We start from the raw sequence: 288,358 nt of genomic DNA on the forward strand, positions 1-288,358 counted from the left end.
CTAATCAATGCTCCTCAGTTCCTTCAGGAGAAGACATCCCACAACAATATTCAGAAGTCTGGCGGACTGGCGGAGGACCCCCACAGCTCCGCATCCTCTCCCGGCACGAGCAGGAGACCTTGGAGCTCGAGAGGCGCCGTGCACCTCGGTCAGCCAGCCGCAGTGAGGCTGGGGTGACAGGCAAAGGTAAGAGTGCAGTGTACTGAGGTGAGAATTTCGGCTTTTTGTGCAACCATTCTAGTGTAGTCTCTTCATTGATGTGAACCTCGAACCTGGAGTCCTCATTGATCATTGAAAGGCAAGGGCACCATGATGCAGATCTCCATTGTCTTACCAAGGTGTCTGGCATGCACAGTGACAGTGTGATGACTTTAACTAATGACGTGTTTTTTCTCCCTTTTAGTTTCACCAGCAGGTGTTTGCTCTCCAGACCCTGAAGGTCCACCCCTGACACCGGAGGACCACCATGCTCCCCAAGCACCTAGGTCACACCTATTCTCTGAACCCGACAACAGCGCAGATACCAGCACCTCAGTGGGTATTAGTTCAGTGGCTAGTAACTTCACTTTGGTGAGGGCACTTCACACACGCTTGAGGTGCTGGTGGAGACAGAGAGTGCCCAGGGCGTCGACAGTCGGAGGTCTGCTGGAGACCAGGACGATGCTCAGTCGAAGGCTGATGATGAGCCTCTGGAGTCGCCCATTAGGCGGCAGAATCTGGACGTCCAGCGGGGTGTGCGGGAGGATCTGGCGTAGATCCAACAGGGTATGTGTGCCACGGTCTCCATTGTGGAGGAGTCCCTGCGGAGTGTGAGCACTGCGTTGACCCTCATGGCCGAGCACAATACATCCTCCATGGAGAAATTGGCGACTCTCATGGAGATGCTGCTCCAGGAACGGAATCAAGGGTTCCTGGGGTTGTCAGGAACCTGCAAGCCCTCACACAGGCATTGAACTCAGCCTGGTCAGTGTCCATGTGTGCGATGGATGGGGCACTCAGTATCTCAGCTAGGCGCCCGTCCATCAATGGCGAGCAGGGAAGTCCAGAGAGACCTCATGTTGGTGCACAAGCTGCCTGTCATCTCTGTGGGCTCCTCTCAGGACGTTATGAATGACAGCAGCAGCTCCTCCGTCCCTCTTCCAGTGACCGTCACATCTGATGAGACTGCGAGGGCTGGGGCGATGCCAGCCGTGGCACTGGCTGCTCCCTCCCAGGTGGGGCCAGCACAGGCTCCACTGGCCAGAGGACGACCTCCAAGGTCATCAAGGCCAACAGGACAGCACAGGCTGTCTCCAATGCCGGTGCTAGCAAGGGGGGAGCGCCTAGACGTAGCACCCATAAACGTAAGTTTAAAGCACCTTAAGCACAAGAGGGACTGCTCACGGATGATCTTTTGTTCTCCCATTTTGCTTTTCTTTTTTTAATGGTGTGACTACCAACACTGGATATTGTTCCGTTCAAAACTATGTGAGTTCCAACATAAAATTACATTTGCTTTTGTGATATTGGCCTGAATATGCTTCATTTGTTTCGTAGGTGCAGGGTGCACCAGTATGTAATGCTGGACATGGATGGCTCGAAACTTTATTGCACAGGCATTGAGTATATCTTGGGGGCCAAGGAAAGGGTCATTTCTGTGATCCACGATGGAGGTGGCAGCCTTGGCATAAGGTGATAGTTCCTATTTGGCAACCTAGCTGAAGGAGCATTGGATGAAGGCGTCCCTGGTGTCCCTGCCTCCCTGAAGCTTACAGAGGTCTGCCTCCATGCCCTCAGTGTTCTCCCCACTGTGCTCCTCTTCTTACTCACTACTGGACTCATCATCTATGCCTGTGCAGCTGTGTCAAGATCCTCTTCCTCCAATGGGTCCTCCCATGCCAGTGTCAGATTGTGGAGCGCGCAGCATGCAACCACTATCAGTGACACCCGCTCTGTGGAGTTTTGCAGTGCTCCCCCTGAATGATCCAGGCATCAGAAGCGCACCTTGAGAGGACCTATGGTTCTCTCTACCACTGCCTTTGAGGAGCCATGGCTCATCTTTTACTGCTGCTCTGCCTCTGTTCTTGGGTGGCGGAGAGGTGCCATGAGCTATCTTTTCAAGGGTTAGCCCTTGTCGCCCAGCAGTCATCCATCCAGTCAGGCTGGAGCACTGAAGAGCTTCAGCACCTGGGAGTGTCTCAGGATGTATGCGTCATGGGAGCTGCCTGGGTACCTTGCACAAATTTGCAGCACCTGCATCCTGTGATCACACACTATCTGCACGTTCATGGAGTGGAAGCCCTTCCTGCTGACGAAGGCATGCGGTTGACCCACTGGCGTCTTGATGGCCACATGTGTGCGATCAATGGCAACCTGGATATGGGGGAACCCAGCAATCGCTACAAAGCCTCTGGCTCGCTCAGCCTGTCTGGCGTCATCTGTACTGAAATAATGAAAGTCAATACCCACCTGAACAGACCTTCTGTCACCAGCTTGATGCAACTGTGGACAGCTGATTGGGAGACTCCACACAGATCTCCAACTGAACCCTGGAAAGAGCCAGAGGCATAGAAGTTGAGGGCCTCTGTAACCTTCAGAGCCACCGGCATGGGGTGTCCACCCACACAGTCGGAGCTGATCTGAGGCTTTATCATCTGAAAAATGGAGGTCATGGTCTCCCTGGAGAGGCGGAGCCTCCTTCAGCATTGCACCTCGGACATATTGAGGTAGCTGCAATGCCGCTTGGCAGCAGGATAGCAGTGTTTTCTGTGGCCCCTTCCGCCATGGGCTTACTGCTGGCCCTGCGCCCCTTGTACCTGCGCCTCTCCTCCTACATGTTCCTCCCCGGGAAGCTGCATTGGGACACCTGGCCTCCCCTTCCTTCTACCCCTCTGTTCCTCCTCAGAGGAAGTGCCTCCAGCAGAGACCACAATCCCCATTACCAGGGTAAGGGAAGGCTGTCTGATACCTGGTAGGGGCCACATGGTCCGAATCCTCAGCGGGCCTGGAAGACACCAATGAGTCTGTAAATTAAGCCTGGAAATGCTAAGAATGAAGCCCCGATCAGAGATTAAGCTGCCAAGTCTCAATAAGCCACCAGCAGTGAGCTATCTCCAAAGCTCCTCACTACTCACATCGACAATGCTGCAAACCCTTCTTTTCCCACCCTTGGATGAGGTTTTGCAAATTGTGGGCTGCCCGCCTTCCCGTTTTGCCCGTGTGATGAGCGAAAAATCGCACGGGCAACGTTAATTCGCCGTCAATTGGGTTGTCAAGGGCCTTAACTGGCCTATTAATTAATGGCGGGTGCGGCTCTGACTCCCACGCGTACCCGCCGAGCGAAATATTGTTGATTGCCCGATGTCATCGTGCGTCACTTTGTGCTTGAGTGGGTCGGGCGCACGCTCACCTGCTCAGGGCAAAATTCTGCCCATGGAATTGCTAAAATTACAGAAGCTCACAGCAGAAACACAATTTTCTATTCTTTATCTAGAATTGCCTCAGTGAAACTGAGTGAAGCAAGTAACTTAAAGCAACACAGTTGGATCATTCCACTAACCTCCCTTTTGTTAATATAAACTATATTGATGTTTGGGAATGGACTGTGGAAGGTCACCTACTTAAGACAACTTTAAATTGCAAGCTGTGGAGATTGACAAAAATAGATTGTTTCTAATTTTTTTGTGTCTTTTAATGCTTTCCATTTAATAGAAGATTGATTCTGTTGTGAAACTCCCTGAATGTTCAATTAAATTCTTTTCAGTACAGATTTTGAGCATTTTTTCCTATTGTATAACTACTATTTTTGCCCATAATAAAACTATTCAATCATAATAAATGCGAGGGGCTGGAAATTTATAGAACTCTGTTTTGGTTTTATGCTTATATTCTATTAAAATTCAAAATATGAGGAATAACATTGTCATATTTAGTAGTACAGTGCATAAATGTTGTAAAGGAGGATACTAGGTATCATCACAAAATTAAAGGTGAAGATGCAGAGGCTGGAGCTCTGAGAGAAGCAGCAGAAATGATATAGATAAGATTAGTGACATATGTAGGGGCAGAGATACCGTGTGACACAGTCTACCCAGTTGAACAAGCTGAAGCCACGAGTAATAGAAAGAACGTGTTTTACCTAATCCTCTCAGATAAGCTGTTCCATCCAGAATTATCACACCACAATCTTCAGGGTATGAGACTGAAAATGAAGTTTTCAAACAGCTTTGATTCCTTTCCCATAAATGAGAAAATGTCAGATGGAACTTTATTTATTTCCAGCTCCCTTTGAAACACCCTTCAAGGGTGCCAATATACCAGTAACTAATGCATAAAGCCTCCTGAGCTGATTGACAAAACATGATATAAAGCAACCCATATTTGACATATATAACACTTTTTCATTGAAAAGAAAAATGGTGCATGAATAAAAAATATTTTAAAAAATAACTATTTAATTCAATTTAGATATATATGAAATAGTAGTGCATCTCCTGTTTTATGACTCACAGTAAGCTGGGGGATACACATTTCTATAAAAAAAGAAAAAACTGAGAAATTGGGATTGTTTGTATCCATTTTTGAATGCTACAAATGCCTTTAGAGCTTCAAAATGGCATCCATGGTGGTCACATAAACTTATGAGGTGCATTGTGATGCATGCCATATTGGTGAGGATGTTAATATGTGCACACTGAGCAGGCAACAGAAGTATATAGAGTAGGCAGATCATAATGTCAATAAGCATAGAAAGTTGCTTTGCTGTCAGTAGTGTCATTTTGGAGCTCAACGCTCCAGCCCAAGTACTTCGCTAACTTCACATAGCTAAATACACAGTCAGCAACTGGAAGGAACTGCACACCAAGGCTATTGAAAGATCAACAATAGCCCCAGGTCAAGTAAGGCATTGATTTTAAAATTTTAACCCTATTTTCAATTCCTCCATGGCGTCACCCCCTCCCTATCTCCAGCCCCCACAGGGTTAAGCAGACTTAAAAGTGGATAAATCCACGGGCCCGGATGAGATGAATCCCAGGTTGTTGGGGGAGGCAAGAAAATAAATATCAGGGGCCCTGGCAGTAATTTTCAAATCCTCTCTAGCCACAGGTGAGGTGCCAAAGGGCTGGAGGGCTCCTAATGCTGTCCCATTATTAAAAAAGGGAAGAAGGGAAGACCAGGAAATTACAGGCCAGTCAGTCTAACCTCAGTGGTGGGAAAGTTACTCGGAAGAATTCTGAGGGACAGAATATATCTGCACTTGGAGAGACACGGATTAATCAGGGCTAGTCAGGGTAGATTTGTGAAGGGAAGGCTGTGTTTGACAAATTTGATTGAATTTTTTGAGGAGGTAACCAGGAGTGTTGATGAAGGTAATGCATTTGATGTGGTCTACATGGACTTTAGCAAGGCTTTTGATAAGGGCCCATATGGCAGACTGGCCAAGAAAGTAAGAGCCCATGGGATCGAAGGCAAAGTGGCACATTGGATCCAAAATTGGCTGAGAGGCAGGAAGCAGAGGGTGATGGTAGAGGGATGTTTCTGTGACTGGAAGTCTGTTTCCAGTGGGATTCCACAGGGCTTGGTGCTGGGGCCCTTGCTGTTTGTGGTGTACATAAATGTTTTGGACATAAATGTAGGGGGTATGATCAAGAAGTTCGCGGATAATACCAAAATTGGTAGGGTGGTAAATAGTGAGGAGGATAGCCGTAAACTGCAGGAGGATATCAATGGACTGGTCAGGTGGGCAGAGCAGTGGCAGATGGAATTAAACCCGAAAAAGTGTGAGGTAATGCACTTGGGGAGGGCTAACAAGGCAATGGATTACACTATGAATGGTACAACCCTGGAAAACACTGAAGATCAGAGGGACCTTGGTGTGCATATCCGTAGATCCCTGAAGGTAGCAGGGCAGGTAGATAAGGTGGTTAAGAAGGCATATGGGATACTTGCCTTTATTAGCTGAGGCATAGAATACAAGAGCAGTGGGGTTATGCTGGAACTGTATAAAACACTGCTAAGGCCACAACTGGAGTACTGTGTGCAGTTCTGGTCATCACATTATAGGAAGGATGTGATTGCACTGGAGAGGGTGCAGAGGAGATTCACCAGAATGATACCTGAGCTATGAGGAAAGATTGGATAGGCTGGGGTTATTTTCCTTGGAGCAGCAAAGGTTGAGAGGGGACCAGATAGATGTATGTAAGATTATGAGAGACATAGATAGGGTGGATAGGAAGGCACTTTTTCCATTAGTAGAGGGGTAAATAAGCAGGGGCATAGTTTTAAGGTAAGAGGTAGAAGTCTAAGAGGGGAATTGAGGAGAAATTTCTTCACTCAGAGGTTGGTGGGAATCTGGAACTCACTGTCTGAAAGGGTGGTTGAGTCAGAAACTCTCTTAACATTTAATAAGCATTTAGTTATTCACTTGTGTTGCCATATCCTCTAGGGTTATGGGCAAAGCGCTGAAAAATGGGATTAGTGTAGTCATATCTTTGTTGACCGGCGTGGACATGAAGGGCCAAATGGCCTTCTGTGCTGTAAACGTCTATGAGTCTATGAACACTCCAAGATGTTTGTGTTCACCTAATTCTGGCCTCTTGAGCATCCTCAATTTTAATTGATCCACCACTAGTGGCCATGTTTTCAGTTGTCTAGATCCCTGAGCTCTTAACTTCCTTCCCTACACCTCTCCGCCTCTCTACCTCGCATTCCTCCTGTAAGACACTCCTTTAAATCTACCTCTTCGATCAAGCTTTTGGTCATGTGACCTAATGTCATTGTGGGCAGAATTTCCTGGTCGACGTGCGGGGGCAGGACCCACACGCCAACGTGTAAAATGACGCGGAGTGACGTTGGGCGTGCGTCTCGACGTCACTCCGCGTCATTTAGATTTTCAGTTCGGCGGGCGCGTAGCTGATTAACTGTCAAAGGCCTATTAAGGCCTGTTAATTACCTAATTGAGGTCGTTGTCAGGGCTGCCCGTCCAGCCTTACAGTTGGAGGGCAGGCCGAGAGCCCAGGCGGGCTTCCGAAAAAACATGAAACCTCATCCATGGACAGGATGAGGTTTCATGAGGGTTTTAAAATGTTTATTAAGTTTTAACATTCAAGTAATTGACATGTCCCAGTGACAGTGTCACATGAGGGGGACATGCCAATCATTTTTTTCTTCTCCGTTCAGCGCAGTTTTTAAATTTGAAATGATCGCCCTGAGGCAGCACTTTGCCTCAGGGAGATCTGTGGGCTCTTCCCCGCGCACGCGCAAAAGAGCGCATAGACCTACTCACGGAATCCCCTCCGGCCGCACAGTGAATGCACAGCGCTTCAGGGTGGATGTCACACTGGGCAGGCTTTAATGGGCCTGCCCACGTAAAATGGCGGCACGCACACCACCCATCCCCCACCCCCACTGCCCCCGATTGGGGGCGCCGACTGGGAATCCGCCCGCAAACGTGTCCGCACAACCCCCCCCGACAGACAGAAAATTCTGCGCCGTGTGACTTGAGGTCACATTTTGGTTTATAACATTCCTGTGAAGCAGTCTGTCAAAACTGAAGGATAGGCCACGTAACCAACATTTTTAAAATGCCTTATCAGGAGTTTTAGAAAAATCACAAAGTGCCTCACATACAATTAATTACTTTGAGGTGCAGTCACTGTTGTTTTAGAGGGTAAATATAGCAGCCAATTTATACACCTCAAGATCCCACAATCACAATGATCAGTTAATCTGTTTTTGCCAGTTTTGTTTATGGGATGAATATGAGTCAGGATACCAGGAGACTGTCCTGTTTTTCTATTAACGCCAGCTGAGACATTTAATGCCCACCTGATTGTACGGTTGCAGCCTCAACAATTTGGGAAATCACAGCATGCTTTCTGTGATGGGAGTGGGCCCACAATTTCCTAATTTGTGCTCCCATTGGGAAAGGGGTAGCCTTAACAGTGCACATTTGGAAGATGTGCTGTAATTAGGTGAAATGTAAATCCAGCAGGTTCTATAACAGGTTGGTGATCTGCTTTGCCAGTTTACTGCCTAAGTGCTGAAGGTGAAAATTACCTCGATGATTATATGTTCCTTCCAAAATACAACAATTTTTTTTAATTCTTACTAATTTATAAAGGGCAGAATACACAGCAAATAGTAGGCAAGATATACCAGGTTGCAGATAGGTGCCTTGCATTTAAAAGCAGGTCAGAGGTAACTCACCTCCTGACTCACCAAAGCCTGTCCACTATCTACAAGGCACAAGTCAGGAGTGTGATGGAATACTCGCCACTTGCCTGGATGAGTGCAACTCCAACAACACTCAAAGCTTGACACCATCCAGGACAAAGCAGCCCGCTTGATTGGTACCCCATCCACAAACATTCACTCCCTCCACTGCACAGTGGCAGCAGTGGGTACCATCTACAAGATACACTGCAGGAATTCACCAAGGCTCCTTAGGCAGCACCTTCCAAACCCACGACTGCTACCATCTAGAAGTGCAAGGGCAGCAGATACACGGGAACACCGCCACGTGGAAGTTCCCCTCCAAGCCACTCACCATCCTGACTTGGAAATATATCACTGTTCCTTCGCTGTCGCTGGGTCAAAATCCTGGAACTCCCTTCCTAACAGCACTGTGGGTGTACCTACACCACATGGACTGCAGTGGTTCAAGAAGGCAGCTCACCACCAACTTCTCAAGGGCAATTGAGCCCTTGCCAGCAACACCCAAATCCCATGAATGAATGAAAATAAAAGCACAGAAGGGAGAGTCCTGGTCCAGAGTGGCATTAGGTAGGTGGTTTTCTTGTTTAGTAAAGCTATGGTTGAGGTCCTATGCTTATAAGACATTGAAGTAGGTCCTGAAGTTCAGCAACAAAGATAGGGTACATTATGGATGGTTGTTGACTTGAGCAGCATAGGTAGCAAGGGCTTCTAGGGTTTTGCAGTACATTATCAATGTTTCTGGGTTTTAAAACAGTACAGAGTTTGTTATTATGGTTTGTTATTATTGTGGAAATGTAAAAATTGCGGTATCTGGTAACACAGAGGTGACGTGATGGGGATAGAGGATTTTGGAAAGAAGTTTCCAAAGTAATTGATTTCAAACATATTGCATAAAAGATTCAAAGGTTTATGCTCAATGCAGTTTACCTGTTCTGCATGTGGAAGTTGGTTGGTGTGCTGATCTCTAGTCCAAGTATTTGGAGGGAACTGTATAAGACTTCTATCCAGAAGCTGTGAAGTGAGTCTTGTTTTGTGACAGGTAGGCCAGGAAATAAGCTGACACCTGAAAAAACAAAGTTTGGACTTGTCTGGGGTTTTCTCTTACCTTGTTTGAGAGATGAGGCTCTGTTCAATTCAAATGAGGCCATTGATGTGAAGGGGGTTAGGGCAAGGGTAGGAATTCTCAAAAGCAAGACATCCCACATCCTTAATTTGGAATGCATGACCTGGCAGATCATTGGCTGACTTGATGAGAAGAAAACAGTGTATCAGTTTCATTGGTTGAAGGAGTACGGCCCACACTTGGGTGGGGAATAAAGTGGCAATTCAAACCTGAGTCACGATTTAGAATCCTGAAGAGGCGATCAATTAATTCTAAACTTCCTCTCATTATGAGAGCTATGTTGGTAAAGATGGCACTGAGGGAAGTTTGATATTTTCATGCAGCCCTTCCCTTGCCCTACCAAGACTTACTTCACAACATCCTTCCCTTGCCCTACCAGCCTTGTGGCTTCCTGTGGTAGACAGACAGACACCTGAGATCACAGTGAGGTAAAATTTGGTAATACAATAGATTCTTCATATTTCACTATTATGAAAGTTGCCAAATAGAATATATGTATTACATAGAGAGGTAATGGGGGCTAATTCAATACTCCTGGAAATGGGTGCAGAGATTGTGATTCACAATTAACCCACACTTGTTCACTGCAACATGGGCAACTTTCTGCTACCTGCTGTTTTAAGTGATTTCAGCATGCAGTCAGTACTAAGTGCGCTATTGATTGTCTGGTTGCTTGAGTAGGGGGCCAAGATTGTGAACTGGCTAGCACCAATTAAAGCTAGCCTGCACCTCTTAAAAGGGAGGTGTATTGTGGCTGCAGCAAGTGCTGGCTGTCATGAAGGAAGTGACCATGGAAATATTGAAGAATGGGACAACATAGAGAGTGGGCTCCAAGTTTTCCGGGAGCTGCACTTGAGGCCTTGGTGGAAAAGATGGAAAGAAGGAGAGATGTCCTGTGTTCACAGTAGGTCAGGAGATCCTCCAGACACATACACAGAAGGCAGTGGAAGCAGATAGCCATGGATGTCAATGTCAGCAGTCAAGCCCCTAGGACCTAGATGCAATGCTGCATGAAGCTCACACCTTGTTAAAGTCAGTGAATATGGCATCTTCAAATGCCATGTCTGTGCAACTGTACCACTAGTCTCATCTATTGTTCAATGCACCACACTCCCATAACCCAGCTACCAATAATTTCTATCAGTCTGGTTTCATACCTGACATTCATATTCTCTACCACACTTCTCACTGTTGCAAGGCTCAGTCCCACATCTCTCAGCTTGCACACACTGCCAGCTATAGTCATGTCATCAAAAAAATGATACAACACTCCACAGACACACTTCCCTCTCTATTACTGTACAAGATGCTGCACAACTGGAGGCAGTAGGAGCTAACTAGAGGGGAAGAGACATGGCTGTATGTCCTGACCTCATGAAGGAGATGATGCTAGCCATTACTGGAACATCCATCGTTGAGGTTGTGGCCAAAGGAAAGGGTGAAACCGTCAACTTGATGGCATGCTCATACCTAATCTTTCTTCTTACACCTCATCTGCCCTTTATCTCAAACTTTCTAAAGATGATGCAAGCATGTAGCCTTTGCTTTACCCCCTCCCCACATGAAAACCTTACCCTTGAGCTTATCTTGTTTCAGATACACAAAAGGTGCAACCTGCCCAGGCTTTGGAGGAGCAGCGAGATGACAGTGACAATGAAGATGCACTCTTGCTTAGTTTTACACTTGCAGCCACCAGCTCAGAAACTGCTACTGCACTTAATTTAGAGGACAGCATAGCAGCAAGATCTGTGTGTGGCGAGACCCTGGACATGAGCAGGATGCAGCCAGAAAGGGGGCAATGATGGTACAGCGGATAGCTCACCAGTGGACAAGGATGTGCATGAGTTCAACTGCAGAAGTCTCAAGGAGCACTTCAGTGGGGCAGTCCATAGAAGAAGGCTGATGGGTATGCATAATGAAATGTTGACAGAAAGCCTATGGCCAGTATCAAGAAGCATGGAGGAGTCCAGTACCAACTTGGCAAAAACTTTGTGCAGAGTTTTCCAACATGGAAGTGGTGGCCAACTCCACCAGTGCAGTGTGAACCCAACCATGATGCAGCATCTGATGGCAGATGTCTTAGCTTCTATTTCAGCAAGAACAGCTTTCACCAAAAGTCTGATTGCTGCAGTGAAAGCCTAGACTGAAGTCATGCAAGGTCATCTTGCTGCAATACAAAATCGGACTGAAGTCAGCAAAAAACTCCTTCAGCACTTGTTTCACCACTTCCTGTAGGCCTTGACAGCTTTAAACAACTGTACAAAGCATGAAACACTAGTAGAGTTCAAGCAAGAACCAGCAGAAATCAACCAGCAACTAACCTATATGTATTTGATAATCCCTTTCATTAACAATGGTGGAGACGTGTCCTTCCTGGTGTTTAATGCATGTTCATCTGTGTGAGGTTAAAAGATCATATTAACTGGAGCATTAGGCTCCAAAATGGCACCACTGGTTTCACACTGATTGACGTCATGATCTGCTTCCTCTGCATACTTCTGGTGGATATTCACTGCATGTATGCTAACACTCTCACAAATATGGCATCTGGCATGACTTACCCCAAAAGTGTGTGTGTACACCACAAAGGCCATTTTGTTTCCTAAATGGCATCCATAGAGCTCAAAAAATTCAGTGCTTGGAAAGAGGCAAACACTAAGTACATAGGCAGTAGAGGAGCAACAAAAGCAAGTACGAAGAGATTAGGGAGAGAAGTCAGAAAAACAATTAGGAAGGCAAAGAGGAATTATGAAACTAAATTATCAAGTAACATGAACCAAAATTGTACATCAATAAAAATATGGAAGACTATGATGGGAAGAGGGTCATTAAGGGATAAACAGGATAATATCACAGGTAACGATAGAGAGATGGCAAAAGTATTAAACAATTCTTTTGCTTCAGTATTTACAAGGAAGGTAGAACAGGTAGACATGACATTGAATGATGATATGAGTAATGAGATAAGTGCATAAAAAAGTCAACATGGATTTCAAAAGGGAAAATCTTGCTTGGCCAACCTTAGTGAATTTTTTGAAGAGGTAACGACAATGGTAATGCAGTATATGTAATTTATCTGGATTTTCAAATGGCCTACAAAAAGATGCCCCACAATAGATTAATGAATAAGGTCATAGAATGTGGAATCAGGGGCAAGTGGCAGAATGGATTGCTAATTGACTTCAGGGCAGAAAACAGAGAGTGGGAATAAAAGGTAATCATTCAGAGTGGCAGATGGTAGGAAGTGATGTTCCACCAGGATCAGTGCCAGGACCACTACTATTCACAATTTACATTAACAATTTGGACCTTGGAATCAAAAATACATAAATCTCTAAATTTACAGATGACATCAAACTGGGGGGATAGTCAATATTGAGGAGGACTACAACAAATTAGGGGAGGACTTTAATAAACTTGCAAAATGGGCAAATAAATAGCAAATGAAGTTCAACGCAGATAAATGTGAGGTAGTACATGTTGATAGGAAGAATAGGGAGGTCACTTATTACATGGAAGTTATGAGTCTAGGTGGGGTAGACAAATAAAGGGAACTCAGAGTACAAATACATCAATCACTAAAAGTTGTGCCACACATTATAAAGGCCATGAAAAAAGCAAACCAAGCACTAGGCTTTGTTCCTAGATGGATAGAATTGAAAAGTAGGAAAATTATGCTAAGCCTGTATTGAACATTGGTTAAACCACTTTTAGAGTCCTGCATGCAGTTCTGGTCATATTATAAAAGGATATAGAGGCATTGGAAAAGGTACAGGGAAGATTTACAAGGGCGATAGCGGAAATGCGTGGGTATACATATCAGGAAAGGATTAACAGGCTGTGTCTCTCCTAAAAACGGTAGAGGTGTTTAAAATTATGAAAGGTCTTGATAGAGTGGATACAGAGAGAATGCTTTCTTGCATGGGGAAAAGCATAACTAGGGGCCATCAATATAAGACAGTCATCAAGAAATCCAATAGGGAATTCAGATGAGACTTCCTTACCCAAAGTGTGGTAAGAATGTAGAACTCGCTCCCACAGTGAGTGGTTGAAATGAATAGTGTAGATACATTTAAGGGGAAGCATATGAGGGAAAGGATGGTTACAATAGATAGACTTAGATGAGAAACGATGGGAGGAGATTTGAATGGAGCATAAACACCAGCATGGGCTGGTTTTGCTGAATGGCCTTTTTCTGTGTCGTATATCGTATGCATGTTTATTTCTAGATGGATAGAATTGAAAAATAGGAAAATTATGCTAACCCTGTATTGAACACTGGTTGACAGCACCCGCCGTCTTATTTATGATTTTTAAAAATTCATTCATGGGATGTGGGCTTCGCTGGCTGAGCCCAGCAGTTATTGCCCATCCCTAGTTGCCCTTTGGGGAACTTCCAGGTGGCGCTGTTCCCATCTGTCTGCTGCCCTTGTCCTTCTAAATGTTAGTGGACGTGGGTTTGGAAGGTGCTGTCTAAGGAACCTTGGTGAATTCCTGCAGTGCATCTTGTATATGGCGTACACTGCTGCTACTGTGTGTCGGTGGTGGAGGGAGTGAATGTTTGTGGATGTGGTGCCAATCAGGTGTGCTGCTTTGTCCTGGATGGTGTCAAGCTCCTTGAGTGTTGTGGAAGCTGCACTCATCCAGGCAAGTGGGGAGTATTCCATCACACTCCTGACTTGTGCCTTGTAGATGGTGGACAGGCTTTGGGGAGTCAGGAAGTGAGTTACCCATCACAGGATTCCTAGCCTCTGACCTGCTCTTGTAGCCATCGTATTTATATGACTAGTCCAGTTCAGTTTCTGGTCAATGGTAATCTCCAGGACATTGATATTGGGGGATTCAGTGATGGTAATGCCATTGAATGTCAAGGGAAGATGGTTAGATTCTGTCTTGTTGGAGATGACATTTGTGCTCGTTGCTCATTGCCCGGCATTTGTGTGGCACAAATGTTCTTGCCACTTTTCAGTCCAAGCCTGGATATTGTCTAAGTCTTGCTGCATTTTGATATGGACTGCTTTAATATGTGAGGAGTCGCAAATGGTGCTGAACATTGTGCAATCATCAGCGAACATCCACACTTCTGACCTTATGATGGATTGAAGGTCATTGATGAAGCAGCTGAAGATGGTTGGGCTGAGGACACTACCCTGAGGAACTCCTGCAATGATGTCCTGGAGCTGAGATGACTGACCTCCAACAACCACAATCATCTTCCTTTGTGCTAGGTATGACTCCAACCAGTGGAGTTTCCCCCCTGATTATTCCCACCATCTGCCGTGGCAGGATTCAAACCAGGGTCCCCAGAGCATTTTTAAAAATTCATTTGTGGGATGTGGGCTTCACTGGCTGGCCCAGCATTTATTTCCCACCCCGAGTTGCCCTTGAGAAGGCGGTGGTGAGCTGCCTTCTTGAACCGCTGCAGTCCCTGTGGCGTAGGTACACCCATAGTGCTGTTAGGAAGGGAGTTCCAGGATTTTGACCCAGTGACAGTGAAGGAATGGTGATATATTTCCAAGTCAGGATGGTGTGTGGCTTGGAGGGGTTCTTCCCGGTGGTGGTGTTCCCATCTATCAGCTGCCCTTATCCTTCTAGATGGTAGCAGTCGTGGGTTTGCAAGGTGCTGTCTAAAGAGCCTTGGTGAGTTTCTGTAGCACATCTTGTAGATGGTACACACTGCTGCTACTGTGTGCCGTTGGTGGAGGGAGTGAATGTTTGCGGATGTGGTGTTAATCAAGTGAGCTGCTTTGTCCTAGACGGTGTCAAGCTTCTTGAATGTTGTGAGAGCTGCAAGTGGGGAATATTCCATCACACTCCTGACTTGTGACTTGTAGATGGTGGACAGGCTTTGGGGAGTCAGGAGGTGAGTTACTCATCGCAGGATTCCTTGCCCCTGACCCGCTCTTGTAGCCACAGTATTTATATGGCTAGACCAGTTCAGTTTCTGGTCAATGGTAACACCCAGGGTGTTGATAGCAGGGGATTCAGTGATGGTAATGCCATTGAATGTCAAGGGGCAATGGTTAGGTTCTCTCTTGCTGGAGATGGTCATTGTCTGGCACTTGTGTGACATGAATGTTACTTGCTGCTTGTCAACCCAAGCCTGGATATTGTCCAGGTCTTGCTGCATTTGGACATTGACTGCTTCAGTATCTGAGGAGTCGCGAATGGTGCTGAACATGGTGCAATCATCAGTGAATATCCCCACTTTTGACCTTATTGTGGAAGGAAGGTCATTGATGATACAACTGAAGATGGTTGGGACACTACCCTGAGGAACTCCTGCAGTGATGTCCTGGAGTTGAGATGACTGACCTCCAATACCCACAACCATTTTCCTTTGTGCTAGGTATGACTCCAACCAGTGGAGAGTTCTCCCTCTGATTCCCATTGACTCCAGTTTTGCTCGGGCTCCTTAATGCCACACTCAAATGCGGCCTTGATGTCAAGGGCAGTCACTCTCACCTCACCTCGGGGGTGCAGCATCTACAGCAGGCAGGTTGGTGAGGATGAGGTCAAGTATGTTTTTCCCTCTTGTTGGTTCCCTCACCACCTGCCACAGACCCAGTCTAGCAGCTATATCCCTTAGGTCTCGGCCAGCTCAGTCAGTAGTGGGGCGACTGAGCCATTCTTGGTGAAAGACATTGAAATGCCCAACCCAGAGTACATTCGGTGTCCTTGCCACCCTCAATGCTTCCTCCAAGTGGTGTTGAACATGGAGGAATACTGATTCATCAGCTGAGGGAGGGCTGTATGTGGTAATCAGCAGGAGGTTACCTTGCCCATGTTTGACCTGATGCCATGAGACTTCATGAGGTCCGGAGTCGATGTTGAGGACTCCCAGGGAAACTCCCTCCCAACTGTATACCACTGTGCCGCCACCTCTGCTGGCTGTGTCCTGCCGGTGGGACAGGACATACCCAAGGATGGTGATTGTGGTGCCTGGGACACTATCTGTAAGATATGTTTCTGTGAGGATGACTATGTCAGACTGTTGCTTCACTAGTCTGTGAGATAGCTCCCCTAATTTTGACACTAGCCCCCAGGTGTTAGTAAGGAGGGCTTTGCAGAGTCGACAGGGCTGTTGTCATTTCTGGTGCCTTGCTCAATTCTGAGTAGTCTGTCTGGTTTCATTCCTTTTTTGAGACTTTGTAGTGGTTTGATACAACTGAGTGGCTTGCTGGGCCATTTCAGAGGGCAATTGAGAGTCAACCACATTGCTGTGGGTCTGGAGCACATGTAGGCCAGACCAGGTAAGGATGGAAGATTTCCTTCCCTAAAAGACATTAGTGAACCAGATGGGTTTTTACAACAATCAACAATGGTTTCATGATCATCACTAGACTTTTAATTCCAGATTTTTATCGAATTCAAATTCCACCATCTGCTGTGGTGGGATTCGAACCTGCGTTGCCAGAGCATTACCCTGGGTCTCTGGATTACTAGTCCTGCGACAATGGCCTTTCTTATTTTAGTAAGATTTTTATGATATTTAGAATTAATTCCAAGTATCTATTTGGATAAACAATTGGTGATGGATAGGTACAAAATAAACAAATATTTTATTGAAGTATTAATCAAATCTGAGACATGTATAATCTATAATTAGAAAACTAATAGGTTGAGGGTTGCCAAAGTAACTGAGATTGCTTTACAATAGCCAGAATTGAAGGCTGATTACATTATTGCACACTCAAGCAATAGGTTACTTCTGATAGCTCTAATATTACTGTCAATGTTTTGTTACTGTGCTGTTCAACTAAGTTTATTTATTTGCACAGGAAAAAATGTTTATATTGAACAATTTTCTGATAGAACATGGTCTTGGCTGTGCAGTGTTGATGTGCAAGCCACTGTTCTTGTTTTGCTGTTGTCACTCACTGAAAAAATATTCATCAATTAGTGAGCAATAATAAAAATAAATTGGAAACAAGTTTTTAGTAATCCTGTTCAACATTTGAATCAAAGACTACAATAGGGGAGTGAATTATCTTTTTTTTTGCTTCCTTTTTTGTTTGGAGCACAGAAAGTTAGCATGCAGGGTTTTTAAACTGTATTCATTCATGGGATGTGGGCGTCGCTGGCTAGCCTAGCATTTATTGCCAATCCCTAATTGTCCTTGAGAGGTGGTGGTGAGCCACCTGCTTGAACCGCTGCAGGCCATGAAGTGTAAGTACACCCGCAGTGCTGTTAGGAACAGATTTTGACCCAGCAAAGGAATGGCAATGTAGTTCAAATTCAAGGTGGTGTATGACCTGGAGGGGAACTGGCAGCTCATGGTGTTCCCTTGTATTTCTTGCCCTTGACCTTCCAGGTGGTAGAGGTCATGGATTTGTAAGGTGCTGTCTAAGGACCATTGGTGAATTCCTGCAATGCACCTTGTAGATAGTAAACACTGCTGCCACTGTACATCGGTGGTGGAGGGAGTGAATGTTGAAAGTGGTGGATGGGGTGCCAATCAAGCATACTGCTTTGATTTGAATGGTGTCAAGCTTCTTGAATGTTATTGGAACTGCACTCACCCAGGCAAGTGGAGTCTATTCCACCACATTCCTGACTTGTGCCTTGTGGATGGTGGGTAGGGTTTGGAGAGTCAGGAGGTGAGTTACTCCCCATTGCATTCCTAGCCTCTGACCTGCTATTGTCGCCAAAGTATTTATATAGCTAGTCCAATTCAGTTTCTGGTCAATGGTAACACTCCAGGATGTTGATAGTGGGGGATTCAGTGATGGTAATGCCATTGAATGTCAAGGGAAGATGGTTAGATTCTCTCTTGTTGGAGATGGTCATTGCCTGGCATTGGCGTGGCATTAATGTTAATTGCCCCTTCTCAGCCCAAGCCTGAATGTTGTCCAGGTCTTGTTGCGTATGCACAAGGGCTGCTTCAGTATCTGAGGAGTCGTGAATGGTGCTGAACATTGCGCAATCATCAGTGAACATCCCCATTTCTGACCTTACAATAGAGGGAAGGCCATTAATGAAGCAGTTGAAGATTGTTGAGCCGAGGACTCTACCCTGAGGAACTCCTGCGGCCATGTTCTGGGACTGAGATGATTTGCCTCCAACAACCACTACCATCCTCCTTTGTGCTAGGTATGACCACAATCAATGGAAAGTTTTCTGCCTGATTCCCATTAACTCCAGTTTTGCTAGGGTTCCTCGATGTCACACTAGTCAAAAGCTGCCTTGATGCCAAGGACAGTCACTCTCCCTTACCTCTTGAGTTCAGCTCTTTTGTCCATGTCTGGACCAATGCTGAAATGAAGTCAGGAACTGGAGGAACCCAAACTGAGTGTCAGTGGGTAGGTTAGTACTGAGTAACTGCTGCTTGATAGCACTGTCAGCGACACCTTCCATTACTTTGCGGATGATCAGGAGTAGACTGATGGGGTGGTAATAGGCTGGGTTGGATTTGTTGTGCTTTTTGTGGACAGGACATACCTGGGCAATTTTACACATTGCATGTAGACACCACTATTGTGGCCATATTGGAACAGCTTGGCTAGTGGCACGGCTAATTCTGGAGCACAAGTCTTCAGTACTATTGCCAGAATGTTGTTAGGGCCCATAGCCTTTGCAGTATCCAGTGCCTTCAGCTGTTTCTTGATATCATGTGGAGTGAATCAATTTGGCTGAAAACTAGTATCTGTAATGCTGGGGACTGTGGGAGGAGGCCGAGATAGATCATCCACTTGGCACTTCTGGCTGAAGATTGCAGCAAATGCTTCAGCCTTGACTTTTGCACTGATGTGCTGGGCTCTCCCATCATTCAGGATGGGGATATTTGTGGAGCCTCCTCCTCCAGTTTGTTTATTTGCTCACCACCATTCACGACTGGATGTGGCAGGACTGCAGAGCTTAGATCTGATCTGTTGGTTGTGGAATCGCTTAGCCCTGTCTATTACATACTGCTTATGCTGTTTGGCACGCAAGTAAATCCATGTCACAGCTTTACCACGTTGACACCTCATTTTTAGGTATCCTTGATGCTGCTTCTGACAACCCCTCTGCACCCTTACAACCAGCAGAGAAATGCCCACCCCATCTCTCTAGGTTACATTCAAATACAGGTACTTGAGGAGAAAAAACAAATCCACAGTAATAAAAACAAAAACTGCTGGAAAAACTCAGCAGGTCTGACAGCATCTGTGGAAAGGAAGACAAGAGTTAACGTTTCGAGTCCGTATAACTCTTCATCAGAACATAGTAATGTTCTTTTGAAGAACATCTGGAAGTTGGTTCATTATTATCTGGTGCCAAATGCTGGATTTTGATCACCTCAGGCAATATTAAAAGGGGGCCATACACTATAATCAATCCTGAGAAATATTACTAATGACAGAGTTCCGTGAGTGAAGATAGCCACTCAGGTTTACGTTGCCATTACATGTTGATTGAGTTAAAAGGTGGTCTGGCAGGTTGATTCTCTGAGACTTTGTGGTATAGTGGTTGAAATGTATGACTGGCTGGCGCTGTATATGTCTGCTTTTTGCACTGGTGCTGTTTTTGCTGATGGCTGAGGTGTTACAGCACCAATATCATATAGTGATTTCACATGCCATAAACAAGATGTTAAAGAGGCGGCTGTTTGGAGACAGCAACACAAAATGATCCGATAACGAATGGGTTGCCCCTTTCACACCATGGCTGACTTTCTTTTTCATTGACTTCAATGGTGTCAAACGGGCTGCTAATTTACTACAAATCCATTTTGTGCTTCTGGCATTGACTAATTTCACCCCCACAATCTTTCGCAGTTATCCCAACTTGACTTGTAAATCCCCGTTGAACTTTAAAATGTATTTACTCTCATCTTGTTATTCAGAATAGGAGAATGCTGGAAACTAGCTCACACCATATTATCAAGGTTTTAATTTCACCTTTATTTGCCAAGCTTTACAGCACAATTGAATCATACCTTACAAACTGAATTGTTCTTGCCTATACAGTAGAAGTGCGAGGATATTCAATTGGTTCAGAATACGCCTGGGCCCGTTTTCTAGTTCAGATTTGCCGATCATGTCCAGGCAGCATGCACCATAACAAGAGAGCCAGTCCTGGTCCTCCTGGCTCCATGTGAAGTAAAAGACCAAGGAACTTGCCTTTTGGTAGCGGCCTCAGCCACGCCTGAAAAACCTGAACGGAGCATTACCGTTGCCTCAGGGTAGTCCAGTATGTCGGAGGTGAATTAAAACAGGCATTTGGTTCCTCATAAGCAAGGATCTTCACGCCTGTTTTAGGCAATCGTATGGGGCGGCATTCCACCATCCTTCGAGCACAGGACACATTCCTGGAAAAAAAGTGCTCATTTTTGACCCATTTTCCGTGCGGAAAACGGGCACAAACAACTAATTTCTAACGAACTCAGATGTTTGTGTTTAGAATTAAGAGATATCCGTTACAAAAAAGACTTCAGTACATAACTCTGAACACATTATGCATAATGCCTGGAGCTATTTTAAAGCTATAATTTTAATTAGGGTTTCAGATGATGGTGATAAATCTCGTCAGTCTTGTCACCGTTTATGATGAAGGATTACAAGTTTAGATGAGATAGGTATAAGTTGTTGTTGAGATATGCACTTTTTGGCAATTATAAAATTAGACAAGGGTAGGGAAGGCATTGGGATTTCAGTAACAATTTATTTTATCATCATGAAAATTCATTACAAACCTTAATATCCTCAATCATTAATGCTTTGGTAGTTACATAGTGAAACACAGGAGTGAAAAACTCAATATTGTTGACAAACAAATTTATAGTTCTAAGTATTTCTTTTCCTATATTTTAGAATATTCTGGTTAGTTTACTTAAATACCAAACTGTCCTGCCAGTGTAAAACTTGAATGTGATATGATCATTGTGCTTTAGTCAGTTCTAAGTATCTATTGCTACCAATGTAATTGCCAACTCTTGATGGTATATCTTCTATGCCATTCATTCAGAAGAGACCTTAAACCATGTATGTCATGTTTCTTTTATGGAACATGGACAAGATAAGTTTTGTGGGTAACAGGGAACATGTATTTCACCTATGATGTTGGCAGAAAGTCAAGAAAACGTGTAAACCAAATAAGTGAAAATGGACACCAGCACAATGGCACTTTGTTTTAAACTAAGCTTCCTCCCAGAAACATTCAATCAAAAGACGGGCTGATAAGAATGTAAACAGAAACCGGCAAGAACAAAAGAAGCAATATCTTACAACATAATACAGGAGCACTTTGTTGTCAAGGGAAGACAATCATGTTTTGGAATCTCCTGCCGAAAGGAAAGCAGAGTATTATAATAAAAATTGTGCAAATGACGAGAACACCAATACAATAAGATAATATCTGACTGACCCCACTCCCTGGCTCCCCATCTTCCGACCAAAATTAATCTTTGGACGTACGTAACTGCAGGAAGTCTCAAACAGCTGTTAAACAATATTTCGCTGACAGTATCTTTTCGCCCTTTCTAGTTAAAACTTAGATCCCAGGGAACGATTTGGTCAGCGTCGTGTTATAATGGTTAAATATTCCTCATTTGTCCTTATTAACTGTGTTTTGACTTCTCGGCTGTCGTGATAGATCGAATCGGTAGAAATAACGTCTCCGTTTCCTCCTCCCATGCAACATTTGCATTAACAGCCGCACAACGATTCTAGACAGAAAGTAGCTAACGAAAAATCTCTGAAATGACCTGTTTAAAGCCAATCATTTTCTTTCTAGATTTGCTCTGAAAAAAAAAATGAATCAATCAAGAAGGCACTGCTGTAGTAAGGAAGGAGTGAAAGTGTTAATGTGATTAAATATAATATACGATGTGCTTGTGTTTGAATTGGGTTTTGTTACCTAAAGTTAAAACATGTCAAATACTGGAAGGTGCAGCGAAAGTGTTCCCCCCACCCACCTCTCCTTGCTCACCTTCATGGAGCTCTGTGGGTCCCCAACCCTCTCTGTAATGACAGATTGCGCGAGTATTTTGCAAAGAGACATTCGACCCTAATTAGCCAACATTGCAGACAGCATTCGCATGGAATAGAGCATGGGAGGAAAACATTCTCATTTCACCAAACGCCGGCAGAGCCCCACGTTACTTTGATTGACAGATGAACAAATGTTTCCTCTTTTTTTCCCAACTTTTCGCTTGTGCTGGAAGGAAAAAAAACCTACAGACCCAACGAACGACAGCGCGCTTTCCGCCGCGAGGCGTCAGCTTGGCACTTTTTAGCCACGCCAATTGGTCTCTTCGCCCGTATGGCGTCAAAGCCCCACGTGGGACCGCCGGCCATGGTCGCTCGCCATTGGCTGATCTGGCAGAATGGGCCGCGACTCACGCCAGACCCCGCCTTCCCTGTGCGGCGATTGGTGACTGAGTCGTGAGTGACGTCCGAATTGGAGAGCAGGCGAACGAAAGGCGCAGCTCGTCATTGGATGGACAGCAGTGCCAATCAATGGCGGTGGCCGGCTGGCTTTGTGTCGTGCAGCATTATGGGGGTTGTAGTTGTTAGCGGGGCGGACAATCAGCGGCTAGGAGCGGGATTAGAGGGCGGGAGGACTACAAGAGCCAGGGGGCCAACGGGCTGCTGCCCTCCCTCCCTCCCTCCGCTAGGGTGAAGTATCGCATCCCCTGTACCTCCTCTTTCCCTCGCTGAAGTGAAGTTGACCGGGGTGTGAATATGTAAGAATGTTAATGACACGGCGTTTCTAAATTTGGTAAACACAAGTCATTACTTTGGTGTGTTATCGGATGAAGGGCAGGGAAGAAGCTGCTGCCGCGGCACTCTGACTGCAGCCCAGCCGAGCCCTCCTCTCCCTCTGCCACTGCCGGACTCAGTGATGCTGTGAGGTTGCTCCGAGCCGCTGCCCGGCACAGCAGGATCCCGGATCGGAGGAAATCTCCCGGAGAATCTGCAATCCTCATCCCAATGCTCCACTTTGTTTGTTTTATCATTCGCTTTCTGGAAGGTCGGAGGGAGAGAGAGAGCTCGCTGCTTTTCTCCGGATCGCCTACAACTTGGTGACTTTTTAAATTAAGGAATTTAAATGACACTAATACTCACCTAAACGATCGAGAAGGGTTTTGGAAACAAAAATCCCAGAGAGATGTATCCTCAAGCCAGACATCCCGTAAGTGTGTTTGTGTGTTTTATGTGTATGTTTTTCTCTCCCTCCTGTTAAACATCACACACGGACAATTGCATGCGAGCTTTAGCTTTCTCTCAACACGCCTTTAATTATAGTCTTTCAGTAAATATTTGGAGACGTGCAAGGTGCAGTGTTTCCGTTCGCTTTGTCAATAATGTTAAGAAATAGCAATTTGATGAGATTGGCGGACGGGTTGTCTCGGTACTGATGCTGATTTGTTTCTGTATTTCCAGGCGCCTCACCAACCCGCACAGCCCTTTAAATTCACCATCTCTGAATCGTGTGATCGCATCAAAGAAGAATTTCAGTTTTTGCAGGCGCAGTATCACAGGTAGATAGAATAGCTTTGTATATAAACAAAACCTCGCAACATGAATCTGTCTGGAAGTACAAGCCAAGTACAGTTGTCTGAATGGGGAGTGGTATTTAAAACGTCTTTATTTCTCCTCGTCTTCCCTCTGCAGGAACAGGGTTATAGTCTGTACTGTCCACGCTTGGTGTATTGCATGTGGGCTTTCTTTCCTCTCCCATCTCCTCCCTTTTAATTGTCTGATGGAAAATGATCTCTCGGTTACTTCACTTTGGTCGAAGATGGTGTCCGAGTGCAAAGCTCGCACTCTTTGTAGTGTTAGAAATGTAGTGAAGGCGGGTTTTTAACATCAATGCCCTGGCCCTATGGAAGTGTTTTTTTTTAAACCAAGCTGTTAAATTCTATGCTGAATTTCTTCTGAAATGTTTCTTTTCTTTCTACCCGGGTTAAAAAGTGATTCTAGCAATTATGAGGGCGTCCAGACCCGGGTAATTCATGTCCTCTTAAATATAATGCACCCAAAGCATCAATGTTTAGATATTTTTAGAACTCAATTTTCCGCTGCTTCCCTTTATTTCGCGTTCACATTTCTCCTTCATTGATGTGACGATGAAGGAGCAATATCCTCAGTGTGAGACTGCTCTTCTTCGGCTGACATGACGAGGCTACAAAGTGTGAAACAATCATGTCTTTAATTATCGTAAAGCTCCAAAACTGGATTAAAATACACTGGTGTGTACGGTTTAGGAGATCAACAACTTCGATTTATTTTAAAAAAAACATTAAATCACTTTAAATAATCGCATGTAGAGAGTTAAGTAATAGGTATTTTTGATTTCTATCCTTTTTGAGATACTGTGTATTCTCATTTTTAATATTTACATATAACGGTCCTGTTTCAATTTCGTATGTACAGAAAGTGTAAACTTTAAAAAAATATATTAATTGGCATTCATGGAACAAGTCTAGCTCTCTTTTTAGAGCCCTGTATTTTTGTCTAGATTTGTACCAGTTGAGTTAGTATTTTTGATCGCTAAATAATGGTTTCCTTTTCTGTTCTAATGAATGTAGTCTATTGAAAGAAATAACGTTGACGCACTTGTCATGTTCGCATGTGTCAGATTTTGTATTCTACTTGTACTTATTAAAATCAATCTTTGAATACCTACTGTCATATTTTGGCATATACACAGAGTTGGCGTCATAAATCATTTCTAGAAGAACAAAATGCGGCACTGTACTAATTAAGTGCACCCTGCCTTGGTAAGACAACACTTCTAATGATCCGGGTAAGATCATTTACGCAGAGGAAAGCATTGCCTGCAGCGCAGTCTTAAAATGTCCATATAGCGCCTTGAACAATCTTTCTTTCTTTAAACAGTTTGAAATTGGAATGTGAAAAATTAGCCAGTGAAAAGACAGAAATGCAACGCCATTATGTCATGGTAAGTTTTTTAAATAATGACTTTTTTGTGATAATGGTTGATATTGACGCTGTATCTTTTATCAGCTTTTGTGATTGTGAATGCTAAAATAAATTTAAAAAACGATAACCCTTCTATTGCTTTACCTTTACAGTATTATGAAATGTCTTATGGTCTGAATATAGAAATGCACAAACAGGTAAGATTCTTACATTTTCAATAAATGTTTGATAGAAATGTTTGTTACTTGAAAATGTAGTGGTAATAGACTCTTGAAATAGATTTATGCAAATTTTATCATAAAATTTTGAACAGGAAGAATTGGGAATTCTGTGCCGACAATAGCAGAAATTTTACAGGGTCATTGAACTCCTTAAGAATAATGCAGATTATATAGAGCCATCTGAGTATGGTGTTAAAACAAAATTGAGATGGCTGAGCACGTCTTGTAACAAAAGTTTATTCCACATTATACGTGATGTGCTTGTATTGGCTGCTAAAATTACTTTTGGAAAAAGCCTTTAGTATGAAAATAACTTCTAACATTAAAAATATTAACAAACTAACATTTCCTCCCTGCTTGTTGAGATTCAAAGGGTTTAAAATGCAAATATTGTAGCAGAAATTTGTAATATTGTGATGGTATCAAAACTTTACAGTTCACAATAGATGGAAATTAATTTTCCATTAACACTGAGACTTTCCCTATATTTCAACAATGACAATTTACTATCCAAGATTCAAAATAGAGCAACCATGCCATAGAATGTTTTAGATGAAATTTACCCCCAAAAAATCTAAGTGGTGGTCATTGGATCATATCCTTTGACATGATTTTTAAAAGTCTCATTGATTGTCTGCCTGTATTTTGAGTAGTAAATCTTTCACTCTTGTGAAAGCCGGTGGCAGTGCACTGATGTAGTGCCCTTGTCACCATGATTGATAATTCTGTACTGAGTCACAGGAACAGGTGTGTAAATCAAACAAATAAGAAAGGTACCTCTGCAATGATACTCTCGTTGAGTAACTCCATTTGAGATATTTTTGTACAATAATGAGATGCCCTCTTTGCGGAATGCAGATTTTTACCATTCGTAAAATGATTACCATAACTCCCCATCATATGTGAGCTGTTGTGGATTATTGTTTAAAGTAGAAATGCTTTTCTGTGACTACATCCTTACATACGTTTGTAAATAAAACCAAATGTTACCTTGTGTTCTTTGGGAAGGCCTAAAATGTCCTAGAACATGATGCATTTGTTTTGTGATAAGAAGATAGTATCCATTTTGCAGGATTGTTGCTTTCCTTGATTTGTAATTAATGAAGTGGATAATAATATACTATCTCATGGTTGCAATAGCTGTCTTTTTTTTTGCCCCCTCCAAAACTTATTTAATAAGGACATTTTCTGAGAAGTGTGCATGCAAAATTGTCAGAATAATTTCCTGTAAAACTGGGTGATAATGAATTTAAATTGTTGTGTGGAATATGCTATTTGCGGCTTTTAAACACAGTATATGAAGGATGATTACGTAAACCAATAAGTAACACTTTATTTATTTAAAAATATGATTTGTAAATGGCCACACATTTATTCTTTGATATACTGTGAGCAGGAAATGGAAAATATAGATCAACGAAGGAGCAGTGTAATTTGATAGCTTTTCGGAACGCACTGTCAACTGGAAGAAGCCATCATTAGAATAAGACCCCCTCTACTGGTCCCTTGACACCACTTGGATATGGTCTAATCAGGAAATACTGGCGCTTAGTTTTGAAAATCGCACAGCAAATGAGCCTTGATAAGGGACAGTAATGAGGATCAAATTGGTGCTTCTTGCCTACTGGTCATTAGTTCAGGTTAAAAGACACCTTTTTAGCTTGGGTGAAATTGAGCAGTTTACAGCTTATGAATCCTCATGTGGGGAAGTAAATGAGTTTTGAGAAGTCCACCTTGCACTCCCTAGAGTATAATTTCTGAAATGACATCTGCTTTGATTGCCTGGAGGAGAGGGCTTTTATTCATGTGGAAGTAGGGTGGGGATGAGGGGGTTGTGAACTAAGCACTATCTTTTAAAAAAATACTTTGATTTTTAAACATTTTTACTTGGGAATTTACATTTGAAATCAATGTTGCTATTCCTATGTAGGAGATTAAGTTAGAATGTAGCTATTTTGTTTTATAATTGCTGTTGAGGTTGGTTTGAAGTACAGCTGTCAAGCACAGTGGCAAGGGTGTGCAGTTCCCTATCCAATTTAAATGTAGTTTTGACGCTGATTCATTAGATTGCATGCTTGTTTTTGTAAATTCAGTATACCTATATTTTATCAGAGAAATAGTGACAATGAGTGAAAAATGTTTGGAGATAAGCACATATTTTAATTTTGCAAATAACTCTCATGATTAAAGGAGTTATTTTAGAAAACAAATTTCTCCTGTTTTTGCTATACGTGGGAGTCGAGTATATTGGCTTAACTGTGGACCCTTTGAAGGGGAATAATATCTAGGTTTTAGGGCTTAACTACTAGAAGTACAGCTTTGTTTTTAGTGAGAGAGGATTTTAATAGTCATTGAATAAGAAGTAGATTGCAGTTTTTAAAAAATGTGCATAGTGAGGTTATAACAAAGCTTGTAAATCCAGAGAACCACTGTATCTGCAAATTGTACAAATTGCCTAGATATGTTTGCACAATAATATAATTTAGAAAGCATCCACTCTACTTCCATACAGCCATTGCTTTGAACATGAATTGCAGGTAGTTGAACAACAATGATATCACTGAATTAGTGTAGTATTATCCACTTACATAATTTAAAATAAATGCCTTCAGTGGTTCATGTGATCCTGTCCAACATGGATTATGGGAACTAATTGAAATATGCAGTAACAGGTTAGGGCTCAACTATCACAAGTATTTGGTATTCCAAAGCACTTGTATTTATAAAAAAAATGATTTGTGGGTCCTGTAATGCAATTCTAAATAAATAAATGTAAGTGAAATATTAATGTATTCTTAACTGCCCTTTTATCTATGCATTGTATAGTGGTCAGAAATGCAGATGGTTTCCAGTTCCTTAATATACTGCAACTTCAATTATTTTAAAATCCTACTTTTATGCATACATGACCTTTGGGAAGTGAGCAAAGCATATTTTTAAAAAAGTTTTTCTTACCAGGCATATTCTTTCAAAACAAGCAGCCTGTCAGAAAATTGTATCTGTATACACACATACATTCATACATACATACACACAGTGGAAATCTTATAATCCATTGCTTACCTTCTGATTTTGCTTTGGCCTTTCAGCTCAGTATTATGTATTATCTTCCAGATATTTTCAATGATTTCTCTTGTATTGGGAAATGAGCAATTATTCAGCTGTATTGATTTGTGGTGCAATTGTGCCTAGTTCTTGAAACCAGTATAGTACTAATTCACTTATTAGCTTTGTATCTCTAGAGTTCCAGGGTGACTCCAGAGTCCTAGATGTGACACAGTAATTGGTAGATCTGATATTTCAGATGTTCAGATTATTTTTCCCCACCATCTTCTTAAAGGTTCAGTTTCTCATGGCTGTTTATGGTCAGAACCAAATTGTAAAGAATCATATTATTGGTACAGGGCACGATGGCTACAATGATGTTGTGACTGAATTAGCAAATATCAGAAGGGTAATCACATTAGAGGCTGATATTGTTCTTACATTTTATTTTGTATTCTGTTTGTTTCTCATTCTTTTTACATCAATTTCAGTAGAAACAATTGAAGTGAGATATTTAAGAACTTGTTATTCCTTTGGAGAGAATTGTGATATTACTTGAGTTTTGCTTTGTTGTAACAACACATTTTTCAAGGATTTGCTTTTGCAGTTCATTTAATGAAAGCTTTGTGGGGAAAAATCATTGTGAAAACATTTTTCAATAATTTTTATTCATACAGTGTCAAATTTGGATGTAAAAGTCACATTGTCATATACTTGCTATTTTAAAAGTAATATAATTTTGTATTTAAAGGTAGTAAATTTACTGTGAACTGACAACACAATATCTCTACAAATTGTACCATTGTATCTAGATGTTGGGCTGTGATGATAATCTAAAGTCCTGTACCTATGCTATACTGATTGAATTAACATTAATTCTAAACCTAAATTAAGTATTTTAGTTGATTGTCAGAGTCTAGAAGGGTATTCTTGACAATAGTATATCATAGTTAAAAAATTGCTATGGCCATTAAAATGAAAATAAACTTGGCATTATACTTTAATATTTAAAGAGGCAAGAGATTAGAGTTGTTTTAAACCTTTTCATCTGTTAAACTGCTTTAAGATCTAAATAACTAAGATGTCAAATTGTTATATTATTAATTAAATAGAGGCCTATCTTCATTTTTTGAAGATGATCTAGACATATTGGTGCTATCATTGGAATTTCAAAACCAACAGTATTGCTTAGAAAACTTGCAGAGATAGTTAATACTTTAATGTAGATTTTCTTATGCTTAAATTATATGTTAACATCTATATTCTATATAACCAATATGTTGGTAATCTACTTCCAACACATTTTTTCAGCAGTTCAGTTGCTGTGTGATGAATTACACCTTCAGTATTAATGTTAGTGTTGCAGCACATGAACTGAAAATTCAAAATGCAACTGATCTAGGGAATTATTTCACCAAACCTATCAGTAGTCTAAGAGTTAGGTAGTCTCTGGTAAATTTCTGTACTTGTTTTTTATACAACAGGAATTGAAATAGGATTGCTTACAGTTGCACTTTAAAACATCTAGAATTACAATTCCATAAATCAATTATAATAAAGCTAATTTTAACAATCTTCAGCTTTTGTTAAGATTTAGAGCTTTTAACCTGTTTGTATCTTGATATTTTATGTATGACAGAGTACATAGAGAATAACACTAAAAATGATTATAGCTAATCTAATCTAAGGGTTCAGATGACATCATAAGCAGCAAGAGTGCTGATTAAGTGGTTTGTATCAGTTACCTGAGCCCCAATATTAGATTTCAACCTTGCAATTGCTCTTTTAATGTATCTAACAACTGATTAATGTTGAAAATTTGCATCGCTAGCAACTGTAAATGCTGATGCAACCATCCACTTCACGTTTGTGGATAATTATTTTCACTTTGTAAGATTAAAGATGACCCTATTTTGAATGTGGTTTCTTGATAAACTGATCAATTTTTTGGAAGGGTCTTTATATGTAGACTACTTCTAAATAGCTAAGGACATAGAGGAAACTCATTGCATAGATGCTGCCAGCTTGTTTTCTTTGTAGCACTTTATTGTTTCCACTTGATATCAATCAGAAGCTTTCTGTTGTAAGGATTTTTGCCAGAGTAAATCTTCAGAGTGAGAAATGTGCAATAAAAATGTGATTGTTGTTCAAAACAATTAAATACAAATTTAAGGGCTTGGCCCATTGATTGAATCTCAAAATCATAACTGCAGCAGTCGATCGGAAATGATGATAAATAGCATTAGAAACCTTTTAGTGAAGTACAGTGACTACAAGGAGGAGAGCAGTATAGATTTGCATTATATCCGATACCCTCCAGTACCAAGTGGATTGTCAATACTGCTTGTTTAGCATTTTCTAAGGGCAATAGGAGTATTGATTTCTGGCTTACAAGCGACGGCTCTATTTTCACTACTGAGAAGTATTGCAGGTTGTTAAGAAGAAATTGACTTGAAGAGGCTTGACTGCTGCCCATCATGAAGCAAATAAAGCAAAACTGCTGAAGCATGGTGGAGCAGCGAGACAGGGGCCCTCAGCAATTTGTTGCTATTAATTTACCATGGTCGACAGCAAATCAATTGGCGTCTACTTCATCTATTCGAGAATATGCTGTCCAGAGCAGATAAAAAGCCATATGTGGCAACAAGAATAGACTATTTGCTGGAAAGAGGATGAAGTTAATGTGCAAATAAGTGAATTCAAGGCTTCAGAGCACCTTTTAAGTGAGTAACTTTTTAATGGAATGTATTTTTAAGGACTCAATAAGGCATTTATTGACTTGCACCAAGTACTAAGTGGGTTCAACTTTATTTCTGATCAATCCTATACAGTGCAGAATTGAGTGAAAATGTTTTGCTAGTCTATATTTTAGTCTAATTGTCATTACATTTTCTATAAAACTGTTTTAGAGAATGTAGACAGGTATTGAAATGTACAATGGTTTGCAAATAACATAGAGATCAATTTGTTTTAGATAAGCCTGTTAAACAATTAAATGGTACTTTGTGAGATTGACCATGTAGATATAATTCTAAATGGGCAATATAGTAGCGTTGCTATATTTATATATATATATATATATATTTAATATGAATCAAATAAACCAGTTGTCTGAAAAAGTGGACATTAAATGGTAAACACTCCATCCTAAAATTAGCCTATTGAATCAAAAGGAGCACTAGCTAGAGATTTTTAATGGCCCTTTGCACTACTGTGTTCTGTCTACTAATGGTCGTAATGAATGTTGCAGTCTTTTCTATAGTCAAATAGGGGACTTGCGTTAATTTAAAGCACTCGGCTGTGTCTAATGTTTTAATCGACTCTCAGCCCCGTGTTCCAGCATGTTTTATGATAGATAGAAATGGTAACAGTTCTATCAGTGTTGAATATTAAAATTTAATGTGTAATATGATTTTTTTTCCTGATTTTGTATTCAGGATGGTGGGATTTAAGCATAATCAGTTAAGGTAGAAAATTGTCATAGAATGATACAACCCAGCAGGAGGCCATTTGGCCCATCATCCCCTGCTCTTTTTCCATAGCCCAGCAATTTTTCTCCTTTTCAAGTGTTTATTTAGTTTCCCTTTGAAAGTTATTATTTAACCTTCTTCCACAGCCCTTTCTAGCAGTTAATTCCAGATCATCTTAGCTGTATTTTCCCCCCATCATATTGCATTGGGTTCTTTTGCCAATTATTTTTAAATAATACCAGAAAAGTTCAGTTCTTTCTATAATTTTTCAACCTCTGTCAGCCCCCTCAACTTGCTTATAAATTCTGACTGATGCTGGGATCCTTCTTGATGCTTTTCTTGTCTTAGCCTACTCAGTATGTACTTTTAGGCTATTTGACCAGGAGGGTGAGGATCAAATATGATGTCTGTGTGCTTTCTGCAAGGCTCCTTGATTATAACTGTTTCTGTTTAACAACAGTGACTGCACTTTAAAAAGTTTTCATTGGCTTTAAGGGGATTTGGGGAGTCCTGAGATTGTGATGGGCATTGTATAAATGCAAGTCTTTCTTTTTGTGTGATATAAATTGATCTTGGGGCACTAGTCATTGTCACTCTTTTCCCTCAAACCAGGAGGACTTTGGGCAGGGTGTAATGTCCTTAAATGCCTTCCATTCTGGCTGCAAGGTCATTGTGTACATACATCCATGGTATAGTAGTGAGCCATTTTTTAACTTGTAAAAATGTATTCTTGTCTACTTAGTATAGGGTGCCATTTTTTGAACAACTGTAAAATAGAATTTTTAAAAAAGTAATCCTTTGGTTATAAAGTTCAGCATATTGGCCTCTGGTTCCTACTGTTATACATGTTGCTGGTTCAAAAAAGCTCATACATGCCACCATATAAAGTATTGTTTTAAAGTATGATAATGATTATGAAGCACACTGTTTGCTGTCATTTGAAGCCTTTGATGAGATTACTGTATTGTAAACATTGTAGGGTATCCAGGCTCCCAGTGCATTTAGCAACACTGTGAAAATGTTTTATTTTAGCTTCAAAATCAAAATTTACAGTAGTCCTCCTGTAATTTTATGTGGGATGGTAGGAGTGCACCAGGAAGTAGAACAGAACCCAAATGAAATATTAGAACTCATCATTACCCTTCACACTAAATGCAGTGGTTAAAGCATTGAAGTTCTAGACATTCATTACTGCTTTGGTTCTTACACTTATAGATGACAACAACAAATTGTTTTTAACATAATAAAATGTCATAAGGCACTTCACAGGGACACTATAAAACACTGAGCAACATAAGAGATATTAGTTTGAGTGACTGAAAGCTTGGTCAAAGATGTAGGTTTTTAAGCGTGTTTTAAAGGAGGAAAGTGAAGTAGAGAGGCAGAGTGGCCCAGGGAGGAAACTCCAGAGCTTAGGGCCTAGCCAACTGAAAGTGTGGCCATTAAAAGTGGAGAAATAAAAATTGGGCTTGCACAAGTGCCCAGAATTAGAAGAACACAGATATCTCGAAGGATTGGAATAGATTACAGATTTAGGGAGGGATGAAGCAATGGAGGGATTTGAAAACAAGGGTGAAAATTTTAAATCAAGATGTTGCTTAGAGGAGAGCCATTGTAAGTCAGTGAGCACAGGAGTGATAGGGGAATTGTACTTGCTGTGAGTTAAGACATGGGCAGCAGAGTTTTGGATGACCTCAAGTTTACAGAGCATAGACTGTGGGAGCGCAGCCAGGAATGCTTTTGAATAGTCAGGTTTAAAGGAACAAAGATATGAATGCAGGCTTCAGCTGCAAATGAGTTGACAGACAAAGTTGGGCAATGTTACAGCGGAGGAAATAGACAGTTTTAAGGGTGGCGCAAATATATGGTGGTAAGCTCACCTCAGGATGAAATATGACACAATGGTTGAGAAAAGACTAGCTTAATCTCGGTTTATTGCCAGGGAGAGGAATGGAGTCGGTAGCTTGGGAATGAAGTTTGGAGCATGGATCAAAAGCAATGGCTTCAACCTTCCCAATAGATTTTAGATGATTTTTCAGATGGAACATACCAAAGCCTCCAGCACTTCTTTCTAGCAGTGTGGCCCACTATCCCTGTACAGTTATTCTTGATAGGCAATAGGAAAACAGGATTATTTTCATTGGGGATGGAGTTTAAACTTTGGGTCACCATTTGTTGGCTGTAGCAGGAAATGCCTACTATACTATAAGACCAGGGGCAGAAGTTTTGGCTCATTGGGTGGGTGTGCGCCCGACCCGAACGAGCATAAAATGACGTGCGGTGATGCTGGGACGCTCGCCCGATGTCATCGCGCATTTGCGCGATAATTTGGCCACTGGGCACGTGCGGGAGTCGGCAGTGCGCCCGCTGACAATTAAGTGGCCTATTAAGGCACTTAATGAACTAATTAATTGAAATTTCTCGCTGCCCGCCCAACCATTCGGTTGGGGGGGGGGGAGGGGGGGTGGGTGCGAAAAGGCCAAGCGGCCTTTGCATTTTTGGTGAAACCTCATCCATGGGGGAGGTGAGGTTTCGACCAGTGTTTTTAAAAAAAATTAAGAACTTTTCAAACTCATCTCTGACATGTCCCTGCTCATGTGAGGGACAAAGTCACATGAGAGGACATGTTTTTAACATTTCTAATTTCTTTATTTTTTATTTTAAAAATCTTCAGCTCCCTGAGGCAGCTCTGCACCTCACGGAGCTTTTACCGCATGCATGTGCAAACCTCCATGCTCGCGCTCCTCCCGCCCCCACCCCAGCAGCCCCAATTAACGGCCAGCCAGTGTGAAATTGCAGTCGGGGCCCGATCGTGGGTGACGGTCCATTTCGCGGCTGCTCCAGCTTGCCCCTGTTGACTGGAAAATTCTGGCCCTGAAGTGGAAATTAATTCTATATTTTAACCTCTTAACAGCAAACAGGAAAAGTTAGTAAATGTCAGCAAAATTATTGTTTACCTTTCTTTTTTGACTGACCAGCCTTTTTTCCTTGCATTTAATTTATTTTCATATTCTTATTTGAAAGTAACATTTTAATATGAAAGAACAGGAAACTATTGAATGCACATACACAGCACTCAGCTGCCCACCTAGCAGAGGATAGCTGACAATAGTAATGAGTTGAGCATGATTTCCACCCATGTGTATATCTGGGAGTTGATTTGCTTACAAAATTAGCACCAGACAAATTTTATGGTTGTCTCCAATAAAGACAAGAAAAAAATTGCACATTGTTGGTTCAGTGAGTAAGTCAGGCTCCCAAACAGCATTTAACACAAGAATTAGGAACAGGAGTAGGCCATTCAGCCCCTTGAGCCTGCTCCATTAGAGTGTAAGTATAAGAGTGTAAACTGAATTTGACTACACACTTCATAGCAAGGGGCATACTATCTGAGGTCTATTGATGGAGTGCTTCAAGAGTGGAGAGCTCACAGCTGCAGAGGAAGAATAAGTATTTACTATGAGGCAAAATTCTGGGATGTTGAAACTCTGACTGGACATGAACCTATTTAAGGCCTAACTACATCCTTTACTTGCTCATGCGGCAGAATTCTCCCTCTTTACAGGTAGAGTATTGATCATTAAATATGCTGAAGCACAATCTTTTGTGAAACGCATTGTATTCTCGCATTGTAATGAATGAAATGTCAAATAGAAAATGAAAGAAATAATTTTTTTCTTTAATTTATTATCTTTAAATACTTGTTTTTTTCAATTTTTGTTTTGTGGTGATTACATTCTTTTGCATTCTCTGAAGAAGTGATCGAACCAGCAAATACTGTGTAGTATGTGGGATTTTGTATTAATCATTGAGAGCTAGAATCTGAAGCAAAAGTAACCGGAAAATGTTTAGCAGTATAGAGCAGGTCTTTTAGCATTTGTAAAGAAAAAGTGGTTTCATGGCCTGAACTTTACTTGCGATGGGCGCATGTGATCGGCGGGCCCAGGAGTGGTTGGGAAACAGACCAATTAACAGCCAGCATGAAACCTGCACTGAGATGCTCAGCGCTGCCAGGGTTGGGGCGGGAAGAGGGCGGGCGATGATGTCACCGTGGGCGTGGGTGAGTGCTACATGAAAGGTCCCTGAAGGCTGACGAGCTAAAAAAAAATGTCCATGCGTCACAATCAATCACCTGAAAATATAGCTGATAAAAATGCTGCCCACGGATATTTTTTATTTTATTTCATAACGGAAATTTCATCCCACCCTTGGATGAGGTTTGACGAAAAATGCAAAGGCCGCCTGGCTGATTTGCCCATCTGCCAACCGCAAGGTTGGACGGGCCACAAAAAAATCACAGACAGTTGTGCCGTTAAGGAGCTTAATTGGCCTCTTAACTGTCGGTGGGCGCGCTTCCAACTTTTGCACATGCCCGCCGAGCGAAATATTATATGAGTGCCTGATGATGTTGGGACGCTTGCCCGATGTTTTCTTGCATGATTTTATGCCCAATCGGGCCGGGTGCACGTCCACCCGCAGGACATAAAATTCTATCCCATGTTTCAGATGTAGACTGGATCTGATTTAATATCATGCTAATGTTGCCAGTCCAACCTGTGGTTCTTAAGCAGCTAGTGGCAGTGACAAGATACATGGCAGATTTTCTAAGGCTAATGGCTGGAAACATCTGATTTTTAAAAAAAAATTGGGTCTTTCTAGTCCCCGGGTTTAACAAATCTGGTAAGTTTGTCTTTGGCATTATCACCAATACTTGCACATTGGAAGGTAACAGCAGTAATGCAATATAAAAGTGAATTCAGAGTTTATACCTGAAACATATACCTTTTAAAAAATTTTAGATAATTCCCTGCATTTCTCTTTTTAAAAAAAATATTTAAAAACAAAATGCCTGGTAAAAATTTAATTACTCAATTTAATTTACTTTCTGAAATGTCTATTATGTAAAAAATAACTATGCTACACTTTTGTTATGATTCTAGCTGAAGTATATTTTTCAGCAGATGTTAATTAATAGGCTAGGGAGGTAAAATTCAAGCTTTAAAAAGAAAAAGAAAGTCATGCATTTCTACAGCGCTTTTCATGTCTACTGGACATCCCAGAGTGCTTTATAGTCAATGAAGTTCTTTGGAAGTGTAGCCACTGTTGTAATGTAGAAATCACAGCAGCCACTTTGCGCACAGCAAGCTCCCTAGCAGCAATGTGATCATGACCAAATATCTGTTTTGGTAATGTTGATAATGTGGACACTGGGATAACTCCTCTGCCCTTTTCAAAACAGTGCAATGGAATCTTTTACATCCACTTGAGAGAGCAGATGGATGACTATTTTCATTTTGGAGGCAGAAATTAGGAGTTGGGAGATTTCCTGATGTCATGGCTCGGCCTCTTGACTGGCAGTGCCTTCCCTCGCTATTTTCATTGTAGGGTGGCAGGGTCTGTCTGGAGTTCAGTCTGCCACCTCTGGTAGCTGGCCCAAGATGGAGATGGAGGACTAATGATGAGGCAACCCAGGTTAAAAGGCCCGTCTCCTTTTGCAGATTCATTGGCCCGTTTCTGAAGATAAGTGCAAGGCCACCCCATCCTTAACCCTTTATTCCCAGACCTCTCTCACCCCCCATAACCTCCTCACATCACTCGCTGGCATACCCCCTACCTCCACTGTACTCCCCAACCCAGTCACCCAGTATTATCTATAAATAGAACTCACAAGCCCCATAATAGCATTGGGATGTCTTTGAGAAACTCATATATTTGTCAAAATAAACAAGTAGTACTTGAAAATCCAACTAAAGATCATAATCTTCTTAACAGTTGATAATTCTGTCAAAATAACCATGCTCGCATCCCCCCTGACAGCTGTATCAACAATCCCTGCTGAGTAGAATCCATTATTGGATTTGGAAATCAGCCAAGCATTCACAATGAGATCCTGCTGAGTGACTGTATAAACAACTTCTGAGTGGAATCCATTAATGGGTTTGGAACTCAGCCAAGCATTCATAAAAAGATTCCATGAACAATTGCACCAGCAAAACCAAATAGCTGAATACATTAAAGCCTTTGAAGGCAGCCAGGAGCTCAGCCATCTGTTGAAGCTTTGAAACAACCATACCTTTCATATAGTTTTCGACTCCAAACCATGAGTTCCCCTGGGCCATGACACCTCTGAGCTGTGAAGAAACATGTTGACTTCCAAAACAGACCTGACTAGTTGAAAAATGGTCTAAAATGCCCATTTCCAGAGTGGAACTGACAAAGTTGGGACTGCTGGATGCAGGCTTGCAACTCGCCCCTTTCCCATGATAATAAAAATTCCCGGTGCCAGGAATAAGGGCAGGAATCTGGAATTGTGCTCCTCCCACTATTTTTAAAGCCCACCTGACGTTCTTCAGCCCTGTGTTAGGATGAGAAAATTCAGCCTGGGCCCTTAGTTTAATGTCCTATCTGAAAGGTGGCACCTTTGATAATGCAGCACACTCTCCATACTGCGCTTGGATTGTCAGCCTAGATTGTTGCACTCAAGTTCTGGACTGGGACTTGAGCCCACAACCTTGTGACACAGAGGCTAGACTACTAATAACTGAGCCACAGCTGACACATTTACTTTTGTAAATTTGCATTTCTTTCAGATGAGAAATGACCAGATTTCTCTTCTAACTGCGAGCATTTGTAGTGAAGTACTGTAATCTAATTTTTCAACAGACATCAATACAATATTTATTCAAATTTCAAGATTGTGAGTCTTCATCATTGATTGATACTGCACAACTGCTGAGGAACCAAGTACTGCAATATAAAGATCAAAAAGCAGAATGCTGCAGATGCTAGAAATCTGAAGTAAAAACAGAAAATGCTGGAAAAACTGATGAAAGGTCTCAGACCTGAAATGTTAACTGTTTCTGCCTTAGCACAGACGCTGCCTAACCTGCTGAGTTTTTTTCTCACATTTTCTGTTTTTATTTTTGTGATATAAAGGTCTGTTATAACCTGGAACAGTATAACAGAAATGCTGGTGGGTTATTGGGTCAGTTCAGGTCACATGAGGGATAAATCCTACAAAACCACACCCTGCCAATGATGTGTCTTCTATTTTTGCTTTTGTCATTTGAATGATCTGAGAAGCTTCTACGGTAGGGATGTAAAGAATCTGCTTAGATGTAATCTGGCTTCCATAAATCCAATTAGCTATGATTTTGAGACATTCGTCAGCCTTGGTCTTCTGTAGACATACATGCTGTAGATTTTACATTGTACTTTGACCAATTATGACAATAATTACACCTCCCCTGGAAGCATGTACCCAAGTGATGGGTCAATTAAATACTATTGTTTTCCTTTAGACTACAGGAAAAGTTTGAAAGATTATGGGTAGAAATGCAGATGAGAGAACAAGTATTTAGCTTTATTCTTTTGAAAACAATGGTTCTGAAAATCTACAGACTGTTGCCCCACTGAGACAAAACAGCAACCTTGCTAAACAGTGTTAACAAAACTGTGTTTATCTGTCTTGCTAGTTTGTTAGAACTGACAGTTTTTGGTGCACTGACTGGCATCTTCTGACTCATTTTCACTTACTCATGCTTTTTTTCCCACAGTGTCCTCTATCATTATTTTGTGTAACTTTAAAATATTTGTTAATTTTGTGGTACCAAATATAAATTTAAAATCAAGATTTATTGGCTCAGCACTTTGGCAGTTCAGAGAGTTTTTAAACTTCACAGAATATTATGTATATTCCATTTTGGATAGCATCAGGAGCTTTATGTTGATTGGGAATGGGGAAATATGTTCTACAGGAGTTCTTTTACAAATACAGAAGACTCATTAATCATCGGTGCCACAAGCCTGAGACAGTTAATGACAGTTATTTGCCTGAGTGAGAATAATTTCACATAACTGGTAATGCAATATGTTATTACACAGATATACTTCCAAGTGTAAGTTTAAAAAATAGTTACTACTCCAGGGTTGTAAAAATATTATCTATGACCAGATAACAAGGGCAAATAAGGTCTGATATGTGTCAGTCATCTCTGTACAGTAAGCATATGTGTCAAAAGCACTTCTAAACCTCTAAACTTTTTAAAGGCATGTCAGGACCAATACATTTTCATCACAGACTTTGTGTCTGCCGTGAGGGAAAGCTTGTGAAAGCATATTAGAGATAACATATTAAAATAGACTAGACTGCAATGTTTGCGTAAAAGGCTGATTTATAGCTGCTGAACAGCTGTGACTAGATGTTTAAACAGGAAGGGTCTGGAGGTGCTAATCAGGTGCTTGACACATTGGTATAACTTCTTTAACTATGTAAAAGAATGCTGTATAACCATAAAGCCTAGAAAGGGAGGGAGAGTCTCTTTTAAAAACAAACAACGCTTGTAGGGCTAGTAGTAATTTTTTCAGGATGAGTTGAGGTCCATGATGACATGTTGTGAAAATAAATTGTGGACTATTCAGTCCTACATGCAGCGCTGGTCTAGTCTAGCTTGTGGCTTTTAGTTTCCATGAACACCGTGTGCTGATCATGTATCTATAATTTGAGGGCATAAAATTGCATATGGCAACCCACAGAGCAGTAGGAATCTGTATTTTTTTTAATGTTGGGCCTATTTCTTACCAACTTTTGAATTGTAACATCTGAATATAGATTTATTTTGAGGGAATGATTGATTACTGTGTTAGTTACATTAAAGAGCTTTGGGTACTATGGTTATTTTCAGTCGCATTCAAATAATGGCACTAAGTTTTTTTTTTATATCATTTGTTCATGAGATGTGGGTGTCGCTGGCTAGGCCAGCATTTATTGGCTATGCCTAATTGCCCTAGAGAAAATGGTGGTGTGCTGCTGCCATGAACTGGTGGTGAAGGGAGTGAATGTTGAAGGTGGTGAATGAGGTACCAATCAAGCGAGCCGCTTTGTCCTGGATGGTGTCGAGCTTCTTGGGTTTTGTTGGAGCTGCACTCATCCAGGCAAGCGGAGTGTTCCATGACAATCCTGACTTGTGCCTTGTAGATGGTGAACAGGTTTTGGGGAATCAGGAGGTGAGTTACTCTTCGCAGAATTCACAGCCTCTTACCTTCTCTTGTAGCGACAGTATTTTATGGTGTTCCAGTTCAGTTTCTGATCAATGGTAAACCCCAGGATATTGATAATGGGGAATTCAGCGATGGTAATGCCATTGAACGTCAAGGAGAAATAATTAGATTTAATTTTGTTGGAGACGATCATTGCCTGGTACTTGTGTGGTGTGAATGTTACTTGCCACTTATCAGCCCAAGCCTGAATATTGTCGAGGTTGTTACATATGGATACGGACTGCTTAAGTATCTGAGGAGTAGCGAATGGTGCTGAACATTGTGCAATCATTAGTGAACATTTTCACTTCTGACCTTACGATGGAAAGAAGGTCATTGATGAGGAATCTGAAGATGGTTGGGCCTAGGACACTACCCTGAGGAACTCCCGCAGCATTGTTCTGGAACTCACATGATTGACTTTGAACAACAACGACCATTTTTCTTTGTGCTAGCTATGACTTCAACCAGTGGACAGTTTTCCTCTGATTCCCATTGACTTCAATTTTGCTAGGGCTCCTTGATTCCATACTTAGTCAAATGCTGCCTTGAGGTCAAGGGCAGTCACTCTCACCTCACGACTTTCGTAGCATTTTCCGCCTTCATAATATTTTCCAACTTCACCTTCACATCAGCCCATCCATGGATTTTTCAGCTCCAGACTTGACTTTTCCAATATTCTTCCTGCCATCCTCCCATCTTCTATCATCTTTAAACTTTAGCACCCCAATACTCTAATGCCTTTATTCAATCAAACATCAAGCCTGGCTCACCCGTTAGAGCTGTCAAAGGAGCTTTGGTGAGTTGCGGCAGTGGAACCTACATTGATTACGCACCCCCAATACTTCCAATTTAATTTCCTCATTCTCGTGTTTAAATTTCTCATTGCCCCTAACCATGTAATCTGCTCTAGCTGTCCCTGCCTGAAGTCTCCATTCCTGTAACTCTGGCCTTTTGTGCCTCTCTTAGGCACTTGTGCTTTCAATGGCTAGGCTCTAGAATTCCCTTATGGAACTTCGCTGCTTCTCCACCTATAACATTTACTGTTTGGAGCTGCTCTTTTATGCCTCATATTGTAACTTCACCTGATGTGCACTAGGGTGAGGATGCAACTCTCAAAACTTTTTCATTCAAAGCTGAAATGCCGTCCTTGTGTTGTCGTCAGCCATACTGTCTTACCAGATAAAAACCATAACTTGATTGAACAGGCATTCCTGCACACAGTGCAGAAGTGAAATGTAACATACTTCGAGACACCATCAACAGTCCTGCACTCTCGACATGTGGGAAGGAGGAGCGGAAAAATGCCGACTGGTTCGAGGCTAACATCACTGTAATAGAACCAGTCATTGAATCCAAGTGGTCTGCTCTCATTGATTACAAGAGAGATCCAAGTGAGAAGATTCTGAATGCACTAACAGCAGAGCCGCTTGAAGTAAAGTCCAACAGGCTGTTAGGCAGTCCGTCAATGACTACTTGTTACAGCTTTGCCACAATATCCAGATGTCCTTCAGCAGGAAGTGTCAGGGGCATGAATGAAGAGATCAAACAGGCAACGGGTCCATCAGCAAAGAAAACGGCTCCATTGAAAACAAAAGCAGGGGAGGTCATCACCAAGCGCAATAAAACTTTGAAGAGGTAGGTAGAACACTACCTTGAGTTGTACTGTAGGGAGAACACTATCACTGAGGAACCTCTAGGTACCATAGAAAGCTGGCCTGTCATGGTAGAGCTGGATATCAAACCCCAGTGGAGGAGCTTAGCAAAACTATTGACACGTTTGCCATGGGCAAAGCTCCAGGTGCTATTGCTATATTGCCTGAATTCAGCCAGCATGGAAACCAGCACTCTTATAGCATCTGCACAAACTTCTCTGTCTCTGCTAGAGGGAGGGGGCAGTGTCCCAGGAAAGATTGTGACCCTGTACAAGAATGAGGGTGGCCACAGCGATTGCAACAATTATTGAGGCATCGCCCTGCTAAGCATCATGGGAAAAGTGTTTTCCCATGTAGTCCTTGTCAGGATACATTTGGTTGAATCTATCGTGAATCCTTGTGGGGTTTCAGAATAGGATGACCCACAATTAACACAGTTTTCTCAGCCTGGCAGCTGTAAGATAAATTCTGTGAACAAAGGAAACCACGATATATTGCCTTCATCGATCTCACCAAGACCATGTGAGCAACGGTGCTCTATTTAAGTTGCTGGAGAAAATTCATTGCCCACTGAAGCTACTCAATGTGATCTTCTCTTTCCATGACAACATACTGAGTAAGTTATAACAGGGCCACATCTGAACCCTTTGAGACCCCAGTGGGCTCAAACAGAGTTGTATTCTGGCACTGAAACTCTTTGACATATTCTCCTCTTTGCTGATGTCATATGCTTTCAGATCATCTACAGAAGGTATCTACTAACTAACTGACAGAAAGCTGTTCATCCTGGCTTGTCTAAGATCCAAGACAAAGGTGCACCAAGTCCTCATCAGAGAGTTGTTCTGTGCTGATGATGCTGTGCTAACATTCATACAGAAGAACATCTTCAGTGGCAAATGGACAGACTCGTTCATGGCTGTCAAGAGTTTGATTTGACCATAAGCATCAGGAAGACGAGTATCGTGGTCCAGGATGTTGCCATACCACCATCTATCCCCATTGATAACATGACGTTGGAAGTTGTTGATAGCTTCACATATGTAGGTTCCACAATCACCAGCAATCTGCCACTTGATGCTGAAATCAACGCACGCATCGCAAAAACTGTCGCTGTTAAGTCAAACTTGTGTAAGAGAGTATGGAACAACAACAAGCTGACTGAAAATACCAAATTACTAAGCTTGCCACCTCAGTGCACTCTACTACATTGGTGAGACCTGGGCAACATATGCTAGGCAGGAGAATAAGCTGAACCATTTTCAACTTCATTGTCTCAGGTTTATCCTTGGCATTTCTTGGGAGGACAAGGTTACCACCCAGGGGTCTTGGAGCATCTAATTCAATCAGCATACACTCATCACTAAGCCAATGACATCTGTGCTGGCTTAGCCACGTTCATCAGATGGATGACAGCCTGTACTCAAGGACCTCCTGTATGGTGGATTGGTCACCGGGTCATGATCTCCTGAGCATCCATATCTCCACTATAGGGACACCTGCAAGTGAGATATGAATATGGCGGACATTGACAACTGGGAGACAGTCACTGAAGGCCATGACCCCTGGAGTCTGACAATTTGGAAGGGTATTGGAAGAGGCGAACAGAAACAAAAAGTTCAGCTGGCTGAGAAGAGGGTTCAGAGAAAACAGAGGCCAGTGAATCATGCACCTTCTCAGTCCACTATCTTCCCTTGCAGCAAATGCAGCAGATACTGCATTGCTAGAGTGGGCCTGCTGAGCCATATCAGGCCATGCTTAACACAGAGTTGAGCACCATGGTGCAAACTAGTCTTAACAGATGGAAGGCTGCCATTGTAACTTCACCTTGTAGCTATGCTGTTTACCAGGACCTCAGGTTCTAGCTGCTACTTCATGATTCCTGCATTATATGCTGTTCTACTTCATTTGTTCTTGTCTGTTACTACCTCATTGCATTGAATTTCCTACATTTTCATGTTGTCACTATCCCCTCCCCTTCCCAGCACACAGTACTTCATGGTTCCCCTTGTGCATATTGTTAGTCCCGTATCCTGCACTCCACCTTAATTCCTTTGTATCACTCACTGTCACAGCACCTGATCTGGACAGGACCCCTTCATTGCTTCCCTTATCTGTATGATGCCCTTAGATGCTTTGCGTCTTGCATTTTGCTGTACCCATGATCACCTTCTATGTGACTGATGGATTTTACATTGCCCTCTCTGCTGACTCTGCTGTGCTGCATTTTTTCTTTGAGTCTTCCATCTTCTGAAGTTGAATATATGTTTTGGTTTCCCCTCTCCCTTCTTCATTCTGGTTTCACCTTTTTGCAAATGCATCTCAAAGTAATACTCTAAATATTATGCCTATAGAAACACATCTGTACCTCAAAATAGTTCAGAAAATATCACACTCTCATAAAGATAAATAATATATTTTAGTTTATATATATATATATATATATATATACATATATATAAAAACTATGAAGGCAAGACAGATATGACTTTTGTATCACACCTTTTGTATCTTCAGCATGTGTCTCAAAACACTTTCAAACTAATGAATTATTTTTTAAAGCATTGTCACTATTGTAATTTAAGAAAGTGGAAACCAGTTTGTGGACTGCAAAGAACTGCAAATAAGATAAGTAACCATTGATATTGCTTTTTTTTTTGGTGGTGTTGGTTGAGGAATAAATGCCCTTGAGTGCCTCTGTTTTCTTTTAAAACTGCCATGGGACATTTTATGTTCATCTGAAAAGCATCTTCATATTTCATTTGACACACCTCTCTCTGTACTGCATCTTGTGCAACTTGTAAACACTGCCCATTTTATCAGTGTTCCATATAATACAATGTATGTATTAAACTTGTTAATCTGCCAAAATACAAAATCTGAAACTTGCTGTGTTTTTGGAGATTAAGCAGTCATAAAATTGAACTTCGTATTTAAAAACATCTGAATGAGCCTAAATAAATAGATCAAAATTAGGATCAAGTAACTAACATGGACATTTTGGCGAACTGTGGGACATGCAGTTTTAATGACCATTTTGTAACATGCAGATACTGTAAGTGCAATTTGGTGTAAGGCAATCTGTTACTCAACATTTTTGTTTACAGCTACATTCACAAAATCAAACAATGTGACCCTTTACAAGAAAGTAATTTGTTGGAGGAATTTTTGATCAACGACGTGAAGAATGCCCACGCCAGGAATGGGATTTTGTTTTGTAAATTGAGTAATCCTAAGTAAGGCACAGTGCAACCAGCTTCTGAAGTTTCTCCTTCTTCAGCCCCCTCACATTTCCCTTTGCCTCAACCTCAGTAGAGCACTCCCTACTGCACCAGTGTGAATCTTCCCTCATTTTTCACCCACCCTTAGGTGAGACCAGCAATATGTGTAGTTGTGGACCATTTCACGGTGTTGGCTAATGCCCACTTGTAATCAGGTTGAGAACTTTTTTTAAATTCATTCACGGGATGTGGGCTTCACTGGCTGGGCCAGCATTTATTGCCTGTCCCTAATTGCCCTTGAGAAGGTGGTGGTGAGCTGCCTTCTTGAACTGCTGCAGTCCATGTGGTGTACGTATGCCCACTGTACTGTTAGGAAAGGAGTTCCAGGATTTTGACCCAGCGACAGTGAAGGAATGGCAATATATTTCCAAGTCAGGATGGTGAGTGACTTGGAGGGGAATTTCCAGGTGGTGGTGTTCCCATCTATCTGCTGCCCTTGTCTTTCCAGATGGTAGTGATCGTAGGTTTGGAAGGTGCTGTCGAAGGAGCCTTGGTGAATTTCTGCAGTGCACCTTTAGATGGTACACACTGCTGCTACTATGCGTCATGGTGGAGGGAGTGAATGTTTGTGAATGTGGTGCCAATCAAGCGGACAGCTTTGTCTTGGACAGTGTCAAGCTTCTTGAGTGTTGTGGGAGCTGCACTCATCCAGGAAAATGGGGAGTATTCCATCACACTCCTGACTTGTGCTTTGCAGATGATGGACAGGCTTTGGGGAGTCAGGAGGTGGGTTACTCGTTGCGTGATTCCTAGCCTCTGACCTGCTCTTGTAGCCACAGTATTTGTTTGGCAAGTCCAATATGGTTTCTGATCAATGGTAACCCCCAGGATGTTGATAGTGGGAGATTCAGTGATTGTAATGCCATTGAACATCAAGGGGCGATGGTTGGATTCTCTCTTGTTGGAAATGGTCATTGCCTGCCACTTGTGTGGCGTGAATGTTACTTGCCACTTGTCAGCCCAAGCCTGGATATTGTCCAGGTCTTGCTGCATTTAGACATGGACTGTTTCAGTATCTGAGGAATCGCAAATGGTGCTGAACGTCGTGCAATCAGCGAACATCCCCACTTCTGACCTTATGATGGAAGGAAGATCATTGATGAAGCAGCTGAAGATGATTGGGCTGAGGACACTACCCTGAGGAACTCTCGCGACGACGTCCTGGAGCTGAGATGACTGTCCTCCAACAAACACAACCACATCTTCCTTTGTGCTAGGTATGACTCCAACCAGTGGAGATTTTTCCCCCTGATTCCCATTGACTCCAGTTTTGCCAGGGCTCCTGGATGTCACACTTTGTCAAATACGGCCTTGATTTCAAGGGCAGTCATTCTCACCTCACCTCAGGAGTTCAGCTCTTTTGTCCATGTGTGAACCAAGGCTGTAATGAGGTCAGGAGCTGAGTCGCCCTGGTGGAACCCAAACTGGGCATCAGTGAGCAGGTTATTGCTAAGCAAGTACCACTTGATAGCACTGTTGATGACCCCTTCTATTACTTTACTGATGATGGAGAGTAGACTGAGGGGGCGGTAATTGGCTGGGTTAGAATTGTTGTGCTTCTTGTGTACAGGCGATACCTGGGCAATTTTCCACATAGCCGGGTAGATGCCAGTGTTGTAGCTGTACATGAGGAGCTTGGCTAGGGGCATGGCAAGTTCTGGAGCACAAGTCTTCAGCACTATTGCTGGAATATTGTCAGCGCTCATATCCTTTGCAGTATCTGGTGCCTTCAGCCATTTCTTGATATCATAAGGAGTGAATTGAATTGGCTGAAGACTGGCATCTGTGATGCTGGGGACCTCCGGAGGAGGCCGAGGTGGATCATCCACTCGGCACTTCTAGCTGAAGATTGTTGCAAATGCTTCAGCCTTATCTTTTGCACTGCTGTGCTGGGCTCCTCCATCATTGAGGATGGGGATATTTGTGGAGCCACCTCCTCCAGTGAGCTGTTTAATTGTCCACAACCATTCACGACTGGATGTGGCAGGACTGCAGAGCTTAGACCTGACTCATTGGTTGTGGGATCGCTTAGCTCTGTCTATCATTTGCTGCTTATGCTGTTTGGCATGCAAGTAGTCCTGTGTTATAGCTTCACCAGGTTAACACCTCATTTTTAGGCATGCCTGGTGCTGCTCCTGGCATGCCCTCCTGCATTCTTCATTGAACCAGGGTTGATACCCTGGCTTGATGGTAATGGTAGAGTGGGGGATATACTGGGCCATGAGATTGTGTTCGAGTACAATTCTGCTGCTGCTGATGGCCCAAAGTGCCTTATGGATGCCCAGTCTTGAGTTGCTAGATCTGTTGGAAGTCTAGCACGGTGGTAGTGTCACACAACATGATGGAGGGTATCCTCAATGTGAAAGTGGGACTTTGTCTCCACAATGACAATGAGTGGTCACCCTTACCGATACTGTCATGGACAGATGCATCTGCGGCAGGCAGATTGGTGAGGATGAGGTCAAGTATGTTTTTCCCTCTTGTTGGTTCCCTCACCACCTGCCGCAGACCCAGTCTAGCAGCTATGTCATTTAGGACTTGGCCAGCTCGGTCAGTAGTGGTGCTACCAAGAATCCTCCAAGTCACTTCCAATTTGGCTTTTACAATTGCAGAAAAAGGTTGATAGTGTGCTAATAATACTAGTCAATCATCAAATCTTGCCTTTATCTGGGTGTTAAGGTTTTCTTTGGTAACTTAAATTGAAGCTTCCTGCTTGGTTTTGTTTACACCGGGAATGTCCAGTCTTCTGTTTTTGCAGAATCATAGATGTTTACAGCACAGACAGAAGCCTTTTGGCACGTTGTGTCCATGTCAACTCTCTGTAAGAGCTGTTAGTCCCATCCCTGTCGCCCTGCATTTTTTTCTTCAGGTGTTTATCCCTTTTGAAAGCCACAATTATATCAGCCTTCATAGCACACTCAGGCAGTGCATTCCAGAACCTGACCAGTTGCTGCATCTTTTTTGTTCTCATATCACCATCACTTCTTTTGCCAATCCCCTTAAATCAGTGTCCTTGATTCTAAAACCTTCTGCCAAGAGGAAAAGCTTCTCCCTATTTACAATGTTTGTTTAGGCCCATGATTTTGAACAATCTATCAAATCCCCTCTCAACCTTCTCCCCTCTGAGGAGAATAACCCCAGCTTCTTCAGTCTATTCATGGAACTGAAATTCCTCATCCCTAGAATCATTTTTAAAAATCTTTTCTGCACACTCTCTAATGCCTTCATTCTTAAATTGTAGTGCCAGAATTAGACAAAATACTACAGGGCCCGAAATTTTCACAGGGGTGGTGGTCCCCATCCCTGTTCTGAAAAGTTAGGGGTGAGTCTGCCTCTGCAGGGGCAGGAAGCCATGACTGGATTTTATGGCCATCAGGTTGTTAACTACATGAGGTTGTGGCTTTCGCTGCCTATTTGGGAATCATTCTGATGAAAGGTCACAGACTTGAAATGTTAACTCTGCTTCTCTATCCACAGGTGCTACCAGACCTACTGAGTGTTTGTATTAATTTCTGTTTTATTTCAGATGGATAACATTTGCGGTATTTTGCTATTGTTTCGCTGAAGAAGGCCCAATTTAGACTGCAGCAGTCTGGCCAGGCTGGCTGATGGGCAACATGATGTTGACATAGTAGCAATGTAGAGGGAGGATGAATGCTGTCACTCTGAGAGTGGACAGTTGATTCATGCTCTATGATGTCACTGTCACTCTCATGGAGTGGCGCCTTGCCAGTCCTGAGAATATATTGAAGGACAGGTAATTAGACTTCTGCAGTGCCTTGTGAGCTCCTTTGAACACTGGTATCTCAACTTTGATTGCAGCAGTTGTAGTTTGCATGGCAGCAAGCTGGGATTGCCTGACTTCAGTTTGAGCTTCCACTGTAGCACTTGGACGTCGGCTTGTGCTGCTATGGAAGCTGAGACAGATGCTGTAACATGGATGCATCTGCAAGTGTTCTCATGGAGTTGGTCATCTCTTCCATGCTGGAGAGGCCGGGCTGCAAGCTCTGTGCAAAGCCCTGTGTCACATGCATGTAGGACTGCTCCATGCTCCTTGACATTGGTCACAGGCTTTCAAGCAGGCCTGTCCATGCACCAAGCAATTTATTGTACATACCCATCATCCTTCTTCTGTAGGCCATACTAACGAGATCATGATCAGAGCCCCTCCTGCCCCCCCCACCTGAACAGCAACCTCGTGGTCCTCTGAACTGGCACCTGAACTTATTGTTGTCTCAAGCCTGGTATCTCACCATATGCCATTCCCGCCTCTAAACTATATTCTAAAGCACGTGCAGCATTAGTTTCTGAGCTAGTGTGAAAGTGACTAATTGTGTTTCTTCTCCATTACTTTCTTCCTTCTCTTCTATCGCTGCCTAGTCGGTTGCCATTCTTTGGTACCTGAAAGGAGAAAGGATTGTGGTGAGGGAAGGATGATGCAAAGCAAGAGGTGCATGCTTACACCATCTACAGCTTATAAGTCAAATGAGTGGAAAATCAGGAGTGAGAAGGAGGAATAGGCCGGAACATTCCAGCTTCTCCAATGGTTTTAGCATCACCTGCTTGTCATGACCTCTTTGATGGCTAATCTAATGATGGTGAGCTCCAACTCCTCCATTGTGTGTAAGGACATGCAGCCATGTTACATGATCCTGAAAGAGGAAATGGTGTTAGTGAACGTGGTGCAATGTATTTTGGTGCCTGTCATGGTTGAATGGCTGGAAGTGTGTGCAAGCTGTGAGATACGTATGTGAGATTTGCAGCAGTGCTAAGTGCATGAAGGTGCCTTGAACCTATAATTGAGCGGTGTGATTTGTGGTTGATGTAGATTGTTGGTAAGTGAGTGGTAGGGGCTTGGTGCATTGAGCAGTGTGTGAGGTTACTGGTGTAATGGATATGACATTTGAAGTTGCGTTCACTGACCTTGACCAATCGTTTGAGGACACTGACCTTTTGGCATTGCATTCTGGCTCTTGGGGCTTAACTCCATTGTTGTCTGCCACGATTATCTGGTTTCACTGCTTTTCAGAGTTTGTCTGCAGACCTCTTGCCCCCTTTGGATAGATGATATCTCTCATCCTGTCCACCTCCTCCACCAAGACCCTCTGAGTATAGCATCGGAAAATCTTGGAGCCCGCCGTCTGCCATATTGTGTCATTATTGAGTGTTCCCTCTGTCAAAATCATTTTTAGAATAACTTGCAGCACCTGCTGCCACCAGAATGCACCTCCCTTTTAAATAGTGTACGTTAACATGAATTCTTGCTAGCCACTCATAATTTTACTCAGTGCATGCTTAGGAATGCAGGCACTGAACCGCTCACTCAGTACTGGCTGTATGCAGCAATCCTTTAAATGAGCAGGTAGAATGAAGCTTGCCTGCTGCCTTCTTTAGCAGCAAAGGATACAGGTTAATCATGCATTGCCACACCCACATCCATTTTCAGTGTTTATCCAATTTTATAGTCCTGGTGTTTTGTTTAGGATTTATTCACCAATAGGGTAATGGAGCTCAGAATAGAATTTGAAAACCTCCACATCCACAAAATTTAAACAGATATTAATAAATACAAACACAAATACAACTTGGGTCTTCATGAACTGCGCAGCTTACATTGGTGAGCTGCATGTGGATAATTGATTTATAGGCTGATGTTTGTGGCTACTCATTCCATTTCTAATCAGATTGATGATTGTATATGCACTGAGAGCTCAAAGTTAATTTCTCTGATTCTAATTATTTGCATTGTTTATATTGTTGTGTTGAGAAGTGAGATATTGTAGTTTACAAAATATAATTTCAAGTTTGTTGCAAAGTTTGATATTAAAGCTGCGATTAAACATACTTCTTAATCTACAGTTTACTGACTTAACTAAAAGCAAACTTTTATGTTATTACATTTTTTTTGTAGTCACCAATATTTTACACCAACAGGTACAGGTGAGGTATTGTAACTTGTTATATTCCTGTTAATGTTGATTGATTTTTCAGTTATCTACTTGAAGACACAAATATCTACACACATAGATTAGACTAGTTGGAGCTATGACCTATCTTGATTAGGGAAGTGGATACGTCTTTAAATGGCATTGGGGCAGTGGTGTTGGAGGGATGGCAGGTGAAAGAAGAAATCTAAAATAGGAGAACGATTGCTTCCTTGGTCCTTTTCCTGCCTTTCTTTGGAAATTGATGATTTAAGTTTGACCTCTCAGCTGGGACATTGTGGCAAAATTTATTTCAAGCTGGAGTAAAATCAGTGCAAAAGACAAAGCTGAAGCATTTGCAACCATCTTCAGCCAGAAGTGCCGGGCGGATGATCCTTCTAGGCCTCCTCCTGAAGTCCCCAGCATCACAGATGCCAGTCTTCAGCCAATCTGATTCAATCTATGTGGTATCAAGAAATGGCTGAAGGTACTGGACACTGCAAAGGCAACAGGCCCTAACAACATTCCCGCAATAGTGCTGATGATTTGTGCTCCAGAACTAGCTGCACCCCTAGCCAAGCTTTTCCAGTGCAGCTACAACACTGGCATCTACCCGATAATGTGGAAAATTGCCCAAGTATGCCCTCCCCTCAAAAAACATAACAAATCCAACCCAGCCAATTATTGCCCCATCAGTCTACTCTTGATTATCTGCAAAGTGATTGAAGGTGTTTGTCGACAGTGCTATCAAGCAGCACTTGCTCACCAATAACCTGCTCACTGACACTCAGTTTGGTTCTGCCAGGGTCACTTAGCCCCTGACCTTGTTAGTCTTGGTCCAAACATGGACAAAAGAGCTGAACTCAAGGGGTGAGGTGATAGTGACTACCCTTGACATTAAGGCAGCATTTGACCAAGTGTGGCATCAAGGAGCCCTAGCAAAACTGGAGTCAATGGGAATCAGATGGAAAACTCTCCACTGGTTGGAGCCATACCTAGGAAAAAGGAAGATGGTTATGGTTGTTGGAGGTAAATTTTCTCAGTGCCAGGACATCACTGCAAGAGTTGGGTAATGTAAGGGTAATGTCCTAGGCCCAATCGTCTTCAGCTGCTTCGTCAATGACCTTCCTTCCACTATAAGGTCAGAAGTGGGGATGTTCGCTGATGATTGCACAATGTTCAGCACCATTCAACTCTTCCTCAGAAATGAAACAGCCCTTGTCCATATGCAGCGAGACCTGGACAATATTAAGGCTTGGGCTGATAGATGTCAAGTAACATTCATGCCACACAAGTGCCAGGCAATGACCATCTCCAACAAGAGAGAATCTAACTATTTGCCCATGACATTCAGTGGCATTACCATCGCTGAATCCCCCACTATCAACATCCTGGGGGTTACCATTAACCAGAAACTGAACTGGACTAGCCATATAAATACTGTGGCTACAAGACCAGGTCAGAGCTTGGGAATTCTGTGAAGAGTAACTCACCTCAGGACTCCCCAAAGTCTGTTCACCATCTACAAGGCACAAAACCACTTGCCTGGAGGAGTGCAGATCCAACAACACTCAAAAAACTCAACACCATCCAGGACAAAGCAGTCTGCTTGATTGCCACCCCATCCAACACAAGACACATTCACTCCCTTCACACCGACACACAGTGGCATCAGCATGTACTATCTACAAGTTGCACTGCAGCAACTCACCAAGGCCCCTTCAACAGCACCTTCCACCACATGCAAGTTCCTCTCCAAGTCACTCACTACCCTTACTTGGAACTATATTGCCATTCCCTCACTGTCACTGGGTCAAAATCCTGGAACTTCCTTCCCAACAGCACTGTGGGTGTACCTACTCCACATGGACTGCAGTGGTTCAAGAAGGCAGTTCACCACCACCTTCTGTAGGGCAATTAGGGATGGGCGATAAATGCTGGCCTAGCTAGTGATGCACACATCCAATGAACAAATAAGAAAAAGCAGCTTTTTTTCAAACCAGGCCTGTATTAATTGGTGATTTTTTTTTTGAATGAGTTATAATAGGTGCATCTGAAAATAGGTTTGCTTGAGATGTCTTATACCTGTGTTTTTGTATGTATACGTTCTCTTTAAAGTATTTGATACCCTCATTATGCTTCATATGGTGCACCTGCCTTGATTTGGAGGCTATGTGCATGATTAGCCTTCAGCTCTCTGTCATGTGTTCTGTGGATCCATTTACTGTATTAGGAATGAGAGAATGGCTCAGGGTAACTGCCTCTTTATGGAGATGTGCCTGGCCTCCGCTTTGGACATAATTGAGAAAGGGAACTCTGCTGGGAAGAGTATATTCCACCATTCAGTTCCTGGTGCAGTGTTGCGTATTTTAATTTCGTTTCATTTTTAAAAATATAAAACTTGTACTATGTATCTGATTCTTAGTAAAAAGACTGTTCTTGCAGCTGCTGGTACAGACTATTGGCTTTCTGGAAGATAAAGAGATATGACACAATTGTCCATATTGTGTGAAACTTAAAAAGTTTGTTGCTTATTGTATCTCTTTTGTGACCCGTGGGCATGAAGGATACTTTTCCAGCCTGAACAAAGTGGCATTTCACATGAGTAAATTGAAACAATAATTTAGATATGTGAAATAAAACTTTGCAGTGATTCCCATGTGTCTGAATTGAGCTTGTTGCATGTTTCTTTTCTTTCTAGAAAAGTCAAAGTATTCAACTGAGAGAGTTGTGTGAAGCATGAGCTGGTGTTTTTAATTTACATAAAAGATATAAATTTACTCCTGCATGCAGAATGCATAAATAGCCTATTTGAAAAGTAGGAGTCAGGGATCTTAAATCCCTGATTTAGGAATGATGTGGATAAAGATCCAAAGCTCAACTAGATCAGAGGATTATGTGAACTCGGTAACTCTGAATTGAGAGCCTTTATCTTAGAAAAAAGAAAGTTAATTAACTTTTAAAAAATTGTCTAGTTGAAAAAAACTAATTTGTACCCTTGACGTGGTTTACCACGCCATCTTTGTCCAATGCCTCTGCACCGTTGTCCAGCTCAGTTGGATTGTCGTCACCTGGACCCACTTTTATCTAGTTGAAACTAGAGAATCTCCTGTAATGCTTCCATTCCCACTCCCACGCCATTATTTCTGGCATTGCTCATCTATTTGCTGCCCCTCGGTAACAGAATCACAGAATCTTTACAGTGTAGAAGGAGGCCATTCGGCCCACTGAGTCACCACTGGCTCTCTGAAAGAGCATTCTACCTAGTCCCATCCCCTGCCTCATACCCATAATCTTGCACATTCTTTCTTTTCAGATAGCCATCCAATTACATTTTGAATACCTCGATCAAACCTACCACCCTCTCAGGAAGTTCGTTCGAGACTCCAACCACCCTCTGGGTGAACAATTTCCTCACATCACTTTTACCCTTTTTGCCAATTATTTTGAATCTATGCCCTCTATTTCTTGATGCTCCCTTGAGTGGGTACAGTTTCTCACTATTTACCCTGTCCATACCCCTCAGGATCTTGAATACCTGTATCAAGTCTCCCCTTAGCCTTCCGTCTTCTATGGAAAACAGTCCCAATCGCTCCAATCTATCCTCATAGCTGCAGATCTTCATCCCTGGAATCATTCCTGTGAATCTCCTCTGTACACTCTCCAATGATTTCACATCCTTCCTCAAGTATGGCATCCAGAACTGGACGCAGTAATCCAGTTGAGGCCCAACATGACCTCCTTGCTCTTGTACTCAATGCCCCTAAAGCCTAAGATACTATATGCTTTATTAACTGCTCCCTCAACATGCTCTGCTATCGTCAATGACTTATGAACATATACATTGAGGTCCCTCCGTTCCTTTTTTAAAGATTTGTTCATGGGATATGGGCATTGCTGGCTAGGCCAGCATTTATTGCTCACCCTGTACCACCTTTAGAGTTCCTCCCTTTTTTGTACTGTCCCTCCTTATTCTTCCTGCAAAAATGAATCACCTCACACTTCATTGCATTGAATTTCATCTGCCACCTGTCTATACAATCCACCAGCATGTCTATGTCCTTTTGAAGTTTAAGACTTTACTCATCACAGCTGACAATGTTTCCAATCTTCGTATCATCTGAAAATGTTGAACACCACAGTTTAGGTCATTAATATATATCAGGAAGGGCATGGGTCCCAACACTGTCCCCTGGGGAACTCCACTACAGACCTTCCTCCATCTGAAAAACATCCATTAACCAAACTCTTTGTTTCTTGACACTCGGCCAATTTCTTATCCAAGTGCCTACTTTCCCTTTTATTCCATGAGCTTGAATTTTGCTCACAAGTCTGATGTGTGTCATTGTATCAAATGCCTTTTGAAAATCCATATACACCACATCAAGAGCATTTCTCTTATCAACCTTCCCTGTTACTTCCTCAAAGAGCTCCAGCAAGTTAGTTAAACATGATTTTTCTCTCAATGAATCCATGTTGGCTTTCCTTAATTATCCTGCGCTTGTCTTAAGTGACTATTGATTTTGTCCCAAACTATAGCTTCCAGAAGTTTTTTCTACAACTGAAGTCAAACTGAATGGCCTGTAGTTGTGTGCTTTATCCTTGCACCCCTTCTTGAACAAGAGTGTAACATTCACAATTCTCCAGTCCTCTGGCACCACGCTTGTGTCTAAGGAAGACTGGAAAATTATCACTAGTGCGTCTGCAATTTCCACTCTCACTTCCCTCAGCACCCTTGGATGCATCTCATCTGGTCATGGCACCTTCTTAATTTTAAATAAAGGTGGCCTTTCTAAGACCTCCTCCTTCTCAATTGTAAATTCTCCTAGTGTACCAGTTACTCCCCCTCTCACCACATAATAGGTGTAACATCATCTGTTGGCATATCATTCTCCACATGCATGTTGATGGTACAAAGTTCACTTCTCCATTATCTGTCTTGACCCTTTCACTGGCTCTGTGTTGTCTGGCAGCTAGTTTGACAATCATTCCTGGATGAACTGCAGCTTCTCCCGATTAGGCGTTGGGAAGACCAAAGCCATTGTCTTTGTTCTCTGCCACAAAATCTGTTCCTTTACCACTGATTTCCACCCCCCTTTCTGGCTGCCATCTGAAGTTGCATTAGACTGTTCACAATCTTGGCATCTTATTTGACCCTGAACAGAGCTTCCGACCGCATGTTTTCTCCCATCATTAAGACCGCATACTACCACCTTCATAACAACCACCATCATCGTTCCTGCTTTAGTCCATGTGCTGTTGAACACTTCATTACTTCCATACTTTTGTAATGTTCTCTTGATCAGCCTCTCATTTTCAACCCTTCATAAACTTGATGTCATCCTAAGCTCTGCCCATATTCCGACTCATTCAATCATCATCCTTGTGCTCATTGGCCTACATTTGTCATAGTTTCAAAATTCACACCCTCCTGTTTAAATCTCTTTATGGCCTTACTTCTTATCTCTGTAACCTTCAATAGTCATCTGAGAACTAAAACCTGCTTCTTTGTCCAAGTTTTTAGTAGCTTGTCCTAATATCTCCTCCTTTGGCTAGGTTTCAATTTTCATCTGATTATACTTTTGCAAAGTGCCATGGGACATCTTACTAAATTAAAGGCACCATATAAACGTGAATTGTAGTTGAAAAACTATCTTGTGTTTTTCTTGAGGGGGTGGAGAAGGAGAATGAAATGCTTGGGAGAATCTTTGAGAGTTAAAATGGGCCACTCCATCTCTTTTTTAATAACCCAACAATTAAGCTATCCTCCCATAGACACTTCCTTCTTTGGCCTGTGGTCACCTATGGTTATCCCAGTAATGACATTGGAACAGTTTTGGATGACAGCAGATATATAATTGCCATTGAATCATTCATACTTTCGTCAGATTATAAATACATGGTAATGTTTAGGAGACAAATGGCTAATTTTAACCCCCTAAAACTTTAAAAATCTCAAACCTATCTCCAATGTGTCCACTTCTGAGTTTAATGAATGTGGGACAAGGGGCAGAGAGCCAATCCATTCCTAGGAGCCATTTGGCTATTTAGATATTATAATGAGACTGGCATTTAACATGCTTTACAAGCTTAACCATGGCTGGCTGGTTTTTCCAGGCCTTGGGGAAACACAGCAGCTCAAGGAAGGTTAGGACAGCTTTGGGGAAAATGTTACAGCATTGCTTGAGGAAGAGGAAGAGCAGAAGTGCCTCCTCCAGGCCCTGCTGGCATATCTGCTTACCCGGGTCCCCCAACTCTAACCAAAGACCATCCCACTCTCCACTCCCACTAACAGCTGCAGGGTCCTTACCTGTGGTTGCAGCCTGCTTTGGAGTGATCCCTACCCAACTGGAAGGCAAGCTTGCCAGTCTAGGAGGGAATGTTGTCATTTATTTTAAAAAGGCTTCATGCTTCGGAGCGAAAACTCCACAGCTTGTCCTGACTGATTTTTTTTTAAAAGGCTGCACTAATAATGGGTTATGTCAGTACTTTTATTTTTATGGTTTCTTCCTCACACCTGACCTATCCAGTTGAGTTTCTTCTTACCCAAAGATGTTGTGATCGGGCAGGTATGAAAGATGTGTATCCTGCTGACATCCCATTTACGCCATAAAATCACTTATATTGTAAGTATTTCTATAAAAAATAATAACTACTAGTTGTATTTATAATGCCATTAAAGTAAAAAAAAGAGCCCTGAGACAATTCAGAGGAAGAACAGAATGGAGATTAAATTGTTATGGTCACATTGGGAAAATTGTTCAGTTACTGCACAATTTGCCCATTTTTTTTATTGCTGGAAGGTGTCAACAACAATTGGCACTGGTGCATGGGTAGCTGTCCTGAAGCCATGACTATGACATTTATCAGAGCATGCAATTCATGAATTTCATGCATGAACAAAAGATGGAAAGCATTCTTTGAGTTTAAGGGTTGTCTAAGTCAGTGGTGTGGTTGGACACATATATCTGCCTGCCAGTAGTCATGCCAAAAATGGTACATATTGGTGCTGCATACAGCTGTCGTTACTGCCAGCCAGTGCAGGAGGCACACAGTGGAAACCCACCTCCTGAGGAATTTTGGTGCCAATTTTGGCGTTTTACTGTGTTTACTTTTCAGGATTGCATCCTGTGCTCTTGATGTTGGAGCAAGCCATATGAAGTGAACAGGAAATGTGTTGTCATCTGTTTTTAAATATTTAAAAGGCAGATATCAATATCATTTTTGTGTCCCTTATCCTGTACAACCATGTTGAACTCTTTTGAAGTTACAAGTTTAGAAGTAACATGGTTGTTTTATGTCCAACATACTCAGCCTGTCCACCTTGAGTTTGATTTCAGTGACAGCATGAAAGGAAATTATGCCTACTGTACAGCTAATCACATCCTACCCCACCACCCCATTTTCCCCCATCCCCTCCCCTGTGACCCACCCCTGCTCAACTTCTTGCACTTTATGACCCTTCACACCAAGTTCCAAGCGAAAGGAGCAGCATTTACTACCAGTCCAAATAACCAATTGCTTTTGTGGTTGTTGCTTTATATTCAAAGGCATCTTGCAAAGAGGGTGTTTTAATAGCTCCATAGGTAGTAGCACCAAACCATTTACAATAGAACAGTATCTCTACTTTGGGATTCAGTGCTGTAACATAAATGCCACATAAGTGTGAAACTCCTTTTTTTCTCTGTCACTTTCCTTGGAGAGAAAGATACTGTGCAGTACCTATACTACGCCTCTAGTTAATTAAATTTGGAACACTGAACCTGAATGTGTATCAAAATAAAGTCAATGAAACCTTTGTGCCAACACTAACTGTGATGGGATGCAGTTGTGTCTTTGGAATATTGTCCTGGTAGTCAGGATGACAAATCGTATTTGAGGAGAGAACCTCTAAAAATTGGAATTGTTAAACTATTTAATGTTAAAAGTGTTTTAACTTAACAAATTGGTTGACCCTTCAGTACAGTACTGAAGGAATGCTGCACTTAATGAGCTTTAAACTGATGCCGCATCTGCTTTTGCAGGTGAATGTAAAATATACCCAAACAAGATCTGAAAAAGAGAAGGTTTCTCTGTAAAATATCAAAACCATGTTATCTGATCATTTGTCTCATTGGTATTTGTGGGATCCTGTTGTATGAAAATTATCTGTCACGTTTCTCTGTAGTAAAACAATGATTATATTTCAAACAAAGAAGTAATTAATTGGCTGTGAAGTAGTTTAGGACATCCTGAGGTCATGGAAGACACTATATAAATGCTAATTCTTCTTTCTAACATATGGTCTTTTGTACAATTTAGCAATTAAAAAATGGACAGAGCTAAGAAATTCAAACCTGTTCATTTGTGGGCAATTCATATATCCATATATTCAATTCGTATATCATCTAGCCAATGAATAATTTTGAAGTGCAATCTCAGACAAAAATGGCAACAAATATGTTCACAGCATGGTTTCATAAACAGCAGTGACATAGTTGACCAGTCTGTGCTTTTGGTTGTGTTGATTGAGCAATATATGTTGGTCAGGGTACAGGAGAACTCACCTACTCTATGCCAAATAGTGCCATGGGATTTTTTTATATTCACCTGAGCAGGCAGATGGGCTTAATTTAGCATCTCATTCAAAAAAGGGTCCCTGCAACAAGGTAGCACACCCTGATTACTGCACAGAAGTGATAGCCTCGATTATTTATGTATGATGAAGTTTAGCTTAGCACTTGGAGCTATATACAACTTCCTGACTCGGGCAAGAGTGCTATCATTGAGCCAAGTTAATTCTTTGTAGTACAAAGGCATGTGCTTTATTCCCTAAATAAAAACAGAAAATTCTGGAAATGCTCAGTAGGTCAGGCAGCATTTGTGGAAAGGGAATCGGATTAACGGGTTGCATTTTCGACTTAGAGGCATGTAGTTGGAGCTGGGAAATTTCCCAGCTTGATGCGCCCGTCTCAGGTGAAAGTGCCTGAAAAGGCAGGATTTTTGTTCCAGGAGGGCGGATGTGTGCTGGAGTCCAAATGCATAATGAGGCTTGGCTAAGAGCCCATACATTGATTAGAGTGCAGAAACAGCTGCATCCCAGGGAAAACATTGCTTGATTGACAGCTCTGGCTCACTGATCTCTTCTGTCAATTTCACTGTTTGTTTATATAAGATAAAGATGTTGCAAGTGCTTGCAGTTTCAGTTATTGATACTTTAAAGGATCTGGATGATTGATACTTTTATTGGCCAATTTTTATGAAATAATGACTTTAAAGCTTTTTTTAACACGTACTATTGTCACTATAGGGTTCATTGGTTCTATACAGAGTGTATAGTGGGTGAATGGGCATGCATGGCCATAGCTTGGCATGGGGGGCATAGGTAAGATCTTTTGAACTTACCTTTCAAAAGGTTCCCTCATCGGAACTGTGGTCATGACACCTCTGAGGTGCTGTGGACCATGATGCTTTGAAAAGCTGCCTGACTTCGTGAAAATTGTGGAGGACTAGGATGTGCCTATCTTCGCAATGAGGCCAGCCAGGCCTTGAGTGCAGGGTGCGGACTTGTGACCTGAACCAGCCCACACTCTTAAACAGCACTGCTGAACATCGAAAACTTGGAAATCAAATCGAGGCCCCAGGCCCCCTCCAAGGAGTCTCTGCACCTCCATAAAAATCCAGCCCAATGTTTCAAGTTGATGACCTTTCATCAGAACATGCTGCCTGATCTGTGTTAATGGTATGTTAATTATATTGTTAATATACAAAGGTAAAGGGCATTGTTTAATTAAGTTCTTATAGCACTTATAAAGGGAGACTTTTCTGTGACCCGTGGGCGCTGTGAGGGCAGGTATGCATTATCAGCTCTCAAAACGACATCCTCATTTAATTAAGTAAGGTTATTTTAAATTTTCTTGTAGCTACAGCAGCCTTTAAAGGGCTATTAATTGGTTTAATAGTTTTTTCTTTATTAGTTAATTAGCTTTTGTTTCTAGTGGTACTCAAGAGTGTAAAGAGAGACTTATAAGCCTGCTCCTGGTCCTGGGCCAAACTGGACATCAACAGGTCCAAGCAGCAATTGATTGAGGGGGTCATCCTGCCTGACTGTCTGCCCCTCTTCCATGGCTACATTCGTGGCTGGGTGTCCCTGGAGAGGGAGCATATGGTGTCCACTGGCATGCTTGAGGCCTTCGCAACTGGTGGGCAAACCGGGGACTGGAGTGATTCATCAGCCCCCAAAATGGCATTTTAATTTGATTCAATAAGATTCTTTTTAAGTTTTCTTTAGTTACCATGCCTCTTATTGGTTCACTTGGCTTTTTGTTTCAGTTGGTTAATTTGTTCCACTCAAAAGAGTGTAAAGAGAGACTTGTAAGCCTACTCCTGGGCCTGACCAAGCTGGCCAACAACAGGTCCAGGCAGCGGGCAGTCCAGGGGCAGTCCAGCCCAACACCCTGCTCTCTCCCATGGCTGTGTTCCTGGCCGGGTGTCCTTAGAGAGGGAGCACACTGTGTCCACTGGCACATTTGAGGCCTTCCGTGACACGTGGTCACCTCGGGGATTGGGATGTATTATTGGCCCCCCCAAAATGCCATTTTAATTTGATTTCTTAAGTTCCCTTTTAATATTTTTTCTTTAGCTACTGTGCCCCCTAGCGGCTATAAATTGTTTTAATTGGTTTCTTTCAATTAGTTAATTTGTTAATTTGCTAAATTTGTTCATTTGGTATACTCAAAAGAAGAGTATAAAGAGCGACTTGTAAGCCTGCTCCTGGGCCTGGCCAAGCTGGCCACCAACAGGTCCAGGCAGCGGGCAGTCGAGGGGGTCATCCAGCCTGATTATTTGCTTCTCTTCCTTTTCTTACTTTTGTAGCCCGGTGTCCTTGGAGAATGAGCACGTGGTGTCCGCTGGCATGATTGAGGCCTTCCATGACCGGTGGGCACGGCAGGGGCTGGAGTGCATCATTGACCCCCAAAATGACATTTTAATTTGATTTCATAAATTCCTTTAAAGTTTTCCTTTAGTTACAGTGCCCCTTAGGGGCTATTAATTGGTTCAGTTGGCTTCTTGTTTCACTTGATTAATTTGTTAATTTGTTCCACGCAAAAGAGCATAAAGAGAGACTGCTGGGACACTGGTGTTATAGACAGGGGAAAGAGACAAATTGAACTCCTTTATTTTTTTTCGCTGTAAGCAGAGGTGTTTGAATTTTTGAAATAAGCTGTGGTATGTTTCCCCAAACCCTGGTTGTGAAGTCAATTTTAAAGTGATTCACAGCAAACTCTCATTAGGGTTAAATCAGAAGTATTGTTTATTCATACATGCAAACCCAGGTGATGGTCATCGCAACTACATACACACAAATAAGCACACAAGAGGGAGATAGGAAAGATAAGAGTTTTATAACCAGGAATAACTTAAATCAAAAAGAAACCAAAGATATGGATATTAATTCATGTGAATGTCAGAGTCCAGTGAGGGTTCCTTCAAGCAGGAGTTAAAGTTCAGGCAGGTTCAGCTAGATGAAAGCAGGAGTTGAAGAATTCCTTTAAAGTTAGTGATGATGGGCAAGATGAGATTGGTATACAGAGACTTGTTGCGCTCTATAGGCGATGGCCGGAATCTTCCAGAGAAACTGGCTTTGAAGAGGTTTACACTTGAGGCAAGCTTTGTTGTCAACCTGGAGTCTTGCTTTGGTGTTCACAGGCTGGATGTTAAACAGCAGGCTGCCCTGGGAGTCCAAGAATGCAACATTTAAACTTCTCAAAAGCTAAAGGAGCTTAGGTCATGTGGGGTTGCCCATTGATGAGTCAATTTCAAGGTAACAGTCAGTTTTTATGCCTCTGGTCAAAATCCATTATTCACCTTAGGAGATGGATGGTGGTTAGTAGTGCCTCTGCAGTTATAACAAGTTTCGATGGCTCTCTCTTCATTATAAGTCCAGGCTGGGAAGGCAGATCATCCGCTGCTCACTTGTTTCAGTGATTGTAATGGGTCCATACAATAGTAGGTGTGAGATTCTACAAGAGTGAGGGCTGAGCTGTGTCCTGTAATTACTGTCGGAAGTTTCCAGAACTATAGCCAACTTTCAAACGGTGTCACCTGTAGCAGCAATGTTTTTTTGGTCCAGCAAATCTCTCTCATGGCTAATGGACATGACACTGGGGCTGGAATATTTGCTCCTGAGTTGAGTGCCCAACTCCCCAAATTCCCAACTCTTCAAACTTGACTCGGAAGAAAATTTCCTGAACGGCTAGATTTTCACTCCAAGGGGCTTTGGGGCATGCTGAAGTGGGCCTGCCAACCCTGGAAGTGGTGCAGATGCGGAGGAGGGTCTAGTGTGGATTATGTGACTCTGTTGGGGTTTAAAAGGAGGGCTGATTAGGAGTTCCTGCTGTGAAGCAGGACGTGGATAGAAGTGCTGCTGTCACTTGGAGGAGACATCAATCAGGAGTCAGGCAAGCACTAACTATAATAGTTGATTAACTGGTTGCTGACAACTGCAAGAGATGGCCCATCATGGGCTTGCGATAGGAAAGTAGTCATTGCTGCTGACTATTCACATTGTAATGAAGAAGCCTACTGTATCAAGTTCAGGCTGGAAAAGCTTCACAAGACACAACCATGGAGGTGGCAGCATCTTGGCACCATCAGCTGCTCACAATATTATGTATCGACTCAGGTTACCGTAATGCTTCAGGGAATGATGATACACACCCCAGTAGCCACAATCCTTTGCCCTTCCACCTACCCTCTTTCCCAGCCATTGATCTCTCAGGGTGTGACCATGCAGATGAGCCTTGACCAGGGCCCTCACAGATATATACTGTCATAGAACATTGTGACTCAGAGAGAGCAGGCCCAGCAAGCTAGCTTGTAGTCAGCAGCACAGCATGCCATCTGCGAGTGACAGGAACAAATGCCAGGCTACCCTGCATTCATCTAGACCCATTGCCCCTGGCCCACCCCAACATTAGGCACTGTTGAGATAGGGAACGTGGTTTATCTATGTAAGGGGAGATGGTAGTTTAGAGGTAATGCTATTGGACTAGTAATCTAGAGGCCCAGGCTAATGCTGTGGGGATGTGTGTTCAAATCTCACCATGGCAGTTCGTAGAATGTAAATTCAATTAATAAATCTGCAATTGAAAGCTAGCATCAGTGATGGTGACCATGAAAGTATCATCGACTGTTGTGAAAACCCATCTGGTTCCTAATGTCCTTTAGGGAAGGAAATCTGCCATCCTTACCTGGTCTGGCCTTCATGTGACTCTAGACCCACAACAATGTGGTTGACTCTTAACTGCCCTTTGAAATGGCCTTGCAAGCCAGTTCAAGGGAAGTTAGGGATGGGTAACAAATGCTGACTTTGCCAGTGATGCCCAGACCCCATGAACGAATAAAGAAAAAAAGCAGACATACGTGTGTGAGACCATTTGAAGCTCAATGTCTTACATGCCTTTTCTTTTTCAATTTCCCATGCCAGAATGTCATAAAGAAGGAAAAGTGGGGAAGGAGCAGGATGGGCTGTGCCCCACTTCAGTGATCAGTACCTCTATATCCTGCCTGTAGAGGTCCAGAGATGGTGCAGCATATTATATTCTAGTGGCTGGCAGAACCCACCCACAGTGACCAAGAGGGCATGGCTGGAGATAACCTCCACCATGAGTGCAGCAAGGACCATGGCAGATCATGGATACAGTATAGGAAGAGGTTCCATGACCTGCTGCATTCTAGCACCGTGCATTGTTTGGCACAAATGCAAAGAGCTCCAAGTGATGGTTCACATCTGAATGCTGCACCTATGGTGGGAGAAGTGGCACTCCATACTATGGGGAGGTATGTCAAAGTCGCTCCTATACGTGCACACAGTAAGGATATGAATGTACATAGTGATACACTGCCAGATTCAAGAGATTTGTCCCTAGTGACACTATACATTAGGCTAACATCAATCCTTACGGTGATTCTGCAGGACGACAAGAAGGCCCATAACACCAGGGGAATGGTCTGGATTGGCAGTGGGCCTCAAGGCTGTGGGTGATTAGGAACGTGGAGCAGGCAGCTGTAGAGGTAGCCAGGGTTCCCGCCTGGCTGATTGTAGGGGGTGGAGAATCGCTGATAGCAGGTGCTAAAGGCACTTTGGGGCACTATGGTAATGGTGGAGGCAATCCTGTTAATTCACTGAGCAAAAGGGAACATTGGTAGGAGATGGAGTGCAAAGATTGGGCTGCATGATAAGGGCAGTGCAATCATGGTTAAAGGCAATGGCATATATCAGAGTGTGCTCTCACAATGTAGAGGGCTACATCTGATTAACTCCCTTTGTGATTCACACAGGTTCTAGCGCTGCTTAGTCACCCCTCTCTTCGTCCCCCCCCCAAAACCCCCCCAACCTCCACCCCCCCCCAGGCCACCTCATCTTTTGGACAGCAGGAGGAGGAAGAGATGGAAGAGATGTCTGAGGAGGCAGTGTCACATCTGACTAGCCCACTCTTTCACACAAATACTAGCATGTCAGAGGGATGTAGCACACCTGTAGAGTTGGTGATACGTGGTGAAGGTTACCTCACCAGAGTGGAGGAAGTGATATTTGAGTCAGAAATATCTGTGCAAAGACCCCTTGGAGGAGGGAGGAAAGTCACGATGATGCTCCAGTAGGCAAGGAGGTAGGGCCTCAGGAGCCACCTTATGGGGCACAGCATTTGGAGCATCAGCAGCAGATTGTGGACATCTTGCGGAGTTCCTTGGGGCAATGCGAGCTCACAGGCTGCGAGTGGAGGAGTCCATTGCGATGATGAACTCTACCTTGCCCCTGGGGCTTGGCCGCATGAGCTCCAGCCTTGAGAGAATGGTCACTCTCATGTATATACATGCAGTATCCCTTGGATGGATGCCAGAGCAGTGTGATTCCTTGTACAGGGTACAAGGCTTACTCTAGCCTGCAGTAGTCTGCTCAGAGTATGAACGCTGACACCCATGGAATACATGAGGTGCTGCGTTCCTTTAACAGGGCGTTCACACGAGTGGCACAGCAATTGCTGGAATGGGCGACTGCTGCAGCCCAATAGCCTGTCCCACCTAACCCACCTGAACTCCAACGAAAATGGTGGAGGTTAGTGAGGAGGGTGAAGGTTCTGAAAGCATCTCAGCATCCTCATCTTCTTCTAAATACCCGACCTTTCTGCGAGAGACCTTGCCTGCTCTACTTGTCCCAGTGACAATAGCTGCCCCTGCAGAAATGCAGAGGCCGCAGTCTGAGATAGGTCCCCAGCAGGCCCCTGCATGATGAGGCTGGCCCCACACTCCTCAATGCTATATAGAATGAGTGTTGAGCAGCCTGCCTCCACCTCCTCTGAGGCAACACGGTGGTGGGGGACGGGGCGGGAGGTTGGTGGGGGACACTTCGTAGTAGCATTGGTGAGTGCAGGGTGCTGTGTTGCCCTGATCACTGATGGGTTCACTGTAGTTTCACTACATATTATCTCTGTATATACTTCACAATTAAACATATTGCAAATGCAAATCACGATTGCCAAAAATGTTTCGGTCTGCTTTTGTACATTAATACCTGCAATGCAGAATGAAGCTGGCTCTTATCGTTGGCATGGAAGCCTGCATGCTTGAAGTCCATCTTCGATTGACACCATCAGGAGCAAGGGAATGCTCATGCATGTCGGCAGTGGAAGGCTGTTTGCTTCTCCAGACCTTCAGATAATGTAGTAGTACAACAAGGGCTGGGATTGAGATGCTCCTTGCAGCATTTCTTGTCCATCAATTATTGTCTTTAATGGGGGATCAATAATCAGACTCAATGATCAAATCCAGTTTACCAGGTGCACTTCAAGCATGAGTGCTGTGTCGAAGTCACATCGGCACGTGAGTGCACATTGTCACTTAAGTGGATTTTACGCAAGTCAAGCTGCATCGTATGCCCCAGGGAAGCATGTTTGTGTAGTTTCTCCACTAAATTAGAAACCTATGTCCTAGGTGGTAGAGGCTGTGGTTTAAATGGGAGCTGGTAGTGTAGTGTATTGAGATGGATAGAAAATTGGTTGGCAGACAGGAAACAAAGAGTAGGAATAAACGGGTCTTTTTCCGAATGGCAGGCAGTGACTAGTGGGGTACCGCAGGGATCAGTGCTGGGACCCCAGTTATTCACAATATATATATTAATGACTTAGATGAGGGGATAAAATGTAATATCTCCAAATTTACAGATGACACAAAGCTGGGTGGGAGGGTGAGCTGTGAGGAGAATGCAGAGATGCTTTAGTGTGATTTGGACAAGCTGAGTGAGTGGGCAGATGCGTGGCAGATGCAGTATAATGTGGATAAGTGTGAGGTTATCCATTTGGTAGCAAAAACAGGAAGGCAGATTATTATCTGAATGGCTATAAATTGAGAGATGGGGAATGTGTAACGAGACCTGGGTGTCCTTGTACACCAGTCGCTGAAGGTAAGCATGCAGGTGCAGCAGGCGGTAAAGAAGACAAATGGTATGTTGGCCTTCATAACCAGAGGATTCGAGTACAGGAACAGGGATGTCTTGCTGCAATTGTACAGTGCCTTGGTGAGACCACACCTGGAATACTGTGTGCAGTTTTGGCTTCCTTACCTGAGGAAGGATGTACTTGCTATAGAGGGAGTGCAGCGAAGGTTAACCCGACTGATTCCTGGGATGGCGGGACTAACATATGAGGAGAGATTGAGTCGATTAGGATTATATTCGCTGGAGTTCAGAAGAATGAAGGGGGATCTCATAGAAACTAGAAAATTCTAACAGGACTAGACAGGGTAGATGCAGGAAGGATGTTCCCAATGGTGGGGGAGTCCAGAATCAGGGGTCACACTCTAAAGATACGGGGTAGACCATTTAGGACTGAGATGAGGAGAAATTTCTTCACCCAGAGAGTGGTGAGCCTGTGGAATTCGTTACCACAGAAAGTAGTTGAGACCAAAACACTGTATGCTTTCAAGAAGCAGATAGATATAGCTCTTGGAGCGAAAGGGAGCAAAGGGTATGGGGAGAAAGCAGGAGCAGGCTATTGAGTTGGATGATCAGCCATGATCATAATGAATGGCGGAGCAGGTTTAAAGGGCCGAATGGCCTACTCCTGCTTCTAGTTTCTATGTTTCTATGTTTCAATGGATGCCGGTGGTGGATGGACAATATGGAAGGTAGTTGAAAGAGTTGTTCTAACATATGTGAAGCAGCACCCTGCACAATGCCTAGTAGCTGCAGCACTGTTACCACATACAACCCTGAAGGTTGTGAGTGTAAAGTCCTGCTTCTTACTGGAACTCTTGGCAATAGTGGGCCTAATCAAACCATGCCCACTATTGCCAAGAGTTCCAGAATGATTAAGGCACCTTCAAGATGCCAATAGCGTATTCAGTTGGATTGCGAGTCTGCATGTGGCTGATGTTATTCTGCCTTTTGGACTTTGTTTATGGCTGCCAAAAGGGGCTCATCAGTCAGCTCCTTAAGGGGTACCCCTTGTCCCCAGAAGCCAACCACAGACCTGTGTTGGTGTCTGAAAAAGTTGACGCAGTTGCGAATTCCTCTGGATAAATGAGTCGTGGCAGCTTCCAGGGTACCATATACATATGTGCAGGAACACCTCAGTGTGTTCACACACCATCTGCACAATCAGGGATTGGAAGGATTTCCTGTTTATGAAGGAATCAGTTTGATAATTTGGTGCCCTTATCATGATGTGGATGCAGAAGATAGCCTCCTGTACTTGAGGGAAGCCTGCTAATTCGGGAAACCACTGGCCCTCTGCATCCTTGTTGCCACATCCATCGGGATCTCTTTGTGTTCCCCCACCCAAGCAAAGGGGGCATCTGTGACTACCTTGAGGTGCCTGATTGTGAGATGCTGCAGAGTTCTGCGGTTGATCACCTGAAAGAGCCAGCAGCATAATAATTTAGAGCCACTGTGACCTTAAGAGCCACTGGCAGGGCATACGGATCTGCAGACTGGTGCCAGATCTTGTTGCACCATGGCACATATCACGGTAACCAATTCCTGGGTTAACCTGAGCTGCCTTCTGCATGGTTTTCTCTCATATCCAGATATGACCTCTTACCTTGGGGTAAATCCTGGTTGCCCTTCTCCTCCTCCTCCCCCACCAGCCTGGTGAGCGCTGTGCTGCCTCCAACTCCTGGTCTTGTCCCCTCCCTCTGGCTGCATGTTGCTCCCGTTCACGTGCCTTTATGGCACGAATGTGCAAAGGTGCCGTCCACATTTTGCATCTTCTTTGCCACAATATGCATTCTTCCCCTTGTCTGACACACTGTCCTTCCTCTCACCTGGGTGCCCAAACACAAGGGGCAAAAATACCTGCTCTTCCAAGGCCACAGGCCCCGCCATCCAATTCCGTTGGGTGTCAGCCACACACCTGTGTTTATATTTGTTGAAATTCTGTTATATTTGGTGAAAGTTTTTAAAGATCCCCAAAAGCGTACCTGACTACTCCAAAGAACTCTGGTAGATATGAACCTTTTCCTCAAATTTGTAAAGCCCACGAGTTGTGTTCCACAAACCTTGGTGACAAAAATTGCTTCTGAGTGAAGACAGTAGCACTTTTAAATGTGCCACTGATTCCGTGAACTGCACATGTGTGAAATATGCCCCCATAATCTGCTGTGAAAATGGTGGACTCTTGATAAGGGACTTCTGGAGTCGGGGTTCCATCTTAGCTAACGCACGGAGTTCTTCCATTTCTGTGAGAATTTGGGCCTCGGTTTAGTAGGTGGGAAGCAGACATGTGTAATGTTGCATCCTGTAAATACACCCATTATCAAGAAAAGTACAAGTGTCTAGTTTCATACTTCACCAACTGGCCTGGGGTTGATATAACAACTTGTTGAGTACTTTCAGCATTTTCTGTTTTTATTTTAGATTTCCACCATCCACAGTATTCTGCTTTACTATTCCTATTTAGTTTCCTCATTGTTATGTCAAGCTGGAGTGTTGCAAACAATCCGCCCAGATAAATAAGAAAATCAGTTCAGTGTATGGCACTGCCGTTTTTGTGGGCAAATTTAAGTAATGATAGATCAAATCTTTCTTGATGTTTAAATCAAAGTGTTAGATAACAGAGAATTTTATTTTGTAAACATTGCTAAGATTGCATTTTTTTACAATGTGAATTCTTACCAATTTGGTGGTAAGAATATTATAACTTCTGTTCTCGTCTGCCATTTTTTTAAGGTTACTCATTTGTTAATATTCACTTATCAAAATGCCTGGGTTGTGACCTAAACAGTGTTGCTTAATGAAATACAATAGCTTTCAATGTCACACTGTATATATCATTTATACATTTCAATCTGTAACGTGCAATATTCTCTCATATTAATTTAAACTTGGCAAGCAGTTGCTTGCCAGCTCTTAGCAGAATTTGCACTTTATTAATACCAATTTAATTTCTAGAACAAATCAGCATGAACATTCCCCACCAACGTGTACATGCACACTAATTCTAGGTTCACACCATCTTATTGGCAATAAAGTCTTTTATTGAAAGGGTTACTATAGTGATTTTTATACGATTACAGAATTGTATGCAGTTACTCAGAGGAAATTGAATGGATGAGAAAGCAGATATGTTGATGTATGTGATTCCTGTTGGTTTAAAGAATGTGATTCTAAACTTTGGATGTACTTTTAACTCAGAATGTTTATCCTTCTGGAATGTAATAAAGCTTTCACTTGAGTCTTCCAATGAAATAAAGAAAACTTCAGAATTCAATAGTAGATGCAGGAAATGCATTTTTAGAAATAAGGAGTGTGTTTCGTCAGCTGAAAAAACATGTAATTGAGGCCTTTTTTTTTGTTTTCCTTCGAAACAGAATAGATAATAAAGAAGCATCCATGGGAGGAATGTTTTTGGAAGAGTTCAAGTGCCTTTATTGCATTCAGTAACCTTTGTTTCCTCTTCTCTCTTCCCCCTCCACCCCCGCCTATGATAGGCAGCATGTAAGAAATCAGTGCTTTTCAAATGACCAAAGCTATCAATGAATGTACTTGTTGTTCAGGGATGTGTGACCCACGTGACCTATAAATCTGATTGGAAGTTACAGCTCTGGTAACATGGTTGGATTCACTGATGGATGGCAGATTAAGGGCTGTGATTAACCATGTGATTTGCAGGCTTGGAATCTGTTGCCAAAGCAACATTCATCGGATGCAGTCAGAATTTCAAGTGACCAAATGAAATTCAGGTGGTGGAGCATTTTCTCTTGCTTTTCCATTTTTTCTATGTGGCCTACACTTCAAAGTGAAAAATAAATCTTTGATGAATCTGCTGTTCTCCCTTAAGCTGTCTGTTACTCATCAGACACCAGGTTGCAGTTCAGTGAACAGGAGAAAAGGTTTTAATAAAAGCCGTGCCACAGGCTGTAATGCATCATTTTAGGCCTCTAATTACATTACAATGACAAATATCAATGGTGACAACAGCAATAACCTACATCCTTTAATAGCCGGTTGGAAAGGATTTTGGGCTCTTTGCCATTATGTTAGACTCCATTTCAAAAGTAGACCATTAGGAGTGTGTATTTGACAGTATTATTGTCTGATAACCCAAGCTCTGTGAAAGGGTCTGTAAATAAATGATGCTTCACTATCTGCCTTTCCCTGAGGACAAAGGAGGGCACATTACACAGTGACCATAGAAGTGCTGGTGTTGCTGTGGTAACTTTCTCTTTAAACAGGGCATGCTCGTCTAATTTTCTTAACTTTCTACTCTTTGTCTTTTGACAGTTAGTGCTATCACAAAAGTTTGATTTTCACTCTCTTTTAAACTGAAAGTTAAGCTTCCATCTTCTTAGCGATGCAATTTCTGAGATGGTCACATATAAGAGACCACCACTTTTATTGCACTCTTTTCAGTCCTGGATCATACTTGTTTTGGTTCTATTTTCAGCCTTTACTTGAAGGTACTAATTCTTGTTGGGATATGGGTTATGGGTATTAGCAATCCTGTGATAAATCTGAGCAAGGAAGCATCGTTTGTTTAAAATGAGACAGCAAACTATACAATATAGAGAGGGGGGGAGATTTTAACCCCTAATTATGGGTGGATTGGAAGAGAGTGAGAAGAAAAAAAAATCTCAATCCCAACCTCAATTCATCCACTTCCAGCTTTAATGGGGAAGGGTGACTAATCGGCTCTCAGGGGGAGATTGGCCAGTAAAGTCTTTTAAGGCTCCATGCCTCCATGTTAACAGGATTTTTATTTTTAAATCATATAGGCCGTGTTTCCTGGAGCTCAGGAATCCCGGCAGGTAAAAGGAGACGGGCAGAGCTGGATCCATGAGGTAAGTTCATTTACAGCACTGCTACTTGTGGGCCAGGAGGAGCAGGAGTGTTTCCGCCAGGCCCAACAAGCTGCAGACCATTTTACCATCCTGGGGCGTGGGGGAAATCTTAGGATATCACAGAAGAGCCTAATTCTGTTCTGCCCAGATGTCATCATATATGTATTTTTATTGGACAGCAAGCAGGATTGGAAACCTGAGTGTTCTTTTTGTTTTTGTTCAGAACACAGAGATACTGAGTCCAGTTTTAGTGCACCCACTGGTATCTTAGCTGAGATCATTTAATACAGTAGAGAGAAGGATACAAAACTGGGACCTTTCTGGTCTAAGTAGCTCCAGGTAGCTACTGAGAAATCAGGAGCCTATTGATGGATTTTTTTATTTCAATTGATTTAAATTTTAAGTTACGAAGACTGAATCTATATTTATATTTCCATACAGGATATTGATGAGACCACATCTGGAGTACCGTATACGGTATTAGTCTCCTTATTTGAGGAATGACGTAAATGCATTGGAAGCAGTTCAGGGAAGACTAATACCTGGATTGGAGGGTTGTCTTATGAGGAAGGGTTGGACAGGCTAGGTTTGTATCCGCTACAGTTTAGAAGGGTAAGAAGTGACTTAAATGAAACACATAAGACCCTGAGGGGACTTGACAGGGTGGATGTGGAAAGGATATTTCCACTTGTGGGAGAATCTAGAATTGTTTAAAATTAAGGGGTCGCCCATTTAAGATAGAGATGAGGAGAATTTTTTTCTCTGAGGGTCATAAGTCTTTGGAACTCTCTTCAAAAGGCGGTGGAAGCAGAGTCTTTGAATATTTTTAAGGCAGAGGTAGATAGATCCTTGATAAGCAAGGGGCTGAAAGATTATCGGGACTAAGGGGGAATGTGGAGGTGAGGTTACAATCGGATCAGCCGTGATCTTATTGAATGGCAGAGCAGACTCAAGGGGCGGAGTGGCCTACTCCTGTCCCTAATTTGTATGTTCTTATGTTGTATAGCCTGTCAGCTATTTCCAATTGAATTGGGATCACAACACTTGATTTGCTCTTTGTCTTTAAGAGTTTACACCAGGTGTAATTGTGAATGGAAAATTTGAGGTATTATGATCAGATTGGTCAAAATGAAAGCACTGAAACAGGATTGACAGTATAGCATGAATTTTAATTGCAAAAGACAAAGATTGACCAGGAGATAGTGTGTTTCAGCTAGTCAATTAAAGGCCTTTAAAAATAGTACAAGAATGAGCTATGACACAAGTGGCAGGAAAAGCTGAGAGGCACTGTGCAAAAGTTACACAAATATTGGCTTTCCTTGTAGCATATACACTTTCCTGATCCATTTTGATCATCAAGTAGCTGATAGTTTTTTAAGATAATAACCAGGAAAGTTCTCCCGTGTCCAGCTTTGAGTGAAACATTTACTGTTGTTTGAATATGTACATCGGATCTCTGACTGTATTGCCGTATTCAGCTGTGGCTATTGATTTGATGGCACAGTTTTACATTTCCATTGTGCTAATTAGTCAGATAAATACTCATTACTGTTGAAACACAGTTGCTGTTTTGTTGTATAGATACAGATGACTGGTGCTGCCATAGCATTGCTCCCACAGGACACTAGGACGCCTGAGAAAACTTGGATCGTCTTACTGTAGGTTGTGTAAGGCACAGACAGTGTGTACTGTAGCATAAAAGACATGAAACAGCCCTCTTATTATGTTTTAATATCTTCAGCAACAGTACATTATACATTATTAAAACGGAAAATGAAAGTTCCTTCAACTTTGTAGGTTGTATATCCAACATTATCATTCATTTATTGAAATAGTGGTCGCACCATAAGCTTTTTGTTTAAAAATATCAGTTTGAGAGAACCTAAGCCAAAAATCTGCATCTCACTGGGGTGAAGGTAGGACTTACTAAACAGAAGACTGTGAGAGCTGAATTAACATCAGTAAATATGTTAATTTACATAGATTGCTTCAATGATCTTGCAGTTTTAACGGTGTGCATTAATTCAAATCACCCACACCGTTAATCTCAGTAATTCCAAACTGCTTTTACGCCATTTGTCATCAGCACTTAACTGTTCAAAAAGAAATCAACTGAGAGGGACTAATGAGACTTGCTTCTGCAAAGTATGAACTTCTGGCATGTCAGTTACAATTAATTTATTTTAAAAATCTAAACGTGAAATGGGAGCACAAATGTTTACTCAGGGCTGCTAAAACAGTTTGGTGGTGGCGGGTTGGGGCGGGGGTGGGGGTGTGTGTTGGGTGAGGGGGTGACGTGGTGGATGATATGGGAAGGGATAGAGAATTTCCAAATTGAAGCCCAGAACTATGGTTTCCCAGACGTCTGTTGTTTCAGTTCTTCCATGAGGTTTCCCATCCACAGCCACCTGATTGGCAGGCTGGCTCTTTGTCAGATGGGAGAGCAGCAGAGAAGTTGATCCAACGCAAGTAGGAGATCGCGGCAGGGCGGAATAGTGAACCTAGCAGGGAATCAGGGAAGGGGGTAGGGTAGTAGGGCATTGGGGAGGGGTTGCGGGCAGTAGGAGAACATGGAGGGGGGTGGGGACAGTCGGAGAATAGGGATGGGATGGGGCAGTTGGAGATTTGGTAGCGGAGCAGGGGCCGGAGGAGATCGGGTGAGTGGGAGCGGGATAAGATTTGGGAGGGGAGAGGAGTGGGAGCAGGAGATAATCATGGGTGGGGGAAGCAGGAGATCGGGTAGGGATGTGGGTGCAGGAGAAGTTTGGATAGAAGTGCGGAGAAGTAGGAGATCGGGGATTTGAGGGAATCGGAGTTTGGGAGTCTTGGGGATTACAATTGGGGGTTACAATTGTTCCGACTTCTCTGTTTCAAATGCTGGGGCAGAAATTGAACCTTTTTGTGCCCATTCTATGGTCACAATTGAGCATGCCAGGCCCAAATTCGGGGATCAATGTCTAGTGCCCCCATGGACTATTAAAAAAATGTCTGCCCAAAATTGAGTTGGGCTTTTTTTCAGGCATCCTGAGCAGCTGCCTCACACAGGTGCTTAGCCCTTTTCATATTCTCCTGAAGGACTTAATCCCTGTTTTAGGATCCCTCAAAGAAATTTGGTTGTATTGAGTGGAGCCGATGTCAGGCCTTCTGCGCTTAGGTTTTCCGTGTATGTATGTGGCCGCTACCGAAAATGTGAATAAATTTAATTTTTGTTTTTGGATTTATGTGAAGTAGTGACCTGCGATTCTTAATCACTGTCCTGTCCCACAATGCCCAACCAAAGTAAAATAGGCCCAGAATTCCACCAATCAGAAAGCCTCGCTGTTGCAGCAAAAATAGTGGAACTGCCTGAAAATCACAAGTCCTGCCCACCGAACACTGGGAGGGAAATGAGGCAGGATGCGTTCTGCGCATACACATTTTACAGATGCAGCTAGCTATTTAAATCATCCATAGGAATTCACCAAGGCTCCTTAGATAGCACCTTTCAAACCCATGACCACTATCATCTAGAAGGTCAAGGGCAGCAGTTAGGTGGGAACACCACCATCTGGAAGTTCCGCTCCAAGTCACCCACCATCTTGACTTGGAAATATATCGCTGTTCCTTTACTGTCGCTGGGTTAAAATCCTGGAACTCCCTTCCTTACCTACACCACATGGACTGCAGCAGTTCAAGATGGCAGCTCACCACCACCTTCTCAAAGGCAACTAGGAATGGGCAATAAATGCTGGCCCAGACAGTGAAGCCCACATCCCATGAATGAATAAAATAAAAGCTGCCTGCTGAAGTGGGATTTTGGTAGCCTTGGAGTGTGAAACCTGAAGTGTGCAGGTTAAACCTGGTAAGAGCAGATCTGAACTTTGTGGATTAGTTTGGATAGCTAGGGTACCCCTTTGGAGAGGTAAGGCACTCCCTTGCATCTGGTCTGTGGACACCTTTGAGGGAGGTCAGGTGTCCATTGGGGGTTTCAGGCGCCCTTTGGCATTTGTAAAAGTAGTCATAAATGGTGCATGAACTCATTTATGTCAAGCTCTTGAAATTGTCAACAGAACTGTCAAAATCAACTGTCAAAACTGTTAGAAGCACCTGTCAAGAGAACCTGTCAAAGAGACCTGTCAAAAATGTCAAGAGGACTTGTCAAATGTACCTGTCAAAGGGAGCTGTCAAGGAATTTAAAAGCCCTGCCCTTTAAATCTTTCAAAAAAAAATCTGGAGTGTTTAAAAGAAACTGTTTGCTATTTCACTCTGTTGACATAAGCTTCCATTACTGGATTACTGCTGCATGACTGATTTCACAGCCATCAATTATCATAGTAGGGTGCCTGCCATTTCACAGTTTGACTGACAGCTACAAATGATTATAGACACTTCGATGTGGGACTGTGAATTCCAATGCTTGCTGTTATGAAGGATGTGTTTGTTGCTCTAAGGCTTAATTTACATTACTTCAACTAAATATAGTAAACTTTTTTTTATGTAGTGAAGTCTGCAGTAGACACTTAAAACTTTATTTTATAGAACTTTATCGCATCTCTGCATGGGTCCTTAGGTCTGCCCATGGTGGATGCTAGGTGAGTTGGCATGATAGGTGTAAGGGCAAAGGGTGGTGGGCAGAGGGCATGAGTTGGCACTAAGTTGGCATAGGGGCTATAAAGGGTCGAGGGGGTAGGTGAAATGTCACAGGACAGTATAGGGGCATGAGGAGCCATAGTGGTTGTTTTGAGGGCATACCATAGCTTGAGGGGTATGGCATGAGGGGCGTTGGGGTGTGTCGGGGACATGAGGTAGGATGGGTTGGCATGGATGGGGGATGGACAGTGTGTGTGGGGGTGGTTGAGGGCTGGAGGGAGGTTTCATGTTTTATTTTATATTTTTAAAGTTTTGACAGTGCCAGATCCCTGAGGCAGGCCCTCTGCCCAGCCTGCATCTGGAACCGGTAGCCTCGTCAATTCTTTTGGGGTTGCTCGCCCCAACTTCTAATCCAGCCTGCCCCCACAACCTCCCCACTACTGCTGGACAGAAAATCTGACATTCCTGCAGCCATTTTTAAAGGTCTGGAATTCTCCCATCTCCATGCACCCGACCCGAGAGCAAAAATCTGGGTCATAGTGTTTCATTTATAGATGCAGTCTGTGTTTCCAAGCTTTTCCAACATCTTACTTGCTCCAATTTTTTTGCTCTTCATACTTGCTATGCGCAAAATGTTAAACTGAGCCTCCATTGAGGTGGGGAGAACAGTGAAAAAAGAAGTGTGTTAAATGTGATCAAAGCTCAAATGATTAAAGAGCTATCTTTGCAGTTATAAAAGCAACTTGAATGACCTTGCTTTATTGACGAATGCCTAAGCAGTATCTAAGCTGTCAAATTGTGACACATTATCTTTTAGCTAAACTTGGCTTCTCAAGAACAATAGCACCTAACCAGTCTAGATTGCTACAATGCAAATGTTTATCTCCATGCTATTGAAGCATTAAAAATCTGTATTTATGAAGAATAGTAAACAGTTTAAATGATCTAAAATAATCACTGACATACAAGCAGAAAAGCAACTGTTTTAATGCTGGTAAAAGGGGGGGAGTTTCCCAGAGCTGAAGTAAATTTGGAGGCCTACCCACTTTCTTCTGTGATTTGTATTTGAGTAGATTTAGTACTAACACATCAATATAGAATCAAATAAATTTTCAGTGCAGAAGGAGACCACTCCTGTGACTGTGCTGGCTCTTTGCAAGAGCAGTTGTCCTTGGTCCTGCATTCCTGCTTTTTATCTCTAACCCTGTAAGTTCCTCATCCTCAAGTACCTGTCCAACTCCCTTTTAAAATTATTTATAGTCTTTTTGATGTTGTCTATAGTGTAGCTTACTAGTAGTAATGTCTACTATTGCATTTTTTTCCCTATGTATGTCCTTGGTAACCAGCCAGTCTTCTCTGATGACCCCACCTTACTACCCTTTTCCTCAGCAGCCTTTGATTTACTACAGCATTTTCAGTTTTGCATAGAATTATATAAAAATTACAACACAGAAAACAGGCTTTTAAGACCAAAGAGTCTGTTGCTGTTTATCCTCCACACGAACAGTAGTGCTAATGTCATTTTACCATAATGTATCTTTTTATCACCACTTCTTTCTACCACGTATCTGACCTATTCTTAAAATTGCAATGGACTCTGCTTCAATTAGAACTCTCGTTCATGCATTCCACAGTCTCATAATATTCTGTTGCTTTGTTTAAAAAAAGTTTATCCCTCTCTTTCTTTCAAATTCCTTGTATTTAATCTTATATCTATCTCCCTTCATTGTAGAACCTTTTACCCATTACTAGCAGCTTGTCCCTTCCTTTCATAATTGAGACACCTCAAATTAGCTCATTTCCTTCTTCTTTTCTAACAGAAACAGACCTAATTTTTCCCAGGCTGTTTTGTTTTTGTATTTCCTCATACCAGGCATCATCCATTTACCCTTTCTTACCTCAACATCCTTGATGTAATTTAGAGCCAAAATTTTCACATACTACTCCAACTGTGATCTTACTAAGGTTTTTATATAGTGTATATTTTATATCTCTGAGCTATACAGAGCTGACATACCAGCTTATATGTGTGTAGGAACTTTATTTACTTGAGTTTTATACAATGTTTTAAAATGTCCACTCCATGCTCTGATTTCCAGGACCAGAATTTTGACGTCGGTGTGCGGGGATGGGCCCGACACGCTGACGCGTAAAATGACACGCGGTGACCTCGGGTGTGTGTCCTGATGTCACTGCGCATCATTTAGATCTTTCGTTCGACGGGTGCAGGCAAGCTTCACGCCCGCTGAACTGCCAAAGGCCTGTTCAGGCCATTAAAAAACCAATTAAAGTAATTATCAACACTGCCTGTCCAACCTTAAGGTTGGCGGGCAGGTGAAGAACCCAAGTGGCCTTCGCGTTTTTCAGGAAACCTCATCCACAGGCAGGATGAGGTTTTCTGAAGGTTTTATTAAATAAATAAATAATTTTTGCTCAATTCATAAACATGTCCCAGCTCATGTGAAAATAATTTTTATGTTTCTTTATTAAAAATTTTCAACATGTATTTAATCTTCCTGAGGCATGGAGCTGCCTCAGGGAGAGTTCTGCGCATGCGCAAAAGAGCACAGGCTCTGAACCTCCCTCTCCACCCCCCCCCCCCAACCCGCACAGGTAGTGCTGAGCGCTACTGGCCATGTGTCACGCTGGGTGGGCCTTAATTGGCCTGCCTACGTGAAATGGCGGCGCGGAGCCGTTGCAGGAGGTGATTGGCTCCACGCCCACTCCCAACCGGCCCACCCAACAGGCAGAAAATTCTGCCCCAGCTTTTTCTAGAGGAAACGCTGAGGCTTAACCAATCAAGCACAGTGAACATAAATAGTAAACAGACTCTCATAATCAAACACAGAACAATTGAACACTACGTGTAGCCTCACCATTACACCTCTACTTTCATAATGGCGCCTCTTGCCATAAAACCTAGTATTCTATTATCTTCTTTTGCCCTAGTAACTTGGTGTGCCATTTTAAGGTCTTATGAACCTTCTGCTCTTCCACAAATAACCAAACCATTAATGTACATAGTGAACAGAACAGAACCCTGTGGCACATTTGTTACTAACTTCCATCCACTCCTAGAAGCTGTCGTTGTTTCTACTGTCTGTTCCTCCTCTTCTAACCAGTCTGTAATCCAATTTATTCCCTCCCCATAACTCTGTTTCATAATCTTCTCCCAATAGTTCCCTATACAGTGGCTTGTCAAAAGTATTCTGAAACCCCAGTACACCTCATGTACTACAATTCCCCATCCAATATGATCTCCTCAAAGAGTTCTTATTGCATTTGATCGAGATGATCTTCCTTTTTGAGATATATATTGGCTGCTGCTAATTATTTTTTCTACATCTAAATACTTAGTCATTTCATTTTAATTAAAGCTTCCAATATTTTCCCTATCATAAGTATTGAACTAACTGGCTGTAATTACTTGAATTAGTTTTATCTCCTTTTTTGAATTTAGGTTTTACATGGGCTACTTTCAAGCTCAGTTGATTCAATTCCATTCACTACAAATTCTCCAGATGAAATTGAGATTGTCAAAGATTATAATTTGAAATTGATATATTTTGGTCTGCACAATTTGTATTCTAATGCATCAGAGTGAGCTTTGGTTGACCCTTTTTATCTATCTCTTGGGATAATCCTTGACAAACTGCCTTCAGTGAAGATATCAGTACCCTGTATTGTACCCTAACCACACGTTATTGCATATTCTTCAGTACCTTCTGTCTAGAAGCATCCCTAGTTGTTTCCCAAACCCATTTATATTGTCTGCTTCGATGATTTTCCCTGGCAGCTTATTCCACAAAATTCTGCCGAATTTCCCTTTTGATTCATAACTTCTAATGTTTATAATTTTTCCCCTGGTATTTGAACCTTTCGGCATAATGAACAATTTGCCAAGAATAACTTTGTCAGCACCTTTTATGATCTTGTAGGAACATAGGTACAAAGGAACATAGGAACAGGAGGAGGCCATTCAGCCTGTCTAGCCTGTTGTGCCATTCAGTTAGATCATGGCTGATCATCTATCACAACTGCATATCCCTTGGTGTCATTAATCTCCAGAAATCTCTTGATCTCTATCTTAAACGTATTCAATGACTGAGCTTCCACAGCCATCTGAGATAGAGAATTCAAAAGATTCACCAACCTCTGAGTGAAGAAATTCCTTCTCATCTCAGTCTTAAATGGCCTACCCTTCATCCTGAGATTATGTCCCTTGGCTTTAGATTCACCAGTCAGGGACTTCTTAACTGCATCTAACCTGTCAAACCACGTAAGGATTTTGTAAGTTTGAATGAGATCACCTCTCATTCCTCGAAACTCAAGGGAATACAGACCCAGCCTCCCCAATCTCTCCTTGTAAAATAGTCCCACCATCCCAGGGATTAACCTGCTGAACCTCCGTTGCACTCCCTCTATGCCAAGTATATCCATCCTTAGATAAGGGGACAAATCTGTACATGCCAGAACTTGCTGTGCACCTAGCCAAGCTGTTCCAGTACAGCTACAACACTGGCATCTACCCAGCTATGTGGAAAATTGCCCAGGTATGACCTATATACAAAAAGCAGGACAAATCCAACCCAACCAATTACTGCCCCATCAGTCTACTCTCGATCATTAGCAAAGTAATGGAAGGGGTCATCAACAGTGCTATCAAGCGGCACTTGCTTAGCAATAACCTACTCACTGATGCCCAGTTTGGGTTGTGGCCAGGGCCACTCAGCTCCTGACCTAATTACAGCCGTGGTTCAAACATGGACAAAAGAGCTGAACACCCAAGGTGAGGTGAGAGTGACTGCCCTTGACATCAAGGCTGCATTTGACCGAGTGTGGCATCAAGAAGCCTTAACAAAACTGGAGTCAATGGGAATCAGGGGGAAAATCTCCACTGGTTGGAGTCATAACCAGCACAAAGGAAGATGGTTGTGGCTGTTGGAGGTCAGTCATCTAGCTCCAGGGCACTACTGCAGGAGTTCCAAAGTAGTATCCTCAGCCCAACCACCTTCAGCTGCTTCATCAATGACCTTCCTTCCATCATAAGGTCAGAAGTGGGGATGTTCGCTGATGACTGCACAATGTTCAGCACCATTCGCAACTCCTCAGATACTGAAGCTGTCCGTGTCCAAATGCAGCAAGACCTGGACAATATCCAGGCTTGGGCTGACAAGTGGCAAGTAACATTTACTCCAAACAAATGCCAGGCAGTGACCATCTTCAACAAGAGAGAACCCAACCATCACCGCTTGATGTTCCACAGCATTACCATCACTGAATCTCCCACTATCAACATTCCAGGGGTTACCATTTACAAGAAACTGAACTGGACTAGCCATATGAATATTGTGGCTACAAGAGCAGGTCAGAGGTGATGAATCCTGCGATAGTTAACTCTCACCTCCTGACTCCCCAAAGCCTGTAAACCATCTACAAGGCACAAGTCAGGAGTGTGATGGAATACTCCACACTTGCCTGGATGAGTGCAGCACCCACAACACTCAAGAAGTTTGACACCATCCAGGACAAAGTAGCCCGCTTGATTGGCACCACATCCACAAACATTCACTCCCTCCTCAACCAACGCACGGTAGCAGCAGTGTGTACAAGATGCACGGCAGGAATTCACCAAGACTCCTTAGACAGCACCTTCCAAACCCATGACCACTACAATCTAGAAGGACAAGGGCAGCAGATGGATGGGAACACCACCACCTGGAAGTTCCCCTCCAAGTCACTAACCATCCTAATGGAAATATATCACTGTTTGTTCACTGTCGCTGGGTCAAAATCCTGTAACTCCCTATCTAACAGCACTATGGGTGTACCTACACCACATGGCCTGCAGCGGTTCAAGAAGGCTGCACACCACTACCTTCTCAAGGGTAATTAGGGATGGGCAATAAATGCTGACCCAGCCAGCGAAGCCCACATCCCATGATTGAATAAAAAAAATGCTCCAGGTGAGATCTCACCAAGGCTCTATACAACTGCAGCAAGACATCTTTACTCCTGTACTCAAATACCCTTGTGATGAAGGCCAACATACCACTTGCCTTCCTATTTGCTTGCCTCGCCTGCATGTGTAACTTTTAGTGACTCATGAGCAAGGACACTCCGGTCCCTTTGGACACCCGCACTTCCCAACCTCTTACCGTTTAAGAAATATTCTGCTTTTCTTTTTTTTAACAAAGTGAAAAACTTCACACTTATTAACATTATATTCCATCTGCCATGTCCTAGCCCATTCACTTAGCATGTCCAAGTCCTCTTGAAGCCTTCTTGCATATTCCTCACAACTTACATTTTCACCCAGTTTGGTGTCATCAACAAATTTGGAAATATTACATTAAGACAAAAGCAAAATACTGCGGATGCTGGAAATCTGAACCAAAACAGAAAATGCTGGAAAAACTCAGCAGGTTTGACAGCATCTGTGGAGAGAGAAACAGAGTTGATGTTTCAAGTCCGTATGACCCTTCTTCAGAGCTCTGAAGAATGGTCATATGAACTCGAAACATCAATGCATCTACAATATCTCTGGCCACCTCCTTCAACACTCTGGGATGAAGCTCATCCGGTCCAGGGGATTTATCAATCTCCAATTCAGTTAACTTTTCAAGTACTACCTCCTGATTTCTTTTATTTCCTCAGTTTCACAAATACCTTGATTGTTTAAGTATACTTAGGGGATTTTCTACTTTTCCCTCAATGTTTTCTCTCTTATAAATAAAACAAGCTCAATAGTTCCTCACAACATGAGTTTCTGACACCTAGGGCATAATTTTTCGTCCCGTGGGTGGGCACACGCCCGACCCTAACGGGAGTAAAATAGTGCGGGATGATGTCAGGTGAGCAGCCTGACCTCATCACGCGCTCGCGTGATAGTTTGCTCGGCAGGCGCTTTAAATAACCATTATGTGTGAGGCCACTTAAAGCCATTAACAATCCAATTGTCTGTGATTTTTCCTTGTCCATGCGATTTTCTGCTCGCCGCACGGGGAAAATGGGCAGGCGGACGGCTGACATTTTTATAAACCTCATCCAAAGGCAGGATAAAAAGGGTCAGCAGCATTGCCAGTGTGAGTAGTGAGGAGTTTTAGAGATAGTTTGCAGCTGTTTGCTTATTGGTACTTGGCAGCTTCATCTCTGTTCAGGGCTTCATTTTTAGCATTTCCAGGTTTCATTTCAGGACTCATTGCTATCTGCCTGGCCCTCGGAGGATTCAGACCTTGTGGACCCTTTGTGGTTTCAGACAGCCTTCCTTTATCCTGGTGATGGGGATTGTGGTCTCTGTTGGTGACACCTCCTCTGAGGAGGAAGAGAGGGGCAGAAGGGAAAGGAGGCCAAGTGTCCCTATGCATCTTACAGGGGAAGGACCTGAGGGAGGAGAGGTGCAGACACAAGGGGCGCAGCATCAGCAGGTAGCCCAAGGTGGAAGGGGCCACAGAAGACGCCACTATCCTGCTGCCAGGTTTTACAGACGGTGATGAAACTACATCAATATGCCTGAGATGCATTGTCAAAGGAGGCTCTGCCTCTCCAGGGAAGCCATGACCTCCATTTGCCAGATGATTGAGCCTCAGATCAGCTCCAACTGTGCGGGTGGACACCCCATGCCAATGGCTCTGAAGGTCACAGTGGTCCTCAAATTCTATGCCTCCAGCTCTTTCCAGGGCTCAGTGGGAGATCTGTGTGGAGTCTCTCAATCAGCTGTCCACAGTTGCGTCAAGCTGGTGACAGAAGTTCTGTTCAGGTGGGTGTTGACTTTCATTCATTTCCGTATGGACATGGCCAGCCAGGCTGAGCGAGCCAGAGGCTTTGCAGCAATTGCTGGGTTCCCCTGCATCCAGGGTGCCATTGACCGCACATATGTGGCCATTAAGGCACCAGCGGGTCAGCCGGGTGCCTTTGTCAACAAGAAGGTATTCCATTCCATGAACATGCAGATAGTGTGTGACCACAGGACGCAGATTTAGCAAGTCTGTGCAAGGTACCTTGACAGCTCCCATGACGCGCACATCCTGAGACACTCAGATGCTGAGGCTCTTCAGTGCTCCAGCCCGACTGGATGGATGGCTGCTGGGTGACAAGGGCTAGCCATTGAAGAGGTGGCTCATGATGCCTCTCCACCACCCAAGAACAGAGGCAGAGAAGTGTTACAATACGGGTCATGGCTCCCGAAGGGCGGTGGTAGAGAGGACCATAGCTCTTCTCAAGATGCACTTCCGATGCCTGGACTGTTCAGGGGGATCACTACAGCACCCCCCCAGAGCGGGTGTCACTGATAGTGGTTGTATGCTGTACTCTCCACAATCTGGCACTGGCAAGGGAGGACCCACTGGAGGAAGGGGACCTTGACGCATCTGCACAGGCCACAGAGGATGTGTCCAGTGGTGAGTCCGAAGATGAGGACAGTGAGGAGAATGCTGAGGGCGTGGAGCCAGACCTCGGTAACCTCCAGGGAGGCAGGGACGCCTTGATCCAACACTCCTTCAGCTAGGCTACGAAAGATCAGCTTCAACCGCATGCCACGGCTGCCTCCTCCATCCCAGATGTCTGAAAGGACTCTTTCATTTGAACACAAAGAATACTCAGTACCTGGCCAATAAAGTCCAGAGCCACACACTGGCGTACCCTGCACCAATAAAATAAAAAAAGTGAAGCATACCTAGGCCATGATGACAAAAATAAAATTTATATCATTTTGACAATTCCAGACTATTTACATCAACTTCTCTGGCCTTAATTCCCAGACCAGTATACATTAATTAGACATAAATGAACATAAAATCACCCGTGACCTGTCTCTCTGGTGCTCATGGTGCCTTTAACTTACGCTTGCGAGTGCTACGTGTAGGTGCTACCCCCTCGCTGGCACTGGCATTGGAGACAGCCTGCTGACTCTGCTGTCTTGTTGTCCTTGATGACGTTAGCGGTCGTCCTCTGATCAGTGGAATCTGTGCTGGCCAGGTCTGGGAGGAAGCAGCCAGTGCCACAGCTGGCACCTCCCCAGACGCCACAGCTTCCTCATATGCCATGGGCACTGGTGGAGTGGCGGAGGAGCTTCTGCCATCATCTGGAGGGCCCTCAGAGGAGCCCACAGAGACGACAGGCAGCTCGTGCGCTAACGTGAGGTCGCTGTGGACCTTCCTGCACACCATTGATGGACAGGCATCCAGCTGGGATACTGGGTGCCTTTTCTATCTCCCACACTGGCACTGACCACCTGAGGTCATTGCCTGTGTAAGGGCTTACAGGTCTGAGCGCAACCTCAGGAACCCCTCATTATGTTCCTGGAGCTGCCTCTCCATGAGAGTCTCTCAATGGAGGAGGCAGTGTGGTCGCTCATGACGGTCAACGCAGTGCTCACGCTCCACATGGATCTCCGCCAGATCCTCCCGCACATCTCACTGAACATCCAGCATCTGCCGCCTAACGGACGATTCCAGAGGCTCACCATCAGCCTTTGACTTTGCATCGTCTTGGTCCCCTGCAGTCCTCTGACTGCCAGTGCCCTGGGCACTCTCTGCCTCCGCCTGCACCTCAAGCGAGTGTGGAGTGCCATCACCAATGTGCAGCAAGATACTAGCCGCCACCCTAATGCCCACCGAGGTGCTGGTGTCTGCGCTGGTGCCTGCTTCAGAGAGTGGATGTGACACAGGTGACAGTGACGCCCGCTCGTCCTCTGGCATCAGGGGTGGCCCTTCGGGGTCTGCAGATGGGATGCCTGTTGGTGAACCTAAAAGAGAGAACAAGGATATGTCATTAGTTAAAGTCATCCCACTGTCACTGCAATGCCAGGCACTCTGGTGAGACAATGGAGATCTGCATCACGGTGCCATCATCTTCCAATCATCCAAGGGGACTCCAGGTTCGAGGCTTACATCAATGAAGGGACTACACTAGAATGGTTGTACAATCAGAAAGCCTCACCTCTGTGCACTGCGCTCTCACCTTCGTCTGGCACCCCTGCCTCTCTATGCCCGGTTGCATGGGGAGTGTGCCGGCTCTCCAGCTCCAAGGCATCTTGTTCAAACCAGGGGAGCATCAGCAGGTTGGGCAGGCCTCCGCCTGTACGTGCCCTCTGGGTTTGGTTATGGCTTGTCTTCTCCTGAAAGGACAGAGGAGCATTGATTAGTCCACTCTCTACCTGCAGCGCCATTGCAGCCTGGCCAACCCTAGCTGAGGAGCACCTGGCAGGGCACATTCGAGTCATGGCTCTCGAGCCTCAAAGCACTCAGTCCAAGCAGCCAGGTCTCACCCACTTGGCCAGCTCCGGCATGATTGACAGTTGGCACTCAAACTCTAGCACCCCTGAGCTCCATGGGGGACGGTAACACCTTAACACTTCTGCACACTGACCCATGCCAACATGGTACTCACCCTCCCTGAGCGCAGCAGGTCATTGAAGCGCTTCCGACACTGCACCCATGTGCGCCGCACCACATCATGGCTGCCCACCCGGGCTGCCACCTCCTCCAATACCCTCTTGATGAGGTGCGGTGGCCTCCTCTTTCCATCCCTGGGGACAAGGGTGTTCCTCCTGGCAGCCACTTCCTCCAGGAGGACCGTGAGGCACTCATCCGAAAAGCAGGTGGTCGAGTGCCCACCTGACCTGCCCTCCCCCCTGGCATTTTGTAGATGCACTCGAGTGCATTTTCAGTGTGGCAGCCAGACGTCCTTCCCTGGCAGCCTTTCTGGGGCTGCCTGATCCTCCTTTATACTGGCTGTCGGGTTGCCATTTGACCCGATGGCAAACAGGACCCCGCCCCCACTCGGCCCTTCCAGCCAGTGACAAGCCGCTTTTCACGCTGAGTGGGCCTTAATTGGCTCACCAGCGTGAAATCGCAGTTGGGGCTTTATTGCAGGTTGCGGCCAGTTTTGCGGCCACGCCATGGCCCCCCCACCCGACGAGGGCAAATTCCTGGCCCTAGAATCATTGTTGCTGCTTGTCTCTGTTTCTCAAGGGCGTTAGTATGATTAGGTGACCAGCACTGCACACAGTATCCAATATAGGCAGTCCATTTACCCACTAAGTTATTGGGGCTGCATCATAACTTTTATTTATCTGTGATGTGCTTGTCATGTCATTTAAATGTTTAGTTACAAAGAATGAGTCTTTCTCACCCCCTATCCTATTACGCTTGTAAGGGTATGAAATTCCTCATGTTATAAAAGCCAATTTTTAATATAAAAATTAAACTGTTTTTAAAAAATCTTTCTGGGCATATGTTAGTAAATGAATTTACCAGAATTGGCAATGATTGATTTTTTTGTAGCTAACCTTAATACCTTGATGCTACTTGATTTTCTTTGTATTTAGTTTGGAAATGCCTGTCTAATTATTGACTGTAAATCCACAAAATGTTAGCAAATGAATGCAGTTTGTGTAGGTGGGTTTGAATCCATATAACATGTTGCACTCTGAGTGGAATATTTGTCATTCCTTCTTGTCATCTGAGTCTAATATAACCCCAGACCTATAATATATTGTAAAATGTTCTGACTTTCTGTTGCATGACATAAATCTACATAACTATCTTATGAATGATCAATAATCGGGCATGAACACTGATGTATGACAGAGTGAAACACCAATGGAAATGTTCAAAAATGCAAGTTGAATTATGTATTTATAATATGTTCGTGAGTGTTCAAATCTTTCAGGCACTTTTATTATATCCTTCAAATCATTATTCTTTACGCTTTCGATTGAGAAATCTAGCTGGGATCTCTCTATAATTTTCCATCTATTTGAAGTTTTGAGGAAAGTCCTATAGTTGTAGTATCAAATGGGTATGTGATTGAGGGGAGAGGTTATATTATAGAGGGAGTGTAAGTCATGGGAAGATGCAGGATGTGCTGGTGGAATAGAATGGGAGCTGGGGGATGAAATGTAGGAGGAAGGGTCAGATCAGTAGATTGGTGAAATAGAAGCCAAGACAAACTATGCCTCTAATTGGCAAGAGGAGAGCATGGCTGCTCAGAGGCAAAGCAACTGTGCGATTAGCAGCATGAGATGGGATAAAGACCTCCATGAAACGCCAAGGAAAAGGGATTATGAATGAATAGGAGCAAGGGTGTAGTGTCAAGGAGACTTGATGCAATGTGAACAACTTTTGTAGGGGAGTGGGAGAACGTGGATTGGAAGAACAACTGAACAGAGTGAAATATTAAGCATGTGCAGTGAACCAATGAAACCTGGAAGTGGCTATTTCCCCTCTTCACCACTGGAAAATTTGACATGCAGCACTTAGCACCTCTGAATTGATGTTGCAATTTTTTTTATTTGCTCATGGGATGTTGGTGGCATTGGCAATGCCAGCATTTATTGCTCATTCCTAAATTCCCTTGAGAAGCTGAGGATGAGCTGGATCAGCTATATAAATATTGTGGCTACAAGAGTAGGTCAGAAATGGGGTATTCTGCTGTAGCATACTTCCTAATTCCCCAAAGGCTGTCCACATCTACAAGGCACAAGCCAGGAGTGTGATTGGATACTCCCCACTTGCCTGGATGAGTGCAGCTCCAACAACACTGAAGAAGCTTAACACCATCCACAACAAAGCAGCCTGCTTGATTGGGACCCCATCCCCCACCTTAAACATTCACTCCCTCCACCACCAACTCACAGTGGCAGCAGTGTGTACCATCTACAAGGTGCACTGTAGAACTCAGCAAGCCTCCTTCAACAGCAACTTCCAAACACACCGCCTCTGCCACCTAGAAGAACAAGGGCAACAGACGCATGGGACCACCACAAACAGCAAGTTCCGCCTTCAAATCGCTCACCATCCTGACTTGGAACTATATTACCATTCCTTCACTGTTGCTGGGTCAAAATCCTGGAACTCACTTTCTACATCCTTTCTCATTTTTCATCTCATCATTCAATATCATGTCTATCTGTTCTATCTACCTGGTAAATCCTAAAGCAAAATAATTATTTAACATTTCTGCCATTTCTCTATAGTTGCCTGTGATGTAATCCTGTATATCCTTGATGGTCCTCTTCCTAGCCCAGCCTTCCTTTTTCTATTGATGTGCCTGTAAAATGTTTTATTATTATGTTTTATGTTCCTTGATAATTGAATTTCGTAGTTCCTTCTTGACTTTCTAATTGTTTATCTGACTTCTCTCCTACTCTTTTCATATTCTGTCTTATTGTGCATTCCTGCAGTTTATGTACTTAATGCATGTCTCTCCTGTTTTGTCTGCTCCTATACCAATTTGCACATAGCCCAGAGATTATAAAAATACCTGGAAAAACTCAGCAGGTCTGACAGCATCTGCGGAGAGGAACACAGTTAACATTTCGAGTCCGTATGACCCTTCAACAGAACTTAGGAAAAATAGAAAAGAGGCGAAATATAAGCTAGTTTAAGGGGGGGGGGGTGGGACAGCTAGAACTGGATAGAGGGCCAGTGATAGGTGGAGATAGCCAAAAGATGTCATAGACAAAGAGGTGTTGAAGGTGGTGATATTATCTAAGGAATGTGCTAATAGGTGACATTAAGGGTAGAAAGCAGGACGAGCAAGGTACAGATAGCCCTAGTGGGGGTGGGGTGGGGGGAAGGGATCGAAATAGGCTAAAAGGTAGAGATAAAACAATGGATGGAAATACATTTAAAAATAATGGAAATAGGTGGGAAAAGAAAAACCTATATAAATTATTGGAAAAAAGGGGGATCGGAAAGGGGGTGGGGATGGAGGAGAGAGTTCATGATCTAAAATTGTTGAACTCAATATTCAGTCCGGAAGGCTGTAAAGTGCCTAGTCAGAAGATGAGGTGCTGTTCCTCCAGTTTGCGTTGAGCTTCACTGGAACAATGCAGCAGGCCAAGGAAGGACATGTGGGCATGAGAGCAGGGTGGAGTGTTGAAATGGCAAGCGACAGGGAGGTCTGGGTCATGCTTGCGGACGGACCGAAGGTGTTCCGCAAAGCGGTCACCCAGTCTGTGTTTGGTCTCTCCAATGTAGAGGAAACTGCATTGGGAGCAGCAAATGTAGTAGACTAAATTGAGGGAAGTGCAAGTGAAATGCTGCATCACTTGAAAGGAGTGTTTGGGCCCTTGGATGGTGAGGGCAGGGGAAGTAAAGGGGCAGATGTTGCACCTTCTGCGGTTGCATGGGAAGGTGCCGTGGGAGGGGGTTGAGGTGTAGGGGGTGATGGAGGAGCGGACCAGGGTGTCCCGGAAGGAACGATCCCTGCGGAATGCAGCTGGGGGGGGTGACGGGAAGATGTGTTTGGTGGTGGCATCATGCTGGATTTGGCGGAAATGGCGGAGGATGATCCTTTGAATGCGGAGGCTGGTGGGGTGTTTGTATTTTTATTTTTGTTTTGGATTTCGAGCGTCCGCAGTTTTTTGCTTTTATCTTAGTGTTTAATTGACTGCCACGTCTCTTCAAGGAATTCCTACCTTGAAGAAGTATTGCTCTTCTCTCTGACAGGATTTCCGTCTCTCTCTTTTGCCATGTTCACCTTCATTGCTTTCCATTTCTCTCCTGGTGTTTGACAAGGTGTTTACTAAAACCCGCTTTCACAGCCATATTTCATTCCTCAGTGACTGTCTCCGTCTCCGACTTACCCCAGGTGGATTCCAACTGAAGTTCCATCCCTCATGTTTCGAACCCAACCAGGATTATAGGTATCTCCGGGACATACAACGCTCCTCAGACTGCTGTTCTCGTCACATCCTGAGATCCACACTCAGTGCCGTGCGTCGCCATATGAACACACTTGGCCTCTCCCTCCAGCAGCACCGCTGGACCCTATTTCTAAGCTGCCCGTGCCCCCAGTTTCATTTTATTCTTCGTCTCATCCGACGCCTCAACAAGAAACTTTGTCTCTTTCTTTCAGGTGCAAAGGAATGCAAGCTCCATCAACTCGTTGACACCAATGCCCATCCAGGAACCTCCACCCCTGCCTGTCCCTCGGTCCCCACCCCGTCTTCCAATCCCAGCCCCGGCCGTGTATTCATCATACACCCTGACCTTCTCCTCTCCGATGCTGAATGTTCAGTGCTCAGCAAAGGACTTAGTTTCATACCCTTGTGCCCTCATCTCAATGAATTTCGGGCTCGGCACGATGCTGAACTCTTCTTCTGCCGCCTTCGTCTCCATGCTCACTTCTTTGGGCAGGAGTCCTCTCCCCGTTCAACGGATCCTTTTACCCGCCTCCAGTATTCTCCTTCCACCTGGACCCCTCTCTCTGGATTCTTACCTTCTCTTGATCTTTTCATTGAGAACTGTCGGCGTGACATCTGTCGTCTCAATTTCTCTGCTCCTCTCACCCACTCTAACCTGTCTCTCTCTGAACTTGCTGTATTCCGTTCTCTCAGGTCCAACCCTGACATTGTCATCAAACCTGCTGACAAGGGTAGTGCTGTTGTTGTCTGGCGCACTGACCTCTACCTCGCAGAGGCTGAGCGTCAACTCGCAGACACTTCCTCGTACCTCCCCCTGGACCATGACCCCACCACTGAACATCAAGCCATTGTTTCCAGGACTGTTACCGACCTCATCTCCTCTGGAGATCTTCCTTCCACAGCTTCCAACCTCATAGTCTTCCAACCTCGGACGGCCCGCTTCTACCTCCTACCCAAAATCCACAAACAGGACTGTCCTGGCAGACTGATCGTGTCAGACTGTTCCTGCCCCATGGAACTCATTTTTTGCTATCTTGACTCCATTCTCTCTCCCCTTGTCCAGTCTCTTCCCACCTACATCCGTGATTCCTCTGACACTCTACATCATACCAACAATTTCCAGTTCGCTGGCCCCAACCGCCTCCTCTTCACCATGGATGTCCAATCCCTCTACACCTCCATCCCCCACCGGGATGGTCTGAGGGCTCTATGCTTCTTCCTCGAACAGAGGCCCGAACAATCCCCATCCATCACTACTCTCCTCCGTCTGGCTGAACTTGTTCTCTCACTGAACAATTTCTCCTTAAACTCCTCTCACTTCCTCCAAATAGAAGGTGTGGCTATGGGTACCCGCATGGGCCCCAGTTATGCCTGTCGCTTTATGGGGTATGTGGAACATTCCTTGTTCCAGTCCTACTCCGGCCCCTTCCTAAAACCCTTTCTCCGGTACATCGATGATTGCTTCAATGCTGCTTAATGCTCTCGTCGGGACCTGGAAAAATTTATTAATTTTGCTTCCAATTTCCACCCCTCCATCATTTTCACATGGTCCATCTCTGATACTTCCCTCCCCTTCCTTGACCTCTCTGTCTCAATTTCTGGTGATAGACTGTCTACCAATATTCATAACAAGCCTACCGACTCCGACAGCTACCTCGACTACAACTCCTCACACCCCGCTTCCTGTAAGGACTCCATCCCATTCTCTCAGTTCCTTCGCCTCCGTCGCATCTGTTCTGATGATGCCACTTTCAAAAACAGTTGCTCTGACATGTCTTCCTTCTTCCTTAACCGAGGTTTACCACCCACGCTGGTTGACAGGGCCCTCAACCGTGTGCGGCCCATCTCCCGCGCATCCGCCCTCACACCTTCCTCTCCCTCCCAGAACCATGATAGGGTCCCCGTTGTCCTCACTTATCACCCCACTAGCCTCCACATTCAAAGGATCATCCTCCGCCATTTCCGCCAAATCCAGCATGATGCCACCACCAAACACATCTTCCCTTCACCCTCTCTGGTGGCATTCCGCAGGAATCGTTCCCTCCGGGACACCCTGGTCCACTCCTCCATCACCCCCTACACCTCAACCCCCTCCCACGGCACCTTCCCATGCAACTGCAGAAGGTGCAACATCTGCCCCTTTACTTCCCCTGTCCTCACCGTCCAAGGGCCCAAACACTCCTTTCAAGTGAAGCAGCATTTCACTTGCACTTACCTCAATTTAGTCTACTGCATTTGCTGCTCCTAATGCGGTTTCCTCTATATTGGAGAGGCCAAACGCAGACTTGGTGACCGCTTTGCAGAACACCTTCGGTCCGTCCGCAAGCATGACCCAGACTTCCCAGTCGCTTGCCATTTCAACACTCCACCCTGCTCTCATGCCCACATTTCCGTCCTTGGCCTGCTGCATTGTTCCAGTGAAGCTCAACGCAAACTGGAGGAACAGCACCTCATCTTCTGACTAGGCACTTTACAGCCTTCCGGACTGAATATTGAGTTCAACAATTTTAGATCATGAACTCTCTCCTCCATCCCCACCCCCTTTCCGATCCCCCTTTTTTTCCAATAATTTGTATAGGTTTTTCTTTTCCCACCTATTTCCATTATTTTTAAATGTATTTCCATCCATTGTTTTATCTCTACCTTTAGCCTATTTCGATCCCTTCCCCCCACCCCACCCCCACTAGGGCTATCTGTACCTTGCTCGTCCTGCTTTCTACCCTTAATGTCACCTATTAGCACATTCCTTAGATAATATCACCACCTTCAACACCTCTTTGTCCTTTTGTCTATGACATCTTTTGGCTATCTCCACCTTTTCACTGGTCGTTTATCCAGCTCTAGCTGTCCCACCCCCCCTTAAACCAGCTTAAATTTCAGCTCTTTTCTATTTTTCCTGAGTTCTGTTGAAAAGTCAAACGGACTCGAAACCTTAACTGCGTTCCTCTCCGCTGATGCTGTGAGACCTGCTGAGTTTTTCCAGGTATTTTTATTATTTTTGTTTTGGATTTCCAGCATCCGCAGTTGTTTGCTTTTAGTCCTGAGCTTATTATTCTTGAAGTTCAAGTTTAAATTTAGAGTCTCACTCCTGATACACTTTCGGCAGGATCTCTTCCCTGTTCCCGTCTGTCGTTTATTCCAAAATGGACCACAACAAATTAATTTACCTCCTCCCTTTCGAAATTTCCCTCCAGCTGTCGTGCGATATCCCTTACCCTGACAGCAGGTATGCAGCACACCTTTTGGGATTCTTGTTTTTGGCTGTAGAGGGTGCTATCTATCCCCCTAAATATAGAGTCTCCTATTACTACCACATTTCTGTTCTGCTCTTCCCACCCTGGACAGCCTCCTTTGCCATGGTACTTTGGTCTACATTGCGACTGCCCTCCCTGCAGTCTTTCTCTGTGTCCTCACAGATAATGAGTACATCATACCTGTTGGACAGGACTAGTGTCTGCTGGAGCTCCTTCTCAGCCTCTCCTAAATCGCCACTACCTAACTACCTATTAGTCACATCCTTCCTTTCCTGAACCTGTTTTTTCCTCTGGGGTGTGACTGAATTCAAGATAAAGCTGTCCAAAAATTTCTCTCCCTCTCTTATATGTCAGAGCCCTGCCAACTCGCATTCCAGCTTGATGACTCTGAGTTGGAGAGATATGAGATGGAGACATCTTCCGCAGATGATTTTGCGCAGGACTGTCTCATCATTCACAAACACTTACATTTTGCAGTCCAGACACACAGCCTCCTCTGCCATGCCTTTAATCATCCTTATTTTACTCATTTAATTAGTTGAAATCTTCATTCAATGATTATTCGTAGTCATATTAAGTAGTTTAACTTGTAGAAATATTCAGCCATTTTTGACAGGTCAGATTTTAGAGCGGCTTCTATACCCTGGAAAGATTTTGACTGAGCTGTCAAGACAATGTTGTTGTGTAAATAAATTTTTGTGATGATGTGATGGGCAGGTCACTTATGTAGATGTTATAAAGTGTCGGTACTAGAACTCTTCCCTCTACAAGACCATTGCTGGAGTGCTGATCTTGTCACGTAGGTAGACCTTTACCCTTTTGTTGCGCAGAAAAGTCTGCAGCAGCCGAAGCAATTTGGCATATGGCAGCAGCAGCAGGGACAGTTTGAGCATCAGTCCATGTTTCCACACAGCATCATAGACTGAGGAAAGATCTATGAAAGTGGCTCCAGTCTTGAGCTTGCGATGAAAACCTGCCTCAATGTTTATGGATATTTATTATATTTATTTAGCCTTTATTTAAACCAGTCCATTGTCTCTGCATTCTACCTTGAAAATTGCAAGGCACAAAATACCCTAAATGTCACCTTCTGTGGAGAGAAAGTGCGGCATGACCTGACTCCCACCTATGTGGAGTGACCCTTGACCACTCCCTAACTTGCCATCACTACCTCTGAAAGACTGCCGAAAAGACCAAGACAGGAGTGAACATCATCAGCAAGCTCGCCAGCATCATTTGGGGTACAAGAATCACCGTCCTTCATGTTTCTGCCAAAGCTCTGGTCTTCTTGACAGCTGTGCACCTGTGTGGGCCTCAAGTTGTCACACCTAACTCATTGACACATAACTTCACTCAGTAATGAGGATAATCTCTGGAACTCTGAGATCAACTCCAGTTCAATGGTTACCAGTCCTCTCAAATATCACTCCTTCCTCCATTCGACGGGAGGCAGCAACATGCAGAGAAATAACTCCTATCAGCAGCAACTTGGACTCACCTTCAAGACCCCTCAGCTGAGGTGAGAGTGGCTGCCCATTACATAAAGGCAGCATTTGACTAAGCGTGGCATCAGGGCACCCTGGCAAGACTGGAGTCAATGGGAATCAGGGGGAAAATTCTCCGTTGCTTGAAGTCATGCCGAGCACAAAGGAAGATGGTTAGGCTTGTTGAGGTCAGTCATCTCAGCTACAGGACATAATTGCAGGAGTTCCTTAGGGTAGTGTCCTCGGCCCAACCGTGTTCAGCTGTTTCATCAATGACCTTCCTTCTATCATAAGGTCAGAAGTGCGGATGTTCACTGATGATTGCACAATATTCAGCACCATTTGAGACTCCTCAGATACTGAAGCAGTCCATGTCCAAATGCAGCAAGACCTGGACAATATCCAGGCTTGGGCTGACAAGTGGTAAGTAACCTTCGTACCACATAAGTGCTACGCAATGACCATCACCAACAAGAGAGAATCTTACCATCGCCCCTTGACATTCAGTGGCACTACCATCGCTGAATCCCCCACTATCAACATCCTGGGGATTACCATTGACCAGAAACCGAGCTGGACTAGCCATATAAATACTGTGGCTACAAGAGCAGGTTAGAGGCTAGGAATCCTGTGGTGACTAACTCACCTCCTGACTCCCCAAATCCTGTCCACCATCTACAAGACATAAGTCAGGAGTGTGATGGAATACTCTCCACTTGCCTGGATGAGTGCAGCTCCAACAACACTCAAGAAGCTTGACACCATCCAGGACAAAGCAGCCCGCTTGATTGGCACCCAATCCACAAACATTCACTCCGTCCATCACCGACGCACAGTGGCAGCTGTGTGTACCATCTACAGGATGTACTACAGGAACTCACCAAGGCTCCATGGACAGTACCTTCCAAACTCACAACTGTTAGTGTCTAGAATGACAAGGGCGGCAGACAGATGGGAACTCCAGCATCTGGAAGTTCCCCTCCAAGCCACTCACTATCCTGACTTGAAAATATATCGCCGTTTCTTTACTGTCACTGGGTCAAAATCCTGGAACTTTCTACCTAACAGCACTGTGGGTGTACCTACACCACTTGGATTGCAGCGGTTCAAGAAGGCAGTTTACCACCACCTTCTCAAGGGCAATTATGGATGGGCAATCAATGCTGACCAAGCCAGTGACACCCGCACCCCATGAAGGGATAAAATATAAACTTGCCACATGGCTCCATGAAACCGCCCCTCTGGACACGAATCGAACATCACCAATTCCATAACACTGATGAAACCTGGAGGGAAGCTTGGGCAGAAAATACCCTCCCAAATAAACACATTAGACGGAATTTTCCATTCTGGAGATTAAATCCAGTGGTGGGAGGGAAAGTCAGCGTGATTCCCGCTGAGTGGTGGGGCGGGTGAATACGCGCAAACTTCTGTTTTCCAGCTCATTAATTATGTATCCATGAGGAGCCCAGTGAATCTCGTGGTGGTGCGGGAGGAAGTTGTCCACCCCGCTGTTAACCCATGGGGTTGAAGATTCTGGTGCCATTCTCAAAGGGCACCCAGTCAGCCATTTGTTGCAGGCCAGGAGCTCCTACAGAGTCCTTGTAGCTGCAGCTCATACTGCAGAAGCTGGCAGATGTGAGAAACCACATCCTGGGACATATGAGGTCACCTCCGGCATTGCCTTTTGCTCATCTCTAGATAAGAGCACACCTGGTGATATACCCATGGTCGGGCCAATGCTCGCCGTTGCAGTGTTCCATGTTTGGAAGCCTCTTGACCTCATAGAGGCATCATTGCCTCTTGCTGCTCAGGCCCCTGATCCTCCTGGCTCTATGCCAACCTGTGATAGGCCCTCCTTCTCCTCATCTGGATGAGAGCCATTGCCAAGGCAGGGTTGCTTGCACCCTGCATCATCGACACCTCAGTGGATGTGTGAATGAATTGAAGTGATACATTTAGTGAACATGTCCTTCATAGTTTATCTCCATCTTGAAGCCATCAGACAAGTGTTGAGCCCTTCACCTGACCTCTGTCTAGACATGGCATCCCCACCCCACCCCTTCCAGGTAAAGGACATCTTGGAGTATCAGAGATGTGTGTTCCTCCCATTCATACATGAGACATGTATGGAGACATTGCTCTTTGACCAGGGTGATTAGAGCCATGTGCAAGAAGCTTCAAGCGGGCACTTTTCTGCTTGCCTCCACTAGCCTTGAAACTCTATAGCGATACCATTGCCTTGGCAGCATAGAAAAACTAACCTCATGATCCCTCATCAACCATGATCTTTCACCAGGGAGGATGATGGTTTGGAGTCACAAGTCAGCTGCCCTCCTTCAGTCCTCCCCCTTCGAGGCATTCCACTTCACTCTCTCCTTTCATCTCTGCCTCTTACTGCAGCCAATGGCAAATGGCACAGAGTGAACAGCAGCTCCCCCACCTTGAGGGATCTCACTGACTGACTAACTGCGTGGTCAAGGTCAGTTTGGAAAAATGGTGTGTCACCTTTCAAACTCGCTCCACCATGTTCTATGCTCACCCTGTGACCCACCAATTTCCCCCCATCACCTTGGACTGACCCAATATCACCATTCCTCTCCCCTCTGTAACTCGTAAACCTCCCCCGTTACCTTGGATCCAATCATATCCACCTCCACATGCCTTTCCTCCCCTCAGAGCCGACACCCAATACCATCCCCATGCCCACCCTGACTCTGCCCTCTCCTGTTATCCCAGCCACCTGTCTAGTCCCCCCCATGACCCATCGGATGAGATTGTCACCTACCAGGCTCACACCCTGAACCTGCCACCCTGCCGCATCCCACTTCCCCCTCTGACTTTGACTGTTCCCTCCTATCTCCAGTGTCCTGAGTTCACCCCCTAGGACCTCACCATCAACACCAGTCACCCTGCCCTCTAAGACCCTTCCCCCTTTTCAGGACACTTTCACTACCCTCCTTCCCTGGACATTCTCCCCCCAACACCCCTTCCCCTGATATTGCTCCCCCCTTTCCCAGGGCACCTTTCCTCCGTAAGCCTGCCTACCCTGTCCAACCTTCGATTCATCCTTCCAGCCTTCGCCTTCCTCCCTTGTCCAGCCTTGGCACAGCATTTGCTAACAGCACTCAACATAAGTGAAGTTATGCTAGGTCCCCAAGAAGGACAAAGCAACATCGACGGACCTCAAAGTCATGGAAGAGGTGAAACTTGCCAGGTGCATACCACTTATATAGAACCGTAAAACTGAATATTCTAAATTGTCACTGGCAGGGAACTTAATTTGGAGGGGGAGCTTAATTCTCGCAAGGTGGCTTTTTAATGAATATGCATGAGATGCTAATACATGCAAATGGCGTTCCTGACCTTGTTAGTCGGGAAACTCGACCTGTCTTGAATGTTGGGAGTACAAATTTCCAAAAGTTTATCCCACCGTCGGGAAATAGATTTTTTGTCTTCCACTAAATTTAAATGCCCCCGGCTGCCACGATTCCTGCTGGTGGTGGAACCGCAAAATTCCGCCCATTGTCTCTGACCCAACATCTCAACAGCCAAGCTTCAATCTCCCCTGGAGCATGTGGACAATCCTTAAGAGAATACGGACAGGACATGGCCGATATGGCCATCTGATGTACAAATGGCACTTCAAAATTGTGAGCACATAATAACAACTTGCCCTCGACTCAAGTTTGAGGACGACATCCTGGAGTTACGCTGGCTCTCCAGCAGGGCGTTGGACTGGTCAGGGAACTTGACATTAAAACTGTGACGATAGCTTCTGCCCCAAAAGCCAAACGAAAGAAGTTTAACTAGATAAACCATAAATTAAATAAACTACTACATGTGCCCTGTAGGTGGTGGAGAGGCTTTGGGAAGTCGGGAGGTGAGCTACTCACTAAAGGATACAGAGATTGTGACCTGATGTTGCAGCCACAATATTTATGTGGCTGATCTAGTTAAGTTTCTGTTCAGTCGAGAGCTCCAGGACTTTGGTGGGGGATTCAGCAATAGTGATACCTTTAAATGTCATGGGGAGATGGTTAGACTCTCTTTTGTTGGAGATGGTCAATGCCTGGCAATTGTGTGGCAAGAATGTTACTTGTCACTTATCAGCACAAACCTGAATGTTGTCCAGAACATGGACTGCTTTGTTATCTGAGGAATTCTCAATGGCATTGAATACTCTGCAAATATCGGCAATCATTCCCATTTGTGACCTTGTGATGGAGGGAAGGCCATTGATGAAGTACCTGAGGACGGTTGAATCTTGGCTGTTGCCCTGAGGAATCCATGTGGTGATATCCTATGGCTGAGATGATTGGTCTCCAACAACCACATCCATCTTCCTTTGTGCCAGGTATGATGCGAGCCATTGGAAAATTCTCCCCAAATTCCCATTGGCATATTCTGGGGCTCCTTAATGCCAAACTTGGTAAAATATTGTCTTGATATCAAGGATAGTTACTCTTATCTCACCTCTGGAATACAGCTCTTTTGTTCGTATTTGACCCAAAGTTGTAATAAGATCTAGAGCTGCATAGTACTGGTGGAATTAAAACTGAACGTTGGTAAGTAAGTGTCACTTGATAGCACTGCCCACCACACGTATCATCACTTTGCGGATTGAGGGTAAATTGATGGGTCAGCAAGTTTGAGGTCAACATCCTGGAGTTATGCTTGCTCTCCAGCAGGGCGTTGGACTGGTTAGGGAACTTGATATGAAAACTGTGATGATAGCTTCTGCCCCAAAAGCCAAACAAAAGAAGCTTAACTAGATAAACTATAACTAACATAAACTACTACTTGTGCCCTGTAGGTGTTGGAGAGGCTTTGGGAAGCTGGGAGGTGAGTGACTCACGATAGAATACAGAGACTGTGACTTGCTGTTCCAGCCACAGTATTTATGGGCAGAAATTTCCCCCCGTCAGGAGGGAAGTTTAGGAGTGGGCACGGACAGGCGCGCCTCCGATCGGTGTCCCCTATTGGGGGCAAGCAGCCATTTTACGTGGACAGGCCAATTAAGGCCCGCCCAGCGTGATGTCCACCAGGAAGCGCTATGCGCTCCCTGTGCGGGCGGGGGGGGGGGATTCCCTGAGCCGAGAGTGCGTTCTTTTGCGCATGCGCACGGAAGAGCGCATTCATCTCCCTGAGGCTAAGTGCTGCCTCAGAGAGATCGGCTCCACAATAAAAAAATCTGAAAAATAGAAAAAAAAATTTCCCTGACGTGACCCCTCATGTGACACTGTCACATGAGTTGGGACATGTCCATCACTTTCAAATACACTTTTATTAAATTTTTTGGAACGTACATGAAACCTCATCCTGCCTGTGGATGAGGTTTCATGCTTTTTCTAATGCCTGCCAGGGCTCCCAGCCTGCCTGCCAACCTTAGAGTTGGACGGGCAGGTCCACTAATGACTATAATAACTTTGGCAATGGCCTCAATTGGCCATTGACAGGTCAGCGGGCACACAGCTGATTCTGCTGAGCCCCCGCCTACCTGAAAATTTAAATGGAGCGGGGTTACGTCGGGAGTTCTGCCCGACGTCATCCCGCGTCATCTTACGCGTTGGCGAGCAGGCCCCTCCCCCCGCTCGCCGACCAGGAAATCCTGGCCTATGTGGCTGATCCAGTTAAGTTTCTTTGTCCTGCTTTTTGTGGAAGGAGCATTCTGGGGCAATTTTCCACCTTGTTGGGGAGATGCCAGTGTTATAGCTGTACTGGAACAGCTTGGCTGGAGGTGTGGCTAGTTTTGGAACACAAGCCTTCAGTGCCACAGTCAGGGTTTCATTGGAGCCCATAGCTTTTGCTGTATTCTGTGCGCTCAACCGTTTCTTGCTATCACATGGAGTGAATAAATTAACTGAAATCTGGCTTCTGTCATACTGAGGACCTCAGGAGGATGCTGAGATGGATCATGCACTCAGCACTTCTGGCTGAAGATGGTTGTCAGCACTTCTGGCTGAAGATGGTTGTCAACACTTCAGTTATGACTTTTGCACTTATATGCTGGGTTGCATCATGATTGAAGATGGGGACGTTCACAAAGCCTCCTCCTCCAGTTAGTTGTTTAATTGTCCAGTACAATTGTGACTGGAGTTGGCAGTACTGCAGAGCTTTGATGTAATCTGTTGGTTGCAAAGTTACTTAACTCTAGTCTATCACATGTTGCTTCAGTAGTTTGCCATGCATGTAGTCCTGTCTGCCAGCTTCACCGGATTGCACCTGATTTTTAGGTTTTCTTGGCATTGCTCCTGGTATGCTTTTCTACGCTCCTCATTTAAGCTAGCATTGATATCATGGCTTGATGGCAGTGCTAGAATGAGACTATCAAGTTATAAATTGTGGCTGAATGCAATTTTGCTACTGCTGCTGCTGATGGCCCACAGTGCTTCATGGATGTCCAATTTGCTTTGCTGGGTACGTTCTGAATCTATCCCATTTAGCTTGGTGGTAGTGCCACATCACAACATGGCGGAGGGTGTTCTCAACGTGATGATAAAACTCCACAAGGACTGTGCAGTGGTCACTTCTACCAATACTGTTGTGGACAGATGCATCTATGCCTACTAGATTGGTGAGAGCAAGGTCGAGTAGTATGTTCTCTGAGCACCTGCCATGAACCCTGTTTGGCAGTTATGCCCTTCAGGACTCAGCCAGCTTGTCAGTAGTGGTGCTACTGAGCTACTTTTGGTGATAGGCATTGTAAGTCTCCGATCCAGAGTATATTCTGCGTTCTTACTACCCTCTGTGTCCCTTCTAAGCTGTGCTGATTGTGGAAGAGTTCTGATTCACCATCTGAAGGAGGGAAGTAGGTTGTAACCAGCAGGAAGATTCCTTGCCCATGCTTGACCTGATACCATGAGACTCCATGGAGTCTGGAGTCAGTATTGAGGCCTCCCAGGGCAACTTCCCTGGGAAGTTGTGCTGTGCTGCCATCTTTGGTGAATCTGTTTTTCTGATGGGACAGGACATTACCAGGCATAGTGATGAAGGAGTCTGGGACATTGGCTGATACGTATGATCCTAAGTATGACTATCTCGGTCTGTTGCTTGACTATTCTTTGCTAACCAAGACATTGGTTAGGCCAAAGTTGAACTATTGCTTCACATTCTTGGCACTCCATTTTATGAAGGACTTCGGAGCACTGAGAAAGGTACCTGAATAGTTACTAGAATTATATCAATATCGTAAAATGGGTATAGCACAAAAGGAGACCATTCAGCCCATTGTGCCCTTGCTGGCCCTCTGCAGGAGAGTAGTTATGGGTTATGGAGAGAATAGTTATGAAAGGTTTGAAAAATTGAGGCTTTTTAAATAGAGCAGGGAAGGTTAAGGGAATCTAAGAGGTTTTCAAAATTGAATGATTATGGAAGAGTGAAATAGTGTATTCCCTGGTTGACAAATGAATAACTGGAGCCCATAAACTTAGAATGGCAAAATTAGAAGAAGATTTTTATCTGACAAGTTTTTGGAACATGGAATACTTTAAGCACAAGTAGCTATGTAAGATAAATGGTACTATATAATTTGCAAGGAAATTGGATAATTATTTGAAATGACAGAATATAAAAAAATACAGGGGGCAACATTTTCCTCCCGTCGGGGGGTGGGGGGACGTGCGGGTGCGGGAACAGCCATGGGCGGGTGGGCTTCCGATCGATGCCCTCAATTGGGGGCGCGCTGCTATTTTACGTGGACGGGCCAATTAAGGCTGCAATGCGCTCCCTGTGCTGATGGGAGGGGATTCCCTCAGGGAGATCGGCTCACATTTTAAACTTTAAATAAAGCTGAGAAAAAAAATTCCCTGCCATGTCCCCTCATGTGACACTGTCACATGAGTTGGGACATGTCCATAACTGTTATTTTAAAATATTGTGAGATTTTTAAATCCTCATGAAACCTCATCCCGCCCGTGGATGAGGTTTCATGCTTTATCAGAAGCCCGCCAGGGCTCCTGGCCTACCCGCCAACCTTAAGGTTGGATGGGCAGGTCCATTAATGAGTTCAACTACTTTGTTTATGGCCTTAATAGGCCATTGAAAGGTCGGCAAGCGCGCAACCAATTCGGGTGCGCGCCTGCTGAACTGAAAGTCTGAATGATGCACTATGATGTCAGGACGCATGCCCAACGTCACCCCGCGTCATATTACGCGTCGGTGAGCGGGCCCTGCCCCCACTCGCCGACCGGAAGATACAGCCCAGGGAAAGACTGAGAAAATGGGATTAGAGAAAATAACTCTTGTTGAAGAATCAGCACAGGTTGTAATTTATGATTTGGCAATTACGAAGCAGTGATATAATCAAGGGATTCTGATGATAGCCTTTGAACTTTAATTTCTGAGTTCAACTAAGAGCAGCCACCTGTACTCTAATATTAGTTTACAGCCTTAAAGTCACCCCAGGGTACCTTGTGTCTTAGTTTGTAGTGGACATTTGAAAAATGAGATGATGTTATTGTGCTTTACTCACTATGATGTTAAAATGATAGTAATGTTAACTTGAGTTGTTCCAGTCAGCCGTAGCACTTGTGCTATTTTTTGTACTTGTCTTTGAAAATTAATCACTTTTTAAAGCTATATTGAGGTGTCCTATTGAAGAATTAATGGTTATGTTGTTTTAACACTGTGAAAGCTTGTTTTCTCCAGATGCTTGAAATGGGGGTTATTCTGATACTTAAACAGGTATCTTATTGGTTTTGGTCCTCATCTGTTGTAGTTTTTTAAAAATAAAATCTAGATGGAGCATTTCAGGCTTACTCAAACTTGTAGAATGTTCCTTTGCTTTTTTTTTGTAACCTTTGCCCCACCTCCCCTAAATCTTACTGCATTCACCCAAAATTATCAAAATCACCTGCACTTCACTGATCGGGTGATGGGAATGATGTAACCTGTAACTTTTGAATTTCTGTTTAAAATCTGATCATTTGCTCTGCATAAGTGCAGAGGTACCTAATAAGTTCAAGTTCGGAGAAAAATTGTCCCAGATCTTAACTCCATCTGGGAGTTAGGCAGGCAGCAGCACCTTCCAGCCCCGACTCCTCTTCTTTCGGGGTTAACATGATGAGAAAGCCACAACAAGCAGTCAACTAGTTAAAATAACAGTAGGGTCCCAACTATGTTATCTAAGCCCATCCATCCATGATTTTCAGCAAATGCCCTTCTTGCCTCCTGATAAGAACAGATTAAAATGATAGTCTGAAGGATCGTTGGGATCATTGACGAGTGAGTACTGCACATGATTTTAACTGCCAGCCTAGCTGGGAAGGCAGGGTTAAAATTGGTCCTATTATTTTTTCTGACCGTCAAACTGATAAAACTCCATAGTTAATAAGATCTGAACTGCTCTTTCTAGATTCTCGCAGATGAAAAGTACTCACAAATATATATCCACCTGATGTGCGTGCACATTTATTTAATTATTTATAGAATCATAGAATGGTGACAGTGCAGAAGGAGGTCATTCGGCCCGTTGTATTCATGCTGGCTATCTGCAAGAGCAACTCAGTTCGTCCCACTCCACTCGCCTTTCCCATGGCCCTGAACTTTTTTCCCTTAGGTGCTTATCCAGTCACTTTTTGAAAACCCCTATTGCATCTGTCTCCACTACACTCTCAGGTAGCATAGTCAAAATCCTAACAAGGAATAGGAAATGTAAATTCAGGATGAAAGAGATCACATTTTATGCAGATTACATACATGTGTGTGTATGTATTTTACCTGTAAAAGCTATAAACTCACTGAAAATATTTTTTGCTGGCCCTACTGTTTCTCATTCTTGAATCCTTATTAATCCAGGTATTATATTAGAAAAACTTTTATCCCACTTTATTTTTAATTGCTGCCAGGCACATTATGTAGGCAGTTAAATCAGCTACTATAGGTTAGTTTGCTGCAAAAAGAAAATCTAGTTACCACTGTGTGTATTTCAACAGTTTTGCACTAATGACCAAAGACCTGGTTATTCTTTTGTCTTTCAGGCTGAAATTGTCAAGAGACTAAATGCTATTTGTGCCCAAGTCATTCCTTTCCTGTCTCAGGAGGTAAGCTCTCCTTGATATTACACATTTATGTTCCTGGTAGTGTGGATGATACTTGGCTTTCTTTTTGCAAATATTTTGTTTTCTCGAGGCATTTTCCTTGCTTACTTCTGGGGCACAGAAGAAACCTAAGGAATAGACTTCCAAATGGAGGTCATTTCCTTCTACTTCCATTATAAAGCTTAAAAATATCACACTGCTGCTTTGGATGTACCAGAACTCAAGACTCTTGCTTGCATGCTGAGTTATTTTTAGACCAAAATAGGTGTGAAATCCAATTTGTTTTAGACCATTTGCTGTTTTCAGTGTTATAATATTGTGAATAAAAGGACATGGTCTGTTTATTATAAAATATATCAAGTGTGTACAATTTGCAAATGTATAATCATGCATGTACTATTTTTCATCCTCTCCTGAAAATGGCAACTCGTGCTGGAATGGGTGTTGATAACTTTCCTAATCGTACAAGGTTCATATATAAGCATAGACAGAGAGATACAGTGGATTATTTGCACAGCGTTATAGTTGAACACAATCTTGCCCTTGCCAACTATGTTGTTGCCATTTGTAAAATACTTGGAAATTAAAATGCATGCCTTTATTCATAGAAAAATATCTAACAGGAATTGGGTTGAGTGAACTTGTTGCATTAGGTGAGGAAACCTAAGGGCGAAGATACTTAACAAGTGGCCACCTTGTACCACAGATACAAAATTACAAAAACATTATATGTTGTTATTTACTAAGTAGAATATGATGAAGTATAGGGCTCAATTTTAATTCACTCAAAACCCATTCACTTACACAGAGTTAAAATCAGGCCATGGGATGCTAAATGAATTAAGTACATAATCTGAATCGTAAATTAAAGATAGCTTTATTATGACAATGTGACCTTTCATTTCGAAAGATGCTTCTTCCATCTCATGGTTAGATTCTTTTTATGGTGCTACTAGAACTTAATGAACATGCAAAGGATGAGGTACGTTCAGTGGGTGCCTCAGCAGTTTGATGTCTTCCTGTGCTGTTAAGTGCCACTGGAAATTATGTAAACCTTGAATTTATGTTTGAGCTCCACATTCATATATCTGCATATAGTATACTTCCTTAGCTTCTTTAAATTGTAAAGACTAGTGAATATCTTTTGTGAGGGTAGGTCTTTGTGGATCCTCCTTGTGTAAGTCTTTGTGGGTTTACAAAAAGCACACCACTAAGAAGGTATCTATTCAGCTGCTGCTGCAAAAAACAATAGTTATATTTGAAAATCATGGCTCCAGGATGTATTTAGATGTGAGGAAACTTCTTACGAAATTTCAGAAAAATGTACTTATCATTTCATAAAGCTGCATTGCATTACTTAGTTCACTGAGTTTTGTAGATAGCTGTAAATACTGTTATTTTTTTCTCTTAATAATGGGTAAATTTTTTACCTAAATGTACAATGACAATTTTGTAATTGCATAACTAATTTATAGCTTCTCTTCTTTATTGTTGAAAAGGTCTAACTGATTAAGGCTTAAATTGTTATCATAATAAACTCTTAGAGAAGGGATTGGATTGAGCAGTTGAATATGCTCTGTGAATATTACATACCGAACTGACCAATGAGGTTTTTGACTCTTAGGTTTAAGAAGGACGTAATTCTACAGAATGCAAATGAAACTGACATTATTTGCTTTCTGAAATTCACTTTCAGCACCAACAGCAAGTGGTGCAGGCAGTGGAGCGGGCCAAGCAAGTGACCATGGCTGAGCTAAACGCCATCATCGGGGTACGTGGTCTTCAAAGTCTGCCCCTTACAGTGTGTATACCCATTTTATTACTCTCCTTACCACTGCTGGAGCCAGTTTAACACTTGAGATGAGGGAGATCACATGTAAAGGGATCCATTATCTTTCATTCTAATTTTAAGCTAAAGATACAGGCATAAATTATTGCTCAATTCAATCTAGCTATTTTTGAATGTTGTGTGTTATAAATTCAAGTTTCAACTGATGTTAAGAAGAGAAAAATAAATAAATATGAATGGATGAAATTTGGCTGTAAGTCACATGACCATTTAAAATGTCATTAATTTAGTTGTGGCAAATGTTCTAGAAGCATCACAATATTCTTAAGTAATTACGTGAGAGGCCTCGCGACAGTTTAATCTTTTCCAAAAAGCCAAATAATAATTTGGATTCTTATGACTGGCATAACTTTTTATGCAATTAGTACAATAAAATGAAAGTACAGAATATTAAGTTCTTATCTGTAGCTACCTGCTGGTATAATATGTGCAAGTCTGGTAAGGTTTCAGTCATTGCCATGTATGTGTACAGTGTGTATATATTTTCTTATCAGATTTTTGTCATCCTTTTAATCACCAAAAATGTTAACTGTATAAGAGAAACCTTGAAATATTTCATGTTATAACCACTTAATTTCTTCACTTTGGAATATTGATAGACATTCCTGTTGCTACAGGTGGCATAAATAGTCATGATTCCTCTGGTAAAATGTGCATCTGACTGCCCACCATTACTTTCAACAGTAAAAAGTAACATATTCCTATCTGTATCATTGCTATAAATGTTCATTTCTTATCGTTTTTAACATTTTAAAATTTAGTGCATAGTCATTATATCAGACTTGCATATCTTATGGTAAGATAAGATTTCTCAATCTCTGGAAGAATCGAATTGGTTCGGGACAACAGTGATTTCTTAAAGTGATTGAAGAGAATATGCTAGAATCTAGCGTTTCCTCTGAAAAGCCTCCTAAAATGGCTGATAAATAATTAAGTGTTTCTTTTTTCATGATATAACACATGGAGAGAGGAAATGATCACCATCCAGTGAAAGCTATTGATGTTGAGTTTTAGTCTTTCAGTGGTGTTCTAAAGCTTAGTTTACACAATCTGACATTTGATTACGTATTCACTTTTCAGCACTTGCTTAATAAACCCTTTAAGTAAATGGTAATGTATGGGATTTTGGCCTGAAATTTTTGCTCTCCTATTGTAATTTGACAGGAGACCAGCAGAACCACTAAGAAATGGTTGACACCATTTCATTTAGGATTCATTTGGTCACTCAAAAGAGTTATGCTGCAAAATTGGGAGAACATCATGGAGTCTGAGTCTTTCTTTTTATTTGGTGTTTTTGTTACAGTCTTTTCTTTTGAAATTTGATTGCGATTTTTGTCCAACAGCAACTTTCTTGAGTAGTAATCTTTAAAAACTTATAATATTAAAAGGGGATATCAGTGATTTAAACAAAATAAATTATTGATAAAAGCACTATATACATAATAAATAGACTAGGTTATTTTTTTATCCACTGAAGCATAAATTTGCTTAAGCAAGAATACACAATGAATAAGGCAAACTGTTTTTCTTCCTCACTTTTATCCCTCTCCTAAAACTCATCAATTAATATGGCTGTAACTACAACACAACTGTACTGTGAATCCTACACCTTTTAAACTATACAGGTATGACGTCCTCAGTGACAAAGCCAGTCATACCAAAGAACTAGCAATTCAGCCTATGCTAAAATTAAAATTGAGAGATAGTTTATCTCAACAGTATCTCCTTCACATATAACTGTGCAGCTGGTTCTAGCAATTATGTTTTATAAAATCTGATTTGAATTAACTTGCTATGTAGCAATTTTCTCTTTCTTTTCTTTTGTGTTGTCTGTGAATTCGTTTTTTTTCTGTTTTTTCAGCATATCAAAAACACTTTGAAATGTTAATTATTCAATTTGGTTTGATTATAATTCAAATTGCTGAATGAAGATGTAGGTAAGGGTCACTGAATAACCAATCTGAAGTGCAGATAGTACTTCATTTTTTTGCCTTTATAAAATAGGAAGTTGGAGCCCTCTGAGGCTGATAGTGGCTTTAGACGTGGCTTGATTGTTAGTTGTTTTTAATGGGTTACTTTAAGCGCTATTTGGAGCTTGGATGGCCACATGGAAGTTATTGGCATTTAATTAGATTAAATAAAATAGAAGAGTGACCTTCATTTCCTGCTAATGGCCTTTCAAAAAGTGGGATGAGTCTAAGTCAATCATGAAAAATTGTGAATTATGTTTGTTCTATGTCTTTCACGCTTCAGTGATTAGCATTGGAGATGAATAAACTGCACAGTCACGTTTTATGATCCCTCAGAAATCAGGCACTTTACGTAGCAAACTTTACTTTATATGTCAACATTTTGGATTTGTGCACACAAATTCAAAATCTAATTGTTGCAGGCAAACAAAATAAAACAAAATATAATTCAGTTTATAATACTGTAGAAAGATTTATATGAAATAGGGAGAACTTTTTAGCCAAAGCAAAAATCTACCTGCTGGTGATCTTAGAAATTGAATGCATGTTCCCAGTTAGAGCTCCATATTCCCAGTCAAGGAGCCATAGCAAAACTGGAGTCAGTGGGAGTCAGGGGGAAAATGCTCTGCTGGTTGGAGTCATACCTAGCACAAAGGAAGATGGTTGTGGTTGTTGGAGGTCAATCATCTCAGTTCCAGGACATCACTGCAGGAGTTCCTCAGGGTAGTGTTCTTGGCCTAACCGTCTCCAGCTGCTCATTATGACCTTCCTTCCATCATAAGGTCAGAAGTGGGCATGTTCGCTGATGATTGCACAATGTTCAGCACCATTTACGACTCCTCAGGTACTGAAGCAGTCCATGTCCAGACGCAGCAGGACCTGGACAATATCCAGGTTTGGGCTGACAAGTGGCAAGTAACATTCGTGTTACACAAGTGCCAGGCAATGACCATCTCCAACAAGAGACAATGTAACCATTGCCCCATGACTTTCAGTGGCATTACCAATGCTGAATTCCCCCACTCTCTACATCCGGGAGGTAACCATTGACTAGAAACTGAATTGGACTAGCCATATAAATACTGTGGCTACAAGAGCATGTCAGAAGCGGGGAATCCTTCTGCGAGTAACTAACCTCCTGATTCCCCAAATCCTGTCCACCATCTGCAAGGCACAAGTCAGGAGTTTGATGGAATACTCTGCATTTGCCTTGCTGAGTGCAGCTCCCACAACACTCAGGAAACTTGATACCATCCAGAACAAAGCAACCTTCTTGATTGGTACCCCATCCACAAATACTCACTCCAACCACCACCACCAATGTACAATGCCAGCAGTGTGTACCATCTACAAGATGCACTGCAGCAGCTCACCAAGACTCCTTAAACAGCACCTTGCAAACTCATGACCACACCCATCTAGAAGGGCAAGGGTAGGAGATGCAATGGAACACCGCCACCTTGAAATTCCCCTCCAAGCCACCCACCATCCTGACTTGGAAATATATCGCGATTCCTTCACTGTCCCTGGGTCAAAATCCTGGAATTCTTTCCCTAACAGCACTGTGGGTGTACCTATACCACATGAATTGCAGCAGTTAAAGAAGGCAGGTCGCCACCACCCTCTCAAGGGCAATTAGGGATAGGGAATAAATGCTGGCCTAGATGAATATAATGAATATAATTAATGAATATAAAAAAAAAGAACGTCACGATTATAGTACTGCCTGTTATATGAATTTGTTGCCACACTCAGGTAACTTTTTTTTTGGTGATGCTTGTCTAGACTATATAGAATGCTGAATGGTGGTTGTAATGCTTCTGGAAGGCAGCATTAACTTTGACCTATTTATCAATTACACAGTGATTTTTTTTGTTGCTCAGTCATGGAACCAACACAACCACTTAGAGAAACCCTGATCATCTGGATAGTTTCTTTTCTATTTGGAGGAATATGAGTCTTGCACTTAACTATGGGAAATACAGTCTCCATGAACAGTCACTACATTGAATATAGTGTGCTATTCGATCCTTCCCACAAGCGATGGCTGGGTATGTTAGAAATCCTATATCTCAGTAATTAGTTACAAATAACTTCTAAAAACTAAAATAAAACAGTGTAATAAGTAAGTGGAAAAAATCCTACAGATATTAGAATGCAGAATAAAGAATAACAGTATTTGACTTCTAGAAAAAAATGCAGGTATGAAATATAACAGTCCTGTGGCCATGAGGTCCTCATTATATAGCAATATGAAGACAGGAAAGAGGAAGTTGACCCAATGATGCAGGGCCTGAGATACAAATCATGAATAAACTTGACAGGAGCAAATCGACACTAGTCCAATGACTAGAATTTTAAAATGATAAAGGCTCAGCCTATAAGGGAAGCGGAAAAACAAAAAGGGACAAGACAGGAGAGGGGAAAAACAGTTCAAACTGAAAATGAAACATGGAGTATCAAAGTCTGGGATAGGGGAAGGGGGCCATCTCGAGGGACATTGAACCACCAAGCCCTGAAACCTGACAAATCACCAATCCCACGAAGGGAAAGTTCTTGCTGCTTCTGCTTCCTGCCTGCCCCCACCCACCCACCCCTCCCCCAAGCCTCCCCTCAACTTCTTACCGACTTGTGGCCATTTTGGAGGACAATGAGCAGCTGAGGTGTCAGAGATTTTGGATGACACCAAGAACATACTATAGGAACGCACAGCGTATACCGACAAGCCTTTTCTGCCTGATATTAATTGCAGAGTTGCTTCTTTGAAGTTTAACAAAGTTACAATCTTGAAGGCACTGCATTGTAAAACTTCATGTTGTTTCAGCACAATGTGCAGGGTGGGGAGCCATATTTGAAAGTTTGACTTGAGAGGCGGGAGAGAATTTAATCTGTTTTCCCTCTGGTCCATCTCTCCCAATACTCCTTGGCTAATGCAACTTTGCCTGATGCCAAAGGATTGTGATAAAATAATTATGAACTAATTCAGTTGGATGGCTCGTGTTGAAGCCTTGGAGGACTTCTATCAGGAACTTTAGGACACTTTGGAAAATTTTGACATCTGTTATGATAAGCTCCTATACTATTTTATGAGAGAATATGTCAACAAAATGCATGTGCTAGTCTGAACAGCACTCCCAGCAATTAGCAAGAATCTCAGCATGTTAGCCATGGCTGTGTGCTGTCATTGTATAGATTTGATGCAGTATCTCTAAAGGCCCCAGACAATTATAGTTTGAAATTTTAGGTGCCACTAAATAAGTAGCATCCTGCACTTCAGCTAAAGTTGTGATATGAAAGCTGTCCCCTTCCACAGTTGTGAAGTTAAGATAAACTAGCTAGACCAATAGAAACAATTGAAGCTTAGCTTCATAACAATGGAACAACTAAGTGGAAAATATAGTCTCACCCAGCTTTGTTAGATATTGTGGGACCAAAACTCTATTGCATGAATAGTAGGCACTCTATAAATTGTGATTTCCAAGGATACATAGCAAAAAACATTGTGAGCACGCAACTTCCTATGAGGAAGTTGAGCCCAACAGTCCTTTTCACAATTTTCACAGGCCTCCTGTAAGATGAATAGAAGGTTGGCTCAGAAGAGATAAGTTTGATTATGAATGACTGACCTCTTCAACCATATATCAGAAATCTAGATTAATTGTGACATCTGATTTAGTATCATTGATCTTATATCCTGACATGAGACTGTATTGTCATGTGCAGCCATGAAATGGGTATGTATTATATTTTCCTGATACATACCACTGAATATTTGAAACAGTGGAGCAATACCCATTGACAACCATAATGACCAAGAATGAGTGTGTGAAAATACATTGAATAGAAGTGTTCTCCGATCCCCTGATGTCTAAGACAATTCAACCGATTGAGAATCTTCGCAGTGCAGTGAGAAAGCACAATGCTTGGGTTAAATTCACAACATGTATGATAGTTAATGAACTGTTCCTCCCACAAATAAAATCCCAACTGATAGGCATGCAACATTTTAAGGATTAAGTTCTTCTGAGAAGCCTCCCATGATCGAGGCACAATGCTATTGGTGGTCTTCCTAAATTCAAAGAAAGCTTGCAGAGCTCATTTAACTAGGTTGATGATGATAAAGTCTCATTTAAGCTTATATAAAAAATATCTCAACTTGTGCTGGTAAGTTTAAAAGGGATATTAAAGTATTGGACAGACTAATGAAGACTGGATCATATCACAATTGAGTCTTTTGAAGTAGTGCATGATATACTTTCAGATGAGCCACGTTGATTGGATGGCACAGGAATAGGACACTGTCATTTTACTCCGGGGAATTAGAGTTGAATATAATCTTTTTTTGCTGCCTGAAAGGTTCCTAATTAAAATATAGCTAGGTAGATTTAACACAATTCCTAATGAACAAAAAATGCACAGATCTGTCCATAGATTGACCCGAAATTAAACACAGAATGATTGGTTTGGAAAAATTTGTAGTAAGGGAATAGAATTCGGTGATTGGGAGCTGAGTAGAAGGAATATTACTCTGCATTTAGTTTGCATCATACCTGGTTCAGGGAATGTTCAATCTTGAAACCAAGACCAAGAGAGAGATGGATAATCTTTTCTTAGGCCCTTGCCAGTTATTTTTTGAACTAGCTTCCAGATAGTGTTAAATAGCTTTATGTGCAAATGTATACCAGTAAGTACACTTCATATCATGCAACATCTAGGTTCTTGTTCTTATTTAATACCTAAAACTAAACAAAAACTTTTACGAGAATGTAGACATTTTTATATGTAAAACATCACTTTTATATATGAAAATCGCAGTGAGGTTAAACATCATCTCTGAGACGCATTGTTATAGTTGGTTTACATTGAAGGCTTGCAAGTAATTTTTGTAATTTGATTTGCAAAGGTCTTGCTTTCAAAATAATACATTCTGTGGGTGGACTTTCATTTATGTAGTGTGTTTCACAACCTTAGAATGTTCCAAAGCGCTTTACAGCCATTGAAGGTCTTTTAAAAAAAAATAATTTATTATAACTTAGGAAATGTGGCAGACAATTTGTACACAATTTCCTCCCATAAACAGCATTGAAACAATGACCATATAATGGGCTGCATTTTATGTGCCCCTGCTGGCGTGTTCCCAGCTGGGGGCATGTACAATAGGGTGGGGGCCCGCTCCACCACCTTCCCGCCCACCCCTGAGCTCACCCCCATAATATGTGGGCTGGTTTGGTCCCAAATTCAGCTGCCCGTCCGCCATATTTAAATAGATAATCAAGAGTCAATTAGGCTTGGTACCAAGCCAGTTGACCCTGATTGGCTCTGCAGAAGGGTCATATGGACTCGAAACATTAACTTTGTTTCTCTCTCCACAGATGCTGCTGGACCTGCTGAGTTTTTCCAGCATTTTATGTTTTTGTCGACCCTGATAATACTCCCCATGCCATAAAACGTTTGGCGTGGGCAGCTGGGTGGGGCGAGCAACCAAATTTTTTAATTCCCATTCTTCAAAGGATGGGAAGGAAGGAGGGATTTCAATCTTCAGGAGCTGCCCTTAGTGGATCGGGAGGTGCCACCACCTCACAATTATGGAACCCGCCCCCCCCACCATTTTTCCTATTCCGTCCTTCCCCCAGAGCCTTAAGTGCAACACTGCCCCCACACCTCTCTCTGACCTGCTGAAACTCTCCCAGCCCAAGACCCCAAACTTACCAGCCTCGGGGATCCATGGGCCTTCTTACTCCTCTTCTTGCAGCCCCGGCAGTGGCCAGTAATGTGCTCTTGGTGCTGTTGGAACTGATGGAACTGCTGGACAATCAGACCCACTGAGGGGCTGAAATCTCACATTGCCCATGTTAAGCCTGCCTGCAACATGTTATTTGCTTCTGATGCAGACCAGCAGTCTGCCAGCAACCACCACCGCCCCCCCCCCCCCCCCCCCCCCCGGCCCCCCGCCCCCTTTTTATTTAGCCCAATGTGTTTTTAGCTGTTGGTAGCCATTATTAACATATGGGGCCCGCTCGCCGACGCGTAAAATGATGCGGGATGACGTCGGGTAGAACTCCCGACGTCACCCTGCGTCATTTCCATTTTCAGGTCCTTGCTGTGCCCCCGCTGACCTGTCAACAGCCTATTGAGAAACTAATTAAAATCATTAATGGGTCTGTTCGTCCAACCTTAAGTTTGGCGGGCAGGCCGGGAGCCCTGGCGGGCTTCAGAAAAAGCATAAAACCTCATCCACGGGTGGGATGAGGTTTCAGGAGGGTATTTAAATTTTTAATAAAGGTTTCAGTTAATGTTATGGACATGTCCCAATTCATGTGACAGTGTCACGTGAGGGAACATGTCAGGGAAATTTTTCTATCATTGTTATTGCAAATTTTAATTCGGAACCGATCTCCCTGAGGCAGCACTTAGCCTCAGGGAGATCACTGCACTCTTTCGTGCGCATGCGCGAAACAGTGCACTCCAGGCTGAGGGAATCCCCCCCGCACAGGGAGTGCATAGCGCTTCCTGGTGGACGTCATGCTGAGCGGGCCTTAATTGGCCCACCCACGTAAAATGGCAGCGTGCCCCTGATCGGGGGTGCCGATCGGAAGCATGCCCGCCCACGCCCACTCCTGCACTTCCCCCCCAATGAGGGGGAAATTTTTCCCATGGTTTGCAGTCAATTGTATAGTATAATTTTTAGCCATATGCATTACTGTTTTAACCATAATCTGCTTGCCAAAGGAAGATTTTAAAAAGCTAAAGATCTCATTTAAATGATCACCATTTTAGGGAATTATTCCCCACAGAAAATAATTGTGGTTTTTAGAGAAACAGCAATGAGTCTGACTGCTTTGTGATTGGAAATGTCAAACACATTTGACAGCTTGAACTGTTAGTGAAAGCTAAGGAAAGAAACTGATTAAAATGTTGACGCTTCAATGGTGCTGATGGAGCAGTGCAGTTGGACCGTGTCTCTCCTGTGGCTTAAGTAAGGTACAAAATTATACTAGAATGTCTTTGAACCTCCCTCTCAATTGATTAGAGGTAGCATGCAGTGAAGCGATTTAATTCTGTAAACATTGTTGTGAGTAATGAACTGTTTTCTCCTGCAGAATTCACAAGGCTTTTGCTTCCAGAATGCTGTAAAATGAATTCACTGAGATGAAACGTGCATCCCAAGATGCATTCATTTCACATTAGGTTCTGGAGGTTCAGTTGAGGCTAGGCTTTAATTTGATTAGTGCCCATGAATTGTGGTCGGCATAGGAGGTCATTTTAAATAGAGTATGTTGAAGTGGTTTAATATTAAGGCTGTATATGTTAGTCATTATTATTGAGTGCATTTTTTGACTTAAAACAAATTATTAATATTTCATGTGGTCACTTTATAGGCTTGTTTATTTTTATATATTAAGTATTTTTTTTAACGTTTGAGATTCGGTCTATTCATGACAGGGAAGGTGTTGAATGAAAGGAAAATTCCAAGATAAGGCTTTACCTAAGTTTCTGCATGTAAAACATGCTATCCAATGGTATATCATAGCTGAGCCTAATTCTAACTTCATTTGAAGCCTAGCTGGCAATGATTTTATGGATTTGGAATAGAATTCTTCCCCAGCCAAAGGCTTTGAGGTCAATTCTAGAGCCTTATTTCTGCCCAAAAATCAGCTGGACCCTTCCTGATCTGTATAACTTAATATTACATAACATGATGTCGTCAACAGGTCAAGAGTTCAGGGGATTAAGGTTTCTAATCAGTGAAGAGAAATTCCAGCTAAAATGACCTATCTTCCTAATGCAAAATTTTTATATTTTAATACCTTAATATTAGCCTCCAGCATTTCAAAGCCCATAGAGCAGAAATAGTATCCACTTTATGATCAGAGTTTTTTTTTCACGAGTCTGTGATTTGTCAGCTTTGCTCAGGGTGGTTGCCTTGACCTGTTTGTCTTCAGAGACATGTATTCTGCAGGTTTGTGTTAGAGGTCCTATCAGTGTTCATTTCTTATGATGCTGCTGGATGCTTCCATCACAGGATGAGGTGCTTTACTCAGAAAACTATATTCACTAGCATGATAAATGATTTGCACTAAGGACTGAGACTACTTCAATTCTTTTCAGGATCAGATCCGCTATTGGTATATCTCTGGGCAAACATCATGGGCGGAATTTTCCATTAATGAGACTAAGCGCGGTGGGGGGTGGTTTCGGCAGCACCCATTCCGCTGGCTGGAATGGTAGGAACTCGCGCCCGATTCCACGCTTGGAGGGCCATTAGTTACACAAAGACGTGCATCAGTCCAAATCACCAGGCAGGTCGGGAGCTGATTTGTCGGCCCACCGTCAGCTGGTGGATTCGAATGTCCGGGCGCTGTGTTTCAAGGCCAGTCCAACACACAATCTCAATCTGGCCAGCCCACCAGCGATGTCTTGCTGCCAGAAGAAGAAGGCTGAGAGCCTCAAGAAGAAAGCAGTACCCGGCTTCACTCTCCAGGCCTTGATCAGAAGGGTGCAGGTGCAAAGACATGCACTCTGTCCCAGGGAAGCTATCGCAGAGCAGGTCAGCACGGCTGGCAACCGCATCAGAAATTCCGCCCAGTGCAGGAAGAGGATAAACGATCTCATCCGCTCTGTCAGTGTAAGTCATCTTTCAAAACCCTACAACATCAAACTCTCATCATTGCATCATGCACTGAAATGGCTATTCTCTTCAGGGATCTCACGTAACCATTAGCAGGGGACACAGGTCAACACTCGCTCTCACTGAGACTTTTACATCACCACCATCCCATCTGTAATGTTGCCCGCGCTCCATCTTCTGGCCCTTCTGGGGAGGTTTCACCACACCTCCTCCATCCCTTCTCATCACCTGCCTTTCTTCTTCATACTGGCCAAGTTGGTGCACAACAGGCATGAGAGAGCGCAGACCGGGGGAGGGACGGCCAACAACATTGCCCTCGCTGAGTTTGAGGAGGCAGCAGCTGAGCTGGCTGGAGAGAATAGGGATCACTCCTGTGGGGAAGGGGAGATCGACCTCTCCCAGAAACCTAGTACAGATCACAGCTCCATTCATCAAATCCTGACAATCACAGTGAGTCTCATGCAGTCTTATCTAGCTCATGCTCATTAACAGAAACTCTATTTTCTGTTTTCCAGGCATCAGCAGATTGAGGCCCCCAAGCCAGTGCAGCACCAGTGTGAGCCCCTAGACTACATCCGAAGAGGAAGCTCCGGAGGAACTGTCATGGTCCCCCACACACACCTTCCACCAACTCAGAGACACATGCCTGTGGGGCACAGATGTAGATTAGGCTCAGGCTCACTTTCTGGAGAACACTTCACTGACATGTCCCCACAGCAGTCAGAGGCATGGACAACCCAGGTCTCCGGCACTCGGAGGGCTGCTGGAGACCAGCCACCTTCTCAGTCCAAGTCAGATGATGTGACTCTGGAAGTGGCTGCCAAATCAGTGCTGAAGATGCAACGACAGGCAGTGGAACATGAAGCAGAGATTCGACAGTTGCTCAGAGACTAGAGCAAATGACGGAGGAGTCCGTCTGCTTACTGTCTGATGTCATGGCTTCAACATGCGAGTGCCTCGAGGTCACGACGGGAAGGCTGGCAATCACCATGGAGACCTTGGTCTGGCAGGTCTTGCTGGATTTGCGCTTGGCCCTGCACTCCATGACTACACACCCTGGTGGGTATCAAGATGTAGGCGACATGGGGATGAGGCATCTTGCTCTCTCTTCAGGTGCACCATCTCCTGCAGGAGTCAGGGTGGGGCTCTCAAAAACAGGATAAAATCATTTGATCTTATTGATCTGATCGTATTGAAATTTCCAGACTCCGAGGATGTTGGCAGGGCAGATGTCGATAGGATGTTTCACCTCATAGGGGAATCTAGAATTAGGGAGGACAGTTTCAGAATAAAGGGCAATCCATTTAAGATGGAGATGAGGAGGAATTTCTTCTGAGATTTGTGGATCTTTGGAATTCTGTACCCTAGAGAGCTGTGGAGGCTGAGTCATTGACTATATTAAAGGCTGAGATATACAGATTTTTGAACTATAGAGGAATCAAGGGTTATGGGGAATAGACAGGAAAGTAGAATCAAAATCAAGGTCAGATCAGCCATGATTTTATTGAATGGTAAAGCAGGCTTAAGGAACCATATGGCCTACTTCTGTTCCTATTTTTAATGTTCTTATGTTGTCTATTTGGACATATTCCATATCTGAGAATTGTCATCAATGGGACCTCACCTATTAATTCAGCCCTTCTTGTAATATAGAAAACAGCAAAACACATACTGTCCCTTTTAGCAGGCTAGTCATCATTTTTCTGGTTGGTTATTATGACCCACTATTAAGCTCAGATGAGAGAACTTGATCTCACTAGGTTTTCCTTCCTTTGCAGATCCTGCTAAACTGTAGCTCTTGTGCACCTGTCCTTTGTTCCTTAGCTGGACAGGAAGCCAGCAGCTGACCCTTTCCCAGGTTCTCTGTATGGAGATTGGCCAGTCAAACTGACAATGAAACGTAACTGCCCATCGAGGTGGAGGACCCTAGAACGTATCTCCTACTCAAATGAACATAATTTTCCTGATGATGAGGGGAGTTTTAACCTCCAAAGAGTGGGGGTTGGGGCTGAGGGCAGGGGTGGGGGGTAGAGCAGGTGGGGGTAGTACGAGCAGACAGTAAAACATCAAAAAATGCCAGTTGTGTCAGAAAGCTAACATCATCCCACTCACTTCTGGATTTTATCCAGGTGCAGGAAATCTTCAAGGAGATGCTGGGTCTGAAAACAAAATATGTAAAAAGGTAATTGAAACGAGGGCCGAACATTCCGCGCCCGTTGGCGGTGGACATGTTTGGCGGTGTGAGTGGAGAATATGGCGAGAAGGCCAAAAATCAGTTTCACGATGTCGTGAAACCAGTTTGCAACCGTCCGCTCTGCCCCTCAATGGTGGACCGCATTTCCCGCCACCACACATCAGGAACTTCCCTGTAGTACATCTACATATCATTATAGTCAGCTTGCTTGAATAATCCCTCCACGCTGGATCAGTCACACCGACATATTTCACAACTCGACATAAGCGACGTGCACTTGGCGAGCTGCACTTCGCTCAGGATCTCGAGGTTTGTTTGCCTACCTTGCTTTGGGCAGCACTCGCAGTCATCAGCACCAGGCTTCGCACGCACAACAACATCACTTGTAGGGGGCTCATGGCCAGGTCCCTACTTACAAGACCAGCCATAATGTGGGGGCAGCTTTTCACAGAATCACAGAATCTTTATAGTGCAGAAAGAGGCCGTTTAACCATTCAATGGCTGTGGCTATAGCTTGCTTGAGGAGGGGGGAGAATTGGCCTCAGGCAAGGGAAGAAGCTGCTGGGCTACGGCATTACTGGGGAAGGGGAGTATCCCAGGATGTTGATCTGTGCAAGTGGCCTCAAGAAGGTGAGGGCTGAGGAGGCAGTCTCCAGAGGAGATGAGGCCAGATGGAGATGTGAAAGTTTATGTGAGAGAGTGAGTGGTGATATCCCTTGAGCTGGCAGCGAGTGAGTTGCCAGTGAATGTTTGATGGGCTTGTGAGTGTGTGAATTTAGAATAATCAGATGGTCGCCTTACCCTGGCAGCATGGATGAGATCATTCATCTTTTTCCTGCACTGGATGGCCGACTTCTTCTGTGCAACATTGGCACTGACCAACTCTGCCTCCCAGGCCAGAGTGATGGACCTCCTGCAGCCAGAGTGGGGGTAAAGGGCATCATGCTGGGCTCCAATGGTGTCCAGAAGGCATCCCAGGGATGCGTCTCGAATCGGGGAGCTGTAGTCTTCTTGCCTTTTGGGGCCATGTTCCCTGTTCAGCAGTTCTGGACTGGAAGCACTGAGAGGTCTGCATGCGGCTGCACTTTACATATGGTGCCCGGCGGGAGGAAGTGGTGAGCTGATGGTGTGGCGGGTGAATTGGAGCCTGCCTCCCAGCAAAACAGCGTGTTTCATGGGAATGCAGGATTAATGAGGCGGGATTGGGATGATGCAGCGTGAAAAGCCGCCATTGCGGCTGGCGGGTAAAACGTTCTTTTTCCTGCCTGCTACCGCACTTCGTGCAAATCTAGGATGATTACGCCCAAGATTTAATCCTGCATTCAGGCTTTAACTGCCGGTGTATGGGTTTCCTGTGGTTTCAGAAACCTCCCCCACCAGGGTCAACAAGGCTAGAGCATAATGAGGATTGACAAAGTTGTGAAATTGCCAGACTGACAAGCCATTAAATGCCGGGGTAGCAGCTTCTTTGCCAAAGTGAAAGGCTTTTGCTCCAAGGCCTTGTTCTGAGAGTGTGCTTTCACTGCTTTGGAGGTGCTTTCCAACGCTTTGAAGGTCATTTCTGCTATCTTGGATTTTCTTCACTTAAATCTGCACTTCCCTGTTGTCAGCCTTCACTGCTGCATGGGCACAGCTTATACAGTTCTATCTTGGATCTCTGATGAGGAACAAAAGGAGCAGTACCAGTAACACCAACAGCATCAAGAGCAACAGCCTTCTCCCTAGCCACATGCCATTCCACAGGGCAAAGGGGATGGACATAGAGCTCTAGCACAGGGTATATAGAGGATCAGTTTTCTTTACACAGCTGAGTAACAGTGCCTTTAACCAAGCTGTCCCATGAGACCTACAACACTTAACATCTACCAACAATGTGGAAAATTGCCCAGGTATGTCCTGTTCACAACAGACAAATCCAATCCGGCCAGTTACAGCTCTATTGGTCTACTCTTTATCACCAGCAAAGTGAGGGAAGACATTATCAAAAGTGCTATCAAGCAGTACTTAGCAATAACTTGCTCACTGGTGCTCAGTTTGGTTTCTGCCAGACCCATTCAGCTCCAGACCTCATTACAGCCTTGCTCCAAATGTGGACAAAAGAGCTGAACTCCAGAGATGAGGTGAGAGTGTCTGGCCTTGACATCAAGGCAACGTTCGACCAAGTTTGACATTAAGGGGCCCTAGCAAAATTGAAATCAATGGGAACCAGGGAGTCATACTGGTTGGAGTCATACCTTACACAAAGGAAGGTGATTATGATTGTTGCAGATCAATCATCACAGCCCCAGGATAATGCTGCAGGAGTTCCACAGGGTAGCCTCCTAAGTCCAACCATCGTTAGCTGCTTCATCAGTGACCTTCCCTGGCCAGAAGTGGGGATGCTCGCTGATGATTACACATTGTTCAGTGCCAGTTACAATTCCTCAGATACTGAAGAAGTCTATGCCCACGTGCAGCAATACCTGAACGTAATTTAGTCTTGGGCTGATAAGTGGCATGTAACAGTCATGCCACACAAGTGCCAGGCAATGGCCATCTCCAACAAGAGAAAATCTAACCATCTCCCCTTGACATTCAACGGCATTGCCATCGCTGAATCCCCCTCCATCAATATCTTGGGGCAGGATTTTTCAGTTGGTGTGTGGGGGTGGGCCCAACACGCTGACGCATAAAATGACGTGCTATGACGCCGGGCACGTGTCCCGACATCATTGCACAGTCCCGTGACATTTCGTTCGGCGGACATACGCCAGAATTGGCTGTGCGCCCGCCGATATGTAAACGGCCTATTAAGACCATTAAGAAAGTAATTGATGGAACTGTTAACACTGCCCTTCCAACCTTAAGGTTGGCAGGCAGATGAAAAGACCAAGCAGCCTTCGTTTTTTTAGGAAACCTCATCCAAGAGCGGGATGAGGTTTCCTAAAGCTTTTATTAAATAAATAACATTTTTTTCTGAAATATAAAAACATGCCCAATCTCATGTGACACAGTCACACGAGATGGGACATGTTTAAACAAATTTTGAAATCATCTTTTTCATTATTTTAATTTTGATTCAATCTCCCTGAGGCAGCTCCGTGCCTCATAGAGATTGAAGCGCTCTTTCATGCGCATAATGGCGGCGTGGAGCCGATCACGGGCAGTGATCAGCTCTGCGACCGCCTGCTCCTGCCGAGCCCGCCCGCCTCCTGAAAAATTCAATCTTTGGGATGATCATTGACATGAAACTTAACGACCAGCCAAATAAATATCATGTCTACAAGCGAGGTCAGAAACTGGGAATTCTGCTGCAAATAACTCACCAACTGTCCACCATCTACAAGGTACAAGACAGGAGTCTGATGCAATACTCTCCACTTGCCTGGATGAGTGCAGCTCCAACAACATTTAGGAAACTTGGCACTATCCAAGACAAAGCAGCCCACTTGATTGGTGTTTCATCCACTACCTTGAACATTTACTTTCTCCACCACCGACACACAGTGGCAACAGTGTGCACCACCTACAAGATGCACTTCTGCAACGCACCAATGTTCCTTCGACAGCAACTTCCAAACCCATGACCTCTACCACATAGAAGAACAAAGGCAGCCGAAGGATGGGAACACCAGCCCCTGCAAGTTCCTGCCGAGCCACACACCATGCTGACTTGGAGCTATAACTTGCCATTCCTTCATTGTCGCTGGTTCAAAATCCTGGAGCTCCCTCCCTACAGACTGTGACTCACCACCACCTTCTCAAGTGCAGTTAGGGAAGGGCAATAAATACTGGCCTGGTCAGTGACACTCACATCCCTAGGATGAATAAAAGCAAAGGCTCAGACTATCTCAGCAGTCATTACTGACCTCTGTCACCTCCTGGAACAAGATATCCTTCCAACAAGCCAGGAGAGCACACATTGCAAATGGAGGCCAAGGCCACCATAGTCCTGAATTGCCTTGTCTGCAGCTCCTTCTACAGGACTTCACAATCTACCATGCAGGTGTGGCAACCCCCAGGTGACTGATACCATGTTTGCCAGAGCTGCCACTTATGCTCATTTTGCTACTGACGAGGCCAGTCAGAACAGGATTGCTCTCTGATTTGCTGCAATAGGTTTCCACAGGTGTCAGGAGTTATACATTGTATCCATGTGACATTCAAGGTCTCTTCAGATCATCTGGGAGTATTTATCAATGGAAAAAGATTCAACTCCATCAATGTTTGGCTGGTATACAACCACTGGAAGATATTTATGCATGTCTGTGCAGGATACCAGCGTTGTGCACCAGTCACATCTCCCACAGATCTTTGCACATCCAAACAGAGTTAGCAGATGGCTCCTTGGAGACAATGTTACCCTCTGAAGACCTGGCTGATGACATTTGTGAGAAACCCTACAACTGATGAACAGGAAAAGTAAAACCGGAGCCACATGAGCACTAAAGCGATCATTGAGCAAACCATTGGGTTGCTGAATGTGCGATCAGGTACCTGGACAGATCTGGGGGCACTCTTCAGTATCAGTGGCAAGGGTGTCCAGAATGTTGGTGGCCTGTTGTGTCTTTTTTTTATTCGTTCATGAGGTGTGGGCATCACTGACTAGGCCAGCATTTGTTGCCCATCCATAATTGCCCTTGAGAAGGTGGTCTTATACAACATAATGCTGTAGAAAGGATTGGAGCTTCAGGAGGAGGAAGGTGCTAACAGCTCTACATTCTAGAGGAGGACACCGAGATGGCACTCGCTCGCCCAACTGCCAGAAGTGCCCACGACAGACGACAGACTCATGCAGGCACACTTCAGCTAACCTGAAGATATAGTACAAGAATGCTGAACCCACTGCCTGCCTCTCCCACTTGTGTGCCCACTGCCCTGCAAACCCCCCCCTCCCCCGCCCCCCACAACCAAATAGTATATTTCTACAGTCAGATCATTCTTCTATCTCTGTAACACTCTTTGCTTGTCATCCACTCTGGTCATACCATTCTCCTCAAGGCTGATGGCCATTTGGCAGGAGAGAGGCAACAAATGTGGTGAGTGGACAAAGGAGAATTGAAATAAAATTCATAGTTCATTTACATTTACAATCAAATTTTTACGCTGACATACTTGTAAACGTCCCTCTGACACCCTTGTGAAACTACAAAGTCTTCCTCTTTCTTTACCTATTCTAGGTGCTATCCCTGTGAATTCAGCAAAGCTAGAAGCAGGCTTCGCTTACCCCTGTTCTGACAGCAGAGATTATTGTGGCTGAAATTCTCTGGGTTTTGGGCCTGTGAGAACCCTGCCAAAGACTGCCCCACCTGTACCTGTGCACTGGGGCATGGGACAGCAGCTTGTAGGGCTCTGACTGCGGCAGTGGTGGGGGGAGATGAGGAGTTAGAAATGAAATCACCATTAAGCAACGTCTCTACTTCAGTGTCCCCTTTCTCCATCTTCCCTATCGTGGCTGATCCCAGCTTCCCTACTAGCCAAGAGCTGGAGAGCATATTGCTGCACTTCAGTGAGGCACTGAATGGCCAAGGTGTGGCTTTCCTCCATCCTATTTAAACTGTTAGTCTAAATGTTACACTGCTTGTGAGGGCCAGCACACACTCTGTTGCCTGCCACATCTGATGCTCCATGCAGTGACCACTCTTTCTTTGGAGGTACACATCAACTCAAAGGCCCAAGACATCATGGTACTCATGCTAGAGATGACTCCTCTAATCTCTCTCCAATCATGCACAGTGCCTCTGGAAATGCTGACGTAATCTCACACATTTTCCATTGCTGCTCCAGAATTGGCCTCTAAGATCTGTGTCCAACTAACCAGAGCTTGGAGTGTCCTATTCCCTCTAACAGGGACCCTCTACTGTTGTCCCTGTTTTTAACACCTTCTCCTGCTCACTTATGATGTGTAACTCAATATGTGACAACATAGTTACCTGCCTTGAAGACCCCTTCAAGGTATGTGGCTGGGAAACCACAGACAGAATCTTATGCCGGCAATGGGGTCTCTGCCACCAGCTGGAGCCAGCGAGAGCCCCGTAGAACCTCTTTCTGGTAAGGCTGGCCAGTAGTACATGCCAATCAGACGCTTGACAGGCCGCGGCGGGCCTTTCCCTGGGATCAAGACCCAGGGAGCGGAAGTCCGGCCTACCGAAAGTTGCCAGCTAATCAGAGGCCAGAAGTTCTTTTGAACAGCAGCACTGTTGGGGAGACAGTAGCTGCTGCCAGAGTGGCAACCACCTAAAGCCCAGGACCCAGGCCAGAGGTGAGTGATGGTGGGAGGGAGTTTGTGGGGGAGAGGGGAGGGGGGTTTTGGCAGCAAGTGCAGGGGGTGACCCTCAGCGATCACCCCTCCTTCCTGATGCCTGGTCCCTCGATCAAGTAGTGAGTGCCTTTGAATGAGGGAACCCCCTCCTCTCTCCGAGCTGGCAAGGAAAGACGCCAAGATTTGCTTGTTATGCATGCTGCATGGCGAGTTCCCCACTTGCCATTGAGTCAATACCGGTGGCGGTGGGACGAGACCCTTAAAGGCCTCAATTGATAGCAGTGTGGGAAGGCCAGCCACAGGCCTTCCCGCCATGGACTTAATTGGGGTGGAGGCAGGAAGGTGGTGGAGCACTCCCGTCTGATTAAATACCCCACCGCCTTCAAACTCGCCCAGAGGGGAACACAAGATTCCGCCCCATAAGTAGGATACGAATGCCATGGGTGAGGTGAAAAGCCGTGGCAAAGCCTTCTCCACTAAATTTGGGTTCTCAACCCACTGTTGACCTCTTTGATTCTGAATGAGATCAAAGGTAAATATTCTTTCCGATAAGCCCAGATGTCCCACAGGAAGAGCTAAATGACTTTAGTTGCCTTTAGCTGGAGCGATATAGAAGCAGCACCTTTCCACAAATTATTTCATCTAGATTTTACTGCACACCCTTCAACATTTGTATTTAGAATATTTAACTCTCTGAGAGGTAAATTTAACTTGACGGTAACATTATGATTTTAATATAAATTATCCCAAAATTCTTCTATGGCAAAGTGGTTAGAAATCCTAAAATGTGGCAGAGAGTTATTCAAAAATTGTTTTAGATGCTGCTTTTCAGAATGGGCAGATTTTGTTGCAGGACATGCAACTGCTAAGCTGGAGTCCACTGAATGATCTTACAATGATTTTTATTTTCAATTTGTCTTTTGGTGTTACTTAGAAAATCAATGAATTGCTTCCTTACCTATCTCCCAGTACAAGCCGTATTTACTTTGCATTCAATTCCCTGCCCCTCCCCAATAATCAAATCTGAAAAGTATAGCTGCAAATTGATTATTCTATCATCTCTATCAACAGGATCTTGTTCTAACCTCCCCAGTGACCTGACTCTTTGGCTATTTGATTAGTTGTGTGTATTGATTAGGTGACTGCATGAGAAGGCTATTATAATCTGTAAATGCACAGTGACCTGTACATAATACACCCTGATCTACAGATTAAATGATGGCTGCAGTTTTTCCCTAAATTGCCCATTGAGTTAAATGGGGCCCAAATTAATGGATTGGTGAGTTCAGGATTCGCTCCTATCATCTTTAATTGAGGATCCCCAATTATAGGCCTTTAAAAAGTAAAAAAAGAAAAACACCTTGTCACATCTTTCAGAATGTTTCAAATAGAATGAATAAGCTTAAAACACTGTTGCTACTTTGGTCTCTACAGTAAACATTTTACACGTAGTAAGGTCCCACAAACAGCAGTGAAATGAATGACCAGTTAACTTATTTTCTTTGGTTTTGAGAAAAACCCCAAGATTATCAATGCACACTCAGATTTAATGGGTGGAATTTAATCATTTTGGTGGTGGGCCAGTACACTTGCTGGATAGCTGGTGGGGCGGGCAACCCCACTGCAGCCATTCCTGAGATGCCCCATAGGGATTAAGTACCGATTAGGCAGCCCCCTGGCTGCCATTGGGGTTCCCTACTCAGCCAGGGGCAATTTCCACCACACTTCCAGGTGCTGGGCGGATGTCACACCTCCTCGAGCTGTTGACAATCAGAGGCCAGCTGCTCTCCAGTACTGGCAGCATCACCAGGAGTGGTGGCCACTGCCAGTATTGCAGGAGACCTGAGGATGAAGGTCGTTGCTGGAGTGAAGGCGTGTGGGGCAGGATCGCTGGGACAGTCGGGAGACCCGGCGAGTGGGGGCAGGGGGACGGAAGAAGGGTCATTGTAAAGGGCAGGGGAGGGGGATCTTCCTCCAGATGTCTCCCTTGCCACTGCTATGTCCCTCCATTAAGCACAGGATAGCCAAAAATGATAGACCCCTCAACAAGGCTGCATGCACACACACCAAGGTTTACTTGACGGTTTACTCACATGGCGAGTCCCCTGCCTACTGCTGTTTGAATATCTGCGGTGACAATATGAGGTCCTTAAATGGCCAGTGTCAGTCAGTTGATAGTACACTTGCCTCTGAGCCTCAAGTTTATGGTTCAAGTCCCACCCCAGGGCTTGAGTACAAAAATCAAGACTGACACTGCAATGCAGTTCTGAAGGAGAGCTGCACTGTTGGAAGTGCCATCTTTCGGATGAAACATTAAATTGAGGCCCTATTTACCTACTCAGGTGGTTGAAAAAGATCCCGTGGCACTATCTCAAAGAAGAGCAGGATAGTTATCCCCAGTGAAATGAAGAAGAGTGATACTTGACTCGAAAATTTAGCTCTGTTTCACTCTCTCTGCAGATGCTGCCAGACCTGCTGAGTATCTCCAGCACTTTGTTTTTGTTTCAGATTTCCAGCATCCTCAGTAATTTGCTTTTCTTTTAGAGTAATTCCCTGATTCCTAGCCAATATTTATCCCTTAATCAATATCACAAAAAAAACAGATTATCTGGTCATTAACACGTTGCTCTTCGTGGGAATTTGCTATACACATATTGGCTGTCGTGTTTCCTGTATTACAGCAGTGACTACATTTCAAAAATTGCTTCATTGGCTGTAAAGCGCTTTGAGACATCCTGTGGTCATGAAATGCGCTATAAAAATGCAAATCTCTTTTTCTTAAGTGACCACTTAAGGGTCTCAATTGCCTTCTGGGCAGGAAGACCATCCTTAGTCCTTCCCACACCAGGCCTAATTGCAGGGAGGCCAGAGGGCGACGGGGTCTCCATCCAACCTCATTATCTGCACTCCCTCCACCTCCCAGCCTGCCTCTGGAGGGAAGCATTAAATTCCACCCAATGTCTCACCTGAAAGATAATCTATACACCTGACAATGCAACATTCTCAGAGTTCCATATCATGTTGGATTATATATTCAAGTCCTGGACTGAGGCTTAAACCAATGGCTTTCCAGTGCTGGCATGAAGGTCTTATCAGCTGAGCCAAGATGATGATCAAACTAATGTATACAAAATATAGATTTTATTGGTGGTTTCATCATATTGATAAATTTGAATTTGTTGGTCAAACTGGATTTGGTGTTGGCTTCTATCAGTAACAAGTTGAAGTATATTTACTGTAGTTTGCAATTATAGTTCTTTTTTTTTGTTCTTTGTGTCTATAAACCATAGCTTTCAGGTAGTCCAGTTGAGGAAATATAACTGAGCTTGCTCATTTCTGCTTCTGAGTTGTTTATAGCATGTCATTTAATATAGAACTCCCATGTGGGGTCTTTTTTGGCTATCGTCAGATACATTTGTAGTCAACCCACAAGCAAGAAAGCCTTGTTCCTGATTGACACAATGTCCATTTTTGGCCTCCAGCCTTCAGTTATTTTAAATACAATGAGATTTGTTTTTGACCTGAGAAAAGATGTTCATCATAACCAGCAATCATTACAGGCGCCTTTCCACATATTATCACTTTTCATTCTGCACTTATTTTCTAAACTTCCAAAGAGGCTCCAATAGGTTAGGGCTGATCTAATGCACAATATTTAAAGCATTGACTTTCATTTGTTGCCAGGAAAAAAAATCAATCCTTGGGTCTCTTGTAGCCATTACACTGGCAAAGAGATGATGTGGATTTTTATCTGTCAGAGGGTCTATAGAGGATTCATATCTACATTAGGGTGTGTTTACTTTCCAAGATATAAGGCAAGGAAGGAGACAATAAGAAAGGAACCAGTGCTCTACCATTGATTCTCATAATTGCATAGATGGGTTTGTATGCCGGGATCAGACTGGTCTGACTTGTATCCAGACATCCACAAATGGATATGAATGCCCATTATCTGTGTGATGTTTATTCTCCAATATGAGAACAATTGTCAATTGTTGGTATGGGGAAGGAAGTCTCTGCCACTAGCTACCGAATTTAGTTGTTAAACAGCTCAGTTACTCTGAAATCGTAGGCAAGGGAATTATGCAGAATTGTACAAAAGTGGCAGTGGGAAGAAAGAAATTAGAGCTATTATAATATCTCGGGTTGCAGCGTCCCTGACGTTGCACGTGGAAGAATTAGGTCTTAGTTATCAGAATCAAGCCATCCGTTGGGAAACTGCAGATTAGTCAAAAAAATATTAGACAGGCAACTTCATGAGATTGAAACATTACTGGTTCAGCAGTGCGCAGCAAAAGTTATGATCTGAGTTTTTTTAACTTAGAATTTTACGAAGAATTTTAACAAGAACATGTAGAAAGTTTAATACTTCATATAAAATTAATTAAGCTTACCAATAAATTTCTCCATGCCACAGATTTAAGATAATTGGCAAAAGAAGCAGATGGGAAATGAGGAGAATTTTTTTTTTAATGCATTGGGCTTTGATTGCACTGCCTGAAAGAGTAATGGAAGCAGGTTCAATACGAACTTTCGAAAGGGAATTGGATATATTCTTGAAAGGTGAAAATGAAGTAGCACAATGGGAAAAGAGCAGAGAAGAAGGGCACCAACAGAGGATAAACACTAACGGTTCTAGTCTGGAAATGCCAGAAAACATTCAGGATCTGGAGGATCTCAGCTGTCTCCTGCCTAATTATTTAGTATATCTGGCTGAACCAGACTTTGATAACCTTTTGCATTTATTTGACCCTGAGCTGAGCTTCCTCTTCATCACCAAGATCACTTACTTCCACTTTCGTAATATCATCCATGCCTGCTCTGCCTTGCTGCTAAAATTCTCATCCATGCTTTTGTTGCCTCCAGACCAGACTATTCCAATGCTTTCCTGACTGATCTCCCCCCTTCCACACTGCATAAGCTTGAGCTCATAAAAAAATTCTTCTGTTTATATCTTAACTTCATAAAATCCCATTCATCTATCATCCTTGTGTTCACTGAGCTCCATTGGCTCTCTCAATTTTAAAATTCTCATCCTCGTATTCATCTCCCTCCTTCGCCTCATGCCTCCATGTTTTTGAATCTTGTCCAGCCCTACACTCTCTTTTTAACTCTGCGTTCTTCCAACTCTGGCCTCTTTTGCACTCCAATACCTTCTCCACTGCACCACTGGGACTATGCCTTCAGGTGTCTCAGCCCTAAATTCTGGAATTCCCTCCCAAAATCTTCCCTTAAGACACTAGTTAAAACCTAACACTTTGACCAAGGTTTTGGTCACACATCTTAATATCTCCTTATGTTGTTCAGTGTCAATTCTTATCCAATTATCCTGTGAAGTGCTTTGGGATGTTTTACTATATTAAAGGTGCTATGTAAGTGCAAGTTGTTGCTATTGAGACACACCAGTGTCACATCTTATTTGGGTTGTGCAGGAACTGTTGAAATAAGCCAAAATATTTTCTTAAATAGTTTACAAGAATTTTCAACACAAGTATGAAGAAAATATTATCATGCTTGGCATTAACTTTTTAATCTCTACCATAGCACACAGAGAAGAGAAGGTTTCAATGCTGGCTATTGGTGAGTCCTGAGAAGTGTCAAAATGAAGATCTACTAACCATGATCTCTTCAAATTAGCATACTGTGGTGTATCATTTATGCTCGAGCATAGAAAATTGCTGTAAGCAACGCTGACAACATTTTCTCTTTATTTCTTTCCTCTGATTTCTCTTTTCATGCTTTGTTTCTCTTTTATGCTCACCTTCTCTTGCACATGCACGCTCTCTCTGTCTGTCTTTCTGTCTACTACCCAACCTTTTGCACTCATTATCTCTTTTTTAAGAAAAGAAGCATCTTTACTTTCTCAGGGTTGGCGATTGAGGAAGGATATATGACCGGGAATTTTCTCAGGAAAGCTGTTTTGCTTTGTTGGAATTGTGTCAGAAATTGAGATTTTGCTGTTCTTGCAGTGCTTCGGGCAAAGCTATGTTGGTAGATTGGGACTGACGCCTAGGAAATTTGCGGCTTATGTCAACAGATTTCATTGAATAGGTGAACGAAGGAAAAGGAGACAAGTTTTCTCTTTCTATTCCCATTTTTTCTTTCTCTCTTTATCTACTAGTGAGGGAGAAATGCATAATAAAAGAAGATGCACTGAAGAAGGGTTTTATATAAAAAAGTGTCAGATCCATATTGGGGTGAGAAAGAAATGAAAAGGTGAAGGCGAGAAATGCAGAGAAGTGCCAACTCTTTGATAGAGCTGTCCAATTAGTTCCATTCCTTTGTTCATCCTCACAGCTCTGCAAATCGTTCCTTTTTTATGTGTATATCCAATTCCCATTTGAAACTAACACGATCCTTTTCCTTGTAGTTAATTTCTCTCACTTCTCACTTGCCTTTTTTTTAGAAGCAGAACAACACACGATGGTAGGTTGGTGATGGTACTGATCAGGATAGAACAGGTTGTAAGAGCAGCAGTGGAACACACACACACTCAAATGTGACAAATTTGGAGGGTTTGAAAACAGGACATGATTGGCCCTGGGAAAGACTTACTGCCAAGTGCATTTATGAGAGATTGGATCTGGGAGACCTGGGATTCAGGAACATTCGTTAGAACTGGAATTTGGGAGTACTGCAGGGAGGTGAAGAGGTGTAGCCTGCAACCATTGAAGGAAGCAAGAGTTTGAGTCCTGTGAATAGGGCTGGGAATACTTAAGTTTTAGAACACTCTGGACAGGCTAGGGCCGAAGAGAACTCCAGAGAAAGTGGGATCATTGAGTTTCCTGGGACTGCGGTATTAGGGGGAGTTTGGGGTGACCCCAGGTAAGTGTGGAGTTTGGTATTCCTGTTTGGTATCTCGGAGAAGGGGTTTGAGGTGAGGAAAAGAAAGAAAGAAAGAAAAGAAAGCATTTACGTAGAGACTGGGCAGAATTTTATCATTGAATTGATCCAAATAGTGGCTAGAAATGCATGTTGGCAACATGCATGGCCGGCCAGTGGGACTTCTCCCCCAGTTTTACCGGCAGCAGCTCATGAATAAGCTGCTGTTGGGTTTGCCGTCCAGTGCAAGGTGGCTGCCAGCCCAATCAGATGGTCGGCGCCTCAGTAGAGCCACCAGGAGAGGTGGCCACTGCTAAGGTGTGCAGGCGTCCTGGAGCCTACATGTGTTAGAAACTTTAAAAAAACAACTTTAACATTGTCCTGATGGAGGGGACACACCTCTGATCAATTCACTGGGGGCAGGAGTGCAGTTGTGCCTGCCCATAGCCTCTTCCTTCCATACAAAAAACTCCCTGGGCTGCTGCTGGGAGGCTCCCCATATTCAGCTGACGGGGGTTGATCTGCAAGGGGGTCGATCTGCAAGGGGGTCAATGCACTGTTGGCAAAATGTGAGCGGCCTGGTAAAATGGCCTTTGAATATTTAAATTTGTTTCCTGCTTCCTTGGGAGGAAGGACCAGCAGCAGGACTGCATAAGGGAGCTGATCCGACTCATCTCCCCGTACTTTTCCCAGCTGTGGTGCCATAATGCTGCTTTCCATGGACAGGTAAATTTCTCCCTAATGATATGTCTCCAACTATCCAAAACACTTCACAGCTGTATGCAAGTGTTGGAGTGAATTTGAACTCACAAGCTACTAACTCAGGTGTAAGTGTGGCCGCCAAGCCATGAAGACACTAGTTGTTGGGGAGAGTGAAGGGTCAGGTCATATTGGAGCTGCCCAATACTATAAAAAGTGGTAGTGCCATGGGCTAAAAAGATAAGTTGCAGCTCTATTCACAGCACAGATAGTGGCTGTTGTTTCATCTGGAGGACACAAAGCAGGCAAGGAGCTGCAGCCAGAGTGAGAGTACAGAAAAGGTCGTGAACAAAATAGTGATTTCCTACAGTATGGACAGTTAGTTGTTTGGTTGTACAGGACTTGAGTATTGCTGAAAAAAGAGACATGCTGTCTAAGCTTTTCATCTTGCACTCATCAGGATAGATTACAAGATTACTAACAGTAAAGGGAATAACAATTTATGCTGTATGAGAAGAGAGTGCTGATTGGTTGCCAAGCAAGACTTGATCAATTAGAGTCGACCTGCCTGGTTTGAATTTGAACAATAGCTTGGCAGTTAACTGTTCCCATTCTCCCAGCTGCATTCTCCATGGCAATGCCTCTACAAATCAGAGTCCATTTGCCAACCAATCAGCACTCTCTTCTCACGTGGTATTTTGTGATCTTTCCTGATGAGTGCAAGCTGAAAAGCTGGGCGGAATCATCCGAGATTTACAGTAAGTGCGGTAGCAGGTGGGTAAAACAATGTTTCACCCAGCGGCCACAATGGCGGCTTCTCACGCTGTATCGTCCCAAACCCACAGCATTAATTATGCATTTGGGGGAAACACACTGTTTCCATGGCGACAGGCTCAGATTCGACTGCCATACTGTCGCCTTGCCGCTTCTTCAGGCCGGGTGCCACATTTAAAGTACAGCCACACATTCACCTCTCAGTGCTTCCAGCCCAGGACTGCTGAAAATAAGACATGGTCCCGAAAGGCAAGAAGACTTCAGCCCCCAGGTTTAGTGATATCTCCCTTGAGCGCCTTTTAGATGCTGTGGAGGCCAGCTGTGATGTCCTGTGCCCCCGCTCTGGCTGTAGGAGGGGCAGCAGCATTACCACTCTGACTTGGTAGGCGATGGCAGTGGTGATCAGTGCCAACGCTGCACAGAAGAGGTTGGCAAGGCAACAGCGTGGCAGTCAAATCTGAGCCTGTCCGCCATGGAAACACTGTGTTTCCCCGGAATGCAGATTGAGGATGAATGATCTCATCCATGCCGTCAGGTTATGGCAACCATCTCATCACTCTAAATTCACACACTCAAGCCCATTGCACATTCACTGGCATCTCACTCACTGCCAGCTCAAGGGACATCACCACTCACTCCTTCACACACACCCTCACATCTCCATCTGTCCTCATCTGCTCAGACTGCCCCCTCAGCCCTCACCATCTTGAGGCCTCTTGCACAGTGTGCCCCCACACACATCCTGGGATACCCCTCTTCCTCAATACAGCACTCACCCTGCAGCCTCTTCCCTTGCCTGAGGCCACTTCTCCCCCTTCCCCGAGCAAGCCGTAGCCCTGCAGCCATACAAAGCCACCCCCGCCTTATGGTTGATTTGGTAGGTAGAGACCTGACCATGAGCCTCCCTAAAAGTGCTGTGGTGCTGTCTGCGAAGCCAGGTGCTGATGACTGTGAGTGTTGCACAAAGCAAGATAGGCAAACAAACCTCGCTAGGTGCAAGTCACTTATGTGCAGTTGTGAAACACGTCGGCGTACAATCACGCCGACATAGGCGGATGATCCAGCGTCGGGAGTGAGTCCGGCGGGCTGGCCTTATAATGATCTGCGGATGTATTACAATAAGTTTCCTGACGTCCAATGGCTGGAAACGTGGCCCGCCATTGACGGGCTGAGCGGATGATCGCAAACTGGTTTCACGATGTTGTGAAACCGATCTTTGGCCTTCTCGCCACATTGTCTGCTCACATCGCTGAGCATTACCGACACCAGCAGGCACGGAAAATTCCGCCCAGCATGTTTCTTTTTTCGGCAATACTCAAGTATGCACAGTCATTAGACCCTGTAGGAGAACCACAATAAGTAATGGAAAGGAATCACCAGCTGAAAAATGCAGTGACAGAGGGTTGGTCTATGGGACAAAGCCTATTGGATGCGTTTTCAACAGGACTCGGCAGTTTTATATTTATGCAGCCATTTTTAGCAATTGCAGTGAACGTGCATTTCCAAAGTGCTATGGACTTGTGCATTAATTTTCTAGTTGAAATATTAATTTTCCCTTGTTGCTGCAGAACTTTCCCTTCTGCCTTGCAGATGTGGCTTTATATTAAAGTTCTCTCTCTGGGAGTTCAGGAATGATAGTATGATGTATCACTATCTCTGCCTCATGAATTCTGAAAATCATCTATCCTCAGTATAAGGAATACACCAGGTTTGGCTCATGGAAACCTGCCTCTCCCTAGTGTACATGGTGACATACTCAAATTTGATGCATTTCTCTTTCTGCCTGTGCTTGCACTTCTGTGTGAGCGTTCATTTCCTGACTCTCTACACTTCCTAATGTAGAGACACATCACAAATTCATGAGATGGGTAACGTAGGTACGGTTATGTTACTGGACCAGTAATCCTGAGGCTTGGATAATAATCAAGAGAACATGAGTTCAAATCTCACCATGGCAGTTTGAGAATTTGAATTCAGTTTTTTTAAAACAAATCTGAAAATAAAAAGATTGTGTATTAAGAGTGACTCTGAAGATGTCAGGTTCTCATAAAAGATTAACTTCTCAAAAAATAGTTTCAAGAACGTGGCGCACCACAACCTCCTTAAGGGCAATTAGAGGTGGACAATAAATGCTGGCCTTCCCAACAATGCATTCATACAGCGAGTAAACAGAAAAAATGTCTTTTAGGAAAGGAAATCTCTATTTTTACCTGGTCTGTGACACCAATCCCGCACCAACATGATTGATTCTTAACTGCCTGCTGAAGTGGCCTTGCAAGCCACTCAGTTGTATCAAACTGTACCACCTCTTTCTCAGGACAACTGGGGATGGACAATGACAACCAACCTTGCCAGTGATGTCCATATCCTAGGATGTGGGATGGTTGCAGCAACATCGAATTTAACCTGGGGAAGGGTGTAATTAATCTCAAAATCATCTTTGGAGGTGGGACTGGGCCACATTGAGTGAGTCAGAGTAAAGGAATCAGAGCTACACTGATATTCAAAGAAACCAATTAGACTCTAAAAATACTTCTGGTGATTGCATAGTGGTTTGGTTTCATTTTTGTTGAGATGTCAAGTCTGTATTCTGCAGTGCTACTTAGGTAGTGTGCTCTCAGGGTGGTGTCAATGAGACAATTAATAGAAATCCTCCATGTCTCACAATTAATATGAATAGAACACACACTTCTTGATCTTTTGCCTTGTACATCTGAGATTATCAAGAACTTTTAATTGAAATGGCATTGTGCAACATTCGGCAGTGCTTTTATTGCCTCTAATTCTTTTCAATTTCTGAAAGCTTAAATTACCCAATGGCTACATGGCTGCAGCCAAGAGAACCTTTTCTCTCTTGAATATTGCTGAAAAGAGAGATATGTTGCAGAAACTTTTCATCTTGCATGGGAGCTTGGGGAGCCTGTAGTTCCCCTTTGCTTTCTCCATGGCAACATCTTGGCCAATCAGAGTCCACTTAACAATCAATCAATGCCCTTTTCTCCTGTAGTATAAATTGTTGTGATCATTTGAAATTTGGTGTTATTGCATTTATCCTGATGAGTGCAAGATGAAAAGCTTCGGGAACATGTCTCTCCAGCAATATTCAAGTTCTGTACTACCAGGTGACTTTTTCTCACTTCTTCCTGCCCTCCAAAAAAAGCTATTTATGCAAATTCAGATAGTAGGATCAGTAATTGGCAACAAGTCCAATTTGCTGAGAAGAAAATCTTTAATTATTTTTAAACATTAACTAGAGAAGTCATTAGATAGCTATAAAAGGTTTACACATTTTAAAGGGTGATTTGTTATAAACAAAGAATGTAAAGCTAGTAGCTCTTTGTATTGGTTTCCCATCCTGCAAATATATTAGGTTGAAAATTCTTATCCTTCTATTTAAACTCCTCCATGGACTATTTGTGTTATGTCTTCTTTTATCACTTTGCTTAAAACTCATCTCTTTCACTGAGTGTTAATTCAACCCTGCCACTATTTCTTTTCTTTGACTCGGCGTCCATTTTCTTCATTTAGCATATTTTTCTTAAAGATGCTTTATAAATTAAAATTGTTATCCTTCTGCATCCCCCCTTCCTCTGCACGCATGCAGCTTATATTTATACATATATAACGTGTATGCATGTATGCATAATGTGTGTGAGTATATGTATGTAATATATAATATAAATAAATTGTATACTATATATGGCAATTGTGTAGTTAACTCATTATGGACTACTTGAAATTAAGATTGGGGAATGTTTCTTCACAAGTTTAAAGAAGGTGGTGAGAAGAACAGATAATACTTGGGAGTGCTTTTAACACTGTTCCACTTGACTTTGCCACATATATCTTTTTTAGATTTCTCAAAAGTAACTACATGATTTTTTAGTCATACTCTTTGTATGCGTATATTGACTCAGGGAATGTAGTCACTGCTGTATCAGTTGAGCTTCAAATGTTCATTGATTTTACAATATGTGCACAAATTCTAGCAATAAAATTTCTGTAAATTTTTATGTGGTAACATTTTTAAATAGACCTAGGCCATGCATATATATATAAAATTAATTTATCAATGGACAGGAGAGATATATTATGTTATGTCTTGCGAAATGGTATTGCAGTTCTCAAAGAATTAAGATAGGAATTGACTGATGGACCATCTAATAATTGGAGTAATAAACCTGTGAGCATAAATACTGTATGCCATCTGATTCTGATTGAACCAGACTAAGTATCTTTTAATGTATTTCTATACCCAGCCTTGTCCTGTTTCTACCACTGGTCCCTAAAATTGCCACTACTTTTTGTAAAGTTGCCATATAAATATGTAAATAATTATTATTTCAGAATTGTATTTTAATAGGAGTCAACTGGCAGTGTTCCTGTCTATCTATTCAATGGCAAAATTTGTTTAATTCAGACAAGTAAATATTAAATAGTCAATTAGTTGCCGTTTATGTGGCATTCATGTCATCATGCCAAAATTTCAGAGTAAACAAAAGAAATAGGAGCAGGAATTTGGCCCCTTGAACTATCCTGCTATTCAACAAGATCATGATCTAACTCAACTCCACCTTTCTGTACTATCCTTATATCCCTTAATTCCCTTAGAGCTGGTTAGACTTTTGGGCACTGTCCTGAATATACTCAACGACTGAGCACCCATAGGTCTCTGGGGCAGAGAAGAAATGATTAGGCAAGATCTTGAGCTTAGACTTCTATTTTGGCCAAAAAATGTAACCGAGCTTTCAATATTGATTAAGAAAGGCCTCACCATATTCAGGTGAGAAGGCAACTGCCCTGTAACTGGCTTAACACACCTTTACTACGCAAATCTAGCCCTTCAGCTGGTTGTAGGACTTTGCTGCACAATTCAGGAGCAAATGGGTGGTGTTTGCGCTACACAAGTTGTGCCAGGTCTTTTAGTCTGAATAGGACAGCTGGAAGATGGGTTAAAAAAGCCACAAAACTTTATTAATGTCATAGTTTTGTGGAGCTAGAGAGAATAGGAATGCTCCTTCTGGCTCCACAGAAAGCTGTGGTCCGCTGGCTGCCTGGGCTTGCTGCCTTTGGTTTTGCCATTCCTAAGATCTGCCTGCTTGGTGCCAGATGATATTCCTCAAATTTTAACTAGCGATCTACATGCCCATTTGGTGCTTGCAGCTTATATTTTGCTTTCAGATAACGCTTGACACTGAATTTGGCTTGGTTTGCAGAGAAATCATTATCGCTGTGCCAACCTGCCACTTGTTTTGGTTGCATGCCATGTTTCTCCTCTGACTTTTCAGTACAAATACAATTTTCATCTTATTGCCATTGCTTTTCATCATTTTATGTTAAAATGTTCTGTTGAGCAATTAGGGTCAGGAATTCCCACCTTTATTTTGTTCATAAATTAGTTGACATCCACAGTCTAGAAAATTGAGTTGTTTTATGCTACAGCAGGTAAATAACTTCAATATTTCTGTGCAGAAGTATTTCTGTTGTACAAACCATAGTTACTAGGAGCAGTGTGTCCAAAGTATGACTTAAGGGTCAATGTGATCTATTAGGTCTGTGTAGAGGTACAGTCCCCGAGGTTGAGGACTGCAAAATCATGCCTGAGGCCATGCTTATAGCGTTTGTATTTTCAACACTTTGCTTTGTTTTGCTTGAGTTTAGACTTACTAGCAATTTGCAAAGTGCTGTTGCCTAATTGGTGGAAAATACCTACATTAGAACGCCTTGATCTGTAGATATCAATGTATGCATGTTAATAGACATTGATTTAGTATAAAATTTTACATATGGCCCACAAGGTTCTAAGATTTGCAACTAAGGAAGTCAAAAGAACTTGGACACTCCTGTTCCAGGAATGGAAGAAGTATCCCTTCACTCAAAATCCATTGTATATTCACTTTGGAAAGCTTGATCTTTCTGTCATGAGAGATTGGAGTAAGTATTGTTTTGATAAACATAGGGCTGTAGCTGTAAGAATAAACCTGTGTAAGATCACATGATCTGTGTAAACCAATGAGTTAGCAGCACAGGGAACCTCTAGGACAGAGTTCTTCTATAGTTACAGAGTTGGATGCACACATGTAACTGCTGCTGCTGTCTTTTAAATTAAGTTCAATGTTTACACCAAGAAAAGCTGCCTGGAAAATCAACTCTATAACAAACTGGTGATGAGGATACATCAGATCTTGTATGTCCCTCGCCCAGTGATTGTGAGTATCTAAGATAATTAAAAAGAAAGGAAGATATACTCAGCCGAGATGCCACGGTTTGGCAGAATTGATCTCTTTGAACCAGCCACAGACGACTGTTCTCATATATAGAATGTCTTGCGCTCTACTTTCAAGCCAACAAAATCATGGGGGAGGAAAAGAGGAGAGTGATTCTCCTGAGTATTTGTGGGAGCAAAACCTACAGTTTAATTCAAAGCTTGACGGCTCCAAGTGCCCCACATTCGAAGACCTTCAATAAATTAGTAGACTTCGTTAAGCGACATTTTCAACCCAAGCTCTCAGTCACAATGCAGAGGTTCAGATTCAATCTGGGGAAACCATTGTTACCTAAGTGGAGAAATTAAAACAACGTGGAGAAGTTAAAACAACTAATGGAATATTGTGATTTCAGTGAAACCCTGAATGCTATGTTCAGGGATCGTTTGTTCTGTGGCGTGCAAGAGAATGCTATTCAGTGAAGATTGCTGGCTGAAGTGGATCTTGATTTCAAGAAAATGTTAGAAATAGCGCTTGCGATGGAAAGCGCTGTAAAGGATTCACAAGCGATTCAAGGTGCACAAAGTGGGACCGTTTTCCCAGTTGGCTGGGAGTGGTCAGCCGAAGGTGGTATGTAAAGCCGGGACTCTGCCACAAAGCGGGAAACAGTCCCCGCTAACCAAACGTCTAGAGGAAACAGGTTTAGCAGCAAATTTGAAAATTAATTTTTATCAACATGGAAACAATGGTACTCATAATAATTGGCAATTTAAAAAGGTGGAGTGTTACTTTTGTCACAAAAGTGGTCAGACATTGAAACATTGCAAAGTGAGATTAAAGCAAGCTTCCAGGCAACAAATGAAGCCCAATGAAGTGTATATCATGGGAGAGCAAGAAACAACCAATTCTGACCTTTAACCCTTATTCAACATGAAAGTTGGGAAGACAGAGCCAATACTGTCATATTGCAAGTGAATGGTAAACCTTTACAAATGGAAGTAGATGCAGGTGATTCTACCACTGTAGTAGGAGAACACACTTTCAGATATTTAAATAAAGGTGCTCAGCAATTAAATTTGGAACAAACCTCTGCCAAGTTGAAAACATACACAGGCGAAGAAACCCAGGTAAAAGGCATCACCAGAGTAACTGTTTATTATAGACACCAAACAGCGCAACTACCAGTGATGGTATTAGAAGATACAGGGCCAAGCCTTCTAGGTCAAAATTGGTTGAGGGAAATTAACCTTGATTGGCCAGAGAGATTTCAAAAGGAAGCAGGAAGAGTTCCTGAGTTGGAAAAGGAACGAGGCAAGGAACTTCAGAAAGAACTTGGGGAGTCCAAGGACTGCAACAGGATAAAAAAGGTGTGTGTAACCATTCAGCAACCTGAAGAATTGAAGACTATCTTAAACAATGACATGGAAGAACAGCAGAAGAAGCTCAAGGAGACTCTGCTAAATTACAGAATTCAAAATGAAGTGAGTGAGTTTTGCAAAGAAAAGGAAAACCTGTTGGAAGACCTTCATACACTACAAGGATCCCTCAGGTCAATGTTTGTGCCTCTGGAAAATTATGAAGAGAAACAGGAAGAATTTAACATCACTCTGAACAAACTGAAGAACCAGTTGACAGAAAAGATGCAGCAATGTTCAAGGTCCCAGGAGGAAGCCAACAGACACGAGAAGGAGACAGAAGAGCTGAAGAATCACATAACTGAAGCTAAAGAGGCTTTGAAAGCAAAAGTCGTAGAACTTTTCAAGATATGAGTAGATAATGAAATCAACTACTAAGCTAAGACAAGTTGCGATTTCTCTGAGAGAAGTCTGGACGACAATGAAGTAAAAAAAAACTGAGACTAAATTCTGTGGTAGAAAGACAAAGATACATAGGAAAAGGGTGCAGAATTATTGATGAGATGCCATCTTTGAACAAGACTAAGCCTGATACTTCCCAATTTGGAGGGGAAGGTGGGGAAAAGTCAAGGGAACCAAAGAGTGTCTCATGTTTTGCATAGTCATGAGCAATAGTTTACTTTTGGAGAAGCAGTATATGTAAGGAATTCCGGTGGAGGACTAAAGTGGTTACCTGGTAAAGTAAGCTGTATGACCAGACCACTGTTGTACCATGTGGAGGTGGAGGGCTGGATTATCCGTAAGCACATGGACCATTTAAGAAGAGGGGGCATACCCCAACAAAATAATGTTCCACCTGTAATAATTGTTGAACCTGTGGTTCCTATTGAAGTTGTTCAACCAAGGATAGACATGCCCGATGTTTCTGTCGGAGTGGAAGACACTGAGCTGCCTGTGCCTAATGAGGTACCTGATGTTAATGCGGTTCCATAGCACGTGGTTCCTGTCAAAGAGTTGGGATGGGGAGCTATGATGTTCCACATGGATCAGGAAACCATCTGAAAGATTGAACTTATAATTTCATGACCTGTGTAAATAGCATGAGATAAATATCCTTGTAAATACAAAGTGTACAGAAAAGTTAAACGGGGAGGAATGTAATAATTATAGTTTTGATAAACATAGAATAAAACTGTTGTAAGATCACATGACCTGTGTAAATCAATGAGTTATCAGCACGGGGAACCTCTAGGACAGAGTACTTCTTTAGTTATAGAGTTGGATGCACACATGTAACTGCTGCTGCTATCTTGTAAATAAAGTTCAATGTTTCCAACAAGAAAGATTGCCTAGAAAATCAGCTCTATAACAGAGATGTGCATGAATGTGGAGCACTGTGCTTCCAAAGATAATTTGCTTAAAATGTTCGCCATGCATCACTCCTATTAAAATTTGCTGTGGCCCTTTATTACACCTATTTTGCTTTTTGTGCTTGGTCTATCTTTTCCTACCTCTCCCCGTAAATAAAATATTAGACCGAATTTTGCAGTGGTAAAGATGGTGAAACTGTCAGTGTTTGCCATCGTTACTCCACTGAAACCGACCACAACTTCAGGAGTCTGCACTTGCACAGAATAACGCGGAAAGCCGAATGTAGCTGTCAGTGATTTTACTCTTCTCTAGAAAGTGCAGTGATGAGACAACCCAGACTACAATCAATGGAAAGTCTGTGAACTGATGAGAACTTCCACTCTTGTGCTGTTAGTCTCACTGTAAAAACCCTTGGAAAAAGTTACACCTTGTTGAGTGAGGTGTAACTGAGTTTTCGATGGTGTGCTAAGTTCATCATTTCTGATAACCACTTTAACTGAACCTGAAAAGTTAATTTAAATATCTGTGGAAAGTCTATTTTTTCCATTATGATAAAAATCCATATTTTTAAAAGAACAAATTTCTTTCTTTTTAAAGTTGTTTACTGTTGGATTAAAGTAGAAACTAAACTAATCGTAATAATTTATTTTGCTATCTGAAATTTAAAATTAAAAGGAGAGATTCAGCGCTTTAACCTCCCTGGTTTGCTGTCTGTGAGAATACTTAAATATGTTTGGTTCCTCCTCATTGACGTTATTGCTACTGCACACCTGGATCCTCTTGACTTGGTGTCAGATTTAAGCTGCCATTAGGAAAGGGAAGGTCCGCGTCACGGAGATCACTGGATCTTTGTGGGCAGCTTTCTGTGAAGTCAGTGGCAAGTGCCAGTGCTTCACTGTTGACTGCAAAATCTGGGCCAATATTCCCTTAGATTTCATTTCTAAATATAAACATCCTTTTTAACTCGTATTTTGTTCAAGAAATAATTATAGCCATTTATTCCAGTGAAATAAATAGTTGCATTTTCAACTAAATTAATTTATGCTACAGTTCATTGAAGCTAATGTACTAAAGCTAATATTGAAGATTGATTTTAATATGTAGTCAGATTCACTTAAATGTACAAGTGTATTATAATCCTAGTGTTGACTAAAGGAATCCTAATATATTTGATTTACAGGCCTTTCTATATATTCAGTAATGCACCGGCTAATTTTGGTGATATTTTATTACCTCTACTCCTCACTCAACAACATAGCCAACTGTCTACCCACCAATTGTTAGTACACCACAGAGCTTGATGCTGTTCTGGCTGAGGTCAAGCGCTCAAATACTAACCTCTTGAGGGCTTTTCTATGTGTTGCCAGTGTACTGGTAAAACAGACTTTAAACTCTTGTCAGTGCAGTTACTGGTGCATGCATCATAGTCCCACTCAAATAAACCTGTCACAACATAGACTCACCGGGTAGCAAAGAGTACAAGGGCAGGCCTCTAGCTTTTATTCGAGCAGCACTAAACGTGCACAGAGTACGCAATTATTTCAGCATTATTGAGCAAGCCTGAGGACCTGAACCTCTGCTACATCAGATTTTCTTTAGTAATTTGCTGAAGTACCGCTAAGGACACTCTGAGGGCTTTGAATAGTGACTGCAGTCAGGTTTCTTTCTGGGTTATTTAATTCACTTTTCTCATATGTTAATTCTTATGTAGTGGATGCTGAGAAGGTGGTTTTTGTAATAACTGCCCATTTCTTTAGAAATTTTCTTTTTGGAGGTGGGGGATTGAGGCCTATTTTTGTTAGTGTCTTAAGACTTCCTTCAGTAAGGTGCTTTTTGTTTCAATTAGAGTATTTTGAATTTCATAGTATTTGAATAGTATTCAGCAGTCATAGAGTAGTTGGCTCAAATTTACTGGAATCTTCCTTTAATTTTAGTTTATCTGCTGTGTTTTGCATGACTAATGACTTTCATTTTTTAAATTAAGTTTCCAGTCTTTTCATTTTTAATCTTGAGTCTTTTGGTGCTTTTAAAACTACATTGTTTTTCCACAGTCCTACAATTTTAAACTAGCTACATGAATTACAAATCCAAATCAGACTCCCATGATCTATGTATCTATTCTAGCTTAGCCATGAGTTTGAAGCATCTGGAAATTGAAATTCAAAATATTATAAATGTTTATAGGGTTGGGAAAAAGGATATCCAGAGCACCCACCATGCTTGCCTAGACCTAAAGTTTTAGGGTTATTTAACTTGTTAAAAATGTAGCTTCAGGTTCTTTACAAAACTGGCATTCCATTTACTTTACAGAACATCTGCATTTGTCTCAGTTGGATCTGTTTGTGTGATTATGTATTGATGGGTATGGGTATTCGACCATTAAAAAGGCATTTTTCTCCCCTAACTTTCAATTGATTATTAAAAGGAGGTAGTAGTATAGCTTCAATTGTATACTTTAAAAAAAAAATAGTGATCCAGAATAACAGACGTAGTGTGAACGCACAGTTTTGAATTGCCATAAACAACATGCAATATCTGCATGCAACGAATATTTGTAAATGGACACTTGGGCCTCACTATTAAACCACCCCCATATCAGGCAGGAGAGGGTCGGGGTGATAATTCAAAATCCTGGAAACCGTTCCTAACCTGCAATGTGTGTGCCCTTGTCATTTTTATGGAATACTTAATTAACATATTCAAGCCAAAGCTTCCACCATGCAATTGGGAACCTGATTTAAATTTAATAGTGCCGTGATTGTTCCCAGGGCTTGGGAAACTTGGCAGTAAAAGAGAGGTGAGAGAGAGCTGCCGGCTTAGGAATTTTAATGCCTTTTACAGCTCTCCTTTTGGTTAAAGTGGAGCAGGAGTGCTTCTCTGGCCTATTCAGATAGTCTATGGCCTCCCCTTTACTGATCTTGGCTTATCTCGATCCCCGCCAACCCCACTGCGATCATTGATCGCCCCTACTCCTCTTGAACCAAATCTCTCACTCCCTTTCTTCTGATTGCCCTCTCTTGTCCCTCCTAATCCCCACTCCTACCGCATCCTGGTCTCTCGCTCTGAATTGACTGATTTCCTTTCTCTTCTGCCACACTGTTCTCTGTGTTCCCCCCAACTAAGCCCTGGGGCAAAATATTGAGCTCGGCAGGCGAGTGCATGCCAGACCCGGCCGAGCATAAAATGACGCGCGATGACCTCGGGCCAGCGTCCTGACATCATCGTGTAGTCCCGCAATATTTTGTTCGGCAGGCGCACACCAGAGTTGACAGTGCGCCCGCCGACAGTTAAAAGGCCTATTAGGGCCATTAAAAAGGTAATTAATTTCAAATTTACGCTTACGATTGGCGGGCAGGGGAAAATGCCAAATGGCCTTTGCACTTTTTAGGAAACCTCATCCAAGGGCGGGATGAAGTTTCCTAAAGCAAATAAAAATAAAACAAAAATTTCTCACTTGAATTAATAACATGTCCCTGCTCATGTGACAGAGTCACATGAGAGGACATGTTTTGTGACATTTTTATTCTCTTCATTTTTTTTTTAAAGCAGTGCTTCATCTCCCTGAGGCAGGTCCGTACCTTAGGGAGATTGAAGGACTCTTTCATGCACATGCGCGAAGTTCGCGCTAGGCCCGCTTGCCCTCCCCTCTCCCGCACAGGCAGCACTCAGCATTGCCGCTTGCGTTCCACGCTGGGCGGCCTTAATTGGCCAGTCCGCGTAAAATCACGGTGCGGTGCCGATCGTGGGTGGCGGTCAGCTTCCCGGCTGCCCCCGCCAAGCATCTCTGCCAAGGGCAAAATCCTGCCCCTGATCTCTGGCTCTCACCTTCCCAATTGCTGAGGACCATTCCCGAGGTTTCCTGGCTATGGTCTCTTGCCATTGGTTTTCCTGCCCAGCAGCCCACTAGCCTATCAATTTGGCTGGCAGCCAGGTGGAAAAAGGGAAAAAAAATAATAAGGTCCTCCTATTAAATTTGGCATGACTTCCATGTCCCCAGCCTTGTGAGGTTCCCCCCACACCCACCCCATAAGTATCGGGGCCTAAGTCTGTAAGAAAGTGGGAAAGGCAATAATAGAGACATTGCTGCTTTAATTGCACAAATACATTTTTTAGTAATTATGCAAGTGATTTTCTAATTTTGTGTACTTTATCTAACTTCTTCATGCATTGTGTTCATACAAGTTAATTTTTCCACAGCAGCAGCAACAGCTACAGGCCCAACACCTATCCCATGGTCATGCACTTCCAGTACCTCTCACCCCACATCCGTCTGGACTCCAACCCCCAGGAATCCCGTCAGTTGGAAGCAGTGCAGGACTATTGGCATTATCAAGTGCTATGAAAGATGAGAAAAAGCACCATGACACAGACCACCAAAGAGGTAAACAATACTTGAATCTACAATTCATTTAACATTGGTAATTTAGAAATGGGAACTTGGTTGTTAATCTCTTCTCTCTTTAGGAACATAGGAACAGGAGTAGACCATTCAGCCTCTCAAGCCTGTTCTGCCATTCAATTAGATCATGACTAATCTGGATCTTATTCACCTCGGTTCCATCCCCTTAGTATCCTTGACTAACAAAAATCAGTCAACTTTGCTTTTAAATATTTCAATTGAAACTGTGATTCTTTCCCTTCTGTTACGATTCTGTTAGGGGCTGTTAACATTTAAAGAGAAATTTGAACACCCAGTAATCAACTGACAGGATTATGCCACAAGATTTCACATTTTTTTAAACAAAATAAACTTTATTGTATATAAGAATCAAGCAAAGCAAACACTGTAAACTTAACACTATAATGTCTAATTACTTATGCTATGAACTCAGTTCTACTACTTACTTCTTCACAAGAACTCCCTTATACATTACGAAGTCTTGATGGTTCATGCACTTCTTAGGGACCAACCCAAAAGGTATGCCATAGCCCTCTGGAGTTTACTTTAACTCTTCTAAGTGTTCCAGCTGTCCTCTGAGGTAAGATCCTGTGTGGGTCCACCCATTAGCTTATAGGCTATGCAACCCTTCACCTTTTCTTTACAGACCTCATGATTGTGGATGCCTCAGCTCCTTGTTGCCGGTAGATACCCAGCTTCTCACATCTTCCTAGCTGATCTCCTGACTGTTTTCTGCCACAGGCTCTGTGAGGATCATTGTAGATTTCTTCCATTAGCTGCGAGCTAGAGCAAAGTTTTCAGCTGCTTTTCCCTCACAAAATCCAAACTGAACTCCTTGCTTCTTTCAACAAACACACATAAGTTATTTTGTTTAATGTATCTTCTACCCCCACAGCTCATCTCTATAATAATGTGGCATGCTCTGGGATCGTCTCAAACAGAAATATAAACAAATTATTTTATCTTCCACACAACTCTTTGATTCTGCAACCTGTCTGAATAATTTCTATCTCTAATGGAATTTCACAAATCTCTTTCCCAGAATTGCTTGCCAGAATTGCTTATTTTATGGAGATAATGATAGAGACCCTGGTTCTACCCAGAGGTCTAGAAATGGGACACCCATTGTTTTTTTTCATTATCAGCTCTGACCCTGTAAGATAAACAATGGTTAATTAAAACTAGACTTGTTTGATATGCCTTTAGATTAGGGTTGTTTATCACTTCCTTAACCAGGTTTTTCAATTTACCTCACATTTAAAACTTTAATTCCTAAAACTAAAATTATATTTATTCTAAAACATATGAATTATGAACCAGATTTTTGCAACACTTTACATTTCTTCGGTCTAGTTCTTGAGGTTAAAAGCTAGCTTTTTGAAGTTGTAATATATTATTTTTATAAAAGGAGCCCAAGATATGGAAGGTCATGCTGAAAAAAAACATTTGAGTAAGTTTGAAATAAAGCAAAACTGGAGACCATCAATATAAGGTAGTCACCAAGAAATCTAAGAAACTTCTTCATCCAGAGAGTGATGAGAATGTGGAACTCTACCACAGGGAGTACTTAAGGTGAATAGTATAGATGTGCTTAAGGGGAAGCTAGATAAGCATTTGAGGGAGAAGGAAATGGAGAGTTATGCTGATAGTTAGATAAGGAAGGATGGGAGGAGGCTTGAATGAAGCATAAAGGCTGGCATGGATCAGTTGGGCTTTATTATTGTGTAATTCTATGGTAAAATACAAAAGTGTAGGCTTTTAGACTAGGGGAGGTTACATAATTTATTTTCCAACATGCAGTTTGAGCATCAGTATTGCTTGTTATTCCAACTAGAGAGCAATTGCATTATATTCAGTGTTGCACATTGTAGCTAGCCTTATCTCATGGAGCGGGAATACAGTAGCTAGCTGATGCCAAAGAAGGAGGATTGATGTATATTCATGCAGTTTGGATTAGCCATGAATAAAACACTACAAATTAATTAGATTAGTCAATCTACAATTCCTCTGGATAAATTGAAAGAGAATTCTATAACTTAAATAAGGCATGTTTATTTTTCCTGATGAACATTTGGAAACACTGATCAGAGAACAGCTTTCTGATCTATCTGCTTATCTTGTCACTTAATTTATATTGCTTTGTTATTGTGCAAAATAATATATATTTTTTCATAGCCAGAGCATTTTTGTTGCCCATTACAGCAATGAAGTGCTAAATTTGCCATGTTAAAGCAATTTCACAGCCTCTTTACCCAACATGGGTGCCTCTGATGGGAAGAGAGCTGTTGAGATAGTGTAAATGACCTATAAGTAGTGCAGTTGGAAGACATCAAGATCCTCCTTGGGACAGGACTTTTTGGGGACTTTGACAAAGAGAGTTGCCAATGGTGAAGCTAGATGACTCCCAAATATGGCACTTGCTTCTAGTCTACCAACAGTGGCCTACTGATGTGCTGAATCTGCTCATCCTACCCTTTGTATGGCAGTTGCTCTCATCTGCTATGGCTGGCCAGTATAAACTCCTGGAAGGACCTGCTTAGGTTGATTCATTGTTGTAATACATGCTCATTAGTAATGGGAATTATTTGCCGACAAGGGGAACTGATTCATTCACAAAAATGCTTTAATTGGAAACAACTTTGCAACGTAAGATTATTGGGTTGCCCACTTACTTTCTTTATTAACCCATTGATAAAGATACAAGGATTGGTTTAAAAGGTAACAAATGTTCGGAAAACTTGAAAAAAAGTAACAGTCTATAACATGTTAAGTTGAAGGTGTGATTTCTTGCATATCAAATCGTTCTGTTGATTCATGGAAATGATGCATTGCATTTGTTTACTACTGTACTTGGACTGACTTCAGTAGTTTTATGTTGAGAGTATTAGTCATAAGACAAATGAATGACCACAAGTTCATATCATTTTACTATATGTTCCCCTCTTGCTTCAACTTGCTCAGCGGATATAATGCCCAGTTCATGCTTGCAAGCAGGACCTAAATGGATTGTAAAAATGTGGTTACTATGTTGTTAGGCTTTCAAAATCACAAATTTAGTGGAATCACAAATAGCAAAACCATACCCTCTTGTAAGTTTCATAAATTCCTAGTGGGCAAAAAAAAACACACTTGCAGGTTATGCGGTTTTACAAAATATCTTTACCTTCTACCATTGTTCCCTCTGCTTTCCCTTTGCTGTGCGCAGCCATTTGTTGCGCTATGCAGTCCCTTTAAGATTACCGCGTGACTATGCATGCATATAACTTAAAGGGACCACTGTTGTGCATGACCTGTTTGTCTCTTGTTCAGTTGGAACAGGATTGCTGTACAGTTGCACACCCACGAAGCTTAGAGGGAACATTGCCATCTACCATGCTACGGTAGCCCTGCCTGTCTTGTCACAATTTTTACAATATTGCATTACTTATACTTCTTATGGTATTTGCAAATAAAAATTATGGGCCCAATTTTAACTCTGCGCAGGTGAATGGGCTTTGTGTGAATTAAAATCTCACCCTGTGTACCTGGAAGGTGGAAGAATGGGAGAGACTACAGATTTCATCATCCTTCCTCAACCCCCAACTCCATTTTTGGGCTACACTCTGTTGGGTTAAATGAGGTATTAAGCACCAGAATCAGACCAAACATTTTTTTACACAGCACTGTCTAGAGGTTGGTTCTGGGCTCACATTGGTGTAAACTAGCTACTATTGTGTACAATGAAGCAGTATAGCAAGTGATTGGCATAAAATGATGATGATAACAGGTGCTTGTTTTTTCCTCCAACCTACCCTCCCCTCCCCCCACTATCTTTCCTTGATCCATTCCTCCTTGCAAACTCGTTCATTTTTTAATGATGTGGCTTCCATGAGAACAGACAGAGACTCAGTCAAGGTAAGTTTCAGCTATATTTTATTCTACAAAAAGGATTAAAAAATTAGATCTGTTGATGACTTCTTGCTTTTGCCATTTTGGTTTTCAGTTATATCTTCCTATATCTTCTGATATTGCCGCAGTACCATATGTAACAAGAATACTTTGGTCAAGACAATTGCAAACATTAGCTTTAGAACAGCATCTTATAGACATTATTATGTTAGAGCTCAGGTTTCAAGAAACTGATGGTTCCTCAATGGGAAATCCATGATCACATTTCACCAGCTCTTTTCTTTTTAATGTACCACCATACTGTTGACCCATGTTGGTGGGTGAGAAGGAAATAGGTACTTGCTCTTTATGCCTTTAAGGTTGAGGCCTGGAAAATAAGGCAAGCTAGACATTTTGGAAGGTGTGCACTTAACCTTTCTTAGATTTCAATGTGCTAGTGGTGGGAGTGTATTAAGCAGCTGCTGCCAATAGCACATTTTAAAAACACCTAAAACTTATTTATTCTATTTCTAGTGTGGATTAACTGGCAAAAAGTGGCTTTTTTAATTGACAAAATTGATGTCCAAACTAAACTGCAATTACTTAAAACTGTACTTAAAATATTTTACCATAAGGTTAAGTGTAGATGTTTGACCAGAAGTGACTAAATGTGACTGCTTCTTTGAGATGTGACTTATGAAAGTGTGAATATAGTTAAAGAAGGAACTTGAATTTATAGACCACCTTATCACTGTCTTCAAGGCATCCCAAAGTTCCTTAAAACCAATTAGTTATTTTCCTGATTTAAAAAAAAAATGAAGTAGTTCTTAAGTAGGCAAATGTAGCAGCCCTTTTCCGGATACATCAATAATATGAATGACCAGCTCATCTATTTTTGATAGTTGAACTCTTTGGGGTCTCTTTGGCAGTGCACTGGAGAATTCCCTGCTCATCTGAATTTTTTTGTTTTCCTTCGTGGGATGCAAGTGTCACTTGCAAGGCCAACATTTGTTGCCATCCCTAGTTCCTCTTGAGAAGTGATGGTGAGCCGCTTTCTTGAACCACTGCACCCATCTGATGCAGATGCACCCACTGTGTTAGGAAGGGAGTTCAGGATTTAGAAAGAACAGTGATATAGTTCCTATTCAGGATGATGTGAGGCTTGGTGGGGAATTTTCAGGTGGTGGTGTTTCCATGCATCTGCTGCCCTTGTCCTTCTGGGTGGTAGTGGTCATGGGTTTGGTAGGTGCTTTTAAAGGAACCTCGGTGAGTTACTGCATGCATCTTGTATATTGCACACACTGCTACCACTGTGGATTGGTGGTGGAGGGAGTAGATGTTTAAATTGGTGGATGGGGTGCTAATCAAGCAGACTGCTTTGGCCTGGATGGTGTCGAGCTTCTTGAATACCACTGGAGTTACTGTCACTCAGGCAAATGGAGAGTATTCCATCACACTCCTGACTTGTGCCTTGTAGATGTGGACAGGTTTTAGGGAGTCAGGAGGTGAATTACTTGCACAGAATTGTTAGTCCCTGACCTACTCTTCTAGCCACAGTATTTATATGGCTAGTTCACTTCAATAGTAACCCCCAGGATGTTCATAGTGGGGGATTCAGTGATGGTAATGCCATTGTTGGAGATGGTCATTGCCTGGCACTTGTGTGGTGTGAATGTTACCTGTAACTTATCAGCCCAAGTCTGAGTGTTGTCTAGGTCTTGTTGCATATGGACATGGACTGCTTCAATACCTGAGGAATCACTAATGGTAATGAACACTGTGCAATCTTCAGCGAACATCCTTACTTCTAACCTTATTATGGAGGGAAGGTCATTGATGAAACAGATGAAGGTGGTTGAGCTGAGGACACTACCCTAAGGAACTCCTACAGCAATGTCCTGGGATTGAGATGATTGGCCTTCAGACATCACAACCATATTTGAAGATTAAAATGCAGCTTTGAAAATGGTGCTTCAGTACAATTGGAGGGCCAAAATAATTGAAAGCATAAAATTAGTGGTTCTTTTATGAGAATCAAGCTGTTTCCGATTATTGATGCATGTATTTTCTTTAGGTGGCAATTTGATCACAATTTAAATAATTCAAAATTCCTTAAATGCTTGCATTATATGTAAATTAGTTTCTAAGTAACCTCATTAGCAATTGCAATAGGATTGGAAGACTTGGATAAAAGTGGTGACTGGTATTTAAAACTAATACACTATGCTGATCTAGAAAACCAGGCCATGAAAGATAGAACTGGAACTCAATCTTTACATACTTTATAAACTTTTATTTACAGAGATACATATTGCAAACATGCTCCTCCAAACCCAATTGCCACTGTTTCAGTCTGTTCATATATGAAAAAAGCCCAGGTGAGTCCCCCAATAATATCCACCACCTGAACACAATTAAATGCTCAATCACCACACAATTATATGAAACAATTAACAGATTCCCTTCTCTCTCTTTAAATAGAGATTTTTTTGTACAGCCAAAATCTTTAAAAAAGATTAAATCTAAAAAAAACCTCTATATACTGTATGAAGCATGGTACTGAGAGATGCTCCTCCTCTTGGACTCCTAACAATTTCTTTGTGCATGTATTTGTTTTACTGAAACAATCTGACAGTTGGTGGCTTGATTTCACCCACTTAATTTTAGAGATTTCAGGAGGAATTTTCCCATAATGAAATTAAACGCAGTGGCTGGCAGTTTTGGCAGCGCCCAGCCCGCTGTCCGTAATGGTGGCAACTCGCACCTGATTCTGTGCTTGAAGCCTCATTAATTTTGCAGAGGCGCGTATCGGTCTGAATGACCTGGTAGATCGAGAGTTGATTTGTCGGCCCGCCATCAGCTGGCGGGTTCGAAGATCTGGGCACCATATTTGAAGGCCAGTCCAACACACAATCTCGCTCTCTCCAGCCCACCAGAGATGTCTGGCAGCCAGAAGAGGAAGGCCGAGCACCTGAAGAAGAAGGCAGCGCTCCGCTTCACGCACCAGGCTCTCCAGGCCTTGATCAGAGAGGTGCAGGCGCACAGGAAAGTGCTCTATCCCAGGGATGGCTGTAGGAAGCACAGCAGCCTCACCTCTCCGGCCTGGGGGACTGTTGCGGAGCAGGGCAGTGCAGCTGGAACCCGCGCCTGAAGTACCATCCAGTGCAGGAAGAGGATGAATGATCTCATCTGCTCCGTCAGGGTAAGTCATCCTTCAACTCCCTCCAATATCAAACTCTCATTATGGCATCATGCACTCAAATGACTACTCTCCTCAGGGATCTCACGCAACCATTAGTGGGGGACACATATCAACACTCGTTCTCTCACTGAGACGTTCATATCACCACCATCCTATCTGTCATGTAGCTCACACTCCATCCTCTGGCCCTTCTGGGGAGGGCTTACCACACACAGGGAACATGCATCTCATCCAACCTCTGCTCCATCCCTTCTCATCACCTGCCTTTCTTTCTTCTTCGTACAGGCCAAGTTGGTGCAGAACAGGCACGAGAGAGTGCAGACCGGGGGAAGGGACACCATCGCTGTCACTGAATTTGAGGAGGCTGCAGCCAATCTGGTTGGGGAGGACAGGGATCGCTCCTGTGGGGAAGTGGAGATTGGCCTGTCCCACCAACCCAGTATGGATCACAGCTCCATCGCTTCATTAAACCCTGACATCTACAGTGAGTCACATGCAGCCTTATCTAGCTCATGCTCAAGCTCATTAGCTGAAACTCTGTTTTGTATTTTCTAGGCAGCATCAGATTGAGGCCCCCAAGCCAGTCCAGCACCACCAATGCAAGATCCCAGACTTTATCTGAGGAGGAAGCTCTGAAAGAACTGTCACGGTACTCACATGCACCCTCCACCAGCTCAGAGACACAAATGTCATTTGGGCACAGCTGTAGATTAGACTCAGGCAAACTTTCTGGGGAACACCTCACTGATATGTCCCTGCAGCAGTCAGAGGCAGGGACAGCTCAGGTCTCCGGCACTCAGAGGGCTGCTGGAGATCAGCCACCCGCTCAGTCTGAGCCAGGTGATGAGCCTCTGGGAGCAGCCGTCAATCAATGCTGGAGATACAACGACAAGCGGTGGAACATCAGGCAGAGATTTGGCAGTCACTCAGCAGACTAGAGCGAAGGATGGAGGAGTGTGTTTGCGTTCTGTCTGATGTCGTGACTCTGACATGTGAGCGTTTCAAAGTAACCATGAGAAGGCTGGCAACCACCATGGAGACCTTGGTCCAGCAAGCCTTGCCGAATTTATGCTCGGCCCTGCACTCCATGGCCACACACACCCTGGTGTGCACCATCAAGATGTAGGCGACACTGGGATGAGGGACCTTGACCACCCACCTCTCCAGGTGCACCATTTCCTGCAGGAGTCAGGGCGGGGCCCTCAGGCATCCACAGGGAGGATGAGAGTAGGCCAGACACACCGGGGGCCTCCTCTCAGGACACTCCAAGGGTGTGCAGCTGCTCACAGCTCCCTCTGCCTGTGACACCATCCACTCCAGCTTCTCAGGCTACTGAGTTGAAAGCAGATGGCATTGAGGGCTTGGAGAGATGTGGTCATATTCCCTCAGTTGACTTTATTCTTGTTCATGCTGTGGCTCCGCTTGACCCTGTCCTTTCTGGTGGAGCTGCGTGTGGAGTCGCTTCCTCCTCCTAGGACCCTAACAAAGGCAGCATTGAGCCCTAGATCCATATGTGCTTTGGCCTTCTATACGAAAGGAAACATTGAAGACATTAATGATTCAAATGGCAAGAAAGTGAAGCTCAGAAGATGACACGTTTGGAGACTGTAAGGATCCACAGTTTTTCCTGCCCTACTTGCATGGTGGCTGATGCTGCCTTGTCCCTGAGGCACGAGTACACACATCGAGGTGACCAAGTTGGCATCGCAGATGTAACATCTTGAGCCCTGCATGGGATGCTCATGTTTAGGTGAGATGAGTGACCCAACCTAGTCTGTGCACCGATCTCGGATGTGGTATATTAATGGCCAATCAGTTGCTCATGGTCAATGAGTGGATGCCTTTTGGCCCATTAGGAGTGTCACATCTGGTGAACATGTGACAGGCCTTCATTGATGGAATGCCATATATGATACAGCTGTGCCTCCTTCACTATTTCCGCATTCCCAAATTCTACATTCCTATGTGTTACTCTTGAGATGCAGTGACTGTGATGTGAAGCCACTGAGTTCTGAGTAGCCTTTTAACAGTGCTGATGAAGCCATTGGCATTAAGTGGCTTTCATTGCAAGGAGGTATTCCTTCTTTCTTTCTAAGCAGACTCCTGCTCACTCTTGTGGCAACAAGAGGTTAGAGGGTGACCCAGAAAGGCCCTCATAGTGTTAGCTTTTTCCTCTCACTGCCATTCCACCACCTTCCCTCCCTGTTGCCCCCATCGTGTTCGTCAACCTGACCCTCGCCTCACAGCCCACCCCTGGTTGAAGTGCTAGTTTTTGAAAGTGGAAGCCCGCATGAGTACCACAGCACAGTGATGTTCCTTGGGACAATGAAAGTAAAGAGAAGGAGCTGTCCAACCTTTCAGCCCCAACAGAGTGGCGTTCATCGCAACAAGACTGGCACAACACTTTAGCAGGTACATTCCACTCACCTCGAAGTTACCAGCGAACTGAGGTCTGACTTGTGCACACCACCCTTTTTCAAACGGATTTGAAGCCGATGTAATTGCCCGCTGGCAGATTGGAAGGCATGGCAAGATTTCGACGAACAGCTGTTTTAATGAGCATTCATGACATGCTAATGAATGCAAATGGCGTTCACACCACTGGTCAGTGGGATAGCTGACCCGCCATGAACACACCGTCGGGAAAATTGTGACTTGTTTTTACAACGGCGGATTTGCAACTTTTTGGCCTGTCGCTGGATTTTCCACTCCTGCCCGCCACGAAACCTGCTGCGGGAGGGATGGGAAAATTGCGGCCTTCCTTTCTCTTTGTTTCAAGCTGCCAATGTCAATCTGTAACCTTTTCCCACTCATTCTTTTCGTAGAGCATAAATTAATCATGGCTGACAATTTCCACTTGCTTTCTGCCAATTTTTCACCAGGAGTTTTAGTTTTATGTCTGATTTTAAAAGAAATTACCAACCTTCAACTTCAGGCAACCATTCTCTGCTACCAAGCTCTGAACAATGAGGTCAGGTAGTGAGGAAAGAAACGGAATCTAATCTTTCCACATTTTATGAACTTTTATTTACAGAAATAAGTATTACAAAAATGCACCTCCAAAACCAACCGTTACAATTTCAGTCTATTATATATTATATTATATATGAGCCCAGGTGAATCCCCAATTAATGCCCATCAATACCTTCGATTACTATTCAGTTAATACACACCTCTAATTATATTTTTTGTGCAAATGTAGCTTTAGACAATGTTATATCTTTTAAAAAATAATTGAAATTTTAAAAGTTGTGATATTGCTTAAAAGTTCCACGTAGAATTTCTTTCCATGCTCCGCATTCCCAAAATATATTGAGCTAAAAATTCATCCACACCATGCCCACAGCCTGCCCCCACCCATTGTGGTGGAGGTAGGCAGCACACAAATTTCATGCAGCCACCTTGTTATTTGATTGCAGCATAGATATGAGTGCCTTCCATGCTGCTGGCTGCCCCTGCATTCAGCAGGGAGCTGAGCAGCATGAGTTAATAGCAGCTGGTGCAGCCAGCCACCTGATCTTAGAGGTGGTCTGTCCCTCTTAATGGAAAGCTGCGCAGAATTACAGGAGGTTGCTGCTGAATACGAATGCTATAATTGTGAACAAGGAAAATGGAATACTTGGACAGAGACAGGGTTCCAGGGTCAAATATACAGCTCTGGAAGGCTTAGCGATGGAGGTGGACAGGAGTACAGACACTGTGACTCAGCCGGGCTGGGGGGAAAGATTTAAGTGGCACCAGGAGACCCCCAGGAATCACACTTAAGACTGGGACCATGTCAATTTCTGGCGCCTGGGCCCAAGGAACTGTCAGCAGTGTCATAAGAAGTCTAATGACCTTATCTGGATGGTCAAGGTCAGTGAATGCATCTTCACATGTCATCTCCTACCCATTGATCCACCAGCTTCTCACATTGCTCAGAGTACCACACCCCACTTCACTCAGGCCATGGCTCTCAGGACTCACACCTAATATTCAGATACTTCAATTCGTCCTCACACACCTGCCATTGCTGCCAGCATTAAACCCACCGCTTTGTTGCCTTCATATACCTCTAGCTATGGGAGGTACATTACCCGAATACAGTGCTGCACAATCTTCTTCATTTTTCCCTTTTTCTTTCAGGACAAGGTGGCACAAACTTGAAGGGCTGTAGAGCAGAATGAGCGGGGGACAAGGACACCTACATCTCTTTATACCTACGGAGGAAATTATTCTCTACATCATGGGAAAACCTGTGGAATTGGGATGACGGCACGTTACTACCTTATGGCTCTTCTCAACCCCCAGCTCACCCTAATCCTGCTATCTGGCATGATGAGGAAGTTGCAGATGGCATGACCCCAGGCATCTTGCTATCCACCCCAATCTTCCACTTTATTGATTTTCTGCATTCAAGCATCTTAGAACTGTTGCATATTCAGCCTCAGCACACCCAGGCGGAAGAGAGAGAGTAAAAGCACAGCGCTGATTAAGAAGCCACATCATTTGCTCTGACACTCAAAGTCACCAGCTTAGATACCGGCACTAAAGTACCTTGGAGGCAAGTATAGAGTTGGGATCAGCACATGGTTTGTCAGCTGCAACCAGGCCAGGAGTAAAGGATGGCTCATTTGCCAGTTCTCTGGTGGGCATGATCACAGACAGATTCTGTTACAGGTGATTTGGACGTGTCCTCAGTGAGATCAAATCAAGGAAATCACTGATAAGCCTGCAGACCTATAGACTGGTCTACCAGGCAGCCTTCTGTCACTGTCCTGGAGAATTAAAAAGAAAGGAAATACTTGCATTTATATAGTACTTTTCACGATCACGCCATCTCCATGCACTTTATAGCCAATAAATTACTTTTGAAGTGCAGTCACCATTGTAATGTAGGAAACACAGCAGCCAATTTGCGCACAGCAAGCTCCCACAAACAGCAATGTGATTACAACCAGATAATCTGTTTTCTGTGATGTTGTTTGAAGGATAAATATTGGCCCAGACCAGGGATAACTCCCTAGCTCTTCTTCGAAATAGTGCCATGGGATCTTTTACAAACACTGGAGCAGACAGATGGGGCCTTGGTTTAACGTTTCATCTGAAAAACATCACTTCCAACAGTGCAGTGCTCCTTCAGGCCTGCACTGGAGTGTCAGCTTGATTTTTGCACTTCAGCCCTGGATTGTGACTTGGAGGTGAGAGTACCACCTATTGAGCCATGGCTGACATATTTAATGAGTCCAGCTTCAGGTTGGCAGAGGAAATCATGCAGAGTTTCCCCTCTTTGCAGCCTCTGCTCCACCTCCCTGTTGTGTTGCAGACCCAGAGGCACTGCAAGTGAAGCCCCCATACCTGTTGCAGCCTTTTGTGTGGACAGGTCACCAAATCTTCTGTCCTCTCTGTAAGGATGCAGCAGTAAGTACTCTTGGCTAAATCCAGAAACTCATCACAAAAGCTTGATAATACTTCCAGAGATTCCAGTGAAAGAAACTAGCTGTTTGGTGAGTACCTGATAAGTGGTTAAGGTCTATTACTAAGGTTTAAGATAATAAATGAACTGGTGGTAAGGTTACTAAAATATATTAAAAAAGGAAAATAACTAATTGAATAAAATAGTTAAGTTGTTAATTAAAATGCATTATAATGGCCGGATAGGTGATGTGTCATGGCTACAAATTGTGGCATTCCCTGGATGCTACTGTGATCCAGGGCAAACACATCTGTAGTAAGTGTTTGCAGCTTGAAGAGTTTCAGCATCAAAAGAATCCTCGCAGGCCCCAGCGAAGTCTACATCCAGCATATTCAAGGAGGCCACGCCCCCTCCCCTTTTTTACAACACTTGCTTAAGTTTAAAGGGCCAGGTAATTGACAGGCTGGGGTAGGTAAGTGTCTAAGGTAAGAAGATAGGATTTGGGGATTGGGGGTGTCCCGAGGTAGGGTTGGGTTGGGGGGGGCGGGGTGCGTGGGGTGTCCCGAGGTCGGGGGTGGGGTGTCCCGAGGTCAGCGGGGGGGGTGATGGGGGGCTGGGGTTGTTAGAGGTCGGGGTGGGGGGGGTGGAGGGGGAGTCTTGTTGGGGTGGAGGGATATGAGGGAGTCCCGTGGGATGGGTCTGGGTCTTTACAATAGTTACCCAGAAGTTAGAAGAGGTTTTGATTCCTCTAACTTTTTCTGGGTAACTATCGCTGTAACCCTGGCGGAACCATTGAAGTTTGCGATTTAAATCGCATTTTCAGATGGTTCCCAGCACAGCTGTCCAGAGGAAGTTAGCACTTCTGGGCCATTGCTGCACAAACTCTTGCCTGGGAACTTGCCAGAGTGATTCCCCAGTGCATCTTTGGGGTACCCCCCAAATCTCACGCTAGGGAGCGCAGAAGTTATGGGCCATTATTATAGACATTATAACAGGGAACGTAGATAAATTCAACGTAATTAGGCAGTGTCGCCATGGTTTTGTGAGAGGGAAATCATGTTTAACCAATTTATTGGAGTTCTTTGAAGAAGTAACATCTGCTGTGGATAAAGGGGAATTGGTGGATGTACTGTACTTAGATTTCCAGATGGCATTTGATAAGGTGTTACATCAAAGATTATTGTGGAAAATAAAAGCTCATGGTGTATGTAGCAGCTTGAATAGAAGATTGGCTAGCTAACAGGAAACAGAGACTAGGCGTAAATGGGCCATTTTCTGGTTGGCAAGATGTAATGAGTGATGTGCCACAGGGATCAGTGCTGGGGCCTCAACCTTTTACAATTTATATAAATGACTTGGATGAAGGGGTCAAAGGTATAGTTGCTAAATTTGCTGATGGTACAAAAGTAGGTAGGAAAGTAGGTTGTGAAGAGGAAATAAGGGCCAGAATTTTCCAGCACCTCACGCTGGCGAGATCTTCCGGTCCCGCCGATGTGAATGGAGATTTCAGTAGCTCACAGGTGCCTGCTGTGGGGGTGCTGGAAAATTCTGGCCAAGGAGGCTACAAAGGGATATAAATAGGTTAAGTGACTGGGCAACGATTTGGCAAATAGAGTATAATGTGCAAAAATGTGAAATTGTCCATTTTGGCAGGAAGAATAAAAAAGCATATTATCTAAATGGTGAGAGATTGAAGAACTCTGAGATGCAGAGGGACCTGGGTGTCCTAATGCATGAATTGTAAAAGGTTAGTATGCAGGTACAGCAAGTAATTAGGAAAGCTAATGGAATGGTATCATTTATTGCAAGGGGAATTGTATACAAGAGTACAGAGGTTATACAGGGCATTGGTGAGACCACACCTGGAGTACTGTGTACAGTATTGGTCTCCTTATTTAAAGAAGGATTCAAATGCATTGGAAGCAGTTCAGAGGAGGTTTTCAAGACTAATACCTGGAATGGTTGGGTTGTCTTATGAGGAAAGGTTGGACAGGCTAAACTTGTAGCTGTTGGAGTTTAGAAGAGTAAGAGGCAACTTTATTGAATCATATAAGACCCTGAGGGGCCTTGACAGGGTGGATGCGGAAAGGATGCTTCCTCTTGTGGGAGAATCTAGAACTAGGGCTTACTGTTTAAAAATAAGGGGTCGCCTATTTAAGACAGAGATGAGGACATTTTCTTTTCTCTGAGGGTCGTGCATCTTTGGAACTCACTTCCTCAAAAGGCAGTGGAAGCAGAGTCTTTGAATATTTTTAAGGCAGAGGTAGATAGATTCTTGATAAGCAAGGGGGTGAAATATTATTAGGGGTAGGTTGGAATACGAAGACGAGCTTACAAATCAGATCAGCCATGATCTTGTTGAATGGTGGAGCAGACTTGAGGGGCTGAGTGGCCTCCTCTTGCTCCTAATTCATATGTTCGTATGCAATAGCAGAAATTATTAAAAATGACGTTACGCAGAGGGCCTTACATCAGCCTATAGGGGTGTGTGGCGTTTTGGTCGAACCGTTTCAGCTGCTTCTGGAGTTCACAAGGGACACCTGTACAAGTGCCCTTCTCAACATGGTGTGCTATGCAGGTTGTATTGAAAGCGGTTGATGGTGCAACGCAATCTCCCAGGAGAGCGGTCGGCTTCCTTATTGCCGTCTTCAGTACTGCTCCAGTTCTAAATTCTACGCCCATTTTTTCCTTTCTCTCAGAAGAGCTGAATCATATTAGATACAGTTCCATGAGGAAGAAACAAAAACTGGGATTAATTTAGCTCCAAGTAGAAAACAAAGCTCATTTTATGGTTAAAAAGAAAATATTTTTGGTATTAGAAGTTTAGAGACTCATCAGAATGATTTATTTTAGGATGAAAAGCTTACTGCCAGCATTTCAAGATACAATAGCTTGCTAATTTCCTTAAATGTTTTCAGCAATGCACAAAGTAGCAGTTAGTCTCTTGTATTGATTTGTCGTCTCTTAAGTGGTTCTGTGTAGGAGAGGCCTTTTATGATTTTATACCATGTGACTAGTACTGATGTCTAACTGCCAGAATGTGACAATTCCCAGCAGCTGCAATTTGTATCCTTGTATAAGATAATTTATTTGTGCAGGATAATACTCTTTAACATTTAACAGGTAATAAACATGACATAAATTTCTTCTTGCATTTAATTTTTCCCTTTTCTCCTCTACTAATGTGCAAACAGGCATTACTCGTGCTCTAAATAATCATCAATTTTTGGCTTTTTGTCAAGGGGAAATTTCAGTGCAAATTCAAATTAATGACGCCTGAAATGTTTTATAGCGCTTTTGAAAGCCATTAATGTGCAAAGTAAAGGATATGTTGGCAACAATTAGTGTGGGATATAATATGAACGAGTTAAGTTTTCTGTTGTACTGATGATATGATGAACCATTTAAAAAAATACTCTTGCAGGATATAAGTTGCTTTTCTCACAACACAAACCAGTACAACCTCTGGACAATAAAAGGGTTACAGAAGGAAAGCTAACGTTAACCTATTATTGGGTTATTTTATTCATGACTTTAGGTGTGATTTAAAGTGGGTCTTTCTTAATTTTACATTTGATGTCATGAAACTAATTTCCTACACAAAAATTATAATGGTCAATGACCATAATTATTTTCTCTTCCTACTGCACAATACAGTGGTTTACAATTCTGTAAAGTGCCCACAAAAAAACTCTTCATTAAAGTCAAAAGCTCGCATTTTCAGAGGGTTGGCCCATTACCCTCTTATCATTGTTTATATTCAGTGACTAAAAATGTTGATATTTAATTCTTAAAACAATGTGCTTTTTTTTTACAAAGCTCGCAATGTTTTCAGGCTTTGAATTCACGTATGCTTTATAAACGAGTGTGTGCTCTAGAGCCAGTGTTGGCTGTGCTAACCCTATAAAAGAAAAACTTCACAAATATATATTTAAGAATAGCGTATAAGAGAAATGTCTCTATATATCAGAAAAAAGGACAAATGCATAAAAGCTCAGCATAAAACAGTTGCTAGACACTGTTACTTTAAAATTAAAAGTTTATATATTTAACTCCTCCCACACTCTTGTTGTTTAGTCCTTTTTTAAAGAGATATTTTCACCCTGCTGCTGAAGAAGTGAATTGAGCAATTATGATAATAGGCTAATCTAAACTGTAATGATGGCAATAATTGTTTTAAAATTCAATAGTAATCTTGAGTTTAAATGGTGCTACTCCAGTGACATTGTGAATGGAGAAGTGCTCTCGGAAGAGGGAATTCTGCTTACAGGGGTTGTTGCTTGCCAGCACCTCTGAGGAACTAAATAGGTTACAAGGGTGGCTGAGATAGACGAGAACATTTAGGATTAATCAATTAGGATTATCATACTTTACAATTAATATGCCATTTTGGTGTTAATATTTGCAAATTCATGTTGGAAGCTTGAGGTTAACCCTTCTTGTTCCCATCATTGTCAGAAATCACAACATAGAAAATTGTCCTCTCAGTATTATTTTAAAATGGATAGCTATTCCCTAATTCATGTTATGCTGTCCGATGCAACTTTTAAATCTGCAATCTAAATGGATAGGTCGGTTTATAAGTTTTATGGACATTGTCTATGGTGATAATTATAGATTTTGGGCGCTTAGCATCTTTGATAATTGTACAATAGCAAACAATCATAAAATGGTTACAGCACACAAGGAGGCCATTTGACCTGTCGTGTCTCTGCTGGCTTTTTCTCACATTATGCACAGTCTCTATCCTAAGGTTTGTGTTATTGATGGCCTTTGTCCTGTTATTTGGCCCTGTTACCCTCTGAATTACATTTTTAGTGAATTAAACAATTGGGCACTAGAGATCGTTTTTGTGTTTGTGATGGCTCTTCAACCAATCAGTATTGGCATTTTTAGTTAATTGACATAATGAAGTCTATGATGCTGACATGACTTTTTTTGTTTATTTTAAATTATCTTCTAATGCCACTTAGATGTAATTTTACCTTTAGCTGTACACATCCCGCAGAACCTGTAGGCATTTTAATTGTCTATGGGACAATTGAATGACTATCGTTAGCTTGTGACTAAGTCTGTAGATAGAATATGCAAGCACATTAGTGACTTATGTCAGGTTACAGCATAAGAGATGTATTAGTCTAATTTAATAACCTAATTTGAAGCATTACAATAACAATTAACCAGTGCTTTGTTTTGCATATTAAATCTTGTGGAGGAAACAAAATTAAATTGATCAAAATCCTCCAGATGTGTATAATTTTGCCTTTTTAGAGCTCAGGGTGGAAATGCTGTACTTTACTATGCATTAAAGGATGAAAATCCATGTTACTATGGTAACAAAACTGCTTTCTAGATTGCTTCCTAAGATATATCAGATGTCTGAATCAAGAAGCTCTCTCTGAATATAAACAAATAACTTTTTAGGCAGGTGTTGGAAATCATATGGAAATCCTATTAAGAGGCCTTGGGTTCTTGTCTGTCAGGAAGCCTTTGCCCACAAAGGGGTTGCTTGTCTGAATGAAACGGACAGAGTTGATTCTCATTAGGTTTTAGCTTTCCCAGGAAATTATTGTCTCAGCATGTTCGCTTTCTCCTGTGAATTTGAATGTAGTCTGTTCTCCTATTGATCTGTTCTGCCTGCCCTCTGTAAATCAACACTTGAACCACAGTAGTCCTTTGAGATTTGTGATGTTTCCCCTGACTGGCCTGGGCCTGCCAGATCCTGTTTGGATTAGAGGAGAAAGCTGAGGTTGTAGGTGCGGGAAAGGTGAAGCTGTTATATCTGCCCAGATGATTAAAGGTTTATTGATATTGTTGAGGATGTATGTGTTTGTATTCTGTCCTGCAGCCAGCTTTCCTAGTGCTATATTTCACTGGGCACCAAATATTAGGTGGAACAGGAATAATAATTTATTTTTACTTGCAGGTTTACTATTGTGGATGCACATTCAACAAAATAAATAGTATTTACTATTCAGACTGCAATTAATACAATGTAGTATCTGCATTAAAAATGACATTTTGGTTTCCATGATAGAATTGTAAGGAAAAATGAGATTTGGAGGTTGATTATTCATTTTTATATGATTGGCTGTATTTAGAAAATACTATTATAATATTGATGAGCAAACAAGTTCACAAAAGCTTCACTATTATCATACAATACTTTTTCAACTATGTGATCCATTTTATAAGACCAATACAATGCACATTGGTGGTCTCTTGTTGCCCCAGTAACAGACCACAGGGCATGCTGTATGTAAAATGCATGAACATCTGTGTTTTAATCTTTTTAGTTTATTCTTTTCTCAGTACTGATTGGACCACTCAGACTTCTGCCTGTGACATTGCGTGAGGAGGGATAAGCTGCAGAGTTCCCTTGGGCTCTGCCCTAAGTGGTTGGCAGAATGGAAAAGTGAAGTGAGATTTAGCCAGGCAGCATTTTCAGTGGTTGAGGGATTTACCCTGACGGTGCTCTCGGTGGGACTTTCTTAGCTTAGTTTCTGCTACGCAGGGAAATGAATAAAAATTTTCTAGTAAATCTAGGCATTAGTAGGGTTTATTGGTCTGTCTAGAAATACAAGCAGGAGAACTGAAGCAATCACTGTTTTTATATTATAAATTTCTTTGTGCCACCTGCATTCCCTCTGGATTCTGTCCAGATACTGCAATATTGAATAAATTTTTCTAATGCTATGGAAGAAATTCATATCTATTGTGTCTATGGTTTAAAATGAATAAAGTATAAATGGCTGTCTGGGAAGTATGTTTAGAATATTATTAAAACAGCATCCTTAATTGGGTAGCTTTTATTCTAAAATATTTTCTGTTGAAATGAAACTGTACAAAAGATTGTAAATTCACAAGAAAGGAGAGTTTACATCCTGAATCAGGTTAACAATATGATGCTTAAACAATATAATTATGAGGCAAAAGTGGCCAGTAAATTTCAAATGATTCTTTGCTGTTTTGAATTGTCCACGGAACCCCAATACTCGTTTACAAAAGAACCCCCAGCAAATTGGTAAACTAACCTTTTGATGCTTGAGTTGACCAATGGTGACCTCTAAACATAAATACAAGTTTCATAATTCAATCATTTCTGTAGTTCTGTAACCCTTAGGCCAGGATATTGAGGTCGGCAAGCGGGGCAGTGGGCGGGGCACGCACGCCGACGTGTAAAATGAAGCGGGATAACGTCGGGCGAAACTCCTGACGTCACCTCGCGTCATTTCAATTTTCAGGTCGGTGGGGGCACAGCTGAATCAGCTGAGTGTCTGCCGACCTGTCAACGGTCAGTTGAAAAGTCATTAAGCTAGTTAATGGACCTGCCCATCCAACCTTAAGGTTGGTGGGCAGGCCGGGAGCCCTGGCAGGCTTCAGAAAAAGCATGAAACCTCATCCACAGGTGGGATGAGGCTTCATGTAGGTTTTTAAAAATTTAATAAAAGTTTGAATGAAAGTGATGGACATGTCCCAACTCATGTGACAGTGTCACATGAGGGGACATGTCAGGGAAGTTTTAATTTTGTGCATTGACCATTTCTGAATTTCGCGCCAATCTCCCTGAGGCAGCACTTAGCCTCAGGGAGATGAGTGCGCTCTTTCGTGCGCTTGTGCGAAAGAACGCACTCCCGGCTCAGGGAATCCCCCCCCTCCCCCCGCCGCGGCCCACACAGGGGGCGCATAGCACTTCCTGGAGAATGTCACAATGGCCCGCCCACATAAAACGGGGGCGCCGATCGGAGGCGCGCCTGCACACGCCCGCTCCTGCACTCCCCCCCACAATGGGGGGAAAATTCTTCCCTTAATGTCAGTATGAAAAGCCATTATTTCTGACAGTTGTTTTGAATTGTGCTTATGTATCTTTGGTTTTGAGGATATAGGCAAAGTTGAAAACATATGTATTGTAGTCATAACATAAAACACAGCTTTCAAGTTTATTTCAAAGTTTTTATTTTGTTCCCATAGCTTAAGCTTTATAGGATATTTATTTGTATAATCTGGATAGATTTTTTTTTTAAATTGCATACTTGACGTGGAGCTCAGTGTTTGAACAATATCAAAGTTGCATTTACTTTCTAAACCCTAAATCTTGATCATAGAGTATGATGAATAAGTTGAGCTCCTTTTCATTGATTCAATCTAACTTACGTTTATTCTTTCATATATGCCTAGGTGGAGGGCATAGCTTTCCTACTGTGGTTGCACTTCAATTCAGCAGCTTAATAAAACATTATTACTGAATCAGGATGATACAGAGAGAGAGAGTCTGAGTGTCTGAGAGTGCAAGTCTGAAGTATGCATGTGTAAACCTCATCTAACTTTATTACTACCATTGTGTTGGTTGAGTAATGTACAGTTGATCTCAACATGCTTGGACTAGGGATGGGTTGAGAGAGGGGAATCAGGCAGGTTACCGCCTGCAAGTACGATCCAATGATCACTGCTGGAAGGCCTATGTTAAGTCTTCCACTATCAAATAATCTTTTGGTCATTACTGTCCAGGCTTCCACAGAATGAATGGACACTTCAGTGATTTACTCTTAGAACTGCCGCCATGAACCCAGGAAGAGTTGATATCCTCTAAGGAAGAGAGAGAATTGGACGGCAAAATAATTTATCTTAAAAATAAGTTTTTTATCATAGTATATAGATACTGTTATTTTTCAGTTATACACCACCGATTTGTATTTCACTTCCATGTTTGAGAAACTATGCCTGAATTATCAGGTATTTGGTCCAGTTTTACAGCCATTGTCTCCCACCCTCCCCACTGCTTTTGGTGCAGTCTGTTCCTCTTGATTCCAATCACTTGATGTCAGGTAAAAGTGTGATTTATTAAGATTGTAATTGAAACTGAAGTGTGTGAAATTATTTTCTTTGCACAAGTCATTTTTCAAAGCTTGAATTTTGTGATCCATTCATATTGTGTATGTTTTTTTGTGTATTTATTTATAGTGCTTATATTGTTTCAAGCACATTTAACATTTTAAAATCACTTGCATTTGCTCTGCTAGTCTCTAGTTTGGTTATTTTCTACTCATTTTCACAGGTAGGTCCGGTCTCAGAATTGATGCTCAGATATGAATTCAATACTGCAAGCCAATTATTGACACTGAGATACTCAGATACTGTAACAGAACATGTAACAAGCTTACCTGTTATGCATCGTGAAGCTTGCAGATAACCAATCATTACACTTTCTTAGCCTGTTGCTGTGGTCGTCGGAGTGTAAATTCATTGGATGGCTCAAAGTTCAATAGTGAATTTCATTTATTCAACTTGGATAACAGTTCCCATCTTGGCTTGTAATCCTCCGACCTGCATTTTTAAACACATTGCAAAGAAGTGGCACCAAACAAAATAGAAAACATGAGAAGGCCCTGAATTTGTGTAATTAATTAAATGGTGGCTGATGAAGTGGAGTGGACTGTATGATATCACAGCAGCATTATGACCTCCTCAAGCTATCTTCAATCAACCCCAACTGTTCTCAATTGACAGTTGAGAATATTTTTCAGTGGTACGAACTTCAGTATTCAAATAATGTGTGATTGAATTAAGTGGTAATTTTCTGTGCAAGTATATAGTGAGGTATGTAATAGAGATCTGGTTGGTCAATTTAAGATGAGGCATAAGGTCAGAAGCTTAAGACAAACCTAATCGCAGTTTATTGGACTCCTAGAAGTAAATTATTGCCATTGAACTAAACTTTTCTTTTAAATGAGATTTTTTAAGCTATTATTGCTATCTGAGGCAAATTATGTGTCTGGGACTTCAATGTAAAATGTTCATTTAATTTTACTATATTTTTCTACAAAACAATTGTGAGTAAAAGTGAATACATCTGCTGCAACCTATTCTAAGAGTTTAGCATAGTTTACCTATCCTAATACTTAGTTTGCTAAGATGCACTGCAGGAATTCACCAAGGCTCCTTCGACAGCACCTTCCAAACCCATGACCACTAACATCTAAAAGGACAAGGGCAGCAGATAGATGGGAACACCGCCACTGGAAGTTCCCCTCCAAGCCATTCACCACCCTGACTTGGAAATATAGTGCTGTTTCTTCACTGACGCTGGGTCAAAATCCTGGAACTTCCTTCCTAACAGCACTGTGGGTGCATCTACACCTCATGGCCTGCAGCAGTTCAAGAAGGCAGCTCACCACTACCTTCTCATGGGCAACTAGGGATGGACAATAAATGCTGGCCCAGCCAGTGAAGCCCACATCCCGTGAATGAATAAACAAAAAAAAAAGGTAATAATGAGTCACTTTAAACATGCTGGCTTTTGGACCTGGCTTCCCAATGTGCTGCCAGTTTCCCCTGTTTTTATTCCCCTCACCTGCACCTAAATTGACATTCTCCAGCATGTTAAAATTCAGCCCATAATAGCAGATTTGATCTGAGACACTGCTTGTTTAAATTTTTCCATTCCTGGTAAGGCAATTTCTTCTCCTGCACCAAATCTGCAGACTCATGGGCCTACATTATTATCCTTCCCTACTCCCCATGACAAGCTGGAGAGGGTTAAAAATTTTAAAAATGTAGAACATGTCCTCAACTCACCACGTAAGCACCTGTTGTTGTTTTTATGCCAGCAGGTAGCATGCCAGATAAATGTCCGACTTAGAGAGGTGTGACGCTTCATTGATATATTTCAGTCAGTCTGCCACATTATGGGTGAATTTAATGATGACTTTGGGAGTGGGAAACCTGGCGGGCAGTGTGAGTTAATTGTGTGTGAACTGAAATTTCAAAATTATGACGGTGAGTTCAAACTGAAAAATTAAGCTGTTGGCATTGCAGTGGCAGTTTGGGCCTCACGCCATCCTGTGGTGGGTTCGAACTTGTAATACATTTGCATCCCATGAATTCTCATTATCTTAAAACTTAGTAAAATGAAATCCTACCTTCAAAATTAAGCTAGTGGCACCTGGGAAACTCATGGCACCAGCTTCACATTCGTTTAAAGGTGGCATGCAATAGTCAGCTTTGTGCAGATGTATCTGAGGTGAGCAGTTGTTGTCTTTGCTGAGCTCTGCAGCACAAGGTGGGGTAAGCTGCAGAATGGCAGCTTGGATAGAGGGTCGGGAACTGTGAGGATGAGTCGGGTTGGCTGGGCAATTCAGATGGAGGACTGGAAGAGGGCTTTGAGGGAGGACAGGGGTTGGGAGTGCAAGTATGCAGTGGGAAGGGCCTGGCGATTTGGGTGTGGTCAAGGGTGGGTGGGGCTAGATAGTGAAGATAAACACAATGAGGGGCCTAAAGGGCAGAGTCAGTATTGTGCAAAGTTGGATCCAGTATGTTAAACTTGGGGTGCTGGCTGGCAGAGGGAACGTTCACAGTCACAGGGCGAAGTTCAATTCGGTAAATCAGGGCAGGTCCAGTCTGAGGTAGGGATAATCAAAGGCCGCATAGGGCAGGGTCACAGGATCTAATGGAAGCTATAAGGATGATGCGAGGAGGGTCTAGAGTCAGAGAAGGTATCTCAACAGGGATAGGATTAGGCTCAGGGGGGAGAGATGACATGTCCAAATCCACAATGACAACGGGGGAGGGCACAGCGAGGGGATGTTCAAGAGTTACAGAGGGAAGACTTAGTGATGTTGGCATGGTCAAGGGTGATGGGGACAAACTCAAAGGTGGATGAGGCGGGGGTGGTCACTGGTTACAATTCAGGGATCACTCACACAGTGTTACTGACCATGCCCAAAAGTATGTAGCTGCCAGGAGTGCAGATCCAAGTGGGAGGAGGCCAATGAGGAGTGGGTAGAGTTTTGGGTGTGGACAATGGCAACAGTAGAAAATCATTGGCACTTATATGGATGAAACCCTGGACACAGGTGCCCATATCGTTGCCTGCCATTTTTCTCATAGTTCACTTGGTAGAATATGTAGGGGTCTCATACACCCAATATTCCTACAACCTTGGGAGCAAGAGAAGATATGACAAAGAATGGCTCTTGCCGATCAACAACTGAAGCCTCAATGCTAGTAGCAGGCAGCACCAGAAGGGGAGGCTGATCAGGAGACAGACATTCAGGGAAGGCATTGGAGAAAAAGGTCACTGGTGCATCAGCACATCTTCAGTACACAGATGCCTGAGAGGAAATGCCAGAGAGACCCGAGGCTATCCCAGCAAGTGGTCATTGAAATTTTCGGATTGTGCAGGAAGACCTGCAGCCACATGGATTTGGTAACAGCCCTATGTCAGTGACCCTCAAAGTGACTGTGGTGCTCAACTTTTTCACCACCGGCAGCTTCCAGTTCAGCCCTTCCACCAGCAACATGTGTGGCATTTTGCACGCTACCACACACAGTTGTTTCACAGTTGCTTGACCAGTGCCCCATTCCATCGTGCCAAAGAGTTAATCAGATTCACCACAGATGATGGCAGCCAGGTGGCTGGGGCAGTGGGCTTCTTGGCCATTGCTCATTTCCCTGGAGCGCAAGGGGTAACTGACTGTACTCATGTTGCCATTAGAGCTCCCTCGGAACAGTCAGCAGCACATGAACCACAAGGGATTCCACTCTTTAAACATCGAACTGGTCTGTGACCACAGACGAAGAATTATATACTCATGACTCATGCCTTGCAGGACTCACAGCTTTCTGAGCTTTTCAAGGCCCCTGCCCAGATTGAGTGCAGGTCAGGGTGCATATAGATCGATTGCTCAATCTGGTTGTCCTTGGCAGTTGCCAACCTCTCCATGGATAAAGCCATGCACTCATACGCCTGAGACATGGCAGAACTCATGGCGTACATGGACTCCTCCATAGTCTGAGCAAAGTTGCCCATTACCCCTGACATCTCCACTGTATGATCCCCTAACCTCTGTGTGTCTTCTGTTTTTCTGGGACCTCGCTGTTAGAGCCTTCCTCAGCTGTTAGGACATGTCTGTGTTACGCTCACAGGGATGTAGCCCCGATTCTAAATTCGATCCCTCCGCAACCCAGGTGGGTGTATCAGTGCTGATGGAGAGTGCAGGAGGGGCAGGTGATGGCACATCCTCTGGGTGTCATCAACCCCAGAGGTGGAGCCATTGGTCTTCAGTAGTTGAGGTCTGGATTGTGGGGACCTGTAAAGGAGAACAGAAAGAAACACAATTAGGTTCCACAGAGTCGATGAGCATAGCACAGTTCTTTGTGTGATCCTGAGCACCCATTATGGTAGCACCAGGTTGGAAGCATTCTCACTCTGATGCCATGCCACACCAGCCTCGCTGTCAGCTATGGTTTGGCCGCCCTGTTCTCCCACAATCTGGAGGGTTTCTTTCTCAGTAGGGGTGAGGACCTTGAGATCAGGTAACCCTTCACCCATCTTTGTCCTTTCCTTATAGGTTTGCTTGCAGGAGAAAGTGGAAATTTACTGACTTGACAAATGCCAACTGCACCCCTCAACCCCCTTGTCTGCACACATCCCCAACACACATACTGGCCCATTGATGTTAATTTAGATCCAACTACTCACTCAAGCCAAATAGTCACACACTTTGGCTTCAAGTGCCATGCAGTACTAAGGCTGATCACTCATTCACTCACCTAGTCTAGCTGCACACACACACACACACACAAATACATAGCCTGATGCCCACATGAGAGACAATCCCATGCCACCCTGACATTTGACCGAGTGGATTAAAAAAGGTTGTTGTTCCTTTTCCTGCACAGCACCCTTGATCTTGGATGGACTCCATGGTTGCTAACCTCCTCTGTGATCTCTGTCCAATTCGCCTTGGATAGGCAGGAGGGTCTATTATTGCTATCTCTTGTGAAGAGCATCTCCTGCTGTTCACAGACAGCCTGGAGGGGAATCTGCAGGGAGGCATCGCCGAACTCTGGGGCTGGTCTCTGTCTTGGCTCTGACATCTCCAAAGTGACTTGAAAGGGACTTGGGTGTCTTGGGACCGTGGGGGTGGTGGTCTCAGGACAATAAAGGGCAGGGGAGTGATGGTTTGGGAGGGGGAAGTTAGTGTGAGCCTGGGAGAGATGAAGGGTACACAGGACAAATGTCTCAGATTTTTGACAAAAAGGTGGACAAGAAAGTTGGGGCCTTGATGCAGAGCCCTCCCTGTTTGTCCAGGAAGCTCTTTAATAGCCCTCCCAGACCTAATGGCAGGATCCTCCAATGGAAACCCACCTCTACCAAGTAATTGCACATGTTTCACATGTGTGCTGCTGGCCCTTTAAATTCTCGTATGAATCACATGGGTACCGGCTCCTGACATGAAAGTGGAAGTGGTGCCTATTTCCAGTTATGCTGTTGGGAACAGTGTGCCGCAGATTAAATTCCGCCATCCAAATGGGAGTTTAATTAAAATGTAACTAGTGCTGGCCAGTTTTCCCAAGACGCAGGGAAACCTGCTAGCAAAATGGATATGGGTCAGCTCTAGAAGGAAATTGCTTTTTACAGCAATCTTTGTGGGCCTGGAGGTGCTGGAATGCTTCCTTTCTCCTGATTGCAGCCTCTCTCTTCCCCCTTCTGTAATCTCCGACCTCTCCCCACATCCCCCACCACAAGCCCGATCTGTAGCTCCCTCTATCCTGTGCCACTTTCTTCCTCGCCCCCTTTACCAAGCCCCGATCTATAGCTCCTAACCTCACTGTTGTCACGTCATTCCCTTTTCCTCTTTCCAATCCAGGCTGATTCAGTAACCCCATCCCGATTTCCAAGGACCACCCCTAAGGGTTCCTGGCTGTGATCTCCTGCCACTGCCTTTCCCACCACACAACTGGCCAGCCTGTCTATTTGGATAGCTGCTTGGCAGAAAGTGGAAGTAAATTAGTTTGGACCTCTATGTCTTTAGCCTTGCTAGATTTTCCTTGCTTCTGCATAAATATTGGGACATGTAGGCTCACCACAGCTGGATCCACAGTTCATTTTTCCTCTGTTCACGCAAGCTTGTACATAAGCCTTTTTCAGTGCCATGCATATTGAAGGCTATATTTTTTGCCCATTCACAATGAATGGGTGGAAAATATAGCTCGGAACATTGTCATCTGAAATAAATTAAGACAATCATTCCACCTCAAGTCCCTTAAGTGGCTTGTCAGGATGTCTATCTGACAAGCTTGAAAATTGTGGTTTCATACACGCATCAGGGAATCCCACAAAGTACCTGTGGAATAACATTACCAGTGCACCATCTATTTTCAACACCCACTCCAAGCTTCTCACATAATGTCAATCAGTTTGAAGCATTAAATGCCCCATATACATCTTGGTGACTGGCTGGTCTAGGTATCATTGGTGGAGCCTTTGAGAAAGGGATATCAAGCAATATCCTGACTCCAGTGCCAATTGAGAAAAAACTCAGTTGCAGTGTATGCAGGGCCTGTTCTTTACAGGAGCCTGCTTCCAGATAGGAGTGGATGTGATACCCGTATCATTGGACTAATAAAGTGCAGTTCAGTTGCAATACTTCACACTGAAAACAAACTCTGGAATTGAAGGGAACAGAGATATAAGGTTTTGAGCATGAGATGAAGGGGTGATGTAAGGAATAATTATTTTACACAGCAAGTAGTAATGACCAGGAATTTACTGCCTATGAGGGTGATGGAAGTGGAGACGATTAATGATTTGAAAAGGAAATTAGATGAGCACTAGAGGGAAATAAAATTGCAGGACTATGGGATAGAACAGGGAAACGGGATGGATTGCATTGTTTTACAAAGAGCTGACATGGACTTGCTGGACTGAATGGCCTCCTGTGCTCTAATGATTCTATGACACTATGATGATGATAATATTGTATTTGATGGGGCCCTCATGAATTGTGGTTCTTGCATTTCGTCAAGCCAAATCTTGTGCAGTGCTGTCGAACATCTTTTTCAAGCAAACTAGTTAATCACCATAGACAGAGCAAGACTCACTATAATAGTGGGCACAATGACCTTATGATGGTCTTTGTTTGGGATGCCTACCACTTTGGAAGCCCATCGCTGTTTTTTACTATGTAGGGGAGATTCTTGTAAGCTTTTGCCCCACACTTTTCATAGAATGAGCCATTCCCAATTTTTAGGGAAATATGATGGTAACCCTCAACAATCTCCATTGACACAGAAAAATCTGGTTCTTGGGCCTAATTGTCTCAAGTGTAAATGCACCTTACTGAATCCTGTAAAGGAAAGAACCACCAAAGAGAACCACAATTTACTGTGCAGGAGTCACCAAGGAAGATAAAAACCGACTCCATTCCTTTATGTTAGCCCACAAGATGGCCACTGCACAATTCATCAATTCACCAGAACTAATTCTATGTTTTTTTCCAAATGTTATTGCCTTGATCTGTTTGCTCAAGAAAAGTGTTTCCACATTCCCTAGCCTGGTGGCGTACATCTAGGGGAGAATCTTCTCCCTGTCGGGCGGGTTGGACAGGAGCCAACTCTGGTGCACATCCGCTGAACAGATCGGAATGACGCGTGGCACCTTCAGGAAGCTCACCCGATGTCACCGCGCTTCATTTTATGCATCGGCGTGTGAGGCCTGCCCCCGCACGCCAAATGGAAGATAGTGTTTTGTGCTACTGTTCCATTTTCATTGAATGAATAAGAATGCTGGAGCCTCTGAGCTATGAGGAAATATTGGATAGGCTCACATTGGTTTCCTTGGAATGTTGAGAGGGGACCTGATAGAGGTGTATAAGAGTATGACAGGTATAGATAAACTGGGTAGGAAAGCACTTTTTCCATTAGTAGAGGGGCCAATAACCAGGGGGCATAGATTTAAGGTAAGAGGTAGAAGGCTAAGAGGGGGGCTGAGGAGACATTTTTTCACCCAGAGGGTGGTAGGAGACTGGAACTCACTGCCTGAAAGGCTGGTTGAATCAGAAACCCTCGTAACATTTAAGAAGTATTTAGATATTCGCTTGCGTTGCCATTGCCTCCAGGGCTATGGGCCAAGTGCTGGAAAAAGGGATTAGTGTAGTTAGATCTTTGTTGACCGGCATGGACACGATGGGCCAAATGGCCTCCTTCTGTGCTGTAGACATCTATGAGTCTAAGAGAATTAATTAATCCTTCTTAGAAAAACTTTCCTATGCCTTGAACGCTTCACACTAAACTTCCTCCAGGCCAATTCCTAATTTTGAGTTGTAACCAGGCAAGGCTTATTGCCTTTCTTGTTAAATCTTCCTTTTATCCCGTGAGTTGTTCAAATGCTTAGTAACTATGGATATAATGGTCCAGTTCTTGTGGTGGTAATTACAGCAAAACTGTCAGCGTTTGCCATGATTGCTCCACTGAAGCTGACAGCAACTTCGGGAGTTTGCACGTGTGCAGAATTACACGAAAATCCATAAGTTGCTGAGGGGTGATTCTACATTCCTCCTGAGGATGCATTTTTGATGTTCCCTCAGAGTGCAATCCCTAACCAATCAATGAATTGACGAAAACTTCTCCTTTTACATTATTAGTCTCACTATAAAAATCCTAGAAAAAGTTGCAACTTGTTAAATAAGCTATAACTAGGTTTTTAAGCAGCATACTAATTTCATAATTACCGCTGAACACCTTCCCTGCCTCTGAAAAGCTAATTTTATATTTGAGGAATGTCACATTTCTCCTTTATGATAAATTACAAATTTGTAAAATAATGTTTTTAAAGTTTGTTTATACTTGTATTTTAGCTTTTATCTAAATCAATCATATTCATTTATTTTGCTATCTGAGAATTCACATTTAAAATGAAGTCTAAAGCACTTTTAACTCCTTGGTTTGCTGTTTGTGAGAGTAATTCATTGTGATTGCCAACTCACCCTGCTTGCTAACATCACTGCTGTGGCATGCCTGGAGATCCCCCTGACTTGGCGCCAGATTTAAATGTATGTTGGGAATGGGGAAGTCCACATCACAGAGATCACTAGATCTTTGTGGGCAACTTCCTTTGAGGTCATCAGAGAGTGCTGTTGCTTGGACGCTAACTCCAAAATCTAGCCCACTAATATACTTCAGATGTTAGTGTATACACATGAGTTACTTCTACAAATCATTTTTTCTTTTAACCGCTTTGCCTCTTAAAAAGAGTTTCATTCTTTAGTTCATTTTCATATAATTTTATTAGCAACCTTTTACATGTAAATGTATGCTTAAAACTAATTTCAGAGTGATGAACACATTGTGCTTTATTATTCATTGGCAGAAATATTGTTTTCCAATGACACAGGCCTGTTTTTATGCTCTGCGTTTATAGCAAGAAACCAATGTTGTGTGGTCCATCAGTATTCAGTTTAAGCAGTCAGCCCACAGGAAAAATTTCAAGAAGGCATTGCTTCATGGTTCAAAGAATGCAAACCACTAAACACTCTGTATAACTAAATTGTCCTGCATGTTTATTGAAGCAACAGACACAGAATGCTACATTTCCTGTTGAAAAGGGTTTATGCTGACAGTTTTGACCTACCTAGCTATTGGGTTTCTACTTTCTGTTGACACTGTTCCCAACAAGTACAGTCCGAACATGTATTGACAGCTGGATGGATAATTGTGGGAATTCAGCATTTCACATTGACCTGTGTTAAAGATAGTTCTTCACCTTATTTTGTGAAGTAGTTATGCGGTACAAATGAGAACAAACAAAAGGTTAAAATAACAGGGAGGACCTTGAGATAAAAGAAGTTTTATACATGAAATACCAAGAATGCATAAACACGGAATTGTGAAGCATGTCTGTAGAGTTGTTCAAGGTGTGCTTTTTTTCTCTGTTTAGTGGTTGAAGACAGTTTTGTCTCTCTGCAAAGGCTGCAGCTGAAAGGAATGTGTAGGTGGAAAGCAGTTGTTCTAGATATACAGTGACTTAACATAGACCAAATGAGACTACTCTTCCCTATCCAAGCCTGAGCATCTCTAGCAATTACTTTTCTTCTCATCCCCGCGCAGTCGACTTAGGAAGTTGAATATTGATTGCAGAAAAATAAAATTGAGATTTTTTGTGAATTGTAATTCACAATGTTATAAACATTAGTATAATTCAGGTTACCTGATAGAAATAAAGTTAGTTTTTATATCTGAAAACAAATTAGTGCCATGCATTGCTGAGCAACCATTTCCTTTCCCTAAGGCCGTTTATTACAAATAATTAGTAGTTGAAGGTTAATAAACTGTTGTAGATTTGCATGCCTATTCTTTGCCCTGGAAATCAAAACCAAAGTGATTCTAATATCAGGTTTACCACAATCGTTTCTGCAATGAGGAGAATTTAGGTATATAATATGCAAATTTTAGACAATAACTTCATTTTATAGCTGTGAATAACTTCTCAATGTCTGACTATAGCTCATTGCCTCCATTTCAACAGTCATGATTTAAATATTTTTCAAAATTGTGCCAAATTCATGGTCCCATTTGCCTTGCAAATTAACTTGAATAAAGAAATTCTAATTTCCTTGTCATTAGAAAAGGAACTGAATGAACTCTGTAAATAGTTTATGGAAAAGTGATTACATCAAATGTTCTGAATGACAAAATTAGAAGAATGAATGATATGGCTTTTCAACATGTATCTGCATTTATGTGCATTGGATTTTGCTGTTATGCACTTTTTATGCAATAGCACCTTGTATGTAAGCAGTACCTTTGATATGTTTTTTAAAAAGTATTCACAGAAGCATTGATTTAAAACAAAAACGAGCACAGAGCCAAAGATAATGTCTGTTAAGAGGATAACCAACAAACATTTCAGTCAAAGAGGCAGGTTGCCATTCAATTCTCAAAAGAAGCAAAAAATGGAGGGGTTATTGATTGAATTATAGGGCGTCCATTTCTTGCAGCAGAAGACTAGGCTGCCATTAATGGGACATGGGTGGTGGTTTACAAAATAATCCAGGGTCAGAGGAAGATAGAGTTTGGGGGTGAGGATTGTAGGGTTGGAGGAGGTTAATAAGATCATAAGAAAGGAGAACAGGAGTAGGTCATTCAGCACACTGAGCATGCTCTACCATGCAATAAGATCATGGCTGATCTGGTTATGGACTTAACTCCACTTTCTTGCCCACCCCATAACTCTTGACTCCCTTTTTGATTAAAAACCTGTCTATCTCAGCCTTGCATATATTCAATGACCCAGCATCCACTGCTCTCTGCAGAAGACCTCTTCAATCTTTCCTCATGAGGTAGCCTCTTCCATCCCAAGAATCAGCCTAGTGAACCTTCTCTGAACTACTTCCAATGCAAGTATAGCCCTCCTTAAGTAAGAATATCAAAACTGTACACAGTACTCTAGGTTGGTCTCACCAATGCTCCCTGTTGTAGCAAGGCTTCCCTACTTTTATATTCCATCCCCCCAGCAATAAAGGCCAACATTCAATTACTTGCTGTATCTGAATGTTAACTTTCTGTGATTCAAATATTAGGACACCCAGATCCCTCTGTACCTCAGAGTTCTGCAATCTCTCTCCATTTAAATAATATTCTGTTTTTCTACTTTTTCTGCCAAAGTGGATGACCTCACATTTCCCCACATTATACTCCTTCTATCAAATTTTTGCCCACTCACTGAACCTATCTATATGCCTTAGCAGACTCTGTGTATCCTATTCAAAACTTGCTCTCCTACCTATCATTGTATCATTAGCAAATTTGGCTACAATACACCCAGTCCCTTCATCCAAGTTATTACTATAGATTGTAAATAGTTGAGGCCCCAGCACTGAACCTGTAGCACTCCACTACTTACAGTTTGCCAGCCTGAAAATGCCCTATTTATCTTGACTCTGTTTCCTGTTAGCTTGGATAGTGGATTGGCTAACTAATTTTTAAAAATTCTTTCACGAGACATGGGAGTTGCTGGCTAGGCCAGCATTTTATTGCCCATCGCCCTTGAGAAGGTGGTGGTGAGCCGCCTTCTTGAACCGCTGCAGTCCCTGTGGTGTAGGCACACTCACAGGGCTGTGAGGAAGGGAGTTCCAAGACTTTGACCCAGTGACAGTGAAGGAACTGCGACATAGTTCCAAGTGAGGATTGTGTGTGGCAAGTGAGGATTGTGTGTGGCCACGAGTGGAACTTCCAGGTGGTGGTGTTCCCATGCTTCTGCTGCCCTCCTCTATCTAGATGGTAGAGGTCAAGAAGGTGCTGTCGAAGGAGCTTTGGTGAGTTGCTGCAGTGCACCTTGTAGATGGTACACACTGCTGCCACTGTGTGTCAATGGTGGAGGGAGTTGGTGCTCGAAGTACTGGATGAGATGCCAATCAAGCAGGCTGCTTTGTTCTGGATGGTGTCAAGCTTCTTGAGTGTTGTTGGAACTGCAGTCATCCAGGCAAGTATTTCATCACACTCCTGACTTGTGCCGTGTGGATGGTGGACAAGCTTTGGGGGAGTCAGGAGGTGAGTTACTTTCCACAGAATTCTCAACCTCCAACCTACTTGTGTAGCCACAGTACTTATATGGCCGGATCAGTTCAATTTCTGGTCAGTGGTAGCCCCCAGGATATTGATAGTGGGGGATTCAACGATGGTAATGCCATTGAATGAAAAGGGGAGATGGTTGGATTCTGTCTTGTTGGAGATGGTCACTGCCTGGCACTTGTGTGGCGCGAATGTTACTTGTCGCATCAGCCCAAGCTTGAGGGCTGTTCAAAGGTTGCTGCATAGGGACATGGGCTGCTTCAGTATCTGAGGAGCCGTGAATGGTGTTGAACATTATGCAATCATCCGCGAACATCCCCACTTCTGACATTATGATGGAAGGTCATGGATGAAGCAGCTGAAGATGGTTGGGCCTAGGACACTACCCTGAGTAACTCCTGCAATGATGTTCTGGGACTGAGGTGATTGATCTCCAACAACCACAACCAACTTCCTTTCTGCTAGGTCTGACTCCAACCAGTGGAGAGTTTTCCCCCTGATTCCCATTGACTCCTATTTTGCTAGGGCTGCTTGATGCCACACTTGGTCAAATGCTGCCTTTGATGTCAAAGACAGTCACTCTCATCTCACTTCTTGAGTTCAGCTCTTTGATCCATCTTTGGACTAAGGCAGTAATGAGGTCAGGAGCAGAAAGGCCCTGGTGGAGTCCAAACTGAGCATCCTTGAGCAGGTTATAGATGAGTAATTGCCGCTTGATAGCACTGTCGATGACCCTGCCATCATTTTGCTGATAATCAAGAGTAGACCGATGGGGCAGTAATTGGCCAGGTTGGATTTGTCCTGCTTTTTGTGTACAGGACATACCTGTTTTCCACATTGCCAGATAGATGCCAGTGTTGTAGCTGTACTGGAATAGCTTGGCTAAGGGCGCAGCTAGTTCCCCCAAAACCTTAAGCGCTTATCTTCTGCAGTTACCTTTTATGTGGCACCTTATTAAATGCCTTTTGGAAAGCCAAGTGCACTACATCTACTGGTTCCCCATTATCTACCCTGCTTGTCACATCTTCAAAGAATGCTAATAAATTTGTCAAATATAATTTCCCTTTCACAAAACCATGTTGATTCTGTAATATGTTTTTCTAAATGTCCTGCTATGAGCTCCTTAATAATCACTTCTAGGATTTTCCCAATGACCGATGTTAGACTGACTGGCCTATAGTTTCCTGCATACTGTCTTTTCCCCTTTCTTGAATAGTGGTGTTACATTGCAGTTTTCTAATCTGCTGGGACCTTTCCAGAATCTAGAGAATTTAGGAAATTTACAAACAATGCATCCACTATCGCTGCAGCCACTTCCTTTAAGACCCTACGATACAGGTCATCAGGCCCAGGGGACATCTCAGCTCTTAGTCCCCATTGGTTTCCCTAGTACTTTTTCTGTAATGATAGTGAGTGTTGGGAGTTCCTCCCTCCCTTTTGCCCCCTGCTTTTCTGCTATTCTTAGGATGCTTTTTGTGTCTTCTACTGTGAAGACAAATACAAAATACTTGTTCAAAGTCTCTGCTATGCCTTGTTTTCCATTATTAATCAGCAGTCTCATCCTCTAAGGACTTACTTTAGCCACTCTTTTCCTTTTTTTATACTTGCAGAAGCTTTTACTGTCTGTTTTTATATTTCTTGCCAATTTTCTCTCATACACCAATTTTTCCTTTTTTATTTATTTTTGGTCATCTTTTGCTGGTTTCTAAAAATTTCCCAACTTTGTGGCCTACCACTAATCTTTGCAGCATTGTACACCTTGTCTTTCAATTTGAGACCATCCTCAATTCCCTTAGTCAGTCACTGATAGTGCATCCTTCTTGTAGAGTCTATCTTTCTCAGTGAAGTATATCTTTGTTCAGAGGTATGAAATAGCTCTTTAAATTCCTGCTACTGCTTCTCTACTGGCTTATATTTAAACTAATCTCCCATTCCACTTTAGCCAACTCTGTCTTCAGACCATTGTATTTTCCTACATTTAAGTAGACGCTAGTTTCAGACCCAGATTTCTCACCCTCAAACTAAATGTGAAATTCAATCATGTTATGACCACTCTATTCTTGAGGATCATTTACAATGAGGTCACTAATTAATCCTGTCTCATTACACATCACCAGGTAGAAAACAGTCTGCCCCTTGTTTGGTTCCAGAATGTACTGTTCTAAGAAACTGTCCTGAATACACTTTATGAACTCACCTCCCAGGCTACCGGTGCCAATTTATTTCGTCCAAACTATATGAAGGTTAAAATCTCCCATAATTATTGCAGTACCGTTTTTATACACCCCCATTGTTTCTTGATTTATACTCCATCCTACCGTGTGGCTACTGTCAGGGGAACCTATAAACCGTTCCCACCAATGACTTCTCTCCTTTGCTATTTCTCATCTCCATTCAATCTAATTCTCCATTTTGATCCTCCGAGCCAAGATCATTTCTCACTACTGTACCGATCTCATCCTTTATTAACAGAGCTTCCCACTTCCTTTTTGTTTCTTCCTGTCCTTCCAAAATGCCAAATACCCTTGAATATTCGGGTCACAGCTGTGGTCACTTTGCACCCATGGGCTGCATTTTCCACACTGCCACCAGCGAGCACGTAAAATAGGATGGTTGCCCACCCATCATCTTCCCATCCGCCCACCCTGAGCCCACTCCCATAATATGGGGGGTGGGCAGGTGCCGAAATTGGCAGTCCACCCGCCGTTTTCAAATAAATATTCAAAGGTCAATTAGTCTTGTTGCCAATCCAATTGAGCCTGATAAAAAAGCTGCCCACGCCATAAAACGGTTGGTGTGGGCGGTCAGGCAGGAGAAGGCAGCCCGATTTTTAAAAATAACCTATTCAAAGGACAGGAAAGAAGTGGGGATTCTATTTTCGGGGGCTGCACTTTGCCAATTGGGGGTGCCCCCCCCCTAAGATAGACCCCCCTTTCTTACTTTCCCACAACCTTAAACCTACCCCTCCCCCACTCCAACCCCTGCACCCCACCCTGACCTCCCCAAGACCCCGGACTTACTTGTTTCCAGGGCTCCATGGGCTGCCTTCCTCCTCCTCTTGCAACCCAATTGGCCGGCAGCTTCCAAGGACAGGATTTCCCCCGCAGTGAGGGGTGGAAGTCCCACAAGGCCCTTGTTTAGCCTGTCCACAGTGCATTATGGCTGTGGGGCAGACCGGTGTGGAGCTGGTCAGCTCCACGCTGACTTTGCTTCTGGGAGGTGGGGAGGTGGGGGTGGCGCGGGGGTGACCCTTTTGCACCCACACAATATTCAGCCGCATCTCTCTGTATTGGCTATCATATACTCATTTATTTCTATTTGTGCTGTCAATTCATCCACCCTGTTACAAATTCTGCATGCATTCAGATAAAGTTTTAATTCTGTCCTTCTCCATTTCCCTACTCTGAATTTATTTGCTGGTACACTCATGTTTGAATGCTCTACCCCTTCCTGTCACACTCTGGTTATCATTACCCATATCACTACCCTGCACTACTGCCTTGTCCTTTCTCTTCAACTTTCCAAATCTCCCATCAAGTGAAACCTCCCCCCTCAGCCACTATTTAGTTTAAAGCCTTCTCTACAACCCTACTTACATGTTTCATTAGTACACTGGTCCCAGCAAGATTCAGGTGAGGCCATTCCAATGGTACAGCTCCCTCTTTCCCTAGCACTGGTGCCAGTGCCCCATAAATTGAAACCCATTTCTCCCACACCAATCTTTGAACCATACATTCAACTCTCTGATCTTATTTACCCTATTCCAATTTTCTTGTGGCTCAGGTAATTTAGCCTAGCTACTCATACTCTCTCAGCAGAACCTCTTTCTTGGTCTTACCTATGTCGTTGGTACCTCCATGGACCATGACAACTGGATCTTTCCCCTCCCACTCCAAGTTCCTCTCCAGCCATGATGAGATGTCCTTAACCCTGCCAATGGGCAGGCAACACAGCCTTCAGGACTCACACTCTTGGCTGCAAAGAACAGTGTCTATTCCCTAACCAAACTGTCCCCTAGTACAACTACATTCCTTTTTGCTCCCCCCACTCAAATGGCCCCCTGCACCATTGTGCTGTGGTGAGTTTGCTCATCCTCCCTGCACTCCCTTCTCTCACCCACAGAAGCTGCAAGAACATCGAACCTGTTGGACAATTGCAATGGCTGTGACACCTCCATTGTTACCTTCTGGGTCCCCATATTTGCCTGGCTTCCAGTCACACCTTTCTGTCCCTGACCACGGACCAAATCTGAAGTACCTAGCTTAAGGTGTGTGACTGCCTCCTAGAGCAAATTGTCTGGGTAACTTTCTTTCTTCCTGATATATCGCAGTTCAGACTGCAGCTCATCAACTCTGAGCCAAAATTCCTCGAGCTGCAGACACTTGCTCTGGATGTGGTTGCTATGGATCACCCAGGCATCCATCTTTACCCACATGCTGCATCTGCAATACATCACCTGCCCTGCCATCTTTGTTTTGCTTTTATGTAACTAATTAGGCTTCAAGTTTCAGAAATCACTTAACAATTATTTCTGTTTATATTAAGGAGTTTAACTAATTATGCTCTAAATTTAATATAGTACCTATAATATAATACCCATATCTCCCCAGCACCATTTTAAGCTACTGCCCCAGTTTAGAGGGTGAAAAATCTTAAAATTCAACAATAGCCGACATGCATTCTAATACCTCCAGGTTTCAACTCTCAGATCTTGCTGCCTCAGTTTTTTGTAAACAGGCAAATAGCACCTTCTCCATCCACTGCACTGAATTCCCAGGTTTAAGCACTTGGTCTCACTATACTCAGTCTCCAGCTGCCACCCTCGTGTGACTTACTTTGTGCATCTGTATTTGTACTAGCTCAGGTTCCAGAGAGCTGAGTCAGCCACTGCTGGCTATGGAACCATTTCTAGCTAGTTAGCTGATAAACTAACTGCAGCTACCTCCAGCAGTGAGCTTGTTTAACACTGACTAAGACTGAAAAAATTCTACAATTTACTGTTACAGCTAATTTAAACGCTAAATGCAAACTTGACTAGATTTCAAAATCCACCTTTAAAATCCATCATTTACCAAATGCCTGGATTTAAGCACTTGGTCTCACTGTACTCAGTGCAGAATCGTTCCAGATTTGCACAAAGTGCGGTAGCGGGTGGGAAAAAGAACATTTTACCCGCCAGCTGCAATGGCGGGTTTTCACACAGATTCCACCCATTCCTGGCACATCCTGCCTAGGAATGCATTGCCAGGAAACACGCCAGACCTCTAATTCACCTTCCGCCGACACTTCAGGCCGTAATCCGGGTGCCATAAGTAAAGGGGGCCCCTGCACAGATCTAGTTCTCTCTAAGGGATTGGAAGCTGGTGTAAAGTCATGGCAGCCAAAGGGAGGAAACATGCTGCCCCCAAATTTAGCGGCGCCTCCCTCGGGTGCCTACTGGTCGCAGTGAAGTCCTCTACCCCTGCTCAGGGCGAAGGCCAGCAAGCAAGCAAACATGGGAGGTGGTGGCAACGGTGGTCAGAGCCAATGCCCTGCAAAAGGGGACAGTTATCCAGTGCCGAAAGAGGATGCATGTTCTCCTCCGTTTCACCAGGGTAAGTCATTCTTCTCATGACTCTCAACTCCCAACACTCACAAACCCATTATACATCCGGAGGGATCTCACTCACTGCTAATTCGAGTGACATCACCATTCACACACTCATACACACCTTCATCTGCCCTGTGGATCGTGCCCTCATCTCGTCCATGGCACCTCTCACCACCCACACATGCCAGACATCCTTTTCATCTGGCCTGGCAGGCTTCCTGCTTACACTCTCTCCATCTGTATTCATGCAGGTCAAGCTGGCACACAACAAAAGGGAGAGGTCGCAGACTGGTGAAAGAATGCCTGACATCAACATCCTCACAGGCTTTGAAAATAGAGTCATGCAGCTGACAGGCCAAGATCTGGACCGGTCCTGTGCTGACAGTGAGGTTGGCAGTGCTCAACCAAGTGAGGGTTCAGCCATGCAACATCCATTAGACAACCATGCTGCGAGTCAGTTCCCCTGTTCTGCAGTTCACTGCCATGCACAAATTATCCCTCCTTACTTTCAGAGGCATATCTGGGAAGCAGCCAAGGGGATCCATGAGCCAGGCCCTCGACTCAAGTCCCGAAGACACCTCGGAAGAAGAATCTGATGACACCCTAATTGAAGTCCCGTCACAGCGCACGCCCACACCCTCCATCAGCGCAGAGACACACACCTCGGTGGGACCTAGTAGCCTCGGGGTCGCAATCTGGCGAGCACATCGCACTGGCTGATCGACAGCAGGGACTGCCCAGGCTTCCAGCGCTCGGAGGACTGCTATGGGCCAGAAATCTGCTGAGTCCGCGTCAGATGATGAGCCACTGGATTCAGTCATACCTTAGTTGCTGGAGCTGCAAAGGCAAGCTTGGGAACATCAGGAAGGGATGTCCGCTGCGTTCCTTAGATTGCGAGGCATGATGGAGGAGTCTGAGGTGATAGTGCCAGCATGCTAACACACCGAAGTCAACACTGGTAGCATGGTGGCTGCCATGGAGACCTTGGTCCAGGACATCGGTCCTGCACTGCTGTGTGGGCTGAACTCCATCACTGATGCCATATTTGGCCGCCAATAGTGTCATGCAAGAGGGTTGTGGGGCAGCTCACAAGGAGGGTACCACTGTCACAGAGCAGGACCTGAAAGCAGTCTGGGGCACTCCACTCTCAGCCCTCTAGAGGATGCCCACCAGATCATCACAGACATGGTGTAGCAGTCAGCAGGCTGCCTCCACCTCTGCTGTGGATGTCGGGGGACACCAAGACGTAGCAGCAGGGTTAGGAAGATTAAGAAGCTGTAGTTGCACAGCCTGTGGGCATGGGTGTTAATCGCTTGTACTTAATGTTCATTATTGTAAATAAACTCCCAAGAATGCCTCTTCACTGTGCAGTGTGTAACCTTCAGACCAAAGTAACCTAGACATGATCAATCTTCGAACACACTGGTTCTCAGTCATCTGCAGGAATGAGAGACACCGTCTATGGACCCTGGGTCTAGTGAGGCTCCTACGAGCAACAGCTCTCTGTGGATCTTCACCTGCGTGCGCAGCAGGCCCTGCTGCCCCTGCGTCTTGAGGGAGGTGCTCCTCCCTTTGCCGAGCCAGGCGCCTCCACTACTCTCTTCTTCATCTTCTCTGGTCTCTATGCCATGAGGCACACCGCTAAATCACCAGGCTCCATGATCCTGATCTTTTCCTCCTGCAGGATCAAAGAGAGAGAGATGCGTAGGTTAGCATTGATATACTGAGGCCAGAATTTTCCTGTTGGCATGGAAGGGGGCCCACATGCCTGCGCATTAAATGACGCACGGTGACGTCGGGCGAGTGTCCCGGCATCACCGCGCACCATTGTGATATTTTGTTGGGCGGGCGCACGGTGATCTCCGATGCACGCCTGCCATTAATTAACTGGCCACTTAAAGCCCTTGAGGCACCAAGATTTTTCGGCACCCGTGCGATCTTCGGGTCGGTGCATGGATATCATCTCTCTCATCCACAGGTGGGATAAGAGAGCTCAGTGGGATCGCGAGTGTGCACTGTCAAATGTTGACGTTTCAAAGTTACTGATACTTGCCTGTGTGATCTGCAATACTTCAAAAAGCATGCCAGCTGCTTGGTCTGGACTCACAATCTTCAGGTCAGTACTCTGCAGTGAGGAATCTTTATTGGGCCTGCAGGTTTCAGGAAGCCTTCCCTTAGCCTGGGAATGGGAGCTGAACTCTCCACTGGAGGTACCTCCTCTGAGGAGGAAGGGAGGGCTAGAAGAGGGAGGAGGCCAGGAGTGCACATTCAGCCTCTAGGGCAGCCACCTTTGGGAGGACAGGCGCAGGCACAATGGGTGCAGGGCCAAGGGGTAGTCCAAGGTGGAAGGGGCTGCAGAAGACGTCACTATCCTACTGCCAGGGTACACTGGCATTGAAGCAGCTACCTCAATATGTCTGAGGTGCAATGCCGAATGAGGCTCCGTCTCTCAAGGGAGACAGTCAGCTATATCTGTCAGATGATTGGGCCTGAGATCTCCATGAACTGTGTGGGTGGACGTCCGATGCCATTGGCTCTAAAGATCACAGCTGCCCTCAACTTCTATGCCTATGGCTCCTTCCAGGGATCGGTGGGTGATATTTGTGATGTCTCCCAATCTGCTGTGCACACTTGTGTCAAGCAGGTTACAGACGCTCTGTTCAGGCGTGCATTGACCTTCATCCACTACCATTAGGTCCAGACAAGCCAGACACAGCGAGCCAGAGGCTTCGTGGCCATTGCTGGCTTCCCCCGCGTCCAGGGTGCAATAGACTGCACACATGTGGCCATCAAGGCGCCAGAAGGTGAGCCCGGTGCCTTCATCAACAGGAAGGGATTCCACTCCATGAATGTGCAGATAGTGTGTGATCACAGGATGCTGATTCTACAAGTCTGTGCAAGGTACCCAGGCAGCTCCCACAATGCCTACATCCCCAGACACTCCCAGGTGCCTGGGCTCTTCAGTGCTCCAGCCCGACTTGATGGATGGCTGCTGGGTGACAAGGGCTATCCCCTCAGAAGGTGGCTCATGATGCCTCTCTGACATCCAAGAACAGAAGCTGAGCAGCGGTACAATAGGAACCACACCTCCACAAGGGCTGTGGTGGAGAGAGCCACTGGTCTTCTCAAGATGCGCTTCTGATGCCTGAATTGCTCAGTGGGCGCACTCCAGTACTCCCCCAGATCGTGTATCGCTGATAGTGGTTGCATGCTGCGCTCTCCACAATCTTGCACTGAAAAGGGCAGTGGACGATGACCCCAGCAGTGTGTCCGAGGATGAGCATGCACAGGGAAATGCTGAGGGGGTAGACGCTGACCCGGGCATACTTCAGGGAGGCAGGGACACCCGGGAGGCTTTACTCCAAAGAACCTTCAGCTAGCACACCACAGACGGACCTCCAGTACAAGCCTGGGCTGCAGGCTCCATACTCGATACCTAAGTGCAAAATCTGCCTGGATAGGAACATTAACGAAGGGCCTTGCTAATAAAGCCGAATGTCCCACAAATCACTCATGACGTTTTTGGAAACCATCCACCTGCAGAAGAAAGGAGGCACCCTCAGCCATGGTGACATGTCTGAATTTAATATTACAACCAAAGGAACTTAAGAAAACAAAATGACAAAAGTGTTAAAAATCATACCAACTCATAAAGACCTCATTGCGGGCCAACACAAAAGCACCAGTGATAAACCCGTGGTGCGCCTAAGATGCCTTATGATTACGTTTATGGGTGCTACGTCTTGGTACGGCCCCTTCACTGGGATTGACACCTGAGACAGCCTGCTGACTCTGCTGTCCTGTTGGCATCGATGACCTTGGCGGCTGTCCTCTGGCCCATGGAGCCTGTGCTGGCCCTGCCTGGGAGGGACCTGCCAGTCCCACAGCTAGCATCTCCCCATTCGGATGCAACGGTCACTGGCAGAGGGGCGGAGGAGCTGCCGCCCTCATCCGGAGCGCCCTGAGAGGAGCCCACAGAGATGACAGGCAGCTGCTGCGCTGATGTGAGGTCGCTTCAGACCTTCCTGCTCACCATGGATGGATGGGCACTAGCTGGGAAACGTGGTGCCCAGACTATCTCCCACATTGGCACTGAGCAGCTGAGGTCAATGCCAATGTGAGGGCTCGCTAGTCCAAGCGCATCCCCAGCAAGCCCTGATTGGTCTCCTGGAGGAGCCTCTCCACGAGAGCCGCCACTCTCTCCATGGAGGACGCATGGCACTCGGATATGTGGCTCATTGCTTCGGCAATAGTTCGCGTGGACCCCTCCACCATGGACACTAAGCCAAGCATAGCCTCATGTATCTCCAGCAGATGCTCCCACACACCCTGCTGCATTTCCTGTATTTGCTGCGTCGCGGACGACTCCAGAGGCACATCATCAGGCACCGACTGAGCATGTGTCTGGTCCGCTGTATTCCTCTGACTGCTGGTGCCATGGGCACTCTCTGTCTCTGCCAGCTCCTCCAGCAATTGTGAAGTGCCCTCACCGCTGTGCCTCGGGACACTAGCCGATGTTCTAATTCCCACTGAGCTGCTAGAATCTGCGCTGGTGCCTGCCTGGCAGAGATGGTGTGACACCGGTGAGTCTGTGACTTTAGGGCCCTCGGGTGTGAGAGGAGGCCCCTGCTGCACCCCCTCCCGGCCCTGCTCCACTGATGCTGAAAGGAAGAACAAGGACATTGGATCAGTTAACGTGGAGACAATGTCAATGTGCATCCCTGTCCCCCGGACTTCCATAAGCAATGGTCAAGCCATGTTGCCAACTTCAATCACAGAACATTCAGCATTGCCATGGCTGTTGGGAGAATAATGGTGACCTCACTGCTGGGCAAATATACCTGCCCGTGGCGCCCTAGCCTCACAGACACCGGTGGACCTGGGCACATGGTGCCTCTCCAAATCTAGGGACTCCTGCTCGAAGCAGCTGAGAATTGCCAACTGGGCTGGCCCTCCATCAGTCCTCACCCGCTCGGCGGCATTATGTACCTTCTTCTCCTGAAAAAGAAAGAAGAGCATTGATTAGTGCTAATTGTACCTGGATTCTCTTCACGGACGGCCCACCCCAACCAGAGTGGGACATTGCAGGTCTCCAGTGTCTCCTCAGCCTGCTGCTGCTGAACACTCACACAAACATGCTTGTCCTGTCCCCCCCACTCCCCACCCCTTTGGCCAAATGCTGCCTACATCACGTTAGGCACCACACGGTCTAACCTTCCATAGCAAGGAGATGCAAGCACATGGAGTGCAGAGGGCAGCAGATCGATCGGTGCCACGCCACCTTGAAGCTCCCCTCCCAGCATGTCATCACCCTGACTTGGACATGTCCTGGAGTTCCAGCACTGCACCTAGGTGCAGCTCCTCCAGGTTGCCTCCAAAACTATAATGTGGATCTCAGTGTACCACATGCTGCGGGGGCAGAACCCATCTCTTCACCACCCTCTCAGGGTGACCTCGGTATGGGCAATATCTGCTGGTTCACCCAGCGAAGGACACATGCCGTCAATGATTCAATGCAGTCACTACACTCAGCCGGGGGTGGGGGGGGTGGGCAACTTGGGGAAAGCGTACCTGCTGGGTTAAGTGACCAATGCCAACATGGTACTCACCCTTCCTGAGCACAACAGGTCATTGAAGCGTTTGTGACACTGGATCCAGGTGCACCGCACCACGTCGTGGGAGCTCACCACCTCCGCCACCTCCTCCCAGGCATGTTTGGTCATGTGGGGGGGCCTCCTCCTCCCATCCTGTGGTATGAGGACCTCCCACTGTGCTACCACCTCCTCGAGGAGGGAAGCAAGGCAATCATCACAAAAATGAAGGGCACAGTGCCCCCCTGCCCTACCCTCCTGCCTTGCCTGCTCACCAGCAGCGCTCTGGGGAGCCCTTCCACTGGCCATGATTCACAGCCTTTGAAAGGCTGCAGCAACTTTTTAAAAACAGGCCGCGAGGTTGCCATTGGACCCGGCAGTCATTGCAGTCCCACCGCCACTGCCCGCTCCCACTGTCCTCGGGAGCCGCGATTCACGCTGGGCGGGCTTTAATTAGCCCGCCCGTGTAAAATGGCAGCGCAGACCCAATCGTGGGCAGCGATCAGGTCCACGCCTGCCCGTGCCCACTCCCGCACAGCCCGTCCGACAGGCAATAAATTCTGCCCTAAGAACCTCTCTTGTTGATCCTGAAAGCCCCTTCACACACACAGAAGAGGTCTGGCCACAACTTGGATGGCCTGTGTGTAGTATGCTCATTGGCTGTCCAAAACCCCGTTCACCTCCGCCCCACTCCACTTGACTGATTGGCAGCAACTTCGGCCACTGGACTGCATGTTGTGCTCTCAGCTCAAGCGCAGATATTGTCCTAATCTGCACTGCATGGGTGCACTGTTAGCTTGAACCATGATGGATACCTGTCCACACCAAAACAAAGACGTAGCAAGGGATTGAGAGCGTCTCCACCAGTGACTGCACCATGGCCACCTTTCACAAGGAGATTGTACAACTTGGCCAGTTGGCCAATTGCTCTGCTGCCTGCTAAAACACATATTAATTTGCAGGCTGTGCCTGAGGGCTGAAAAGTCATGGAGTGTTTGGTAGCACTTTCATGCTTTTGCATTGCTTGAGTGGGCAGAAAAGCTTCAGAGGCCCAACTCCAAGCATGTCAATGGAGCTGCAGCTGAGCAGTCTCAGCTGCAGAAGAATGCTCACTTTTGACAAGCTTTTCCAAGTGCATGGCTGCTTCCCTCACCCCTTCCGTCCCCCCCCCCCCCAACATGCGCTTGAGTATTTCCTTCTGCCTGTCTGTGTCGCCTCTGCCCCCCGGTCTGACCCCGCACTACCACACTGAAAGCCAGTCGGGAAAAAGCGACTTGACGCGGGGGGATGATTCCAGCGAGCAGGGCACATAATTAGATGCAAATGTATTAAAACAACATTCCCGATGTGCGGCGGAAGGAAGCGGTCGATCGCAAACTGGTTTTACGACGGTGTAAAACTGACTTTTGGCCTTATTGCCATATTGTTCCCCCCCACCCGGCCCACCATGATGCATGCGCCAACAAGGTCAGGAAATTCCGGCCTCAGTCTCCAGCTACCTTTGTGCAAATTTGTGTTACAGAGATGGGATTGAGAAAGACCATGGAGGGATTTAAACAGAAGGATGAGAATTTTAATTGTGAGGTGCTTAACTGTGAGGCGCCTGGGAGCCAATGTAGATCAGGGAGGACAACAGTGATGGGTGAATAGAGCTTGGTGCAGACAGAAAAGGTTTGGATGAGCTTATGGAGTTAATGTGACAAGACACTCGATATCTTACTACATCATTATGTATCAAATCTGAATCTACACAGATTGGAGTGGTTGCATTATGCAATTTCATTAAGGTAACACTATGTAAAATATAATTACTTTGATAGGTTTTTAGGAGACTTGAAAAGGTACTACAGGCTAGATTTTCATATATATATATATAAACCTCCAAGTGAATACAGTATAGTCTGATGCTTGTCATTTCAGAGTTCCTCAGTGTCACCGTCAGCCAGTTTCAGAGCTGCAGAGAAGCACAGAAACTCAAATGACTACTCCACAGATAGTAAGAAGCAAAAGACTGATGATAAGGATTTAGCAAACCGCTATGTGAGTAATAATCAAAATAATGGGCATGTCATCATATTTTTTATTTAACTGTAAGTAAACCTTGAATTATTCACAATTGTCTGTAAATTATATTCCCTCACCCCCTGTATTCTAATGAATTCCACTTTTCAGCTTTTGAAAACATCTGCTTGAGTGGGGAAAAAGACGAAACAAGGCGAAGTTCTTTTGCCAAAGTAATAGGGTTGTTTCAATAGGCTATCTAGTAGTAGATGGAGCCTTTCTGAAAGTGAGGAGTTATGTGCTGAATTATTAATGTGAGAAGAAAAGAGTGATCATTAGCATCAACGTTACCTAGGAAAATGCAAAAACACTCTCAAAGTGTGCCACTTCCTTTCTATGTCACATTACAGCCCTCTGAGGCATTAGATCAGGAGTTCTGAGCTGCTAGTCAGATACCTCTTGTTAGACTGTTGTTGTGTATTTGATCTATAAACACCTTGGTCTCAAAACAGTGGGTTGGAGAAAGGGTGCTACTACAATGCAAAGTGAAGAAGCACAGTTGCCCTCACTGCACCAGACATAACTCCTCTTGCTAGGTTGCTGATCTTATATATTCAATTTCAATCACGCATTATATACATCGATCGTGTGCCCAGTTTAGTCAGATATAAAATGAAGCTCCTTCTTCTTCTTCAATGTCCCATGACTCAACTTGAAGCTCTGAGGAACATTCCACATTACAAATAGTGTATTTTTCGCCCCCATGTTGTGGTTCTGTCATGTGGGACCACATGAACTTGGGACTGGTTTGAGAGTGGCCAAATAAATTTGACCCAGGAAAAAATTCCCTTCTCCTGGCTGTAAGGATCCTACCAAAGTAAAGACTAGCATTTAACCTGTGCATTCAGTTTCTCACTCTGTAAGCTTTCTGATTTGTATTGTAACAGTCTAGTCTGGCCACAATGGAGACTGCTGTATCACTGATTAAACTGCTCTAAAACATCTATTGTTATGTAACTAACTCTTAACATTGCACTGGTTGACAACTCGATCACTATAATATATTATATTATTAAGCAGGTGTCTGAATTCAGTTGAAGTTAATGTGTATTCATCAGATCTTATAAAATGTATTATTTATTTATATACATATTTAGGATAGCGATGGAGAGAAGAGTGATGACAACTTGGTGGTGGATGTCTCCAATGAGGTTTGTAGTGGTTTGTTTTAAGAATGTTGAAAGCAATGATTTGCTTGGTGTTGGCAATGAACATGGGCTTTCCATTAATATTGTACCACAGAGCTTTTCTTGGCTCATTGTTCTTTCAATCAAGTATCGGTTGAGGCTCCTAGAATCTAACTTAGTTAATTAAGTGGCCATCAAAGTAGAAACCTGACATGAAGAGGCCTCTAAGTGAAAATATGATTAGCTAAAATGTTTTAGGAAATGTAAATGCAAGTTTGAAAACACTGAACTTTGTGTGAGCCACCACAAAATGTCTATATATTGCTTGTGCTTATCTGTAAATATAAAGAAAAAGTGCATACCAGGGAGTGATTACAGGGCAATAATATGCTGGGCATAAAAAGAACTGTATAACGTATATGGTTCAGAATGGAATTGAATACAGGTTGAGATGGCCAAATATTGCATGAGAAACGACAATTCCGATGTTGATCATATAAGGAGTGAAACATTATCTGTGAAGAACAATGTACCAGGACTGAATTAAGTCATGAGGTCAGAGAAGAACATAAGAACTGAGAGCAGGAGTAGGCAATTCAGCCCCTTGAGCCTGCCCTGCCATTCAATACGATCATGGCTGATCTCATTTCGGCCTCAACCCCAATTTCCTGCCCTCTCCCTTTCAACCCATTACTAATTAAAAATCTATCTATCTCCTCCATAAATTTATTCAGCACCCTGGCATCCACTGCACTCTGAGGTAGTGAATTCCACAGATTCACAGTCCTTTGAGAAAAGTAATTCCTCCTCATCTCTGATCTAAATCTACCACCCCTTAGCCTAAAACTATGGCCTCTCGCTCTTGAATGCCCCACAAGGGGAAACATCTGCTCCACATCTACTTTGTCTATCCCCTTTAGCATCTTATATACCTCAATTAGATCTCCTCTCATCCTTCTAAACTCTAGTGAGTATAGGCCTAAACTGCTCAATCTCTCCTCATAAGACAAGCCCCTCATCTCTGGAATCAATCTAGTGAACCTCCTCTGAAACGCCTCCAATGCAACTACATCCTTCCTCAAGTAGGAGGACCAAAACTGTGCACAGTACTCCAGGTGCAGTCTCACCAATGCCTTGTACAGTTGCAACAACACTTCCCTATTTTTATACTCTATTCCTTTAGCAATAGATGCCAAAATTCCATTTGTCTTCCTTATTACCTGCTGTACCTGCAGACTAGCTATCAGCGGTTCATGCACGAGGACACCCAGATCCCTCTGCACTGAAGCATTCTGAAGTTTCTCTCTATTTAAATAATAAGTCGCCTTTTTATTCTTCCAACCAAAATGGATAACCTCACACTTATCCACGTTAAACTCCATCTGCCAAATTTTGGCCCATTCACCTAACCTGTCCATATCCATTTGTAAATTTCATATTTCTTTGTTGCAACTTACTTTCCCACCTATTTTGGTGCCATCTGCAAATTTAGCTAAAGTACCTTCTATCCCTGAATCCCAGTCATATAGATTGTAAATAGTTGGGGCCCTGTGGCACCCCGTTAGTTACAGCTTGCCATCCAGAAAAAGATCCATTTATCCCGACTCTCTACTTTCTGTTGGTTAGCCAATCCTCTACTCAAGCTAATATATTACCCCTAACTCCGTGTGATGTTATCTTGTGTATTAATCTTTTGTGCGGCACCTTATCAAAGGCCTTCTGGAAGTCCAGATATACTACGTCTACAGGATCCCCATTATCCATTTTGCTTGTCACATTTTCAAAGAACTCTAGCAAATTAGTCAAACACGATTTACTTTTCATAACTGACTCTGATGGATTGCATTTTGACTTTCCAAATGCCCCATTACTACTTCCTTAATAATGGATTCCAACAATTTCCCAACAACAGACATTAAACTAACTGGTCTATAGTTTCCTACTTCCTGCCTCCCCCCCTTTTTGAATAATGGAATTATATTAGCATTTTTCCAATCCACTGGAACCTTTCCAGAATCCAGGGAATTTTGGAATATTATAGCCAATGCATCCACTATCTCCGCTGCCACTTCCTTTAAGACCCTGGGATGTAGGCCATCAGGTCCTGGGGACTTGTCACCCTTTAATCTCAATAGTTTGCTCAGTACTTTTTCTCTAGTGATGGTGATTGTTCTAAGCTCCTCCTTCCCTATACTCTCTGCACTACCTGTTACTATTGGAGTGGTACTAGTGTCCTCCACCATGAAAACTGAGGCAAAATATTGATTAAGCGTCTCTGCCATTTCTGTGTTCCCCACTATTAACTCCCCAGTCTCATCCTCCAAAGGACCAACATTCATTTTAGCTACACTCTTTCCTTTTATATACTTGTAGAAGCTTTTGCTATCAGTTTTTACATTTTGCGCTAGTTTTCTTTCATAATTTACTTTTGCTCTTTTTATCATCTTTTTAGTAACCCTTTGTTGATCTTTAAAAGTTTCCCAATCTTCCAGCCTGGCAGTGACCTTTGCAATTTGGTATGCCTTAGTTTTTGCCTTTAAGTTATCTTTAACTTCCTTGCTTAGCCATGGATGCTTTTTCCCCCTCTTACCATCTTTCTTCCTCATTGGAATATATTTTACTTGGGAGGAATTGAATATCTCCTTAAATATCTGCCACTGTTCATCAACTGTCTTACCTTGTAGTCTTCCTGCCCAGTCCACTAGGGCTAAATCTGCCCCCATGCCTATGTAGTTACCTTTGTTTAACTTCAGAACACTGGAGTATCCTGGGATCATTTGATAACATTTTGAGAATCAGGAAAAAATTCTGTGGAACCTTTATCTGGGCAATGTGAGTAGAGTAAAACCCATTATGGTTTAGATTGTATGTGATTTTATGGTGGCTCACACAAAGTTCAGAGTTTTCAAACCTGCATTTAAATTTCCTAAAACATTTTATATAATCATACTTTCAATTAGAGGTCTCTTTGTGTCAGATCTCTACTAAAGAAAGAAAATAACTAGCATTACTAAAAAGTTTTTACGTCCCCAGCCAAAAATCACCCGACTGCACCCCTTCCTCAGCTGATCTACAGCTAAAACACTCATCTATGCCTTTATCACCTCAAGACCTCTAGATTTGATTGTTCCAGTGTTCTCCCAGCCAGTCTTCCATCTTCCATCTGCGTATACTTGAACTCATCCAAAACTCTACTGCCTGTATCCTAACGTGCACCAAATCTCATTCATCCATCATCCCTGTGCTTGCTGATTTACATTGAATACCAATGCTTTAACTTTAAAATACTCATCCTTGTTTTCAAACCCTTCTATGGATTTGCCCTTCTCTATCTCTGTAATCTCCCCCCAACCTCTACAATCTACCAAGGTTTATGTGTTCTTCCAATTGTTTTTCAAGGAGTGATTAAATGGTAGAGTGATTAAAATGCAAAATATGTAAGAAGCCATAATTGGGGCATTTTACTATGTTAAAGGTGATATATAAATGCAAGTTGTTGTTTTGCACACATTTGTGACAGTCAGTTGATGCACAGCAAGATGCCACAGACAGCAAAGAGATAAATAACCAGCTACTCTACTTTTGTAGATGTTGATTGAGGCAGTGCAATGCGATTTTTAAAATATATGTATCCACCTAAGCAGGCAGGTAAGGCCTCGATTTAGCATCTTTTCCAAAAAGCAGCACTTCTAAAATGTAACACTGTCAGTACTGCACTGAGGTGTCATCCTAGATTATCACCTCAGTTCAATTGGGGTTTAAACCCACAACTTTCTGACTCAGATTCTGAACAAATTTAATTTTCCTGCTGTTTTATTAATTCACTCGTGTGTCCTGCCCAAAGGCAGGTCCTTGGCTTATTATCTGCTGACTCTTCATCCTGAGTCATTTTCTTATCAGTGGTGGTTTGCCATTGCCTTCTACTCTCAGGTTGGGGTGAGGAGGCAGATCCCAACAATATCTCAGCTGAACGGGAATCAAGCCCCCCACTGTTGGCATCATTCTGAAACACATGCTAGCCATCAAGCCAACTGAACTAACCAGCCCTCTTTTAATATTGTATGCAACTGGAATATTGTTCAATTACAGCTTTCTTCAGAACCCTGAGATGAAATTTATAGTCTTAACAACAACCTGGATGAACTGCTTAAGACTTATGCACCAGAACTAGCTGCTTCCCTAGCCAGGTTGTTCTAATATAGTTATAACACAGGCACCTGCTTGACAATGTGGGAGCCTAGGTATCCCCTATCCTTAATTAAAAAACTATAAATCTAATCTGACCAATTACTACCATATCAGCCTTTTTTTTCAATCATTGATAAAGTGTTGGAGAAGTTAACAGTAGAACCATTACAACACCTATTCCCCAGTAACCTGCTCACAGCCAGTTGATTTGTTCTGCCAAATCTCAACCTTGATCCAGATGTCAAAACTGAAGGTTGTGGGGAAAATGAAGATAGCTGCCCTCAATGTCAAGGCTGCAGCCAACCAAGTATGGCAGCAAAATGCTGTACCAAAGCTGAGGTCAATGAGGATCAAATGGAAAACCTTACCCTGGTTAGAACCCTACTCCTTGCAAAGGAAGGTGATGTGGCTGTCAGAGCTCAACCATTGCAGTCGTGTACCATGAGTGCAGGAGTTCTTCAGTGAAAATATTTTTTGGTTCAAACATCTTCAGCTATTTCATTAATGAGCTTTCCTTCAACACAAGATCAGGTGTGAAGTTGTTCAGTGGCAATTCCTTGGTACAGCACCATTCACCAACATCATTTTCTTGTAAGCTATTTACTACTTGAGAAGTTGAACATTTTCCTGGACAGAGGAGTTTGCTTGATCAAGCTCAATACCTGCCCCTCAATTATGGGCATCCTATAGCTGTAGTATGTACAATCTACAGGATGCACTGCAGCAACTCATCCATGGTCACGTTGACAGCATCTTCCTCCCTTGCAATATCTACCATTAATAAAGGCAAAGCAGCGTAATTCACCCCTAAGACCACACAGCATCTTGATATGAACATATGCTGACACTTGTTTCTTGTTGCTCACAAGAACGCAAGAGTTAGGAGCAGAAGTACATCCTAAGGTCTCTTGAGCCTGCTCTACCATTCAGTGCCATCGTGGATGATCTTCTGCTTCAGTTCCACTTTCTTTCCTGCTCCCATATCTCTTGATTCCCTGAGAGACGAAAAATCTGTCCATCTCAGCCTTGAATTTACCCAATGATGGAGCATCTACAACTCTCTGGGCTACAGAATTCGAAAGATTCACAACTCTCTTGAGCGAAGAAGTTTCTCTTCATCTCAGCCCTAAATGGACAACCCCTTCTTTGAGGTTGAGCCCCCATGTTCTCGGTTCTCCAGTGCCGAGGGAAACAGCCTTTCAGTGTTTACCCTGTCAAGCCCTTCAGAATCTTGTATGTTTCAATGAGGTCACCTCTCATTCAAATCGGCCCAATTTACTCAACCTCTCATCATAGGACAACCCTCTCATCCCAGGAACCAATTTGGTGAACGCTCACTGTACCGCCTCCATTGCAGTTATATCCTTCCTCAGATATGGAGACCAAAACTGCACACAGTTTTCCAGGTGTGATTTCACCAAAACCATGTACAATTGTAGTAGAACTTCCTTGTTCTTGTACTCCAGGCCCTTTGCAAAAAAGACCAACATGGGATTTGCCTTCCTAATTGGTACTGTTGCTGTATTTGGATGCGAACTTTCTGTATATGTCTACACCCAAGTCTCTCTGAATGTTAACAATTAAAAGTTTAATGCCTATTAAAAAAAATTATGTTTTTCTATTCTTATTGTTAAAATGATTAACCTCATGCTTTACCACATTATTCTCCATCTGTACTTTATTACCCACTCATTCAACCTGTCAATATTGCTTTGCAGCCCCCTTGTGTCCTCCCCACAGCTTACATTCGCGCCTAACTTTATATCGTCAGCTAGCTTGGATACAGTACCCTCGGTCTCTTTGTCTAAGTCATTAATATAGATTGTAAACAGCTGAGGCCCCAGGACTGATCCTTGCGGCACTCCAATAGTCATAGCCTGGCAACTTGAAAATGCTCAATTTATCCCTAATCTTTGTTTCTTGTTTGTTAACTTATCCCCATCTGTGCTAATATACTATCCCCCATTCCATGAGCCCCTATCTTGCATATTAACTTTTTGTGTAGCACCTTACTGAATGCCTTCTCGAAATTCAAGAATACCACATTTACTGGGTCTCCTTTATCCATCCTACTAGTTACATCCTCAAAAAACTCAGGGTTGAATTTTCTGTTTGGCGGGGGGGCAGGCGCGGGCAGCGATCAGGTCTGCACCACTATTTTACGTGGGCGGGCCAATTAAGGCCCGCCTAGTGTAATGCCCGACTCCCGAGGATAGCAGGAGTGGGCGGGCAGCAGCAGGAGTGCATTGTCCATCGGGTCCAATGCCGACTCGGCGGCCTGTTTATCTGAAGCGCTGGCAGCCTTTGCAAAGCTGCTCACAATGGCAAGTGGAAGGGGTCACCAGAGGGCTCCTGGTGAGCAGGCCAGTCCGGAGGGTAGGCCAGCAGAGCAGGCGAGGCTGGAGGGTAGGGCAGCGGGACAGACCAGGCTGGAGAATAGGGCGGGGGACCAGTGTGCCCCTTGTTTCTCAGATGACTGCCTTTCTGCCCTCCTCGAGGAGGTGGCAGCACAGTGGGAGGTGCTGGTTCCCCAGGATGGGAGGAGGAGGCCTCCCCCACATGACGAAACGTGCCTAGGAGGAGGTGGCAGAGGTGGTAAGCTCCCATGATGTGGTGCGGCGCACCTGGATCCAGTGCCGCAAACGCATCAACGACTTGTTGCGCTTTGGCAGGGTGAGTTCCATGTTGGCACTGGTCATATAACGCAGCAGGTCAGCTTACCACCCCCCCCACCCCCACCCTGCTGCCCACCCACCCCACTCCCCCAAGTCTGAGTGTAGGGACTGCATTGAGTCATTGACGGCATTTGTCCTTTGCTGGGTGGGCAAGCAGATACTGCCCATCCTGAGGTCAGCTTGAGAGGGCGATGAAGAGATGTGTATTGCCCCGGCAGCATGTATTACACTGAGTCCCACATGACAGGTTTGGGGCAACCTGGAGGAGCTGCACCTAGGCACTGTATTTGAACTCCAGGACATGTCCAAGTCAGGGTGATGACATGCTGGGAGGGGAGCTTCACGGTGATATGGCAATGAAACATCTGCTGCCCTCTGCGCTCCACGTGCTTGCGCCTCCTTGCTATGGAAGGATACACCGTGTGGTGCCTAATGTGATGTAGGCAGCATGTGTCCAAGGCAGGGTGGGGGGTTGTGGACTAGGCTTAGCATTTTTGTGTGAGTGTTCAGCAGCAGCGGGGTGAGGAGGCTCTGGAGCCCTGATATGTCCCACTCTAGTTGGGGGTGGGCCATGCGTGAAGAGAGTCCATGTGCAATTTTCGCTAATCAATGGTCTTCTCTCGTTTTCAGGAGAAGAATTCTCATAATGCGGCAGAGCGTGCAAGGACTGGTGGCGGGCAGGCGCAGATCGCCATTCTTAGCTGCTTCGAGGAGGTGGCCCTGGATCTGGAGAGGCGCCATGCGCCAAGGTCCACTGGTCTCGGTGAGGCTGGGGTGCCATGGCCAAGTATTTATACCCAGCAGTGAGGTCAGCATTGTTCTCCCAACAGCCATAGCAGCGCAGGATGTTAATTGATTTAATTTTGCAACATGGCTTGACCATTGGTTATGGAAGGATGAGTGCATAATGATCCAAGGGACAGGGATACACATTGACATTGTCTCCACGTTAACTAATCCACTGTCCTTGTTCTTCCTTTCAGCATCATCAGAGCAGGGCCGGGAGGAGGAGCAGCAGAGGCCCCCTCTCACATCTGAGGGGCCTGAAGTCTCATCAGCGTCACACCATCTCTGCCAGGCAGGCACCAGCGCAGATACTAGCAACTCAGTGGGGCTTCAAACATCGGCCAGTGTCCCGGGACACAGTGGCAAGGGCACTTCACAGTCGCTGGAGGAGCTGGCAGAGACAGAGAGTGCCCATGGAGCCAGCAGTCGGAGGACTGCAGGGGACCAGGCACACGCTCAGTCGGTGCCTGATGATGTGCCTCTGGAGTCGTCTGCAACGCAGCAAGTGCAGGAAATGCAGCTGGGTGTGCGGGAGCATCTGGGGGAGATGCATGAGGCTATGCTTGGCTTGATCTCCATGGTGGAGGAATCTACGTGGGCGACCACCGAAGCAATGAGCCACATGTCCGAGCGCCATGTGTCCTCCATGGAGAGAGTGGCGATTCTTGTGGAGAGGCACCTCCAGGAGACCCATCAGGGCTCCCTGGGGATGTGCTCTGACTCGCAAGCCCTCACATTGGCATTGACCTCAGCTGGTCAGTGCCAGTGTGGGAGATGGTCTGGGCATCAAGTTTCCCAGCTGGGTGCCCATCCATCCAAGGTGAGCAGGGAGGTCCGAAACGACCTTAGGTCGGTGCAGCAGCTGCCTGTCATCTCTGCAGGCACCTTTCAGGGCGTTCCTGGTGAAGGCGGCAGCTCCTCCGCCCCTCTCCCAGTGACCATAGCATCCAGTTAGGCTGCAACAATGGGGAGATGCCAGCTGTGGAACGGGCAGCTCCCTCCCAGGCGAGGCCAGCACAGGCTCCACGGGCCAGAGGACGACCACTAAGGTCATCGAGACCAGCACGACAGCAGAGTCAGCAGGCTGTCTCAGAAGCCACTCCCAGCAAGGGAGCAGCACCAAGGCATAGCACCCGGAAACGAAAACATAAGGCACCTTAGGCACACCATAGGTTTTTCACTGGTGCTTTTGTGTTAGCCCGAGATGAGGTTCCTTATGATTTGTTTTCTTTGGTAACATATTCTCATTTTCTTTTGGAATTAGTTGGTTTGCTTGACAGAATAAATTCAGATATGTCACCATGGCTGAGAGTGCCTCTTTTCTTCTGCACGTGTATGGTTTCCAAAACTGTAATGAGTGCTTGGTCGGACATTCAGCTTTATTAACAAAGCCCTTAGTTACTGTTCCTAACGTGGCAGATTTTGCACTTAGGTGTCGAGTATCGAACCTACAGCCCAGGCTTGCTCTGGAGGTCCATCTGTGCTGTGCTAGCTGGAAGTTCGTTGGATTAATGCCTCCCGGGTGTCCCCATCTCCCTGGAGTATGCCCGGGTCAGCGTCTACCTCTGAGCATTTCCCTGTGCATGCTCATCCTTGGATCCGCTGCTGGACTCATCGTGTGCAGCCGCAGCCACTGTGTCAACGTCTTCATCGTCTACTGTGTCACCCCCTTTCCAGCGCAAGATTGTGGAGAGCGCAGCATGCGCATCACTATCACTGACACACAATCTGGGGGGTACTGGAATGCGTCCCCTGAGCGGTCCAAGCATCTGAAGTGCATCTTGAGAAGACCAATGGTTCTCTCCACCACAGCCCTTGTCGGGGTGTGGCTCCTATTATACCGCTGCTCAGCTTCTGTTCTTGGATGGCGGAGAGGCGTCATGAGCCACCTTCTGAGGGGATAGCCCTTGTCACCCAGCAGCCATCCATCAAGCCGGGCTGGAGCACTGAAGAGTCCCGGCACCTGGGAGTGTCTAAGCATGTAGGCGTCGTGGGAGCTGCCTGGGTACCTTGCACAGACTTGTAAAATCTGCATCCTGTGATCACACTCTATCTGCACCTTCATGGAGTGGAAGCCCTTCCTGTTGATGAAGGCACCGGGCTCACCTGCTGGCGCCTTGATGGCCACGTGTGTACAGTCTATAGCACCCTGGACGTAGGGGAAGCCAGCAATGGCCGCGAAGCCTCTGGCTTACTGTCTCTGGCTTGCTGGTCCCAACGGTAGTGGAGGAAGGTAAATGCACGCCTGAACAGAGCGTCTGTAACCTTCTTGATACAAGTGTGCACAGCTAATTGGGAGACACCTCAAAGATTACCCACTGACCCCTGGAAGGAGCCAGAGGCAAAGAAATTGAGGGAAGCTGTGACCTTCAGAGCCACTGGCATGGGGTGTCCACCCACACAGTTGGCAGAGGTCTCAGGCCCTATCACCTGACAGATATAGTTGACTGTCTCCCTGGAGAGATGGAGCCTCCTTTGGCACTGCACCTCAGTCATATTGAGGTAGCTGCTTCACTGCCAGTGTACCCTGGCAGCAGGATAGTGGCATCTTCTGCGGCCCCTTCTACTTTTGACTACCTCTTGGCACTGCGCCCCTTGTACCTGCACCTGTCCTCCCAAAGGTGGCTCCCCTGGAGGCTGAATGTGCACACCTGGCCTCTTCCCCCTTCTAGCCCTCCCTTCCTCCTCAAAGGAGCTGTCTCCAGTGGACAGTTCAGCTCCCATTCCCAGACTAAGGGACGGCTTCTTGAAACCTGCAGGCCTAGAAAAGATTACTCACTGCAGAGTGCTGACCTGAAGTTCAAAATTCCAGAAAAAGCAGTTGGTATGCGTTTTGAAGTACTGTAGATCACACAGGCAAGTTTCAAAAGCTTTCAGAAATAAATGCTTGACTGTGCACACTTGCGACCCCAGTGAGCCATCTTAACCCATCTATAGATGAGGTTAATACAAATATGTACTACTCGCCTGCCTGTTGCGCCCGTACCCCGAGCTGAAGATTGCACTGTCGCCGCAAAATCAGCGTCGATTGGTGCCTCAAGGGCCTTAAGTGGCCCGTTAATTAATGGCAGGCGCGTGTCGGACATCATCGCGCGCCCGCCCAGCGAAATATCACAATGGCGCGCGGTGACATCGGAAAGCTCGCCCAACGTCACCGTGAGCCATTTTATGCGTGAACGTGTGGGGCCCGCCACCCGCACGCCAAAGGGAAAGATCAGCCCTGAGGGTAGAATTTTCCGGTCGGTGGGCAGCCATGATCGGCAAGCCCAGGAACGGTCAGGGAACAGGCTGCCGGCCACCATCGGCCCCCCACCATGACTTCACGCTGGCTGGCCAATTAACAGCCAGCCAACATGACAGACGTGCTGAAGAGCTCAGCACTGCCGGGGTGGGGGCAGGAGGAGGGCGAGCGCTGAAGTCAGTGCGGGCATGGAGGAGTGCAGAAAGAAAGCTCACTGAAGGCAGAGAGCTTCCTCAGGGAGCTGATGAATTTAAAATCAATAAAAACAGAATTAAAATCTGGATAAAATGTCCAAGTATCAGAATGAGTCACCTCAACATTTGGATGCTGAAAATTCTGTCCAAACATTTTAATTTAAAAAAAATTAATCTTGGAAACCCCATGAGGTTTCCTCAAAAAAGCAAAGGCCGCCTGGCCAATTCGCCCACCTGCCAACCGTAACGTTGGACGGGCAGCGAAAAATCGCCATCAATTGCTAATTTAATGGCCTTAATAGGCCTCTTAATTGTTGGCGGGCATGCTGCCAACTCTTGTCTGTGCCGCCGACCGAAGTATCAAGCAAGTGCGCGATGACGTTGGGATGCTCGCCCGACATCAACACATGCTATTTCTCACTTGAGTCGGGCATGCGCCTGCACACCAAGCAAAAAATTCCACCCTTAATAAATTTGTCAGGTGATTTCCCCTTCATAAAATCATGTTGACTCTGTATGATTATATGATAATTTTCTAAGTATGTTGTTAAAACTTCTTAATAATAAATTCCAGCATATTCTCAAGCACGCTAACTGGCCTGTAGTTCCCTGGTTTCTCTCTTCCTCCTTTCTTGAATAGCAGTGTTACATTTGCTAATTTCCAACGCACTGGGACCATTCTAGAATCTAGGGAACTTTGGAATATCATAATCAGTCCATTGTCTATCTTTGTAGCTATCTCTTTTAGAACCGCAGGATGAGGCCATCAGGTCCTGGTGATTTGTCAACATTAGTCCCTTAAGTTCCTCTAATAAACTTTCTCTGCTGATTAATTAGTTACTTTAAGTTCTTATTAACCCCTTGGTTACCCTCTATTCCTGGTACGTAATTTGTGTAATTTGTTCAACATCTCTTCCATTTCTTCATTCCCTATGATAATTTCTCCTGTTTCTGCAAACTTACTTTAGCTACTCTACTCCTTTATATATAGTTGTTAAAGTTCTTAGAATCTGTTTTTATATTCCTGGCTCTCATATACTAATTTTTCCCCTTTTTATCAGCTTTGTCCTTTGCTGATTTCTGAAACTCTCCTAAACCTCAGACTTACGGATATTGCTCACAACATTATAAGCCTTTTCTTTTAATCTATTACTATCCTTAACTCCATCCATAAGCCACAAATTGTTCTTTCTCATGGCGTTTTTACTTTTTAATGGAACGTATTTTGGGTGAACATTTTTAAACATTGCTTTAAATGTTTTCCATTGTTTACTTACCACCATACCCTTTTTGCCTACTTACCCAATCAACCTTAGCCACTAGCTCTCCCCTCATACCTATGTAATTGGCATTGTTTAAGATTCTTGCTTAGGATTGGAGTATATCACTCTAAAGCTTAACATGGAATTCAATTTTATGATAATTATTTTTTCCCAGATTACTAATTAACCCTGCCTCATTACACAAGACTAGATCTAAAATAGTTTTTTCCCTAGCTGGTTCCCCGGCGTATTGGACTAGGAAGCTGTCGCAAAAGTGCTCTTGAAAACTCATCTTTCGGGCTACCTTTGCCAATTTGTCCAGTCTATATGAAGATTAAAGTCCCCCACAATCATTATATTGCTGGGCTAATATCCTGGAATTCCTTAACCGGCACCATTGTCGGAGCACAATCAGCACAAAGACATAGTGATTCGAGGAGGAATCACATCAAATCAATGTGGCCTTTCCAGTATTGCCCTTACCCAAAGACAGTACTATCTGTTATAATTTATACAGTGATTTTTGTGGTGATATGTGTGCATTTTTTTTTCTGATGTTGGCTTTCTGTGCAGACAATTAAGGGCAGTTCTCTATTAATCCGCAGTATTGATTTTTGATTTTCATACATGGAGCTTAACCAATTTGGCTAAATCACTTTATGCTTACTGAGAAATAATTAGAATCCATTTAGTAAAATGTGATATGGCCAGTTTATATTATAACTTATTACTTGTAAGAATAGCTTTTTTTTTTCCTGTTTTGAATGCTGTTCATTTAAAAAAATTGTGTTCCTTTTTCAGGATCCCACCTCACCACGAGGTAGCCCACCCCACTCACCAAGGGAAAATGGCTTAGATAAATCTCGTCTGTTAAAAAAGGATGCACCTATAAGCCCAGCTTCTATTGCTTCCTCCAGTAGTACCCCTTCCTCAAAGTGCAAAGAAATGGGTCTTGTGAGTATTGTGTATACATTTCTATGGGCAGAAATTTTTGCTTGGCGAGTGGGCGAGTGCCCGACCCACATGAGCATGCCGACAACACCGTGCAGTCACGCAATAGTTCGGTCAGCGGGCGCGTGCCAGAGTTGGCAGCACGCCTGCCGACACTTAAAAGGCCAGCAAAGGCCATTAAATAATCAATTCAGGTCAATTTTTCGCTGGCTATCCAATCTAACGGTTGGCGGGCAGGCGAAAAGGCCAAGCAGCCTTTGCATTTTTTTGGAAACCTCATGCACGGGTTTCCAAGAGCAAATAAAAATAAAATAAAAGTTTTTCAATTAAATCAATAACATGTCCCTGCTCATGTGACAGAGTCACACGAGGGGACATATTTTATTACATTTTTATTTTCTTTATTATTTTTTGTTATATCACTTCATCTCCCTGAAGCAGCTCCGTGCCTCAGGGAGATTATGCAGCGCTCACTCGCGCACGTGTGCGAAGTTCATGCGTGGTCCGCTCGCCCCCTCCCCTCCCGCACAGGCAGCGCTTAGCGCTGCAGCTCGCGTTTTACGCTGGGCTGGCCTTAATTGGCCCACCAGCGTGAAATCGTAGTGTGATGCCGATCGCAGGTGGCAGTCGGCTTCTCGCCCACCCCCACCAAGCCCGCCAGCCAAGGGCAAAATTCTGCCCTATATAAACTCTTCGGTTAGAAATCATCAGTATTAACAGAGGCTCATTCTAATTCAGTAAAAGTGTTATCTTTCACGCCACTCTACTCCTCTTAGCTCTACTGTAATGTTTGTCTTAAAGTGCTCCCTGTTTCTGCGATATGACATGGAACCAAGTGGTGAAACTTGGTGATCATAAATTTTCTGCAGAAGACGGCTTAGTAAACTTCAACAGCAAATCAAATAGATAGTCTCTGGCAAAAAGCAAACAACTGCAAACCTGAACCAGAAAGAAAAGCTGCTGGATTCCAAGGTCACTGAGTACCCATGAAAAGAAAAGGCTGATGTTTTTGGACGCAAACCTTTTATCGGTAAATTGCAAACAATTTGAAAGCCAGCAACTGAATTTTTCAACCCCAGTGGGGGCAGGCATGGAATTACATGCCTGCGGCCAATCTTCTGCTTTCCTGGCTCCATTCCACCCTGGACAATTTCCCTGGAGGTGGGATGGGAGGGGGCAGGGCTACCCGCCTACAAACTGCAAGTAACTGACTCAACCAATTAAAGCTCTATTAAGGCCTATTGTTGGAGGCTGACTGGGATATTCATCGTGGCCTTCAGGTCCCCAAAGGCGTTGACATCATCACCCACCCTCCTCCCACCCCCACCCCGGCAGCGCTGAGCTTTTCAGTGCGTGCTTCATGCTGACTGGCCGTCAACTGGTCAGCCAACGTGAAATCACAGTCGGGGGCCGCTTGTGGTCAGCAGTCTGTTTCCCAGCCAACCCTGGGCCCTCCAATCACACCCGCCTGCCGAGCAAAAAATTCAGGCCAGTATGGGGTTCCAATCCCCATTTGAGCCTGATCACGGGGCCCTGAAACCCACAGGCAAAATCCAGGCCCAGGTCTCTGCTGCTTATCTTTTTAAGGTATAGCTTTGTATGCAAAGTCTGTAATTCATTCAGACGGATAAGAACATGAACTCAAAAAAACATACCTATTGATTTTTGGTAAAGATAATTTGACATTGTTCGTAATTGTAACTGTTGATTTCAGCTATTGGTGATATTACTAAAAATTTAGATTGATTGTTAGCTATAACCATCATCATCACAATGCTAATATATAATAAATGAATCTTTGCAGTATAACTTTGGAGTTGTCATATTGACAAAGCAGTTTTCTGTTTTTTTACAGAACGAGAAATCGACTACTCCAGTGTCAAAGTCGAACACTCCAACTCCACGATCAGACGCTCCAACTCCAGGAAGTAATTCCACCCCAGGATTGAGGCCGGTCCCTGGTAAACCACCAGGAATTGATCCATTAGGTAGGTAAATGGTTCTCTAAAAACAGTTGTCTTTGTATAGCTTTCTAATCTTATCCTTGCCTTTGGCATAAATTCCTGTTTTAATGTTGTAGGAATCAGTTTTGCATTTTACATGTTTACAGTTGCAAAAATCTTACTATAATTTTTATATGGAAAAATCCTTACAGGAAGCAAACCACAAATGTAACATTATACGCACTTTGATTTTTTTTTCCCCCATCCTCTTGATCTCTCAGATTGAACAATAAAATGCCTAACTGAGATGAACAAAAAGCATTTGCAGATATTTGGAATTTACAGTCACTGATAGCAGACTTTGGTCATTTACAGGCTTGAGGACTCCTATGCCATGCCCTTATCCTGCTCCTTTTGGAATAGTGCCCCATGCTGGTATGAATGGAGACCTAACGAGCCCAGGGGCATATGCAGGTTTACATAATATCTCCCCCCAGATGAGTGCAGCAGCAGCTGCTGCAGCAGCGGCAGCTGCTTACGGCCGATCTCCAGTGGTGAGTGATTGAGCAGGCTTTTAACCTTGAATTGACTAAGCTATTTTCTTTTTGTCAATAAGAAGACTGCTTATTTGAATGAATTTAAGCCAGGAAAACAGTTCAACGTGTGCCTGTAGATGCGACTATCATAATTAGGAAAAGGCAGTAATAGATGGTAATTGAAGCATTTTAAATGAATACTTAAGGCTAAATTTAATGCAGCCCATTGTGACAGGAAGCATGGCAGCCAGGCCCACTTAATCACAGGTGAGGCCCCACTGCGGCAAAACTTCCACTGATTAGGTGAAAGGGCGGAAGGGGCTGACGCGGGATTCCCAGTCGCTGCCGGCACGATGTCAATTAGGCTCATTAATGAGCCAATTGAAACTCATTATCTCTGAACCCACCACAATTTAGTGGTGACTCAGTGATTAAGTGGGAGCTGCACAGCTTTCCCGTGTTTCCCAAAGGCTCCCAGTAAACCCTGTCGGGTTTGCCAGCAGCCTACCAGGAGGTGCCCCACATCATCAGGCACTCTGGGTCGAGGGACCCCATATCGGGAAGGGCTGTTGTTGGTGGGGGGGGATGGTGGCGTTGAAAGCCACCACCTGTCCTTGCCTCTGACCTCCCTAACCTCCCCTCTCCATGACCCCTACCCCGTAATCTCCACCCTGTCCGCACTCAGCTTTAGCCTGGGGTCCCTCTGCGATCCTGGGCCACTGGTGGCTGCATTGCTGACAGCCCAGGATGGTGTCCTAGGCCCAACCACCTTCAGCTGCTTCATCAATGACCTTCCTTCCATCATAAAGTCGAAAATGGGGATGTTCGCTGATGATTGCACAATGCTCAGCACCATTCCCAACTCCTCAGATACTGAAGCAGTCCATGTTCAAATGCAGCAAGACCTGGACAGTATCCAGGCTTGGGCTGACAAGTGACAAGTAGCATTCATTCCACACAAGTGCCAGGCAATGACAATCTCCAATGAGAGAGAATCTAACCGTTGCACCTTGATATTCAATGGCACTACCATCACTGAATCCCTCACTATCAATATCCTGGGGGCTGCCATTGACCAGAAACTGAACTGGACAAGCCACTAAAGTATTGTGGCTACAAGAGCAGGTCAGAGGCTAGGAATCGTGCGATAAGTAACTCACCTCCCGATCCCTCAAAGCCTGTCCACCATCTTCAAGGCACAAGTCAGGACTGTGATGGAATACTCCACTTGCCTGGATGAGTGCAGCTCCAACAACACTCAAGAATCTGGGCAACGTCCAGGACAAAGCAACCCGCTTAATTGGCACCCCATCCACAAACATTTACTCCCTTCACTACTGACGCACAATGTCAGCAGTGTAGACCATCTACAAGATGTACTACAGGAACTCACCAAGGCTCCTTAGACAGCATCTTCCAAACCCGCGGCCGCTACCATTGAGAAGGACAAGGGAAGCAGACACATGGGAACACTACTACCTGCAAGTTACCCTCCAAGCCATTTGCCATCCTGACATGGAAATATATCGCCGTTCCTTCATTGTTGCTGGGTCCTTAACAGCACTATGGGTGTACCTATACCACATAAACTGCAGCGGTTTAAGAAGGCAGCTCACCAGCACCTTCTCAAGAGCAGTTAGGGATGAGCAATAAATGCTGGCCTAGCCAGCCACGCCCACATGCTATGAATTAATAAAATAAAAGCTGCCACCAATCCCGATAGCAGTGATGGCAATGAGGAGCTGTCGCCCTGCTTGGCCAGCAGCACTTACACCACTGGGGCCCTGAATCCCATAGAAGGCCTGACAGTGGCCAGTAAAGTGCCCGAATACCACTGGGCTTCTCCCATGGTTCTCTGACCAGTGGGCAAGACTCCCATCGGGCCAACTAAATCCAGCCCTTAGAGATACTTTGTTAAAAAATAAAACTAGGTTTACTGTTTTTGTTAAAAAGTGACAATTCAATTATGATTTAATTCTGGTGATTTTTAGGTTGGGTTTGATCCACATCATATACGCGTACCTGGGATTCCACCAAACTTAAGTGGCATTCCTGGTGGAAAACCGTAAGTCTATAATGATCATTCTGCTTGTCAACAGTGAAACATGAGAAAAGTAATTTAATATTTTGGTGAAAAAGAGGTAAATGGAGAGAATAAAGCCACAGAAAGGTGAACTTTCTCTGATTTTCCCCTAGAATTCTGCATGTCACGTGGTGATATTGGTCTGTTAAATGCTGTATGTTATGAAATTCAAATGTGAAAAAACAATACTGATGCCATTCTGCTGTCCTGGCAGTGCAGCGAAGCCCTTACTTGATTGTGATTTTGCTGCTGGTACTTTACAAATTTGAGAGAAATTGAAGGTGTTGCCAGCATGGTACCAAAGTTAAAATCTAAAGAAACATCTTTACTTAGAATTCTATGTAATTACTTATATTTGAGAGGTCTGGTGTGATTGCCAGCCAGTGTACTTGAAGTTACCATTTTGATTGTTCTAAATGCTACTGTCATTTTTATATGTTGTGCACGTTGGGGTGGAAATGTCTTTGCACAGTTACTATGATTGCTAAGGGCACCTGCACCATTTAAATAGCTGGCTGGCTGGCATGATACAAACTGCCCTTCATCAGTCCTTCCACCACATTAAAAGCGAATGCCTGTTATATAACAGGTGAGGAAGCTCTGAGACTTTGGGATAACAGCTGCTGGAAAGTATTGACGGAAGGTTAGGTATGAAAACATGCATTAACATGCCTAGGGCTCAATGTCTACCATGAATGTAATGCTGACGAAGTCCTGCATCTCCCGATTGTGTTCAGTAGGGAATGCAACAGTCAGGTAGTAGCATTGCACCTGTATGCCCTGTACTGAGTTGTACAACTCATCACATTGCTCATGAGGTGCTCTAAGTACCTGGTACCCACCTAATGACGGTTTAAACCTGCATTTGTCATTTGTCAAATGGCCAACTAGTGACTGACCTCCTTAGGGGGACAGGTGGGAGAGGTATTAGTAGGGTTGAGGTGGTTCCAAAAAGAATCTTCAATATCTATACGAGACCAGGTATTCAGTACTGCAGGGTACTATCAATGATGCACTTAGTTAGCCTAGCTCACCAATGCATAGTGTAGGGGCAAACCTATCACTGTGGGGCCAGTATTTTTCATACACAGCACCAGATAACTTTACAAGACAATGCTTCAATTGGTAGAGTGGTTCCTGGCAACATTAACAGGAATGTTAGCTAGTTAAACTCCAGCAACACCCTGTTCACACTTGATGGCCCCTCAGCCTTGGCTTTGTGGACCTGTACCTTAGCTCTGGAAACTTAAGTAAGTGGAACGCCTTCCAATAGGGAAGGGGATGCATTCTACTTGGCAAACAGAAGCCCTACATATGAATGTAAATTTCTTGAGAGCTTGACTTGTAAATTCTTAGATAAAGGCCTGAATTTTTAGTTCAGCGGGCAGGCGCGATCGGTGGGCTCGGGATCGGCCGGGAAATGGACTGCCAACCGCGATCGACCCCCCAAACGCACACTGAAAAGCTCAGCGCTGCCGGGGTGGGGGTGGGAGGAGGGTGGATGATGACGTCAACGCGGGCGAATGCTGAGAGAAAGCTCCCTGAAGGCAGAGAGCTGTAGACCTGAAAATATTCCAATAAAGTTTTAGAAAGCAGAAAAGAAATGTCTGGGCATCACAATCAGGCACCTGAAAATATGGATGATAAAAATTCTGCCCACAGATTTTTATTTTATTTCATAACAGAAACCTCATCCCGCCCTTGGTTGAGGTTACATGAAAAATGTAAAGGCCGCCTGGCTGTTTCATCCATCTGCCAGCCATAATGTTGGACAAGCAATGATAAATAGCAGACAATTGCGCTGTTAATGGGCTTAATTGCCCTCTTAATTGTCGGTGGGCGCGCTTCTGACGTTTGCATGCGCCCACTGAGTGAAATATCGTGCAAGTACGCAATGACGGACACTAGCCCGCCGTCATCATGCGCAATTTCAAGCCCGATTGGGTCAGGCGCGTGCCTGCCCAATCAATGTAAAATTCAGCCCAATGTGTCGGTTTCTGTGCCTATTAGACAGCTCACTGGCCAATAAAAATAGAACTAAATAAATCTAAAACATTTCAACTCTAACTTTAACACTTGGAACAGATTATGTTATAATTAAAATTTGAGTTCAGGCCATATTAATGTATTACAGAATATTGGCTTTATTGGAACATTTTTGTGATTTAAAACAGAGCAGCAGAACTAATGTGCTGACTAATGTAGTAATTTCCTAATCAGCACTTTCCTTCTTTGTTAATAGTGCTTATTCATTTCATGTAAGTGCTGATGGACAGATGCAACCTGTGCCTTTCCCTCCTGATGCTCTGATTGGACCTGGAATTCCAAGACATGCTCGGCAAATGAACTCTTTGAGCCATGGTGAGGTTGTGTGTGCAGTGACCATCAGCAATCCTACAAGACATGTGTACACTGGTGGGAAGGGATGTGTGAAGGTCTGGGATATTAGTCACCCTGGGAACAAAAGCCCAGTCTCTCAACTGGACTGCCTGGTAAGAGGATTGGAGGGAAAATAAGATATCTGGGTGGACAAGGAATTTGGGAATGTGTGCCTCGCTTATGTAGAAATACATATGTCATTCAGGAGAGGAAAGTTTTTGCACAGTGAAAATGGCATTTCCTTCATTGCATGGTGCATGTTAAACTGGGGTATAAAATCCTTAACCATTGCATGTAGTAATAGCATGCAAGTACTATTCAAATTTTCTGTTGTACTGAATTGATTTTGTTTCTATTGTTAAAGATCACCAGGGAAACTGGGGTGGAAAAAAATCGCAAGACAGGAATAGAGATTCATGTGTACTTTAATGTAAAAGTCAACAAAAGTGAAAAATAACATTTTTGTTTACATTGATTTGCAAACTTTGAACTGGGTGTGGTCATCAGCAGCATAAAAGGCACACATGCCTATCATGACAAAACATCCCCTGACAATTACCACAGATTTTTCCACTTGCTCCATGTGGTATGATTGCAACGTTAATACCACAATTTACACAGAGTGCCTGAGGCAATGAAAGTGCTTATATTTGGTTATCCATTGTTTGTTGCGACAAATCACTTGTCTGAAGTATGCTGTCTGTTGCAGACATAAATCAACCCAGAATAACCCTTCACCCTCAGGTGAACAGCTCTTTTTACTTGGATGATCTCCATATGCTTGTACTTTTAGTGCCATAATGCACCCAAGGTACTCTGATTCCATGTTCCTAAGTTTCATGAGGCTGCCTATTGGCCAAGAATTCTCCTGCCAAAAAAATGGGACCTGTCTCCTTCAGACAGCTGCTATCAATTAAACTAAAGTGGGATGTTTTTCATTTCTGATTCCTTGGCAGGATGAGGACTGACCAATATAAATAACACATTCTACTAATTTCTGTACTATATTATTCCAAATTAAGTTCTCTGAGTGAACTTGGCAACATTGAATTTTTTCTCTAGCATCAGCTTTGGTCCAGTCGTAGTACCATTGAATCTGAGTCAGAACGTTTTGGGTTCAAGTCCTGCTCCAGAGACTTGGACACCTAATCTAGTTCAACATTTCAGTGGAGTACCATGGGAGTTCACGCAGTATTGGAGGTTTCTTGGATGAGGCGTTAAACCAGGGTTCCCCCAATATGCCTCTTCAGATGGATGGGAAAAAAAAAATCACATGCCATTTTTTCAGGAGAAGAAGGAGAGTTTCCCTGGTGTCCTGCACAACATTTATACCCCAGCCAACAACAGAACAAAATTGATTTATCTGTTGATTTATCTTACTGATGTTTCTGGGACCTTGTGGTCAAATTGGCTATTGTGTATTTCCAAGTTACAATGACTATATTCTGAAGTATTTAATTGTTCGCGAAGCACTTTGGGAACTTGTAAAAGGTGCTACATAAATGTAAGTTATTTTCTTCCTTTGTCAAATTATACCAGCTGGCCCAATTACCTATGCTGCTGATAGGGTGGTTGGCCTGCTCCCAGGTGGCCTGCCGGTGCCTTCCTGTAGCTGACTACCTGGCACTCTGGCAGTTGCTCATCAGAAACTAAGCTGATTTGGGTTCAGACCTAGGTCCCTCACACTCAGTGACTCTGAGCATTTGTACTTCAAAGCTTGGTGTCACAATATGCCTTGCCTTATTTACAGATACTTTTAAAGCAGGTTGTTGAGGGGTGGTTATGCGTTTTTATTCCCACCCCTTATACAATGCTGCAAGATTCGTTATGTTGAGACTGCAAATTCTTGCAGCAATTAAGGCAAATTGCACTGTGTTTATAATAACCTTAGTTTTAATTTCAATACTTGTTATTCATTTTAACAACAGTAATCATAGTTAGAAAATATTGTGACCAGTTAGGACTATACTAAGTCAGCCATTTGAAATGTTCCCAATTTTCTGCGTATCGCAGTACATTTAACAGCTAAGCAAAAAATTGAGAATACTCTTTTCTACTCTCAACAGTCCATTTTTGTACAATTCCTGTTTACAAAGGTTTTTTTAAAATTCTGGTTAGGGCTATTTCCTTCCCCAGTTACCTGCATCAGTGTTTTGGAATGCTTATTATATGGGCATGGTAACTTTCTACTTTTAGTACCATTATTTTTTCTACTACAGTTTAATTGTAGTGCTTTTCCACATCCTCCTCAGGTACTCTTACAATTACATTTTCTTGTCTTCAGTAAAAACTCAGGAAAATTATTAATTTACGACCTCTTCCATTACCTTGCTCTCATGTTCACGTGGTCCCACCACTTCTTTGACTTATGTGCTTAGAAAATCTCATCTGCTATTTGGTAAAATGGCTGCCATTATTACTTGAGCTTTATATAAGAAAGTACTGGATGCAGCGCTGGATTTTACGCTCCCACGCCAATGGGTTTGAAGGTGGGGGCAGCTTACCGGCCCACCCCCACTGCAGTTTTACCAGTGGTAGGGATGGTGTCAGCAGCCTGTCTGCCAATGGGCCAATTGACCCTTAAGTGAGCAATTAATGCCCACATAAGGGCCTCATCAGGACTTACCTGCTGGTGGGAGAGGCCCACACCAAGCGCCCTTTCCAGCAGGTTTCCCAGCACAAGCTGGTGGTGGTCAGGGGTGAGGGGATGTGTCTTTCCTTAATGGGCACCCCCCCATTCCGGGTTCCCCTTGTCTCTCAAATCCCAGCCCCCCCCCCACCACCCCTCCTTTCCCCCTTACTGAGACTTCCCAGCTTGGTACCCAGCAAGACTTACACTTACTCAAACCCTCATCCAGTGTTGCATGGTTCTTTCCCGAAGTTTTGGAGAGCTGCCGGATTCTGATTGGCTGGCAGCTCTCTGAGGCAAGACTTCCTGTCCCTGAGGGGCAAAAATCCCGCCTCCAGCCCATTAATGGCTAATTGGCACAGTGTTCCCCTGACATTTTAGTCAGGGGCTTGGGGAATCCAGCATCTCGTATAATTCAGCTCACAGCTTCAGTAGCAAGAAAACCATTCGGGGACAGCATTAAGAAGTGAAGGTCAGCCACAATGTTAGTTCTCCCAATATGACAATTTGGTGCAGGTGTGTTTATCAGCTAGAAAATATTAAACCATGTGATTTAATATTAAATAGATAATTGGGAGCAGGTTGAAGATTAAATTTAATCTTGGGATTTGGCTGTTCACTTTGAACAATTGATGCATTTCATCAAATTGCTGCACATAGATTACAGTTATGTATGCTCGTTTTGGTTTTTAGCTACTGAATATTTATTAGGTTACTGTAGTTCTCATTAATATTTCTGTATCTTTGTTTATCCATTAGCTGTAGCTGTTTAAGTGAAGCTATCACGAAAGATGCTCTATTTTTCAAAAGTTCTGAAAGGGTAGAAAAATGGAATAAGCATTCATAATATGAAACTCCTAACTTCAGATGATAATTCTGATCACATGTTTGATTGCACTGGGTGTGTAAGTTAATTTCAAAATTGTTTAAAAACAAAATCCCAATGCATTTTACTTTATCTGTAAATATCTTAAGTAGAAATAAGTTAAAATTGACTAAATCACTTATTTATTCGGGAGACCACATTTTATTTGCCTTTTTTATGTAAACAATTGCTTAATGGCTTCTATCTCAATAGAACAGAGACAATTACATCCGATCATGCAAGTTGCTTCCTGATGGTCGCACCCTGATTGTTGGTGGGGAAGCCAGCACGTTATCTATTTGGGACCTGGCAGCTCCAACTCCACGTATAAAGGCAGAATTGACATCCTCTGCTCCTGCCTGCTATGCTTTGGCTATCAGCCCTGACTCCAAGGTCTGTTTCTCCTGCTGTAGTGATGGTAATATCGCTGTCTGGGATCTGCACAATCAGACTTTAGTCAGGTAAGAATTGGTTATCTTCCAGAAAAGTTGAATGCTGCTGCTTATAATTTGTGGTGTGCACGTTTGAAAAGTCAAAAAGGCAGGAGGTTAATTGTTTTGAAAAAAAAACAAAATTAAAAACACTCCAAATGCACAATGCAATTTTAACCTTTTTTTAACCTAAAAGCTTAAGTATAGCATGCCTCAGTTGGTAACAGTTTAATCCTTTTGAGTCTGTAGGTTATGGATTCAAGCTCCACTACAGAGTACAAAGAACTGGATTTTTATCGAGTCGGGATGACTCAGGAGACCTTTTAAAATGGCAGGTGGATCCCGATTCCGGATTCCCAACCCCATTCCCGATCTGCATGATTTTTGGGAGCGCCTTTAAAGGGTGCAAGCTACTTCCCGTCAGAACCCCGCATTCGGCACTCCTGACCTGGCCGGCTCCATTGCGGAGATAGGTATCTCCTACACCTCTGCAGTTTTTGTGGAGTTGGGCCAGGTTTTTAAGGAGTGGTGGTTCACGGTCCCTTAGAAGAGTCATAAACTCGAGTCTGCATGAGGGGACCAAGTTTTTCCCCCCAACCACCCCCTATGGCCTCTCATGCCTCTTATGTGAAACTCTGCCCTTCCACTGAGCCCCATATCCCCTCATGTCCCCTATGTGAAGCTCTGCCCTTCCACCCAGCCCCATGTTCCCTGATGCTGCCAATGCTAAGCTATGGCACCTCCAGGCCCATTGACCCACTGTAAACTTTGTAGAACCAATGAACCCTATAGTGTAAAGTTGTACGTATAAAAAAAACCTTTGAAAAGAAGTCATTCATTGAGAATTTTCTCCTAGGTTTGAAAAAAATGTCTGAAGTAAAAGCTAATAACAGTGTCAATCACCCAGGCCCTTTGAAGTTTCAAAAACCACAAAACCCTGAAACCACTTAGCTCATATTAAAAAACATTGTGAAATTGATGGCAGAGATCAGAGAACCCGAGCTATCAATCAAACAATGTTTCCTTTGGGAAAGTATTATTCCATTATTCTAATAGCTGTCTGGGCTCTCAGCCAAGCCTCATTATGTATTCTTGGTGCTGTGCAGCGATAGTGAGAGTAGGCACTCAGCACTTGAGATTTGAATGGTTGGAATGCACCTCCGCCTCCCTACTCGCCCTGGGGTTGAGGGGAAGAAGAGCAAGGGGCAAGTTTGCCAAATTCATTGGGTAGCCAGCTGTTCAGAAGGAAAACTCTAGCTGGCAGTGGGGGCATGACTGTCAGATTTTGGACCCAGTGATGTTGAGGGGCAACACCCTCCACAGGAAGGGAAGAGCCCCGGGCATCAGGAGGGAACGGGAATTGAAAGAGGGGCAGGAAGGGACTGAAGCCAAATCCTCAAAACCTGATCCACCTGATAAAAAGACAGAGCTACCTGGAAGTGACCGAGACTCAGTGCCACAGGAGGCTGCAACTCTCCAGGTAGATGGTCACTAAGATCTGTGCACTCATTGCTGAAGATCTTGCAGCACTGCACCCTATTGGTCACTGTACCCTGTCAGTCACCGTCAAAATGACTTCTTCGCCTCTGGCTTCTTCCAAAGATCAGCTGCAAACCTTGGTATCATCTTGTAAATGGCTGTACACCGCTGCATCTCGCTGGTCACAGATTCCTCTTTGCCAAAGTTGGACAGCACATTTATTTAACAACAGGCACAGCCTCAAAGGGGCAGTGGGCATTGGGTTTTGCCTCTATCGCTGGATTTCCCCAGGTGCAGGGCATCATTAATTGCTCCCATGTGGTCACCTAGGAACCCAATGATTGGCCAGTGAGATTCATTGGGTTTCCATTCCCTCATTATCCAACTGGTCTATGACTACAAGAGTTTCCGTGGCCCGGATTTTATGAGGCACTGTGGTCCACAGCCCCACCACCCCATTGCCACAATCCCAATGGCTTCGCCACAGCAATTTAATGCTGGGAACAGCCTCAATTGTTTTAAGGTGAGACTTATGCCCCTTTCTAAGGAGGAAGTCCTGCCTTAGAGAACTGCTGGCTAATCAGACGGCTGGTAGCTCTGAAGTCCCAGCAGCACTAGCTGGGAGTAGTGGCCACTGCTGGGATTCCAGGCAGACCCACCATGCCGAGAACCCCAGAGGTAAGTCTGGCATCAGGGGTCTCAGTGAAGGGGGTGAGAGGGGTGGGAGGCTGATTTCAAGAAGCTGGGGCAAGGGTTAACGGAAGGAATCCCTTGGTGGGGGGGTGTCTCCTCGGGGGCCAGGGAACCCGCAAAGGAAATTGAGCCCCCCCCACCCACCTTGCACGACACCAGCCTGCGCAGCTAAATCTGCTGGGCTTGGCCTGGGCCTGCTCCCACCTCAGATGTTGGGGAGAAGGAACAAGGCCCTTAAGTGTCCACTAATTGGCCATTTAATGACCTCCATAGGTGGGCTGCCTGACACTTTCCCCGCACCTGTAAAATTTCAGACAGGTCGGTGTGGACACAAAGGTGCTGAGAAGGCGACCTGCTGGATTTTACCTTCCCCCAGCCTTCAACCCCTCCGGCCAGGGAGCGTAAAATTCAGCCCCATGCGTATGCTCGCTTTCCTGGCAGTTGCCTTGACTCCTTTATCCTCTGCCAGTCCAGGCTACTTCAGATCTTCACTCCAACCCCAACATGCATAGATGGATCCTCATGGACAAAGGGTATTCCTTGAAGAGATGGCTACTCATCCCTCTGCGGGTGCTCATGAAGAGGCGCAGAGGTGGTACGACTGATGCCGCTGCTCAGGAGAACAACTATTGGGCTTCTGAAGATGCAATTCTGGTGCCTGGACCAGTCGCGGGGTTTCCTCCAATACCCTCTTTGAAGAACCTCAGTCATTGTGGTGGTCTGCTGCATTCTCCATAACATGGCCTTTCAGAGAGGTATGGACCTTGAGGACAATGAAGCCTTGGAAGAAGACAGCTCAATGGGGGAGCAGCAGGAGGTGAGAGAGGAGGCAGAGGGAAATGATAGTGAACAGAGAGGTGCCCCTGCTGCAAGATGAGGTGACCTTCTCCTATCCTCTGGGAAGAGGGCCTCCTTTTCTCCATCACTGCCTCCAGCATTGGGATGAAACACGGGGCTGGATGGCCTGGGTGAAAGGCCACTGTCTGCCCTGTGGCATCTTGCGTCCTTCTAATGTAGTGGAAGGCTTTGGCACAAACTGTTGATTTCTCCGACAGGACAACCAGCAGTGTAAATGATGGTTGCCGTGGGTGAATAAATGATTCCCACATTTCATCAAACCCACCTCTGTTCCCACTCCACTGGCTCTAAGTGGACAGGAAGCTCCTCGCCATATCAATTAAGGGCTTCCCTACCCATAAATCTGAAGTTTAATCAGTCTCCCTCTGGATGTGAGTTTCTGACCCTGATTCCCACCTCGATGATGAAAGTTCAGCTCAGTGTTTCAGCATTCTTGGGCTTTCAGAAAAGCTTTGAGCAATGTTTCTTACCAATCTTTTAAAGGTTGAATATTTCTTCTAATGTACAAAATTGACACATGTGTAACACAGAAAGGGCATAAACATGGTTATTGATGTAATGTGCAGAGCAAAATTAACCCATGAGGAAACGTGCTCAAATCTATTGTTTTCTTGATGTCAATAGGCAATTCCAGGGTCACACAGATGGAGCCAGCTGTATTGACATTTCAAATGATGGCACGAAACTTTGGACGGGAGGTTTAGACAACACCGTACGATCCTGGGATCTCAGAGAAGGAAGACAACTACAGCAGCATGACTTTACATCCCAGGTGTGTATGTAGAGAATAGAAGAATTTGAAAAAAAGAGTTTGTAAGACAGTAAAACAAGAGCTTTACATAGTAAAACCAAGAAAGCAAATTTGGAGTGGTTTGCGAATGTCAAATAAACAGAGGCTATTGCAGCGAAATAAGATTGAAACGATCCAAAGGTATGCTGATCTATTCTGCATGAGCCAGTATGAAAAATAGACCAGTGTCACACCCTTGATCAATGGTTTGGAATGGGAATCACTGCAGCAACGAAGGAAGAAAAATACGCAGACTGTGTTCTATAAAATACGGAATGGACGGGTGGGAATTGAGAGAAACAAATACTTGGTGCCTTCCAGCAACGACAAAACACGAGCCAGCCAATCACAGAAACTACAAAGACTATTTGTTTCCAAGACAGTGTATCAACAATCTTTCTTCCCAGGGACAATCCCACAATGGAACAGGCTGCCAAAGGAAATAGTCATGGCCCCATCACTTGAAATCTTCAAGACCCATCTTTAAATTATTTCCATTTAAAAGTTTCCATTATAAGGGATGTCATTTCAGCAGGCCAAGACTGGTTTAGTTAGAGCTACCCATATGGGTGTTGGCAGAATATGGATATTAGGCTGTGATGCCAACACAAATAAAGCAAAAGCTTTATGGTTGAACAAGCTATTGGATATGCTTCATATATATTGGTTAAGATTCAAAGATGTGCTCTGCATTCTTTTATTTAGTTCTTTGGCATCAATGTGTTGCAGTTACTCTTGGCATAAGCAAATGCATTATTATATTAGTGGAAACTGTCCAGGATGTTGCCATACCTCCAACTATCAGTATTGACAATGCAACGCTGCAGGTTGTTGAAAGCTTTACATATCTAGGCTCTACAATCACCAGCAATCGGTCACTTGATGCTGAAATCAACACACGCATTGCAAAAGCTGCCGCTGTTATGTTTAAGCTGAGTAAGAGAGCGTGGAACAACAGCAACCTGACTGAGAACACCAACCTGCGAGTCTACCAAGCTTGTGCTCTCAGCGTACTCCTCTACAGTGGTGAGACCTGGGCAACATATGCTAGGCAGGAGAAAGGGCTGAACTATTTCCATCTTCACTGTCTCAGATTTATCCTTGGCATCTCTTGGCAGGACAAGGTCACAACTCAGAGGTCCTGGAGTATGCTAATTCCATCAGCATACACTCAATGCTAAGCCAATGACATCTGTGCTGGCTCAGCCACATTCATTGGATGAGGATGACCCAAAGACCTTATGTATGACGAATTGGTCACTGGGTCATGACCTCCTGAACATCCATACCTCCACTACAAGGACTCCTGCAAGTGAGATATGAAGATGGTGGACATTGACACTGACAACTGGAGACGGTTGCTGATGGCCGTGACCTCTGGAGGCTGACTGGAGGGGCTTAGGAAGAAGCGAGCACAAATGAAAAGCTCAGCTGGCTAGGAACAAGAGAATAAGAGAGGGCCCAAAGAAAGCAGAAGTCAGTGAATCCTGCACCTTCTCAGCCCATTGCCTTACCCTGCAGCAAATGCGGCAGAGACTGCCTTGGTAGAGTGGGGTTCCTGAGCCACAACTGGTGATGCTTAACACTGAGTTGATCACCAGGGCGCAAACCATTAGGCTGAATTTTACATCCCGCACGCGGGCACGAGCCCGACTAGATCAGGCGTAAAATGGCACAAGAAGACATTGGGCGAGCATCCCAATGTCATCGTGTACTTGCGCGATATTTCGCTCGGTGGGCACGCGCAAAATTCGGAAGCACATCCGCTGACAATTAAGAGGACAGTTAAGCCCATTAACGGCAAAATTGTCTCCAGTTTTTCATGGCCCGTCCAACCTTACAATTGGCAGATGGGCGAATCGGCCAGACAGTCTTTGCATTTTTCATCAAACCTCATCCAAGGGAGGGATGAAATCTCTGTTATGAAATAAAATTAAAATAAATATCTGTGGACAGCATTTTTATCAGCTATATTTTCAGGTGATTGATTGTGATGCATGGACATTTTTTTGCGGCTTTTAAAATCTTTATTTGATGATTTTCCGGTGTGCAGCTCCCTGAGGCAGCTATCTGCCTTCAGGGAGCTTTCTCGCAGTGCCCACCTGTGCCCGTGGAAATGTCATCACCCACCCTCTTGCCACCCCCACTCCAGCAGCGCTGTGCTTTTCAGCATGCATTTCACGCTGGCTGCCCGTTAATTGGCCAGCCAGCATGAAATCGCGGTCAGGGGCCCGTTTCCCGACTTTTCCCCAGGCCCGTCAATCCCGCCCTCCCGCCAAAGGTAAAATTCAGGCCATTGTCTTACGAAACTGAAGGCTGCCACTGGAAGCTGTTGTTTCCAATACTATTGATTGCTTAAGGATAGTGTTCTGAAGTAATTCAACTACAACTTAAAAAGCATGTTTTTAGAATTTGCCATTTACAACATTGGAATGCTTTATCTACTAGTAAAAGATAAACCTTGCTGCATTACCATTTTGGGTGACTGCATAACTCTGCTGATAGGTTATTAGTTAAGAATATCTTTATAAAATTGATTATATATTGCCTGGCTAATCAGAGAGCTTTTAATTGGTCCTTTGCTTTCAAAATAATACAAAATTAATAGATTTTTTTGAGGAAGTAACAAGGAGGATTGCAGGTAGCATAGTGGATGTTGTATACATGGATTTCAGTAAGGCATTTGACAAGGTCCCACTTGGCAGACGGGTCAGGAAAGTGAGATCTCATGGGATACAGGGGAAGGTGGCAGGGTGGATCCAAAATTGGCCCAGTGACAGGAAACAAAGGGTAATGGTCAATGGATGATTTTGCAAATGGAGAACGGTTTCCAGTGGTGTTCCACAGGGCTCAGTGTTGGGGCCCTTGCTGTTTGTTGTATATATTAATGACTTAGACTTAAATGTGAGGAGGGCGTGATTGGGAAGTTTGCAGATGACACAAAAATTGGCCGCATAGTTGATAGTGAAGAGGATAGCTGTCGACTTCAGAATGAAATCAATGGCCAGAATTTTTCCGTCGGCGAGTTGGGGGCAGGGCCTGCTCGCCGATGCGAAAATGACACGGGATGACGTCGGGGGGAACCCCCAACATCATCGCACCCCATTTAAATATTCAGGAAGGCGGGGGGACAATGCGATCAGCTGTCCGCCCGCCAACGTGTCAATGGCCAATTGAGGCCATTGGCAGGATAATTAAGCCAATTAAAGGACCTGCCCATCCGATCTTAAGGCTGGCGGGCAGGCCAGGAGCCCCAGCGGGCTTCTGATAAACGGTGAAACCTCATCCACTGGCGGGATGAGGTTCCATGTCTGTTTTAAAAAACTTTAATAAACTTTATGTGATATTTATTAACATGCCCCATCTCGTGTGACATTGTTACAAGAGGGGTACATGTTAATAATTTTTTTATTTTTCTATTTTTTAAGTTTATAACACTTTCAGCGCTCTCCCTGAGACAGCACTTAGTCTCAAGGAGCTGTGCGCTCTTTCGCACGCATGCGCAAAAGAGTGCACTTTGATAGCTGGGGAATCCCTCTCCCCACTCTCCCCTCCCCCCCCCTCAACCCTGCACAGGAAGCGCATAGTGCTTCCCGTTGGGTGGCCCTGCCACCAAGCCGGTGGGGCCCGCCTGCCCATCAAGGGCAAAATTCTGCCCAATGGTTTTGGTTGAGTGGGCGGAGCAGTGACAAATGGAATTCAATCTGGAAAAGTGTGAGGTAATGCATTTGGGGAGGGCAAACAAAGCAAGGGAATACTCAATAAACGGGAGGATATCGAGAGGGGTTGAGGAAGTGAGAGACCTTGGATTGCATGTCCACAGGTCTCTGAAGGTGGCAGAGCAGGTGGATAAGATGGTAAAGAAAGCATATGGAATGCTTTCCATTATTGGGCGAGGTATAGAATACAAGGGATGTAATGATGGAACTGTATAAAAAGTTGGTTAGGCCACAGTGGACTGTTGTGTACAGTTCTGGTCACTACATTACAGGAAGGACATAATTACTCTGGAGAGAGTGCAGAGGAGATTTACAGGAATGTTGCCAGGGCTTGAAAATTGCAGCTATGAGGAGAGTTTGGTAGGCTAGGGTTGTTTTGCTTAGAACAGAGGAGACTAAGGGGTGAGCTAATTGAGGTGTACAAAATTATGAGGGGCCTAGATAGGATAAACAAGAAAGACTTGTTTCTCCTAGCTGAGGGGTCAATTACTAGGTGGCATATATTTAAGGTGATTAGCAGAAGGATTAAAGGATGAGGAAAAGCTTTTTCACACAGAGGGCAGTGGGCATCTGGAATTCACTGATTAAGTTGGTGGTTGAGGTTGAAATGCTCAACTCATGTAAAAGGGATTTGGATCTTGATCTACATCTGAAGTGCTGTAACCTTCAAGGCTATGGACCAGGTGCTGGAAAGTGGGATTGAAATGAGTGGCTAGTTTCTTTTTTCTCATTTTGGCTGTACAGACATGATGGGCTGAATGGCCTCTTTCTGCACCGCAGCTTTTCTATGGGCAGGATTTTACGTCCCACAGGTGGGCGGGCGTACGACCTGATCGGGCATAAAATAGCGCATCATGTCGTCGGGCAAGCATCCTGACGTCATCGCTCACTCGAGCGATATTTTAGTTGTTGGGCACGTGAGAGAGTCGCCAGTGCGCCTGCTGACAATTAAGAGGCCTATTAAGACCCTTAATCAAGTAATTGAAAGCAATTTTTCGCTGCCCATCCAACCTTACAGTTGCTGGGTGGGCGAATCGGCCAGGCGGCCTTTGGAATTTTTATGAAACCTCATCCATGGGCAGGATGAGGTTCCCAACAATGATTTTAAAAAAAACAATTTTTTGATATACTTTCTATTGTGTTTCTGCTATTGTTACTGATTTCTATGTCGGGACATATTTTTAACTTTTTAAAAATCTTTCTCTTTGATTGTACAATTCCTCAGCTCCCTGAGGCAGCTCTGAGCATGCGCAGACTTTTGCGCTCACATTCCTCCCACCCCCAACCGCGTCAGCGCTGAGCTCCTCAGCGCGCATTTCACACTGGCTGGCCGTTAATTGGCCCGCCAGCGAGAAATCGCGGTCGGGGCCCGATCATAGGTGGTGAACTGTTTTGCGGCCACTCTCCGGCCCACCCGCCATGCCCGTCTGACAACCAGAAAAGCCTGCCCCATGGTTCTGAAGTGAACTGTTTTGTAGGGCAGAGATTCTATAGTTTAATTATGTTTTTTTTCTACTCCTAGATATTTTCATTGGGATACTGTCCCACTGGAGAGTGGCTTGCCGTTGGAATGGAAAACAGCAATGTAGAGGTTCTGCATGTGACAAAACCAGACAAATACCAGTTGCACCTCCATGAGAGCTGTGTGCTATCCCTTAAGTTTGCTCATTGTGGTAATTTCCTCTTTATGATACTGCTTATTGTGTTATTATTTGTGCTGATGATATTGCATATTCAACTATTCTTAAAAGAGGAAAAAGAACTGGGGATTTTTTTCTATATCTAAAGGACTTCTCCCCTCTCATCTTTTAGCACGGAGGAGCGGAAGGGGCAAGAATTATTAGTTTAAATTTGAACTCAGGTGGGTTGGAGCCAGGTCGGGTGACAATCTATTCTGACCTCTGTTAACATTCTGTTGGGGAGATTTTAACTCCCAGGCTTCATCAAGTTTTCATATAGGACTGGTAGTAACTGGCAACTGACCAGCAGGAGGAAGTAAATGAAGGAAAAATAAAACCCACGCACTCAGTTAAGTTGATTCTAAGAAAGGACACGGAGTATGGCTACACCTCCTGACCACATGAGGAAAATCAATAAAAGTAAAAACACTTGCGCCTTTGGAACTGAGCTAACCCTGAACCCTCTTCCCTCCAGCTGGACCTGATGGGAAAGACGCAGCCGCCTTATCACTCAGGCCCACAATGGAAAAAGCAATTGGGCTCCGATAGCATCATCAGAGTCTAATCTGCACATTTAATGAAGTATCCCGCTGGTTTCAAGCAGGCATCCTTCTCACCTGCTCAGATGAACAGGTTAATCCTGTGTGATCAATGTGGGACGTTAACACATGAGTCTCATAGGGGATGTTAAATGCCTGCCTGATTTGCACCGAGTGGGCAGGGTTATAGTCTCCCTTCTCGAGAATTGTTCCTTCCTGAGGAGTGAGTCCTCTGTATGAATAGTCAAATGGAAACAACTGTCAACAGCAGAACCTGCTTTGATTACTTAAATTAGTTTGCTGCCAACAGGGATTGGCCTCTTCCTTCCTACTTGCTCTGGATTCTAGTACTAACCTTTACTGTGCAGAATACTATAGAAATTCAGTTGTGGTACTTTTTGCTCTTGGCAAAAATACTTAAGGTGACTATAGGACCATATCTGGGGGAGGAAAGGAAGATAAATGATTCATTACAGTGGTTTTAATGCATCTGGCCCCAGGCAATGATTTAACTGTCCACCCAAAATAGTATTATGATGATAGTCTGACTGAGAGGCGAGCCTCCAAATGCCAAGTTTTAAACACATTTTGAACTATTGGCATTAATATTACAGTTCTAAATATCCGCTAGCCAACATTTTTTCCTTTTCAGAATTAAGGACTCCTCTCAACCATCAATAATCTAGCTGTGAAATTCAATGTGTGTGTGTATGCGTATAAACAGGGCCATTTTAACAGGCTGGTTGCATAATGATTATGTACATAATTCCCGATCTACTTTCTCTCCCTCACAACCTTATATAAGTGCTATTGATAATGAAAGCCCTCTGTACCTCTTTATAGCTTCCTTTTATTTTCTTTGATATTTTCTGGGTTTTATTTTTCATGATTTTAGACTACTCACTTTAAAGCGTGTCTAGCCAAAGAAAAATTGCCCTTTTGATTATCTTATGCAATAGGTTTGATCTATCAGTGAAAAGAGTCAACTTTCACAATAATTTAGGTTCAAACCTATTACTTAGGAGTAAATCTACAAAAGGATGAGGACTTAAGTGCGAATGATTCACTTGTGGACACATTGCCGTGATTCCATTACTGTACTATTAAGTTTTCAAAATACAGAAATAATTTCTTAAAAATTCAGTTAACTACACAGGCATGTAGCAGAGGAAGGTCGAAAGCTTAATTGATAAGGAAGTAGATGCATAAGGAAATGAAAGTTTGTTTTAACAAATTTGAATCCTGAGATATAAGTTTTCACAGAAACTGGTGTTTGGTCAAATAATGACCTTTTTTTAAAAAAAATTGAAGTTTAATGACTATAACCCCAAAAACAGTTTCTCAAAATTGTGAACTGTTGTGTTCAAAACTAATTTCTAGGTAAGTGGTTTGTAAGCACTGGGAAGGATAATCTGCTGAATGCCTGGAGAACACCTTACGGAGCAAGCATATTTCAGGTAAGGATGGATCACTGATAATTATTATAGAATGCAGTGAGGTTCAGAGATCCCTCCTCCTCACCAGTTCATTTGTGCTAATCTGTTCCACTGGAGATGCTACTTTATTGCTCCCCATCAAAGTGCTTTTAGACTTTTGAGGAAGGCTTGTGTACAGATCAGTAAATAAACTGAGCTGAGGCTGGCCCAATGCATCAGGGCACCGTTCTTGAATGAATCTGGACCTCAAACTTGCCCAGACTATAGAGATGAAAGTCAGCTCGATATGCCAGCTACAAGGATTAAGAAATGAATTCAGGGAGTCTTAACCCATTTCCCAGTGAGGCTTAGTCCATAGCACAGAACAAATGTTCTGATGAAGCTTTATAATGTATTGCTCATACTACATTGTTGACCGTCACACCATGCCACAAAAAAGGAGATTTGTGCATTTGAAAGGATACAGTAAAGAACAACAAGGATCATCCCAAATGGGCCGAGCTATGAGGAAAGATGTGAGCAGCGTATGTTTTAGACTCATGAAATTCCCGCACCCCTAAGGGAGCCAGCACAATCTTTTGTTCATTTAAGTTAACAGACAAGAAAATTGGACAGCTTCCCTTATGAACATGCGTCCCTTCCCACTTGCATTTCCTCGTGTGATTTCTAAGCAATCCAATTCAGTATACTTACCTGCTCAGTTAGCTTGCAATTTTTATTATTGGATTCCAGGACCAGTGTTTCCACTGGAGTATGTTAAATAACTGAAACCAATAGTTTATGTTGTGGAAAATTTTGCAGAAGCAGTGCTCATATAATAGCCAAAGCAAATGGTGCTGTGAAGTCCACTGTGCCTATATTGTAGGCTAGAAATCAGCAACAAAAAATGTTGTTGAAAGTTGGGATTCTTGACTTAATTTCCGATTAGAGACTCAAGTCACTGATTTGTACAGATGGCTGAACATATGGCCCATTTACAGCCAGGAAAACAAGGTTTATATTGCCTAGGCACTTCTACTGCCTTAGGAAATAGCGGAGGAGAAAGAGACAAACTACTCAGATGGAGGCAATAGCGTTGCTTTGTTGACCTAACAGAACTGCCATTGAAATTGAGGTGCCAGCACAATGGAACATTAAGTTAAATGCGGCATACTGCTAAATTCATTGTAATGATGAAAATTTGCATACTCTCTAACAAAATACTCATTGGTGCTAAGTGTTCTATAATAATATGGACAAGCTTATTTTTTTACTCTTTCATTGACTTGGTGCTTTTCTTAAAATCTTCACAGTCCAAGGAGTCCTCCTCGGTGCTGAGCTGCGACATCTCAGTGGATGATAAATACATTGTCACTGGCTCTGGGGACAAGAAGGCTACAGTCTATGAAGTTATTTATTAGGAATGGAGCCTGAACACAAAGATACCTTTCACTATAGCACTTTTGTTAGATTTGATCTTTATGGCTGACTTTGCAAAACAAAGACTTCAACGTCCTTGTCATCATTTTCTCAGCTCTGTGCTGTATTTGATCATAATTTCTGGACACGACCATCTAATATACAAAACCCACAAAATCCAACTACTGAATGGATGGGACAAGCTTCTTTTGCCATTAATTGAATGAAGGACCAGAAGGTTTCAACTATTTATTTTGTTTTTCAAGACTTTTTATAATTAATTTCACCAAAGCTCTTTCCCAGCCTTGGCGATAAAGGATACTTACACTCTTTGGGAAAGGGGATGGAGAGTGGTACTCCATTTCAGTATTGATTAGTATCATGTGTTTCTCCATTGTATTACAAAATTGGTAAGATATTTTTAATAGGACTGTCAAGTTAAAGAGTAATATTCTTGAAATTTGCCAAACGTAAAGCTTGCTGATAATATGAAGCTAAGGCAACAGATATCTTAAGATTTGATAGGTCCTGGAATGATCATTTACTCTTTGAAATTTGTTAGTATTGTTTTATCAGAAGGCCACAGGCTTCAAAATAAAAAAAATAATATCACTTCACAATATATTCCAGTATTGTGAAAAACAGAGCAGAAAATCCATCAGATGTGAAACACGCTGATTGGCTCAGGTGTTTCACATACTGGAAAAAACAACCAATCAGAAATTATTAAGCTCCTCAAATGATTTCATCTCCCCTGAAAAGTAACTACCACAGAAGTGACCAATCAAATTCCTATGTTTTTTTTGAAACAAAAACTCTTGAGCAGCTAAATTAGCTCCCCAACTCACCACACCATATATCCCTAAAATTAAATTTTGTAATGGAACATGCAAAAAAAAAAATTCTGAACAAAATTACTAAACTTATCCATTCCATATTTTATCGTTCCTTCACATGGGCATCCCCTCCTCTAGGGTGCTTGTTTACCTTCTGTCCATTGTCCAGAGCTTGATCCATCAGTAAATCTTTGCGAATGATATGCTTTGGGTCTCTGCACATGCCTTACTGCCCTATACCCTCCCACTCTTAACATTCAGGCAATTAAAATACACCCTCAACCTGCTGTCAATTAGCATGTCAGATACTGCCTCCCAGGCCCTGGTTCTGCCTTCTCAAGTGCTCTTGAAATGTTCCTTTTTTGACTTCCTTGTCTTTAACTAATGAATGGTTGTCTCTCAATCCACTTAAGTCCCCTTCCATCCTGAAAATTAATCATAGTCTAACTGCAACCCCCTCTAACTTTTTGATCTCATTGGTTCCAGTGAAGTTTCTCTTCTCAACTTCATTGTTTCCTATTACCTGACTTTGCTTTCCACTTTCACTCCTAAACCTTACTTCCTGTGAGCATTGTTATGGGAGGACGGCTAGTGATTTATGAAAAGTAGTTTGTTTTTGCTAACTTAAAAATCTAATGTTATTATCAAGTTGAGGATGGGTATGGGGATAAAGGGGGAATGAAGTCAACTGTAACTCATTGTCTAATAAGTATAATGAAGATGCTTTATCTATTGTAGTAGTTGGAGGCTTTGTGTGTGGGTTTGTGACTGATGTTCATGATCAGCCTTTACGTAGATTTGAATGTCAACTGGATTTACATCCAGTGCACCAACACTAATATAGTGCATTATCTGTACATGCACAATAATGGAAGAATAAAGTGAGTTACAATCAAGGGGCTGTCATGAACTGTCCAGACATTGCTGTATGAACCCTGAGATTAATGTACTATTTCCAACGGACTTATTGCCACTTCTAAATTACAGTACCTCCTTACTGTAACACTTGGATATATCATTACCTCTGTGGAGCATGCATTGTTTATGGCTCATTCACTAATGTGCCTCTCACTATTCCATTTCTTACATGGCCTCCAAAAATTTATCTTTGGCCCAGAGGTATTGTCAGTATACTGGTTATTCCTGTTTCACTTCATCTAAGTATTGCACCCAGAAATATCAAAGGACACCAACAGACTTCCCATCTCTGTTATTTTAATCATTGTCATTGTTCTTTGCTGTGCACATGAGTTTTATTTCCATTGAAGTTTTGTGTTAGTATAATTCTTCCAGATAACTTTCTAGGTTTGAGTGATATTTTCCGACCACTTTTACACCAGCTTCTATTTTAAAATTCTGCACGAACTGCTGTAAACTTTTTCATCTGCCAGTGTTTGTATGGGAAAGAAATACCTACTGCAGTACTTTCATAACAAGGTTTATTAGAACACACTCCTGCAAATTAGAAGTACATGGCCAAATGGAAGAAATAGCTGAATTCCAGGTCATTGCCACACATATGAATCTAACAGGAAGTAATTGCCTAATGAGGATGCATCATTAGGTTGAAGTTCCAGTTCCTCATCAAGATAGATAAGAGGTGTCAGCTGTGGCTCAGTTCATAGCACCCTCGCCTTTGAATCAGAGGGTTGTGGGTTCATGTCCCACTCCCGGAAACCAAGAACTGTGATTGTACTCGAAAAGAGTTGCAATCTGTGACTGTTGATAACTCGAAAGAGTATCAAGATAGATAACTGTTACTGACTCATGACAAACATATTTCCATATTAAAGAAGCACAATGAAAGCAGCACCTCCAGCAGCCATTTAAGACTTATACCTTGGAGAGTCTTTGTATCAGTTTGTGATATGGAAATCCTCTTCCAAGTTGTGACTGCAGCCATTAACCTTGTTCCTTTTGTGGATTGTGAATATTGGTGATCTTAATGGTCATCCAGGTACTCACCTGACACTAATGGCCAAAAATCAGTAAGCAAGACTTGGAGAGTGGAGACCTGAACTGAACTGGGTACCACGATGAATCCAAAATTGGAGGAGCTGGCCCCTGCATCCTGCAATCAATACCTTTGGAGTCTGCCACTTGAGCAATGTGCACAGTTGCATTTGTGGGTTTTATAGGCTAGAAATTGGGTTGCCCCGATTTTCTTGCATGATTTGATGATTTGCAGCATATCCTTGCCCATTCATATCAAGGTGGGCAACATGCAAATTTGGTGCACCCACCTCATCTAAATGATTGTAGTGTCTGACCAAGTAGATGCCACACTGCTGCCTTCTTAGCCATACTGAGCTGGGAAGCCCAGTAGCATTGTTCACGAACTATGTGGTATAGCCAGACTGCTCTTCTTAAAGGCAGACTGTCACACATAAATGGAAACCACACTGAAGAAGATTGCTGCAATTTAACTAATCACAAAATGAACACCAAGGCAGAAAGGGAGCTCCAGGGTGAAGAATGCGGTTTGGAAGCATTAATAGTGAAGATGGACAGGAGAGATACCATGGTTCCACAGGGAGCTAGGAGGCCCTCATGTACAACCAGTGGGAGAGAATGGGGGTCCACAATGTTCTCACCTACCTCATTTAAAACCCTAAGATGGAACCTATCTGGTCATGGGGATTTGTCACCTTTTTAGTGGCATTATCTTCTTCATTACTGTTATTTTGCTTCCATCAATTATGGTTGATCCGTTCTCCAATTCAATATTGGCTTTCTTGGGGCTTCTACCATGTTGACCTCTTGTTGTACTGTAAAGACTACTACAAGGTAAGTATTCAACCTCTCCACCATTTCCTTATTTTAATTGACAATATCACTGACATCAGTTTTTAAGTGGCCCACATGGCTCCTAGCCACCTGTTTAGTTTGGTATTAGCTCGGATTTTTGTTCCCAAGTCGGGTAATGTGAGCCATGAAATTTCCTGGTTTGACATACCTGCCTCGGGGAAACAAGTGCCCTGAATGGCATGATTTTCACTCCCGCAGGGTGGGGGGTTGGGGGCACTGGTGCAGGATGTGGAATCAGGTCCACTGACCCCAGATGCAGATCTGAGGTGGCCACAGGGGCTGCCGAGTGTTGAGATTGACTCTTTAAAAGGCCCACCTCGGTTGTCTGGGACTTCAACCAGTTGTTTTGTTAAATATTAGACCCTCTTGTCTTCATCCCTCACATCCCATCACCCTCCCCACCTATTCCCTATGGCCCATCCATGCCAACTCATGTTCCCATGCATCCAGATGGCCCCTCATATACTCCATGCCAATTTAAGGCCCTACCCCATGCCCCACCACCCACCATCCTTTGCCCTTACACCCTACATGCCAGTTCACCCAGTGCCTACCATGTTGAGCCATGTTGAGAAAAAAATTAAATAAAAATCTAAATATCTATTACAGTTTTCACTATAATTAAAACAAACTTCCATTCATGAAAGCTTATTCAAAACTTTAAAAATCCCTCAAGTACTTAATCCAATCCTTTAGCAAAACCCTAAATCAAAGAGAGCTAATCCTTGAATAAACTGTTTGAGCTGTCAATCATACTATGAACTTAAAGCACCCTGCTGGGATAATTGCGACCTGAATCTTCTGGTCGGCGTGTGGGGGCAGGCCCCACTCGCTGACGTGTAAAATGATGCGCGGTGACGTTGGGCGTGTGTCCCGACATCACTGCTTGTCAGTCCGACCTTCCGTTTGGCGGGCACGCACCATAGTCGGCTGCCCGCCCGCCGAACTGTCAAAGGCCTATTAAGGTCATTTAACAGCTAGTTAAACTAATTGTCTGGACTTCCCATCCAACCTTAAGGTTGGCAGATAGGCGAAGAGCCCAGGCGGCCTTTGCATTTATCATGAAACCTCATCCATGGGTGAGGTGAGGTTTCATGAAGGGTTTATAAATCAAATAAAATTATTTATTAAAATCCTTTGACATGCTCCAGCTCATGTGACACTGTCACATGAGGGGACATGTCCGAATAATTTTTTTAAATCTTTCTTTCAGATTTTCACAGTGACATTAAACTCCCTCAGGCAGCTCCGTGCCTCGGAGATTTCTGCGCTCTTTTGCATGCATGCGCAAAAGAACACAAGCCCCGACTATCCCTCCTTCTCCCAACTGCAAAGGGAGCGCTCAGCGCTTCCGGGTGCGTGTCACATTAGGCGGGCCTTAATTGGCCTGCCCATGTAAAATGGCAGCGCGCAGACGATTGTGGGCGGCAATTGGCTGCTCGCCCACCCGCTACTGCTCCCTCTCAGCTCCCCCGATGGGGAGAAAATTCCCTCCTGTAAGTTGTGTAAAGCACCCAACCATTAATAATGATATAACAATAGCCCTTGGAGTAATGTCAACAAACAGCTATTGTAACAGATCAAACAAATTTTTTCATGTCTCACTGATACAGGCAGGCTGTTTTTTTTTCAAATTTTTAAAGGGGTGGGAGTTGAATAACTTCACAAATTGACAGTTCTACAGACCTTATGTGCCTTCAAGAGCATTACAACTACTGTAAAAATTTGGTACTCCCACACTGAAGGTTAAGGCTACAGTGAAAATAAAGTCTGTTTGAACTCAGCAGAGCCATTTGAACTCAGTGTTATGTTTAGGTTTCCCACATATGTGAGTAATGTCCTGCCCCCTTTTCCCTACCAAGGAAAATAGGATCTGTCAGAAATTGGGACGGGACTTCCAAATCTGGGCCCCACCGCCATTTTTAAAGGTCCAAAAAATTCAGGCCATAGATTTTGGATCAGCGTGTGGTGAGTCTGTGGGCATGTATAGGCTGCAGCCAGGCCAGAATAAAATATTGCTCATTTGCTGGCTCACCAGAGGGCAAGGTCAAACGCAAGTCCTGCTGCAGAAGACTTGGAGGAGGACCTCAATGGGAATGCATATAGGATTGCTGATGTGCATGCACACAATGATGCTGGGTGCGTTGGCTGGCCTGATAGGCAGTCTTTTGTCATTGTCAAGGAGCACGGAGGAGTCCGGCTCCAAGTTGGTAGAGGGCATGGTGCTGACCTTGCCTTCACAGCCTCTATTCGATCTGTCATACTGCAGGCCCAAAGCCACTTTAACTGCTGTCCTATACCTGTTGTAGCCCTTGTATGGCTAGGCCATCTACTCCTCTGCCTCTTCACCCCATCCCCAACTCCTGAAAGGATACAACAACACTCTCTGGTTAATCCAAGAACTCCACAATACCTCCAAGAACACCCAAGTACTTCTGGGCGCTTTGCAATAGGAAACATTCTAAAAATCACCTCCTCTGCAATTCAGGTTCAGGACTCTTTAAATAATGCAACTGCAGAACCCACCTTGCAGCAGAATGCTTGTCGTTTGCAAAATGATCTCCGGATTTGTTACCAGGATTAGCATTTGCCCAAATCAGGGATCCTGGTATCATATCAGCCAGTTGGGTTGTGTGCCATCAGGGATAGCATTGATTAAAGGCCTTCTGATGCACACTGCCCTGCGCGCACCTTTCTCACAGAACACAGTGCAGGAAATGGCCAATAGCGCACGGCACCACAAAAAAGCAGCTCTAAGCTTCCGTAGTGCTGCTAAAAGCGGAACACAAATTTGCAACTTACATTACAGATTTACTTTGGTTCAGTATCAGTAATTAGTTCTGCGGTGCATCTAGCATGCACTACTAACTGAAATGTTCTTTACTTACCTAGTATCTAGGTAAATGATAGTGAGATCCAGGCATTGAACAGAGAACCCTTGCCACGATACACTGGATTATAGAAATGTACTATTTGTTTTTCCTCATCTGCAGTGCACAGTTTAAATGTACCCTCTTAGTAAATGTGAGTGGCCGTTGTATTGTTGGAGGTGCAGTCATGCAAGTTAGATGTTAAACCAAGACCATCTCCATCCTTTCAAATGGATATAAACAATCCCATAGAACGATTTGAAAAACAATAGGAAAGTTCTCAAAGCATTTTGGTCAATAATAATCCTTCAACCAAGAGAATCAAAACAGATTCACTGATCATTTATCTCATTTTTATCCATGGAGCCATGCAAATTAGCTGTTACATTTGCCTACATAATAGTGACTATATTTCAAAAGTAATTTTCTGGTTGTGGAGTGTTTCGGGGACATTCAAGGATATGGATGTATAATTGGAAGTTTATTCTTTAATATTCTGTACTCTAGAATATGCTGTTTATGGTCTTCGAGTCATGCTTTAATTTTAGATCCATTGTTTTGATTATTATTTCTTATGACATGCAAACAGTTTAAAAATAATAATGGTGATTTTAACGTAACCTGCCAGAAGAGAACAGGATGAGTTTGCATCAGATTCTCATTTTATCTGCTCAGACAGGGTATAAATCAGTCTCCAGCCCAAACTTGCTTGATCCCATCTACCGGGTGAGATTAAAATCTGATCTATTGAGAGGAATTTTAACGTGTAAAAATGGGTGGGGTTTGGTCAGGTGTGATGTAAAAATTTTCAAACCTGAATCCGCTCTGTCTCGAGCCCACCCAATTCCAGTTTTGATGGGAGTAGCTTAGTTATTTAAATATTTTAAGGAGGCTGTGTATCCCATTTTATCTGTCTTCCAGGTTTGACCCTGGCCAATGGAGTTTCCTGGGTCTCAAGAAACCTGGCAGTGAAAGGGAGGCAGGGACTCTTAGTGGCAGAAGTAAGTGCCTCTCTGGCACTGCTTGTGGACCATAGAATCAGGAGTGTTTCCTTAAAGCCCTGTAAACTAACCTGCTTTCTCCCCCCAACCAACCCCAAGCCCCCTCCCCACCAACTCATTCTGCATTGACTACCACTATGATTACTGTCCTCCATCTCTGCCACCGCCCCCCCGACTGCCAATCTGTGTCTGACCCCTTCCCGCTATCACTACAACCTTACAGGCCACTTTGTATTCAGTGCTTCCTGCTACCTCTCCCATTCTGTACCCCAGCAGCTAGAACTTATCTGCTGCTGGGCTGCGGCCTCTTCTAGAGCTTCCACCACACAACAGGGAAACAAAGCCTGTCAATCAGGCTGGTTTTTGGGCGGGATCCTTTTGCAGGAAACTATCATGCACACTGAGAAGTCAAAACTCCACATGGTGCAGGGGTTCCAGAAATGGATCCTTGCAAGTCACAGAACCTTCTGTAGTTTTTGTGAAAGAAATGATTTCTACCTGAGAATTATGTAGAACGGGAGCAAGTCACATAGACTTGTCTTAGGTGTTTCTTAATAATGTGTTTTTTTTCTTTTGTATTACTTTCCTTCCATCCATTATACATACAGAGAGATAAATTGCTGCTTTCTTGAACAAAAAAAATACTCAGTGCCCTAAGCATAAGAGATTTAACTTAAGGTGATTTTAAGTCAGTGCAAGATGAGTTGATTCTGTATGTTTTACATTACAGTTGTTACCCGCTCAATTACAAAGATCATGTATTTCCACCTTCATGGTATCACCTGTTTCCAACTCAGTTATTTGCTTTTGAAACTTTCATCAATGTTTCTGCTTTTTCAATGCTCTCCTGACCAGCTTTCTAATCTGCATAAACTTAATTCATTCTCTATTGGCCATATACTCTTCTGAACAAAGTCTTTGCGAATATACACTTACGTCCCCCAGCACCTCCAGTTTAAAATTCTTTTCTGCGTTTTTAAATCCCTCCTGGCCTTGACCCTCCATATCACTTTAACCTCCTCACCACTCCTGCAAGAAGAATTTTTCACTCCTCCGCTCCTGTGTCTTATACATCCTCCCCTCTGTTTACCTGATCATAGGAGCCACTTCATCAGCCATTTAGGACCTACATTCTTTCCTAAACCTTCTCTTACATCCTCTTATATCCACCTTCCTCTCCTCCTTAAAGACCCTCCCTAAAATCCACCTCTTAACTAAGGTATTGACCATGACATCTACTCCACTATGAAGTGTTCTGGGAATTTTTCTGTTAAACACAGGAGAGGTATAGTTGTATTGTCACTGGATGAGTGTTCCAGAGACCCAGGGGAATTCTCTGGGGACCTGGGTTTGAATCCCACCGTGGCAGATGGTGAAACTTGAATCCAATAAAAACCTGGAATTAAAAGTCTGATGATGACCATGAAACCATTGTTGATTGTTGTAAAAACCCATCTGCTTCAGTAATGTCCTTTAGGGAAGGAAATCTGCTGCCCTTACCTGGTCTGACCTACATGTGACTCCAGACCCACAGCGATGTGGTTGACTCTTCAAAATGCCCTCTGAACAAGGGCATTTAGGGATGGGCAATAAATGCGGGCCTAGCCAATGATTTGAAAAGAAAAACCAACAAGGATCTACAAGGGGAGGATCAACTCTCCTGCCATGTCTGGGGGCCAGTGCCCCAAGAAGCTCAGGCTCTCATTGCAGGTCACTGCTGATAATGATGACCGCCACCTCCACCCCTTCCCCTACCCTGAATCTCTGCCTCTCCCCAAGATTGTGTGCTCCCTTTTCCTGCAAGAAGAGAAAGCAGAGTTATGAGTATTAATAATGGCTTCTATGGATAGGGAGGAAAGGACAACATTTGTGGAGGATGTGTGAGAGCTATGGGTTCAAGAGGGCAATATGATGAGGATGAATGTCAGTGTTGGTTTCTCAGATGTGAGGTTCCCTGAGAGGAATGATTGGAGTTGTAAGGTGTGTTGACCAGAGGAGAGCTGTGCAGAAGAATGCTGTGAAAGTTAGTGTAGGGCTAGGCACCTGGAAGTTTTACACCATCTGTCATGCCTCCCTGAGGCCTTGGATCCTTTTGGTGCACTGACTCCAGGTTGGAGGAAGCACACTTCTGCTACTGACTTCCATGGCCACTTTTTTCCATGCCTGTTTGGTTGGAGAGGTTTTCCTCTTTCCCCTATCCCTGGGAGAGCTCACTTCACTGCAGTCTCTCAGATCCCGCAACAGGACCTCCAAGTAAGAGTGAGACCTCCAGGAAACAGCCTTTCTGGATCTTCTCTCGATTCCTGTGGTTGCTGCAAAATCCAAAAATAGCTGCTTATGCAGGTGAGCCCTTATAACCCATGTTATGGTTAGAAATAATTTCCTTGACAAGAGTCAATGCATCATCCTGCCTGTCCTCCCTGATTGGTCACAGAATCTGAAGGTGAGATTCTAATGCTGTGGCTTTGTGAAAGAGTCTCAACAAAGCCCGCTTTTTTTGGCATTCTGGTCCCTGAGCTGCCAGTAGGCCCGCCGTTCAGGCAGGTACTAAGTCCGAAAAATTAGCCAATTTCCCTAATGTTTTCTATGAGGTGACCAGAATGGAGATCCTAATTGCAACAGTAGAGGATAATTTCAAGGACCAATTTTCAATATATTTAATGCACATTTTTGTGAGTGAATTGACTGAATAACTTGAGTACTAAAAGTGAGTGTGTTATTGCCACTTCACAAAAGAAAATTTTAACAGAGGCTCCATAGATCATTCCATGGGGAGAATTTTCTTCCCGTTGGGTGGGCCAGTTTGGAGCAGGCATGGGCGGGCCTGGAGCCGATCACCGCCTGTGGTCGGCTGCGCGCCGCCATTTTACATGGGTGGGCCAATTAAGGCCCACCCAGCAGGACGCATGCCTGGTAGCGCTCGCTACCTGTGCGATCGTGGGAAGGAGGGGGAGTAGGGGCCTGCGCTCTTTCGCACATATGCGAGAAAGAGAGCAGAATTCTCCGAGGTAGCTCCGTGCCTCAGGGAGATTAAGTGCAGTTGTAAAGCTGGAAAAAAAAAGAAAATTATTCAGACATGTCCCCTCATGTGACAGTGTCACATGAGTTGGGACATGTTTATGAATTTTTGTAAAAATTTTTATTTAATTAGTAAAACCTTCATGAAACCTCATCCCGCCCATGGATGAGGTTTCATGCAAAACGCAAAGGCCACTTGGGCTCTTTGCCTGCCCATCAACCTTAAGGTTGGACGGGCAGCCCTGTCAATTTGTTTAATTGGTTGATTAATGGCCTTAACAGGCCTTTGACAGTTCGGCGGGCATACAGCCGACCCTGGTGCGCGCCTGCCGAATGGAAGATTAGAATGATGCGAGGTGACATCGGGACACACGCCCGAAGTCACTACACGTCCTTTCATACATCGGCGTGCAGGGCCCACCCCCGCATGCCGAAGAGAAAATTCTCCCCCATGTTTCTGACTCTTGTGCAGAAAGTACTTTCATTCTCCATAATTTCGTAAATTGGACTTAAGTCTTGAATTCACCATACACTTTCAGATACAACATCCTTCAGCAATGATACCTACAGTTGATGTGGTATGTTTTAGGTCTATAGTTCAATTTGAAAAATAAAAATGTATGTTCAATTGTATACATTGTTATTCACAAAAACCCTATGCTCAGTATTGTAATTCCATGAAGTTGGTCATATGTACAGAAATTTTGAATTTAATGTCTGCCTGGTTAAGTCAGAAATTTTCTCAATTCAACATCACAGAGATCAAAGCCCAATTCACCCCCGGCCTGGCACTTCATGGTACTGCTTTACTTCCCTCTCCAGTTGTTCACTCGAACTGAGCATGATGGTGCATAACCTTAGTATCCTGCTCGATCCTGAGCTCACATCTAATCCATCTCCAAATTATCACCTATCTCTGTGCACACCTGACCCTCTCCAACATTGGAACTCTTGTTCATTTCAAGGCTTAATTTCTCCCAGTGCCACTCCACACAAACTTCAAGTTGTGCAGAATTCAATGGTTTATATCCAAAATCTTGCACTTGTATCCATCCCAACACATTGGGTTCTAACAGAAGGATGAAGATTTTGAAATCATTCAGTGGCTCCATTCTATCTGTGGAAGTATTTTCAGCTCCACTTCCAGGCTTGCACAAAGCTGTTCAGACTCTTTTTAATTGTATATCTCCCTTCCCTCTGCTCTCCCATCAATGACAGTCTTCAGCCACCGAATCCTTGAACTCTGGAAAATCCTCCTTAAACTTCTTTGCTGTTTTACCTCTCCACTTCTTGAAATACTTCCACAAAATCTTGTTAGAGATGCTTTTGGTCACTTCTTTTTCCCTGTCCAGCATCACCATCCCTCCTAGAAAACTGAAACTTCTTGTTTATGTGGAAGATGTCATGTGAATATAGGAACTTGTTACTGATCATGAAGGTGAGGTGTGAGGGTGGAAGCAAAGGGAAGAACCCACGTTTTGGTGATCTCCCAGTTATGTTTAGCTGAAGAACTTTCAAATGTGATCAATTGTGCATTTTGGTCAAAGTGCATATTTATGGAATTCAGTTTTTTTGAAAAAAGATCACTTAATTTTAATATTTAAGTGTTCAGTCCAATTAAATACAAAGTACTAAATGTCATTGGAAAGGGGTAAAAAGATTAGCTTAAAACAATGTAGAATGTTTTTCCCCCCTCCCTAATGTAAGCATTCTGGTTGTATTCCACAGAACAGAGCAGATTTTCACCTCTATTGTTTGGACTGGCTGAAGTACAGACAGGCACATCAGGCCAGGAGAATTGGGTGTCTGCAAAGGAAGAGCTTGCCCAACTCTCATTCCATTATCTTAAAAAGAAGGAAAATCAGAATGACACCATTACATGCATGCAATCCTTCCTGCCCAATTTTATTCTCTCTATTCCACCAGCTGATGCTTGACATCCAGGTGGTTCAGATACAATTCTGCCCATAATTCATATTCTAAGTAACCTTTTTTGTAACTTATCAAGCAAGATAACTATAATCATAGTTACAACTAGACTGGGTAACAATCAATATTTTTTTAGTACAGAGGGAGAAAATTGCCAATAGATCATCAGTGGATTTCTTATTTTTTTTCCTTTTGTTAAGGCTGAAGGCAATGAACCAGGAGTTCAATTTTGTAATTGACCAGATGTTACAGGTGCTTACTTACACAGAGATGTACTTGTGGTTGGCTATCAAAATGATACTTTTTGTTCCAGAGAAGAAAACTTTAAAGTCAGCTGCAGTAGGACTTGTATTTATTCTGAAACCAGTAGGGAGATCAGCTCTGCTGTTTTGATGTGAATCTGTGACATTCTGAGAGCCCTTTCTCATATGTTTGAAGACTATGGCAGATTAAACTTTCTATATCCCTGTATTTTTAACATTAGATTGTACCCAATTTGATTGACACAAGGAGGAAGTCGATTCTGCAGTCCATTCCAGGCACTTTGCTAAGACTAGTGCTAGATGTGTACTAAGATTGGTTTACCACTGGAACTAAATCCATGGCTGAGCATTGTTTTAGTTTTGTTATGCTGTCTGAACAAAGCATAAAAAATAATAGCCACCACTGTATAAATTATGGAGTCATGGACACTGCGGTGATCAATAATTTTGTATAATTGTATGGTACATAAGTTTAGATCATTGACTATAACTACTTGGCTTGAGGCCAGCAGTTAAATATTTAAACTCCACAGCCTGCAGTGTGCCAATGGGAAAATGGTAAGGGCATTATTGATTGACAACCTAAATTGTTGATGTGCAGTGGTAATGCTGATGTTTGTGCCCTTAAAAACATTGGTTTTTTTGGCAAGATTATCAAACTTCAACATTTTAACAGTGCTGTTCATTTTAAAAGGGAAATGCAAAAACACAGACTATGTGAAAAGCTGGCTAGTAGTTAAGGTGGGAGATGCAGTGCTGAGCATCACCCTGGAATGTTGGTCATTTTATACCTATACATTGGATGTGCTGTGCGCCCTCAGATATTCATTGCAATGATACTAAGAACTATTCTGTGAAGTGCATTTATGTTGTGAGTGATAGTCATGTGACTGCTATATTTTTATGCACACATTAGACAAACCTGTGGTCCTAATGACTGCAAATAATGGCCTTAGTTCTATAAGGTAACACAAACCTAGCACTGGAAGTGGTTGAGTAGGTTTATAAGAAAACTTAAAATTGTTGTACACTTAAATGACTGCTAAGTGTTGGCTATCTTTTTCTTTTTCCTTCCTCATTTCCCCTCTCCATGTTAAACTTGTCAAGGCCATCCCTCCACCCCCCTGCCCCCTGCCCCCCTCAAAAAGGAAACCAGCCATGCTTCTCAAATAGATGCATAAGATGTGGGAATCTGATTTGGGTGTCGGGCTCCTTGGCCTTCTTGGTGGATCAACTGACTTCCAGGAAGTTGTCCATTACATTGACAATTATGGTTTTTAATGCTGTGATTAAATTTCTCTTTGCTTAGAATTGCAAACATTTATTATATTAATTCCTATCTGCCTATAGTCTTTATACTACTATTTAAAAAAAGATAAATAAGACGTGCCTGTTAATGGGGTGGTTCTGAGGCCATACAGCTTTTCACCCTTACTATCCAGTTTTCAACCGTAATGCTAAGATTTATAGAGCTACCAAATTGCCGTTATAACACAAGCAAGCAAAAAGAAAAAAATGGCTAATTAAGGAATGAGTTTCTTTGTACACATGCATTATGTACTACTGAAAGTGCCCTGTGGTCAACATGTTAGCTTTTTATCCCCTTTTCTTCATTAGAAAAATTGTTATATTTAAAAGTTTCTTAAAATCTGTAGTTATGTTTTATAACTAATGGATGGACAAATATGCATTTCTGTTCCTGTATGTTTGTTGGATATTTAAAAGGAACCAGTCACATGTGACTATAGTTGTTACAAAAGGTGACAGTAGGACAGAAGTGTAAAATGCTGCAGGACTGCACTGGATATTCATAAGTGTACGAGAAATTAGTTATCTTTGTTTTAATTAAAGCAAAGATCTTAAACACTGGAAATGTAACCTCAATTAGTCTGTCTCTAGTGGTCTCTGTACTGTAACATAATTCTTTTAATATAACATGATGTTTCACTGTTTTGGTCTGTGGTTATTTTTGCATTGCATTGTAACCGTAACATTGGTAACTATTGCCAGAATGGCGCTTGGAGGTATAAATTGCTAGAATATCTAAACTCTACAGAAATTACTGCTGGATATATTTTCCCCTAGAACCTAAAATATAAATGTTAAGTTTGCATGCACACACTTGGGAGGGGCGTCGAGAAAGATTTACATTTTGACCTTAGAAAATGCAGATACTGCTGCGTTTTGAAGTATATGTTTGACCCAGCAAGATCATGACACTTTGAACACATTGCAATTCTGGAGAAAAAAACCTTCCCATTCACTTCTGTGTAAACCAGATCAAACTGGGCTCAACATTCCAGGGCAGCAAAGGTCAAAAAATGTACATACTTTCCACGAAATCACCTTGAATGTGTGAAAGCTCAGATAAACAAAGACTTATTATTTTTCCTAAATCTGTAAGTTATCTGAATTGTTATCATTAAACAGCCTCTGGGTTGGCAAAGGTGATTTTTTTCCCTCAACTTAAGTGACTTTGATGTGCAGGTTACTAAGAGCTTCCATTGACCAGTACATCATCTGCTGCATCTCTTTATTTTGATGTCCTCATTGCAATCAAAACATGTTTTGTTTTATTCCTCCTCTGTGAAGCTTCCTATTGTAGGGAAAATAAAATGCACCAATCCATGCCCAAGAATTTCCAGTTCAATGAGTGAGCAGCCAGCACATACTTAGAAGTAGAATATATTTGCTGTCTCAATTACAATTCAAGGCAATTGGAATCTTCATAATGCCTCAGTATTACCCACTGAAGAGATCTTTATGAAATTGGACAATGAATTTTAAACATTTAGTTAATACCTCTTCCTCCATCTGATGATCAGGATTGGTGCATCGATTAAATTTTATGGGGAGAACTTTCTCCCCGTTGGGCGGGGCAGGGCCGGAACAGGCGCGCAGCTGATCGCCGCCTGCGATCGGCTGCACACCACCATTTTATGTAGGCGGGCCAATTAAGGCCCGCCCAGCGTGACGCGCACCCGGAAGTGCTGAGTGCTCCCTGTGGGGGTGGGGGGAGGAGGGAGAGTTACGGAGCTGCCTCAGGTAGATTACTTTGATTATGAAACATTGAAAGAAAGAAAAAAAATATTCAGACATGCCCCCTCATGTGACAGTGTCACATGAGCTGGGACGTGTCAATGACTTTTAATAAAAATTTAAAATTGAACTTATAAACCCTTCATGAAACCTCATCCCGTTCGTGGATGAGGTTCCATGAAAAATGCGGAGGCTGCCTGGGCTCTTCGCCTGCCCGCCAACCTTAAGGTTGGATGGATAGCCCTGTTAATGACTTTAATGAGGGGATTAATGGCCTTCACAGGCATTTGACAGTTCGGCGGGCGCGCAGCTGACTCTGGTGCGTGCCCGCCGAATTGAAGATCGGAATGACGCGTGGTGACATTGGGATGCAATCCCGACGTCACTGCGCGTCATTCTACGTGCCAGTGAGCGGGACCCGCCCGCACACACCGACAAGTTTCAGGCCATATGTTTCTTTTGTTCCATCCCCTCCACCACCAGCCCCTCCACTCAATCTCTCAGTATTTGTTGAAAATTTCTAATTGGTTACATTTTAGGGATCCAGTAATAAATGAGGCTAGTTAGGCCTGATGAAATGGATGCACTCCCCAACATCACTCCAGGCACTGAGCCAAATTTATCTTCTGGGTGGCTGCCCACTCATGCCAATTGCAAAAAAGGTCAGAGCCATTTTGAGGACTATCAACCTCATTGAACTCCTGAAGTTCACCAGGCTCAGGGCGCCACATTTCCATACAACCCCAGCAGCAAAAATATGTCAGGCAGGTTTATGATTGTTGAGGAGGGGAAGTTTGGATAGCAGCAGTTCAAATAAAAGCACTTTTTCTGACACCACAAAGGTAATTTAAAACTTATATTTCATGTAACTAATCAGAGTTTGTATAGCACACAGTTCTGCAATCAGGGCTTTATGTGTATCATAGGACTTCAATTTACATATGAAAGAGACCTACTAATGAAAAAGCAGGCTCTTTGGCTGCCTAGTGGTCGGCCCCTCAAAAAAAATGGCAGTGTGGGTATAGTGTTTGCATCAATTGGGTGGTAATTTTACCACTCCCATTTTGAAGTCCCTATTGCCCTGTTATCACCAATGTTGGCACTTTGTGTAAATGAAAATTAAACGTGATTTTTGTTAGGGGTGCACCAATATAGCATGTATGGCACAAGAACAGTTTTCTAAGCATTGGTGACTGCTTCATTTGTTTGGAATTGAGAAACTAAACTTAGATTTTCTCCATGCAGAGCAGCTGCACAGAATAATTAGACATCCCATAAATTCTGAAAATTGGTTCACATTCCTGCTGAAGCTGGGTTTTCAATCCTATTGTAACCAGACTAGAATTTAGAGCAACTTGTTATTGTGAGTAGCAGAAAGGGAAAATATGCCCAATAGTTTGGTGTTGAATATCATTTAAAATAAATGTTTTCATATAATTGTCATAATCAGAGTAATTGTCAGAAGGTGAATATCCCTAGACAGTGATATTTGATGGATATGGGAGTTTCTATGCCCAATAATGACACAACTATTATACAACAGGACTTGAATGATAGTGAGTAGAAGTATATCACATATTTTGGATAGATTGTTTATTCTGCCTTCAATGCATCGTTATCATATATTCCATTTGTTATGTCTGCCCGGAAATATTTAACATCTACCAATGAATGGGCACTTATCTAGAATTTTGTCTTAGGAAGACCAGAGGAAAACCTGTATATAGAAGTTTTATATTGAAACATTTCGACGTGTCCATCTGAAATCTACAATGGCCAATTTCTGAATTTATATTCATCTTAAAAGATGAGGAATTCTGGAGCCCATAGTGAAAGCACTGACAATGGAGGGCAAAGCAGAATTGTGTAATGAATCCAATTAATATATGATTCTCAGTGCCAGAGTAACAATTCTGGATTCAAAGAAACTTTGATGAAATATAATCAGTAGGGCTAAAAGTTAAATTCAGTAAATTTTGCTATGTAGTTTCATGACAGAACTGTGAGCTGAAGATACCTCAGAGGTGAATACATTTTAGGCCATTTAGGAAATAGGGTTACATTTATGCAATTTGCTTTTATTATTAAAAACACACACCCAATTGACTGCTGTAAATTATTTATATCTGGGCTTAAATTTGAACCATCCTTGGGAATCAATGTAAAAGCTTAGCTTTGTGTCTAGGATGAGTACCTCAGTACAAGCTAGAAGACATATTTATGACTTGCATAAGGGGACTGAGTTCAAGTTTCCTGATGATACAAAGTTAGATGCAAAAATAAGCAATAAGAAGGTGGCAAAGAGGCTGCAGAGTGATGTGGACAGGTTGAATGAGGGGCAAGAACTTGGCAGGTGAAATAAAATGTGGATGAAGTATGAAGTTAGCTTTGGTAGGAAAAACAAAAATGCAGAATATGTTACTGTGATGTCAAGAGCAAAAATGCGAACATTAATTCATCCAGCTTGTGACTATAAAATATGTTTCCTTGCCTGAGGAGGTATTCCTACCCAAGCCAACACATCACGACAAGTAGAGTCAGGCACTATACCACAAGAGCATTGATGAAAATATCCAATCCCAATAAGCAAATTTCCAATATCCAAGATTACCAAGCTGTTGTACCTCAGTGAACTGAGTAAACTTAAATTTTAAGGGCTTGAAGTAGCTGACATACTCAGTATGCTGACTGGCTGATACTTGCTGCATTGAGTTAGATGTCACTTTTCTTCCAAGATGTAAAGTCCTAGCACAGAATTTGTGGCCGAAGTATCATTTCCCAAATTATGCCCTTCAAACTTTTTATTATGCATTATTCACAGAATCACAGAATGCAGAAGAGGCCCTTCGGCCCATCGAGTCTGCACTGACACATGAGAAACGCCTGACCTACCTACCTAATCCCATTTACCAGCACTTGGCCCATAGCCTTGAATGTTATGACGTGCCAAATGCTTATCCAGGTACTTTTTAAAGGATGTGAGGCAACCCGCCTCCACCACCCTCCCAGGCAGCACATTCCAGACCGTCACCACCCTCTGGGTAAAATGCTTTTTCCTCACATCCCCCCTAAACCTCCTGCCCCTCACCTTGAGCTTATGTCCCCTTGTGATTGACCTTTCAACTAAGGGGAACAGCTGCTCCCTATCCACCCTGTCCATGCCCCTCATAATCTTGTACACCCCTCGTCTTCTCTGCTCCAACAAAAACAACCCAAGTCTATCCGACCTCTCTTAATAACTTAAATGTTTCATCCCAGGCAACATCCTGGTGAATCTCCTCTGCACCCCCTCCAGTGCAATCACATCCTTCCTATAATGGGGTGACCAGAACTGCACACAGTACTCCAGCTGTGGCCTCACCAAGGTTCTATACAACTCCAACATGACCTCCCTACTTTTGTAATCTATGCCTTGATTGATAAAGGCAAGTGTTCCATATCCCTTTTTCACCACCCCACTAACATGCCCCTCCGCCTTCAGAGATTTATGGACACAAACGCCAAGGTCCCTTTGTTCCTCAGAACTTCCTAGTGTCATGCCGTTCATTAAATGCTTCCTTGCGAAATTACTCCTTCCAAAGTGTATCACCTCACACTTTCCAGGGTTGATTTCCATCTGCCACTTATCTGCCCATTTGACCATCCCGTCTATATCGTTCTGTAACCCAAGACACTCAACATCACTGTTAACCACCCGACCAATCTTTGTGTCATCCACAAACTTAGTAATCCCGCCCCCCACATAGTCATCTATGTCGTTTATATAAATGATGAATAATAGGGAATCCAGCACAGATCCCTGTGGTATGCCACTGGACACTGGCTTCCAGTAACTAAAGCATCCTCTGTCATCACCCTCTGTCTCCTACAACTAAGCCAATTTTGAATCCACCTTATCAAATTACCCTGTATCCCATGTGCATTTGCCTTCTTTATAAGTCTCCCATGTGGGACCTTGTCAAAGGCTTTGCTGAAATCCATATAAACTACATCAACTGCGCTACCCTCATCTACACACATGGTCACCTCCTCAAAAAATTCAATCAAATTTGTTAGGCATGACCTCCCTCTGACAAAGCCATGCTGACTATCCCTGATCAAACCTTGCCTGTCCAAGTGGAGATAGATTCTCTCCTTCAGAATTTTCTTCAATAGTTTCCCTACCACTGACGTGAGACTCACTGGCCTATAGTTCCCTGGCTGATCTCTACAACCCTTCTTAAATAGCCGAACCACATTAGCTGTTCTCCAGTCCTCTGGCACCTCCCCCATGGACATAGAGGAATTCAAAATTTGGGTCAGAACCCCTGCGATCTCCTCCCTTGCCTCCCTCAGCAGTCTGGGACACAAATCATCCGGACGTGGAGAATTGTCCACTTTTAAGCCTGCCAACATCTCCAATACCTTGTCACTCCCGATATCAATTTGCTTAAGAACCTCACAGTCTCTCTCTCCGAGTTCGATACCTTCATCCTCATTCTCTTGGGTGAAGACGGATGTGAAGTATTCATTCAACACTCTACCGATGTCCTCTGGCTCCACCCATAGGTTGCCCCCTTGGTCCACAATGGGCCCTACTCTTTCCCTGGTTATCCTCTTCCCATTGATATACTTACAGAATATCTTGGGATTTTCCCTAATTTTACCAGCCAGGGCTTTCTCATATCCCCTCTTTGCTCTCCTAATTGCTTTCTTAAACTCCACCCTGCACATTCTGTACTCCACTAATGCCTCTGCTGATTTGCTTCCCTTGTACTTGCTAGAAGCCTCTCTTTTCCTTCTCATCGTAACCTGAATATCTCTGGTCATCCATGGTTCCCTGGGCTTGTTACTCCTTCCTATCGCCCTAGAGGGAACATGCTGAGCCTGTACCCTCCCCATTTCCTTTTTGAACACCCCCCACTGCTCCTCTGTAGATTTCCCCACAAGTAACTGTCCCCAGTCTACCTTGGCCAGATCCTGCCTTATTTTACTAAAACCCTCTCTCCCCCAATCCAAAACATTTTTTTGCAACTTTCCTATTTCTTTGTCCATAATAAACTTAAACTGTACCAAGTTGTGGTCACTATCACTAAAATGCTCCCCCACCACCACCTCAGCCACCTGTCTGGCTTCATTCCCCAGAATTAGGTCCAGCAATGCACCGTCCCTTGTTGGACCCTCTACATATTAACCAAAAACGTTCTCCCATACACATTTCAAGAAATCCACTCCATCCAAGCCCTTAACACTATGTCTATCCCAATTGATGTTGGGAAAGTTGAAATCACCTAATATAATTATCCTATTGTTATTGTTTTTACACACCTCCACAATTGTGCACATATTTGCTCCTCAATTTTCCGCTGTTTATCTGGGGGTATATAATAAACACCTAACAATGTGGCTGCCCCTTTTTTATTCCTAAGCTCTACCCACAAAGCTTCATTCGATGCCCCCTCCAAGATACCATCTCTCCTTACTGCAGTAACTGACTTCTTAACTAATAATGCAATGCCTCCTCCTCTTTTACCCCTGCCCCTGTCTTGCCTGAAGATTCTATATCCCGGAATGTTGAGCTGCCAATCCTGCTCCTCCCTCAACCATGTCTCAGTGATGGCTACTATATCACAATTCCACGTGTCAATCCTCACCCTTAACTCGTCCGTTTTATCTGTAATACTCCTGGCATTAAAGTAGAGGCCATCCAGCCTTGCCTTACTCCCTTGAAACTTAATGCAGCTGTAGTCCCTCTGTCTTGATTGTTTTACTGTATTATGATGTGTCCCTATTCTGCTAACATTCTGTGTCCCCTCCCCCTGCCGAATTAGTTTAAACTCCTCCCAACATCACTATCAAACCCGCCCGCAAGGATGTTAGTCTCTCTCTGGTTCAGATGTAGACCGTCCTGCTTGTACAGGTTCCACCTTCCCCAGAAACGGTCCCAGTGATCCAGGAATCTAAAACCCTCTCTCCAGCACCACATCTTAAGCCACGTATTCATCTGCGCTATTCTCCTATTTCTGAGCTCGCTAGCACATGGCACTGGGAGTAATCCAGAAATTACAACCCAAGAGGTCTTGCTTTTTAGTCTACTGCCTAACTCCCTGAATTCTTGATGCAAGACCTCATCCCTCTTTCTACCTATGTCATTGGTACCAACATATACCATGACCTATGCCTTATCACCCTCCCGATTCAGGATGCCCTGCAGCCATTCCGTCACATCCCGGACCCTGGCACCAGGGAGGCAACACACCATTCTGGAGTCATGTTAACGGCCAAAGTAGTGCTTATCTGTTCCCCTGATTATAGAATCCCTTATTACTTTTGCTCTTCCTCCCCTCCTGTATAGACAGGCTGCTTGTGGTGCCAGAAGCTTGGCTCTGTCTGCACTCCCTGGAGGAACCAGAGCCCTCATCAGCCTCCAAAATGGAGGTTTGTGAGCAGGACCCCAGGGGACTTTTGAACCACCTGCCTGTTTCTCTTGGACTATCTGGTGGCCACCCATTCCCTTCCTTCCTCCAGTCCCATTAGCTGCGGTGTGACCACCTCTCTAAACGTGCTATCCATGATGCTCTCAGACTCGCAGATGCTCCACAGTATCCCCAGCCACCGTTCCAGCTCTGAAACCTGAACTTCCAGGAGCTGCAGCTAGACACACATGCTGGTCCCCGGCACTGGAAATGTCCCCAATTTCCCACATGGAGCACGGGGAGCACACCACAGCTTTGAGCTCTCCTGCCATGACTTATCCTTTTAAATTAAATCTTTTAAATCAATTACTCTAGGGCCCTTCTTTCCTGATCCTCTTTACTATAGAATATACAAACTATGAACCACAAAAAGACCTTAAACTATAAGCTATTAAAGTAGTAAATACTTACCCGACCTTACCCACTACTTACCAGTCATTCCTTTCCCTTGTAGCCTCTACTGCTGCAGCAGGGCAAGACCATGCTCTGAGGATTTAAGAAGTTGGATAGCAAGGAAAAAATGCAAAGAGCACTACTTCCCCTATGCACCGAATTCCCATTGTGCACCAAATTGCCAATACCCACACTCACTCTGGCTGTGTCTCACTCAGGATGAGCTCTCTCCCCTGTTCTGTTATTGCTGCAGCTGCTGCTTTTAGTAAGACCAGGGACAGAATCTTCTGTTTGGCGTACGGGGGTGCGTCCCACACGCCGACCCGTAAAATGATACGCAGTGACGTCGGGCTGCGTGCCTGCCGAACTGTCAACAGCCTGTTAAAGCCATATAAAAACCAATTAGCCCAGTTGAGAAAGCTGCCTGACCAGCCTTAAAGTTGGCGGGCAGGCGAAGAGCCCAGGCGGCCTTCACATTTATCATGAAACCTCATCCACGGGCAGGATGAGGTTTCATGAAGGTTTTATAAATGAAAGAAAAATCTTGATGAAAATTCATAAACATGTCCCAGCTCATTTGTCACATGGAGGGACATGTCTGAATAATTTTACTTTTATTTTTTTCAACTTTAACACTGAAGTTAATCTCCCTGAGGCAGCTCTGTTCATGGGGCAGAATTTTTCGCTTGGCGTGCAGGCACTGGCCCGACACACTCGAGTGCAAAATAGCGGGTAATGACATCGGGCGAGCGTCCCAATGTCTTCGCACACTTGCGCAATATGTCAGTCAGCAGGCACACGCGGGAGCCAGAGCCACACCCACCATTAATTAAGAGGCCAGTTAAAGCCATTAAAAAGCTAATTTTTGTTGCCCGTCAAATGGGCAAGCGGCCAGCCGACAATTTCAAAAACCTCATCCATGGGCGGGATAAAAAGGGTCAGCAGCATTGCTAGTGTGAGTAGTGAGGCGTTTAGTAGATAGTTAGCTGCTGGTGACTTATTGGTATTAGGCAGCTTCATCTCTGTTCGTGGCTTCATTGGTCGCATTTCCAGGCTTCATTTCAGGACTCCTTGGTGTCTACAATGAGCACGGAGGATTCAGACTATGTGGACCCTTCCAGGTATCAGACAGCCTTCTGTTAGCCTGGTAATGGGGATTGTGGCCTCCGCTGGTGTAACCTCCTCTGAGGAGGAAGAGAGGGGCAGAAAGGAAAGGAGGCCAAGTGTCCCTATGCAGTTTCCAGGGTAGGGACCTGTGGAAGGCAAGGCGCAGGCACAAGGAGTGCAGGGCCAGCAGGAAGTCCAAGGTGGAAGGGGCCGCAGAAGATGCCACTATCCTGCTGCCAGGGTTTACAAGCAGTGATGCAGCTACCTCAATATGTCTGAGGTGCAATACTGAAGATGGGTCCGCCTCTCAGCAGACACAGTGACTTCCATTTGTCAGATGATTGTGCCTGAGATCAGCTCCGACTGTGTGGGTGGACACCCCATCCCAGTTGCTCTGGAGGTCACAGTGGCCCTCAACTTCTATGCCAGCAGCTCTTTCAAGGGGTCAGTGGGGGATCTTTGTGGAATTTTCCAAAAAGCTGTCCACAGTTGCATCAAGCCGGTGACAGAAGCTCTGTTCAGGTGGGTATTGACTTTCATTCATTTCCATATGGATGAGGCCAGCCAGGCTGAGCGAGCCAGAGGCTTTGCAGCGATTGCTGGGTTCCCCTGTATCCAGGTTGCCATTGACTGCGCACAAGTGGCCATCAAGGCACCAGCAGGTCAGCCGGGTGCCTTCGTCAATAGGAAGGGATTCCACTCCATGAACGTGCAGAAAGTATGTGACCACAAGACACAGATTCTGCAAGTCTGTGCAAGATACCCAGGCAGCTCCCATGATTCTTACATCCTGAGACACTCCCAAGTGCCGAGGCTCTTCAGTGCTCCAGCCCGGCTGGATGGATAGCTGCTGGGTAATAAGGTGGCTCTGAAGGTCACAGTGGCCCTCAAATTCTATGCCTCCAGCTCTTTCAAGGGGTCAGTGGGGGATCTATGTGGAGTCTTCCAAAAAGCTGTCCACAGTTGCATCAAGCCGGTGACAGAAGCTCTATTCAGGTGGGCATTGAAGATCATTCATTTCCATACAGACAAGGCCTTGAAAAGGTGGCTTATGACGCCTCTCCACCACCCAAGAACAGAGGCAGAGCAGCGATATAACAGGAGCCATGCCTCCACAATGGCGGTGATAGAGAGGAGCATAGGTCTTCTGAAGCCTCGCTTCCGATGTCTGAACTGTTCAGGGGGAGCACTACAATACCCTCCAGAGCGGGTGTCACTGATAGTGGTCACATGCAACGCTCTCACAATCTGGCACTGGCAAGGGGGGTCCCACTGGAGGAATAGGATCTTGACACAGCTGCACAGGCCACAGATGATGAATCCTGTAGTGAGTCAGAAGAGGAGCACAATGAGGAGAACGCGGAGGGCATGGAGCCAGACCTTGGTAAACACCAAGGAGGCAGGAACACCAGGGACGCCTTGAACCAACGCTCCTCCAGCTAGACTGCCAAAAAAGCGCTACCCCTCATGCCAAGGCTGCCGCCTCCATCCCAAATATCTGAAATGACCCTTTCCTTTGACCCCAAAGTCCACTCAGTGCCTGTGCAATAAAGTTTCCAAGCACCATGCCCAGCATTACACACAGGTGTACCCTGAACCACATTAAATAAAAAACGTGTAACATACTCAGGCCATTACAACAAAAGAAAATTTATCTCATGTTGATAGTCAAAACAAATTAACAGAACCTTCTCTGCTCTTCAACCCCAGTTAAAATAAACAAAACTTTTCAAAATAGAAGATCACCTATGACCAGTCCCTCTTGTGCTCATGATGCTGTAAACTTACATTTGTGAGTGCTACGCCTTGGTACTTCCCCATCCCTGGCACCGGCATTGGAGGCAGCCGGCTGCCTCTGCTGTGTTGTTGGCCTTGATGACCTTGGTGGTTGTCCTCTGGCCAGTGGAGCCTGTGCTGGCCCCGCCTGGGAGGGAGCGGCCAGTGCCATAGCTGGCATCTCCCCAGACATCGCAGCCTCATCAGATGCAACGGTCACTGGCAGAGGGGCAGAGGAGCTGTTGCCGTAATCCAGAGCCCCCAGAGAAGAGCCCGCTGAGTCGACAAGCAGCTTGTGCACCAATGTGATGTCGCTGTGGACCTCCCTGCTCACTAGTGATGGAGGGGCACCTAGCTGGGATACTGGGTGCCCAATCCATCTCTCACACTGACACTGACCAGCTGAGGTCATTGTCGGTGTGAGGGTTTGCAGGTCCAAGCACAACCCTAGGAACCCCTGATTCTGTTCCTGGAGCTGCCTCTCCATGAGAGTCGCCACTCTCTTAAGGGAGGAGGCTGTGCGCTCAGGCATGAGGGTCAACGCAGTGCTGATGCTCTGCCTGAACTCCTCCATAATGGAGACCATGGCACACATGCCCTCATGGATCTCCACCAGATCACCCCACACATCCTGCTGGCCATCCAACAATTTCCGTCTAATGTACAACTCCAGAGGCTCATCATCTGCCTTCAATTGAACATCGTCCTGATCTCCAGCAGTTCTCCGACTGCTAGTGCCCTGGGCACTCTCTGCCTCTGCCTACACCTCAAGTGAGTGTGAAATGCCCTCACCAAATGTGCACCGACATCCTAGCCGAAGATCGAACACCCACCGAGGTGCTGGTATCTGCGCTGGTGCCTGGTTCAGGGAGCGGGTGTGACGCAGGTGCATCTGAAGCCCAGCGGTCCTCTGGCATCAGAGGCGGGTCTTTGGGGTCCTGCGATTAGGTGCATGTGGCGAACCTAAGGGAGAACAAGGATATGTCATTAGTTTAAATCATCACACTGTCACTGTGCATGCTAAGCACCCTGGTGAGACAATAGAGATCTGGCATCATGGTGCAATCATCTTTCAATGATCAATGAGGAATCCAGTTTTGAAGCTCCCATCAATAATGAGGCTACACAGAATGCTCGCACCATCTGAAACTCTCACCTCTGTGCACTGCACTCTTACCTTCATCTAACACCCCAGCTTCTCCGCAGCCAGTTGACCAAGGTGCGTGGTGCCTCTCCAGGTCCAAGGCGTCCTGCCCCTATCTGGTTAAGATTAGGAGGTTAGCGGGGCTTCCGCCAGTCCACGACTTTCAAATGTTGCTATGGGCCGTCTTCTCCTGAAAGTACAGAGGAGCATTAATTAGTCCACTCTCTACCTGCAGCGCCATTGCAGCCCGGCCAAACTGAGGACCATCTTGCAGGGCACATCCGAATCATGGCTCTCGAACCACAAGGCATTCCATCCAAGCAGCCAGGGCTCACCCCCTTGGCCAGCTCCAGCATCATTAACAATTGGCACTCAGACTCCAGCACCCCTGAGCTCCAGCCCTCAGCACTTCACCACACTGATCCATGCCAACACGGTACTCACCCTTCCTGAGCGCAGCAAGTCGTTAAACCTCTTGCGGCACTGGACCCAGGTGTGCCGCACTACATCATGGCTGCTGACCAGCACTGCCACCTCCTCCCAAGCTCTTTTTGTAAGGTGCGGTGGCCTCCTCCTTCCATCCCTGGGGACAAGAGTATCCCTCTTGGCAGACGCCTCCTCCAGGAGGACCGCGAGGCACTCATCAGAAAACCAGGGGACCAAGTGCCCACCTGACCTTCCCCGTCTGCGGCCACATTGGATCCATAATTTTTCATCTGCTGACAACAGGCCCGCACCTGCACACCGTACTCAAAATCCTGCTCATGGTCTCCAATCTTGTCTATTTTTGCTACCACCACCTAATCACCAATATGTCTAAATGTCTTCATTACCGGCTGCCTTCCAGGGCCTGGCTGTGCCAGTTTTAAACCAGCTGCCGGGTCACCATTGGACCTGAGCCCTCTCCAGAAATGTTTCAGGACAGACCTATATAGGTTTAAAGCATCATCGTCATGGGTACAAATACCTGAGAATAAATACAGTTATGTCTATCAAATTAATTTGTAAAACAGTAGCGGGTCTCCTGTGCTGTTGCTCTTTGTGAATTGGAAGTAAATCTCAGGTAAGTTTGAGATTTATTTTGTGCTAACCTTATTTTAAGGGCATGTAGTGTGATGGCTAAGGAACTAATTTTTTTGTTGGAATGTTTGAGTCGATTCTCTTTGGTAGAATGTGATTAGAGCAAAATGAAACTGTTGTAAAGGACTTGTGCAAAATGATTGGTAAATGACTGAAGTACAAACTGAAGTTGATCAACAGCCAGAAGAACAGACAATACCTGATGAGGAAGCAAACTGACAAGTGAAATGGCCACAATATAGACAACTAGTGTAAGGTACATGACCAATAAACAGATCTTTTTATGAAGTTACATGTTTTGCTGTTCTGACAGTAGTTGTATCTTGCACAAAATGAGCTCATTGTACACATTGTGCTGAGCTAGATCAAGGATTCTGCAATTTTAGCTAATGTACAATGTTGTATGTTCACAGGAGACAAATTTCTGTTCACATATAATTTACAGAGCAACAAATAAACCATAGTAAACAAGATTTTAACAAATTACCTTTTGGCAAGTCACTGAATAATGCACCTGTTATTTCTATTTTTCTGAGCCATGGGATACTACACATGCTTCTAACATGTTAATTCTCCCCCTGTATCGGCAGCTGTATATTTCATCCTTAATGTAAAGCTTTTCATGCCCAGCCCCATCAAACTTTCTTCAGATAGTGCATGATTTTCTGTCTGGCTTAGGCCAAAGTTAATGTATAGACTTTTAAAACACCTCTAAGCTGTTCTGACAGAAGTCAACTTGCTGATCTAAGAACAAATATGCTTGCATTTGTCTAACCCTTTACAGAAAAATCCAACAAAGCTAAACCAGCAATTGTTTTCACTACTACCAAATATATTTGATCTATTTAAAGCTGGAGCTTATGTAACTTAGGGCAAACTTGTTCTAGATTTGCACTAAGTGCAGTGGCGGATGGGTAAACTGACGTTCTAACCGCTGGCCGCAATGGCAGCTTTTCACACACATTGTCCTAAACCCGCTGTATTAATTATGCATTCCCAGGAAACACACCGTTTCCATGGCAGGCGGGCTCTTATTCACCCACCATGCCATCACCTCACTGTTTCAGCACGCCATGCACCATATTTAAAATCCAGCCACATGCACACATCTCAGTTCTTCCAGACCACAACTGCTGCAAAGAAGACATGGCCCTGAAAGGCAAGAAGACTGCAGTTCCCAGGCTCAATGACATGTCCCTTGAGCACCTTTTGGATGCAGTGGTTCTCTGTGATGTACTCTACTCCACTCTGACCGCAGGAAGGGTAGCAACCTCACTAATCTGGCTTGGGAGGCAGTGGGAGTGGTGGTCAGCTTCAGCGCCCTTCAAAAGAGGACAGCCACCCAGTGCCACAAGAGGATGAATGAGACAGGGTAAGTCACTCTTCTCATCACTCTCAACTTACACACTCACAAACCCATCACACATCCACAGGTCCCTCACTCACTGTTGGTTCAAGGGACATCACCATTTACTCTCTCACACACACAGTCATTGTTCTTGTCCCATCCATGGGACAACTCACCACCCACACATGCCAGGCATATTTATCATCTGGCCTGACAGGCATCATGCTTACACTCTCTCCATTTATCTTCATGCAGGACAAGCTGGCATGTAACAGAGGGAGAGGTCGCAGGCTGGTGGAGGAATGCCTGAAATCAAGGTCCTCATGGACTTTGAAAATGGAGCCATCCAGCTGGCTGGTGAGGATCTGGACCATTCCTGTGCTGACAGTGAGGTCAGCGGTGCTCTACCAAATGAGGATCCAGCAAAGCAACATCCATCAGACAACCATGCTGTGAGTGATGTGTCCTGTTTCACAGGCCACTGCCATGCACTAATTATCTACCCTTGCTTCTGCAGGCACATCTGGGGAACAGCTGACGGAGTCCGCGACCCAGGGCCTCCAATCAAGCCCCAAAGAAACCTCTGAAGAGGAATCTGGAGACACCCTTCTTGAAGTCCCGTCACAGCGCTCACCCACACCCTCCACCAGCGCAGAGACACACAACTCAGTGGGACCTAGTTTTACAGTAGCCTCAGCATCACAACCTGGAGAGCGTATCGCACTGTCTGATTCACTGCAGGCGGGGGCAGGGTCTTCCCAGGTCTCTGGCACTCGGAGGACTGCTGGAGGCAAAAAATTTGCTGAGTCCGAGTCAGATGAGGAGCTTCTGGGCTCGGTCATGTCACAGTTGTTGGAGCTGCAAAGGCAAGCTCGGGAACATCAGGAAGGGATGTCAGCTGCACTCCTCAGATTGCAAGGTACGATGGAGGAGTCCACCCGCGTTCAGGCTGAGATGATAGCGCAGGCATGCTAACGCATCAAGGTCAACACTGGTAGGATGGCGGCCACCATGGAGATGTTGCTCCTGCACTGTTGCATGGGCTCAACTTCATTGCTGACGCCATAGTTGGCCTCCAGCAGTGTGTACATGAGAGGGGTGCAGGGCAGCTCGGTCTCACTCCTGCTACCCCTTCTGCTCAAGGAGTTAGCCAGGTGGCCTTGGGCACCCATAGGAGGGAGAATCAGCAGGTGTACCCCAGGGGCCATCCGTCCAGGTGACTCCAGGAGTGTCCAGCCCATCCAAATCCCCTCTTCCTGTGACCCCAGCAGTTCCAGCTCCACAGGCCGAGGAAGGTGCCGCTGCCACACAGCAGGACGACGAAAACAGGCCGGGGCCCTCCAGGTCTTTGTCCTCCAGAGGACGCCCACCAAGGTCATCATAGACAGGGTGTAACAGTCAGCAGGCTGCCTCTACCTCTAGTGTAGATGTCCGGGGAGCAACAAGATTTAGCGGCAGGTTTAGGAAGGTTAAGAAGATGTAGTTTCACAGCCTGGGCATGGGTGTTAATCACTTGTACATACTGTTCACGATTGTCAGTAAACGCCAAAGGATGTCTCCCTGCCTTTGGCTCCTTGCTCTGATGAGCAGTGTTCGTGTCACTCAGATGTGAAACCTTTCTGCACAAGATAAAGGCAGGTGTCTCAGTCCAGGGCCTCTTCCCTGTGCTCTGTGCAGCCTTCAGACCAAAGTGATGGTCCGGCCTCACACTCCCTGGACACATTATTGATGCCTGCACCTCGATGGTCCTTGTCATTGCTGCCAGAAAGTAGTGGGCAGGCACCACAGAGTTCCCTCATTGTCTCTGTGTGCTCTCAGCATCTTTAAGGTGGAGCTGGCCACCATCTCTTCAGCCCCTGTGACCAATGACGCTGCACTCCTGAAGGGGTCAGGTGCTGATTGTTTTTTAAAAAAAATAAAGTTCTCCCTAGAGAGGGGGAGAGGGGGAGAAAGGTTGAAATAACCTCCCCCTTTAATACAGGGATTCAGGAGAGGAGAGAGAGGGGTAGAGGACAGGGAGGCACAGGAGGGAAAGGGGAAAAGTCCAGGTGGGTGTCTCCTGGTCTGACGATGGACGGTGGGTGGGGGCTTGTTGGTAAATACATTATTTGCTCCTACATTGACTGCTGACGGTGGACAAAGGATCAGACGCTCTTAAAGGTTCATGGCTGCGTCTCTATGATATGACCCTGATCACAGAGCGCAAGTGAGCTGCCCTTGGTCAGACAGGGATCAGATATTCTCAGAGGCTATGTGAAGATCTATGGAGTGTCCTCACTGCATGTCATCATCATCTTCCTGCAATCGAGTGACTATAAGGGCCTCCTCTGTGTCTCCATGACAGGAGCATTATCACAGGGGGTATGTGCGCTGCCATAAGCCGGGCTGGAGTCAAACGTTCATAGATGCAATGTGAGGATCTATGGTGTCACCTCACTGCATGTTGTCATCATCCTCCACAAATCTAGCAGCTGTGAGGGCCTCCCGAGTGCGCCTGCCTTGTCTGACCTCATCCCTGTCATTGTCGCCTTCGAGGACCTACTCAGGCTCATCCCCATCAGCGTTCTCCTCATCAGTGGAGAGCTTCAGTTCCTCCATCTCCTCCTCAGCCAGCTCTTCTCCCCATTGCAACGCCAGGTTGTAAAGGGTGCAGGAGACAATGACGATGTATGACACCTTCTGTGGACTGTATTGCAGGGCTCCACCAGACTGGTCCTGGCACCAAAACTATATCTTCAGCATCCCGATGGTCTGCCCCACCAAGTTGCGAGCTGCAGCATGAGCATCATTCTAGCATCGCTCTGCTGCAGTCTGAGGCTGCCGCACAGGTGTCATCAGCCACGGCCTCTGCAGGTAGCCCTTGTCCCTGAGGAGCCAACCCTGCAGCCTCTGTGGACCCTCGAAGATGTCAGGGCTCTGTGACCGATTGAGATAGTAGGAGTTGTGGACACTCCCTGGAAACCGTGTGCAGACCTGCAGGATTTGTTTGTGGTGCTCACACACCAGCTGCACATTCAGTGAATGGAATCCCTTGAGGTTCACATAATTGACCACTTGTTGTGACGGAGATCTGAGCGCCACATCAGTGCAGTCAATGGCACCCTGCACCTGTGGGAAACCTGAGATCTGGGAAAATGCAATTGATCTTGAATCCTGGCTGCCCTGGTCCTGGGTGAAATGCACACAGTTGTGTGCCCTCACGAAGATGGCATCTGTGACCTCATGGAGGGAGTGGGTGGAGGTTTGTGAGATCCCACAGATATCACCTGTGGAGCTGTGAAAGGAGCCGCTGGCATAAAACTTGTGCACCACGGTCTCATTCTCGGCCACTGGCAGTGGATGCCCTTCATGTCCCCCTGTCACCAAATCCTGCAGTAGCTGGCAGGTGTGACGGACCAGTTCCCTAGACGTGCGCAGCCTTCAGCGACACTGGTTCTCGGTCATCTGCAGGAATAAAAGGCGGTGTCTATAGACCCTGGGTCTAGCTAGGCAACGACCAGTGATGGCTCGCTGTGGCTCTTCGGTGCCATGTGCAGGAGCCCCAGCCGTCCTTTCTTCCAGAGGGTGCTGCTCCTGCCTCTGCACAGCCAGGCACATGAGTCGCTCTGTTCTCCGTCATCTTCACTCTCTGTAAACCATAAGGCATACAGCTAGTTCACCAGACTCCATGATCCTAATGTACTCCTCCTGCAGAATGAAAGAGAGAACCGCGTGGGCTAGCATGGGTGTACTAAGAATCTGTCTTGGTTAAGCCTCAAGGTCCCTTATTGCATTGCGGAGAGTGCTGGCCAGCACTTGGATGGCCAGAGATTAGTGCGCTGCATGGCTGCCCATGGCTGGGACGATTCCGGGGCTGGACTTATGGCTGGACATATGCTGATGTATTATAATGAGGTGCCCGACGTCCGACGGGGGGAGACGCAGCCCGTCATCAGCAGGCGGATGATTGCAAACTGGTTTCGCAACATCGTGAAACCGTTTTTTGGCCTTCTCGCCATATTGTCCGCTAATGCCACCAAACATGCCCGACGCCAGCCGACATGCACGATTCTGCCCCTAGGTGACCTTTGACTCAGTTGGTACACAAGGTTAACAGACTGATTCAAAACTCTACAAGCAGTTTTCCCTTGTATAAACGATCATTCACCAACCAAATATACACATAATTGTGTTACTGCCGTAACTGTTGATTTGGAATTATGCTCCACAATAAAGGAAACGAAAAACAGCCTTCATAAGTTTAAGTTTAAGCACCAAAGGAAAAAAGGAAAAATTCAGAGGGTAATTAAGATTCAAAGTGCTCTACCAGAAAGATATGACAGAATTTTTACTGATCTGACTGTCGTGTTCAATTATTCCATGTTTGATTACGTGTGTCTGCTGACTGTTGATTGCTCACTGTGTATGATTAGTTAAGCCTGGGTGTTGTCACAGAAAAATAAAAAGGCAGAAGTTGTAAACATGAGAGAGCAAATTTTTAAAGATCGTTGAATAAGGCTGCTGTTACACACATAGAAGCTGGTGTATATCTCTGAGGCATAAAACACAACAACTGGCGACGAGGATGGGATGGAGAAAAGTTTAAATTTACTGGCTCCTGCACCTTCCCTCTTTTCTCTGGGACATCCATCCATGCCATGGGATTAATGGATTCCAGGGTCCAAGGCCTACTTTCTTGCTATGGGGATGGACAATCCAGATGTAGAACCGATTCACAAGAAGGCGACACTCACATATAGTCTCAGGGCAGAATACCAGTGAATATTTGAGCAACTCACAGAAGACGTGTGCATTTGATAAGGCGATGAGTACTCTCAAAAAATACTTTGTGCCAAAGAAAAGTGTGATATTCCAATGATATACATCTTGTCAGAGATGTCAGGATAATGGTGAGCCAATTAAACAATACATGGCTTCTACATGTAAATTCGGCAGACTAACCAACAAACTAAGTTGCGACCAATTAATTGAAAAGACTTTAATTCCACAAATTAGGGAATGCCTCCTCGTTGAGGATGATGATTTAATTTTAAATAAAGCCATGACCTTGCCAGTCCAAATCGAATCTGACATGTTAGATTCGAAGAGGTTACACAGCAATACATCCTCAGACTCAGGTTTGCAGACACAGCTTGTCCAACCAGCTCAACTGCAAGGGTCACAGTCAAAGAGACCTCAGCAGTCTCAGCAACACGTGCCCCATCATTGTCAAATATCCTTAAACTCTGCCCAAATTTAATGCCCATTGACTCACAGCACTATGTCCAACTCAAGGGAAAAAGCGTAACTCATGCTTAAAATGGAATCACTTCGCAAAGGCACACAGGTTGAAGAAGAAGAAGACATCATTGATTAGACATGTGGAGGAGTCTATTCCTGAGATTGAGGTACAATATGTGCATACATTATGAATGGTAAAGCACCAGGTTATTTTAAGGAATGCTCAGTTGAGATTATGGACATCTCATTATTGCTTCTCATCCGTGATGGTGCGAATTCCAAAAGATTGTTTCATCCATTGTGTCAGTGGTTGAGGGAATGTTCAACCTACTTTATGACATCGTTGTCCATGGAAGGGACAAAGTAGAACACTATGTGCGGTTATCAGTGATACTCACTCGACTCCCACAACACAACTTAATGCTCAACAAGAACAAATGCACATTCACGGCATCCAAGAATGACCTTCTAGGGTACAGAAACCTTCATTTCTCAACGACCATTTCTGAACTTAGAGTTCAGCTTATCCATTTTCTCTAAGAAATGACTTGATTTACATATGTTTATTGTTTAGGGTAGTTTAACTTGAAACGAGGTCCTTAGTTTTACAAGAGGAAAAAGATGTAGGCCGGGATTTTCCAGCCCCACCCGCCGCCAGGATCTTCTAGGCCCGGTGAAAGTCAATGGACGTTTGGCTGGACGGCCGCATCCCCCTGGCAGGTCCTGCCATGGCGGAGACAAAAAATCCTGGATTTCATGTTTAATTGTTCAATTGTTCAGTGTTTGATTATGCACGTCTGTTGACTGCTCACTGTGTATGATTAGTTACAATGGTTCACAGTGAATGAGTTTGTCAGCATGTTTGGGGGAATCCACCGTTCTCGATTCCCTCGATACTGTGGAGTTTTAACTCACAGCATGTTAGTGATGTCAGTGATTTGTTCCCTGCCCAGAGTGCCAGTTTGTTTAATAGCTGGGCCTCTAGTCGGGTGGGGAGCTGGTCACTGATAGCCATGGTAAGTCTGCACCGGCTACAGGGGTCAAAAAAAGCAGGGTGATTGGTGAAGGTTAGGCAACTGTTTGGGGGCTGATTGTGATGGTGCAAAGATTGGGGCTTGGAGGTGGTAGTGGGAGGAGATTGGAGGTCCTGGGGAGAAGCTCGATGTGGTGGGCGGGCCCTTCCATGGAGGCCCCTCAGACAGGCCTATGGGTCCAGGAGTTAAGTATGTAGGCATTTGCCTCCTGAATCCACCAATTCCTTGCCTTGTGGAAATTGCTAGATGATTCAGCCCTCGGGAAATTCAGCTGTTTAATATAATGGTGGTGTGGTACATCTTATCTAGGCACATTGTCGCCTGACTCAGGTAGTTCCTTCAGATTGGTTTATTTGCACTTTGTACACTATATATGTACACTATGATGCCTAACTATGTAGGCATATCTTTCCTGGGTGCTGCCAGCTCTGTCTGCTATGCAGAGTGCCCTGCACATGACTGCTGATGACATTGGTACATCAAGGTCTACATCAATCAGTGTCATAACTATTGCATTAACCCATTACAGTACACCAGGCAGCAAGAGTTAAAGATTCAGAAAGTGAAATGACAGTGAGAGTTACAGCATCATTACCATATTTAAAGCTGCAGCCGACCTCCTTGGGTTCAGTTGGTTGCCCACCCACCTTCTAGCCCCAGTTAAAGCCAGAAACGGGTGGATTGGAGGCTGGGTTTGGGTTGAAAAATAGATTTCCGACACTTTAATCCCAAACCTGTCTATTTTTCCTGTTAAAATTCAGCCCATAATCTCGAATTATTTTTGAAAGGGAAGTGGACAAAATGTAAGATTTTGATGGATATGGGAAAGGGCAGGAATATTGGATAAAGGTATAACCAGGGGGCATAGGCTTAAAGTAATTGATAGAAGAATAAGGGTGAATTCAGAAGTAATTTTCCACACAGAGAGTGGTGGGAGTCTGGATCTCACTGTCTGAAAGGGTGCTAGAGACAAAAATCCTCATTGCATTTCAAAAAGACTTTGATATGCACTTGAGGTGCTGCAGCTTACAAGGCTATGGGCCAAGAATCGGAGGCTGGGATTAGGCTATTGGCTGGCACAGACACGATGGGCCAAATGACACCCTTTTGTGCCAGATATCTTTTCTATGTCTGAGTAGGTACTTTCTAAAAACAATTAAATGCAGGCACAAATGCTGTAAAATTCTATGATATGGGTCAATTTATGCAAATTAGAGGAATAAGTCAATCTGTGACAGACATCTTTCAATCTAGGTGAGTGCAGTATTATACATTTGGATCTGTGAAACTCCAGACATACAATTATAATACTGAAGTACCCACTAATGGCGTTGGAACAGAAAAGGGAGATGGGTTGAATGGTGATGAATCGTCACAAACAGTGACAAGACCATTGTGAAAGAAACAACTTCTGAGCTATATTTCTAGTTGAACAGAATATAAGGCCATTCTCCTTGCTGTATATGCTGTATGCATCTGTTTAGCTTCATGGTAAAGAAAAACAAAATGGAATTTATCTCACTTCTTTCACAATCTTAGGATGCTTCAAAGAGCTGAACAGCCGAGCAGGTACTTTTGAAGTGTAGTTACTGTCGTAATGCAAGAAATATGGCCACTAATGTTCCACACAAGGTCCCACAAACAGCAGTGAAATTATTTATTAGATGATCTATTTTAGGTGTTTCTTTGAGGGATAAATTTTGCCCAGGACACTGGGAGAATTACCCTAGAAAAATCGCTATGGGATCTTATACATCTAACTGAGAAGGCAGATACCCTCTCATCTGAAATATTGCACGTCCAACTATGTGTCCCTCCTTCAGCTTGGCATTAATGTGCCACTGTAGATTGTGCATTCAAGTCTCTGGAGTGGAGCTTGAAGCCAGGGCCTATTGACCCAAAGGCAAGAGTGTTAGCACTGAATCAAAACTGACATTTAGATATGGCTGCATTTGGAGTATTGTGTCCAGTTTTTGTCCCTTATAAATCACGGGCGTTGTACAGAGGACCATGACAAAAATGATGCTAAGACTGAGGCCTGATAATAATCAATATAGGCTCTGAAAATTGGTGCTATTTTCATTATTGAAACACAGTTTGAGAGGGGAGATAATTGAGGCTTTTGAAATTATGAAGTGATTAGATTATGTCCAATTAAACAGGTTATTTGAGATAAGTTGGAGACCTAGGGGAACATATACATAAAATAACTAGGCTAAGATTTAGATTAGATGTAAAGAAGTATTTCTTTTCACAAAAGTACCATTGGTCTGTGGAGCAGGTTATCAAGTCATCTCATGGACATAGATTCCCTGCAGTCCTTCAAGAAGCAGCTGGGAAGATTTGTGAGACAGGAGGGAATTTTGTTATGGAGGATAAATTATGGCATAATTAAGAATAGTAAGATTCATACTAACTGGAATAGGCTATTTAGACAGTTCAGCTTGTTCTGCCATTCTAAGAGATTGTGAGTCATCTCCATTTCCCTGCTATTGCCCCACATTTGTTGATAGTGTTACCTAACAAAGATCTATTGATCTCAATCTTGGTTACTTGTTTAATGATGTTCTTCATTAGTTCTTCATCAAGGTGCATGCCACCTGATGACTTGCCCATGTTAAGTTCTGCCAATTATTTTCAGTAACAATTCCTATTTTACAGATAACTCCATCAATTGTTCCTCATTTTCATTTTATTCATTCATGGGATGTGGGCATTGCTGGCAAGGACAGAATTTGTTGCCCATTCCTAATTGCCCTTGAGAAGGTGGTGGTGAGCTGCCACCTTGAATCGCTGCAGTCCATGTGGTGTAGGTACACCCACAATGCTGTTAGGGAGGAGTCCCAGGATTTTAGCACAGTAACAATGAAGGAATGGCAATGTAGTTCCAAGTCAGGATGGTGTGTGACTTGGAGGAGAACCTGCAGATGGTGATGTTCCCAAATATCCATTGCCCTTGCCCTTCTAGGTGGTAATGGTTGTGAGTTTAGAAGATGCTGTCAAATGAGGCTTGGTGAGTTGCTACAGTCCATTTGTATATGGTACATACTGCTGTCATGGTGGGAGAAGGAGTGAATGTTTAACATGGTGGATGGGGTACCAATCAAGCAGGCTCTTTGTCCTAGATGGTGTCGAGCTCCTTGAGTGTTTTTGGACCCATACTCATCCAGGCAAGTAGGGAATATTCCATCACTTTCCTGATTTGTGCCTTGTAGATGGTGGACAGCACAGGGAAGTCAGGAGGTGAATTATTTGCTGCAGAATTTCCAGCCTTGCACCCACTATTGTAGCCTCAGTATTTATATGGCCAATGGTATTCTGGTCAATGATAACCCTCAGGATATTGAGAGTGGGGGAGTTTAGCAATGGCAATGCCATTTAACGTCAAGGGACGATGGTTAGATTCTCTCTTGTTGGAGATAATCATTTCTTGGCACTTGTGTAGGACAAATTATTATTTGCCACTTATCAACCTAAGCCTGAACATTGCCCAGATCTTACTGCATGTGGGCACGGGTGGCTTCAGTGTCTGAGGAGTTACTAATGGTTCTGAACATTTCATCAGTCAACTTTCCCATTCCTGATCTTATGATGGAGGAAAGGCCATTGAAGAAGCTGCTGAAGATGATTGGGCCACGGACACTGCCCTGAGGAACTTGTGTGATGTCCAAGGGCTGAGGTAATTGGCCTTCAGCAGCTACAACCATCTTTCTTTGTGCCAGGTATCCAACCAGTGAAGAGTTTTCCCCTGATTTCCATTGGTTTCAATTATGCTAGGGATCTTTGATGCCACAGTCAGTCAAATGCTGTCTTGATATCAAGGGCTGTTACTCTCACCTCAACTCTTTTTGGACAAAGGTTGAAATGATGTCTGGAACCAAGTGTCCCTGGCAGAACCCAAATTGAGTATTGGTGAGCAGATTATTGCTGAGTAAGTGCTGCTTGAACGTCATTAGCACCTTCTATCACTTTGCTGATGATCAAGAGTAGACAGATGAGGTGGGAATTGGCTGGATTGGATTTTTCCTGCTTTTTGTGGACAGTACATACCTGGGCAATTTTCCACATTGCTGGGTAGATGCTAGTGTTGTAGCTGTACTGAAACAGCTTGACTAGGGATGTGGCAAGTCCTGGAGCATGCATCTTCATTACTATTGCATGATGTTTTCAGGGCCCACAGCCTTTGCAGTATTCAGTCCCTTCAGCTGTTACTTGACATCAAGTGGTCAATTGGCTGAAGACTGGCATCTGTGATAATGGGGACCTCGGGAGGAAGCCAAGATGGAGCATCCATTCGGCACTTCTGGTTGAAGGTGGTTACAAATGTTTTAGACTTGTCTTTTGCACTGAAGTGATAGAGCTCCCTCACCATTGACGATGGGGACATTTTTGTGGAGCTTTCACCTGCAGTTAGTGTTTAATTGTCCACCAACATTCATGACTGGATGTGGCAGGACTGCGGAGCTTTGATATGATCTGTTGGCTGAAGGATTTCTCTGCTCCGTCTATTGCTTGCTGCTTCTGCTGTTTGGTATTCATTGTAGCCCTGTGTTGTAGCTTCACCAGGTTGATACTTCATTTTTAGGTATGCCTGGTGCTGCTCCTGGTATGCTCTGATGCACTCCTCATTTAACCAGCGTCAATCCCCTGGCTTGATAGTAATGGTAGAGTGAGGGGTATGCTGGACCATGAGGTTATAGATTATGGCTGAATACAAATCCATGCTGCTCATGGCCCACAGCACCTCATGGATGTCAGTTTTGAGCTGCCAGATCTGTTCAGAATCTATCCCACTTAGCATGGTGGTAGTACCACACAACATGGTGGAGGGCTTCCTCAGTCTGAAGTCTTTGCCTCCACAAGGACTGTACAGCTGTCACTGCTACCAATAATATCATGGACAGATGCATCTTTGACAGGTAGATTGGTGAGAAAGTAGGTCTTTCTCTCCTGTTGATTCTTTCACCACCTGCCATAAGACCAGTCTGGTGGATTTTTCCTTCAGAGCTTGGCCCATTCAGTGGTATTTCTACCAAGCCACTCTCTTTATAATGGACATTTAAGTCCTTCATCCAGAGTACATTCTGTACCCTTGTCACCCTCAGTGCTTCTTCCAAGTGGTGTTCAACATAGAGTACTGATTCATCAACTGACAGAGGGCAATAGGTAGTAATCAGCGGGTGGCTGGAGGCAATTTTGAGAACTCGCAGGGCCTCTTCCTACCTTTGTATACCAACCTACTACCAATTCTGGTAGGCCTGTCATTCAGATGGAAAAGGGGAAACCCAGGAATGGTGTTGGAGGACTCTGGGAAATAGGTTATAAGGAATGATCTAGTGAGGATGGCTATCTCAGGCTGTTGCTTGACTAGTCTGTGGGACAGCTGTCCCAGTTTTGATACAAGCCCCATAGTGTCAGAAAGAGGGCCTCGCAGGGTCAGCAGGGCTTAGTGTGCCATTGTCATTTCTGGTGGTCCTTCCCTTTTATTCTTATTGCACTTTTCTGTAGCAGTTTGATCCAGCTGAGTTGTTTGCTCTGCCATTTCAGAGGGCAGTTAAGAGTCAAACACATTGCTGTGTGTCTGGAGTTACATGTAGGCCAGACTAGATAAGGACAGCAGATATCTTTCCCTAAAGGGCATCAGCGAACCAGGTGTGTTTTTATGACAATCAGGTAGATTCATGGTCATGATTACTGAGGCTTGCATTTTATTCTGGATTTATCAATTAATTCCATTTAAATTTCACTAGTAGTCGTGCTGGGATTTGAACGCGTGTCTCCCATGGATTGGTACAAACCTCAGGATTACTAGTCCAGTAGCATTACCATTATACTTCTCTGGTACATCTTGGGCTCCCTGCAAAGTGGCAGTACTGTGTAGAAAGATTATAAATGTTCCAGGTATCCTGGCTTTCCCCACTACAATTCACATGCTGCTGGTGAAAAGGGAATGGCCAGCAGAGAGAAATCCTGGTTGCTGTGATGAGGTGGCAGGGGGGATAACTAGAAAAACAACTTAAACAATAATTATAAGTGATTGTAGTCATAGAGGATTCTTTGCTCGGACATGTATGTCATACAGACAGTACCTAAAAGATGATGATCTGTCTACCTGGGGTTCCAACATTCTCTGTCAATGATTGTGATTCCACATTCCGCCATTGTCAGCTTGAAGCAGTCTTGCCTCTAAGTAAGAAGATTATGGATTCAAGTTCCACTCCAGGGTATTGAGTATATGATCTAGGCTGCTGCTTCAGGGCAATATTGCTGGTACTGTTTCTCAGAAAAGGTGTTAAACTGAAGTTCCATTCACATGAATATGAAAGATCAAAGGTAAGTAGGGGAGGCATCCTGGCTAACTTTATCTCTTAACAATAGCATCAAAACAGATTACTTGATCATTTATCTCGCTTCAGTTTGCTGGGCCATGCTCTGCCCAAATTGGCTGTCATGTTTACGTACATAATAGTAGTGCCTACTCTTCAAATGTAATTTATTAATTGTGAAGGACTTTGGGATATTCTGAGGACATGAAAGGCATCGTATAAATGCAAGTTCTCGCTTCCATCATAATCTTTACAAAAGTCTTAATATTTAGTAAATACAGTACCTACACCACATCTTTGCTCCTTTACAATTAAACTCATTCTATCATCTTGAACGATCCTACACTAAACTATTTTACTTTTAATACAATTAAGAAAACCTTTCCTTTTTTATTGTATTACCTATCCATCTTTGTTCCATATTCCCTTCCAATCTCCCATTTCACCACCCTACCACACTTCCCATGTTCTGTATGATCACATTTAATGTTTGTCATGTTCAATGGTTTAATTGATCTGTGTTTGATTACATTAGTCCGTTCACTGATCTATTTTCACTATGCTTGACTGCTTAAGCCTGAGTGGAACCTTTGAGAGCTAAAGTAAACAGAAGCTTCCAGAGAAAGACCTGAGAAGCTGAACATGAGTGTGGAAATCCTGTGATTACTAAGATATTTTAAAGCACTGTAAATAAATTTGTTGTAGACTTAGAACTAGTATCATCCCTGCATTGCTCTGAGATAAATCAGATAAATAAAATATACATCAAACCGGTGAATACACAATATTGTTAGCTTTTGTTTTAAATTTCATTTTAGTTTTAATTCCTCTCTTTTTCTCCTTGGAACTCTATACATAAGTGCAACTCATTTTTACTTTATAGGAAAGAAGAAAGTTGCATTTCTAAAGCACTTTTCATGACCTCGGGGGTCCCAAAGTGCTTTGTGCTAATTAAGTACTTTTGGAGTACATTCACTGCTGTAATGTAGGCTAATTTGCACTTAACAAGGTTTATCTCTATTGGGAGCTTTCCAAATTGAAACTTTAGTTGTTAAATTGGGGAAATCCCCGGCCTATATTAAACAGCAGCTACCAGTCACTGATTATAAATAATGAAGGAAACAAGTAGTAGAATTTCCTCATTGGTTTTCCTGATCTTCCACCATAGTGGAAGTTAAGTGGGCACCTTAGAGAAAAGGCATAAATAACAACTTGCATTTATTGTGCAATTAACACTATTTCCCTAGGGTTTCTGCCAATATGTCACTGAAGTTAGGGTACAAACTCATGAGAACCACAGCAGAAATTCCAGGTGAAGGTCTCAAAAGAAGGGATAACTAAAAAAACAGCATGGACCATAATTAGAAGTGATTATAATCATAAAGGACTCTTTGCTCAGGCATGTGTGTTATACAAACAGAGCCAAAAAGATGGTGATAAGTCTACCTGGGGCCAGAACAATGCAGATTCAGGAAAGGTTAGAAATGATATTGAAAGAGAATGGATTGGGTGCACTGATAGTGGCACAAATGGGATAAGTGACATAGGGCAAAATAACATAGGTGCTTTGAAGTTTAAAAAGGAGAGGGTGGAAACAGTTTCTCAGTTGAGACAGATCTTGGTGAGATCTTCAGACAAAGCAATCAGCAGGTGGGATATGGTTATAAATATCCAGAGGGACATACGTGAACTGGGGGCCAGGAATATTCAGACATTAGGGAACTTTAAAGGAGGTAATTCTATGTTAACATGTAAAAAGATGAATACTTGACATATTTGAAATAAGATGTACAAGTACAAGTTATAAAGAAAGAATGGAGAAACTTGGGCTCTTCAGCCCTAAAAGGAAGGATTGGAGAGACAATCTTAAAGACATAGAAGCTAACTATGACAATGGAAAATGTAAATCCAGAAGAGTATGTTAAAATAAATTGTGATAATAGGACAAAGGGACATTGGTTCAAAATAGTAAAAGATGATTTAGAATTGATATCAGGAGAGTCTTCTTTGAACAACAGAAATGCTTCCAGTATTCAAAATCCTGGAACTCCCTCCCTAACAGCACTGTGGGTGTACCTATGCCACATGGACTGTGGCGGTTCAAGAAGGCAGCTCACCACCACCTTCTCAGGGGCAATTAGGGATGGCCAATAAATGCTGGCCTAGCCAGTGACACCCACATCTCGTGAAATAATTTAAAAAAAAATCATCTTACTAGATTGACACCCTTTAAAGTCCTCCAATGTCTGAAGGAACAGCAAGTAATTAGAAAGGCAAGTAATATGTTAGCCTTTATTGTTAGAGGGTTGGAGAATAACAGTAAAGAAGTCTGGCTGTAATTATATAGGATTTTGGTGAGACCACACCTGGAACATTGAGTACAGTTTTGGATTCCTTACCTGAGGAAAAATAATTTGCTTTAGCAGAGGTGCAATGAAGGTTCACTACATTGATTCCTATGTTATCCTAAGGGGAGAAATTGATGTCATGAAAATATAATAATTCTTATAATATTATTGTGATTTATTGTAAAAGTGGGTTTGGATTATTTTCTCTGTGTGTATGTGTGTGCGGGGGATTTAATTGAATTGGAGACAGCTGGTATGGAGGTTTTAAGTTATCAACAAGAAGTTGGGTTTGAAATACTCAATACGTAAACATGGCTGAAGTTTTAGAAAGGAAAGAGGTAAGGAAAAATTGCATTTTTAGATAAATTAGAGTAGTTTTAATTTCAAAGAGATGGTAGGATGTTACACTTAGCCAGAAGAAGCTAAGCCAAACAGTGTGTTTATTTTTCTGATAAAATTAGTACTATGAACAATTTATATTATGAGAAAAGTAAAGTTGCAAAGATATATTGGAACAATGGAATTTGCCTTAAAAAGGGAGAAACATGTATAAAGGAGATGAGACTATGTTCGTGGGATGTGAGTGTCACTGGCTGGGCCAGCATTTACTACCCTAATTGCCCTTGTTTAGAGGGCAGTTAAGAGTCAACTACATTGCTGTAGGTCTGGAGTCATATATGGGCCAGACCAGGTAAGGATGGCAGATTTCCTTTCCTAAAGGGCATTAGTGAACCAGATGGGTTTTTACAGCAATTGTTTCATGGTCATCATCAGAATTTTTAAATTCCAGATTTTTATTGGATTCAAATTCCACCACTAGCCGTGGTGGGATTCGAACCCTGGTCCCCAGAGCGTTACCCTGGGTCTCTGGAATACCAGTTCAGTGACAATATCACTATGTCATCACCTCCTCCTGTATAAGAGGAGAAGTAATTCTAAGATCTAACACAAGTGTGAAAGGCCTCCAGCCTCTGTGCATTAAGTTGCTGTCTACAGGACCCAAAGCTGAGAAAACTCATTTTGAATGCGACTGTCCAGGGTATAGCTTTGCTTTGCCTGGGACTGTTTGAACCTATTTGTTTTTACTCTTGCCTTAATGGAGGTGTAACTGGGAGCCAGAGTAATAAGGGATTTTAGGAGTTATTATAGTAGTAATTTGCGGGCCTATATATGCACTTGAAAACTTTTCTTTTGTTAATAAATGTTTAATTTAGTTTTCTAAAAAACCTCTGAAATTGTGGTCGTGTTATTACTTCTGAATTCAGGGCACACACCTCAAAATAAAATACAAATTGCTAAACAGTTGTGACCGCAAGATCAAGTTTCCCTCGTGGATTTGATCCGCCTGGCACATATCATCTGCCACATCATAACATTGAGTAGAATAGGCCTATATTCTCTGGTGTCAGGAAAGTTAAGAGGTAATATAAGGTTCTGGGAAGGCTTGACAAGGTAGATGCTGTTTTCCCTCTGAAAAGTCTAGAAGTAAGGTCATAGTTTCAAGACAAGGGGTCCGCCATTTAGGTCTGGAATGATAAGAAATTTCTTCATGCAAAGGATTGTAAATCCTTTGAAATCTCAACTCCAGGGGACTGTGGATATTCAATTCATAACTGAGATGATAGATTTTTGGGCACTAAGGAAGTAAAGGCATATGGAGATAAGGCAGGAAAGTTGAGTTGATGTAGAAGTTCGGCCATGATCTATTGAATGGTGGAGCAGGCTCAAGGGGCCAAATGCTCTAAACCTGCTCCTAATTCTTACATTCTTATGTGTACAGGGCATAATTTCAAATTTTTAGTATGATACAAAACTTAGAAGCTTTGTGAACTGTGAGGAGGATAGTTGTCAGAAAGATATAATTATACTCAATGTTATTGGAATTCATTGTAAAATAGCATAATAGTGTGATGTGTCTATATATATATGTGTGTGTGTGTGTGTGTGACTTAATTGGACCAAAGGCAGCTGGTCTGAAGGCTTTGATGTAAACATGGGGGAAGTTTAGAATGTAAGGTATGAAAGGACATTTGCATTTTTAAATAAACCAGACTAGATTGTTTTCAAAGGAGGGAGTGAAATCTAGCCAGGTGAAGTTTAGAAACTGTGTGCTTATTTTTCCCAAAGATTACTGGGAAAACTTAGTGCTATGAGGGATTTTTATCATCAGGAAGGTAAAGCCCAAAGACAAAGTGAAACAATGGGTGTTTGCATTCAACGGGGAAAATATGTATAAAGGAGCAAAGGCTGTGTATAAGGGTAAGCAGTCTAAGATTCGACAAGTGTGAAATGCCTTCAGCCCAAATGTACCAAACTGCTGCCTTCAGGGACTGAAGTTAAGAGAACCCACTTTGAATTCGACCATTCAGGGTATCATTTACTTTGTCTGGATCATTTAAAAAGATGTGTCTTACTGTTGCCTTAACAAAAGTGTAACTGGGAGTCAGATTAAGTAGGGGATTTAGAAGTTATCATAGTAGTAATTTGTAGATCTATGTATGTATTTAAAGCCATTTCTTCTATTAATAAATATTTAATCTAGTTTTGTAAAAACCCATAAGACTTGGTGGTCTTATTACTACTGAATTCAAGGCATGCCTCTCGAAATTTATACAAATTGCAAAACAAGTTGGGGCAGTTGTTTCAAGATTCCCTTTGGGATTTGAACAACTCAGCATTTACCATCGGCTGTGCCATATCAATAGCATAGGACTTCAAAAGGACGTAGACAAGTTGTTGGAATGGGTAGACAAATGGTAGATGAAGTTCAATGTGGAGAAATGTGAAATAATTCATTTTGGTAGGAAGAACAAGGAGAGACAACATAAAATAAAGGGTAAAATTCGAAGTGGGATGCAGCAGCTGAGGGACCTGGGTGTATATGTGCATAAGTAATTGAATGTGGCAGGACAGGCTGAGACTGTGGTTAATAAATCATACAGTATCCTGTAGGCTTTATTAACAGGGACATAGAGTACAAGAACAAGGAGGTTATGTTAAACTTGCATAAAACACTGGTTAGACCTCAACTGGAATATTGTGTTTGGTCCTGGGTGCCATACATTAGGAAAGATGTGAAGACATTGGATAGAGTGCAGAAAAGATTCACGAGACTGGTTTCAGGAATGAGGAACTTCAACTACGAAGATAGATTGGAGAAGTTAGGACCGTTTTCCTTAAAGGGAAGGCTGAGAAATTTGATAGGAGTATTCAAAATCATGAGGGGTCTGGTCAGAGTAGATAGGGAGAAACTGTTCCCACTCAACCAAGAACCGAGAAAGAGAGAGTACAGATTTAAGATAATTGAGAAAAAAAGCAATGACAACATGAAGAAAAGCTTTTTGACACAGTGAATGGTTAGGATCTGGAATGCATTGCCTGAGAGTGTGATGGAGGCAGATTTTATCAAGGCATTCAAAAGGGAATAAGACTGTTATCTGAAAAGGATGAATGTGCAGGGTTATGGGGAAAAGGCAGGGAATGGCACTAAGGGAATTGGTCATTCAGAGAGCTGGTGGAGACAGGATGTGCCGAATAGCCCCCTCCTGTGCTGTAGCAATTCTGTGATTCTGTGCTTTGTTTGTGGGTTATGGGTATTGCCGGAAAGACCAGCATTTATTGTCCATTCCTAATTTCCCTTATTAAGGGATGGTGAGCCACCTTCTTAAACCGCTGCAGTCCCTGTGGTGAAGGTACATCCATAGTCCTGTTTCATAGCGAGTTCCAGGATTTTGACCCAGCGATGATTGAGGAGTAATGATACATTTCCAAGTCAGGATGGAGGATGACTTGGAGGGGAACTTGCAGGTGATGGTGTTCCCATACTCCTGTTATTCTTGTCCTTTAAGAAAGTGGGTTTGGAAGGTGCTATTGAAGATGATTTGATGATTTGTTGCAGTGCATAATGTAGATAATACACACTGAAGTCACTGCATGCTGGTGGTGGAGAGAGCGAAATGGGTGCCAATCAAGTGGGCTGCTTTCTCCCCAATGGTATTGGTCTTCTTGAGTGTTGTGGGAGCTGCACTCATCCAAGCAAGTGGAGAGTTTCCATCACACTCCTGATTTGTGCCTTGCAGATGGTGGACAGGCTCTGGGGAGTCAGGAGGTGAGTTACTCACTGCAAATACCAAGCATTCAGCCTGCTCATGTAGCTATAGGATTGATGTGGCTGATCCAATTAAGTTTTTGTCAATGATAACCCACAGGATGTTGTTGGTGGGGGATTTGGTGAAGGTAATGACTTTGAATGACTAGGGAGGATGGTTAGATTCTCTCCTATTGGAATATTTGTTGCTTGGCACTTATCAGCTCAAGCGTGAATGCTGTGCGGGTCTTACTGCATATTGGCACAGACTGCTTCAGTATCTCAGTACCAGTGCTGTGAATGGAACTAACACTGCGCGATCATTAGCGAACATCCCCACTTCTCACAGTATCTTGGAGGAAAGGTCATTGATGATGCAGCTAAAAATAGTTGAGCCTAACGCACTGCTCTAAGGAACTCCTGCAGCGATATCCTGGGGCTGAGATGACTGACCTCCAACAATTTCAATCATCTTCCTTTGTGCAAGGTATGACTCTAGCAAGTGAAGAGATTTCTCCATGATTCCTGTTGACTTCTATTTTACCAGGGCTCTTTGAAACTACATTTCATCAAATGCTGCTTTGATGTCCAAGGCAGTCACTCTCATCTTGCCTCTTGAGTTCAACTCTTTTGTTCATGTTTGGACCAAGACTGTAATGAGGTCAGTGGCTGAATAGCCCTGATGGAGTCCGAATTGAACATCGATGATTGATGATCAGATTTATGACAAGTGCGACTTGATAACACTGTCGGTGACACATCCCATGACTTTACTGATGATTTAGACTTGGCTAATGGGGCAGTAATTGGTTAGATTGGATTTGTTCTCATTTTGGTGGACAAAGGCAATTTTCTACATTGCCAGATATGGCTATGATGGCAGTTAAGGGGGCATATCTTAAACTACTGTCAATTGTTATCTACTTGCACAGGATATGATGTATTAGTCCCATGACTTGTTAGGCAGCTTAAAGCAGCAGTGATAGAAGTCAGATGTACTAAACTTAGCTCCCAGTGAACATTATCTGTATATAGCCTTATCTTCAAATAAAGAACCCACCTTATTGTTTCAGCAATCCTTGTGTGTGATTGGTATGTTTACATCTAAGAAAAAACAGTAACATGGTGACAGTTGATAGCAACTTGTGGTTTCTGAAGATTTCTGATTTTTAAGTACACCATCCATGACATAGTGGCAGTGTGATTTTGAAGATTTGACTAAGCAGAATACAAGGCTCAATCCCTTCACATCCAACAGAAGTAAACAGCTGGTGTGAAAGTGAAACAGCTCTCATGTCCCATTGTGCCTTAGTAATCCTGCAATTCTTTGGGATTCTACATACCACACCTTCATTCTGGGATCGTACCTTGCTCCAGAGAGCAGCACTGGGTCATGGTAAGATTGTTCAAATTTGGGAGAGCTTAAAAAGTAAAAATCTACTTGCTGCAAAGTTTGTGCAGGAACAGAAATAGAAGAGCAGATTCCAGGGTGGTCTAGCTTTAAACAGAATCCCATAGGCAGGAGGAATCCATTAATCCTTGCTGTCCTTTAAGGAGGTCAGGGAGGTGTTATGGTACAGCAGATTGAGCTTGGAAGAAGAATCCATCCAGTAACAGCTAGACAAAGTATGTAGGAAAGTTTTTTTTCACTGCTTTCTTTGACTTTGAAAATCCTGCAACCATTTTCTGCCTAAAATCAGTATTGTGGATGGAGCTTACAGTTAAGCCAGGAAAAAACAAAGAGCTCAGCAATGCCACCATTCCAATTAAACGATAAGCTATGACCAGCTAAGGCAGTGGCCACTAAAGGTACTGCAACTCAGAGGTAAGTTAACGCTGAAGGGGCTGAAAGAAACTTGCATAGCTGTTAAAAGCTCCAGGTAGCATTATAAATCCTGTGAAAAGCTGCAAAATGACCACAGAAATTCCAACACTCAATTGGAAAGCAACAGATCTCTATCTGAATTTACTTTGTTCTGACAATATGCCGAGCTATGTTTTCTGAACCACAATAGCTCTGAACCAGACAAAACAAGCCATTAAAATTAAAACTGTTAAAGGCAATAAAGACCTACCCAGACTGAACACATCAAGTCTGACAACCATCTTAAAAAGCCAAAGAAAATATGGTCAAAACTCGAAGGTCAATTACGAATGAAGCTCAACTTCTGAATACAATGTCTGGAATTCATGTCCTTTAGGCAACAACCAACAGAGACCATTGATCCATTCATAAGTAGATGCAGAGACAAGGGGCAGCATTGCGACTTTGCAGCAGCAGAGCTACCGACAGAATAATTGAGCTCTTGATAGCATCTACCCCAATGGAACCCTTCCAAAAAGACATCTTGGACCAACCCAAAGGCTATACCGTGGAAGCACTGCTACAAAGCGAATGCAAGTACAAAGAAAACCATAATTATGAGTAGACAAGCTATGAGCAACTTGTCCACCACTGGCACAATAGCCAATGTGCATAAGTCTAGTAAGCAACGTGGGCAGTGCAACCTCAACCAGCACCCAGAAATTGCCCAGCTTTTAATGCTGCATGCAAGATATGTGGCACCAGAAGACATTGGAAGTGCCAATGCCAAAATCCAAGGCCAGAACAAATGGTTCAGCATCACGAAAAGCCACATCCAAAATCCAGACAGGTACAGCGTTCCAATCAACCAGGACCCATGTACCAAACAGCATCAAGACAAGATCCATGAAATGTCTAGCCAAGCTGCGCAATCAGATGATGAGGATGCCCAGGCCATCAATACACAAAGTGAGTAGACATTAAGTGCAGTGAACATGTAATGGCACAGTGGTACCAACAGCAGCTCTTGTCACTATCCAGATTATATGCCCACAGATGCAGGGTCAGCATAATCTATATGCAAAACTGGATACCGGTGCAGGCGCAAACATTCTTCCATGCATACACTGAAATGTATGTACCCGCAGAAGTGCCAAGTGATGATTCGACCAACTAATGCCAAACTCAGCGCATACAATGGTGCTGAGATTCCATCCCTGGGATCCATTACACTCAAATATCACTGCAAAAACTCACTGTGATCACCCCAAATGTTTTATATTGTGGACACCATGGGTTCAGTGATCGCTGGCCTACCAGCATGCAGGGATCTGTCCATGGTCACCATCCATGGTATCATCAAGACAATGACAAAGACTGCAGACCACAAGGAGCATTATCAAAAATCCTGTGCTTAAAATGGGAGAAGATCACCCAACCTTGCAATGGAGATCATCAGGAAACAGGCTGCACAACACTGTTTGAACTGAATACATTTTACCCATTCAGAACTTGCAAACTTCATACTGCGGAACCAATGTGTAATTACTATTCAGCAGTCAAGTGTGGACAAACCTCCTGAATGATCACTTGTCGACACTCCCACGAGTACGAGATGCATTACTCAATAAACAGGGGAAGATGAAAGATGCCACAAACAGACAGAATGTTTGAGTCCAACACCCAATTGATGGCACCTGGAATCCAGCAGAAATTGCCAGCATATGCCCATAACCAAGATCGTATCAAGTCCGAACACAAAATGGCATACAGCACAATGAAACAGATGGCAAATCACAACAATACCAAAACCAGAAACACCAAATAACCCTATTGCACCTTGAACACAATCTAAGACACAACTCAAACAAAACAACCTTAAACAGCACTCTGAAAACATACAGCGGCCTCCAGCAGAGATCGGCATATATACAGCTGGAGAAGCAAAACACTGATACATTTCAGAGACGTGTAAATTTATTGCTCTGTGTTAAAATACATTCAGACACAATGGGCAGAATTTTAGGTCAGCAGGCGGGCGTGATCGGCGTGGCTGGGGAAAGGTTCGCCAACGGCGATCAACCCCCGATTGCGATTTCACACTGGCTACCCACTTAACGACCAGCCAGTGTGAAATGCGCGCTGAGAAGCTCAGTGCTGCCGGGGTGAGGGCGGAAAGAGGGTGGGCGCTGGCATCAGCGCGGGCATGGGCGAACACTGACAGAAAACTCCCTGAAGGCAGAGAGCTGCCTCAGGCAGCTGAAGACATCAAAAGCATTAAATAAAGTTTTTTAAATCAGGAAAAAATATTCAAGCATCACAATCAGTCACCTGAACATATACATGTTAAAAATGCTGTCCATAGATTTTTCTTTTTCTTTCATTTAATAATGGAAACTTCATCCCATCCTTGGATGAGGTTTCATGAAAAATGCAAAGTCTACCTGGCTGATTCATCCATCCGTCAACCATAAGGTTGGGCAGACCATTTAAAATCGGACCTTTAATTACCTTAACTGGCCTTTTAATTGTCGGCGGGCCCGCTTCCAACTTTTGCGAGCGCCCGCCAACCGAAATATCGCACGAGCGCGGGATGACGTCAGGACGCTTGCCTGACATAATCTCGTGCAATTTCGCATCCGATCAGGTCGGGCACTCCTGAACGCTAAACAAGCTAAAAGTTCTGCCCAATGTTATTGTTTGCTTTCATGTAAAGAGTTTGATTCTTAAAGGGTAAACCTTTAGTTAGAAAAAAAGGATGTTAAAATATGATGACATGCATCTTTAAGCGAGTGTATCTTAAACTACAGCCAGTTATTATCTACCTCGACAAGATATGAAGTATTAGTCCCATGACTTGTTAGGCAGTCTACAAGCAATAGTGATAGAAGTCAGATGTACTATACTTAGCTCCCAGTGAGCATTATTTGTATGTGGGCTTACCTTCAAATGAAGAACCAATATTATTTCTTCACCCATCCTTGTGTGTAATTGGTACATTTTTATCCAAGAGCAGAATGTAAAAGGCTGTAGTTTCAAAGCACAAGCCTTCAGCGCTACAGTCAGAATGTTGCCAGAGTGCATACCCTTTGACATCTCCAGTGCACTCAGCCATTTTTTGATGTCATTCACTGTGATGTTGGGATCCTCATGAGGAGGCCAAGATGGATCATCCACTCGGCACTTCTGGCTGAAGCTGGTTACAAATGCATCAACCTTGTCTTTTGCACTGACATGCTGGGATCCCCCATCACTGAGGCTGGGAATATTCATGGATTGTCCTTCTCCTGTTAGTTGTTCAATTGTCCACCACCGTTTATGACTGGAAGAGGCAGGACTGTGGAGCTTTAATCTGATCCATTGTCTGTGTAACATAATAAACAACCCAAGCTGTGTCAGAAGAGCAATTATCAAACAAAATTTGACACCAGGCAATGTAAGGAGAAATTAGGACAGGTGACCAAAAAACATCAGCTAAGAAGTAGGTTTTAAGGAGTTTTTTAAAAGGAGGAGCATAAGAACATAAGAAATAGGAGTTGGAGTAGGCCATACAACTCTTAAAGCCTGCTCTGCCATTCAAGAAGATCATGGCAGATCTTCTACCTCAACTCCACCTTCTTGCACATTATCATATTAATCCCTTTTGGTATTCAAAAATCTATTGATCGCTTTCTTGAATATTCTCAATGACCTAATATCCACAGCTCTCTGAAGTAGACATTTCCAAAGATTCACAACACTTTCATTGAAGAAATTTCTCCACACCTCAGTCCTAAATGGACGACCCCTCATTCCAAGACTATGATCCCATGTTCTAGATTCCTCAGCCAGGGGAAACATTTTCTCAGCAGTTACCCTTAAGAATTTTATATATAAAGACAATATGAGCC

At 43.7% G+C, this 288,358-nt stretch overlaps 1 protein-coding gene across 6 annotated transcripts; it reads left to right on the forward strand.

The window, feature by feature from the left end:
* Positions 1–23,281: 23,281 nt before the first annotated feature.
* LOC144696310 (transducin-like enhancer protein 4) lies at positions 23,282–236,318 on the forward strand. Of its 6 annotated transcripts, none has more exons than XM_078567535.1 (21): positions 23,282–23,434; positions 23,686–23,783; positions 25,144–25,207; positions 25,341–25,385; positions 107,076–107,138; positions 108,832–108,936; positions 133,563–133,598; positions 149,446–149,626; positions 153,522–153,538; positions 196,561–196,680; positions 197,799–197,852; positions 210,976–211,128; positions 212,981–213,113; positions 213,444–213,622; positions 215,596–215,669; positions 217,930–218,179; positions 221,774–222,021; positions 225,646–225,793; positions 231,053–231,203; positions 233,129–233,205; positions 234,477–236,318. In XM_078567535.1, the coding sequence occupies exons 1-21, from the start codon at positions 23,411–23,413 to the stop codon at positions 234,582–234,584; spliced, it is 2,328 nt and encodes a 775-aa protein (XP_078423661.1). In that variant the 5' UTR covers positions 23,282–23,410; the 3' UTR covers positions 234,585–236,318. The 6 variants fall into 6 exon arrangements, with proteins under 6 accessions (XP_078423661.1, XP_078423666.1, XP_078423673.1 ...); XM_078567540.1 differs by having other exon boundaries at positions 108,832–108,906; XM_078567547.1 differs by lacking the exon at positions 133,563–133,598.
* Positions 236,319–288,358: the final 52,040 nt, after the last annotated feature.

Source organism: Cetorhinus maximus, chromosome 2 (genome assembly GCF_964194155.1).
Source record: "Cetorhinus maximus chromosome 2, sCetMax3.hap1.1, whole genome shotgun sequence".
Classification (NCBI taxonomy): domain Eukaryota; kingdom Metazoa; phylum Chordata; class Chondrichthyes; order Lamniformes; family Cetorhinidae; genus Cetorhinus; species Cetorhinus maximus.

Excerpts from the sequence above, each read along its gene's own strand:
- LOC144696310 (XM_078567535.1), top strand. The coding sequence starts at position 23,411 with ATGTATCCTCAAGCCAGACATCCC. Across the intron at positions 215,670-217,929 it reads GGCATTCCTGGTGGAAAACC|TGCTTATTCATTTCATGTAA; the intron begins GTAAGTCTATAA and ends CTTTGTTAATAG. Across the intron at positions 231,204-233,128 it reads CCTTAAGTTTGCTCATTGTG|GTAAGTGGTTTGTAAGCACT; the intron begins GTAATTTCCTCT and ends ACTAATTTCTAG.